Source organism: Ahaetulla prasina, chromosome 7, assembly GCF_028640845.1.
Source record: "Ahaetulla prasina isolate Xishuangbanna chromosome 7, ASM2864084v1, whole genome shotgun sequence".
NCBI lineage: Eukaryota > Metazoa > Chordata > Lepidosauria > Squamata > Colubridae > Ahaetulla > Ahaetulla prasina.
The window spans coordinates 60,097,734-60,334,428 of record NC_080545.1 but is presented as its reverse complement, the minus strand read 5'-3'; the positions used below and the strand labels follow the sequence as shown (position 1 = coordinate 60,334,428).

Genomic DNA, 236,695 nt, shown 5'->3' with positions numbered 1-236,695 from the left:
TTGACATTTTTACCACCTCTTTACGTGTTTCTCCACAGTCAAGCAACAGACTCAACACATTTTTTCCAAACTATACAAACACCATTGCTTTCTTTAACTGTGAAGTTTGTCTCTTTCACTGCTTCAAGCCTAAATGTTTTCATTTCAACATTTTGTTAAATTTTCTAAGAACCATCATTCTCTCATTCTCAGAAAATCATTCTCTCTTGAGAAAATAGTATGCTGATGGTTTTAAGAAATAGCATATTGAGAATTATTAAATTTTATTCAGTTAGTCCCTAGGCAAATAACAGTAATAAAGCAAATCACAACTAACCCCCAAATATCCAGCTAAATTAGCATGACATTCTCCATTCTGAAGCCAAGTCAGTGAATGACAGCCTGAGACATATTTTTATTGAAGATTTCAGTCTGGGTGTCATCATTTCTATGAATATTAAACAAGAATAGCTTCTTAGTTGCTTTTAAATTGTTATGGGAAAAGAAAGGTTCGGATGCATTCTCTTGGAATTCAAACTAGGAAGAGTTATTTGTTCAAAAATGCTGTCTAAGTAATCTTGCATCAGTTTTCTCTACTCCACTTATTCCTTAAATTAAAATAATTCTAAAGACATTTCTACAGCATCACTCTTTCTATCCCTAATTTTGCAAAGCATTTGAAAAAGATCTGTGATTGCCTTATCCTCTACCAATATTACAATGATTAGGAAAGGGGCCACAGAATCACTATGCCACCTGAGCTGCTACATACCTTACAGAAACGAAACAAAAAATATATACTCCAATGTCACTACGTGCATAAATATTTTTGCACTTTTCCACCCATATCTTTATTTTATTTTTATCCATTTGTTTGACTATAGTACATATAAAAATCCTTAAACATTCTAAGAAGAGGACCTGCAAACCTCTAAAGAATCTTTCTCTTAAAAGACAGCTTTTGGGACAGCTGAAGCATAGTAGTGAAGAACTGGGATGAGGCAAGAGTCCTAACCATTGGGGAAACAGATTTTCCACAAGCTGATCCTGACTTTGGATTCTGTTTGTCTTCTGCTAAGACTGGAGTTCTGCCTAGCATCTCTTGTTGGGCTAAGTTAAATGACTGGACTCACTCAAGTTGCGTTCTACCTGGAAATCTGGTTGGGGGGGTGTTGAATAAAAACCTTGAACTCTTTGCTGTGTGAGTATGCCAGGCAGCATAGTTGGAGGGGAAAAGTTCTAACTAATTATACCAATTCCATCCCCATTGCATCAGTGGCAAGACTTCTTGCTGTATGTCCGGGAAAGGCCCTGCTGTTGTCAAGACATCAGAGGAATATAAGCTTCAGCACACCCTTCCACAAAGTACTGCTCTTTCAACCGGTTATTTATAGATATTGTACTAATCTACTTAAGCAGCAATAAGTTATTGAGTTCTCTTGGTTCAGCAAATACATTTAAGTTAGACTTCACACAAAAAAACAACAACAGTAGGATCTTTTCTTTATTATTTTATTCAACAACAGGGCAGAAAGGGCAGAGAAGCTTAAAAGGTCTATTCATGTGAATGGAACAATTGCTTTGAGTCAACTGTTCACATATTGTAAATGTATTTCATTCAAATTAACACAGTTATTACATAGCATAGATGCAAAACAAGTATCAGAATGTCACCTAAAAATGATTTTAAAAGGGGTAAAAAATGATATTTGGACCTGGTTTCAGGGACTGAAAAAGTAAATTCAAGAAAAAGCATTACAAAGTTTTTCCAAGAGGAAAATAAAAAAGGCTCTGCATTTTTTATTACCAGTCCCAAATTGCTGAATGTCTTATTTCCAGCTAGTCTACATATTGCCAGTTTTCTCATTTTTTTCTTCCATATGGGTAAAAAGAGTCATTATATATAATTAATTACAGTACTAGAGTTTTATCTTTAAATATGATGCAAAGAAGTTTATACCATTTTCCTATTTAAAATGAAACCATAAAGCCAACAACTTTTCAGTGCTTTGTAATATATATGATTTCTGGGGGGGGGGATTTCTCAAAAAGCAAGAAGCAAATGGAAAGAATTTCACAAAGAATCAGGGAATTTGTTTTCTATGTAGAGAGAGTCGAACAGCTATATTACGGGTACGGGTCTGGATGGGGAGAAACAGGCTCAAGCTCAATCCCTCCAAGACGGAGTGGCTGTGGATGCCGGCATCCCGGTACAGTCAGCTGAGTCCACGGCTGACTGTTGGGAGCGAGTCATTGGCCCCGATGGAGAGGGTACGCAACTTGGGCGTTCTCCTGGATGAACGGCTGTCTTTTGAAGACCATCTGACGGCCGTCTCCAGGAGAGCTTTCCACCAGGCTCGCCTGGTGCGCCAGTTGCGCCCCTTTCTAGACCGGGATGCCTTGTGCACAGTCACTCACGCCCTTGTGACGTCTCGTCTGGATTACTGCAATGCTCTCTACATGGGGCTCCCCTTGAAGGGCATCCGGAGGCTTCAGTTAGTCCAGATGCAGCTGCGCGGGTGATAGAGGGAGCCCCTCGTGGCTCCCACGTGACACCTATCCTGCGCAGGCTGCACTGGCTACCTGTTGTCTTCCGGGTGCACTTCAAGGTGTTGGTGAACGTCTTTAAAGCGCTCCATGGCATAGGGCCGGGCTATTTACGGGACCGCCTGCTGCTACCGAATACCTCTCACCGACCCATGCGCTCTCACAGAGAGGGACTCCTCAGGGTGCCGTCGGCGCGACAGTGTCGTCTGGCGACGCCCAGGGGAAGGGCCTTCTCTGTGGGGGCTCCCGCCCTCTGGAACGAACTCCCCCCAGGACTCCGTCAACTTCCGGACCTCCGAACCTTTAGTCGCGAGCTTAAAACTCACTTATTCATCTGCGCTGGACTGGGTTAGTTTTTAAATTTATGGGTTTTTAATGGGTTTTTATCTTAAATTTTTAATCTTGGCCAATTTAATAAGTTTTTTAATTGTATTTTAATCGTATTTATATTGTATTATTGTGTATTTTTTATCTGGCTGTGAACTGCCCTGAGTCCTTCGGGAGAAGGGCGGTATAAAAATTTAAATAATAAATAAATAAATAAATAAAATTATGCTAAAGAAGTTAGAAAAAAAGAATAGTAGAAAAAGTTTTCAAGTAATTTAAATCAATTTTAGATTTTTCCATTTTGCCTTCATGTTTTATCCAGTCCAGAACTGCTCTGGATCCAAAGTTCAGCTAAAAAAGGATTGCAGCCCCTTACAATGCATCCATTGAGAATCTTAAGTTGAAACTTGGAAAGACCTTGCCTTCTTAGGCTTATCCAATATATTTTTCCATAAGATTGCAGCTTTTGTATTTCTATTATACTGTAACTATCTTGTAAGAGCTATTTCTTAAATCAAGGGTCCTCCGCAGCATGCCAGAAACTGGGCCGCTCAAACAAACAAAGCCCCATCCACAGGATGCAGGCAGCACATGAAACCACACCCCCTTTGAACTATGGAAAAACCTCTCTCTATGGAACTGGTCCCTGCTGCCCAAAAGGTTGCGGGTTGCTGCTTTGAATGGTTGCTTATAACTTTAGAAAGAGAAATGCAACACTGGAAAACAGATATGTAAGGATAATTTATATGTTATCTTTCAGTTAGAGTGATATTCTCCTCCTACCTGTTATATTCTGTACACCTTCAAAATCGCCCCCTTCCGATACAGCAGATGTTCAAACTGCATGGAAGCTGTTTTCTTCTATGTCTTTTAGGAAAATTCAGTTCTACTAACAAAAAAAGTCCATTGAATCCAGCTCAGTTTATCTTAATTTCTTTTAAAAAATAACAGTCTCACTATCTAATAAACCATATTTAAACAACAAAAATTATTTATTTTTCACTTGTGCCATTTTTTTGATCATCTAAGAATCTGGAAAGGTAATCATCTTGAAAATAGTCCCTCATTTAAAAAAAATATGTTAGCAATGTAATATATTCAGGTAAGGGACTGGAATTTAGTCTAAAATATGATGCCTTAAGGTTATTTATATTTATCATACACTTGCAAGTAATAACATGTTTAAGAAGTAGAAAGCTCTAGCTAATGAAAACAGATGTATAGTAGCTGCACAGTAATAAATCATTTTAAAAATCTAGTTGAAGATGAAAATAACATTTTACAATAATTCTCCATTAGTGAATTCTTTGAAATAAATTACTTTTAACTATAATGCTGAAATTATACATTAATAAAGTCTGTCAATTAAGAGATCAAAAAGTTACTCCATTTTAATCTCTCTGTGTACATATATTTCATATTTTTCAGCTCCAAAGGATAATTATTTAAAACAATATCAAAGTTAGATAATATTTTATATTTCATTGTTGTAATGTTTGTCATTGTTAGGAAACTTTTGAATCAAAACTACTTTTTGTTTTGGAATTTACATTATTTTACTGCACTGTTTAAAATATATATTGTTTAATGGGAGATAAAAATCACATTTTGGAGCTGAAGCTGTATCTTTTCAAACTGGTAAAGCTAAACCCCATAGTAGGATATAATTTGTTCTTCTCTGTTAACTAATTAAAAAGGAAAGACTGCAAAGGGTTTAAGGTTCCTAGAATTCACAGAATGCAGGCGATAAAGAGGATATTTTGAAAGATAAAATTTGCTATTCTCCGAACATTTCTTGGTTGCTCTGGGGTTCCTAGAAGGTTCTACACCCATTTGTACTATTCAGGTGACCCTGAGTGTTCAGATAAACCTCCAAGTGGCCTCAACAACTCTCAGAAAGAGTGCTAACAACCAGATGACTACAAAGAATATAAATCCTTCCATCCTCCACCTTTCAGTCAGAACTGAAGAAGCTTCTTGGGTGAGAAGCAAAAAGTTTTCAAGAAAAGACAAAGTCCTGTTGCCTTTTGAAAAAGCACCTTTGGGACAACTATGGATGACTGAGAATCTCCATAAACATTTATTTTTATTTATTTACTAATCAAATTTGTATATCTGCCCAACTCTCAAAAAGTGACTCTAAGTGGTGTACAAGTTGGAGAGCATCCCCTTGAAACTGAAAAAAGAGTTTTCTGAGTTTTTTTCTCCTTCTCTTCTCATTTTTTATTCTATGAAATTTCGACTCCAAACAACTTTAGACATAACAATGAGTTGACCATAGTGAGGGATCCTGGCTGTACTCTGAGCTTGGTTTTCTTCTAGACGTTTCATTACCCAACTAGGGAACATCATCAGTGTTAGAAGGGACAGGGGTTTGTGAAGGGGGGGGAGGAGAGGAGGAGGAGGAGGAGGAGGGGAGGAGTAGGAGGGGGAGGAGGCGGAAAGTACTGTGGGGTCCTTGATGCTTGGCTGTTTTCTTGCAGATGTTTCATTACCCAAATAAGTAACATCATTAGTGCTAGAAGGGAAAGGGGTTTGTGGAGGATGGGAGGAGGAGGAGGAGGAAAAGGACTGTGGGGTTCTGGGTGCTTGCAGAGCTTGGCTGTTTTCCTGCAGACGTTTCATTACCCAACTAGGGAACATCATCAGTGCTAGCCTAGCAGGGATCATTGATCCCCCATGGTCACGTGATCAAAATCCGGCAGCTTGGCAACTGACTCATATTTATGATGTGTCCCGGGCTAACATGATTCCTTTAGCGACCTTCTGACCAACAAGTGACCTTCTGGCCAACAAAGCCAATGGAGGAAGCTCAATTCACTTAACAACTGTGGGACTCACTGAACAACTGCAATGATTCACTGAACAACTGTGGTTGTAAAACCGGGCAAAACTCCCTTAACAAATGTCTCCCTTAGCGACATAAATTTTGGGGTCCATTCTGGTCATACATCGAGTACGGCCTGTGTTACTTATAAGTGCAATGGCATGATAGGCTTTATTTCAGAATAAGCTGCCCTTGAAGTAGATTTCATGTCACTCCTGAGGTTTCCTTTTGCCAAATGGTCAGGGGGCCATCGGGGTCACAAAGCTGGATCATGTCACAAACCAGGAGCTCCAGAAGGCCTTCAAAGCCCGCCCCCCATTCCAGACAAAAGGAGGGAAGCCCCCTCCTGGGAGCCAAGGATCTGGGGAGGGGCGAAAGTACCTTCCCCTCTGCCAGCCCCCCTCATAGGCCAGGATGCTCCAAGAACAGAAGCCGCCCAGGGGAGGGTCATTGGGGGCACCCAGGATGTCTCCCCCTGTAGGGACTCCAGAAGGGGATTGTGAGAGGGCAGCAACAAAAAAGAATGTGAGGAAGTGAAGATGTGACCACAAAGACTTTGGGCACTGTTGTATTCTCAGAACAACAATGACGGAGGCGATACAGGGTAACAATTAACAGCTATTTATTAAACAGACAGAAACCTTCAATCGTGACTCGCTCAATCCCGACACTTGGATAAAGAGTCAACAAGCAACAACAGCGCTGACAGCTTTTTTATATAGGAACTGTCAGCGTCTCAGCCAATCTGCGTGCTATTGTGTCCCGCCAGTTTGCTGCCTTGCTGGCGGACCAATCAGCTGTGCGCCCGTATCACATGGCCGCAGGCTGTCCATAACAGGTACCCATTATGGCATCTTCAGGCAGCAGGGAGCTGGCCTGGTTGGGGAGGTTTAGGGTCTTCCCTGACAGCTAGATCCCCTCCTGCCCCCTCCCCTCCCGCCACTGTGACATCAGAGAGGACCCCAACATAGGTCTCAGCAAAAGCCACTGGGTGGGCAGACACACACTTTGAATGCCAGTTGCCAGGAGATGCCACCTGGCCTCAGGAGCTCTGACACTTGGGAGAGGATAGCACCCACAGTACCACTGAATGGGAGTCAATTCCATTTAGAAATCAAGGTAGGGAGTTCGAGTCCTAAAATAGGCAGAAGAGCCAGGTGGGTACTTGGCCCAAAAGCCAGGAAAGGATGAATCCGTCTCCAGCAATAGACGCCATGAGTTTGAGTTCTGCATTACACATGACAGTTGGTTTAGTGACTTTGGGCCAATAATCAGGAGGCAGTCAATATTTCGGTAATATCACAAAGGATAGCCAGGTTTGTTATGGTAAGTATTTTGAAATATTATACAGGTCAGCCAGGTTCTTCACTTTGGAGCAATTAGCAGGAATCAGTGGATATTTGTGGAATGTGACACAGGACAACCAGGTTTGTGATGGTGAGTATTTTAAATATTATACAGGTCAGCCAGGTTCTTCACTTTGGAGCAATTAGCAGGAATCAGTGGATATTTGGAGAATATGACACCGGACAACCAGGTTTGTGATGGTGAGTATTTTGAAATATTATACAGGTCAGCCAGGTTCTTCACTTTGGAGCAATTAGCAGGAATCAGTGGATATTTGTGGAATGTGACACAGGACAACCAGGTTTGTGATGGTGAGTATTTTAAATATTATACAGGTCAGCCAGGTTCTTCACTTTGGAGGAATCAGAAGAATCAGTGGATATTTGGAGAATATGACAGTACAACCAGGTTTGTGATGGTGAGTATTTTAAATATTACACAGGTCAGCCAGCTTCTTAGCTTTGGAGAAATTAGCAGGAATCAGTGGATATTTGGAGAATATGACACAGACAACCAGGTTTGTGATGGTGAGTATTTTATATTATTATACAGGTCAGCCAGGTCTTCACTTTGAGCAATTAGCAGGAATCAGTGGATATTTGTGGAATGTGACACAGGACAACCAGGTTTGTGATGGTGAGTATTTTAAATATTACACAGGTCAGCCAGGTTCTTCACTTTGGAGAAATTAGCAGGAATCAGCAGATATTTGTGGATTGTGACACAGGACAACCAGGTTTGTGATGGTGAGTATTTTAAATATTATACAGGTCAGCCAGGTTCTTCACTTTGGAGCAATTAGCAGGAATCAGTGGATATTTGGAGGATATGACAGTGGACAACCAGGTTTGTGATGGTGAGTATTTTGAAATATTATACAGGTCAGCCAGGTTCTTCACTTTGGAGCAATTAGCAGCAATCAGTGGATATTTGGAGAATATGACACAGGACAACCAGGTTTGTGATGGTGAGTATTTTAAATATTACACAGGTCAGCCAGTTTCTTCACTTTGGAGCAATTAGCAGCAATCAGTGGATATTTGGAGAATATGAAACAGGACAACCAGGTTTGTGATGGTGAGTATTTTGAAATATTATACAGGTCAGCCAGGTTCTTCACTTTGGAGCAATTAGCAGAAATCAGTGGATATTTGGAGAATATGACACAGGACAACCAGGTTTGTGATGGTGAGTATTTTGAAATATTATACAGGTCAGCCAGGTTCTTCACTTTGGAGCAATTAGCAGGAATCAGTGGATATTTGTGGAATGTGACACAGGACAACCAGGTTTGTGATGGTGAGTATTTTAAATATTATACAGGTCAGCCAGGTTCTTCACTTTGGAGAAATTAGCAGGAATCAGCAGATATTTGTGGATTGTGACACAGGACAACCAGGTTTGTGATGGTGAGTATTTTAAATATTATACAGGTTAGACAGGTTCTTCACTTTGGAGCAATTAGCAGGAATCAATGGATATTTGGAGAATATGACACCGGACAACCAGGTTTGTGATGGTGAGTATTTTGAAATATTATACAGTTCAGCCAGGTTCTTCACTTTGGAGCAATTAGCAGCAATCAGTGGATATTTGGAGAATATGACACAGGACAACCAGGTTTGTGATGGTGAGTATTTTGAAATATTATACAGGTCAGCCAGGTTCTTCACTTTGGAGCAATTAGCAGGAATCAGTGGATATTTGTGGAATGTGACACAGGACAACCAGGTTTGTGATGGTGAGTATTTTATATTGTTACAGGTCAGCCAGGTTCTTCACTTTGGAGCAATTAGCAGGAATCAGTGGATATTTGTGGAATGTGACACAGGACAACCAGGTTTGTGATGGTGAGTATTTTAAATATTACACAGGTCAGCCAGGTTCTTCACTTTGGAGTAATTAGCAGGAATCAGTGGATATTTGGAGAATATGACATAGGACAACCAGGTTTGTGATGGTGAGTATTTTGAAATATTATACAGGTTCTTCACTTTGGAGCAATTAGCAGGAATCAGTGGATATTTGTGGAATGTGACACAGGAGAACCAGGTTTGTGATGGTGAGTATTTTGAAATATTATACAGGTCAGCCAGGTTCTTCACTTTTGAGCAATTAGCAGAAATCAATGGATATTTGGAGAATATGACACAGGACAACCAGGTTTGTGATGGTGAGTATTTTGAAATATTATACAGGTCAGCCAGGTTCTTCACTTTGGAGCAATTAGCAGGAATCAGTGGATATTTGTGGAATGTGACACAGGACAACCAGGTTTGTGATGGTGAGTATTTTAAATATTACACAGGTCAGCCAGGTTCTTCACTTTGGAGAAATTAGCAGGAATCAGCAGATATTTGTGGATTGTGACACAGGACAACCAGGTTTGTGATGGTGAGTATTTTAAATATTATACAGGTTCTTCACTTTGGAGCAATTAGCAGGAATCAGTGCATATTTGGAGAATATGACACCAGACAACCAGGTTTGTGATGGTGAGTATTTTAAATATTATACAGGTCAGCCAGGTTCTTCACTTTGGAGTAATTAGCAGGAATCAATGGATATTTGGAGAATATGACATAGGACAACCAGGTTTGTGATGGTGAGTATTTTAAATATTATACAGGTCAGCCAGGTTCTTCACTTTGGAGCAATTAGCAGGAATCAGTGGATATTTGTGGAATGTGACACAGGACAACCAGGTTTGTGATGGTGAGTATTTTGAAATATTATACAGGTCAGCCAGGTTCTTCACTTTGGAGCAATTAGCAGAAATCAGTGGATATTTAGAGAATGTGACACAGGACAACCAGGTTTGTGAGGGTGAGTATTTTGAAATATTATACAGGTCAGCCAGGTTCTTCACTTTGGAGCAATTAGCAGGAATCAGTGGATATCTGGAGAATGTGACACAGGACAACCAGGTTTGTGATGGTGAGTATTTTAAATATTATACAGGTCAGCCAGGTTCTTCACTTTGGAGCAATTAGCAGGAATCAGTGGATATTTGGAGAATATGACACCGGACAACCAGGTTTGTGATGGTGAGTATTTTGAAATATTATACAGGTCAGCCAGGTTCTTCACTTTGGAGCAATTAGCAGGAATCAGTGGATATCTGGAAAATATGACACAGGACAACCAGGTTTGTGATGGTGAGTATGTTAAATATTATACAGGTCAGCCAGGTTCTTCACTTTGGAATAATTAGCAAAAATCAGTGGATATTTGGAGAATATGACACAGGACAACCAGGTTTGTGATGGTGAGTATTTTAAATATTACACAGGTCAGCCAGTTTCTTCACTTTGTAACAATTAGCAGAAATCAGTGGATATTTGGAGAATTTGACACAGGACAACTAGGTTTGTGATGGTGAGTATTTTAAATATTATACAGGTCAGCCAGTTTCTTCACTTTGGAGCAATTAGCAGGAATCAGTGGATATTTGTGGAATGTGACACAGGACAACCAGGTTTGTGATGGTGAGTATTTTGAAATATTATACAGGTCAGCCAGGTTCTTCACTTTGGAGCAATTAGCAGCAATCAGTGGATATTTGGAGAATATGACACAGGACAACCAGGTTTGTGATGGTGAGTATTTTGAAATGTTATACAGGTCAGCCAGATCCTTCACTTTGGAGCAATTAGCAGGAATCAGTGGATATTTGTGGAATGTGACACAGGACAACCAGGTTTGTGATGGTGAGTATTTTAAATATTATACAGGTCAGCCAGTTTCTTCACTTTGGAGCAATTAGCAGGAATCAGTGGATATTTGGAGAATTTGACACAGGACAACTAGATTTGTGATGGTGAGTATTTTGAAATATTATACAGGTCAGCCAGGTTCTTCACTTTGGAGCAATTAGCAGCAATCAGTGGATATTTGGAGAATATGACACCAGACAACCAGGTTTGTGATGGTGAGTATTTTGAAATGTTATACAGTTCAGCTAGATCCTTCAGTTTGGAGCAATTAGCAGGAATCAGTGGATATTTGTGGAATGTGACACAGGACAACCAGGTTTGTGATGGTGAGTATTTTAAATATTATACAGGTTCTTCACTTTGGAGCAATTAGCAGGAATCAGTGGATATTTGGAGAATATGACACCAGACAACCAGGTTTGTGATGGTGAGTATTTTGAAATATTATACAGGTCAGCCAGGTTCTTCACTTTGGAGCAATTAGCAGGAATCAGTGGATATTTGTGGAATGTGACACAGGACAACCAGGTTTGTGATGGTGAGTATTTTAAATATTACACAGGTCAGCCAGGTTCTTCACTTTGGAGAAATTAGCAGGAATCAGTAGATATTTAACATAACATATTATATTTAATATGTTATATTTATATTGCAGATATTTAACATAACATTTGTGGATTGTGACACAGGACAACCAGGTTTGTGATGGTGAGTATATTGAAATATTATACAGGTCAGCCAGTTTCTTCACTTTCAAGCAATTAGCAGGAATCAGTGGATATCTGGAAAATATGACACAGGACAACCAGGTTTGGGATGGTGAGTATTTTAAATATTATACAGGTCAGCCAGGTTCTTCACTTTCGAGCAATTAGCAGGAATCAGTGAAGACTTGTGGATATGACAGGACAGCCAGGTTTGTGATGGTGAGTATTTTATATTGTTACGAGGCAGCCAGGTTCTTCACTTTGGAGCAATTAGCAGGAATCAGTGGATATTTGTGGAATGTGACACAGGACAACCAGGTTTGTGATGGTGAGTATTTTGAAATATTATACAGGTCAGCCAGGTTCTTCACTTTGGAGCAATTAGCAGGAATCAGTGGATATCTGGAAAATATGACACAGGACAACCAGGTTTGTGATGGTGAGTATTTTAAATATTATACAGGTCAGCCAGGTTCTTCACTTTGGAGCAATTAGCAGGAATCAGTGGATATTTGTGGAATGTGACACAGGACAACCAGGTTTGTGATGGTGAGTATTTTAAATATTATACAGGTCAGCCAGGTTCTTCACTTTGGAGCAATTAGCAGGAATCAGTGGCTATCTGGAGAATATGACACAGGACAACCAGGTTTGTGATGGTGAGTATTTTAAATATTATACACGTCAGCCAGGTTCTTCACTTTGGAGTAATTAGCAGGAATCAGTGGATATTTGGAGAATATGACATAGGACAACCAGGTTTGTGATGGTGAGTATTTTGAAATATTATACAGGTCAGCCAGGTTCTTCACTTTGGAGCAATTAGCAGGAATCAGTGGATATTTGTGGAATGTGACACAGGACAACCAGGTTTGTGATGGTGAGTATTTTGAAATATTATACAGGTCAGCCAGGTTCTTCACTTTGGAGCAATTAGCAGGAATCAGTGGATATTTGGAGAATATGACACAGGACAACCAGGTTTGTGATGGTGAGTATTTTGAAATATTATACAGGTCAGCCAGGTTCTTCACTTTGGAGCAATTAGCAGGAATCAGCAGATATTTGTGGATTGTGACACAGGACAACCAGGTTTGTGATGGTGAGTATTTTAAATATTATACAGGTTAGACAGGTTCTTCACTTTGGAGCAATTAGCAGGAATCAATGGATATTTGGAGAATATGACACAGGACAACCAGGTTTGTGATGGTGAGTATTTTGAAATATTATACAGGTCAGCCAGGTTCTTCACTTTGGAGCAATTAGCAGAAATCAGTGGATATTTGGAGAATTTGACACAGGACAACTAGATTTGTGATGGTGAGTATTTTGAAATATTATACAGGTCAGCCAGGTTCTTCACTTTGGAGCAATTAGCAGCAATCAGTGGATATTTGGAGAATATGACACAGGACAACCAGGTTTGTGATGGTGAGTATTTTGAAATATTATACAGGTCAGCCAGGTTCTTCACTTTGCAGGAATCAGCAGAATCAGTGGATATTTGGAATATGACACAGGACAGCCAGGTTTGTGATGGTGAGTATTTTATATATTATACAGGTCAGCCAGGTCTTCCTTTGGAGCAATCAGCAGAATCAGTGGATATTTGTGGATATGACACAGGACAGCCAGGTTTGTGATGGTGAGTATTTTATATTATACAGGTTCTTCACTTTGCAGGAATCAGTGGATATCTGGAGAATATGACACAGGACAGCCAGGTTTGTGATGGTGAGTATTTTAAATATTATAGCCAGGTTCTTCACTTTGGAATCAGAAGAATCAGTGGATATTTGGAATATGACACAGGACAGCCAGGTTTGTGATGGTGAGTATTTTATATTATACAGATCAGCCAGTTTCTTCACTTTGGAGCAATCAGCAGAAATCAGTGGATATTTGTGGATATGACACAGGACAGCCAGGTTTGTGATGGTGAGTATTTTATATTACACAGGTCAGCCAGGTTCTTCCTTTGGAGAATTAGCAGGAATCAGTGGATATCTGGAATATGACACAGGACAACCAGGTTTGTGATGGTGAGTATTTTATATTATACAGGCAGCCAGGTCTTCCTTTGGAGCAATTAGCAGGAATCAGTGGATATCTGGAATATGACACAGGACAGCCAGGTTTGTGATGGTGAGTATTTTATATTATACAGGTCAGCCAGGTCTTCCTTTGGAGCAATCAGCAGGAATCAGCAGAATCAGTGGATATTTGGAGAATATGACACAGGACAACAGGTTTGTGATGGTGAGTATTTTATATTACACAGGTCAGCCAGGTCTTCCTTTGCAGGAATCAGGAATCAGTGGATATTTGGAATATGACAGGACAGCCAGGTTTGTGATGGTGAGTATTTTATATTATACAGGTCAGCCAGGTCTTCCTTTGGAGCAATTAGCAGAATCAGTGGATATTTGGAGAATGACACAGGACAGCCAGGTTTGTGATGGTGAGTATTTTATATTATACAGGTCAGCCAGGTCTTCCTTTGGAGCAATTAGCAGAATCAGTGGATATTTGGAATATGACACAGGACAGCCAGGTTTGTGATGGTGAGTATTTTAAATATTATACAGGTCTTCCTTTGCAGGAATTAGAAGAATCAGTGGATATTTGGAGAATATGACACAGACAACCAGGTTTGTGATGGTGAGTATTTTATATATTATACAGGTCAGCCAGGTCTTCACTTTGCAGGAATTAGCAGAATCAGTGGATATTTGTGGAATGTGACACAGGACAACCAGGTTTGTGATGGTGAGTATTTTATATTACAGGTCAGCCAGGTCTTCCTTTGGAGAATTAGCAGGAATCAATGGATATTTGTGGAATGTGACACAGGACAGCCAGGTTTGTGATGGTGAGTATTTTAAATATTATACAGGCAGCCAGGTCTTCACTTTGGGAATTAGCAGGAATCAGTGGATATTGTGGAGATATGACACGGACAGCCAGGTTTGTGATGGTGAGTATTTTATATTATACAGGTCAGCCAGTTCTTCACTTTGGAGCAATTAGCAGGAATCAGTGGATATTTGTGGATATGACACAGGACAGCCAGGTTTGTGATGGTGAGTATTTTATATTACAGGTCAGCCAGGTCTTCACTTTGGGAATTAGCAGAATCAGTGGATATTTGGAGAATATGACACGGACAGCCAGGTTTGTGATGGTGAGTATTTTATATTACAGGCAGCCAGGTCTTCCTTTGGAATCAGCAGAATCAGTGGATATTTGGAGAATATGACAGGACAACCAGGTTTGTGATGGTGAGTATTTTATATTATACAGGCAGCCAGGTCTTCCTTTGGAGAATTAGCAGAATCAGTGGATATTTGGATATGACACGGACAGCCAGGTTTGTGATGGTGAGTATTTTATATTATACAGGTCAGCCAGGTCTTCCTTTGCAGGAATTAGCAGAATCAGTGGATATTTGGAATATGACACAGGACAGCCAGGTTTGTGATGGTGAGTATTTTAAATATTACAGGTCAGCCAGGTCTTCCTTTGGAGCAATCAGCAGGAATCAGTGGATATTTGTGGAATGACACAGGACAGGTTTGTGATGGTGAGTATTTTATATTATACAGGTCAGCCAGGTCTTCCTTTGCAGGAATCAGCAGGAATCAGTGGATATTTGGAATATGACACAGGACAGCCAGGTTTGTGATGGTGAGTATTTTGAAATATTATACAGGTCAGCCAGGTCTTCACTTTGGAGCAATTAGCAGGAATCAGTGGATATTTGTGGAATGTGACACAGGACAGCCAGGTTTGTGATGGTGAGTATTTTAAATATTACAGGTCAGCCAGTTTCTTCACTTTGCAGGAATCAGGAATCAGTGGATATTTGGAGAATTAGCAGAATCAGTGGATATTTGGAGAATTAGCAGGAATCAGAAGAATCAGTGGATTTGTGGAATGACACAGGACAACCAGGTTTGTGATGGTGAGTATTTTAAATATTATACAGGTCAGCCAGGTCTTCCTTTGCAGAATTAGCAGGAATCAGTGGATATCTGGAGAATATGACACGGACAGCCAGGTTTGTGATGGTGAGTATTTTATATTGTTACAGGTCAGCCAGGTCTTCCTTTGCAGGAATCAGAAGAATCAGTGGATATTTGTGGAATGTGACACAGGACAGGTTTGTGATGGTGAGTATTTTATATTATACAGGTCAGCCAGGTCTTCCTTTGCAGGAATTAGCAGAATCAGTGGATATTGTGGAATGACACAGGACAGCCAGGTTTGTGATGGTGAGTATTTTATATTATACAGGCAGCCAGGTCTTCCTTTGCAGGAATTAGCAGAATCAGTGGATATCTGGAGAATATGACAGGACAGCCAGGTTTGTGATGGTGAGTATTTTATATTACAGGCAGCCAGGTCTTCCTTTGCAGGAATCAGCAGGAATCAGAAGAATCAGTGGATATTTGGATATGACACAGGACAGCCAGGTTTGTGATGGTGAGTATTTTATATTACAGGTCAGCCAGTTTCTTCACTTTGCAGGAATTAGCAGAATCAGTGGATATTTGGAGAATATGACACAGGACAGCCAGGTTTGTGATGGTGAGTATTTTATATTACAGGCAGCCAGGTCTTCCTTTGGAATCAGGAATCAGTGGATATTTGGAGAATGACACAGGACAGGTTTGTGATGGTGAGTATTTTATATTATACAGGTCAGCCAGGTCTTCCTTTGGAGCAATCAGCAGGAATCAGTGGATATTTGGAATATGACACAGGACAGCCAGGTTTGTGATGGTGAGTATTTTATATTACAGGTCAGCCAGGTCTTCCTTTGGAATCAGCAGGAATCAGTGGATATTGTGGAATATGACACAGGACAGCCAGGTTTGTGATGGTGAGTATTTTATATTATACAGGTCAGCCAGGTTCTTCCTTTGCAGGAATCAGCAGAATCAGCAGAATCAGTGGATATTGTGGAATGACACAGGACAGGTTTGTGATGGTGAGTATTTTATATTACAGGTCAGCCAGGTCTTCACTTTGGAGAATTAGCAGGAATCAGTGGATATTTGGAGAATATGACAGGACAGCCAGGTTTGTGATGGTGAGTATTTTATATATTACAGGCAGCCAGGTCTTCCTTTGGAGCAATTAGCAGAATCAGTGGATATTGTGGAATGTGACACAGGACAGCCAGGTTTGTGATGGTGAGTATTTTATATTATACAGGTCAGCCAGGTCTTCCTTTGCAGAATTAGCAGAATCAGTGGATATTTGGAGAATGACACAGGACAGCCAGGTTTGTGATGGTGAGTATTTTATATTATACAGGTCAGCCAGGTTCTTCCTTTGCAGAATCAGCAGAATCAATGGATATTTGGAGAATATGACAGGACAGCCAGGTTTGTGATGGTGAGTATTTTATATTACAGGCAGCCAGGTTCTTCCTTTGCAGGAATTAGCAGAATCAGTGGATATTTGGAGAATGACACAGGACAGCCAGGTTTGTGATGGTGAGTATTTTATATTACACAGGTCAGCCAGGGTCTTCCTTTGCAGAATCAGCAGGAATCAGTGGATATTTGGAATATGACACAGGACAGCCAGGTTTGTGATGGTGAGTATTTTATATATTATACAGGTCAGCCAGGTCTTCCTTTGCAGAATTAGCAGAATCAGTGGATATTTGGAGAATATGACACAGGACAGCCAGGTTTGTGATGGTGAGTATTTTATATTATACAGGTCAGCCAGGTCTTCCTTTGCAGAATCAGCAGGAATCAGTGGATATTTGGAGATATGACAGGACAGCCAGGTTTGTGATGGTGAGTATTTTATATTATACAGGCAGCCAGGTCTTCCTTTGGAGCAATTAGCAGAATCAGTGGATATTTGGAGAATGACACAGGACAGCCAGGTTTGTGATGGTGAGTATTTTATATTATACAGATCAGCCAGGTTCTTCCTTTGCAGGAATCAGAAGAATCAGTGGATATTTGGAATATGACACAGGACAGCCAGGTTTGTGATGGTGAGTATTTTATATATTATACAGAGGCAGCCAGGTCTTCACTTTGGAGCAATTAGCAGAATCAGTGGATATTGTGGATATGACACAGGACAGCCAGGTTTGTGATGGTGAGTATTTTATATTACAGGTCAGCCAGGTCTTCCTTTGCAGGAATCAGGAATCAGTGGACTTGTGGAGAATATGACACGGACAGCCAGGTTTGTGATGGTGAGTATTTTATATTACAGGTCAGCCAGGTCTTCACTTTGCAGGAATCAGGAATCAGTGGATATTTGGAGAATATGACACAGGACAACCAGGTTTGTGATGGTGAGTATTTTATATTATACAGGCAGCCAGGTTCTTCCTTTGGAGAATTAGCAGGAATCAGTGGATATTTGTGGATATGACACAGGACAGCCAGGTTTGTGATGGTGAGTATTTTAAATATTATACAGGCAGCCAGGTTCTTCCTTTGCAGGAATTAGCAGAATCAGCAGAATCAGTGGATATTTGGATATGACACAGGACAGCCAGGTTTGTGATGGTGAGTATTTTATATTACAGGTCAGCCAGGTCTTCCTTTGCAGGAATCAGCAGGAATCAGTGAAGACTTGTGGATATGACAGGACAACCAGGTTTGTGATGGTGAGTATTTTATATTATACAGGCAGCCAGGGTCTTCACTTTGGAGAATCAGAAGAATCAGTGGATATTTGGAGAATGACACAGGACAGCCAGGTTTGTGATGGTGAGTATTTTATATTATACAGATCAGCCAGGTCTTCCTTTGGAGAATCAGCAGAATCAGTGGATATTTGGAGAATGACACAGGACAGCCAGGTTTGTGATGGTGAGTATTTTATATTATACAGGTCAGCCAGGTTCTTCACTTTGCAGGAATCAGCAGGAATCAGAAGAATCAGTGGATATTTGGAGAATATGACAGGACAGCCAGGTTTGTGATGGTGAGTATTTTATATTATACAGGTCAGCCAGGTCTTCCTTTGCAGGAATCAGCAGAATCAGTGGATATTTGTGGATATGACACAGGACAGCCAGGTTTGTGATGGTGAGTATTTTATATTATACAGGTCAGCCAGGGTCTTCCTTTGCAGGAATCAGCAGAATCAGTGGATATCTGGAAAATATGACACAGGACAACCAGGTTTGTGATGGTGAGTATTTTATATTATACAGATCAGCCAGGTCTTCCTTTGCAGGAATTAGCAGGAATCAGTGGATATTTGGAGAATATGACAGGACAGCCAGGTTTGTGATGGTGAGTATTTTGAAATATTATACAGGTCAGCCAGGTTCTTCCTTTGCAGAATCAGCAGAATCAGTGGATATTTGTGGATATGACACAGGACAACCAGGTTTGTGATGGTGAGTATTTTATATTACACAGGTCAGCCAGGTTCTTCCTTTGCAGAATCAGCAGGAATCAGAAGACTTGTGGATATGACACAGGACAGCCAGGTTTGTGATGGTGAGTATTTTATTATTACAGGCAGCCAGGTCTTCCTTTGCAGGAATCAGCAGAATCAATGGATATTTGGAGATATGACACGGACAGCCAGGTTTGTGATGGTGAGTATTTTATATTATACAGGCAGCCAGGTCTTCCTTTGGAGAATCAGCAGGAATCAATGGATATTTGGAGAATGACACAGGACAACCAGGTTTGTGATGGTGAGTATTTTATATTATACAGGCAGCCAGGTCTTCCTTTGCAGGAATCAGGAATCAGTGGATATTTGGATATGACACAGGACAGCCAGGTTTGTGATGGTGAGTATTTTATATTATACAGGCAGCCAGGTCTTCACTTTGGAGCAATTAGCAGAATCAGTGGATATTTGAGAATATGACATAGGACAGCCAGGTTTGTGATGGTGAGTATTTTATATATATATATATATATATATATATATATATATATATATATATATATATATATATATATATATATATATATATATATATATATATATATATATATATATATATATATATATATACAGGTCAGCCAGTTTCTTCACTTTGGAGAATATGACAGGACAGCCAGGTCTTCCTTTGGAGAATATGACATGGGACAGCCAGGTTCTTCCTTTGCAGGAATCAGTGGATATTTGGAGAATATGACAGGACAGCCAGGTTCTTCCTTTGCAGGAATCAGTGGATATTTGAGAATATGACATGGGACAGCCAGGTTTGTGATGGTGAGTATTTTATATTGTTACGAGGCAGCCAGGGTCTTCCTTTGGAGCAATTAGCAGAATCAGTGGACTTGTGGATATGACAGGACAACCAGGTTTGTGATGGTGAGTATTTTGAAATATTATACAGGCAGCCAGGTCTTCCTTTGCAGGAATCAGGAATCAGTGAAGACTTGTGGATATGACAGGACAGCCAGGTTCTTCACTTTGGAGAATATGACATGGGACAGCCAGGTTTGTGATGGTGAGTTCTAGTCCCTCAATAGATACCAAAGCCTGCCCTTCCTTCCTTCCTTCCTTCCTTCCTTCCTTCCTTCCTTCCTTCCTTCCTTCCTTCCTTCCTTCCTTCCTTCCTTCCTTCCTTCCTTCCTTCCTTCCTTCCTTCCTTCCTTCCTTCCTTCCTTCCTTCCTTCCTTCCTTCCTTCCTTCCTTCCTTCCTTCCTTCCTTCCTTCCTTCCTTCCTTCCTTCCTTCCTTCCTTCCTTCCTTCCTTCCTTCCTTCCTTCCTTCCTTCCTTCCTTCCTTCCTTCCTTCCTTCCTTCCTTCCTTCCTTCCTTCCTTCCTTCCTTCCTTCCTTCCTTCCTTCCTTCCTTCCTTCCTTCCTTCCTTCCTTCCTTCCTTCCTTCCTTCCTTCCTTCCTTCCTTCCTTCCTTCCTTCCTTCCTTCCTTCCTTCCTTCCTTCCTTCCTTCCTTCCTTCCTTCCTTCCTTCCTTCCTTCCTTCCTTCCTTCCTTCCTTCCTTCCTTCCTTCCTTCCTTCCTTCCTTCCTTCCTTCCTTCCTTCCTTCCTTCCTTCCTTCCTTCCTTCCTTCCTTCCTTCCTTCCTTCCTTCCTTCCTTCCTTCCTTCCTTCCTTCCTTCCTTCCTTCCTTCCTTCCTTCCTTCCTTCCTTCCTTCCTTCCTTCCTTCCTTCCTTCCTTCCTTCCTTCCTTCCTTCCTTCCTTCCTTCCTTCCTTCCTTCCTTCCTTCCTTCCTTCCTTCCTTCCTTCCTTCCTTCCTTCCTTCCTTCCTTCCTTCCTTCCTTCCTTCCTTCCTTCCTTCCTTCCTTCCTTCCTTCCTAAAAGGAATGTCTTCCTTTGGAGAATATGACATGGGACAGCCAGGTTCTTCCTTTGCAGGAATCAGTGGATATTTGGAGAATATGACAGGACAGCCAGGTTCTTCCTTTGCAGGAATCAGTGGATATTTGGAGAATATGACATGGGACAGCCAGGTTTGTGATGGTGAGTATTTTATATTGTTACGAGGCAGCCAGGGTCTTCCTTTGGAGCAATTAGCAGAATCAGTGGATATTTGTGGAATATGACAGGACAACCAGGTTTGTGATGGTGAGTATTTTATATTACAGGTCAGCCAGGTTCTTCACTTTGGAGCAATTAGCAGGAATCAGCAGGAATCAGGAATCAGTGGATATTTGTGGAATATGACAGGACAGCCAGGTTCTTCCTTTGCAGAAATCAGTGGATATTTGGAGAATTTGACACAGGACAACTAGGTTTGTGATGGTGAGTATTTTATATTGTTACAGGCAGCCAGGTCTTCCTTTGCAGGAATCAGAAGACTTGTGGATATGACAGGACAGCCAGGGTCTTCCTTTGCAGGAATCAGTGGATATTTGTGGAATATGACAGGACAGCCAGGTTCTTCACTTTGCAGGAATCAGTGGACTTGTGGATATGACAGGACAGCCAGGTTCTTCCTTTGCAGGAATCAGTGGACTTGTGGATATGACAGGACAGCCAGGTTTGTGATGGTGAGTATTTTATATTGTTACGAGGCAGCCAGGTCTTCCTTTGCAGGAATCAGGAATCAGCGAAGACTTGTGGATATGACACAGGACAGCCAGGTTTGTGATGGTGAGTATTTTGAAATATTATACAGGACAGCCAGGTTCTTCCTTTGGAGCAATTAGCAGAATCAGTGGATATTTGTGGATATGACAGGACAGCCAGGTTTGTGATGGTGAGTATTTTATATATTATACAGGTCAGCCAGGGTCTTCCTTTGCAGGAATCAGTGGATATTTGTGGAATGTGACACAGGACAGCCAGGTTTGTGATGGTGAGTATTTTGAAATATTATACAGGACAGCCAGGTTTGTGATGGTGAGTATTTTATATATTATACAGGCAGCCAGGTCTTCCTTTGCAGGAATCAGAAGAATCAGAAGAATCAGAAGAATCAGAAGAATCAGCGAAGACTTGTGGATATGACAGGACAGCCAGGTTCTTCACTTTGCAGCAATTAGCAGAATCAGTGGATATTTGTGGATATGACAGGACAGCCAGGTTCTTCCTTTGCAGGAATCAGAAGAATCAGAAGAATCAGTGGATATTTGGAGAATATGACAGGACAACCAGGTTTGTGATGGTGAGTATTTTATATTATACAGGACAGCCAGGTTCTTCCTTTGGAGAATATGACACAGGACAGCCAGGTTTGTGATGGTGAGTATTTTATATTATACAGGTCAGCCAGGTTTGTGATGGTGAGTATTTTAAATATTATACAGGCAGCCAGGTCTTCACTTTGGAGCAATTAGCAGGAATCAGCAGGAATCAGCAGGAATCAGAAGAATCAGAAGAATCAGTGGATATTTGTGGAATATGACAGGACAGCCAGGTTTGTGATGGTGAGTATTTTATATTATACAGGTCAGCCAGGTCTTCACTTTGGAGGAATTAGCAGGAATCAGGAATCAGTGAAGACTTGTAGGATATGACAGGACAACCAGGTTTGTGATGGTGAGTATTTTATATTATACAGGACAGCCAGGTTTGTGATGGTGAGTATTTTATATTGTTACAGGCAGCCAGGGTCTTCCTTTGCAGGAATCAGTGGATATTTGTGGATATGACACAGGACAACCAGGTTTGTGATGGTGAGTATTTTATATTGTTACAGGTCAGCCAGGTTTGTGATGGTGAGTATTTTGAAATATTATACAGGTCAGCCAGGTTCTTCACTTTGGAGCAATTAGCAGCAATCAGTGGATATTTGGAGAATATGACACAGGACAACCAGGTTTGTGATGGTGAGTATTTTAAATATTATACAGGTTCTTCACTTTGGAGCAATTAGCAGGAATCAGTGGATATTTGGAGAATATGACACCAGACAACCAGGTTTGTGATGGTGAGTATTTTATATTACAGGTCAGCCAGGTCTTCACTTTGCAGGAATTAGCAGAATCAGTGGATATTTGTGGATATGACACAGGACAGCCAGGTTTGTGATGGTGAGTATTTTATATTATACAGGCAGCCAGGGTCTTCCTTTGCAGCAATTAGCAGGAATCAGTGAATATTTGTGGAATGTGACACAGGACAACCAGGTTTGTGATGGTGAGTATTTTGAAATATTATACAGGTCAGCCAGGTTCTTCACTTTGGAGCAATTAGCAGAAATCAGCGGATATTTAGAGAATGTGACACAGGACAACCAGGTTTGTGAGGGTGAGTATTTTGAAATATTATACAGGTCAGCCAGGTTCTTCACTTTGGAGCAATTAGCAGGAATCAGTGGCTATCTGGAGAATATGACACAGGACAACCAGGTTTGTGATGGTGAGTATTTTAAATATTATACAGGAAAGCAAGATTTAATAGTTTGGGCCAATAACCAGGGAAGGGTGGATATTTTTTGAATACTTTACAAGACTGTAAGATTCCTGAATTTGGAACTATAACCAGGAGACAATGAATATTTTTGTAATATTATACAGGACAGCCAGGTTCTTGACTGTGGAACAATAGCCAGGAGACAGTTACTATTTTTCGAAATTGATACCAGACAGCCAAGTTTGTGACTTTCGGCCAAAAACCAGGAGAAAGTAAGTTTTTGTGGAAGCTTATACAAAAAAAAAACCAGCTTCGTAATTGTTGGTACACACTCGGAGGTCATCCTTGCAGGCGGGGGAAGATAGGGGAAAGTAGTGAAGGTAGGATAATCGATGGTCGGTGAGCTCTGATTGTGCAATACTCACGATGGGCAGCCGTGTCACTTTGGGCCAAACAACAGAGAGACAGTGACTTCCATTCCTGCAAGATGCATGGTGAGTTCTTGTCCTGCAATACGCAGAACTGACTGTGCAGGCCAAGGAGAAAGCGAATTGTTCAATTCTCACAAAGTCGGCTTGGTGACTTTGGACCAATAACCAATAAATGATTATTTCTTTTCCTCTCATAGGCATGGTGAGTTTTGATCCTGGAATACTCACGAGTGGCAGCTGTGTCACTTTGGACCTAGCACCAGATGGTGAGTTCTAGTCCCTCAATAGATACCAAAGCCTGCCCTTCCTTTCTTCCTTCCTTCCTTCCCTTTCTTTCCTCCTTCCTTCCCTTTCTCCCTTCCTCCTTCCGTCCCACCCTCTTTCTCCTTGGTTTTTTTCCTTCTTTCCACCCAACCTTCCTCCCTCCCTCCCTCCCTCTGGCAGAAGGCCATCTCAGTGGCCTTAGGCCAATCATTCTTTCTCAGCCCTAAGAAGGAGGCAATGGCAAATTACTTCTCCAAAACCTCTCCAAGAAAAGAGACCAGACTTGTTCAGATAGTCTCTGAGAATTGAACCTGACGGAACGGAAGAAAAAAAGAGCAATGTATGACAAAGACGGAAGGCCCACCCCCCATCCCAGCACATCACGTCCTGGCTAAGACCATGATGAGGCTGGACAAAGGCCCTCTTGGCCCCCATGCAGACCAATGTCCTGTCAGAACCACCACCTTCGGCTTGGTGCCGCGCTGGCAGTCTGCCATCGACCTGGAAAGGGAGGGGGGAACAAATGGGCCATAAAGCTGTGTGTCTTTATGATGGGAAATTGGGAGGGGGGATTGACTGGTGAGGAAGAACAGAGCAGTTTGGAATCCAGTCCATGCCAGCATCTTCAAGGCCGCAAAACCTGAGAATGAAATTTCACCAGCTTAAACACCTCAGCACTTCCCAAAACATCTCAACGGTGCTGGATTGGCTGCCCTTGGATGGACTGGGGGGGAGGGTTGGAGGAACCAAGCAGTTAATCCTGAATTGATGCACTGGAACTTCGGATTCTGCATGACTTTCCTGCGATGAGCATCTGTCAGTAAAAGTGCCTTACACTTCAACCAAATGGAGTCGAGGGTTTTACTTCCATGGGTGATCAGACTGGGACAGATCTGACAGTTCCTGCCCTCCTCCATTGCATGATCTGAAGTCAACAACTGAAGAGGGACCCAAACCATTTCACCGGGCAATTGCTGAATGAGCCACAAGTCCTCTGTTGTGTCCAACAACTCATGAATCCAGACTGAACTAATCTGGGCATGCTGGCTGGGAATTCTGGCAGTTGAAGTCCCCACATCTCAAAGTCATCAAGCTGAAGAAACACCGATTTAAAGGCTCTCTGAATCCAGATGGCTGCGGGCAGCTGACCTTCCCCCACAAACCCGTCAAAATAAATAAATAAAAAAATGGACCATGAGCATCTAGGAGACCCTCTGAACAGATGGCAACCCATGAGGCATCTCTGTCACCAGTCCCAATACCTGGCACCACACCCAGCTTCGCGATGACCTGACCGGCTCATGGAAGAAGTCTACCTGGATTCCTCTCGATTTGATTCTGAATAAATGTTACAAATAAATGTTACAAGACAAATCATGATACCCAGTGACTCCTGAGCCCCCTTTATTCCGGCTGCCACTGGGGACACCTCAAAGTTTCATGGTGCCCCCTTCTCTATTTGAGCTTCCTCTTGCGTCCTCTACCCCATGCCAGGCCCGGCTGCTCTCTGTCAGTAATTTCAAAGACGGTGATGCGCAGCTTGTCCGAGCCCCACTTCTTCAGATTAGGGGGGTCCCTCTCCTTCCCTGCCTTGGCCCCCAGGGTGCCCTGCCGGTTGTCCACCTCCAGTTCCTGCTCCATGCAGGCCAGCTGGTGGGTGAAATCCTGGAGGGCAGGGTTGGTGCCCAGAGGGCTGGATTTGAACTCGGGATGGGCCAGGATTAGCACCTAAGACTGGTAGCCCCATCTTCTTCTGGCCATCTGGACCTCCTGCACCAGTGAAGGAGAATGAGGAGGAGACCTATCTTAATTAATCAGTTAACAACCAGTTCTAATTTCTCAATTCATTAATGACCACTCATAGTTTCATTATTAATTAATGGCCAGTTGGCCGCTCCTAATGTATCAATTCATGACTGCTGGAGTTTCTTCATTAATAATAAATGCTTTATTATTTAATCAATGACCACTTGTCGTTGCTTCATTCATAAACAGCCATTTTTTAAATTTAACTAACAATTATTTTTTTTTATTAAGGACCAGTTGTAGTTCCTTCATTGATATATTACTGACTGGCCATGGTTTCTTAATTAATGAGCAGTCATATCTTCTTTGTTAATAGATGATCATAAAAGGTAAAGGTTCCCCTTGCACATATGTGCTAGTCGTTCCTGACTCTAGGGGGCAGTGCTCATCTCCATTTCAAAGCCAAAGAGTCAGTGCTATCCGAAGACGTCTCCATGGTCATGTGGCCAGCATGACTCAATGCTGTTCCCTTCCCACCAAAGGTGGTCCCTATTTTTCTACTGGCATTTTTTATCTGCTTTCGAAAGGCTATGTTGGCAGAAGCTGGGACAAGGAATGGGAACTCACCCCATTATGGGGCAGCACTAGGGATTTGAACCATCGACAAGCTCAGAGTCTTAGCCATTGAGCCACCGCATGTATTTGCTACCAACCTGCCTTCCATTGAGGATCTGTATACTGCATGAATCAAGAAGAGGGCCATGAAAATATTTAGAGACTCCTCGCATCCTGGATATAAACTGTTTCAACTCCTACCCTCAAAACGATGCTATAGAGCACTGCACACCAGAACAACTAGACACAAGAACAGTTTTTTCCCGAAGGCCATCACTCTGCTAAACAAATAATTCCATCAACACTTTCAAACTATTTACTGAATCTGCACTACTATTAATCTTCCCATTACCAATCTCTTTCCACTTATGACTGTATGACTGTAACTTGTTGCTGGTAATCCTTATGATTTATATTGATATACTGACCATCAATTGTGTTGTAAATGTTGTACCCTGATGAACGTATCTTTTCTTTTATGTACACTGAGAGCATATGCACCAAGACAATTTCCTTGTGTGTCCAATCACACTTGGCCAATAAAATTCTATTCTATTCTATTCTATCCCTAGTTAGATGACCACAGAATTTCTTAATTCTATTCCTGATCTATGGTATGTCCATCCTGCCTGTTTTTGTTCATGAATGGACCCCAAACTGCCACAAAAATGTGTTTGCCCCACATCAGAAGTCCCCAAACAAGCCCACCCCTTCCAGCTTACCACAAACTAGTTTTATTTATTAAATTTTTATGGCACTCTTCTCATTCATACAGAGATTCTGAAAAACGGTTGCAGGAATTGGGTATGTCTAGTCTAGTGAAAAGAAAGACTAGGGGAGACAGGATAGCAGTCTTCCAATCTCTCAGGAGCTGCCACAAAGAGGAGGGAGTGAAACTATTCTCCAAAGCACCTGAGGACAGGACAAGAAGCAATGGGTGGAAACTGATCAAGGAGAGAAGCAACTTAGGAGAAATTTCCTGACAGTTAGAACAATTAATCAGTGGAACAACTTGCCACCAGAAGTTGTAAATGCTCCAAGACTGGAAGTTTTTAAGAAGAGACTGGATAACCATTTGTCTGAAATGGAATAGGGTTTTCTGCCTGAGCAAGGGGTTGGACTAGAAGATAAATCTAGAAACGGATGCAAAATGATCTTCCCCAGATCCCTTAGGCCACAACGGCCGTAGATGGGCTTTGTGCAAGGAAAATGGATTGTTTCACACATGTGTCCATGCTTGCCACTATTTTTCATGGTTTCCTTCTGTGGCTTCTGTATCTCCACCAGGAGAGGTGGAGGAAGGGGAAAAAAGGGGGGGATGCCCTCTTGAACGCACGCACACACACACACACACACTCCAAAAATCCACATAGCTCCCCCTCCCATCAGGGGTGAAATCTAGCAGGTTCTGACAGGTTCTGGAGAAAAATAGTGGCAAGCACCATGTACAACTATTAAATAAAACAATGGATATTAAAAACAACAGATACAAATACATTAAAACATAGAGATCCTAGGCAAATAAACGATAAGAATAGCCATCTTAGCAATAAAACCATCCAAACGAGCTTCCAATTCCTTGGGAACCTAGGATCTGTGGGGGAAATCATTTATGTAAGCAAAAGTTATCCTGGAGTGCCATCTTCTGGTCAAAGGCTATTAAGATTTCTTAGGGAAATATCTACCCAATATAATTTCAATTTTGCAGGGCAAATGCTTACTCCAGTTATTCTACCACTACCAAGATTAGTAACTATTTAGTCCTTTCAGATTTATTGTTTATTTACTTAAATATTGTTATGTGCTGCCTTGTTTAAAGAAACTTTTTTAAAAAGCAAAGAAATTAACACAAGCAAGCATGCTATCATTCCTACTAAACAGACTATAATACTAAGAAAATCCTTTCCAGGGAAAGATTTGAAACAGATTTTAATGCATGGATAGATTTATTAGTATCAGTAAAGTATGCTCTTTAAATTATAATCCAGTCCATCACTGCCTTAAATATTCCATTCTTTTCAAATAAGAGAAATGCACTAATCAAAAATAATAATAACCTGTTTCTTGACAGAACAACCAGCTGGCATTGTCACAGGACATGTGCACTATAACATTAAAATAAGAGCAGTGGACAGATTTTTCCCCTTACATCTGTAGCCTACTACTTCCAGTTTACAGCAGAGAAAACGTGTATTTAATATACATGCAGGCATTTGATTTGGCCCTAAATGAACACAGTGATGCTATAATTACTGTTAATAACAGTAAAAGCATAAGTAGTAAGAGCATCATTAACACTGTTAGCCTGTCTTTTAGCACATGGTGCAATCAAAGAAGTGAACAATAAAAGCAAAGCATATACAAGCTATTGTAAATCTATTAAAATATATCATTCTGAAAATACTTGGCTGAAGAGGACCATTACATCTCCCTTTCTAAAAAGCAGAAAGTACAATACTGTATAGTATTCTTTGGCTTCAGAGATGCAAACCATGGGAAATATACTGGAGAACATTCTTCTTTTGGGTCCAATAAATAGACTTTGTAAATTGAAGGTAGTCATTAAGAGGGTACCTTCTGCTGTTCTTACTGCAAGGTAAATTTGTGTTAAGATACATAGTTCGTTAAATAGACTTTACACATTTTAGATCCCTAGAGCCTAATACTAATACTGTAAAATTATGTCTGGAAAACAACTGACAACCAATGATATCTTTTAACCCTAGCCAGAGTATTCCATGCTGTTTCACAGTCAAGCTAGTGAATTCTCAAACCTTTTTAGGGCTAGTTCCATATAAAGCCAAACTAATGAATGGTGACTGCCACGAGGTATGATGGCTGAGGATGGGTACAGGCAGCATTGTAGATATAATATAATTGCTACTGTACCCATCCTCAGCCATCTACTACTGTAACACGTGAGAATTCCAATTCATATTACAGAATTTGCTCTTTCAGGGGAAGTGCAATTCCATCTGGTGTACAGGTAGTCCTTGACTGATGACAACAATTGAGTCCAAAATTTCCATTCCTAAGCAAGACACTTAAGTGAGTTTTGCTGCATTTTATGATTCTTTTTTCACCACAGTTGTTAAGCAAATCAGCTATAGTTTTTAAGTGACAAGCTTCACCCATTGAGTTCACTTGTCAGAAACTTGCTGGAAAGCTTACAAATGATCATGTGACCCTGGATCAGTGCAACTATCATAAATACATTCCAGTTGCCAAGCACCTGAATGATCAGATCCATTCTCCTTATTGCATTACACAATCTAATATTTGTTGCAAATGATTTTTCAGCCAAAAAATTCAGCATCATCTGTGTAGAAAAATACATTCATGCACATCCCCACAGTGCATCGCTAATGCTACCAAAAGCATTTTGTATATTTATTCATGAATATATTAAAGAGTAAAGATAAAGGGTAAAGGTTTTCAGCCGTATCTGAGTCTAGGGGGCAGTGCTAATGCTGTTACTTTCCCACTGGTGGCACCTATTAATCTCACTTTTGCATGCTTTCAAACTGCTAGATGGGGAGGAGCTGGGGCAAGAATGAGAACTCACTTGTTGTGAGGTGCTCAGATCTCAAACCCAGACTGTCAGCTCAGTGTCTTTAACCCCTGAGCCATCATGCCCCCTCTATTAAAGAGTAAAATTATTGCCCATCCCTGGCTATTTCCTGCTCAATTTCACCTTATCTAATTTTTAGCCATGCATATTTTTCTTCCATCTTCTTCCAATTCCTTCTTTGATGCCATATTTCAAAAAACATTCCATTACTTTTTCTTTGAACCGATAAGGAATAAACTTTTCTCAAATTAAACAATAATTTTTTCTCACATTATAAATTTCTCCATGTCTTACTAAACAACAAAAATCTAATCTACATAGATTTATCTCCGCATAAAGCCATATCATACTTGTCAAGTGTTGCTATTACTTTTTGTCCCCTTTCATTACATTACCACCTTTCTTGACATAATTGTTAAGTGAATCAATTGTTGTTAAGTGCAGTTGTTAAAATGAGTAACAGAGTTAATTGAATCTGGTTTCCCCATTGACTTTTCTTGTCAAAAGTCACAAATAATGATCACCTGACTCCAGGACACTGCAACCAAGTATGCACCAGTTGCCAAGTATCAGAATCTTAATCACATGACCATGTGTTGTTGCAATGATTGTAAGTGTGAAAAAGACACAGGCAGTGGCAGTGGTGGGATTCAGCCAGTTTGCACCACTTCGGGAGAACCGGTTGTTAACTTTCTGAGCAGTTTGGCAAACTGGTTGTTGGAAGAAATCATTAGGACAGAGAACCGGTTGTTAAATTACTTGAATCCCACCACTGGTCACAGGTCACTTTTTTCAGTGCTGTTGTAACTTTGAAGGTCACTAAACAAATGGTTATAAGTTGAAGACACCTGCACTGTCATATATTATCTGCAACCGTTGAGTTCACAAACCACACTTTTGAAGAGCAAACAAGCAGCAACGTTAAATTACATGGTATGTAAATTTAGATTCCATAGATGGACAAATCCTTCATGGGAGCAAATCTTTCCAACTTGTAAAGTCTGTGTGGATTTGTCCCACTGTCCCAATCTCTTCCCATTTTCCCCAGGCCCGATATTGTCTGATGCTCTCCATCCAAACGTTAACCTCCACTTTATAAACGCTAGTTTATTGAATAAACTGCCACATCATTCCTAAGGCCTACAGAAAAGGTGATAAAATGCTGTACAATCAGGCCAGAAATGCACTAACCAGGGAGATCAGAGCAGCAAAAAGAAGCTACTCTGAAAAACTAAAGAATCAGTTTTTAGCAAATGAACCAGCAAACATGTGGAAAACTCTTAAAAATATCACCGGCTATGGCAAACCTCCTTCCCAGGCTGAAGGTAATCAACAACTGGCAGATGACCTGAATGAGTTTTACTGCAGGTTTGAAAGGAAACTACAGCCACCTATCTCCACAACCCCCATCTCAGACACACCAACAACAGCCAAGCCTCCTACAACTGACCCCATTTCATTGGGTTCACAACCCCTAGTGATCACAGAAAAGGAAGTGCAGGACCTATTTCACAGACAAAAGCCAGGAAAAGCTCCAGGCCCAGACAAGATAACTCCTTCTTGCTTAAAAGTCTGTGCTGACCAATTGGCCCCATCTTCACCCATATTTTCAATAAATCACTAGAGATGTGTTATGTTCCTTCTTGCTTCAAACGCTCTACCATCATCCCAGTGCCGAAGAAGCCCACCATCAAGGAACTGAATGACTACAGACCAGTTGCTCTAACATCTGTAGTCATGAAAACCTTTGAAAGGCTAGTGCTTTCCTACCTGAAAACCATCACGGATCCGCTGTTAGACCCCTTGCAATTTGCATACCGAGCAAATAGATCAACAGATGATGCTGTTAATATGGCTCTGCACTACATCCTACAACATCTTGAGTCTCCAAAGACCTATGCAAGGGTCCTTTTTGTAGACTTTAGTTCAGCATTCAATACCATCATTCCAGACATTCTTCTAACTAAGCTAAACCAGCTACAGGTACCGGAACAGACTTGTAAGTGGATCACAAGCTTCCTAACAAACAGGAAGCAGCAGGTGAAGCTAAGCAAGATCACATCAAATACCTGTACAATTAGCACAGGGGCCCCAAGGCTGTGCTCTCCCACTTCTCTTCTCTCTGTATACCAATGACTGCATCTACAATGATCCATGTGAAGAGCTACTGAAGTTCGCAGATGACACAGCAGTGATTGGTCTCATTCGAGACAATGACGAATCCACATATAGATGAGAGGTCGAACGACTAGTCTTGTGGTGCAATCAAAACAATCTGGAACTGAACACACTCAAAACCGTAGAAATGGTGGTAGACTTTAGGAGAAACCCTTCCATACTTCCACCTCTCACAAAACTTGACAACACAGTATCAACAGTAGAAACCTTCAAATTTCTAAGTTCTATCATATCGCAAGATCTAAAATGGACAGCTAACATCAAAAACATCATTAAAAAAGGACAACAAAGAATGTTCTTTCTGCACCAACTCAGTAAGCTCAAACTGCCCAAGGAGCTGCTGATTCAGTTCTACAGAGGAATTATTGAGTCTGTCATTTGCACCTCTATAACTGTCTGGTTTGGTTCTGCAACCCAACAAGAAAAACACAGACTTCAGAGGATAATTAGAACTGCAGAAAAAATAATTGCTACCAACCTACCTTCCATTGAGGACCTGTATACTGCACGAATCAAGAAGAGGGCCGTGAAAATATTTACAGACTCCTCGCATCCTGGACATAAACTGTTTCAACTCCTACCCTCAAAACGACGCTATAGAGCACTGCACACCAGAACAACTAGACACAAGAACAGATTTTTCCCGAAGGCCATCACTCTGCTAAACAAATAATTCCCTCAACACTGTCAGACTATTTACTGAATCTGCACTACTATTAATCTTCTCATAGTTCCCATCACCAATCTCTTTCCATTTATGACTGTATGACTATAACTTGTTGCTGGCAATCCTTATGATTTATATTGATATATTGACCATCAATTGTGTTGTAAATGTTGTACCTTGATGAAGGTATCTTTTCTTTTATGTACACTGAGAGCATATGCACCAAGACAAATTCCTTGTGTGTCCAATCACACTTGGCCAATAAAAATTCTATTCTATTCTATTCTATTCTATTCTATTCTATTCTATTCTAACGCCCCCTGCCCCCCAAATAAAGGCTGTCGCTGTGCTTATCGGCTAAAAAGTGGTCGGTTAGTTTGGGACTCAGCCTCGTTTTCCAGCTCTGGATTGTGGTTTCGCTCTGCTCCAGCGCGCCAGACTGTGCGCATCCACGACTCGAGAGACGCGGAAGGCTCCTATTGTGACAAGTTCACCACCAAGCACACCTCCGGCTCAGGCACCGCCAGCGCCCACTCGCACCAGGAATCCACGCCGCAGAAGAGCTGCCCGAGGGAGCCGCGGCGTGACGCGCCGAGGGGGCGGGGCTTGAGAACCCCAGAAGCCCGAGGCGCTTAAGATGGCGGCTCCTGGCGAGGCTTTCTGGCGAGGTCGGCGGGTGCGCGAGGGACCGTGTAGCTGAGTGGCTTCGGCCGTCGACATGGCTCGGGGCGATCGGGTGAGAGCTGGCGGACTTTGGCGTGTCTCCGTTTTCCTGGCGGTAGCGGGGATCCCGGGAGGGGGAGGACAGCCGGGAGGGGGGGGGGAAAGGAGGTAAGGGATGGGATGCCCGTTGCTTCCCACTGACCTTTGGCCCTCCCCATCTCTTGGGCAGCCCCGTCCCGGTCCCCGAGGTTGACCTCCTCGAGGAAGCTGGGCGAGGAACTCCTCTCCCGCTGGCCCGGGAAGCCGCTTTCGCCTGTATTACAGTTTTGCCTCCGAGGTGTGGAGGAACAAGGCGAAATCTGGTAGCGCCAGTAATTTGACTTGGGAGAGGAGTCCGGAACTTGGCGCGGGTAAATTTTTCTACCTGTCTTCTACTAATCCACTCTCCTGATTCTTTTTTCATTCTCACTCTCTTCACTTTGCTTCCTCCCTTCTCGAAGTAATACAGAGGGTGGTTTAAAAAAAAATATTGTTGAGCATTATAGGTTAAAGCCGTTTTCGGCGACTGAAATGGTTGGCTAATAAGGAAGTGTTTAAAAACTTTCCCATGTGCGTTTATACAACGCGCTGTGTTCTGGAAAGCCAGCAAATATGGAGTTTATTCAATAACCCATAGAATAACAAGATGAATGAATCCAATCACGGTGTTACTCTTGCTTTCTTTTTATAGGTTAGCTATATCCTATGAGAAAGAGAGTGAGTGAAAGAAAGAAGAGTTATGAAGAGTTCTGTGGCAGAGTAATAGAAATAAAATTCTGGAGAAAGTAGTTGCTGCAGTTAAAGTATGTTTGTACTGTTGGCAATGTCTAAAAATTAGTCTAGAAAGAATTGTGGTTGGATATTAAATTGATGCCTTTTTCCTGGAAACACGGTCTTCCTCATGAATCTTTGTTTTGGAAGTTGACATACTGATTAAGAGGAACTTCTGGCAGTTATTTGATGGCTAACACAGATGAGATAGATACAAGATTAATAGTCAATATACAATGGAAAATAAAAGGAGTAAATAAAAGGACCATGTTCTCAGTTCGGATTATAGTATTTGTAAATAGGACAAATGATCTTGAGTGGGCATCTAAATGCTGTGTTTTTATATATAATTTTCTGCAGATAATATTTATTAAATGAAAAAATCTTTAAAAAGATAAGATTTATTTTAAGATAAATAGACAAATTGGATTTGATAAATTATTCTGCATATTATTTCATCCAGTAGCTGCTGTGAAGCAAAGTAAACTAACAAATCTGCTAACTGCTTAATGTGAGGTTGTAGTTAAATTAGGATGAAATAAACTATATATTTTTAAGTATCTGATTTCTGAAATTGGAATACGTTCTGTATTATTCAGCAAAACAGCAGGATTTGGGTAAATGGGATCCATACCTTCATGACACACCATAGGAAGCTCTCGCTTCAGAGTCCTGGGATCCTCCAATGGTGCATCTCCAAGCCTCAGCATCCTGGGATATGGTCCAGCCCAGTCCCAGCTTTACCAGTCCTTGCTACCTGCACTCCAACTCTCCTGCTGCCCCAGCTAATATCTTCTTGCTTCCACTGCTGATGAGGCTTTTTTTTATTTATTTGCATTTATATCCCGCCCTTCTCCGAAGACTCAGGGCGGCTTACACTATATATTCCCATCTTGGCCCTTCATCCTGGCCTATTGAGACACGAGCCATCTTCCCCATGTCTCAGTAGGAAACCACCATGTACAACTTTGGAAAGAAAGCTTTGCGGAGCCAGCAGCTGTCTTGATGGGCCAAACCAGCCGTGATTTGTTAGCAGTGGGAGCAAGGAGATGGAAAAGGTCAGTTAGGATAACAGGCTGCAGAATGGCTAAAACAAAGTACCCTACAGTTGTTAACGTGGGTAGGCTGCTAAGTGCCTGAATTCTAAGTGTCTGAATGACCACCAGAGAAAAAGATGGTAAGTCCTAGTTCATTGCCTCGTTGCTTTGAATAGTGGCTGAATATGTGATCATAAATCAAGGACTTCTTATATTAAATAGTTTTGATTCTTGGGAATAAATAATGTTTGAATGAAGTGAAGTTTTACTGTGGACTGCTGAAGCACCAATATCAGCAGGCTTAGGGGAATCTTGATATTTGCAAACATTTTAAAAAACAAACAAACAATAGCTACACTGAATTATGGAAGTATGAGAAAGGATATAATAGGAAATTGGGCAGGTTGTATGGAATAAGCTGGCTGAAATCTAAGCTAGAGCACCTAAATAGTAATGTTTAATTGAGGCTCTCGTTCTCTTAGATTTCTCTATCAGAGAAAGTGTGTTGGTCTGCAGTGCCACTGTGAAATGTAGGCAAAACAGTTTTGTTCACTTTTTAACCTCCTCCTCAGAAATCCCACATGATTGAGAAAGACAATGTGCTAAGATAAAAGTAGGGATACTGTTTTAGGAAATTTTAATAATTTGGTAGAAATAGAGGGTTGGATATCCTATGGTCAGGCTGGCCCTTCATATCAAACTTAGATTCCATATTACAACTTAGGCATGTTTAGTGGTTGATGGTTTGCTTTTGAATAAATCATAAAACTGACTTTTTGATTAAGAAAAGCTTTTCCTTTGATTAAGAAGAAGTGGGTTAACCTATACAAATTTTTTAAAACCTCTCTTTTTAATAGCTGCCATTTCAGAATATAAGCTTGGCCTCTAGCATAAGAGCAATAACGATTTCTAATTATTGGAGATCTTTCTCCCCCCCCCCAATACATTGGGTGTTCTCTTTTGTTTAAAGACAGTTCTAAATGGAGTTGATTTTAGTCTTTGTAATTTAAGTCTCTGTGTGTCGAACAAAGAGTGCTGTTTTCACCTCGGATCATTGTCAGAATAGACAGAATTTTTTTGACCATGAAACTGCTTCAAATTCAGATGTTGTTACATAGCTTCCTATAGACCATTATGAACATATATACATCTATTTTACTTTCCTTTTCTATTGATCTGAGAGTCTTAATGGTTTTGTTTTTGTGGTGTGATACTAAAAGCACTTTTCCCCTCTCATTTTCAGATGAAAATGCAAAACCTAAGAAACTGTTGGACTGATGAATTTCTGTAGTCTATTCTCAACATTGTGAGATTGACAATGGATAAATGTAAGCATGTAGGCCGACTGCGGCTTGCCCAGGACCATTCAATTGTGAATCCTCACAAATGGCATTGTATGGTATGCAATACTACAGAATCTGTATGGGCCTGTCTCAGTTGCTCTCATGTTGCTTGTGGAAGATATATTGAAGAACATGCACTAAAGCACTTTCAGGAAAGCAATCATCCAGTAGCATTGGAAGTAAATGAGCTGTACATTTTTTGCTACCTTTGTGATGATTATGTTCTTAATGATAATGCAACTGGTGACATAAAACTTTTACGAAGTATACTAAGTGCAATCAAGAGCCAGAATTATGACTGTACTACTCGGAGTGGTAGGATTTTACGATCTATGGGCATAAGTGATGATCTTTCACATAATAATGCTCAGGCTTTGCTTCGAAGTCAAGACCGTATGTTCACAGCCCTATGGCACAGGAGGCACGCATTAATGGGCAAAGTATTTAGATCTTGGTTTGAACTAACACCAACTGGGAAAAGGATTTTAGAAGAAGATAAGCTGTGTGAACAGGCAGAAGAAAGACGAATCAATGCTAGGAAGAAAAGAGAAGAGCGAAAGCGCCAATTGAAGGAGGAAATGGAAAAAATACCACCAAGGAAAAGCTTTCGCTTGCAAAAACAAAACAAAGAAACTTCAGTCTGTACACTAAAAATGCCACAAAATTTGGGCTCTGATATAGAGCTGAAAGTAGCAGCTACCTCAGATGATGTAAAGTTAAAAAAAATTAACGACTCTCCAGCCAAACGAAGACCTACTATGACTCCTGGTGTGACAGGACTACGAAACTTGGGAAATACTTGCTATATGAACTCAATTCTTCAGGTGTTGAGTCACTTGTTCATATTTCGGGAATGTTTTTTAGAGCTTGATTTAAACCAAACACAAGAGTTGTTAGCGGTTGCCGCCAGTGGCAAAACAAGATCATCTACAAAGCAGCCTCTATCTCCTAGCTTTGATGTTCAAGAACAGAAAACTTTTGTTAATGACCAGACATTTTCCACAAGGCGATTTAGTACATCATCAGGTTTAAGTGGTGGTGGATCAAGTAATAGAAATATGGAACTTATTCAGCCCAAGGAACCAAGTTCAAAGTACATTTCTCTTTGTCATGAATTACATACTTTGTTTCAAGTTATGTGGTCTGGCAAGTGGGCATTGGTGTCTCCTTTTGCCATGCTCCATTCTGTGTGGAGACTAATCCCAGCCTTCCATGGTTATGCTCAACAAGATGCTCAGGAATTTCTTTGTGAACTTTTGGATAAAGTCCAACAAGAATTGGAGACAGTTAAAGCAAAAAGCCCGGCCCTCATTCCTGCTTCTCAAAGGAAACTCATTAAAAACGTTTTGAATGTGGTCAACACTATTTTTCATGGACAGCTTTTAAGCCAGGTAAATACTTTAGAATAAGATTATTGGCAAGTGATTGATAGAAAATTCAGTGTAGTATAATATTGCAGACTGAACTTCCTGACTGTCTTATGCCAAATAAGAATTCAGCTTAGTACTGTAAGCAATATTTGTACTGTTTCAAGCTGGCTTCTGTTGCTGCCTGCTACATCACTTATTTCTTAAATTAAGAATTGTCTTCTTTCTTACAGTTCTGTCAGCATATAATGATTGTATAAAAAGGTTTGTGTAAATACATAGTTACACAGATTCCCATTAATACACAAGCAGAAGACATTACTTGTGTCAATATTCTTATACTGAGTCACAAGAAAGTATAACTGGTATCAGCCCAGTATTTCGCCTGGTACAAGGACAGAGATTTTAAAATTATTTTAATCTTTTTATATCCTTCACTGTTTGAAGGATTTTCTGCTTCTAAAGTTGTTATATTTAATAACATAGAAATTAATTTTAATTTTATTTATATTGCACAGGGATTCTCTCTAGATGAAACTTTAGAACTACAAGTATTTCTCAACTTTTGACCACAATTGAGTCCAAAATTTATGTTACTAAGTGAAACTGTTGATAAGTAAATTTTACCCCATGTTACAGCCTTTCTTGCCACTATTATTAAATGAATCACTGCAGTTGTTATATTTACTAACATGATTGTTAAAAGAATCTGGCTTCCCTATTGACTTGGTTTGTCAGAAGGTCGCAAAAGGTGATCACATGACCCCAGGACATTGCAACTATCATAAATATGAGTCAGTTGCCAAGCACCTGAATTTTGATCACGTGACCATGGGGATGCTACAGTGGTCATAAGTCATTTTTTCAGTGACATTGTAAGTTTGAATGGGTACCAAATGAATTGTTGTAAGTTGAGGACTACTTGGATTTTAAATAAAAAAATACTTGTTCTTTAGTAAAGATCTTGAGGTAATTTTCAAAAGTGAAATAAAGTAAAATTCAGTAGAACAAGTAAAAATAAGCAATAGTATTTCCATAATTTAAAGCCTGGTTAAATGAAACATTACTTCCATTTAGCCACAGAAGGTCTTGACTTTCTTTGATGGAAGTACTCTGGAATTTGAGGTTGGATTCCTATTCAGATAGTTTGTTAGAACATTCTGTTGTCCAAGTATACTTTACTCCTGAATGTCATTAATGCTTTGTTTAGGATTAATGCATGTAATTTATCCTTATTTATTTATTAGATTGTTAGAACTGATTATATTTATTTATTAGATTGTTACCCCATTGCAATTATTTTTATAAATGAGTCAAGGCAGCAAATATACATAGTACTCCATCTTCCTCCTATTTTCTCCACACACTCCTGTGAGGTGAGTTGGACTGAGAGAGAGCAATGCCCTATTATGGTAGCTATTTATTTATTTATTTATTTGATTTTTGTACCGCCCTTCTCCCGAAGGACTCAGCTATCATTGGATAATTATTTTGTGTTTGGAAAGTTTGCTTTTAAAGAATCTGTACTATGTCTGCTCCTTATGAGAGAAGAGTTCATTTCATAGTCAGGTGACAGATTCTTACTTAGGTGAGCACGGGTCTTCATTTATACACTCCTTTGAGTCCAGTAACAGAGATCTACAATTGTAATAATCTCTCACTGTTGATCTGCAAGCAATCTCTGTCAAGATATGCAAATTCTGAGATATTTATAAGAGTTTGAAAAATAGTATAGTCCACTGAAAGCTGGTGGTATGTTTACATAGATTTGGAAACAAGGGTGTTTGATGACATTTGTATAGAAATTCCCCCAGTTATTTCCAAGTAACAGCATGTACTGAGCCACCCATCTCTGTTTTGTTATATAAGAAGAAGCATGGAATCATGGATGCAGAGACTTGCAAACCACGACTATAACTCTTCACATTTGTAAAGACAAATAGTTTATGCGTTAAGCAAAGTTGCTGTTTAGTTGGTGGTCTGCCTAGGCTAAATTGCTAAGCAAAAAAATCATTATTAAAGTCAGTAGTTAAAGCTAGGATTTTTCAGTATGAGCTCAAAATTAGATTGCTCAACCTCACTTTGCATGGCTTGAATTTTTTATTTGAAAGGTGAAGAGAAATAATAAAGCATATGATAGTAAATATATTTAAACTATAGCAACATTCTTGATATTTTCTAGAAGATTTTAGTTACATACTGTATTTCAGAGAAGAAATGTAAGAGTATTGAGATCTGAAATGGACCCTCTGCTTTGGATCCTGCTTTGGCATCCCTGCTACATCAATCATTAGAATAGAATAGAATAGAATTTTATTGGCCAAGTGTGATTGGACACACAAGGAATTTGTCTTGGTGCATATGCTCTCAGTGTACATAAAAGAAAAGATACGTTCATCAAGGTACAACATTTACAACACAATTGATGGTCAATATATCAATATAAATCATAAGGATTGCCAGCAACAAGTTATAGTCATACAGTCATAAGTGGAAAGAGATTGGTGATGGGAACTATGAAACGATTAATAGTAGTGCAGATTCAGTAAATAGTCTGACAGTGTTGAGGGAATTATTTGTTTAGCAGAGTGATGGCCTTCGGGAAAAAACTGTTCTTGTGTCTAGTTGTTCTGGTGTGCAGTGCTCTATAGCGTCGTTTTGAGGGTAGGAGTTGAAACAGTTTATGTCCAGGATGTGAGGGATCTGTAAATATTTTCACGGCCCTCTTCTTGATTCGTGCAGTATACAGGTCCTCAATGGAAGGCAGGTTGGTAGCAATTATTTTTTCTGCAGTTCTAATTATCCTCTGAAGTCTTGTTGGGTTTCAGAACCGAACCAGACAGTTATAGAGGTGCAAATGACAGACTCAATAATTCCTCTGTAGAATTGGATCAGCAGCTCCTTGGGCAGTTTGAGCTTACTGAGTTGGCGCAGAAAGAACATTCTTTGTTGTCCTTTTTTAATGATGTTTTTGATGTTAGCTGTCCATTTTAGATCTTGCGATATGATAGAACTTAGAAATTTGAAGGTTTCTACTGTTGATACTGTGTTGTCTAGTATTGTGAGAGGTGGAAGTATGGAAGGGTTTCTCCTAAAGTCTACCACCATTTCTACGGTTTTGAGTGTGTTCAGTTCCAGATTGTTTTGGTTGCACCACAAGACTAGTGGTTCGACCTCTCGTCTATATGTGGATTCGTCATTGTCTCGAATGAGACCAATCACTGTTGTGTCATCTGCGAACTTCAGTAGCTTAACAGATGGATCATTGGAGATGCAATCATTGGTATACAGAGAAAAGAGAAGTGGAGAGATCACACAGCCTTGGGGGGCCCCTGTGCTAATTGTACAGGTATTTGATGTGATCTTGCTTAGCTTCACCTGCTGCTTCCTGTTTGTTAGGAAGCTTGTGATCCACTTACAAGTCTGTTCCGGTACCTGTAGCTGGTTTAGCTTAGTTAGAAGAATGTCTGGAATGATGGTATTGAATGCTGAACTAAAGTCTACAAAAAGGACCCTTGCATAGGTCTTTGGAGACTCAAGATGTTGTAGGATGTAGTGCAGAGCCATATTAACAGCATCATCTGTTGATCTATTTGCTCGGTATGCAAATTGCAAGGGGTCTAACAGCGGATCCGTGATGGTTTTCAAGTAGGAAAGCACTAGCCTTTCAAAGGTTTTCATGACTACAGATGTTAAAGCAACTGGTCTGTAGTCATTCAGTTCCTTGATGGTGGGCTTCTTCGGCACTGGGATGATGGTAGAGCGTTTGAAGCAAGAAGGAACATAACACATCTCTAGTGATTTATTGAAAATATGGGTGAAGATGGGGCCAATTGGTCAGCACAGACTTTTAAGCAAGAAGGAGTTATCTTGTCTGGGCCTGGAGCTTTTCCTGGCTTTTGTCTGTGAAATAGGTCCTGCACTTCCTTTTCTGTGATCACTAGGGGTTGTGAACCCAATGAAATGGGGTCAGTTGTAGGAGGCTTGGCTGTTGTTGGTGTGTCTGAGATGGGGGTTGTGGAGATAGGTGGCTGTAGTTTCCTTTCAAACCTGCAGTAAAACTCATTCAGGTCATCTGCCAGTTGTTGATTACCTTCAGCCTGGGAAGGAGGTTTGCCATAGCCGGTGATATTTTTAAGAGTTTTCCACATGTTTGCTGGTTCATTTGCTGAAAACTGATTCTTTAGCTTTTCAGAGTAGCTTCTTTTTGCTGCTCTGATCTCCCTTGTTAGTGCATTTCTGGCCTGATTGTACAGCATTTTATCACCTTTTCTGTAGGCTTCTCTTTGTAATGTCGTAGCTGCTTAAGTTTAGGTGTAAACCAAGGTTTGTTGTTACTGTATATTCGCAAGTTCCTTGTAGGTACACATAGGTCTTCACAAAAGCTGACATGATGTTACAGTATCTGTGAGTTCATCCAGGTCTGCAGAGGTATCTTTAAAAATATTCCGATCAGTGCAGTCAAAACATGCCTGTAGCTTTAATTTTGATTCCTCCGTCCAGGTCTTCACTGATTTAATTATTGGTTTTGTGGTTTTAAGTCTTTGCCTGTAAGCAGGTACAAGGTGAATCATGCAATGATCAGAGTGTCCTACAGCTGCACGTGGTAAAGACCGATAAGCATCTTTTAGTGTTGTGTAGCAATGGTCTAGAGTATTCTTGCCTCTGGTGGGACAATTGACATGCTGAAAGTATTTTGGTAGCTCTTTCCTTAAGTTTGCCTTGTTTAGATCTCCCAAAACAATGGCCAGTGAATCAGGGTGTTTGGCTTCAGCCTCCATGATTTGGTCAGCTAGAGTTCGTAATGCCTTGTTTACACAGGCTTGTGGTGGGACATAAACAGCAATGAGAAGAAATGAGGAAAATTCACGAGGCGAATAGTAAGGTTTGCAGTTGATAATTAGAGTCTCTAAATTGTTGTCACAGAATTTGTAAATTATTTTAAAATCTTGACGCCAGTTTCTATTAATACATAGGCATAAGCCTCCTCCTTTCTTTTTACCAAATCCTGTCTGATCGTTCAATCTGAACCCTGGAATGTTCAGGCTGCTATTTTCAATTGATTCATTTAATCAGGTTTCAGAGAAGCATAGGACTGCTGAATTGCGAAAATCAGAATAGTATTTGTTTAAGAGGAGTATTTCATCCATCTTATTTGCAAGTGAGCATATATTTGTTAGGAAAATTGAAGGCAGAGGAGTTTTAATGCGATTTCTTAGCCTGATTAAGATCCCAGATTGTTTACCTCTCTTCTTTCTCTTCCGTCGTTTGGTTTTTTTAGTAGTCCATGGCTCCGTGGGAATTGCCTCCTCCTGTGTTAGAATCTCCTCCATGTTTGTAAAGACAGGCGGGGGTGAGATCAAAGAAAGTAAAAAGTCATGGCTTTTCCGGGCTCGCACATCCCAGGAAACTATGCATTTAAGATGGGGAGGTGATGAAAGGCAGCCAACATGCGATTACACTTTCCATAAGATCTCCTGAATGCCAAATTTTCTTAAGCCATGAATCTACCATGCAGGCTTAGGAAGAGAATAATGTTAAGGAGCTGCCATTAAGTAGAATAAAGCGCCCACACTGGATCTAAAGCAATTTGTTTTCTTTAGATCCAAATATTTACACTATACAAATATCCAAATAGTTCAGACTGTACTCTTTGTCATCTTAATTTCAGTTAATTTATTCTTCAGCAGTCCTTCCTGTATATTTATGTACACTATAGCATTTGTTTAGAGATTAAAGCTTTTAAATCAATAAGCCTTTAGGGCTAAAAAAAATAGTGTTTTGTTTTGTACAAGTTTCCTACAGTGATATGCAATTATAGTATACAGTATATATATCCATCCATCCATAATATCTTTATTACAAATTTTCTGGGTTAGTATGAATTGGGAACTTAGTGAAATGTGCTGATCCAAATATACTTTGCCCAGTTCTGATTGGGCTTTTTCTACAAAGTTTTTAAATTTTAAGATATATAGTTGTATGGCATTGTATGACTTCTTTAAAATTGTACTTTGTTATAATATTACCAACCCTTCCCTTCCAAAGAAACTATTTTGAGGGAAAAGCTAGTCATGCTTTCCAATTTCGATTTAATCTTTAAATGGCAGTGGATCAACTTGAACCTAAGGATGAGGATCCTACAAGATGACAAAGAAAACAAGTAATTTCTCTTTGCATCGTTTATTCATATATAGTTAGCTGTTTTAAATTCTTAACAAAGAATTGGAAATTCAAATTAACCGATGGTTTGTATTGACAGGTAACATGCCTTGCATGTGACAACAAATCAAATACTGTAGAACCTTTCTGGGACTTGTCATTGGAATTTCCTGAAAGATACCACTGCAATGGGAGGGAGACAACCTGTCAGTATCCATGCTTGTTGACAGAGATGTTGGCCAAATTTACAGAAACTGAAGCTTTAGAAGGGAAGATATATGCCTGTAACCAGTGCAACAGTGAGTAACGACTGTATGTACTCATGTATCTGATTTTCATATATGATGATAACTATCTAATAGGTTTATTTTAAAAAATAGTTACCTATGTGAGATATTTTAATAACAGAATGTGAAACAAACTTTGTGCTTACATCATTAGCACAAATGGCTACTCTCTTACATTTTGCATGCTTCTCTGTGAATAGATACTGCAATCTAAATTGTATCTTGACTGTTCTGCCAATTGAACTGTATTTTTATGATAGTTCTAAAGTGATTACTTCTTTCTAATTTAACTTGGTATGCGCAAAAATTCTGTTACTGTATTTTGGAATAGTTCTAGAATGCCTCATTTGTATTTTTATCCTGTATGTCATGCACATATTAAAGGGTATTAATCTAATTTTATAATGTGATCTGCTATAAATTAGAGGGAGGCTATTTTTCTTACAGCAAAACGAAGAAAATTTTCTTCTAAACCTGTTCTACTCACAGAGGCACAGAAGCAGCTTCTGGTGTGCCACCTACCTCAGATTCTGCGGTTACACCTTAAGCGATTCAGGTAATGTAGTAAATTGTCTCTGTGAGATTTATTTTTTACTTTTTTTTCAATGAATTCTTTAATGGTTAGCAAGCTGCATTCTCTATATGGCATCTCCATCATTGTGTCTTTAAGAAAGTAATAAAGAGATGTTTTGTAATAATTATTACAGCTGATATAAAGTGCTTTAAACATTTTAGCTATTCCAAAACAAGTAGATTTATGAAGGAAAGCAAAATTGTCAACTGAACTTAAATGAAGACTTTCCATAAACACTGAAGATGAGAGGAATACTGGGTTTTATTGATTAGATAGCTTTGTTGTTATAGCAATGGCTAGTTTATACTATTACGAAAAAGTAAAAAATTGAGGTTTGATGTTAATGCCCTATTCTACTGCACCAGATAGAGTTGGAAGTCTACTCTATTTTTTTCTTTTCACCCTTCTTTTCTACTCTTCTCTCTTCCCCTTTTCCTCCCTTTTGTTTCCTACTATTTGTTTTTGTATTTTTGTATTTTATATTATAAGCTAATAAAACTGTTGAAACATGAAAGATGAGAGAAATACTATGCAACTCACTGGGACCCTTAGTGGGAGCTCCCTGGGGATGGAGTCCATATATAGATAGTTCTTGTTTAGGAACCGTCATTAAGCAAGCATTAAGTGAAACTACAACTGTGCTTATGAACTTACTTCAGCTTTGCGTTACAAATGCAAGAACTGGTTGTGAAGTTTTATTTATTTATTTATTTATTTATTATTTTAATTTTTATACCGCCCTTCTCCCAAAGGACTCAGGGCGGTTTACAGCCAGAATAAAACAAGTGATACAAAAATTAAAACCAATTTAAAAGACACAAATTCGAATTTGGCTAGAAACTATAAAAATCCAGTAAAAACCCCATTTAAAAACCATTAGGCCAGTCCTGCGCGATGGAACAGAAATGTTTTCAGCTCGCGTCAAAAGGTCTGGAGATCAGGGAGTTGGCGAATACCTGGTGGTAGCTCGTTCCAGAGGATTGGAGCCCCCACAGAGAAGGCCCTCCCCCTGGGGGTCGCCAGCCGACATTGTCTGGCCGACGGCACCCTGAGGAGACCCTCCCTATGAAAGCGCACTGGTCGATGGGAGGCCACCGGTAGCAGCAGGCAGTCCCGTAAATAACCCGGTCCTATGCCATGGAGCGCTTTAAAGGTGGTAACCAACACCTTGAATTGCACCCGGAAGACCACCGGAAGCCAGTGCAGCCTGCGCAGGAGAGGTGTTATATGGGAGCCACGAGTCCCTTATGCTTGCATCGCTGTTATAATGGATTACTCATCAAGGCAGTAAATTAAACAAGGACTATCTATAAGAGTAGTGAATCAGAAACGTAATATACAAAAAATTGACTAAAAAAATAAAGTCCAGTATATTTTCCCACAACTAAATAGATTGAAAACGACACAATTAGTGAGATTCTCCCATAAAATGCTTAAAATCTATAAGGCCTTTACAGAATCCTTATCTGGAACCCTGTGGAACCAATGACAGTACAGAATTATTGAATGAAGTATGACAGATTTACAGGGATGTGGTGATTCAGTGGCTAAGATGCTGAGCTTGTCGATCGAACGGTCGGCAGTTCAGCGGTTTGAATCCCTAGTGCCGCGTAACGGTGTGAGCTCCTGTTACTTGTCCCAGCTTCTGCCAACCTAGCAGTTCGAAAGCACGTAAAAAATGCAAGTAGAAAAATAGGGACCACCTTTGGTGGGAAGGTAACAGTGTTCCGTGCACCTTTGGCGTTGAGTTATGCCGGCCACATGACCACGGAGATGTCTTCACACAGCGCTGGCTCTTCGGCTTTGAAATGGAGATGAGCACCACCCCCTAGAGTCGGGAATGACTAGCACATATGTGCAATGGGAACCTTTACCTTTACCTATGACAGATTTAGAGAAATTTGAACTAATCACCCAAATATACTATGAGAGACGAATTCCAATAGCAGCCATTAAATAATATTAATAGGAGAGAGAAAATGAACTTGGGATTCTAAATACAAAAAGAAGACGTATAAGAGCAGATCTTTTATGGTTAAATCACAAGGTATTTTAAATATTAGAAGAAATTTCTTAAAAGTAAGAGCATTTTGTAGATGAAGTCAAATTAAGTAGCAAGATTGTGGAGAGTGTTACCAGTATTAGAGATCTTCAATTAGAGGCCAGTTAGCTATGTTACAGCTGTCTAGTTGTGATTTTCCTGCACTGAATGACAATATGATAATATCCCAGTTTGGATTCATTGCTATGATATTGCATGAGAGTGATACTCCTTTCTGTAGAACATAATATTTTTAGAGTATTGGACTACTATTTTATTTAGTAGTAAGATAATTTATAAAAATGAAATAAGAAACATATTCTTTCAGAATATGAACGAGAAAAAAACCCTGTTTCATTTTTCCTCCTCTAGATGGTCAGGACGCAATCATCGTGAGAAGATTGGTGTGCATGTCAACTTTGATGAGTTTCTAAACATGGAACCCTATTGCTGCAGAAAATCTCTAAAATCCCTTATGGCAGATTACTTTATCTATGATTTGTCTGCTGTTGTGATGCATCATGGAAAAGGATTTGGTTCAGGACACTACACTGCCTATTGCTATAATTCAGATGGAGGTAATTTATATGGAAGGGCATAGATTATTGGATTTATATGAGAAATGTAATTAATAAGGTTATCCTTTGATGGCAATACTTTTTGGAGATTTTATGGTATAAGCAATGTTTACATTCTTGAGATTCATAACCTGGAAATCTGAAAATTATAGCATATCACATTGAAAGATAAGTCTCTCAGCTGAACTACCTTGCATGAAATCCCATTTTCCCCTGAATATTAGAAACTGTTTCATATTATTTCAGATACAGCTGTTTCTGTACTGGACAACTCTGAAAGGTGTGTGTGTGTGTGTCTTCCTTACACTAGGAATGTTGCCTTTCTTTGCTCTAATTACAAATCACTACACAGAGTGAATGAAAGGTTTGTTTTATTTGGTTGTGGCCTTTATATGGAAGTGGTTGTTACTATGGTAGTGCAGTGCTGCGTTAGTTGAATATTTGGTCTGGTTCAGCACAGTTTTGGTTATATACTTAATAAACTGTTAGATTCTTAAATTATAAAAATAGCAATCCTGTGCTTTTAGAAGAAAACATTTATATTACCATTTTTATTACTCTCATTTTTATTCTTCTAGGATTCTGGGTACACTGCAATGATTCCAAGCTCACCATGTGCACTATGGAAGAAGTATGCAAGGCCCAGGCATATATTTTGTTTTATACCCAACGAGTTACTTTAACGAATGGACACTGGAGAATGTCAGGTCTGGACTCACCATCTGGAAAACAGGCAAATACTGAAATTAATGGCTCCAATGCAAAAAGCGACAACTAATTCAGAGCCAAATTGCTATGTACAGGATAAGCCTGAATTGCGCAAAAATGTACTAAATCTGCCTTCTGGAGCCAAACCCTATTACGCATTGAGATCTTTTGTACCTTTTAAACTCATTCATGACAGTAACTTCCCAAGTTTTTAGCATATATATCTCAATTGTTAAGAGAAAATTTTCCATTTGAATCTTTAAATTTTACCTCAAGCTGTTTTTCAGCATTTTAATATTTTGAAGTAGGAAACTTAGATGAGGAATATGGGTGGGCAAACTCTGGACTATTTTTAAATTAAAAGCTGTGTTTTATACTACTTCTAGCAGTACTGTGGATATTGTCTGCAGGAATCTGTCTTGCTTCCATGATTAAAAGATGTGATGGTAATAAATGCGTTTAAGTTTAATTCTGGCTGTGTTAAACGGAAGAGTTCAAGTAGTACAATACTTTTCACATATTATTAAAGCACTAAATCATTAGAAAGTTCAGCAAGCACGTTAAAGTATTATCATTTTCATAGCCTATTTATTGCTTCTCTCCAAGTATACTGCTGAACTAAATGGAAATCTGTGAGGAAGGCTGTGTAAATAGCAGTTCTAATTGCAAAAACAGCTCAAGGGCTTTTTGCCACAGGTTCTATAGCTAATCTACTGTGCAGGTAGTCTTTGATTTACAACTGGTCACTTAGTGACCAGACTATTTATGACGGACCCCTTCCCCCAACAGTGAGCATGATTGCATTTGGGAAACCCAGCAACTGGTGTGCATTTATGGCCTGTTTGCAGTGTGTCAGTCACATGACTGCAATTTATGATGTTTGTTGCCAGAAACAGGCATTTTCTTCTGGTTCTGTAAAAATACCCATTGTGGACAGTGGATTTGCTTAACGATCAACAATCAACCAAAACAATATAAAATCAGGTTTATCACATGATGACCTGCATGACTTGTTAATTCCAGGGTCAGTTGTGATCGTAAGTTGAATAAGTGCATTCTGATCTGTGACTTGCCATAGTAAAATACATGGAAGATGATAAAAACTCAGGTTTTTGTTTTTGCTATTAACATCTGGAAAGGTTTTACAGCAAAGATGTGTCAGGTTATTACTATAGCATAATTTTCCTAAATGCTGTTTAGTTTCTACTGGAAAACAAAATTCAAATTATTGCTCTGTAGATATTAATGAATTTTGCTCCCTCCTATCTAAATTTAAAGGCCTTTGTGTTCAATTTTTCTTTTGAGTGCTTCAGTTTCAGTTGCTCCTTTATGTTCATTTATCCAATGCAAAACAGCAACATAGGCTAGCTTTGGCAATTAAGATGGTCATTCTGAGCAAAATGGAGGGACGTTTGGGTTATGACTAAATTGCAATACTGTTCAATGTTCATATTACTGCAACAATGAGGCTCAAATTAAAATTCTCCAGAGCATAAAAAAACCAACCAAAATTGCCTTTAACTTTTTGCCCTACTGATCTCCTAAAGTATTATCTATTGATCTCCTAAAGTTATCTGAACTACAGTTCTCTCAGATTGTGGTATTCAAAAAATTTTCTCCACGGCTTGAACAAACCATTCTCATCTGCTGTGAAGTATCTTGTGCAAAAGTTTCTCAATAACAAGAAAGGCTGTTAATACAGTACCATACATTCACATATGTGGAAAATAAACACGAGTATAAATAAAATAAATTCTCATCATTTCTTCTGAAAACAGGTTTGCAAAAATGACTTTAGATATAGCTGAATTTACATAGAAATCTATTTTAATTCTTCTTCATAGGAAACCTTTAAGAATCAAGTTAGTGCTCTTGAATAATTGATTTCTTGCCACAGAATAGATCCACAGAAAGCCAAATCAGGAACTGTAATACAGAGAGGGTCTTTGTCCAAGTTACAATAATAATTACATTGAATCTCATTAAGAGATTAAAATATTTGCTTCGGATAGTTTATGGTGGTTAATTACGATTTTCATTTACAACAAAACTTGCCTTCATCTGCATGTTTCATGTTAATGGCTCTTATTTGCAAGGCAAGCCTACTCAGCAGATACACTTTTCTTTTCCATGTATTATTTTCTGCATCACACGAGGTAGCAAAAGATATTAGTTCAGTCTTATCTTGAGAACACAATGGTTCAAGTGAAAGACACATGGTAGAGCAAGCACACTAAAGAGCAAGTTATTTGCGGGCAGATAACATTACAAATTTAGAGGGTACAAGCTGTTTTTACCACTTTAAAAGATGCACAAGATTATCTGTAAAACAATGTGAAAGGGGAACATAACAGAAATAGAAGATATGAAAAAGGTTTCAGCAAGAAATTAAAAGGACTGAGGAAAATAATAGGAATAATACAATGAACTTAAAAGACAATTACAATGCATCAGATTTCACTTCCATGCTGAATTTGTATTCTATGACACAGATTTAATCTTTTAAAAGAAGCCCCAGTGCCTGTCTGTACAATCAGTTCAGGTGGTTCTTTTTAGCCTGTGCTTTAACATTTAGGTTATCATAAATTCCCAAATGTAAGACCCTTTATTTCTTTTTATATGCTTGCCAAGAAAGAGTTTCACCTATCCTCTTGTCTTTTAAGCTTAAGTAATACCATTAGCAACAATAGATATTTTAACCTCCTACTTGGTTTCTCTGTTGCCAAAAAAATATGCTATGGTGTGAAGGCAAGGCTTCAGTTTTATTACATAAAAACCTAAAGTCAAAAATAGCACGCTTATTGTTTATACTTTATTTTTCAAAAAGTCTTAAACATAGCGCTGATTGTTCAGCTATTTCCAGTTCTATTGTCTGTAATAATAGTACATATAAATATTAAAACTCCTTCATTTGGACTCAGAAGGCGAAAACTGAACTTTGAGAATGCAAATCTTTTAACAGACACTTCATTCTAAACCCCTACATTTCTCTCATATTGGCATCCTCTTGTCTTTATTTTTCTTTCTCCTCGTTTCACCTTTTCCCTAGAAATTACACTTGATTTCTCATCAGTTCTCTGCAAGATTTGTGAAACTATTTACACTACAGTAAGCTGTATCCCAGCAGCCCACTGATTACAACTTGCTTGCAGCCTTTACATGTATACTTTTTCTAACACAATAAGACCTCAATATTTAAAATATTTAGTGTCTACAAAAACTGGAAAGTTATTAAAACTGAAATATCCCTTCTGGCTTAAGAATTCAGCATCATGTATTTTTAATTGCAATAGCCAAGATTATAGGTTGGCAAAGCTATAATATATTTAGCAGCTTCAAACTGCCCAAGTTAAACAGTACTGAAAGTAAGAAATGTCTTAGTTTATACAATACCTTAATGAGCTCTGCAATTACTATACAGTAGCTCCACCAAAAAAATTAACAATTTTAACCTTTAGATCTATTCAATGTTCCATTAATCATATAAGCAAATTATAAGTTGATTTAATACTCCTTGGTTTGCATAGCACAAAAAACACTATGCTTCAAACTTTTTGTATGTTAAGAACAGAATGATTGTGTGATTTTGATTGGCTCCAGCTATACTGCATAGGAGATGAACTTATATCAAGCTTTTATAAGTAAAAAATTCTAATAAATTAAAAATATAGAAGCTCACACTGTAGTTAGTAGAAATAGCCTGTTATAAAACAGGCTTATATGAACACTAGTGTTTATCATACAGGAATGGCAGAAAATAAATGTACTAGCCTATTTCAGTGGTAGCCTCCAGAATTCATCAAGTGAATAGATCCAACACTTGGAATTTGAGAGGGTTTTAAGAACATTGTACTTTTTAATAAGGAATACAATGCCAAAAAAAAAAAAAATGGCCTTTGAGTTTGATTCCAGGTAGCTTCATGGATACACCATTGCAATTTTCTATATTGCACACCACTCCAATTTTCTAAAAATACTATAGAAGTATTTACATTGGGTTTTTAAAAAATTCTTAAGTCTACAGTACAGCCTTGAATTTACCATATGTTGCCCCTTCAATGCTGCTTAATTAATTTTGCAACCAGGTCAAGCAGCTGCAAAATTCCCTCAAATTCTATGTCAGCCCATCGTGATTCACCATTTACTTCTCTTAAAGCCCTTGTAAGGTTAAAAAAGTGCAGCATTTCACTGCAAGAAAAATGGCCAGTCCTAGCCCACTCTATTATAAAGCATATCAGAAAGAAAACCCAGTAATTTGATTCAAAGCAAAATAAGGAAGCAAAATAAACATGTACACAATGAAACTGAAAACTAAACCATGCTTTGTATTTGCTTGCTGTGCTTACACTGGAAACTTTTTCTAATAGAAGGTGGGTTAACGGGAGAGACTTTCCAGTGTGTTACTGCCTTGGATTGTGACACTTTTAAAAACTATTTGAATTTGTAATTTATTGATTTATTAATTTTACAAAATGCATTCTAGGCAGTTTAAAAGGCAACAGCAAAGACAGCTTAGGTGCAGAAATCATTTGTGATCATTCAAAGCATTCAAGTAAGAATATGGTAATATAAATACCTGAAAAGCATATTTTCAGAAATATTTCAAACAATATGTATAACTCATTCCAAACTAAAAATAACACTTTGTAGCATATTTCTCACAAAAGAAAAATATAGAAGTAATCTGAAATATTCTAGAAGCCCCAGTAGCTGTTTTTTCCCCCCTTAGTTACATTAGAGAACTTGCCTTTGATTAAATTCTTTTCTTCTGAACATGGAAAGTTATCACATTGAGTTGACTGTTAAAACAGACTGCAAATTTATTCTGGCATAACATGTTCCAACAGAGTACATAAGCGAGGTAATGGCTTTGAAATTTCAATAGTCATCTCCTCTGCTGACAACTTCTTTGCACATTGGACGCAATAATATGGTGTGCTCAAACTGTGCTGTGTATGAGCCTTTAATATCACATAGAGGAGGATATGGGTCCACTATACCCAAGTCACATAGGTTCTTCAGTGCCATTAGGTATTTACTTTCTCCCAGACGATCTAACCATCTACGGCAAAAGGCAAGAGTACCAAAATTTTCATTGATAACATTCAGCAAGTGTTTTGCTCTTGGAAGCCTAAAAGAAAGAGAATAATAAATGTATATGTTTAAAGCAGGTATTAATGAAAATTGAAATAATTATAAAGAATCAGGTCAAACATTCAACATCTGATTCCCCATCAGTTACTTTGGATAGCCTATATATGTGATAGGCTATCCAAATAGCCTATGTTCAATAATGGATAGAAAGCAATTTATGAAAAAGAAGAAAAAAAGAAATGAGAGCAACAGTAGAATGAATGAAAAATAATGAAAGAAATGTCCCTGTAGAATAGAAATAGATGTAAAGAAAGAAATGAAAGATACTTGGAATAATTAAAACAATTGCTTTACAGAATCATATGGAACTACACTAATGGGAAGCATTAACAAGGATGTGTGGGGGAATGATAGTTTGCAGATAAGAAAAATTATATAAGGACTCGTGCAAAAAATTAAGATGAGAGATTACATAGATGTGGATTGCTTTTAGAGTGACTGGGCAAATTCTTTGTGTATGAAAACTTGCTTGACAACTGGAAAGAATGCCAATACTGTTCATTTATAAAAAGTGAAAGGTAGTAAGAGTGAATGCAAAAACTACAGCAAGATTAGCCGGTTAAAACTGTCTGGGAAAGCGTTTTACAGGATTATGATCAAAGAATATGGTAATAAGCAAATTTAGGAAGTGCAGTGCAGCTTTATTTGGTTTATTGGCTTTATTCAAGAAAACACTTATTAATCATGGTGAATTTTAGTGATGGGACACATTCCTTAGGATTTGGGATGAGGCCTTTTCAATAACTATTCCCATCCTTAATATGAAACTACTGAAATCCATATTTCCCACAACAAGAATAGTCCTTATTACTTCGTATGTGTTATTGCCATTGTTCTATTATTACTGTGATGACATGATTCCTTTATGAGCTGAATATTAACTATCCAGAGTGTATCAGGTTAAGCATAATAAAAATGCTAGCAAATAAACACCTGAAGCTATTCGTGATATTAAAATAACTTGAAGGCACAAATTTAGAACACTAATTCAATTGAAGTGCAAATATTACACTGGTATACCAATTCCTAATTTATCCAAATCTAATTTTTCCTCTTGCTTTATCCATCAATAGATCCAAGCCCCAAAATAGTAATGTGCCAGATGAACTCACCATTTTCAGATCTAGCAAGGCCCAAACCATGCCAAAGAAGCTAGGTGTAACTTTGAAATATGACCTCCAAATTCATCTACAAAGATTGCTTACACCATTTTTTTTGCTTATCCCATGAACTTTTCATTTGGCAGAGATATCTGCTTTTAATATGCCAATGCAAGTAAAGCACTTTTGGTGATAATTTTTCTACTTTTTATTACTCATTTGAAAGTGCATTGTTATGTTGTTTATTTGTAAAGATGTTCCCATCTGCTCAGAGAAATAAACACAACTTATATTTTTGGATGTTTAACAAGAGAACTAAAACTATGTTTCATATAAGCACTATGTTCTTACCACCCTTTTCAAGTTTTGAATCTTTCTTACCGGTAATGTAAGCATACTTAAAGTTACATTTTCATATAATGCAGTAAAATCAGCACTAACCTTATTGGCACATGTCCAACATCAAAGTTCTTCATATAATGAGAACATTCCATATCATCATGAACAACTCCCTTTCCTGTACTACCAAAGGTTTCTATAGCATATACTTCTCCTTCCTATTAAAAACAAACATACATGAATTTAATATATGTATATAACACCTTAAAAATTATGAATCGGAACTGGGCTACCCACTCCAAAATTAATCTGGCCATAATCCTGTTTACACATAATATTCACCTTTTTTTTTTATCAACAAGAAACGTAATCATTTTATTCCTTATGTCAGGAAGAGCGGCTGATTTAACCAGTAAGTCTTTGGTTCATATGTTTGTTTAGCTTTGTATCTAAATCTTATCTGTTTTAAATAAACAGCTATAAGATTTTGATTCTAAGCAATTCTAATTTAGCATTATGTCTGTACCAGGACCACTACCTGTTCTTCAAAAAACTATTATTTAACTATAGTAGAATTTCTGAAAATTGTACATATTATCTGCAGAATAGTTCATGTTCAAAATGCACTTTAAATTTACCATGTTTTCCCGAAAATAAGACAGAGTCTTATTTTCTTTTGACCCCCAAAATATGGCTTTGGCCTTATCGGGGTGTTCGGCAGAGAGGCCTACCGGGGGGGGGGGGAACGCGAGCGACCCGAAGGCACCAAGACACTTCCCGCTGTATGGTTCCAACTCCATGACCCGACCAACCTCTTCTCAGCTTCCAGCTGGGTTTTGGAAGCCACAAAGGAATCCATCCTCAGTGCTCAGATGGCAGCGGCACGGTCTCACCATGTGGGGCTGTAGCTCCCTTTGCCATTTCTCTGCCCCGGCTGCCAGAAGACTTTTTGCCCCAGCTGCCAGAAGACTTGGCAGCAGGTGGCTGGCCCGACCGGCGTCTTCTCCGTTTCCAGAGGCTTCCAGCCGAGGTTTGAAAGCCACGGGAAGCCACCCTCAATGCTGGATGAGCACCATGTGGCAAGAAGTGCCAGGCGGCTGCTCTCTTGAGAGTGGGGCAGGAGTTTGCAGGTGAAAGGGATGGATGGATGAATGAATGAATGGGAGGCAAGCGAGCACCGAGAACGCTGGGGGGAAAGAAAATGAGAGGCAGCTCCCGATCAGCTCAGCTGATCCGCGGGTCGCAATTAAGGGGGATAGCTGACTGGGGAAGGGAAGGGCTGCCTCCTGTGCTGGCCACACCCACCCCTTCACTAGGGCTTATTTTCAGGGGAGGGTGTATATTTACGCCCACCCCAAAAATCAGGCTTGGCCTTATTTTCGGGACATGTCCTATTTTCCGAGAAACACAATAGATTGAACTTATTTACTTCCTGCAAATTAGCAGTTCTCAAAGGGAATGCATATTTATCTTCTAACAAAGTTCCTAATGGAGCAATCCATTTAGGGGTGAAAGATCCTTTCTTGTTAAGACCATAGGGACCCTTTTTATTCAATGTTTACATGAAGCTACCAGTGAAGACTATCAATCAGCAAAATGGCGAGTATCAATGCACTGTACTAAAACAGTGCTGTATATTTATTAGATTTTTAACCCACCTCACAACATCTTAAACTGTTAATTTTGATGAGCAACATTTAATCATATGAACAGTTAATTTGGAATTATTTTTAAAGAGCCATTATTGTACAGATAACAAAAGATCAGTGGTATAAAAACATAATTAATTCTTTTGACATCCCACTGACCAGAATTTTTTTTCAACCCAGTCCATCCATATTTGGTTTCCTTAATTTGCTTTTCTGCACTATGGGTGTTATGACTGATTGCAACACTTGGCACCCAGTTTACATTCCAATAGCAGCGTTTTGTAATCGCATCTGTGACATTTTTACAAAATCCCAAAATGTTCCTGCTGATCAAAACATTTAGTGGGAGTTAAAAACATTGAAATCAATGGGACCTCCAAGCAAACATGAGTAGGATCAAACTGTATCTATACTTACTTCCATTCTTGTTGCTTCTCCTCCTTTCACAATGGGAACAGTTTTGCCTGCATGTATCCTGTATGGCCCAATAGAGTGTCCATTCAGATTCCGAATAGGTTTCACTACATAAAATATAAAATACTAAGATAAACATGTAAGAGTGCAGTGTAAAACATCACAGGAAATGTGAGATTTAATAGATTTTGTGCATTTTCATAAATTTTCAGTTTTACAAATGCAACTTGAATCTTGTTAGTTTTAAATGATTCACATGTATTTAATAACTAGACAAATTACACCTTCTGAAATAAGCCATTTTAAAAAATATTCAGAGTTTAGAAGAATATATTGATGTTTTAAAAATCAGCTTCAAAATATTTTTATTGTAGATATAATATATACATAAGCAAGTTTTCATCAGGATAACCATACATATTAGTTGGAAAATAAATCACCTTGATAGGTTTTGCCATCAATTTCAACTTCATAAGATTCCATGACTTCCTGGATAGCCTCACCAACATCACAGAGACGAACATCTATTCCAGCGCACTATTTATATACAAGAAAAAATGAAAAAAATTTTTTTTTATCTTCAGTTTTGCAGTATGTAGATAAGGACGAAATTGCACTATTTCTGAGTATACCTTTATTCCAGTATTAGTTGCATCTTTTACAGCTTGTAAGAGCTTGTCATATTTTGGATTGAATGTGACAGTAAAAGCACAGTCAATGATTCGACCTGAAATTAGATACAAAGGAGATAAAATAACTTGCTTTCAACTATATTATATAATTGTGTTTTAAGAAAGAGGAACTCACCATTAATATGTGTTCCAAAATCTATCTTGCAGATATCATCATACTGCAAAACAGTTGGATCTCCAGCATTGGGGGTATAGTGGGCTGCACAATTATTCAGAGAACACCCCGTGGGAAATGCAAGCCCAGCATTTAAGCCGTTTTCTCGTATCAACTTCCGTGAACAATCTTCTAGTTTTTCACTAGAAAAGCAAACATTTACATTACAAAAAAGGATTTGTTTCCATATGTTTACTTAGCTGTATAGAAGCCATGTTTCAGCTGTTTCTAGTAGTCCATTATTTCTAGGCATCCCATTGACATTACACAGTATCGCATTAGACTAACATTTTCTGTTTCAGAAGTATAAATGCTATGGAAACTTTGATGTGGTATGCAAACCTAGAGATATTTCACAGTATTTTAAACAGTTTTGCATAATACTAGGAAACTACTGATAACTTTGTATCTCTAGATGTAACTATTCAAAACAAATGAAGAGTTTTTATTGCTTTATAGAATCCTTATGCCAAGCTTCTGCATGCATCAAGGCTTATACACTAAAAATAATTAAAAGTTAAGCCCACAAACATATTAACTACTATGCCATCTACTTTTAAATTAAAATGTTAGACTTTCATTATTAAAAAAAAGTAGTTTTATTATTACCAAATTTCGATCATGGTCATTCCAGGCTTGATCCAGCTCGTAACATATTTTCTCACTTGTCTATGTGCTTCAGCAGCCTCTCTGAAATCATTCCAGATCTCTTCACTAGCTTGATCTAATGCTCTCTTTTCATCACTTGTAGTCCTCCAAGCTGCTGTTCTCCTTTATTGAAGAGAAAAGTCAGATATTTATCACCATAATGTGAAATCCAAACTGAGTATTAGATGAATTTCAATTTGGGGATGGGAGGGTGCAGAGGATGATAATAGAGCTCACTAATAAAATATGTAACTTTTCAAAATATTAAATTTCATCCAACTCAAAACTGAAATTGATACTTTTGTGCCATATGACTCTACAAAAAATGCCAAATAGTTCTTTAAACTGGCAAGTAATTAGTTATGTCTTTAAACATGAAAATACTGCATTCACATTATGATTGAGTTCACAGAACATGTTGAATCATGCTTTATTGACTACATCAAGACTAGGCTACATTCACATAGGCCAAGCCATGTGTTTACAGTTCTTGGACTCATAAAACAAGCTACAATATGTATCATCGACAAACTACAGTTCGCATAGTACATGAACTCTATTTCACACACTGCCGTTTTCCCCAAAATAAGCTTTTGAGTGCATGCCAATAAGGCCAAGCACTTATTTCAGGATTCAAAAAAATATAAGACAGGATCTTATTTTCGGGGAAACACAGTATGCAAAGAAAAAATCTTGGAATCAAATCTTTACTTGTAAAGATTTTTATTTTTATAAATGAAGAATTTGAAGAATTCTATGAAGAATACATAGCTTACCAACTCCTGACTTTGAGAATATAATAATCAGCCACATAGCTCTGCCAAATTATCTGCTGAGATTTTAAAAAATGGGATTTGGGTACCAGTACACATTATCCCTAATTATCAGCCTTACCCTACAATGGCTAATTTCCATTTTCTCAGGATGCTCAGGACACTATTAAAGATCTGGCCATTTTCCAAATCTTTGGGGTAGTACAAAACCTAAGGCCCCATGGATGGGTTTTATTCGGTTATACACGGTTTCTGGGGCCAATCGTGATACATAAATACATGCATACACATACATACATACATACTGCTCCCATTATTAGAAACTTGATGATATACTATAAATCACACAAATGCATGCCAAACCTATTCCTTGCCCAGATATATTATAAAGTGCAAAATAAAATATTTGAAGTGCAGATGAGTCTTCAAAAGTAATATCATAGCAATTAAATTATCAGTATCTTGAACCCTTCATTAAAAAAGATACATACCCATCTTGCGTTGCTGGATACTCGCATTCCTCGCCTTTTGGAAATATCCCGCTGGGAAATAAGTCACATATTGGAATAGATGGTGGATCTGTCTGCACCTTTGCTGTTGGAGAAAGAGACTTTGAGTCAGTCTTAGAATAAAAAAAAATCATTGTCAACAAATATTTCTTTTTAAAATAATTCTTGCTTATTGTCTGAGTTTTAGTCAAAATCAAATACATATTAAATAAACAGTTCTCAGACTGGTCAGAATTCCACCCAAGTTTTTCTTGGCCAGTTTTAGATAAATTGCTGGTCTTATGGATACCATGTGAGTTTCTTTAAAACAGTTTTAACATATATTTCACATGCCTCTAGGAAAGAATCTACACTCGTCATAAAACATTAAGCCTATCTTTTGTTAATAGTGTATATCTGTGTATTTATGTATGTACACACAGAGACACTACAGTTCCTTAGCTTTTAGTCCCTTTAGTCTTACATTTGTATTTCACAGAGAAAAACTGGCTTATCTTTGTAAAGATCATTGTTGGAGAATCTTCATCCACAAAATACTTGCATGCTGTAATATAGGTAGAACTCACTTAACAACAGTAATTTGGAGCAGAAACTCTATCACTTAAGTAAAGTGTCTACAGATTCTCAGTCATCCAGGTCATGGTTGTCCCAGAAGTGCTTTTTCAAAATGCAACTAGACTTTATTTTGTTTCAAGATGTTTCACTTCTCCAGTTCTAACTGAATGGTGGAGAATGGAAAGATTTCTGCAAGGAATATAAATTCTTCCACTTTCCACCATTCAGTTAGAACGGAAGACGTTTTTGGGATGAGAAGCAAAATGTCTTCAAGCAAAACAGAACATCCAGATGCCTTTTGAAAAAGCACCTTTGGGACATCACTAAGTGAAGTGTGACATCACATGACCACACTGATTTATGACGAGAGTTGCAGGAGTTCTAGTTGTGGTTTTTAGGCAAATCCCACACAGCTGAACCACTCAATGGTCACATTATCAGCATTTGTAACTTCCTGCTGGCTTGCCATTGACTTGCTTGTGTCAGAGTGAAGGTTACAAATGGAAATCATGTGACGATGGGACATCGCAACCATTGTGAACTGGTGGCCAAGCACCCGAACTGTAATCAAGTGACCACAGGATGCTGCAACAGCTACAACTATGAGAAACAATTATAAATCCCCTCTTTCAGTACCCTTATAACTTTAAATGGTCACTGAATGAGGACTACCTGTAGTCATTTTCTGACTGTACATACATTAATTTCTTTTATAAATATTTTAAAGCATCTATTAGATCCTTTGTCTAACAGATATTGATAGTCTTTTACTGCTACCAGAAAAAAATTAAAGAAACAATTAAGTACCTGATAGTATGCTTAATCTCAGAATCCAAATTTGTGCAATAGAAGACCAAATCAAAATATTAAATTGTGTTGATACTATATTTTAATCAAAATGGAAGATCAGTATTCTTTCACCGATCAACAAGGGCAAATCCAATACTTAAGAATGTTGCTCAAGAGTTTGACGATGCTATATGGCAGCCAACTAGGCAATGAACCATTGCTTTTATTCAGAATAAAATAGTATTCCACAAACATTTTATGAAAATAAGACAAACAGAATTATGATCAATATTTAACTAACACCTACGTCCTTTCTTTTTCTTCTTTTTCTTCTTTTTCTTTCCTGCTGCACTGTCACCATCTCCTTCTCCATCTACACACATCAGATAAAATATTAAATACTGAAAATGTCCTAAGAAAATAACATTTAGACATTCTCAGTTATTTTCTTCCAGAAGATTCATTTGATGATAGTCATAGCAACGTTTTATCACAAATACTGCTGATACTGCACAGATTAATTTTGTCCATTTAAATCTTTTTGTTACCTTCCTAGATTTTTTCTACCCATGGCAGATTTGGCTAAATGCCAAGCTTCCAGAAATTCCCTAGCATTTTTATATTTGGCTTAGTCTAAGATTAGACAGAGAACACATCGTCTCCAGCATCCAACGCTGCAATAAAAGGGATCAACACTAGAAAAACAATCAAGCAGAAAACAATGTTCTAATAAGGAACTACCAAGGAGAAAACTACAAAATTAGCAGTGCAAGATACTGCATATATAAACAGGCAGCAAATCCCAGTTAGTCTCATTGATTATGTTACCTAGTTTATTTACTAATTCATTGCATTTCTATATACTACCCATCTCTCCTAAATGATTCTGGGCAGCTAGCTGAATAATGAAACATGTGCAAACAACCAAGTTCAGGCAGCACAAAGAACTCCACAAAATAACATTAACTATGTGTATGGCAGCCAACTAGGCAATGAACCATTGCTTTTATTCAGAATAAAAGCTGCGGATACCACTGTATTTGGATCAGTTGAAGTGTTTAAACTTACATGTTATCCACTCTTTCAGGTAATGTTTACACTGAACTTTAAACTAACTAACATACTATTTAATTGTGCGTCATTAAATGACTGGTGGACTTATGGTCAAATAATATATTTTAACTCTGGTAACCCTATCCTTAAGTCTAAGGACTTTTATCACTTATGGTGGACATGTGGCAAAGCAAATAAATATTGGAGTAGGATTCATATCTTAATACAGAAAAATCTCAAAGTGAATATAAAGATAAAATCAGAAACTTTTCTTTTGCTTTCAATGGAAAAAGGAAAAAAAATGGAACTTTGATGCTACAGTATATATGTTGACGGCAAGACTACTTTATGCGCAGAAATGGAAGGACACTTTGATTCCCACAATGGATGAACAACTTCAGAAGCTGAAGCTAGCAGAGATGGCTAAACTGACTGCTTTAATTAAAGACAAAAATACAACTACTTTTGTTTCTACTTGGTAGCCGATTCTGGACTTTGAGATTGAAGTGGAGAAAAAAAATGAAATTTTGATTTTGCATTTTACCAATTACATAGGTTTGTTGTTATAAAAATGGCTAGTTTATACTATTTTGTAAAAGTAAAAAAGTTAAGTTTTGATGTTATTTTTTTTATTCTACTGCACCAAAGGAAATTGGAAGTTGCCTTTTCCCCCCTTTTTCTCACACTTTTCCCTTCCCTTTTTCCTCTCCTATCTTCCCTACTATTTTCTTTTGTATTTCTGTATCTTATAGTATTAATACATAAATAAAACTTTGGTTTAAAAAATTGTTGTGCAACATCCAGAGTCATTGGAAACATACAAGTTTAATATATTATTATTGATATGCTCCATGTATCAGGCTGAAAACAAATGTCTGTTTCTTCCAATCATCCAATATAATTTTATATATATTACATAGCCTTTTAATCAAAGAGAGATAACACAGTTCCCATATGCATATAGCATGCCTTGTTTGCTTTTGATACTCTTCTATCAATCTACAAGGTTTGTAAATCAGAATTAGCATGACATATCAACCTATTTATTTTTGGTATTTCTAACCTACTGCAATCCAAAGATCTTTGTCAACATTATTTATTCAATAAACATAGTTAAAGATTATGGCTAAAGACTATGTAAAACCAAATCATTTTTACTATAATCTATATACGACAGTTTCAACATGAATTTCAGTTCTCCATTCTAGTAAACTCTTATTCTAGAAATACCTCTAGCACAAAGTCACATGAATATTTACCTTCTTCATCATCATCTTTTTCCTTTTCTTCCAGTGTTTGTTTATCTAGTTGGTTTGCTACCTCATCAAGTGTTGCCTCTAGCTCTTTTTCATTCTCTTGTTGTCCTATTTGCAAAATAAACAAATAAATTAACACGAATGTCAAACTCCCAGATATCAGTGATTTATGTCTTTTCCTCAGGTCTATAATTTTTCACAATAAATTAAAAAATACACATTTTAGAAAGCTTAGCTATACTATTCAAATCTATTCTTCACTCTTAAGTTAAACTCTTGTACTGGAAGAGTTTAAACCCATTCATACTTTCTATCTCCACAATCAGGTTATATTCCTATATCTTATTTTTCTAAACAATGACTCTCTCTCTCTCTCTCTCTCTCTCTCTCTCTCTCTCTCACACTCACACACACACACACACACACGTTAGTGCCATTTTGCAATGGTTAATTTCTTTTATCCCCACTGCTCAACCTATTTAGACTTTCATCTAAAAAGATCTGTCACCTCTTGAAAAATATCGTATTAAATAATGTGTTAATTGTGGATTCTATTCAATACAATTTCTCATCTCTGTAAAGATTATGCTTAATTTTTAAATAAAATCTCTCTCCCTCAACCCAGTCCACAAGCCCTGTTCTTTTACAGAACAGCGGAAAGATGTGGTTGAGACAAGATTTCTTACGCAAGAAACTCTCCTTAATACCGCGCAGTAAAGTTAACTTTCATATATATATATATATATCATATGTATTCCCACCACTAATACCGAAATGACTTTATGTTCCCCGCTACCACTTTCCGAAAACATTTTTTTAAATTCTCCAGCAGGAGCGGGTACGGCACCGGGGAATAACGAACAAGGGAGATCGTCCGGTACCACCCAAACGCTTTTCCACGGGAACCCCCAAGGGCTGGTCTCCGGCCAGCCATAGCACTGTTGCTCCACTCGAATGCAAACTTAATATGGGCAACACCTTCGTTCCCCTCTCACGCTTCCCAGGGTTGACGCTTCCCCATATTCAGGGGACTACTCCGCCTTGCTTTCGGAAAAGTTCCTTCCTCGGCCACCCCAACTTTCCCTTCCCCCGTGACGGCCGGGCCTCCCCAGCCTAGCTTGCCCTGCCCGGCCCAGGTTCCCTCGTACCGACTGCGCCTCCTTTGCTTTTCTTTTTCTTTTTGCGTTTTTTCTTGGCGTTTTCATCGGCGGCGGCCCCACCGCCGCTTTCTCTTTCCTCGGGCTCCAAGAGCAGCTCTCCGTTCAGGTGTTTCTCTTCCACCGGGACGGCCTCTTGCTCCACGCCCGCCATGTTGAGCGATCGCCGACGTTCCCAAGACTGCCACTAACAGAGGCACAGAAGGGGCAGGACATCAGAAAGGGCTGCCGCTCGTGCTCCGGCTACTCTATGGTGCAGAAGCGAAGCACGCCGGGAAAGTTTAGGACGACTCGGCAACAAGGCGGTTGTAGGCACGTGCGCCTGGGAGGTTCCGCGAGGAGGAAGCTGGTAGCTGCGAACTGCTTTGAGGCTCTTGGTGGGAATGTCATTGTTGTTTTATCTAGAGTTAGGAGGGGAGCTCCGTCTTTCTCACCAAACTATAATCTGAGTTTTACAGATTTATCTTGCAGGAAAGAACAGAACGAGCGATTAAAGGGCAGATACAAAGATGATTAGGGGACTGGAGGCTAAAACATACGAAGAACGGTTGCAGGAACTGGGTATGTCTAATTTAATAAAAAGAAGGACTAGGTGAGATATGGTAGCAGTGTTCCAATATCTCAGGGGTTGCCACAAAGAAGAGGGAGTGGGGCTGTTCTCCAAAGCATCTGAGGGTAGAACAAGAAGCAATGGGTGGAAACTGATCAAAGAGAGAAGCAACTTAGAACTAAGGAGAAATTTCCTGACAGTTAGAACAATTAATAAGTGGAACGACTTGCCTGCAGAAGTTGTGAATGCTCCAAAACTGGAAATTTTTAAGAAAATGTTGGATAACCATCTGACTGAGATGGTGTAGGGTTTCCTGCCTGGGCAGGGGGTTGGACTAGAAGGCCTCCAAGGTCCCTTCCAACTCTGTTGTTATATTACATTTGGAAATAAGCCGCACTGAACTGAATGGAACTAGTTTCCAGCTAAGCAGAAACGGAATCGCAAGGCCACTTAACTGCAGCAAAAGTTTTCGGACTGAGTGGGCTTCAGATGAAAATTTGCATGAAAACTTTGGCTGCTTTGTGTGTTTTATGGACAACTAACATCAAAAACGTCATCAAAAAAGCACAAGAAAGACTGTTCTTTCTGCGCCAACTCAGAAAACTCAAACTGCCCAAGGAGCTGCTGATCCAGTTCTACAGAGGAATTATTGAGTCTGTCATCTGTATCTCTATAACTGTCTGGTTTGCTTCTGCAACCCAACAAGACGGACACAGACTTCAAAGGATAATTAGAACTGCAGAAAAAACAATTGCTACCAACCTGCGTTCCATTGAGGACCTGTATACTGCATGAGTCAAAAAGAGGGCTGTGAAAATATTTACAGACCCCTCGCATCCTGGACATAAACTGTTTCAACTCCTACCCTCAAAATGACGCTACAGAGCACTGCACACCAGAACAACTAGACACAAGAACACCATCACTCTGCTAAACAAATAATTCCCTCAACACTGTCAAACTATTAATAAATCTGCACTATTAATCTTCTCATCGTTCCCATCTCCTTCCACTTATGACTGTATGACTGTAACTTCGTTGCTTGTATCCTTACAATTTATATTGATATTGATAATTTCCTGATTGCTTATTTGTACCCTATGGCTATCATTAAGTGTTGTACCTTAGAATTCTTGATGACCATATCTTTTCTTTTATGTACACTGAGAGCATATGCACCAAGACAAATTCCTTGTATGTCCAATCACACTTGGCCAATAAAAAACTCTATTCTATTCTATTAAAAGTTTACGATTGCAACCTAGGAAAAAGATTTGAACAATTCAAAGAGATTTTCTTTGGTGAAGTTATCTATAGAGCCAGTTTGGTGTGGCAGTTACAGTATCAGGCTAGAAACTGGGGAGTTTGTAGTTTCCTGACTTAGACACAAAGTCAGCAGGGTGACCCTGGGACAGTCACTTTCAGCCTTAGGAAGGAGGCACTGGTACAGAATACGGAGTGAATACACTGCTGTTCCATGAACTGCACTGGTTGCAAGTTTGCCTCTGGTTCCAACTGAAGGTGTAGGTTATCACCTTTAAAGCCCTCTATGAAAGCGGCTTCCAACCATCAGGGACCAGTTCCATGGAGAGAGGTTTTTTTGAGGACTGGAGGAGGCATGATTACGTGTGCTGCATCCTGTGGATGGGGCTTTGTTTGTGTGGTCCGGTGCCAGTTCACAGACGGGGGTGGTGGGGGTTGGGTACCCATGCCAGCAGAAAAGGCATGCTGAGGATCCTGTTGGTTAAGGAATTTCAGTTGGCAGACTCCATGAGAAGAGCATTTTCTGCCATGACACCCACCGTCTGGGACATCATGCCCCCCACCCCCAAAATGAGATCTTTTTGGGTTTCTGAAAGGGCTTGAAGATTTGGCTCTGCCAATACTCTCCCAATAAGGGAGTGGCATCCTGGAAGTGGTTAATGGGTTAGCTCAGGGCTGTCAAACTCTCGGCCCACAAGCTGGATGCATCATGCACTGGCCATGCCCGGTTTAGCAAAGGGGGAGAAAGTCATCATACATCACATAACGCTGTCATGACAACTTGAGTTTGACACCCCTTGATTAGATAGACCTCTCCTTGTGTGCACTTTGTTCCCTTTCTCTCCACCTTGCCTTAGTTGAATTTTAACTGAATTTTAAATATTGTCGTTATTTATTGTTTTAATACTTTATATGGTATTTTTTATTGAATGACTAAATTACATAGCATTGCCTTGGCAAAATGGGTGGCATAGAGGTTGAATAAATAAATAAAACCACTTCTGAAAAACCTTGCCACAATAGAAAGGAAGAAAGTATAGTACTGCACTATAAGGTGTTACAGAATTCTATGACTTTGTTTCAAACTCTTAAAAGAAACATGAAATTTGATCTCATGCCTGTAAATAATCTATCACAATTCAACATATTCCTGATATACAATCACAATGCCTTGAAAAGCAGCCTAGATTAATTTTTCACTACTTAAGTATATAGAAAGAAGAAATGAAGACAAGTGTCTAAGCTGGAACCTCATTGTTCTAAGGCTAAGCTACATTCTGTTTTGACCGTGGTCTGTTGAATAAATTGTAAAGCATAAGTTAGCACATGTAAAATAATAATCTGTTGTTTTGTAAACTAAAACCAATTGGGTTTGCACCCAATTTTTGAAAAAAAAAACCTGCAAAACATTTAATGTGATGTATGACCATGAGTAATATATAGAGGAAAGCAAGGAAAAGGATCTATTAAGTCTGTGCAAAAAGCAATAATATATATTTATTTTATACATTGATTTTCCCATCCAGTAAGACCTAGCTATAGATTCACATCTAATATGCTGTTAATTTAATTGATGTTTACAGCTTTTTCTATGAATGGGGATATGACTAGTTAGATGTAGGATGCATCAGAGGACTTATTTAAGTTACAAAATGATTTTAATGTAATTTAATTTGAATAAAAGTAAAATATATGTGCCAAGTACCTACCAAGCTTTTCTCAAGCCAAGAAAATGTCATGTGCCCAGCAGTCAAGGTAATTAGTGCCTTCAGCCAGCAAAACAAATACAGCAGAGAGGGAGGGGCTGTAACCATAGCCAATTTGGGCAAGAAATGTGGTTTGGAGAATGAAGCAGAATATTACTTTTTTCCCCTATTTAGAATATTAGATGAAAAAAATTCAGGCAGAAGGAAGTTTATATTTTATATTGAAAAGATATGTTTAATATCTATCACTAAGTGTTATATCTAATGTTTTATGAGGAATGTATTTTTACAATGACTATGATAATGATCTATCATTATTGTTGTATGTACTGAGAGCTTATGCACCGGAGACAATTCCTTGTGTATCTAATCACACTTGGCCAATAAAGAATTCTAATTCTAATGTGAGCGATGATGATGGAGTTCTAATAGTGGCTCAAAATTATTAATGTAAATGTACTTTTATGTAAATAAAGTATTATTATTTTCTAAACTAGTAAGAGTGCTTGGATTTAGTGGAGATTTTCTGTTTCAGAGATAAAAGCGTTTGACCAACGTGTACACACACACAAAATTCATAATATATACATTAAATGGCAATTAAGAGAAGTTATATGAATGAAGAAACGAAAGAGGGAAATGTTAAAGGTATCAAAGAAATTCAATGTTATGGATAGTATTCATATCCTCATAGCAGCAAGGCAAAATTTGGCAACGTCATGGGTTATAGTGCTTTTATGTTCTGCTAAAAGACGAGCTGTACCATTCCTCATATTTTTTGGGGAATTCCTTTATGAGCAATTGAATTAATACTTCATGCAGTTTCTAAGAAATTTCAGTACAACAGGATGTGCTGAACATCATCTATGGTGTGGGAGTCCAGGGCAAAGTCATTTCTATGAGGAATTTTTTGGGTATTTACCAGCAGATAACTATTGAAGTGAGTGTGTTGAATCTAAGCTATGAATGAATGAATGAGAATAGGTAAGAATTCTTCATCAAGCAAGTAAGAAAGTAGTGGGAAGATCAGAGGGCTGAAGAAGTGGCTAATTTTCAAGTGGTGGGACCATTACATTCTTATCTGGGATGAAGGGGACTCACCAAACTTGCAGTTTGGGTCTAAATTGAGGAAGGGTCAGGAAATCCCTCCTTATTTACAGGTTGACTTTCCTTCTGATGAGCTTCCACCCATTGCTTCTTGTCCTGCCCTCAGGTGCTATGGAGAATAGCACCTGAGCACCCTCTTCCCTGTAACAAATTTGATGAGTTTCCCCACTATCTCCTCATCTAGATCATTTATGAAGCTATTGAAGAGCACCAGTCCAAGACAACCTTGAGTACCCCCATTGCATGTTTCCTTCCACATGGATGTAGCTCCATTTATGACAACATGCAATGAGTACCGTTGGTCAGCCAACTGCAGATCCATCTGATGGTGGCACAGTCTATTAGTACATACTGTTTTATCTTACTAAGAAGTATGTTTATGTCTGCATTGTCAAATACCTTACAGAAGTCCTATATTCCCTGATCCACTAATTTAGACATTTTATCAAAGAAGGCAATAAGATTAGTTTGGCAAACAATCTTAACAAACCCATGCTGGCTTCCAGTAATCACCTTTTTCATATCTAGATGCTCACAAATCCACTGCTTGATTATCTTTTCCAGGATTTTCCCAGATATTGATGCCAAGCTGATGGATCTGTAGTTTCATGGATCCACTTTTTTACTCTTTTTGAAGATTCTTATGTACTGTATTTTCATTTCTATGCTCTTTATCGCCTGATTTCTCAACAATATGGAAATGATGCATCTTTTACAATTGTTTTTCACTGTTATCAAAACAAAGACAAAGTATATGCTTGGGGTTATCAATTTAAATTTTAGATCAAAACTAAGGCTATTGGGGTGATAAAACATTTTATAACCCATTTGATTCTAGTATGTTACAACGTATTCATGAAAAAGAAAATATGAAAGATAAATGATAACCTCAGTAAGACCACACTTGGAATACAGCATCCAGTTTTGGATGCCACAATGAAAAAAAGATGTTGAGATTCTAGAAAGAGTGCAGAGAAGAGCAACAAAGATGATTAAGGAACGAGGCTAAAACAGAAAGAATAGTCGCTGGAATTGGGTATGTCTAATTTAATGAAAAGAAGGGCTAGGGGTGACATGATAGCAGTGTTCCAATATCTAAGGGGTTGCACAAACAAGGGGGAGTCAAGCTATTCACCAAAGCACCTAAAAACAGGACAAGAAGAAATTGATGGAAACTAATCAAGGAGAGAAGCAACCTAAAACTAAGGAGAAATTTCCTGATAGAAAAAATTAATCAGTGGAACAACTTGTCTCCAGAAATTGTAAATGCTCCAACACTGGAAATTTTAAAGAAGAGATTGGATAAACATTTGTCTGAAAAAGGTATAGGGCAGTGATGGCGAACCTTTTCGGCACCGAGTGCCGAAAAGTTTGCGTGGAAATGTTGCGCATGCACACACATGCTCGTCAGGGCCCGCTCCAGAAAAGCCAAACTTCCGGGTTATGGTGCTCATGCGCACCCAACGATCAGCTGGCCAACCTGCATGTATACACTGGTTTTCGGCACTGCTGCACATGCAAAGGGCAGCTGATCATGTGCGCATGCACGCCAGAAACCAAGACAAACAGGCAAGGCCACGTGTGCCAGGCAACATGGCTTTGTGTACCACTTTGGGCACATGTGCCATAGGTTTGCCATCATGGGTATAGTGCTTCCTGCCTGAACAGGGAGTTGGACTAGAAGATCTCCAGGGTCCCTTCCAACTCTGTTATTCTGTTAACTTTCTAGTATATTTGGAGGTAAATGTTTGTATATTTGCCCACACGTCATGTACAAAAGGCACATATGTTATATTTGTGTCAAATTATCTGAATTTGATTATCAACTTTTTGAATAGTCAATCATTAAACACTTTTTATTTGCTATTATTTCTAGCAGGTGTGTGCATTCTATACCACATGTTCCCAAACTAGCTGTAATTGCACAAGATATGCTGCATTCAAGGAAATGACTGAAGAGCTGCTTTCTTATTCCACATCACAATGTAAACAGGGCTTTTGTTTCCCAATTGTTAGAGCTAGGAAACTCTTAAAATGATACTGTTTGCACCCAGTGCCTCAGTCTGCAATCCTGGAAGGTGAAGAACCAAGGCTGCGAAAGAATATTTGACTGATGATTCCCAAGGGCAAATTTTACTTCAACCACAACTATGCTAATTTTAATGTGCTTAACTCTGTTATTATGTCTTATAGTAAGAGGGTGAAGTACTTCAGGTTCGAAGGGAAAAATCACCTCAATTGGCACATATACTTGGCACTAAAATTTTGATCTTCATTTTGTAATGTATTTGACTGATTATTGCCAAATTTCTTTGCCAACACTATTAAGCTTGAGTCAGTATTATTAAGTGCCTGTTTTAATTTGGTCAGCAAAAAGGTGTCCTGTGTACTTCAGTCATAATGGCTTGCTATCAGAGCAAATTTCCTTAACTTTCTTAACTCAAATGTTCTTAATTTAAATACTATAGAATGATTTCTTGTACATTGTGGTGTATAGTTAATAGCTTACATGTTTTACTTTAACTTTATTATTTAATGTCTAACCGCTGCCCTGAGTTCTGTTTTAAGGTGACCAGCACCCATTTTAGTCTTTTAAATAAAAGAAATTCAAGGTGCATTGAAATAAAGCTGCTATATGCCCTATTTTTCCACTAAATACGGTGAATTACAAGTTGTAATAAACCATGCCTGTATAGCTCTCTTAACTGAAATGGCACAAGTAGTCACTTGTATAGATACTAGTCAAAAGTTGTGACCTTGAAGGAAATTAATTCCATTGTTGCAGTCCCTTCCCCCTTTGTCCTTTCAATTGTCTGTTAGGAAGCGGTTACAGTATTCTTAAGCACTCTGCCATTGACAATGATAGGTGAATTATTTTAGGAAGGAGAAAGCAATTGTTGACCTAGCATTTATTTATTTAAATGTATTGGTTGCCCAACAGTATTATTATAAAATAGATAGGGTTTCAGTAAAACTATTTTAGACTCAGATAAATAGAAGAATATTGTCTTGTTGGTACTAATTACAGTGTTTTAATTTTTTTTGTTTTTTAATCATAAAGGCAATGGGGTAGTACTTAAGACTTCTATTTACAAGAATTTGTTGCAGTAAATCTATAGTATTATATAACTTGATGCCCTCATGTAGTTACTGAGAGATGAAATGACAGATAACAGAAAGGCACCAGGTTGAGGAAAACATTTACAGAAAAAAGAAAGTTACTAAATTTACCAGAGTTATTTGTTTGCAAAAAGCTTGTTTTTAATCATTCATACAGACTCATAGTTCGGCAAAAATATATAACCACCTAAAATAAAATTGAGAAACTAGGGAAAATGGATATGTATGTTGGATATGTTTTCTGCCTTGCATTATTTGTAAAAAAATAGTAAAGGTTCGAATACAAATAAATAATTTTAAACTATTAATTAAAGAACATTCACTTTTCAGGGTGAGAAAAACACCTAATTACAGTATGTCTGTCCTCAGAATATTTCAAAAAGGGAACAAAAGTGAATGCCCTGACTACTTGTTATCCTGGGATATTAGCCAAATGATTGTTTAAATAATTTTAATATATTGCTGTATAGTATTGCAGAGAGAGCAGCCATAGTTGTATGTTTTCATTTCTGTGCTTTTCATCTCCAAAATCAACAATATGGAAATGAGCCACGTTTTTCAACTGGTTTCTTACAGCCATCAAAACAGAAAAGAGAAAATATATGTCCGAATTTTGACAAACCTGTTAATTCTCTCCTATTAAAGTGACATTATGAAGTAAATCTTTGCAATAAACATTAAAAGGTGCGCTAGTCTGTCATCTCCATGGGCCTTCTTGAATAATCTTATTTACTAAAGAACAAGCAGACTCAGCCAGCTTTTTAAGAACTTTGCTATGGATTGATTGATTGATTAATTGATTGATTGATCAATAGATTATGTTTAATATCATTTGATCTCATCAAATAAAAGGGAGTCTGATCATGTGAAAATAGAAGGAAATGCTTTTAGCATAAGTAAAATTATAAATCTTTTTTTTTTTTTTTTTTTTAAAAGTTTTTATTGGTCAAAAAAAATTTATGCAAATACATATCAGGTATGGTAAATTTTCATTTTTCTTATACATGATAAGAATTTTACTCAAAATTTTAAACACATACAACAGCCATATGGCAAGCAGGTGATACGAAGTAGCTAAGTTTCAATCTTACACAATAAGGAAGGGTCAAGAATAATCAGAATATCATACGAAAGAGAATAAGGAAAACCAACACAATACCAAATATCTTTGTCACTTCCTAGTTTTGGATCTCAGAACTCTGGGTTCAGCCTGACCCAACTCCAGGGCCGCAACAGCGGCAGCCGCCTCCGCCCCATGGTCTATAACCTCCCCTTCTTCAATTCCTGGGTCATCTAAATCCAGGAGGGCTTTGTGTTCCTCCACGTAGGCCGCAGCCTCCGCAATTGTACTAATTTTTTTCGTAATGGCCTCCCGGAAAATCATCAATCCCTCTGGCATCAGCCATCTGAAGCCCACTCCCTTCTGGTACAATTTGCTTGATAAAAAATAATATTTCTTTCTCATTTCACGTACCTGTCTGGGAATCTGCCTCAGAATGGCTATCTCCCTGCCCCTATAAGTCAGTGCCCCACTCCTATGTTTTCTAAGAATTTCATCTCTCGTCTCTCTTTTCACAAATTTGACATGAACCTCTCTAGGAACTGCATGCGTGCGTGCATATTGTGAATTAACTCTATAAACTCGATCCACATCCCAATTCATAAAATCAACACCTCTCCCAAGAAATTCTCCCAACAGTTTAGTCACAACATCTCTCAAGTCTTCTTGGTCCACTTCTTCCAAATTTTGAAACCTAAGAAACTAAGACATTTTATCCATCTGTAGTCCAAGCACAGCATTGCTTGTCTCCCTCTTTTCTGCACTGCCGCATCTCACCCTCAGACCTTCCACTTTCTGCTTATTTTCTGCTGAGACTTGTTGAGTATCCTTTAAATCCTTTTGGATAGTCACAATTTCTGCTCTTATTTCATCCAGTTTCTTGTCCATATTAGATAACTTTTCCAGAATTCTCTCCATTTCTCCAGCAGTTGGTCTCTGACCTTTTGCCATTTAAAAAAAATTTTTCAAAATCCTCAGGCAAGCACAGTATCCTTATAATTTCCTCCGGATCCACCAGGGGGCACTCACAGGAGCAACGAGTCCAGAGTACAGTTAATCAACCAGGAAGCCGAAGGAAGTGATGTCATCAAGATTCTCATAGTGAAGGCGGAAGCTGGGCGCCACCATTGTTCCCCAGAGGAGGGGCCTCAAACCCTCCCTCCTAAATTTCTCCATCACCTCTTTCTCCAGAGCTCCACAAAACCGGTAATCTTGTTATTTTAAGTTCTCCTCTCTCCAAAGTGATTCGTACTCCTTCCAGTCGCAGGGAGAAAAACCCCCCCGCACTCCGGAGTACTCCACTCACATTTGCCGATATCCCCTTCCCTTCTTCATTCCTCAATTCTTCTCCGTTCCCTGTTCACCACCAGGCTGCTGCAATTATAAATCCAAAGACCCGGGGTCACCCGGCACAGCGGCCCAGGCGGCGACCAAAATAATGGCGCGGCCTGTGGCCTCGAACCCCGCCGAGCCTAGGGGCGCCAGCATCGGTCCCCCAGTCCTGTATATCGGCTGGGAGACCCCTGGCGAGCCGTCCGTGCGGCAGGTGTCCTTTTCGGAACACCTGGCCCCTAAGGGCCTCGGCGGCGGCCGGATTCGGACACTGGAGGCAGGAGAAGCCTTCCAGACGTCCGTTGCCACCGGATACCGGAAGTCGTCTCCTAAAATTATAAATCTTAAATACATTTATTAGCAATTAAGCTTAGTTGCATTGGCTTTGCTTTTGAATAAACATTCCTTTCTCAAGTAGTTAAATTCCAGATCACTTCAAAAAAAAGCCAAAGAGAATGAATACCCTCTTTAAGCAGTTTCCAAATAACTTTGTAATAACTTACAAAGACAAACTTTTATCTGAGGCTGTTTGGAGAAACAAGTACAGCTTTGCTTTGTGTTGAATTTAAAAACTATGTTACATTCTTATGAATATGGGTAAAGGAAAAAAATTGCTAAAAGGGTTCAAACAGGAAGAATAATTATCTGAACAAAGCAATTTTGGCATAAGCCACTGAATACAATCCAAAATTTTAAATCAGTTCTATATATATTAGTGTGAGTTTTGCTCCTTTTTTTATCAGAAGCAGGAAGCACTATAGTGAGATAAGAGTTTATATGATGGAGAGATTAGGCAAGAAAAAATTATGAAATGAAGATTATTATGATATGGGTAGCAGCTTTTCATACAACAGTAAATGGCACAGTCTTTGATGAACTAATTAAAGCTTGAGATAAAAACATATTTGATGAACTAATTAAAGCTTGAGATAAAAACATATTTGATGAACTATAGTTTAGCTATTGCTCAGTGAAACAACTATAGTTATCACACACACCTTTTGGCTTGTATGCTTAATATGTTACTGATATATGCCCCTTAAAACAATGTTGTTTTGGAAACGTTTCCCCCCCATTATGTAGAAGTTGACTACTATTCATTTTGTATTTTTGTGGCGTGATAAAATATTGCATGAATCTTAGCCAAACATCTGCAAATTTTCAACAAAAGAAATAAAATGCCAGTCTGGTAAATAGTTTTCAGTTTTAATCTATTTTTCCTTTTTCTCTACATGTTTGTCCCTTACACAATTCAGATACAACCAGTGCTAATGAAGAAAACACTTGGTGTAAAGACTTTGCTGCATTGGTTCTAAGAGAAGATGCAGAATACAAAAATAAAACTGTACTCTCGACCCTTTCTATGACTTGGGAGACCATGTAAGAGCACAGCCATCTCACAGAAGGGTCTGGTGGATGTGTGAGAGCACACGATTCTCATGCAGCCTCTGCAACTTCTGCAAATCATGCAAGATCTGAAGATAACTTTACTCCATGAAATGGCAGCCACACCCATTCAGACATGTCAGCTAAGAAAACTAGTAGTGTACAATTATTGCAGTATCTGATACATAGCACAGAATTACAGAGGCATTATTTTGTTGTATAATCAAATATTACTTGCAGACAGCAAATATTTAAGGAAGTGGCAGAACATTGTGCTACCTGATCCACATAGAAGAAAGTAAGTTCTTCATGCTAGTATATAGTTGTGAAAGGACTATTGCAGTGGGACTGTACTCCTGCATTAAAAAACAATCCAGCCAAGGACCTTCCATGGTGATGTCCAATTATTTCTTAAATTATTTCTTGTTTGTTCCAATCTGGAGGTAACCTTACTTCAACATGAGACTAAGAAATAAAAAAAATGTTTCAAAAAAGCCAAAGAGAATGAATACCCTCTTTAAGCAGTTTCCAAATAACTTTGTAATAACTTACAAAGACAAACTTTTATCTGAGGCTGTTTGGAGAAACAAGTACAGCTTTGCTTTGTGTTGAATTTAAAAACTATGTTACATTCTTATGAATATGGGTAAAGGAAAAAAATTGCTAAAAGGGTTCAAACAGGAAAAATAATTATCTGAACAAAGCAATTTTGGCATAAGCCACTGATAATACAATCCAAAATTTTAAATCAGTTCTATATATATTAGTGTGAGTTTTGCTCCTTTTTTTATCAGAAGCAGGAAGCACTATCTTATAGTGAGATAAGAGTTTATATGATGGAGAGATTAGGCAAGAAAAAATTATGAAATGAAGATTATTATGATATGGGTAGCAGCTTTTCATACAACAGTAAATGGCACAGTCTTTGATGAACTAATTAAAGCTTGAGATAAAAACATATTTGATGAACTAATTAAAGCTTGAGATAAAAACATATTTGATGAACTAATTAAAGCTTGAGATAAAAACATATTTGATGAACTAATTAAAGCTTGAGATAAAAACATATTTGATGAACTAATTAAAGCTTGAGATAAAAACATATTTGATGAACTAATTAAAGCTTGAGATAAAAACATATTTGATGAACTAATTAAAGCTTGAGATAAAAACATATTTGATGAACTATAGTTTAGCTATTGCTCAGTGAAACAACTATAGTTATCACACACACCTTTTGGCTTGTATGCTTAATATGTTACTGATATATGCCCCTTAAAACAATGTTGTTTTGGAAACGTTTCCCCCCCATTATGTAGAAGTTGACTACTATTCATTTTGTATTTTTGTGGCGTGATAAAATATTGCATGAATCTTAGCCAAACATCTGCAAATTTTCAACAAAAGAAATAAAATGCCAGTCTGGTAAATAGTTTTCAGTTTTTAATCTATTTTTTTCCTTTTAGATATAGCAATATGTGCTGTCCTAACAGGTAGTATTTTTCAAAGTTTCCTAGCTAACTGAAAATTCTGGCAAGACTAGGCACTATGGCATAGCATAACTTTCTTCAAGCTGATGAATTCCAAGTAAGCATGCCTATATTCCCTACAAAGTAACACTAGTTCCTTTAAATCTGCAAGACACCAGGTTGAGAAAGGCTGATGATGAAATGGAATGAAAACAACCACTGTATATACATACATTTTACGGTAATGAACATTCAAAATTTATAGCATGCCCGACTTCATAGCGAACTGTGAAAGTGACTGAAATCTGTAGGCCAGGTGATTGTGTGGCACAGAATAATACAAATTTGGATAGCAAGAATGATTGTGTCACAACTTGCAGTGTAAAGACATCACTCATTTTTCCTTTTAGATATAGCAATATGTGCTGTCCTAACAGGTAGTATTTTTCAAAGTTTCCTAGCTAACTGAAAATTCTGGCAAGACTAGGCACTATGGCATAGCATAACTTTCTTCAAGCTGATGAATTCCAAGTAAGCATGCCTATATTCCCTACAAAGTAACACTAGTTCCTTTAAATCTGCAAGACACCAGGTTGAGAAAGGCTGATGATGAAATGGAATGAAAACAACCACTGTATATACATACATTTTACGGTAATGAACATTCAAAATTTATAGCATGCCCGACTTCATAGCGAACTGTGAAAGTGACTGAAATCTGTAGGCCAGGTGATTGTGTGGCACAGAATAATACAAATTTGGATAGCAAGAATGATTGTGTCACAACTTGCAGTGTAAAGACACCACTCATTTTTCCCTTTTAGATATAGCAATATGTGCTGTCCTAACAGGTAGTATTTTTCAAAGTTTCCTAGCTAACTGAAAATTCTGGCAAGACTAGGCACTATGGCATAGCATAACTTTCTTCAAGCTGATGAATTCCAAGTAAGCATGCCTATATTCCTACAAAGTAACACTAGTTCCTTTAAATCCTTTTGGATAGTCACAATTTCTGCTCTTATTTCATCAGTTTCTTGTCCATATTAGATAACTTTTCCAGAATTCTCTCCATTTCTCCAGCAGTTGGTCTCTGACCTTTTGCCATTTAAAAAAATTTTTAAAATCCTCAGGCAAGCACAGTATCCTTATAATTTCCTCCGGATCCACCAGGGGCACTCACAGGAGCAACGAGTCCAGAGTACAGTTAGTCAACCAGGAAGCCGAAGGAAGTGATGTCATCAAGATTCTCATAGTGAAGGCGGAAGCTGGGCGCCACCATTGTTCCCCAGAGGAGGGGCCTCAAACCCTCCCTCCTAAATTTCTCCATCACCTCTTTCTCCAGAGCTCCACAAAACCGGTAATCTTGTTATTTTAAGTTCTCCTCTCTCCAAAGTGATTCGTACTCCTTCCAGTCGCAGGAGAAAAACCCCCGCACTCCGGAGTACTCCACTCACATTGCCGATATCCCTTCCTTCTTCATTCCTCAATTCTTCTCCGTTCCTGTTCACCACCAGGCTGCTGCAATTATAAATCTTAAATACATTTATTAGCAATTAAGCTTAGTTGCATTGGCTTTGCTTTTGAATAAACATTCCTTTCTCAAGTAGTTAAATTCCAGATCACTTCAAAAAAAAGCCAAAGAGAATGAATACCCTCTTTAAGCAGTTTCCAAATAACTTTGTAATAACTTACAAAGACAAACTTTTATCTGAGGCTGTTTGGAGAAACAAGTACAGCTTTGCTTTGTGTTGAATTTAAAAACTATGTTACATTCTTATGAATATGGGTAAAGGAAAAAAATTGCTAAAAGGGTTCAAACAGGAAAAATAATTATCTGAACAAAGCAATTTTGGCATAAGCCACTGATAATACAATCCAAAATTTTAAATCAGTTCTATATATATTAGTGTGAGTTTTGCTCCTTTTTTTATCAGAAGCAGGAAGCATGGTGACTAATGAAAGTGGAGCCAACCTTCACCAGTGTAAATGGCAAGGAGTAGGAAATCTTGATGATTCAGTTAATATGTAGGTCACATTAGTTTTATTCTTTTTCTCCTCTGGGGAAAAATAATTGCAAAGTTATGATGTGTCGGCTTGCTTTTGAATAAACATTCCTTTCTCAAGTAGTTAAATTCCAGATCACTTCAAAAAAAAGCCAAAGAGAATGAATACCCTCTTTAAGCAGTTTCCAAATAACTTTGTAATAACTTACAAAGACAAACTTTTATCTGAGGCTGTTTGGAGAAACAAGTACAGCTTTGCTTTGTGTTGAATTTAAAAACTATGTTACATTCTTATGAATATGGGTAAAGGAAAAAAATTGCTAAAAGGGTTCAAACAGGAAGAATAATTATCTGAACAAAGCAATTTTGGCATAAGCCACTGAATACAATCCAAAATTTTAAATCAGTTCTATATATATTAGTGTGAGTTTTGCTCCTTTTTTTATCAGAAGCAGGAAGCACTATAGTGAGATAAGAGTTTATATGATGGAGAGATTAGGCAAGAAAAAATTATGAAATGAAGATTATTATGATATGGGTAGCAGCTTTTCATACAACAGTAAATGGCACAGTCTTTGATGAACTAATTAAAGCTTGAGATAAAAACATATTTGATGAACTAATTAAAGCTTGAGATAAAAACATATTTGATGAACTAATTAAAGCTTGAGATAAAAACATATTTGATGAACTAATTAAAGCTTGAGATAAAAACATATTTGATGAACTAATTAAAGCTTGAGATAAAAACATATTTGATGAACTAATTAAAGCTTGAGATAAAAACATATTTGATGAACTAATTAAAGCTTGAGATAAAAACATATTTGATGAACTAATTAAAGCTTGAGATAAAAACATATTTGATGAACTAATTAAAGCTTGAGATAAAAACATATTTGATGAACTAATTAAAGCTTGAGATAAAAACATATTTGATGAACTAATTAAAGCTTGAGATAAAAACATATTTGATGAACTAATTAAAGCTTGAGATAAAAACATATTTGATGAACTAATTAAAGCTTGAGATAAAAACATATTTGATGAACTATAGTTTAGCTATTGCTCAGTGAAACAACTATAGTTATCACACACACCTTTTGGCTTGTATGCTTAATATGTTACTGATATATGCCCCTTAAAACAATGTTGTTTTGGAAACGTTTTCCCCATTATGTAGAAGTTGACTACTATTCATTTTGTATTTTTGTGGCGTGATAAAATATTGCATGAATCTTAGCCAAACATCTGCAAATTTTCAACAAAAGAAATAAAATGCCAGTCTGGTAAATAGTTTTCAGTTTTTAATCTATTTTTTTCCTTTTAGATATAGCAATATGTGCTGTCCTAACAGGAAGAATAATTATCTGAACAAAGCAATTTTGGCATAAGCCACTGAATACAATCCAAAATTTTAAATCAGTTCTATATATATTAGTGTGAGTTTTGCTCCTTTTTTTATCAGAAGCAGGAAGCACTATAGTGAGATAAGAGTTTATATGATGGAGAGATTAGGCAAGAAAAAATTATGAAATGAAGATTATTATGATATGGGTAGCAGCTTTTCATACAACAGTAAATGGCACAGTCTTTGATGAACTAATTAAAGCTTGAGATAAAAACATATTTGATGAACTATAGTTTAGCTATTGCTCAGTGAAACAACTATAGTTATCACAGACACCTTTTGGCTTGTATGCTTGATACGTTACTGATATATGCCCCTTAAAACAACGTTGTTTTGCAAACGTTTTCCCCCCATTATGTAGAAATTGACTACTATTCATTTTGTATTTTTGTGGCGTGATAAAATATTGCATGAATCTTAGCCAAACATCTGCAAATTTTCAACAAAAGAAATAAAATGCCAGTCTGGTGAATAGTTTTCAGTTTTTAATCTATTTTTTTCCTTTTAGATATAGCAATATGTGCTGTCCTAACAGGTAGTATTTTTCAAAGTTTCCTAGCTAACTGAAAATTCTGGCAAGACTAGGCACTATGGCATAGCATAACTTTCTTCAAGCTGATGAATTCCAAGTAAGCATGCCTATATTCCCTACAAAGTAACACTAGTTCCTTTAAATCTGCAAGACACCAGATTGAGAAAGGCTGATGATGAAATGGAATGAAAACAACCACTGTATATACATACATTTTACGGTAATGAACATTCAACATTTATAGCATGCCCGACTTCATAGCGAACTGTGAAAGTGACTGAAATCTGTAGGCCAGGTGATTGTGTGGCACAGAATAATACAAATTTGGATAGCAAGAATGATTGTGTCACAACTTGCAGTGTAAAGACACCACTCATTTTTCCCTTTTTTCTCTACATGTTTGTCCCTTACACAATTCAGATACAACCAGTGCTAATGAAGAAAAACACTTGGTGTAAAGACTTTGCTGCATTGGTTCTAAGAGAAGATGCAGAATACAAAAAATAAAACTGTACTCTCGACCCTTTCTATGACTTGGGAGACCATGTAAGAGCACAGCCATCTCACAGAAGGGTCTGGTGGATGTGTGAGAGCACACACGATTCTCATGCAGCCTCTGCAACTTCTGCAAATCATGCAAGAATGAGGCATGCTTTAAAGAATAGTTGTTTTCAGGTGTTGCAGAATGCTAATGTGTCACCCAAAATGTTATGGTTGTCACCTTTGAAATGCGTGTCATCAGCATGCAACAACAAAAGCTTTTTTTGACATTCATCTTCCCTCGGGAAAAGGCAAATATATTTACAATGAAAAAAATTAAAAGTAAATATTTCCATGAATGTGTTTGTTAATTAAAGTCAAAGCGATTGAAATTTGGAGTTTGCTTTGGATAAAAGTACAGCAAAATATATAATAAATGTCAATGAAATGCTCTTGGAATAAAGGCTTACAAAATCAGTTTCCTTGAACCTTTCAGACAATTGCACATTTTATAGTTATACTCTCCCACTATAAAGCAATTAAATGATTCCAAATTAACTTGCTTATCTCCGAGTAGATTGTGCAGTCATATTTGTCATGCACACCTGTCTTGAATACTGTGTGAAAAAATATGATGAAATGATAAAAAATGTAAGTATGTTAATTAAAAGATCAAAATTGCCTCCTGAATTACTGTGCTTTTCTGAATTGTACCAAGAAAAACTGGTTTTGGGTTCCTGCAACCACAGCATTACTATTTAATCAGGCAGGAAGCATGGTGACTAATGAAAGTGGAGCCAACCTTCACCAGTGTAAATGGCAAGGAGTAGGAAATCTTGATGATTCAGTTAATATGTAGGTCACATTAGTTTTATTCTTTTTCTCCTCTGGGGAAAAATAATTGCAAAGTTATGATGTGTCGGCTTGCTTTTGAAGCAATAGTTTATAACTTGAAAGACAGACTGAGTTTTGTTTTCTTCATCTTTTCATAAAAGAAGTGCTACTACAAATGACTGAGTCCTGGAGTCAGAGGCTAACAGTTTGACACTTAATTGAAAAGCCTCTTCCTATCATGCAAGATCTGAAGATAACTTTTACTCCATGAAATGGCAGCCACACCCATTCAGACATGTCAGCTAAGAGAAAACTAGTAGTGTACAATTATTGCAGTATCTGATACATAGCACAGAATTACAGAGGCATTATTTTGTTGTATAGTCAAATATTACTTGCAGACAGCAAATATTTAAGGAAGTGGCAGAACATTGTGCTACCTGATCCACATAGAAGAAAGTAAGTTCTTCATGCTAGTATATAGTTGTGAAAGGACTATTGCAGTGGGACTGTACTCCTGCATTAAAAAACAATCCAGCCAAGGACCTTCCATGGTGATGTCCAATTATTTCTTAAATTATTTCTTGTTTGTTCCAATCTGGAGGTAACCTTACTTCAACATGAGACTAAGAAATAAAAAAAATGTTTCAAAAAAAAAGATCTTGTAATTTTTCAAACAATTGCCAGAAATAACTTCACTGTTTTGTTTACTTATTTTTTTGGGATCAGTATCTGGCACTACTGTATCATTTTATAATAATACAGGAGTTGGGCCACCAATAACTTCTGATTCATTTGGCAGAGGAACACAATAATTTTCTTTGATTTGGCATGTTGGCCCATTCAGTATAAGGCAAAGTTGAGCCTATTTATTTTAAACTGATTGCTGGGGAAATAGATATACTTGTCCTTGAGTTACAACAGAATTTTCACTGCGAACTAATATAGTTGTAAAACATGATGTCACATGATTGCATCACTTAGCGATAGCAATTGCAGCTGCTTCCATTGCCATCATTAAATGAGAATTCTAAGTGTGAAGCTCATGGTACTGTCATTTTCAATCTCTTGCCAGCTTCTTATAAACAAAGTCAATGAAGAAACTAGCAGGAAATTGGAAGCCTTGATTACAAGGCTTTCCTTAGGCAGCTTCTGAGAAGGCCAGCCATGTGCAAGTGCAAGTGGATAGAGGGAACATGCTGCAGATTGTGGCCGTCGGGGTAGGAGTGCTGCTGTGACATGAGTGCAGCCAGTCATGTGGATGGGCGCTACTGTGCAAGTATGGGAGTGTACTGGTGGGTGCTATAGCATGGCATCAGTGTGGCTGGATACATGTATGGATGCTGCAACATGGTGTGAATGTGGCTGAGTGGAAAGCTGCCCAGCCACCCAGAGCCCACATTCTCCCAGCCACCAGTTTTGTGGAAGATAAAACGGCAAGAGCAGGAATGACTTGCCAGAACAACTTGCAACCTCCTGCTGGCTTCCCCACTAACTTTGCTTGTGGCAAGCCAGCAGGCAAACTCACAAATGGAAGTCATGTGACATGGGGCTCTGCAACCATTATAAGTCCAATGCAATTGCCCACCACTTGAATTATTACATGACCATGGGGTAGTGTGATAGCTGGAACTTCGAGTACCACTTGTCTCTCTCATTCAGCACTGTTGTAATTTTCAACAGTTGCTAAATGAGTCATCATAACTCAAGGACTACTTGTAAATATTATTAGCAATAGGATGTGTGCTTGTGTACTAGTCTTTGCATATTTGTATGTAAACTGTATCCTATTGATTGGATAGCTATTCTCAGGGTTTTCGTCACTTCCTTCCATTCTCATTGACTCTAATCTCTACTTCAGATACTTACCTGACTTATTCTCTCTCCATAATTATCCCTACATTATTTCCTAAATAAACGTTTTACCCACCCACTTTCCTGACCAAAGTTGTTTCCATAATTCATTTCCATTGTTTCATGCTTGTATAAAATGGACAGGACTTTGATCATGGAGTTTGCAGCTGCCATCTAGGTTTTTTTAAAAATCCTCATTCTGCAAATCCCCGATATCCAGCACAAGGATCACTGTATAATGTTCTCTCAGTATTAGCTTTACAACTGCTCATGGTAATAAAACAGAAAAGATTTGGAGACTGATGTAAACTATTCTATCCCCACATTGGGAATGGGTAAAGTAGAACAGTTTGTTCTTTGGATTAGCTGCCACACAGCTAAGATTTTAGCAGTTGACATACAATATTACTGATAGAAGCCAAATAAATAGCAATTTAGACCTGTATTTTTACAGTCAATCATTAGAGTTGTATTATTTGTAATACGAATTACATGCATTGTCAGCAATGTTGTAATAGACAACAATTCAGGAGAAGATGCTCCCTTAATTGCCACATCTCTATGCCAAGAGAAAAAACTTCAAGCTTCCTGCCGCTTATCATGTAATTATGGAAACCACAATGGTACCATAAAAGGCCAAAACATATTAGAAATTCTTTACCTTGAGTCCCTGCATCTGTTTATTCTCCCCAGGCAAAGAATTTGTTGTATAAATCTGTCCCAAGCTTTTCTGAAATACACAGCAGAACCTTACGGCAGGCAACTAAGTTTATTTTTTAAAGCAGTTACTAAGAAATTCAGTATTAAAATAAGTCAATTGAATTTTATTTCCACAAAAGTAGCGCTAACTTATCTTTTCCACATTTTCCCTGACTCTATCCATTATGGCTGAATGAACATTGTTTCCTACAATTTGTATTAAATATACTGATCTTAAGCATCAGAATAAATTATAAGCAAAATACTTCTTCATTTAATGAGGTTGATTTCTTATCAAGTAACAGAAGAACTTGTTTTGGCAGAAACAACAAAGTAAGTGTATAAGGTTTGTAGTTGTTCACGTTACTCTCTGGGAAATTTGAATTTCATTCTATCCGTTTAAGATGAAAAATTGGGGAAAAAAGATAGACTAAAATACAGCTGAAAGTCATCACTGAAAGAAGAGAGGATGATGCCAGGAAGAAAGACTAAAGCAGGACATTGAACAAAGCAAATAATAAAAAATAAAAATGACAGGCTATTTAAAGGAATACAAAATTAAATTATGGGGTTTAATTTTTGTCTACTTTTCCATGTCCATATTTCCTATTGACCCAAGATGCACATTACTACAATCAGGTTTGCTTAATCCCTGAATTACTAGTCAGCAGTAAATTAAGTGTGCTGTTCAAACCCAGAAAGTTGGATTAATTTAGTAAAAATCAGTGAGGTATAGAGGTTAAATGTTGAATTGACACTTGGGAGGCCCAGGTTCAAATCTGTCTGCTACCTTTGTAAATGGATGCTTAAATCCGATACATTAAACAATTAACCTTTTACTAACAAGTATATTTGTTTCCCTTAGCTTTTAGAAATTATATTTTAAAATCCCTATTCAAAAACTGGTTAAATTGTGTGTTTATGTGTGTACATCTTCTCATTGCATTCCCAAATATTCATATTTTTAGAGATAGGTATTTTTAAAAAATTTAATTTATACTTCCATTTTATGATAATTGGTTTATATACAGTATGTATAGTATTCTTGCAGTGATTCAGCACTCTGTCTTAAATTTTCTTTCTGTTGTTTAGTAGGGAAATAAACTCGACAATAGCTGTTATCTTAGTCTCCAGCCTCATTTTCATTTAACATTTTCAGGAATGATTAAACTGACATCTTTTAAAAATTGTCATTGATATTAATTTGTAAATATGACATGAGATTTTGCATATCCTCAGATATTAGAATATTCATTTACATACCCTAATATTCCAAAGGAGTGAAGAATGGAAATAGTATTTAAACTATTATATTTCCTTTCGAATCTGCAAAATCAATAACAATCATTCATGATTTTGAGTTACCCCCCCAAACAATTTTCATCTCGTAAGAGACTGCAGTGCAGCAGCATTAAGAGATTAACAGTAAATCAAGTTTTATTCATGGCTATCCATTTGTCTTTGGGCCCCGAGAGTACAGGATCTCTTATTTTTGGACAATTCAACACTTTGACTTGTATTCAACCACTATCTCTTTAGACCATAAGGCCAAGTTGCCCATATGAACTACTATCTAGAGCAAAAATGCCCTGGCAGCTGTTAGATATATAATGATACTCAGTAACAACTTTCTCTTTTCCCTTCACAAAATGATTCTTATTATCTTACCCAGTGAAGAACAGGAGGCATTTTTGGAAGGAGGTACTTGAGGTAATACATTATTATCATCTTGAGTTCAGCCCCTAGTTGACTATTGTATGATAAGACAGAATATGATAAATATTGCTGCTGAGACAAATACTGTATAGTCAATTTGAGTGTCCAGAAATGTAGGGAAAAGGATAGCTAGTACAATAAATATAATCTAAGGTGCATTTCCATAAGGCAAAAACATCAGAAATTCTGAATCACAGCATACATTATATTTGTGTTACAATCTGAATGTTATATTAAAGCATTTTGGTAGAACTTCTATTTTGAAATATTCAAGGAAAGTATCCAGGATCTTGAAATACTAAATTCATACGTTTGAAGCTGACTTTTCAAAGAACATCAAGTGAGTTGGTAAATTAATGTTAACTTTCTGCTTTATATACTAGAATGAATTTGTATAGACCGTATATAATCAGAGTAATTAATTTTGTCATGCTGTTAAAAGTAGCAGTGTATACTGTTTCTTAGCTATGTGTGTCTATTTGTGAGGTAGAAAAATGGATCAAATGCATTCTATCCATCCCTCTTCCCCATTCTGATCCCATCCTAATTCAAATTCAGAATGAACTTCAGCCCTGGTGAAATTTTTGTATCAATGGAGTATTCATATATTAAAGGTTTCATTTTTTAATTTCTTCTGTTGTTCTAATGTAGAAAAATGGACTTATGTCCAGTTACTCCATGAAAAACATGTTTAGCATTTTAGCTTTAGATATCTTGGTGAACAGAATGAAACATGGGAAATATCTGTAATGTTTGTGAAAATAAAGTCAAAGTGCTTGAATACAAATTTTTGCACATGTATCAAATTATTTACTATATTGTTACACATACAGTATATTTTTATCTTTAACATTTTTTAAAATATTGGATATATTTCTTTTTTGTCCTAAATTGTAATTTTTCCTTGAGGAAAAAAAATATAAGCTTTTTAGAATTTAATATTGCTATGCCTCATAGCTTTGTATTGTAACATTAACTACTTTAAGCTAAATACAAAAAAAACTGAATGATATGCTGCCATTTCTAATTATAAATTGATACCAATTATCAAAAAGCAGGTAGGAAACAAAAAAATTACATAGGATCTCCTGATTTTTAAACAATCAGAGTTTTGAAAAATATAAAGGTAGTTCACTATATACAGCAGTTTTCCAAGTTTAATATAGGAATAAGTCTTCAATAATTTTACTAAGCAAAAATGAGAACTAAGCATCATTTATCATAAACCCATTTGATTTATTACTTTAATAAAAGTGGATATTTGGCGGTTGCTGACTTTACTCATTATTGATACAAGCCTAATCCATCTTCACTTGTTGTTAGGCCCTAAACTTACATTTAGCAAAATAGTCTAATGTTGTTCAATGACAATCAATAGTGTTGAATAACTATTAATTATCTGAAATATTCAGACTAAAATAAAAGAAATTGAGTTACCTGAATTGAGAGTAACTGATACAAATCAGATATGTACACTATTACAATCAAATATCAGTATGTTTATAGAAGAGACAAAATTGCTTTTATTCAAAGAAATTAACAGAAGAAGGAAGACTGGTTCAAAATTTGTTTAATTTTTCTCATGTACAAATAGGGAAGTGAATGGTTATTATAAGGAATAGGCTGAAAATTTAGTACAGAGAAATGTGGCAAATACATGATAAATTCAAATTGTTTTCTCCAGTCAGAAGTGAACATAGGCAAATGATTTAAACCTTCGCTATCATACATCAATAATGGATGTTATTTTTTTATTTCAATTTGATACATCTTAGTATAGAACCATAATGAAGTAATGGCTCAACAAAAGCTAGTGATATAAAGCAGAATCAATAGAAGAAATAAAGCTGGTATGAGACCCACAAAAAATTGTTAAATACTGATTTCAAGTATTTTTATTTAAATTAATGTTGCTATTAAGGAAACAACAAATAATTTTCTATTAGAAAAAAACCCTCATAATATAAATAAATAAAACATTAATAAAAACATTCAGTCACCTCCGGCAGCAATAAGAATTGTACTGTACATCTTGAGTCTGGTTGTATTTGCATTTGTATACATTTCAAAAGGCTAGTAAAAGTCTACTAAATAGTATTATTTTAACAATAGATATACATATCCCTTGTCATCCATTGCTAAATTCTGATTTTTCTTGTGCCCCTTTATCTTGCTTTCAAGTCAGCAAAACAAATTTAAAGTGAAACTTTATAATATGTCATTTTCAGTCATGTATTTTCTGTTTTTTCAAAAATGTCCTCATTTTCCTGAATTTCCATTGTTTCCTCATCTTCTCCAAACATCTGTTCTTTCATGGTTCTAAATGTGAGGGATTTGGCAGCAACCTGTGCTGCTAGACCTGATGTGAAATTAAAATCTGTGGATATATGGAGTTCAGCCAACCTTTGTTTGATGGAAGACTGTTTATTTTCAAATGACTCTATCATACTTACATCTACAGCACTTTGTTTAGATTCCTCACCTTCTCCGTTGCACTGGGAACATGTTCTTTTTTCAACTTCTGGTGAGGCAGTAATGGCAACAACATCATGTTCATTCACTTCAAGGCCTTCAAATAAATATTCCATCTTTTCTTTTTCATTTTTGGGAATTTTCATTTTGTAGTCAGAAATGGTTTCTTCTAGATTTTCATTTTTGCTACAATCCTGCTTGTCTCTGTCTGAATTTTTAAGTAATTCTGAATTTGGTACACAGTTCTCTGAAGTAGAAATGTTCATTGCAGCTTAGTAAAGAGAAAAATAAAATAAATATTCTAAACAACCAATACACAAAGTTTTTGCTTTACTTTTTTTAAAAAGAATGAATAAAATTTTTATTTTATACAGAGGATGTAAGACTGTAAATGCTGTAAATCATATTTCCTCTCAAGAAATAATTGGAGACAACATAATAAATTGTATATACCCATATTTTTTGGAGTAAAAGATGCACTTCCTCCACCCCTAAAGGTGGGTGGAAATGTCTGTGTGTTTTATACAGTGAACGTTGCCAAAGCACCACCTACCAGGTGGCCGTTTTCGCCCTCCGCATGTCACGTTTTTGGCCTCCGCGTGCCCCATTTTTGGCTACTGCACATCGCGTTTTTGCCGGTTCGAGGCGGCAGGGATTCCCGCCACCAATTCCTGCCACCTAGAACTGGCCAAAAATGCAACATGTGGAGGCCAAAAATGGGGTGTGTGGAGGCCGAAAATACAATGCATGGAGGCAGCGATGTGTGTGGCAATCCCCACAGCCTGGAACAACTGATTGACATTATTCCGGGAGGCCAATCCAACTGCCAATCAGCTGCTCGTGCTGAATCATGCTGTGATAATGTGCTGAAACTGATCAGGCTGTTTCCTGTTGGCTGCAAGGACGCTAGCCAGATGACTACCGATGGATGCTGGTAGGCAGAAGCAGAATTTTTTTTTTCTTGTTTTCCTCCCCAAAAAACTAATGTGTGTCTTATACTCCTGAGCATTTTATACTTCGAAAAATACGGTAGATTTCTTGTATATAATCATATTACATCATTCAGAAATCTTCTGATGAACAGAAATTAATTTACAAAATGCAAATTCAGATTAAATTGGAACAATTGGAATAATTTGTTATGTAAATGAAGATTGCAAATACATCATGATTTATCATGATCTATATTAAAGATAGTTACATTATCATTATTATCTACCTTGATCACTAAACAGCAGTTGTTTCCACTTTTGCCTTTCTGCCTCTGAAGCTTTAAATCCCAACACAGATTTCAGTTCCTGCAGCACTCTCTTAGATTCTTCTCTTTCACGTTTTTGTCTCTGTCTGTCTTCCAGAGAAAAGTAATAAAAATCATCTCTCTTACACTCGTCCATATCTATATCATCAACATATGCTTCAAGTTCCTGAAGAAAAGTCAACAAATACTTGGTTTGAATTATATATTACCATATCCTGGAAATTATTAGCATTCTTGATCATCTATTAATTTATATTTTAAAGAAGCAGATTCCAAAAGGAGTTAAAATTCGGAAGGAATTTTTTGAAATACTTATTTCTAGAATTTATTTATCATCTTATTCTAGAAGGAGTGTACACCATTTGGATGATTAAAGAAATACAAGCAAATATCTAATATAATATATATTATCCTGTCATTAGTGGCTCCATAGTGATCAATCTTCAATGACCTTCTAGAAAAGCCAAGGGATTTAGATAACCATATAGGGTTTTATAGGAAATAATCAGCACTTTAAATTCTACTCAGAAATACATCATTAATCAATGGAAGTTCTAAGAATGCCTGGTAAGCCATTGTATTTTTGAGCCAACTGCAATTTCCAAACAGTCTTTAAGAAGACCTCATGTAACGCAAGTTACAACAATCCAATTGCAAGATGACAAGGGCATGAGAGTCTATCCTCAGTGCATCCTGTTCCCTGTAAGGCTGCAATTAGTATACCAATTGAAGTTGGGCAAGGCCCCTTATTGCCATAGTTAGCAGGATCTGGGTCTAGAAGAATCTCCAAGTTATTAGCCTATCTCTCCAGGGGACCACAATCTGAGGGTCAAAATTTATCTTATCTGGAATTAGTAGGCTTCTGAATTAAGAGTCACTCTGTCTGGTTTGGGTTAAGTCCAATTCTGAACCTGATATTCTGGATAAAACTTATTCTGGATAAAAACTTCTGCCATAAACCCTGTTTAGCCCAGGGTGAAATATATACCTGAGAATCATCTGTATACTAATAATACTTTATCCTAAACTGGCACATTACTCAACCCAAGCAAGATGATAGCCAAGGCAAACTAAATTCAGTTCAGTTCTCTGTGATTACATTTCTACAATGCAGATACACAGATGCAGACTACAGAATTTCTAATGACTGAAATCATAAAACAATCTACTCAAAAATTGTTCACTATTTTCAATTCTTTATATAAATTATGTTCCTATTACTATCACAATTGACTTTTTTTTTTAAATGCCCCATCTTAATTTTTACCTTCAACCCTGGGAATAAACACTTTTCAGCCAAGTAAACTGGCATTAGTATTATAATTTAAATTATAATATTATAATTCTTTTAAAACACTATTCAGTGATACTAAGCAGGAATAATTATTTATTTTGCTAATATATAGCAAAAATAGCAGGGTATAAAATGGATTTGATAATTATTTCTATCCTGTTAATAGATACAGGTAGTCCTCAATTAGCAATCACAAACTTAACTGGCAACTTTGTTGTTTAGCGAAGCAGTCACTAAGTGAAACTGCAACTGTGCTTACGATCTTACTTCAGCTTTCCTTTGCTGCGTGAACATATGAAATAAGAGTGCTGCATGAAGTGGCACCACTGAAACATATTTGGAGTGTAACTCTGCATATTTGAAGTACAATATATATATTTAAATTCATAGCAGGAAACTAGTAATATTTGTTAAACATATTCGTAAATAGTTCAAAATAAAAATTAAGCTAGATTTGTCTCTTTTCCACACAAAATATATTTTCTCTGCTGTACCCTCCAAATAGGAAGCTATTTGTTACACAAAAGATGGGAAATTCTGGGGGTTGATAGGTTACACAATACTGTTTCTGAATTGAATAGAAAGGCAGGATTGCAAACTGACAAATATGCACTCCATTGATAACGCACTTAATCCCTCCTCCCCTAAAAACCAAAAAGTTTGTTGCAAAAAATTATAGAAATTATTAATAGTGATTTTCTTATCTGTATGCATGAAAAATAATCTCTACATTTTATTTTTTGAATAAAACCTTTCTAGATTTCTATACTATGATTACCTGTTCTTCAGGAACAGGGTCTTTGTCTTCTATATGCACAGTCGGCTGCTTTAAAGGTACCGTAGTACAATGCTTGTTTTCACAAGATGGTTCCGATTTACCTGGAGGTAAAAAGGTAAAGTTTGGAATATTCAGAATAATGATGTAGAAAGATTTTCTTAAGGAGATATTATGATCAGTTTTGTTCAGATTGGTTCATCAGTTTTGTTCATTATAATCTATACTTCCTGTTTTATTCCACTTTTTCAATGTGATCAGAATCAAAATCTTTAAATTAGACTTGGTCCAGTCACTGTGCCTAAAACCAGGAAAACTCTTTCAAAAGGCTTTATTAAATTTAATATTCCAGTTTGTTTTTAAATTGGTCTTCCTGGCTGAATTGTGATTCCAATGAAGAAAATAATGGGTTCTATACATGATCAAAGACTTGTGTGTATTATGTCTTAGTAACTTTCAGTTAAAAACAACCTAATTCAACAAATCTATTACTTCAGGAGGTATGATAAATGCAAGATTTCTATTTATTTATCAATACAGAAATACTAATAAATTGGTTTGGAAAGTAGTAAAATACCATTCAAATTGACATCTGTAACTTCATCATCTGAGGTGACCAGAGTACAAATATTCAACTGAATTTAAAATTAATCAATCAGAACGCTATGCATTCCCTCAGATTAAGCCTCATTATTGAATTATAACCCACAAAAATTGCTGCAAAACAAATTTTAGCTAGGATTAAATCATTAGTAGATGACTACTATTATTTTAAAGTTTTATCTGCATAGAAATGCCTTTAATTATATCCTCATGTCAGATGATACATTTTGTGCATAAATGTGCACACACCATTCATCAGGAGTAAGGACCTTTCCTTTTAGATCTAACCCAATGTGGCTTTACAGATTCTTCTGTCCTAAACCTTCGTTTTTTGTTATAGGCATTTTTGTACCCCATGTAAATGGTATACCTTTTTTATCTGAATTTCTTCGAATCATTTTTTCCACCTGAGAAATAGCCTCTTCCCAACAACTATTGCTAGCATGCATGTGAGGCTGAATCAATTTAAATTTCTGATCTGCAATTTGGTAGGCCTCCCAAGTTAATTCTGGGCTTTCCTTGGAATTCATAACCTTCTCAAGTTCATCCTCAAGAATTATCATTCTGTAAAAACAAAAAAGAAAATCTCAGACAAGTATTTCAGAAAAAATAGGGAGAAAATTACAATTGGGCTGTATTGGGATATAGCACTTAGAAGATGCCTAATAGTTTTGATCAACAAAGGTTATTAGCCTATTAAGAAAAAAAAGGTATGCAAACACAGCAAAAAGAACCAGAATATCAAAGAACAGAGAATCTCATGGCTTAAAATCTTTCTTTACATAGAATTGAAGAATCTGCATTGATAAATTCGAATAATAGCAAGATTGAAGAGAAAGACATCCAATCATAACTAGTGGATTTAGCAGTTTATATAACATATTGTTCAAGTGAAAAAAATACCTCCTTAGTAAACTATATCATAGAATTAAAAATCAGTTTTACTTGGAACAATTTATATCCTGCAACAATACCTCTAACACCATCAAACATCAACATCTGCCTATCCCAGGTCCTTAGCCAGGACTCAATAAGTGGATAAAAATGCCAAATCCAGTTGTGGCTGATTATGTGACAAACCTTAATAAAAGCATTTAAATCTCCTAACAGCACAAAAGAGTCTAGCAGAAAAGAAAAGGGAAGCATGTAACCCTAAGGCTTATAGTAATTCATTCTCAAATTGCATATATAAGATGATCAACACAAAATCAACTTTTATGGTAAATAAGATGTTAATATACAAAAGAAATCATAAGAACCGTAAGGAACAAGCAATGGAGAAATATGCATACTAGCACTTGGTAGAGCAACCTTGAAGGCCTTAGAAAAAATATTCAGATTTGTCTATATCAGGGGTGTCAAACTCGATTTCATTGAGGGCCACATCAAAGTTGTGCTTGATCTCGGGGGCTGGGGTGGGCATGGCCAGTTTGACGTCATTTATATCGGGGACGTCTGTGGTTCTGCCAAGGCTCTGCCAGCAAAAATGGGCTCCAAAATTCCATTTTCAGCTGTGATGGCCTCCTGCTGCCCTCTGGCAGTGAAACAGAGCTTGGAGGGGCCGTGTGCCCATGCCCCCCCCCGAGCTCCGTTTTCACTGGCAGAGGGTGGCAGGCCATCACAGCTGAGCATGGAGCCCGGGAGGGCCGCATGTGGCCCTCCTGAACTCCATTTTCATTGGCAGAGGCACCGTAGGCCAGTTCTTTGCTGCTTCTAAGGTGGCCTCACGGGCCAGATCTAAGCACCTCGTGGGCTGGATCCAGCGCCCGGGCCTTGAGTTTCACACCCCTGTTCTATACCAACAAATATCTGAACAGTACACACTACTATGGTATTCCCTGTGATACTCTATGAAAGTGAAAATTAAACTGTGTGTGTGCCTCCCGCCAGCCGGCCGCTCCTCAGGACTCTGCTGCGCATGTGCGTGGGGTGAGGGGTGCATGAGAGGGGGCGTGCACATGTGGGGGGTGCATGCAGGGGAGCTGCGCACACATTGCATTTGGGGGTTCGGGTGTGCACAGACACATTTGCACATGCACACGCTTTGGGCACTCGGTCCAGAAAAGGTTAGCCATCACTGGGACAGGGCATGTAGGTATCTTTTGAACTTTGCTGTTAGGGAAGATCCTGAGAATACTAATCTTGAAAATACTGTGCACAGCCAAGAAAACTAAACAATGACTCATGAAAGAAATCAACCCAGAGTTTTCACTTGAGGCCCAAATAATGAGGCTTGAATTATCCTAACCTATTAAACAAACACCTAGATCTCTGGAGAAGCTCTAATAGTGGGAAAGGTGGAAGGAAAAAGTAGACCGACCAGCAGCAAGGTGGATGGACTTAATTAAAGTGGCAGTGGGTGCATTACATGAAAGGCAAATTTAGGGTTAGATTGTCATGAATAAAATCTATCTGTGTGGTTGCTAAGAATTGACATCCATATGATGGAACATAATAACAAAAGTACTTGGAAGGGCTCAAAAAGTAAAAATTAATGCAAGGATTGGAAGTAGCAAGTTTTGCTACTCATATGGATTATGACCTAGGTTTCCCAGAAAGTTTAGAAATAAGTCCTTAAATTCGTAACAAAATTAAACTATATATATATAGTTTATATATGACTATATATGACTAAACTATATATATATATATGATACATACATACATACACACACACACATACATACACATTTCTTTTATACATAAAGGGTTTATCTCTCATCCTTTGATCTCTTTAAATTGTTAGGTCAACCTTGTGTGAATGAGAGGGTTCAACAAAGTGGTAAGCAATGTAATACCTGCTGTACATAAAGTATGTTTTTATTTTTAAACTTTAACTAGAAAGTAAAGCTATATAATCAAAATATATTTTTGTGTTTTTCAATGAGTCTTGTCTTATGGTGACAACCTGGAGAAGTCTATAAAGTTTTCTTGGCAACATTTTTAAAGTGGTTTATCAATGCTTTCTTCCTGGGGCTGAGAAAGAGTGACTGGCTTTGTGCCTAAAAAAGGCAGGACTAGAACCCATGATATCTGGGTTCCTAGTATAATAGGCTGCCATTATATATGTTATATATAAATAATTGTTGATACATGTATAAATGCATGATATAGAATTATTTCAGGAAAAGTTTTATTAAATTCAATGAACTGATCTGTAAGTAGGCAGGCACAGAATTGCATTGTCAGTTCCCACTAAACAAGTAAATGAAAATAATAATTCTGGCAATAATAATTTTGAAGCGTTAATATGAACCATACTGTTTGATGTATCTGATCACAGAAAAGTGGCTGAAGAAAAAATAGTACTACATTTGTATTTCTTAAGTGGAACTCCAATTTATGATGAAATTGACTGTCAGTAGTAACAAGTTCCTTAAGCATTTTACCCACAACTCTCACACATAGAAGAAAAAAATATTAATTAGATTAATTTGGAATAATAATAAATAAAGCGGTAACTAATAACTATCTCCACCAATCATGGTAAAAAAATTAATATTGAGTTATTTTTAAAAGTACAAAAAATAAAACAAGAAACTAGAATTATAACTATGAGAAATTATTCTATGTTTAACTTACTCATTCAGTAAGGCTTTTAGATGGAGTTGCAAACTGCGCACAGCAGTGTGGAGATGGCTTAGTGATCCTGATTTTGGTTTAGCTTTGACTGGACGTTCCAAGTAAGATTGATGATGTGTTTCAAAATACCGATAAAATTCATAACTCCTTTTAAGTTCTTCTAAACAAGCAGCATGAGCATGTGGCAGACCTTGAATTATATCAGAAAAGATACAAAGAGGCAAACGTTCTGGTGTAATCTGGCTCTTGAGAGATGCATTAGAGGGAGATAACAGAAGTAGTAGTCGCCTAAAGAATTCAGAACTTTGACCGACCCAAAGCTGAAATAAAACCTAAGAAACAAAAGGAATAAATTGTTACCTATTTTCCTATTTTCTCATGAACAGTATATTTAAGCAAAGCAATGACAGTCTGATTATCTTGAATGGTGGGAGAGGTAGACCAAAACTATTTTAATTAATTTAAACTAAATAAATAATCTTGAATTAAATATTGATCTATCTATTAGAACTATGCAGATCCCTTTACCCTATCCCCTCACCCCAAAAAGGCTAATTCTTTTGGGGCAGAGATTTCCATTACAGGTAGTCCTCTCCTTATGATGGCAAACATTTAGCTGTTGCTAAATGATATGGTCATAAAGCACATCAAATGATCATGTCACTTAGTAAGAGCAATTCTGGCAGTTCTGATTGTTGCCATTTAATAAGGACGGTGTAGATTTGTAAATGAGCACCTCACATGACCATGACTTCTTGCTTCCTGCTGTCTTGCCCAATGACTTTGCCTATGGGAAGTTGGAAGGGATTGTCAGGCATAGCAATCATGTGATCACAATTTGCAGTGATGTAATTATATAGTGGGTTTCAAGTACTTAGACTGTGATCGTGTGATCCCAGGGATGGTGTGACAATTGAAATTACAGGGATCGGTTGTAAGTACCATTTCTTTAGTGCTGTCATGATGTTGAATGGTTGTTGAATGAACAGTCCTACCAAAAGACTAGCTGTACAAACATAATAAAAATGAGGTAATATTACATATATTATAAGTTATTTGTAATTTATTTTACATGCGGAGTTTCTTTTGTACAATAGTACAAATAACATGGGGGAGATTATTTTTTGTATCAATTTATACTGAAAATTAAAATACTCTTTCATAATAAAATCATCCAAAATAATACTTATCCACCCAAAATGCATTATGCTATAACTGCTTAATTGTGAACAAACAGAGTATATCCAAAGGTTCTTCTTGTAAATTGGAATGGACAACAAATTATAAACGTTCCTACATGACTTATTCAGAATGTTATGAAAATCAGAAACTTGTAAAGAAATGAATGGATTGGTTCCATGGCTTGATTCAAAAGACTAGGCTTGCCAAATTATAATGACAAGTACAGTAAGCCATGAATGCCTGCTCATAGTGTAGCCATGAGTCATGATTAGGCTTATTCAGATCTAAACCATAGTATGTCTTAGCATGAACTGAAAACAGATTCAAAGAAAGTTACAAAAATCATATAAACCTAATGTATTTCATACTTTCAATAATAGTATAATTCAGGATCATTTTGTTTTGTTTAGCTTGTACAGGCTGAAAGCAATGATAGAATAATTGATGGTATAATCAGTGAAATGACACTAGATTACCTTTAGCGCAGGCAAGCTGAAGCCATCAGTGAGGTTGTGTGCTTCTTCTTCAGATACTTGCTCTTCATTTAATCCCAAACCAAGCTCCTTAAAAGGCACCACACATATGTAGTTTGTGACATTGTCACTCTCAGAATTCAGTGGGTAAGTTTATTTAGTGTTAAGGTTGTTAAAGAACCTTTTGAATCACATGCAATATTGACAAATACCATGGGAAGAAAAAATTTATCTACTTTATAAAGTTAAACAGCCAACAATATAGTTACAGATGAAGCAAGTTTAGCTTCAGTTCAAACAACTTGCTGGAGCAAAAACAAACTGGGTATAAGATTGTGAAATAAGATAATTTGAGTTATTCTACAGATTTAATCGACTGAACGTTTGAATGATTACAGTTGTAATCATGTAAATCATGTTATAGTCACACCAAACTCAGGGGTTTCAGCTTGAAAAATCATTAGCAGAAAATCAGGATCTCAGAATTTCTAGTTCAAAAACTGAACAAGTTTATTAGTCCAATTATATACACACTAAGATTCATAGCCTAGGCCCATGAATCTTATACGTGCCCACTCAACAAAGATAGATAAACTTCCTTTTTGAAAAAGATGTATGAATGAATAGTTTGTCAGTGAAAATGGATGGATTATAAAACAGTAAGATAATCAAATTGAAAGGAACTGTTAAGAGAAAGGGTGAAATATAGAACTTTTAAGTAAAAACTTGGCAATTCACCAAATTCTTCTTGCATAGCAGCCAATCATGGTGGTATGCAAATTTCCACCCCCATAATCTATTATTTTTAAAAGGATATTGTTTAAGCATATATAAGGTAGCAAGTCTTGAAGTTCTGAGGTTGGCTCTTACTGATCGATACACGGCTTTTCGAAGACCAATCAGATGCTGACAAGGATGTTGTCCACCTTTATTATATGGGCAAGCAGCACTAACCCTGTCAAGCAAACTTGAAAAGTAAAATGTGATACAACTGTACAGATGTCCTAAAGAATGATAAAAATATAAATATAAAACAATAATGTAGCCTTCTCTCTGAATTTATAGAATATATTTTCATGTACCCTGAGATATTATTTCAATTTACAAATTGAACTATTTTGTAGCAAATAAGCCATTTACTAAAATATTGACTACTAAAATTTAAATGAAAATGCACTGGGGCTTGGATTTCTACTTTCTTCTTTCCAATTCTGTAAAATCAACAGTCCTGAAATTCTTAGTTTAAGACCTATTAATTTGGATCTAAACTGCAAAAGGGCTTTTAAATGTATTTGGCAATGCTTAAAATAATAAAATTAACTATACAATTTAACAAAAAATGGATTTACTTTTAAAACAGGCACATTGTTTCTATCTGAAAATAATTTTTAAAGGATTCAAATAGGCATAAAAGCTTTTGGGGCAGGCATTAAACTGGATTCAATTTCCTTTCTATATGTATGAAAACAAAATTGATTTTTTTCAGTAAGTATATATTTTTATATCTCCTTAGCATAGTCATTCTTCTGAGATATCTGTTTTTTGTTCACCTTCAAGGGTTGATTACTTTTTACGTAAGTATGGAGATAAACAAAGAATGGGCCTTTTAGCCCATTCTTGATATGGGAAGTACATACTTCCACATTAAGCCTATTAGTATCATTTATTGGAAGTGGCATGTATTACTTTTTTTTTTAATGGAATGTGAAATATATGGGATTATAAACTAATATTCTACCATTATTTTAAAATTCAATACCTAACCACAAGAAATAGTGAGTTTATTCTACAATAACAACAGGAATGCCATATTCAAACTAATTGCAATAGTTTAAAAATATTACTTCATAGATTTATGAAATATTCTACCTTGCGGTATTTATATATTGTATGAAAGTATAGCAAGCATATACCACATTGCTGTATAACAATTGCTTGCAATCTGTTTCTCTCTCAAATTATTGTGTGCAATATTATTTCCTAGACTTTATATGAAACAAAATAGAGGGCTTCTATTGCTTAAATTTGATTATGTTTGATTCTTAAAATTAAAATATATGCATCATTAATTTATGACATTTTTTTCTTCCTAGTGTTTTTTTCAAGTGCAGAGTCCACCTTTTTTCAGATCAAACAAGTGTTGATCCATTGGTTGTGACAGGAACTGACTGACTTGGCTTGTTGCCCTAATCTGACATTGTGAACTGAGAGTGTGATTGGCCCAAAATCATCCTGCTGGCTTACATACTTAAGGCGGGACTAAAACTCAGTCTTCTGGTTTCTATCTTGGTGCCTCAAGCACTAGACCAAACTGGCTTTCACTTTTACTTGAGTTAACATACATGTCCCTTATTATGGTATTCTTACAATAATGTTCAATGACAACAAAGAAGAATCTCTTTCATATTGCAGCTATATTTTTGAAACATCGTGTTAACAATGGGATTAACATTCTTAACTGTACATTTATTTTATCAGGAATGGACCTAGGCAGCCTTATACAGGCCTGAAATTTTTGACAAATTAGAACTGTTGTTTTGAACCATTGAATTTAAACTTGAATTTCACAGATTATTTTTTCCATTTAATTAGAATGCATATTTGTGGGAAACCTGTTGTAAAAATGAGGGGTCAGGGACGGGACAGAGAAATACTCGTAGATGGTTCAATCTGTCAAATAATTCATTAATAATCAATAATCACTGAACTGGAAAATCAATGTGCTCATACTTATGAAATGAAAAACAAACCTTAAAAATGTACATTTTCCTTGTACACAGCATATTTGTGTGCTAATGTAAAAACAAATTAGTGTGTATTCATACATGAAAAACATCTGTAGTGAAGACCTAATCTATTAAAACTTGATAACAGGTAGCTAGATGCTTTACTACAAATTTTAGGAAGAGGCATACATATCATCTTATATGCATATTGCATTTGGTATTCACATTTCAGTAGTCAAAGAGTTTACTCATCCTTGTCTCTCTCAGATACAAGGATGCTAACTCAAGTCTCCTTGACTGAAAAATTTACACCATTTAGAAATTATGTCAAAAGTTAAGATGCCAAACAATCCATTTGCCCTTGTTACAATACTGAATTGCCTTTCTATACATACAGTATGCTTGATTTGAGGGCCAGGAATTTACTTGTTATATCAGTTAAAACTGCATAAATTTAAAAAATCTGAGATTGAATTTGAAAGGAAAATTTTCTTCAGCATTCATTAATTTAAGGTTTGAAAAATGAGTGCAAATCAATTCAGACTCACAGAGTAAATCCCCTGGAAATTACTTCAGTTTCTTGAATGAGTCGCAATGCTTTCCTCACAAGGTTAGTGAAGGCGCGGCAATTAACCATTATATCTTCTAGTTGGAGATGACATTGTTTAAGAGACATTTGCAACTTTGCAATCCGTGTTATATCCAAACCTCGCATAGTTAGGTAAACCAAGAAAACTACTCCCAAAATTAATCCAAGGAATCCACTCCATAAAGAAGGAATTGTCACCAGTGTGCTGATGAAGAGAAAAAATAATGAAATATCCCTGCAAAAAAAAAAAGCACAAGACATATCTAAGTATGGCTTGCTTTTCAAAGTTCTGATGCTTATTTTTATAATTAGTGATCCAATATTATATTTTTAAAGCAAATTCACACACATAAACATAGATCTGAGGATATTACATTCTTCTCAATGTTTCTACTTAGTCTTTTTCTGTGACACATATTCCTTTTCAAAATCTTTAAAAATTGTTTCCTGAATACCAATCCATTCCATTAGTCATATAGATTGGTAGAACTATTGACTAAGTGTGAGCAGTTAACAACAACCTTGAAATGAAAGATTTTATTAATGTTTCAGTTTAAAAGATGGTTTTGAAATTTTGGATTTCAAAATTCTGATTGGTTTTGGACTTCAGCCTAAGATTTCCACACAGTATTTTTCCAAGTGCAGATGTAACTCTCATTTTAAATTGAAGCAAAATCAACTGGGCTTATCTGCAAGTAGATATATTTCAATTTTAATAATAAAAAATGAGAATTTCCATGCAAAATAAAAGTTGCATTTAGGTGATTAAATTTTAATTCTTATATGTCTATTTTGTCTGGGCTTACAGAACTGCAGTACTGTTGCACTACCTCTAGCCATTTTTATCACTAGCACAGACTGAAAAATTTACTGCAAATTTCTACTAACATTCACATATAGAGAAATACACTTTGTTCTGGATTTGATTTGTATTTTTTTCAGTAAATTTCTCAACTAATTAACCATCTCCTGCATATTTTCTTCTTCTTAAATTGTCTTAATTTATTAACAAAGCTTTTTCTAATAACACTTCTGATGAAGGTTAACAATAACAAGATACAGACCATTTAAAATGTGTTTAAAATACATTTACTGAACCGGTATATACTTTCAAATGTATGATACAAAGAGTATTGTTCAGAAAAGAAAGCTGGTAAATGTCCAGCTTTCCAAGTTCTATATACAGGAGAAAAGCAGGACCGTATGTAGATCCCTCTCTCTCTCTCTCCCTCTCTCTCTCACTCACTCTCACTCTCTCTCTCCCCCAAAAATTTCAGTGTGAAAACTTCAATCTTCATTCAATTAATAGTATTTATTTTGCCTAACTTTTCTTTGGAGCGAAACTTTTGGATACACATACATATGTTTAGATGTGTCATATACATGCTGCTGGGAGAAAAATGTTCTCCAGGAATTAGGAATCACAAAAAGAGAAAAGTTAGGTAGTAACTGGAATTTTAATATTTCTAATTCTTTTTCAGGGAAGGATGTCATAAATTCAGGGTCATTTGCCTGTTGGGAAAATATGACCAAGGAATACATAGAGTATGTAGCCAATACCAAAGTCATGAGATAGAATATAAAACAAAGAGAGAAAACAAACTAAATAATACTTCTATTCACTGGGAGGCCATGTGTGCAAATACACTTCCTCTAACAAGATACATAATATATTCACATAACATGTATGTAGCTCAAGTGAATACCAAATATTAGGAGTTGCTAGGGAGCATAGTGTTGGAAGATGTCCATGTTCCTGCTGTTTGAGCTGTCCTGCAGACAGGATACTAGGATCAAATAGTTCAATCAGTTCAACATCCTCCTGTAGCAGAACTTCCTGTTGCAGGATGGTGCAGAGTGCCTCTGAACGAAAACCAACATCCTTAAAAAGCAGAGGGAAAAGAAAAACATATCAATTGATCACGTTCATGTACAAAAGCAAGCATTAAACTTAAATCATTTGTAATTCTGTTTTTATTACATACTACCAGTTGCACCAATATATGTTTAATTTAGCCATCGCTCATAATCTTCTCCTACAGTGCTTATAACTTTATATTTACACAGTAAGAATGGGAAGAAAGAAGAAAAAGTAAGCAACATGCAGCTGTCTGTGTTGAGGAAAATTGAGAGGCCCATGAGTTCTTGAAGCAAATATTTAAAGTCTCTGACTGACTAGTTAAAGACAGAGAATCTGGGTGCTCGAAAGAAAAATGCCAGCTTGGTACACCTCCTGCTTTTAGGCTCTGCCCCTAATGTAGCAATACCAAAGATTATAGCAGCTCTGGACCTACTCAGCCTGTCTGATGGGTTTTCATTTGTTCAAATGGGGCCTCTGTGGCTCAGGCTGCTAATGCAGTCTGTTATTAACAGCAGCAGCCTGCTGTTTGGGAGAAGGGCGGTATAAAAATCTAAATAATAATAAATAATAAATAAATAAAATTACTGCAGGTTCTAATCCCACCAGGCCCAAGGTTGACTCAGCCTTCCATCCTTTATAAGGTAGGTAAAATGAGGACCCAGATTGTTGGGGAAAATAAGTTGACTTTGTATATAAATATACAAATAGAATGAAGACTATTGCTAATATAGTGTAAGCCGCCCTGAGTCTTCGGAGAAGGGCGGGATATAAATGTAAATAAAAAAATAATAAAAAAATAAACAAATAGATCCTTATTTTCAAGGATCTAGACTGCAAAAGAGATGCACAGGGCTATGCACCCTGCAGTAACCCTATAGTATTTTCTTTTAACAGTGCTTGCCTCGTCATTTGGTAACATTCCAGAGTGGGAAAGCATAACTGAGGCAGGAAACAGTAATATGTGTAGAAGTGATTATCTGAAATAGGACCAAGAACCAATTACCAACAAGCTGCTCTTCTAACATCAATTTTTGGATGAAACATGATTTACAAGATCTTTACATGAAGATCTGTTTTACTATTAATACCAAATTTATTTTGAAAATAAAAATAAAAGTTACAAAAATTAAAAGATATATTTGTTAGCAGCTTCATTCATAAGAGTACTTATGATTCTTAAACAGTTAAGACAGTTTTAGTTCCCTCACATCTAGATTACCTTCTATTTAGACAACAATTCAGTTTGAAAACTATGTAATATGATCAAGAAGTGCTTAATAAAAATAGGGAAATATTTAATAAGGAAATTTAATAAAGAATATAAAAAAATTAAGGAAAATGGATGAATTGTTTGAAAGAAAAGTGAGCTGGTAATAACAGGTGCTTACCAACTGATGAAGCATATCATGCCTTTTCTTATATAGGGAAAAAGGAAGCCAGCTTTTTAATCTCTCAGCTAGGTTTGACAGGATGTCTTTCTGCAAAGAATTAAAAACTGTCTGAAGTCTTAAATATATAAACAGTCTTCATTACTTTCATCTGAACATTATTTGCATTCAAACCAAGTTCAAAGAAACCATACTGTAAAGCAAGCAGGCCATAACATATTAGAGATCAGTGTATGGATTGTTGGCAGCACATCAAGTTAATGTATACCAAGTCAAATAGTTTTTAAAATCATAAACAGAGTACTGAAAGTGGTTTTTTATAAATTATTACATTAAAAAACTAATAGATTATCTATGCACTTTAATAAATCTATTTAATAAATAAATTTACAATTCAATAAGACTACCCAGCATCTTTAATGCATAAAATCTTTTTCTAGAATGATGTATCAACTAGTTAGCACTTGAAAATACAGCAAGCCAATATTATCTCAATATATACCAATAATGATTATCCCCTTATTAAGTTATTTATTCTTGGAATGACACCCTCAGATATAATTAAAATTGAAAGGATAATTACAAGTATTCTATGTTTATGCATAAACAAAGATCATGTCTCCCAATCTCTCTTTGGAAAAGAACACCTTGTCTTCTGCCTGAGACAAGATGCACTGATGCACATAAATTGTATGTCTATTTTATGGAAAGCTTGTCCACACTATACATAAATGTCCTTGTAAGAACCACCACCACACTTCTGAAGGACTTGCGTTCAACACCCATCACAAAGTATTCCAAACCTTTGCAAATAATCAGAAATCATGAAAAGTTTGTGCAACTTTGTATTTGTAATGGTCTTTAGAAAACATTGACCACAGATTCACGAACTTCACAGGGGCCAAGTAACAACATCTTAAGAGTCCCCAAGATGCAAAACTGCCTCTAACCTTCATTATCATCTCTCAGTAAGTGCACTGTTCAATTTTGCCTGCTAAATTCATATGTAGATATGCTGCTGAAAACGGGAAACACACCTTGCTCCCTCTCATCAGTTCTGTGACTCTACTATCAATCCTAGAGCCTAGATTCCCAAAATATCACTACCCAATGTCAGATATAAAATTAATCCATTTAAAGGAATGTATCAATGAGACTCTACAGAAAAGTTTCATCTGTCCCACTACTTCCTCTGCTAGTACTTTTACCTTTTTGGTCAATCAATAGTATGTCTTATGTGCAATGTATGATTTATTAGATTTATATCCCGCCTTTTGCTCAAGAGCTCATGGCAGCATACATATTATTCTTAATCTATTTTTTCCTCATAAAAAATGAGTTAGGTTGGGCTATGAGTTAGTATCTAGCTCAAAGTCACGCAGTAAGCATTTGTGTTAGAAGGAGGACTTAACTTGGGTCTCCCTGGTGCTAGTCCAACAAGTAGAATCCATAAATCTTTAGTCATCTCCCATTGGGAGGCTTTTGACAAATTGTTTTTAAAAATATTTCCTAATTTTGCTACTTTAGAAAGCTCAAACTGCCCAAGGAGCTGCTGATCCAGTTCTACAGAGAAATTATCGAGTCTGTCATCTGCACCTCTATAACTGTCTGGTTTGGTTCTGCAACCCAACAAGACAGACACAGACTTCAGAGGATAATTAGAACTGCAGAAAAAACAATTGTTACCAATCTGCCTTTCATTGAGGACCTGTATATTGCATGAGTCAAAAAGGCGGCTGCGAAAATATTTACAGACCCCTCACATCCTGGACATAAACTGTTTCAACTCTTACCCTCAAAACGACGCTATAGAGCACTGCACATCAGGTCAACTAGACATAAGAACAGTTTCTTCCCGAACGCCATCACTCTGCTAAACAAATATTTCCCTCAACACTGTCAAGCTATTTACTAAATCTGCACTATTAATCTTCTCATCGTTCCCATCACCCATCTCCTTCCACTTATGACTGTAACTTTGTTGCTTGTATCCTTACAATTTATATTGATAGTGATTGTTTCCCGATTGCTTATTTGTACCCTATGATTATAATTAAGTGTTGTACCTTATGATTTTTGGTGAACGTATCGTTTCTTTTATGTACACTGAGAGCATATGCACCAAGACAAATTCCTTGTGTATCCAGTCACACTTGGCCAATCAAAAATTCTATTCTATTCTATTTAACCATAACCAACACATCTTATAAAGAAAGGATGTGATCACATGTAGTTGCCCCATACTTTTGCTATCCTGTTACTTATCCAATCAGCCAGAAACATGGTTCTTTCTACTGTAAATAAATCCCAAAAGTAGTCAGCTAGCAAAGATTTTTATAACTTCCCATAGGAAGTTAAGTCACTTGTAATTTAAAGAAAAGTTTTCTGTAAAGAAAATAGAAGAGAAAAAGAGATGTAATGACTAGCAGACCAATAAAGCTGTTGAAAATTTATTGTTTCCAAGGGGAACGTCTCTTTAAGTAATTGTGAGTGGGAAGAGGTCTAAAGTCCCATGGAAGGAAGAAAAGTACAGCCATGGAAAAATCTACCCAATACAGGTAGCTTTGTAAGAACCTGAGGAAAAGACATGATCATCTATGACTAGTCCAGAGAAGAAAATCCCACCTGAGGATGCCAGCCAGTCAGCTTAACTAAACCCCGTATCTATACTTAGGAATTGAATGTAACACTAGCATTATTCAATATTTGGTTAAACTACTTAAATGAAACACTGTATTAGAGCATATATCAAGACCACCTTTTTTTTTTTTGCCACACATGTTGTTTCCATACAATACTATAAGCAACAAACCACTTAGGGAGAAGAGGCCTAAAAAAGAGGGAAGAGGAGTAATAGTAGTTCCAGATAAAAAAAGAAGGAAATGAACAGCTGGGCAAATCTAGCAATCACCAAGAAAAATGAGGGAAGTTCGGGAAAAGAACCTGATGCTTTTAGATTCAGAAGGGAGAGGAAACTGAAAATTGGGAGAGAGAAAATTTAAGGAATGAAGCTGACCTGTAAGCACTGGTGGTTCCCAAATTGAAGAGAACTGTTATATCAACATACGGCACACCTTTTCTAAGGCAACTCTTCACCTATTAAGGTAGGAGGAAAAAGCCTAGTATGTGTAATTAAGAACACTGGCATACATAAATGCTTTGTTTACGGATGCTACAGCACAAAAGTCTATGTGCGTATGAGCTTAGAGTGCTTTCAATAAAGGAACACATCTTGCTGAGCCATGTTGGGAAATGTTCTGATAAGTAGACCTAATCCTGAATGAGAGTTAAATGTCTAAGATCCTAGATTTGTCTTGAGGAACATGATGACAGAAAATTAAAACTAAAAATATAATACCGTGTTTCCCTGAAAATAGGACATGTCCTGAAAATAAGGCCAAGCCTAATTTTTGGGGTGGGTGTAAATATACGCCCTCCCCCGAAAATAAGCCCTAGTGATGGGGTGGGCGTGGCCAGCATTTTTGGGAGAGAAGGCAAAGGGAAAACAATCGCTTGCAAACTCCCACCCCATTCCCGCCTCTCTGCCGGGCGACTCCCGGCAGCCCCAGATGCCAAAAGCCTGCGCCCGCCCAGCTGCCTTTTCCACAGCACCTGGCTCTTTATCGAGGGCGGTGGCAAGTGGAGTGGGGGAGAAGTGAGATGCATGGACTGAGACAGGGCTCGCTCCTCTTGCTGTCTCTTCTCCCTCTCTCACCGGGCATGGCAGGGCTTCCTGCCCCTGCCCAAATTGATGCAATTTGGGGGTGGCAGGTGGGGAGGGGTGAGGCCAGGGAGACAAGAGATACACTGTTGCGTGTCTCGCTGTTGCCTACAGGCAAACACGTTGTAGGGTAAAACCAAACTTCCCGCGAATTCAAACAAACTTACTGAACTCGCGAGAAGTTTGGTTTTACCCTACAAGGTGTTTGCCTGCAGGCAATGTCGAGACACGCGACAGAGCTGCAAGACAGATAAGACGCATGTCTCGTATCTCCCCAGCCCCTGGAGAGAGGGGGAGAAGAGACGGCAAGAGAAGCAAGCTCCATCTCGCTCCACACGTCCTGCTTCTCCCCCACCCCACATGTCACCCCCTCGATAAAGAGCTGGGTGCCGTGGAAAAAGAGCCAGAAGGGCGCAGGCTTTGGGCGTCTGGAGCTGCCGTGGATTGCCTGGCAGAGAGGCGGGAGCGGGGTGGAAGTTTGCAGGTGAGGGGGATGGATGGATGGGAGGTGGGCAAGTGCCAAGAGCGCTGGGGAGATTCCCATCTTTGGTTGCCCCAGCAAATAGCTGACGAGCGGCTGTGTTGCGCTGCTACAGGTTCTGCATCCCCAAAATAATAACACACACACACACACACACACACACGATAACAAGGCCAAGCCCTTATTTAGACAGGGTCTTATTTTTGGGGAAACACTTTGTTGGAAAGTTTGACTAATTTGAAATAGTTTGGAACAAAGGGATACAGGTAATCTTCAACTTACAACCATTCATTCAGCAATCTTTCAAAGCTGTGGTGGTGCTGAATGAAAGGACTTGTATAATCAATTCCTAAAGTTACAGTTGTTGCAATGCCCCTGCAGTCACCATCTGGGTGCTTGGCAACCCATCTGCACTTAGGATTCATTGCCAAACGCTCTAGGACCATTTAATCACTACTTCCAATCTTCCCTGCTGACTTCCCCAAAGTCAATGGGGAACCTGTTGCCTGGTGAGAGGATTCCCTTTTGCCTCTGGGGGCTAGCTGAAAAAGCTCTGTGCTGAAATCAAAGCTGGCTTTTGGCTCAGGGTATTTTCAACTAGCCCCAGATCAAGAGGCTTCCCTCTCAAACACTGGGGGCTGACTGAAAATGCTCCATGCTGAAATCCAAGTAGGATTTTCAACTCTGTATCTTTTTAAATTTGTATTTGTATGACTATTTATTTTTATTTTCTCTTCAAAATTGTAAGTAATAAAGTCATTGAAAATTTTTTTGGGAGAACAAGGAGAAGAAATAAAAACAGACACAGATAAATTGGTAGGTGCCGACATTTGTCATATGCTGACTATACTTTTCATTTTTTAAGAATGGGGAGGCAGCTGAAGTGATGTACTGTGGTAGTATGATGCCATCATCAAGATATATAGGCCCAGGATTTCCAGAAAGATTGGTTTATTTCCAGAATTTGAATAGAAGATTTTTTTTTTCTGGTATATTAAAAACAAATGAGGGCTCTCACATTTGTTCCCAATTGTCTATCATTTAACGGAAACTGCAGCTTCAGTTTTCAGCAATACAGAAAAAAAGGCATCAGTTTGACTATAACTGTATTAAGCAGATACAAAAGTGGCATGATACAGTATTTTTAGCCAATATATTATGTTCCCAACAGAAGAATTTAGAAATTATGCAAAAATAAAAATTGATAAACTTACTGTGCTTATTACATTGCAAGCAAACAATTTTTAAGATTGTTATTGTGCCTATTAGCCTAACTTTACTGATACTGCATCCCACTCAGACTCTTCAATCTAATATAACAGACTGTACATGATATGGATATCACCAATCCAAATCTCAAATACAAGCCCAGATCTTAATGTACTGGGTATATGACAGATCCTTCATTTTTAAGATATGGCCACAGTTGCAACTCTTTTTTTAAAACTTATTTCTGTATTTTTTAGTTTTAGATTTTTTTAATCCTTCTTAATTATGTTTATAAGTAATTCAAGGAACATAACCCAATACTCCTTCCACCTATTTTCCTCACAACCACCACCTTCCGAGGTGAGTTTGGTTGAGACAGTGTGACTTACCCAGAGTCCCCAGCTGGGATTTCAAGCCTAAAGTGGGATCAGATCTCAGTTTCTACTTGGTATTTTAACCACTAAACTGAATTGATTCTCTTCTTTTTCGTGCAATCCATCAGAGTTTTCATCATCTCCTTTTATATCTGCTAAAATGAACAGATCTTGTTTTTACTCCAAATATATATTTTAAATTGAAAGCCTTCAGACTGAACTTGATGTATACAATAAGCTTATTTTTAACTACAAGAAAATAACAGGGAATTAGATTCCAGATTTCTGATCTATAGTCTCACAAGATAAGTATAGTTGGTATTTTGCTTAAAACAAAAACAGCAACCTGCAGGGGTTGTATTATCCATAGGAACTTACGTTTTGGAACGGTAATGCTAGAACCCAGGAAAAAATACCTGAAATTAAGAACCAGTAATTTTGTGGGTAATTTTGTACCATGAAGATACCTTAGCTATGTGGCAAACCCATGTAGACTCCAGTTCTGCCTGCATTGTATTGTATCGCCAACCAGAGAATAAATAGACATACTACAAACAAAGCTTAGGATCCTTGAATTCCAATATAAATATATTGGAGATTACCACTGATCAATCTTTCTCAAAAAAGCAATTACTTTCTCAAAAAAGCAATTATTTTTCGCACTATAAGATGCTCCGGACCATAAGACACACCTAGCTTTTGGGGAGAAAAACAAGAAAAAAAAAATCTGCCTCTGCCTCCCAGCAATTTGCCTCCTTGCAGCAAACAGAAAGGAGTCAGCTTCAGCACAGCCTGATTTAGCATGAGCAGCTGACTGGTGGTTGGATCAGCCTCCCGAAATACCGCTGATCAGCTTTTCCAGGCTGGGGGGATCACCGCTGCTCATTGCTGCCTCCGCACACCCCATTTCTGACATCCCTGCAACCCATTTTTGGCTCCGTGCCCCATTTTCAGCCTCTGCATGTCCCATTTTTGGCCCTTTTCAGGAGGTGCAGATCACCGCTGCCACTTATTGGCACTGATCGCCACCACTGCCGGCGATAGGCGGTGGTGCCGCCGATTCCCACCGCCTGGAATGAGCCAAAAACAGGATGTGCGGAGGCCGAAAATGGAAGGCACGGTGGCAGCGATCCCCACAGCCTGGAAGTTAGAGAGGAGGCCAATCCAACCGCCAATCAGCTGCTTGTGCTAAATCAGTCTGCGCTGAAGCTGACCAGGCTGTTTGCTGTTAGGAGGCAAATTGCTGGGAGGCAGAGGCCGGTGGGTGGGAGCTGGTGGGGCTTCAGCAACATTCGCTCTATAAGACACACAGACATTTCCACCCACATTTTTTTTTGGGGGGGGAGGGGTGAAATCTAAAAATTTGCTCTATCGGTTCTGTGGGCGTGGCTTAATTGGTAAGTGTGGCTTGGTGGTCAGATGAATGGGTGGGCATGGCCAATAACGATAAATAATAAAAATAACAAAGTATACAAAACAATAAGAGGTACCAAAAACCAACTTTCACATTTTACACACACACAACACAACACAACACAACTGACTCACACACACACACACAAAATGCCACATACAGCTTTGTGAGATTTTTTATGTTTGTGTAGTTATTTTATTATTTTATTTATAGTTTTTAGATCAGGGGTCTCCAACCTTAGTAACTTTAAGGTTTGTGGACTTCAATTCCCAGAGTTCCTCAGCCAGCAAAGCAGGCAGATTAAGTTGCTGACTAAGGAGATGGATTGCAGGCAGGCAGATTCAGTTGCTAGCTGATGCAACTAATGTAAAACATGGCTTTCCCAGTCGGAAAGGAGCAGTAATAAAGGTAAGTGCTTCATCATAGCCCAGAACCTCTTAAAAGGAGGTTTTCTACAAGCTCTTCAGCTGAAGAGCTTGTAGAAAACATGTTTTTTAAAGTTCTGGTGATGAGGAACTCAGCTGGGATTGCCAGAGGAGCCTTTTAAAACCTTTTTTTTTTCAACCTCTTCAGCCGAAGAGGTTGTTAAAAAAAAAAAAAAAACTTTTAAAGGATTCTGACAATCTCAGCTGAGCCACAGGATCACCAAAGGCTTTTTTTTAACTTTTAAAGGCATGTTTTCGGCTGAAGAAAAACTGCTTTTAAAAGTAAAAAACAAACTTTTAAAGGATTCTGACAATCTCAGCTGAGCCACAGGATCACCAAAGGCTTTTTTTTAACTTTTAAAGGCATGTTTTCGGCTGAAGAAAAACTGCTTTTAAAAGTAAAAAAAAACAAACCTCTGATGACGGTGTGGCTCAGCAGGGGCAGGGGGCGGGGCCAGGGATTTTTGCTACCGGTTCTCTGAACCACCCACCACCATCGCTACCGGATTGGGCGAGCCGGTCCGAAGCAGGACCATTTCACCTCGGGGGGGGGGGATGTATCTTATAGACTGAAAAATATGGTACATAAAGGAGCCTAATAATCGAAGAGTTCTTTAGAACTTTCAGTTGGAGTTTCTACATTTTTTCTTTTCCAAAAACATCATTTCCTTTTCCTCATTCTACACACATGCATTCCAATCTAATTAATGATTCCAATCTAATCGATCATGGCCATTTCAATAAGACTTTGGTACCTGAGACTTCTTATTTGCCACCCCCCCCACCCCCCCCATCCATCCCATCCATCTTTTTATTTCTGGACTATGGGCTTTAAAGAAATGGAAATAGCATTTTGGTAATAGTCAAATTGGAATAAAAAATTATGAAAACTGGTAGAACTGCTTATTATTTCACAATAGTCTATATTTCTCTTTTGTCAACAAAATGCTTGCTTTTGGTTTCAAATCACTGATCTCTTCTGCTTTGGCTGCTGCTAAAGAAGAAAACATTCCTTAACTATCTCCTAGATGAGACTGAGCTCCTTTAGAACAACTGCAAACATTGCAACACAATATTAAGGTCTAATAACATGGATAAAACAATAAAAAGTAGTAAGTGTCTTCCCAATTACTACAACCACCCCAAAACGCAGCAAGCAAAGATACAATGTCTAATACTTGATTTTAGTAGCTCCTTAAAAATTCTGAAAAACTGGCATAATAGATCCAAAATCAATGGCATTAGCCAACAAATACACAATGTCGCCAACAGTGCTCACAGGCAAACATAGGGCAAGTTTTGTAAAGATAATACATTTTTAAACAGATGCCTGTTATCAAAATTTCCACAGCAGATTATATAGTGTATAACACTACCTACCTACCTCCTGAATAACACTTACATCCATTTCTTTTGGTCCCTCTTTGGATGTGCATTCTTCTGACTTCTGCAACAATGGTGAGCATATTTCAAAATCAGTATGTCCCAGATCCTGTAAGTACTGATAGAGTGGTGAATTCTAAAATGAAATTTAAAAAAAAAATAAGTAGCTTGTTTATAAAGAAGAGCTGGAAATAATTATTATAGTTTACTGAAATATTACAAAACATTAGATGAAAACAATGCATCTTGGAAACAAAAATCTCAAGAAATGACACTGGTGAGGCTACTTTAAAAGCCAACTGCATGTTTTGCTATACAACAGCAGCACTGCAAAAACATAAAGGGAATCTAGCTTAAGTATAAGAAAACCTGTTCTCTATTGGAACTACAGGTAGTCCGCAACTTAGGACCCAAACATCCATCACTAAGCAACGTAGTTGTTGAGTTGCATCCAGTTTTATGACTTCTTCCCCAAAGTCACTGAGCGACCCACGTGGATATTAAGTGAATCCAGTTTCCCCTATCACTTTCTTTGTTGGAAGCCCCTGGAAAGGTCTCAAATGGCAGTCACATGACCCTGGGATGTTGCAACTGTTGCAAATATATTATGATTGCCAAGTACCTGAATTTTGATCATGTGACTGTGGGAATGCTGCAGTGGACCAGTTATAACTTCTGAAGGGTCATAAGTTGAGGACTTACCTGTAGACCTATTCCTGGAAGGAGGAGTTCCTCCAATGAGATTGAGAAGTGCATAGAACTTTGGGAAGGCTTTCTTAAGTACAAAAGAGAGGTGAAAAAATTAGGCAGGACATTTATGACTTTGTCAGCCTATCTGGGAAATCAAACATGACTAGATGAGTTAAATCTACTTTATTGTAAAGCTACATTAATAGAATCTTGCAAGTCTGAAAGTACAAAATTTCCCACTGCCACATTTAACTGCTTGATCCATTAGGGTAGGTCCTTCCTAAAAAAAATTTCTCTAACCATTACAGCTATTGGGGGCTCATGCTCTCTTGTCTGTTTCCTAGGAAGCATTTTTCCCTCCTTTCCCAGAGTTCATTCCCATAATCCATTTTTCTAGTTACTAGTATTTTCTAGCTACTATTTAGTTGATATTAAAAGCAGATACACCATATACATAATTTTCATATTAGTTACTGCCTTTCATATATTTAATCATGGCAACAGGATAATGCATAACTGCCAAAGCCCTCAGTTAGCATTTCATATTATACTTCACTGAATTAGTCTAACATTGGAATAGTCATTAAATATGCAAAATAAAAAGCTATACAAATATTTTTATAATAAGATGCTGTAGCCAATTGTTCTTTTGTTTTAGATTTGTTATACTATAATATCATGAATAAAGACTAAATGCTTCTAAATAAACTGAAATAATCATTCAACTACAATGCAAAAATAAAAGTTAGCAGGTAGAATAAGCACACAAAAGATTATGAAAAGGGCATTTAAAAAAAAACATAAAGTTTACTATTGCTTTTTTCACATTAACATCCCTTTATTTAACATACTGAATGCATTCTATAAAAAAGAATAAACATATTGTTTTTAAAAAATTAATTTGAAACTAAGATATAAACATGAACAGCGAACAAATGCATTATTATAACTGCCTATATTTAAGGCATACCAAGAACATTTCAGCTGATGCAAGGTAAAGGAAATGACTAAGACTTTCTCCATTAGTTCCTCCCTACTCCACCCTAATTTATCTCCTGCACACCTAATCTTTTTATTAATGTGTAATTACATAAATTTATAAACTGCTACATATTAAAAGACTATTAAAACCTTGTTTAAAGCCACAGCAAAGATGGATCAAAAGTTAGAAATTAAATAACACTCTTCAAGAATTACCTTCACCTGTCTTGTGAGACATATTTTAATTGCTAAAATAAATGCAGCTGAAAGTTTATGCTAAAACACATGTCCACAAGACTTACAGGCAAAATGAATCTTGTCTCCTGGAAAATATGATTCCACCTTTCTCTTAAATACACTTCCAGGGCATCAGAGAGAATTTCTTCCACCTCCCCATTTCTTTCTACTTGTCTCTCCAGGGTGACTGGAGCTGAAAATCTGAAGTATAAATCAGACAAACTGCACCTATACTTGCATCCAAGTACATTTTTGTGGCATCGAAGCAGAAGCAGCCAGAAGCAGCTCACTAAGATGTTTCTTCTGTTCCTGGGCAATAGGAGGAACCCAACATCAGCTGATAAGATATGAAAGGCTTTTAGAAAGCTGATGCTTAAACGAAATGATGCACCTCAATAAAATCTTTTGCAGCTCTTGCCAAGCAATTCTATTTAAAAGACTTAGTCATGCGTTCTTGGAACATAATCATCTTGGTTTACTTATCAGCTAGAAAATTCCTCAAATCTCATTTCAGATAAGTATGGGAGAGCGACACTGGACATATATATATTACCATCAATGTGTGAAATGAAGCATTTTATAGAATGCCTAGGAAATCTGTAAAATGCCAAAAATGGGGAAGTACCAAAGTATAAAATGCTTAACATTTAACACATTTCCCAGGCAATCTATGCAATGCCAAAAGGCAAATCAGCAAAGTGTAAAATACCATTCTAGTCTTCCTTGTTGCAACAAATAGGTCAATATTTGGTTTTTAGTAAGAAAGTTTTTTTATTTTGCATTTCTTCTTTCATTTTCATATATGTCTTTTCAAGAAAGACATAGAAACGCTTTTCATGTCTTTTCATTTCATGACTCTTTTCATTACTTTGCCTGAATAGGTCTTGCCATTCTGCATAATGCCTAGGTATTATCTACAATGCTTAGGGAAAGTATATAGTATATTAAAATAACAGACATTCATATTTTGTCTAAAATGTCACACATTCTATATATTTCCTAGGCCCATAATAGCCAACCTATGGTATGCGTACCAGAGGTGACATGCAGAACCCTCTCTGTGGGCACGTGCCCCGTTGCCAGCTGCTCCGGGGCATGCACGTGATGGAACCTGGAAGAGCAGCTGGCCACCTCGCGCATGCACACCTGCCAGCCACTCTCTTCCAGGTTCTGGTACTCCAGTGTGTGTGTGCATGCACGCATGTGCGTGTGCTCCAGGTTCAGAACTTGGTGCCAAAAAGGTTAACCATCACTGTCCTAGGGATTCTATACAATGTCAGCTTTTCACACATTGCCAGAAACATATATATGATCTAGACAGTTCTGAATATCAACCTTTTTCTACCTATGTTACGATTCACCTGAAGAAACATTCAAAATCTCTTTTTCAGAGTCAACATAATAATTAAATACAAGATTTCAAGAACAAAAAACACACTTATCTTCCCTTAAAACTGCTTAATAAATATGCTCCAAGAAATTATCTTGGCAATAAAAATTATCCTCAGCAAATGAACAAATCATACAAATGTTGAAAACATACATAAAGAATAATAAATATTGTCACAAACCATGTTCTAGTCTAAAGACCTAAGCATTTCAATTACGTGATTGTCCTGACTAGAGTCATAAATGGGGGTGATGAGGACTGAGATAGGAACTAGCTTCTCAAGTATCTATTATTTCCTTCCATTAGCATCACAAGAGACCAAAAATTTAACTAAGCTGCAGACCTCAAGTTAGTTATCAAGAGAGATAGCCATATAAAGTCAAATATAATAAATATTTATGATGTTGGCAATATATTGCTCCAACATGAGAACTTAAGCCAGATGATGAACCAACTACCCGGCACGTGGGACAAACTGTATCATAACTGAGGGTCCCCATATAGCATTCCTGTTGCTGGAGCAGCCACAGGCCTTCAGAATCCACATATTAATAATAATAATAATAATAATAATAATAATAATAATAATAATAATAATAATAATAATAATAATAATAATAATAATATTTTAATTTGTATACCGCCCTTCTCCCGAAGGACTCAGGGCAGTGAGCAGGCAGATAAAATACAAGCATACACAATAATTAAAACAACCCTTAAAAAACTGATTTAAATATGCCCAAAAATTAAAATAATATACACCCCCATAAAATTACAAAAATTTAAGAACCCATCACATTCAATTAAAATTAAAGATAAAAATCAAGCTAGTCAATATTCATTGATGCCACAACAAAAACACTTTTGATGGTCCAGAATGCAAAACTAAGTCTGCTAGAAGTCACATTTCCATCATTTACCACTTGTCTGCAAGTATAACTTTCAACCTTGCCTGCCAACTACCAGAGGAGGCTGATGTATTTGGAAAGGAGAAGGCCTAGACCTTGGTCACCCATCAGATCTGTGACTGCCGCCTTGGGGATAAATCAAAATGACCCATTTGGGGGGCGGCGATTTTTGGCAGCCTTGCATTAGAGATGTCAAGGCCTGTATCTTTTTCTTGTCATGCTTTTTTCATGCCAATTTCTCACCAGCAAGCTATCTGGACTGCTCTATTTTCTCCCCTTGGGATGTTTTTCTTGGACATAAACTCTGACCTTCACAATGCTATTTTGTTGGCAGATGGTCTGTTCTGCTTTCTCCTATGCTTCTGAAACAGCTGTTGGTCATTGAGCAAATTTTCCAAAATCACAGTTTGGCCAATCCAATCTTCATGGAAGATTGTAAAGCTGTATTTCTACAACTGAATGTACAGCCTTAGTTGTCCTCTGCCCATTGCCAAATGTAGAAGCAAGGAGGACAAATGCAAATTCAGAACAATACTTTCACTGCTTCATTGTAATCTAGCAGCAAGACAATGGGCATGATCCTTTCTCCATGGATTTGTTATATAATAACTCATTTCATTCTCCACTTGGATGAAGTCATTTCAGGCCAACTATGATTGCCACCTGCACTTTTTGATAAACAGTTCCAAGTCTTCTCTTCTTTCAGAGAATTTGTTTTGTCTAAGAATTATCAAGTTTCTCTGTGCCTCCTTAAAGATCAACCGAATCATGCCAAGGACTTCTACAATTTTTCTTCTGACTTCATATCAGAAAGACCCTCCCTGATTATTGTTGGGGATCATGTCTCTTTGTACTGGATTTCAGTTTTCTACTCAACTGGCTAGGAAGCTGAATGTCCTGTTTATTGCATTCCTCTAACAGCACAAATTAAAATATATCCAGTTCTTCACTGTTCTCCTGGTCCTGGAACACAATCTTCCATTCAAATGGACAGGGGAAAATAATTCAGTTTAGAAGGCATTTTGACTGTCAGCACAGGATGGGTAGATTTGAATACTTGCTCTACTGTAAAAATTATCCAGAAACTGAATATACTTGAGATATGGCAGATGACATTCAAGTACCACATCTCCTTTAATAGTTCCATCTGTAACATCTTTATAAGTCCAAATTATGTGAGTGGCAATCAAGGTCTTTGGACCTTCCAGAGATTTTTTAATTCTGAGGAATTAAAAGATAGAAACATTCCCTTCCGTGACATAAAATGGAGGGATTGAGAAGGGGTAATTTTTTCCAGCTCTAGCCAAAGGAGAAATGAAAATAGGAAAAGTATTAGGGTTGAAACTCACAAAGAGCAACTGGTTATTAGACAAGAGAGAACCATTATACAAACTTATCTCAATTGCTTCTCAAGTCCATTAAGAGACCTGCCAGAATATTCATTCACTCAGAAGGGCAGAAGGAAAGGATTAGAATATTCTAACCGGTGGTTCTCCTCCTATCTCTCCGACCGGTCGCAGATGGTGTTGACGGGGGGGCAGAGGTCGACCCCGAGGCGCCTCACTTGTGGGGTGCCGCAGGGGTCGATTCTCTCGCCCCTTCTGTTCAACATCTATATGAAGCCGCTGGGTGAGATCATCAGTGGCTTCGGTGTGAGGTACCAGCTGTACGCTGATGACACCCAGCTGTACTTTTCCACACCGGGCCACCCCAATGAAGCCATCGAAGTGCTGTCCCGGTGTTTGGAGGCCGTACGGGTCTGGATGGGGAGAAACAGGCTCAAGCTCAATCCTTCCAAGACAGAGTGGCTGTGGATGCCGGCATCCCGGTACAGTCAGCTGAGTCCTCGGCTGACTGTTGGGGGCGAGTCACTGGCCCCGATGGAGAGGGTGCGCAATCTGGGCGTTCTCCTGGATGAACGGCTGTCTTTTGAAGACCACCTGACGGCCGTCTCCAGGAGAGCTTTTCACCAGGTTCGCCTGGTGCGCCAGTTGCGCCCCTTTCTAGACCGGGATGCCTTGTGCACAGTCACTCACGCCCTCGTGACGTCTCGTCTGGATTACTGCAATGCTCTCTACATGGGGCTCCCCTTGAGGGGCATCCGGAGGCTTCAGTTAGTCCAGAATGCGGCTGCGCGGGTGATAGAGGGAGCCCCTCGTGGCTCCCATATGACACCTATCCTGCGCAGACTGCACTGGCTACCTGTGGCTTTCCGGGTGCGCTTCAAGGTTCTGGTGAACGTCTTCAAAGCGCTCCATGGCATAGGGCCGGGCTATTTACGGGACCGCCTACTGCTACCGAATACCTCTCACCGACCCGTGCGCTCTCAGAGAGGGACTCCTCAGGGTGCCGTCAGCGAGACAGTGTCGTCTGGCGACACCCAGAGGAAGGGCCTTCTCTGTGGGGGCTCCTGCCCTCTGGAACGAACTCCCCCCAGGACTTCGTCAACTCCCGGACCTCCGAACCTTTCGTCGCGAGCTTAAAACACACTTATTTATCTGCGCAGGACTGGATTAGTTTTTAAATTTGTGGGTTTTTTAATGGGTTTTTTATCATTTATTCTAAATTTTAATTTCGGCCAATTGAATAAGTTTTTTAATTGTATTTTAATAGTATTTATATTGTAATATTATTGTCTATTTTATCTGGCTGTGAACCGCCCTGAGTCCTTCGGGAGAAGGGCGGTATACAAATTTAAATAATAAATAAATAAATAAATAAATAACCTAGCCAAATTGTATCCGAGAGTCTTCCGCAGTGAAGCTGAATGCTGAATAAGCTTTAGAGAATTATGATTTACTATCAGCTGGTGTCAAGCTTGACAGGTACCGTAGTTTGCATAAATCTAATTTGCTAATTTTACACTTAATTTTCTGTGTTAACACTAATCAGAAGCATAAAATCTAGTTAAAATATTATAATAATTGGGATAATAAACACACCAAGAAAAATACCCAATAAATTATATCACAGCATAAAATGTAAAACTTCTGACTCTTGAGTAAATACACATTAAAGACCTGTTTATTAGCAATGTTATAAGCAACAATCCTAGCAATGGTATTCTTCAAAAAGAAATGCATCTTGGAAAAAATCCTATAACGTTGAGAATGGTTTGAAAAACCATCAAATGCATTTTGCTTTTTATTCTACATGTCAGTAGGGGCCATTTCAAGCTTGGACATTTTTGCTCTCATCCTCAATAATTCCCTTCTCCATTTTTTAGTTAACTACAGTCTACTTTCATATTCTGTTATGGATGCTGCAACTATATCTTCTGAGGGAGATATTCTTATCGGATAAATTTTTTTCCAGAATGAAACTAAGCAATTGTAATTGGATATACAGACCTATGTAAGTTCCCATAGTAGGCAGCTAGGTCCTCTGGATATTTGGGCTGTACAAATACACAATGCACTTTTTAAAAACCCAATATAGATTACTAACAGTTTAATATCTGAATAGTACTATAAAATCATAATGATGGCTTGTTAATCTATAAACCATTCTAACTGACATTAGAAGTTTCCAATGCCTTCCTTATGGCTACTTTTTTCATGAATATAGGAAGAGCAAAGCAGAAAGCTAAGTAACAATACTGTACAGTAGATACCTTAGTATTAAGTATTCAATTTAAGACAGAAAATATGTTGAACAAAAATAATTTGATGTGATTTGCAATTGTTTATTAACACTATATTTAGCTTTGGATGCAAAATTTAAACATGCTCTTTCATCCATATTTCAAATCACAGTTAACATTTTCTCCTTAAAAGTCTAAGTTAGCTAAACATTAGTACTGTCTCTAATCAATACTGTATAAATACCATTATCAAAATAATGAATATATAATAATGTAATGCATTACTTATACCTTAAGCTACATTCATTATCATAAACTACTTAACAGCAGCCATTTTAACATGCTGCAGACCTGTGTCTTATCCAACTGTAGCCCAGCCAACAGCCACTCTGTTACACTACCTTCTTTTTATTGCAGCTGATCACTATACTGTAATACTGCCCCCTCCTTTCTTTGCATTATGTATTTTGAATTGTAACCTTGAGAAAGGGATCATCTCATTAATAACTTAGTCAATCTAGGCTTCTGCAGCATTAGTATATCTCAATATACTAATCACATACTTATATAGTACTTGTTGCATGAATACTAATACAAAGGTGATGTTTACATTTTTGATTATTTTGTTCACATGCAATTTAAAATTGGTAGTATTTCCAAAGCAATTATATTCTTCTAGTGAGCCTTATTATAGAGGGAATGTGGGAGACAACAGCAGAAAAACTTTTGGCCTTATTACTAACATTTTTCCAAATAAACAGCCTCATCTGGCATATCATAGGGAGCTTTTATATACAGAGATTAAAACTTATAAACTAACGTAATTCAAATAATCATCTTTGTTTTTATCAATTCTATCACTTCTATCCCATTAACTGGATTTGGGTAGATCAGGCTAAAAAGTCCCCTAACATTTTCTAGCAAATCAATTAATATCGTTAGTTTTTATTAGTGTAGTTGCATGTTTGTTGTGTTATTTTGGTTCCAGATTGCAAACCATCTTGAGTCCCAGATAGTAGATAATACACAAAAGTTTTATACAAATAAACAAAAGGATATTCTTTTATGTACACTGAAAGCATATGCACCAAAACAAATTCCTTGTGTGTCCAATCACACTTGGCCAATAAAAAATTCTATTCTATTCTATTCTCGTGGTAATTCATACATCATGAAGAAAGACCAGTCCACTAAAATATGTCATAATAAAATGCTTAGCACTTATGCTTCCAGAGGATATTTTGCTGAAAGCAAGTAGTATTACCCCGCTGCAAATACGCTTTATTTCTGGGAGATCTGGTGTGAAACCTTTCCTCCGATTATTCTTAGGTTGCGGTGGTAAATTCGTACTATACACAGTGGGACGTACTTCGAACTAGACACGAATAATCTGCTAGTCACACTTTGGTTCACCCCAAACTTCTCCAACTCCATTATTGCACAGTTCCTTCCCTGCGGAGGCCAGGTTTCATGACCAGAGACACGGCTGGATTCAACCGCCCTGGGAAATCCTCCTCCTCCTCCTCCTCCTCCTAGGGCCTGCAAAGAGCTCCACCTGCCCTCGCCACGCACCCGTTCTACGACGCCACCTCGTTTCGCCAACGGCAGCTTGAGGGGGGGGAAAAAAAAAGTAGCCTCTCCATCTCTACCAACAGGCACCCAAAACCTCTCTACCGGCCCCTTTTGCTACGCTACGCACCTCAAACACCACTTCGTCGTCAAACTCCGGTGTCATCCTTCTCCGCCATCCGTACCCCGCTCTTCAGGCACCATGGGAAAGCGAGTCCGCCGAGCCCGGCGTTCTAATCCCCCGCCCCCCGCCCCTCACAAAGCCCCACCACCGCGGCGGCCCAAGAACTACGGCTACCCAATAGCCACCGCGGGAAGAAGGGGAGGAGAAGAATCTGTGGTGTTGCTGCGCAGATTGAACGGGCCGAGGAGGTCTAGAGAAGCAGGGGGGCGCCTGCGTTGATGGCATCTGGCCTGCAGGGGTCTCTGTCTTCAAGACGCGCGGGGTAAATCAGGGAACTTCGCTTTTAGACGGCGAAGACCGTCAGAGCTCGTTCGGTCCGTCAGTCTTCCTCTCTCCGCTGCGGGAATGTTATACAGGCACCGGAGCGACGGGCTGCGGTTTTCGGTGGACTTTATTACCCTTCTATGCAGCCACTGTGAGAGGGGTTGTTATGCTTTAAAGAGGGACAAGGAGCGGAGCGAGGCAAAGCGTATGGGAGGGAGGCACCATGAGTTCAGCGGGTGAGTGCTCGACGCGACGAGCGGGGCGCGAAGTAAAAGCGCTGGCAACTTTTCTGGCGACCGCCACCGCGGCAGATGTGGCGGCTCAAAGTGCAGATTTTAAAAATGCCCCGCAGCCAGCTGAAGCGAGAGGGGCATAATAGGAGGAAATGGCTACTCCTCCTCAGAAGTCCTCTCCGCTCCTTAACCCCTGTTCCATAAAGCTCCAACGGAGATGGGAGGTGGCTTAAGGGTCTACTTGTGAGAAATTCCTCAGGGTTGGAAGTGGAACTCTTTTTCCTTGTCTGGCGTTTGTCTTCGGTTCTGAGTTCTTTTGTTTCATTACCCAAACTACGTAATTTCATCGGTGCTACTTACCTAGTTGGTTACCCTAGTTGGTTACCCTAGTTGGGTAATGAAACGTCTGCAGGAAAACAACCGAGCTCAGGGGGTACCAAGGACCCCGGAGTTCTTTGTTTTCTTATCTTAACTTGAGTGAGGGAGAAAGTGGGGAAGATCAACTGCCCTAGAAAGAAAAGGTCTCCAGGACTTGCACGCCCTCCACATTTACTTTATTTCTCAGCCCTGTTCTTTTCTGTTCGTGAGATCTCCGTTATGAAGTTTTCCTAGCGCGTGTTCTTCTGAGCAACAGCAGAGAGTGAAAAAGTAACTCTTCCTGAACTGTTAAATATTGTCTAATAAAGTTTATTTATTTTTGTCCTCGCGATCTGTCTGAGATGGTGTAGAGTTTCCTGCCTGGACAGGGGGTTGGACTAGAAGGCCTCCAAGGTCCCTTCCAACTCTGTTGTTGTTGTTATTATTATCTTATCAGTTGGGAGAACGATCTTTCGGCTGAATTACACTTTCCTTCCTTGTTGCCGGGATTGATGAGACCTGTAGGCTAACACATCTGGAGGAAAGCTGGAATAAACAAACCCCCAATTTCCTGCCTTCTGTAGTTGGAAAAGAATCCATTTTTGCTCTGTGTTTTCTTTTTCTTTTCCTACCCTTTTTGGGTGTGCGGAGATCACCTTAAATAGACCCGGGAAGTACTGTATGAAGAAAAAAAAAGACTTTTCACTTTTTCCAGGCGAGAAGTCTTAAGGATTAAAAAACATTTATAGGATTTGTGTTTTATGTCCAAGCATTTAGATCAGTCTTGTGTGTAGCTGTACTTTGTGCATATATGTAAGGGAATGATTTAAGAGATCTTTTGTTGAGAAGTTACACAAGTATGTTGAGGCAATTGTTAAGGGCATTTTGATGTTAATACTTTTTGTTGACATTTTGAATAGTGAATATGAAAGTAACTCTAAAGCTGTTAACTACAAATAAGAGTCCAGGAATGGATTTGAAATACCAGTAAGAGATTTCTGATTTAAACTTTGCTATGCGAATCCAAAAAGATAATTATTTGTAATTATTTTCTTATCTCTGCCTACGTCATTAGCATGGTTTTTGTTATCTGTTACTTTCATGTGAATGCTCTTGTCAGAGAAAACATATTATTTCTGTTTCAAATGTAGGAATTCACACATTAAATGGTCTGCAATGTGTTTTTAAATAGTGTATTTTGAGAGTAAATCAAAGTATTTTTTTAAAAAAAAACCTGGTGATGACCTGAAGATTACCTATTCATTTACTTATAGAACAATCATATACATGTTTATTCAAAAGTAAATTTCTGAGGAATCAATGGAGCTTAAATACACTAAATACCGTAGCAGACTACCCAATTACATTTAAATAGCATATTTTAACAAACACAGCCCACTAAATTAGTTTATGATCACTGTGTTGTGAAAACAGCTATTTTTTAAGAGCATGGAAAATTGAACTTAATCAGAAAATTAGGCACTGGTAGACATATAATTATAATAGAAAGTTTCATTTTAGACACTTTTGGCCAATCGTTTGTTTGCATCATACTTAATTGAAGATAATTGAATTTACAGTTTTCTTCTTGAAGTTAACTTTTTGGATTTCATTATTTTCTTATAAATGTATATAGAATTGAAGAGACTGGCCTAATAAAATATATGGTATGGCAGTAATTGTGATATTTAGTTCTCTGGATTTGACATAGGAGCTGTCAGTACTAAAGTGCTCTGAATAATAGTGCTTTACTGGAAAAATATTGTATTTTCACTGGCAGTGAAGCAAATAATTGGATTAAAAAATAGTTGTTAAGCAACTTCATCATAAAGTTTGTATCTATATGTATCTAATTACCTCCATGTTGTTCTGGAGAAGAAATGGAACAGGAGATGGTTTATCTGGATGCAGCTATTTTAGTCTGTTTCTGTAAGCATACACACACACATACACACATATACACACACACACACACTTCTTGTGCTTGTATGCTATATTTTATTAGTATATAAAGTTGTACATTGGGATTTATTAACTCATTTTTGCATGAACTAACCAAAATTGTGTGATTATGCAGCCTGCTTTTTTTCTACTAAGGAATAAATATTTCTATATTAGGATTGAGCACAGTCATACTAGCTAATGACAAAAATGAAAAGTAGCATGGAAAAGTCATAGAATCAATTAAAGACATGGTAGTCTAGAAATTTATGGGCCTTTGGAATTTAAATGGATTCTGAAAGCACCACTAGATTTTTGATAGTGATTGTTGTCTATAGGATTAAGTCTGAATAGCACTAAAGCTCAAATTCTTATCTGTTATCCATTTGGTGACGCTGACACATAGTTTATATACTGGGTGAGCTCTGGACTTTGTAAACTATCATTAGGTCTAGTTGCTACATTTTATTTTAGAACTACACTTGTGTGAGATGCAGTATTGAATATATACATTTGCCACTAATGGTAAATATTTCTTAACGCTATTTTGCTTTAGGAGCCTTAATATTTAATGCAATTTTCATTTCTTAATTTTTTAAGTATATAACCTACCTTAATCAAGATCAGGATGGCCAGGGCATTAGATTTGAATTTCTTTCAAGATATCTAACGATTTGCAGTAAATTGATAAATTTACTACAAATAATTTGATATCTTGAAATAAATTATGGTAAAAACATCACCAACCCTCCCTGCTAAGTAGGCTGCTCTAATCAAACTGATTTGGAAATGATCAGAAGTGGCTTTTTGTTTGCTGAGGCCTGATAGGTCAATCCAGTTTCTGATAAAATTTTGATTCTGCCTTGTATTTGAAAGCATTCAGTTTGTTAGTAATGTCTGCCCATTGACTTTAATTATTGGACTTTGAATTTTCAGGAAAATGGATTACGAATACATACCCCATCAAGTTAAAATAAGACTTGAAACATTCATGAATAATACTTAGTTTGAACTCATGATTTAGCTTCTCTGATAATTGTCAATTTAGAAAACTAAAGGAAAGCCATACTTTTTTAAAAAAATGTGTGTTAATGGTTTTAGTTATTTTTTCAGATTCATCAATTTTCTTTTTGCCTATAGGAATAACATTTAAAATAAATTCTTCATTGAATCAAAGCATGGTAATAAAAAATATAGATTAGCTCCTTTCAGGTGGCTTTGAAGAAGTAATATAGAACTGACTTTTAAAATAGTAGAGTATAACTATAAAAGACTTAATTTGTAATTGCAATGTTTGATCAAGCCTATATCTCTTAACTTTTATTCCTCGCCTTATAGTTGTTGCCTAGTTGTCTGTAGGTATATTTTAGAGTATTGTTAAGTTTCTTCATTTCCATTTATTTTTTTACAGATTCATAACTGCCATATGAATTATAGAAAGAGTTGTTTTTGCTTTCAGTAATGTTATATATTTTCTAAAACAATATTGGTGATAGTAAAAAAGAAATGCTACTAAACAGCTATTGTTTATAAATTCAGATAGTCATCAATTTGCAAGCATTGGCTTACTGACCTTTTGAAATTACAATAGCACTGGAAAACTGACAATCGATATCTGCACTTACAACCATCACAGCATCTGTATGGTCATATGATCAAAATTTGTGTGGTTGACATTTGGAATTTATTTATGATGATTGCAGCATCCCAGAGTCATATGATCACCATTTGCAGCCTTCCCAGCTGGATTCCAAAAAGCAAAATCAATGGGGAAAATCAGATACAAACTTTGGAAGGATGGAAAGATGAATCAACCTTGAGCCTGTCAGGATCAAACACCTGCAATGTGCAGAATAGCCTGCAATACTGCATTCTAACCACTGTGCCATCACAGCTCCTGATAGAAGGGGTAGAGAAGTTGATCAAAGTAAAACTAGCATTGTTCTGGGCTTGTAAATCAGCTCCAGCTCTTGACTTTAAAGTTGTTTGAGAGGTAACATTGACATACCAAGAGCATATGAGTTAACATCTGCTTCTACTTTTAATTCTTATTAATTGAAGAAAATTGTTGTTTTCAGTGTTCTTTTTGAAGATTGTTGACATCTTCTAGACTAAAACTGTCCATTGAGAGGCTGAAGACAGCATTAAAAATCTATACAAATTTCCTTTTTTTAAAAAAGCTGCTCTTGGTTTAGCACTATCACTCATAATTGTTTGCAGGTACAGTAAATTGGAAGAAAACTTAGTTAAATGCAGTTGGCTTAATTCTTGTAGATATTGCATAAAGCACTCTTGTAATTTTGATGCGTATAGAATTTCTATTTCTTTTCAGATTGTGTTAAGTTAGTGTTAGTTCCTGTTAGCTTTGGCTCTAGGTTAACCATATATTTTCTAGGATTTGCGGAGTCAGCTGAAAGGATTTGTTTATTTTTTGAAAATGGCAGTTAGTAGTTTTAGCAATAGTGACATTTGAATGAACCGGTGGAGGTTTTTTTCCAACCTGAAACTCAATAAATGTTATACAAATATTAGTGCTAAAGTATTCCAGTATTGAGATAGGTTTCAACATTTATATAATTTAAACTCACTTTTCTTCTCAGAAAGGCATTGAAGATTGTCCTTTTTAAATTATTCATTTAATTTATATTCCTTTGGGTTTTGAATATATTTTGGTCATTTTCTAAAAATTTCCTTGGTAACTCCCTTTCTCCCTCCCTTAAAGTTCTAAAGAACATCTTCCGGGATTTTGTGAGTCATTTCCTTTTATGTTTACACTTTCAAGCACCTGAAAGATATCACAGCCATCATACAAACAGCATCAATATATTTTTTTTAAAGTTTGCATCAAACTGGAAGAAGAATTGTGTATTGTTGTTGTGCATAATGCTAATAGCTATTATGGGAGATCAGTGGAAAGGAAACATTTAAATAAGAAATTAAGAAAGAAAATAAATTTATAACTGAATAAAAGGTGATATTTATAATGAAGCTTGAAGAATACTGCTTCACTGGCAAAAGTCTAAGGAAGTATTTGTTGAAATTCCCTTTGAGTGTAAGAAACTGCTTTTATGCTGAGATTTTATAGTTTTACATTTGAAAGCAAACACTGACAGATTATTTATTATCATGACTGAGCAAAGAAGTCTGAAGCATTTTGAAGGAGAAATGGATTGCTAAACGCCGCTGACTGTGATTCATACTTGATAAAACATTTTGTAGGATATATACTTGATTATGAAATCAAAAGACAAGTTTCAACCTGAGGTAAATTGAACAATAAAGGAGTCCTGTATTAATTAGAATAGTATGTGGCTGCAAAACAATTTGGGGACTTTCCTGTGAAAAATATTATTTTATGAGATCACTGATAATTTTTCACCTTAATATATAGAATGCAAATTGGTGCAATGGTGTCATGACATAGGGTAAGATTGAGAGAATAAATATTTATTGAAAATACAATTTAAGACAATGGAAACATTAAGCTATAACTTCTGAGTATGCAAATTTTCATTTTGAATTCATATATAAAAATGGTTAGAATAAAGTAGATATATTTAGGATTAGGGTTAAAAGACTATTTTTGCTTTCAATAAGATTGCTTGAGGAAAGGAAATTTTTAGTCATCAGCTTCAGAGTAGTTATAATTATTTACAGAAAAGATAGCAGGCTTTCTGTTTTGGGTATTATAGAAAAAATGATCTAAATTTAGTTTTAAAGATCACATGTGGATTGGTAAACCAATTGTCCATAATATCTGGTGGTCACTGACAATGACAGAATCTATCTTGCATCAGAGCGTATACAATCCAGATAATATAATATGTGACAAATCTAGAAAAAAGAGGGTTTGTTTATCTTTGAAAATAGAAATAAAGGCAAAGACTATTTTATATGACAGGTTTATTCAGAAATATATTTTTTTTCAAGAATCTCCTTTCTGCAGTTACCGTGTGATAGCAGGAAAATAAGTGTCTGATGTAAGGAATTGTAGACAGATGCTATGGTTAAACCACCATATAACCCAGAACACATATTTGCTCTTGAATATAAAGTGCTGTATAACTCATGAATAAAGAGCCTATAGCCATGATGGCGAACCTATGACACGTGTCCCGCAGGTGGCTCACAGTGCCTTCTCTGTGGGCACGTGAGCTATCACCCCAGTTCAGCTCTGCCACGCATTTGTGCCTGTCTTCCACTGGCCACATGGTCATCGGGTCTCTGCAGTGCATGTGCAGGGCCCCTGAATGTGTGGGGAAGGGCGTGTGCATGTGGCACATGTGCGGCGGGATGGCCACGTTCACAAGGCGCATGCACACATTGCATTTGGGGGGTTCACGTGTGCGTGCTTTGGGCACTCGTGAACCCCCCAAAGGTTAGCCATCTCTGGCCTATAGTCTTGTTGGTTTCTCATATGTGGGTGTTACTGCTTAAGTTTCACTAAAGTGGACAAATCTAGGAAGAATATAAAAGCTTCTGAATTAAATGTACTCTCTTGCTCTCAGCTACTAAGAGACGGGTTTTTTTTAGACTTGTATGTATTCCTTCTGTAAAACCTGTACAGAGGTCAAAATGATAAAGCTGTGTAGGATAATTTTTCTTGTTATAGTTACATTCCAGCTTTCTTCTGAAAAGGTGGCATGTGTGAAGGGATATATATGAAGGTCTGTTCTTATTCTCACTACAGTTTTCTGGAGTAATTTGAACTGAGAGGTAGTGATCACTCAAAAGTAATCTTACGAGCATTCCATTATGAAGTATTAATGAATCCAACTCTTCCCAACACTGTGCAGTATTGGTTAAATTGGAAAGCTCTCTGAAAGTACTATCTACAGATAGGTCTGTGGTCCATTACTGTTGTTTCTTAAATTGTTATTAGTTGCATTATTTACATCACTGTTTTATGATTAGGAAAGAATAAGCTTGGAAGTTAAAAAGATAATGTATGATTATTATGACAGAACTTGTTTGTCCTGTATATTAATGAAAATGAGACAGATATTTAAAATTGGAGATGATGCATTGTCTTCAGGTTTGCTCACTAGCCTAGATATTTTAGTCTTCAGAAGAAAGAAGTAATCTTCAGTTGCCAGCTGGAGGATATAGTATCAATTTATGCATACAGCTTTCTATAGAAAGATGGAATTTTGATTTCTAACAAACTGAAAGCCTAACAACAATTTCTGAAATTTCCTTTATTATGGCCAAATTGAAATCACTTGTTAGACATAGCTAGTGCATTAAAAATCAAATATGACAGAAAATAGTGTAGAAGAAAATACTCTTTGCCAATTGTGTATGGTAAGCTGCTAGTTCAACAACATCTGGTAGTTCACGGGTTCCTTAAACTGAATTACAATCTTTAGAGAAATGAAGCAAACCAATTGGCAAATTCACATATTAGCTGAGTTTGCATATCACAATTAGTTATGCTATGGCCTGTTTCATGTATTTTTAGTAATTTGGTTTCTTCAGTATAGTTGAGAACTTAGCATATTGTATGAACCAGCCACTTGTGATACATATGCTTAGTAAGAAATAATGATTGAGCAAGTAATGTGTAAGTATGATGTAAATCAGAGAGTCATAAAATAGAAGTGGAAGTGGATGTGATAATACTTTGTTGTTTGAAATGTTCTGAAATTGACATTTTTTCTCAGATTTGGCTGTCCATTTTAGAAAAGAAAATGATACCAGAAAATGATACCAGTAAGTCAGTTGCAGGTGTGTAAAAAAAATACATTGGCACATGGAGACATGAAAATCTTCCATATCCTTGAAAGTTTTGATATGTTGAATATTTGGTGGCTATTTGTGGATGACTTTCAAAGCATTTTTTAAAAGCTAATCGGAGATATAAACTCTGAAAGTTCAATTCACAGCCAAACATAAATTGTGTTGCGATTTAACAACTTCTGACAACTAGTTTCTACAATATAAACTTTGGCCGTTTTGGAGAAACTGCAATAGAAGTATACAGACCAAATAATTTATCATTAGAGAAGAGACCAATCCCTGAAGAATGATACGACATTGTAGGAGTATATTTGTGACATATGTTGGTCTGCTTACCAACTGACTACTCGCTAATTATAAATATTCTTGGTAAGGATTTGTAAATCTCTCTTTAAATAAAACTGAGGGCGAGCCATGTAGGTGAGCCACTGTAAATTCTGTTGGCACAAGAATAGATGAGGTTGGTAAAAGACATAAACATGATTCATTATAGCAAAGGTGTACAGTGTTAGATCTATCGTTTTGCACATCAAGATCTACAGTTTTCTTCTTAAAATGATCCAGGTTTTATCCAAGTATAGCATAGATAGACCGAGGGTAAGCTGACAATGAACCAGATTAGATAAAGTTTGATTCGTCCATGGAAAAATGTATCTGTCTATAAATACAAAGTGGGCTAAAGTGTTGACCCTACATATTTGTTTGAGCCAGTACTTTATCTAGTACAGCCTCAAATGGACCTCCATGGAGACTTATCCAGGCTCTAATCAGAGATTTTCATTTGCAGCTGAACAGAGAGCTTGGACCATAGATCTCAGGAATGTACATTAGATGTTAGAAACCGTCTAATACAAAGATATCCTTATATATTTTCATTAGTTAAATCTGGTTGTTAATTTTCCAGACATGAGGGGTCACTGGTATACCATTTAATAAATAAAAGTACTTTTGTTTTATATGGCTGAATTCTAATATAATAATAATACTGCTAGAATAATGTAGCACATTAGTCTTTGTCTCAGTCCTACTTAGGATACAGGAAGGATAATATTATGAACAGTTCATAATGATATTTATTTATTAAATTATAAGGCCACCCAACTCCATAAACTGTGTGATGTATAACATTAAAATAGTAAAAAAAAAGCAAAAGAACACTGTATGTCTCAAAATAAAATGGCTACTAGCAGGTAAAATCCAGAAGGGCCATGACTATTTCCATAACCCAGGTTCTGCAGAACCAGCCAGATTTTCAAGGACTTGTCACGGTGGGAACCATATAGATCTCTTTGAGGATACAGTTCCAGATGGTGGTATTGTGACAGAAAAGGAGTGATTCCTGAGTCCCGATAGACATTGTTTAATTGCTGGAGTCTGGAGCATGCCCATTCAGCCTGATACAAGATGGCAGAAAGTATTTGAGACAGACAAGTCCTTCAGATAACCAGGCCTTATGCTATAAAGAACTTTTAAATATCAACTGTACTTAACATTCGAATTGCACCTGGAAGCCAACTGGTGATCAGTGCAGGTGGTAGTGGAGAAGGAATGTCACATGTACATACTGAGGCAGGCTTGATATGCTCCACCTTTGTATTCTGAATCAGCTACAGCTTCTGGGTGATCTTCCAGGACAGCCCATGTGTCTTCCAGTGTTTTTCATCAGTCCATAAATGATCTTCTAGAGAGTTCCCTAGTTCAGAGATGGGTGCAACTAATGCATGTATCTGTGCAAAAACTTCCTTGGTTAGAATTGCTTACCTGTTCTTTGTGCAGTACCTATGAGACCAAGAAAGCCCTCAGATTTCACACTAATCTGAATAGGGAATTGTTACCTCATCCATGATGAAAGATAGAAGATTTCTGTGGTTGAGATGGACAATTGGATATCATCAGCATACTAATAGTACTGGATCCCAAAATGACAGATAACGTCACCCAGTGCTCTCAGGTGATCTTAAACTAAAAGGGCAAAAGTATCAAGCCTTCAGTTAAACCTGAAATGATGAGCCTCAGACTCAACTTCTCCCCTGAATTAATACTGACTAGAATCAACCATAGAAAAAAGGAGATAGCAATAGCACTTAGACTTGAGTCTCCACCCCATAGTGGCATAGTCAGTCTAAAAAGATATAGTGATCAATAATATTGAAAGCCTCTGAGAACTCAAGGTGAACCAGGATGGACACACCATACCCATTCTGGCTTTGCCAAAGGTTCTTTAATGGCGCCAAGTGCCCCAATCAAACCCTACTGAAATGGGTCCAGATAATATGGAAACTGAATTATGACAGCAAAATGCAATTAATACAAAAATTAAATGGTAGAGGGCCCTAGTTTGCTTCTGGGTCCAATTAAAAGTGCTGGTTATTATCTTTTAAATCCTACATGGGACCAGGTTATGTGAGGAACTGTCTCATATCCATTATATCAGCCTGTCCTGGGAAGATATATTATGGACCCATCAGTTAAATAATTTTAACCAGCAGGGTCCAAGAAGAGGACCTTCCTTACCATGATTCCCTCTGGAATTTTTTTCTTGTAGCAATGAGGCAGGCCCCTATTCTCCTGGCCTCTTTTAGACGTTTGAAGACCTGGCTCTGCTAAATGGCGTGGGGCTCAATGAACATGCCATCCTGGGGATGGTTGGTGCCTTGATGGCCATCCCTCAACATTTTGATATATTTTATTCTTGTTTTTATCTGCCTTTTTTGAAGTATTTTATATGGTTTTTATGGTTTATGTTTTAATTGTACATTGTCCAAAGTCAATCCATGGGTGAGATGGGTGATATCTAAATTTGACATAAATTTTTATTTGTGTTCTTTGGAGTTTGGATATGTGTGCAAATCCTCTTTCATTTATACATCTAACCCTCATTGTTGCATTCTTGTGCAGCATCATTATTAATCACAGAAGGCACCAAATGATGGAAAAGACTGCCATTTTTGTATGTCTTGCTGAATTATTGCTGAGATTAGATAAGAAAGTCACAGATGATAAATCATTACTCTGAGACAAATTCAGGTCAATTATTCCAGAATTCTGATGCCTGTCTTCTATATTTCTTATTAATATTATAGATAGTCCTCAACTTATGATCACCCTTGGGACCAGGATTTTTGTTGTAAGTCATTGTGATTGTAAGTCAAATGATTTTACAACAATATTTACATTGGTCGTTAAGTGAATCACATGGATGTTAACTGAATCCAAATTGCCCATTGGGAAATGGAAGATCATCTGATTATTCAACTACAGCTTTTAGAGCTTCAGGCTACATTTAGATAGATGTATTAGTCTTTATACTTTTTTGTATTCTGCTGAATGTTAAAGTGGGGGTAGGCTACTTCATCTCAGTATGGAGAGAATCTTGCTTTATTTTTTAAAAATTATGTTTGTCTCTAGTTCAGGAGAAGTGACTGCTGTGAATAGGGAACGGGATTCTGTTTTGAAGTGAAAAAATGTGTTTTTTAAACTTATTCCAACCTATTTTGTATTCTTTTTAGTGAAAAAAGAAAATTGGCAATACTTTTGGGTGAGGAGGCTTACATGTTCTTTGCAAAAATATATAAATATTCACAATGGTGTCCAGAGTTTTTCTTAATATCAAATTTGGGATATAGAATAAGATGGTCATTGTGTTTTAAATGAGCTCATTCCTAATAGCTCTAATACACATATTAGTTATGCTGTCCTCTGATTCCACAGTCATTGTATATGAAGGGATTATAGGTTGATAACAAACCTTCATAGAGATTTTCAATGTAAGAAGAAAATGTGACCTATCAGTGTTGGGTGACAGGATTCCTTTAAAGGATTTGGGAGAGGGAGTTACCTTAAATTGTCTTGTGTCTAAGTGGCCAAGAATTATTGGCAAATTTGCATGGAAAACAGGCTATTTTCTGTTCTGAATGTATTATATTGATTTTGAATTTGCATAGGGTCTCTTATAATAGGCTTCCAAATAGCCAGATCATCTATGATGGATGAGAATTTACAAACAAATGAGAGGCAAGACTGAAACTTTATTTACAGATTTCTAAAGTATATAATATTATTCTTACCAACCTAATATTTCTCTTTTTCCTTTTCCTCCTAGAAACTAAGAAGCCACCAGTGGCCCCAAAACCAAGAAAGCTACACACTCCTGTCTAGTTCGTCAAGATGGCATAGATGCTTCAGAAGAAGATGAATGTGATAGTTCTGGGATTCATGACTTTGCCATTAAGAATACAACAAAATTAATGTTCTAGTTCAAAGTGTTTCCTATAAAAATCAAGAACATCAAAGTGCAGTGGATAAATCTGAAGTTGCTTCATATTCTGTAAGAAAAGTACATCCAACATCAGAATCTACTGATACCAAAGAACTGATTCCACAAAGCCAGTCATTTGAAATTGTACATGAACACTGTCACTTCTTAGAAAATATTGGGCATTCTTCAGACTTTAATTCAATAAAACCTTCCATCAACATAATGGAAGATAACAGTATGTTGGCAACTGATGCTAAAGAGACTGACTTTGTAAGGTGTAGTAACCTATCGATGAGTTTGCCTAAACAAATAAAATTATCATGCAATCAACCTTTACCTGCTGTGGTGACCCTTGATGACTCTGCACAAAAGAAGGAAGCTAAAGATGTTTCCTTAAAAGGTAAAAATTCATCTCAAATAATTCCAAAGAAACCTCAAAGACATGGCATTGCTGTAGCTGGGCTTTTGAAAAAATCTGCATCAGAGGAACTATTAGACACAAGTGCTTACTTTTCTAGTGAAAATAAAACTTTAGAGGCTCCTTTGGGGGGGCCTCAGATAAGGCATTTCTCAGCCAGAGAACAGAATGCAGTCCTATTGTGTGATACTCCAACAACATCTTTGGAAAAACCAATTTGAAATTACCTCATCCATGATGAAAGATAGAAGATTTCTGTGGTTGAGATGGACAATTGGATATCATCAGCATACTAATAGTACTGGATCCCAAAATGACAGATAACGTCACCCAGTGCTCTCAGGTGATCTTAAACTAAAAGGGCAAAAGTATCAAGCCTTCAGTTAAACCTGAAATGATGAGCCTCAGACTCAACTTCTCCCCTGAATTAATACTGACTAGAATCAACCATAGAAAAAAGGAGATAGCAATAGCACTTAGACTTGAGTCTCCACCCCATAGTGGCATAGTCAGTCTAAAAAGATATGGTGATCAATAATATTGAAAGCCTCTGAGAACTCAAGGTGAACCAGGATGGACACACCATACCCATTCTGGCTTTGCCAAAGGTTCTTTAATGGCGCCAAGTGCCCCAATCAAACCCTACTGAAATGGGTCCAGATAATATGGAAACTGAATTATGACAGCAAAATGCAATTAATACAAAAATTAATGTTCTAGTTCAAAGTGTTTCCTATAAAATCAAGAACATCAAAGTGCAGTGGATAAATCTGAAGTTGCTTCATATTCTGTAAGAAAAGTACATCCAACATCAGAATCTACTGATACCAAAGAACTGATTCCACAAAGCCAGTGATAGCACCAAAACCAAAGGTGCTTAAATGTTCAACTATTCCTGAAGTTAAAACTGTCCCCACTTCCATAAGGAGAAATTTAAAAACTTTAGAAGATCACAGAAAAGATTCTTCTGAATACTTGGTTCATCTGAATTATAAAAATGGGATTCCAACAGATAATGCAGCTTATATTATATCTCTCTGTTCTTGCAATTTTGAATGCATTCATAAATGTGGAAATCGAGGATACCCACAAAAATGCAAAAAGTAGAAAACTTCAATAGTCCAGAATGCAATAGCATGAGCAGTAATGGACATGCCTTGATACGGGTATGTTATAATCCTGCTTCATGAATTGCATTGCTTGCCAGTTTGCTTCTGTGTGCAATTGAGGTGCTGATTCTTACTTATAAAACCCTAAATAGCATGGGGCCAAGTTACTTGAGACAGCTTCTATCTTGAAGGGTTGGCGCACTCTAAGTTCCTTTAATTAAATAATGTCATCTATCAGGACAATGAAATGTCATTTCTGTAACAGTGCCTACTCTCAGGAATGAGGTAGATCCAGATGGCTCCCACTCTGCTGTTATCCAGAAGAACCATTCTTGGCAGACAAACATTTACCGTCACTAGGAATAGTGAGATGGGTGGCATATCAATTTATTAAATAAATAAACACAATTAAATGACAACTAATCTTCCTTCTCATCAGTTGTTGAATCTTTTCATTAGAGAGATCTGTTTCCATAAACTACAAAGGCTTGAATTTTATAACTTGCACAATATTATTCTTACCAACCTAATATTTCTCTTTTTTCCTTTTTCCCTCCTAGAAACTAAGAAGCCACCAGTGGCCCCAAAACCAAGACTGGTGATAGGACACAAAATAGTGCCACCTCCTGTAGCACCAAAACCAGAAGTTGTGGTGGTGGATGTTTTGCAGTCCTCAAGAAAAACAAAGCCAGTGATAGCACCAAAACCAAAGGTGCTTAAATGTTCAACTATTCCTGAAGTTAAAACTGTCCCCACTTCCATAAGGAGAAATTTAAAAACTTTAGAAGATCACAGAAAAGATTCTTCTGAATACTTGGTTCATCTGAATTATAAAAATGGGATTCCAACAGATAATGCAGCTTATATTATATCTCTCTGTTCTTGCAATTTTGAATGCATTCATAAATGTGGAAATCGGGAGGATACCCACAAAAATGCAACCATTTTTGAACAGTTAGAAAACCTAGAGAACATTAATATAGATGAACAGCCATCATCATCTCTAAAGCATGGAACAATATTTGAAAGCAATAATGAAAACAATTTAAATAACTATAAGGTTGTCTTAAAGGCTAATGATCTAGAGGAAAAACTTGAAGATGTTATGATACAAAATGTTTACCCTAATAATAGCCATTTGAGGCAAAAACACTTAAGTAAAAATCAAACAGTTAATACAGTTAATTCTAACAAAAATGTTAAAATAGAATTTTCCCCAACTATATCCAATGTAGAAGAACTTAAGGAGAGTTCAAGTAATGATGCAAAGTTAACTGCTGTTCAATCTGAAATGTTAGAAGTTCCACTTTTGACTGAAGACAACAATAATTGTTTCTCTTTGAATAACCCAGCACATATGGAAAAAATGGATGTGGATAATACATCTATGATATCTTGCACAAAAGACAGTGACAAACTTTCAATTGGAACCAACTCGGTAGTATCAACTAAACCTTTTCCAGTTCCAAAACCAAGAAAGCTACACACTCCCTGTCTAGTTCGTCAAGATGGCATAGATGCTTCAGAAGAAGATGAATGTGATAGTTCTGGGATTCATGACTTTGCCATTAAGAATACAACAAAAATTAATGTTCTAGTTCAAAGTGTTTCCTATAAAAATCAAGAACATCAAAGTGCAGTGGATAAATCTGAAGTTGCTTCATATTCTGTAAGAAAAGTACATCCAACATCAGAATCTACTGATACCAAAGAACTGATTCCACAAAGCCAGTCATTTGAAATTGTACATGAACACTGTCACTTCTTAGAAAATATTGGGCATTCTTCAGACTTTAATTCAATAAAACCTTCCATCAACATAATGGAAGATAACAGTATGTTGGCAACTGATGCTAAAGAGACTGACTTTGTAAGGTGTAGTAACCTATCGATGAGTTTGCCTAAACAAATAAAATTATCATGCAATCAACCTTTACCTGCTGTGGTGACCCTTGATGACTCTGCACAAAAGAAGGAAGCTAAAGATGTTTCCTTAAAAGGTAAAAATTCATCTCAAATAATTCCAAAGAAACCTCAAAGACATGGCATTGCTGTAGCTGGGCTTTTGAAAAAATCTGCATCAGAGGAACTATTAGACACAAGTGCTTACTTTTCTAGTGAAAATAAAACTTTAGAGGCTCCTTTGGGGGGGCCTCGGATAAGGCATTTCTCAGCCAGAGAACAGAATGCAGTCCTATTGTGTGATACTCCAACAACATCTTTGGAAAAACCAATTTGGAAATTACCTCATCCTATTCTTCCATTTTCAGGAAACCCAGAAATCTTAAAAAACACAAAAAATGCAAAAAAAGTAGAAAACTTCAATACTGTAACAAAACCTCGAGCCAAGTCCTTGTCTTCTGTAGATATGGACAGAATACACAAGCCTCCAAAAGAACCTCAAAAGAAAAGCTCACTAAAAAAATTCCTAAACATGAAGTGGTCTGTTTGGATGTTGAAAAGTGACTTCCAGAAATTTCTGGCAAAGGGCACACAGTCTACAGATAATGCCAATGTGGATATTTCTAGTGGAGAGGGGCCTGGCAAAAATGGCAATGCGATTGGCATGGCAAATGGAAGGAAAGCTAAACCGGCAAAGGCACATTCAGCAGAAATAGGCAGCTTTTTCTCACAAAAGGGAAAACAAAAAATCAGAGCTCAGAATGAAATTAAAATCAATCAGAGATCAAAGTCTTTAGATGAACAGACTTTCTCATTACAAGGACACTTGAGTTCTGTTACTCAAGATAATACACATGAATATGAAAATGTGAGCCATTATGAAGAAATCCCAGAATATGAGAATTTGCCTTTTGCAGCTACTGATGAAAACGTATGTTTTGACAGGCAAAATTCTAGTATTGTTGAAAACCAAGATGCTAATATGTATGAGGTAGAAGAGCTGTATGAACCTACAGGGAGCTGTTTAGAATTTGGCAGGTAAGGTGCTAAAATGGAAACTATATAGGTGTATTTATGGGTGTGGTTTTCCCATTGCATCGATCTGTAGGGTTGTTTTTACTTTTAATAGGCTGTATACATTCACCTATTGTGGTTTATAAACTGTTTATGGCATAGCATTATGCATGAAAACATACTTTTCAAAACTACAATTAGCATGATGTGTGAAACATTTTATTATTGCTGATATCTCAATGCTCCAAATAGTTTTTAACTTATCCAGGAGCATAGTGCATTTGGTCTCTATATATGTCATAATCACTTTTGTTATTTTACTGATACATGGTTAGAAAGATAACTTTGATTGGTTGCTGTTTTAGAACAGGCTACTTTCCCATTTTTATATTTTGTTTAAATACGCACCTTTTTTTCGCCATTTTTGATAGATCACTGGCTTGATTTTGTCTGAAGGCAATTTATGGCATAAGCAATTTGACTTTTTGAAGAATAGTTAACTTTTATTCTAATCTGTGAGCAAATGTCCATACGTAGCTGAATGTGGAAATATAATGATTGGACATCCATATGAACAGCTACAAACCTGAACTAAATTTGATGAAATTATTGCAAACTTGCATACAAATCTCATTGATTACTTCACTGGATTTTGGAGATGACAGATATACATATAATTGTTTGACTGATTGATTTAATAAAATTATATGCCCTCCTCCAGTCACAGGTTATAACAGTTTACAACATTAAAAATCCACAATATGAAAACCTATAATTGTTAGAATTATAAAATTGTCTAGTTTTACATATGTTTCAAAGCAGAAATTGCTATATTCATTTGGTCGATGTTGAACCTGTCTACTGTTGTTAGTTGCAAAGTTGTGTCTGACCCATCGCGACCCCATGGACAACGTTCCTCCAGGCCTTCCTGTCCTCTACCATCCTCTGGAGTCCATTTAAACTCACGCCTACTGCTTCAGTGACTCCATCCAGCCACCTCGTTCTCTGTCGTCCCGTTCTTCTTTTGTCCTAAATCTTTCCCAGCATTAGGCTCTTCTCCAGTGAGTCCTTCTTTCTCATTAGGTGGCCAAAGTATTTCAGTTTCATCTTCAGAATCTGGCCTTCTAAAGAGCAGTCAGGGTTGATCTTCTCTAGGACTGACTTGTTTGTTCGCCTTGCAGTCCAAGGGACTCGCAGGAGTCTTCTCCAGCACCAGAGTTCAAAGGCCTCGATTCTTTGGCGTTCAGCCTTTCTTATGGTCCAGCCTTCACAGCCATACATTGCAACTGGGAAAACCATAGCCTTGACTATAAGCACTTTTGCTGGCAGGGTGATATCTCTGCTTTTTAGTACACTGTCTAGATTTGCCATAGCTTTCCTACACAGGAGCAAGCATCTTTTAATTTCTTAGCTGCAGCCCCCATCTGCGGTCATCTTGGAGCCCAGGAAAATAAAATCTGTCACTACCTTCATTTCTTCCCCATCTATCTGCCAGGAATTGAGAAGGCCGGATGCCATGATTTTAGTTTTTTTAATGTTGAGTTTCAAGCCAACTTTTGCACACAGAACCTGTCTATATTGCAGTATTATTAGATGAGCTGGCAAACCTGTTTCCAAATTATATACTGTATGTCAGACTACATGTCAGGGACTGCAATATCTAAATCTTTCTCCAGAGGAAAAACACACCCTACATTCCCTGCACATATAGAGAATAATTCAAATAGCCAATAAGATTTTGATAAGGAAACATTGGATTCATAAAACTCTATTCTTGCATTTTGAAGTTACAAAACCTAAAAGCAATTCTGTATTATAGTAAGCTATTTCTCTAAAGATCCTTATGGCAGCAATCAGGGTTATTCTAATCTATATACAAAAAATATTCTTCCTTCATAATGTGAAGCTCATTAGTACTGATAAATAACATGAATGAATGCCAGTGATGGGTTTCGCCTGGCAAGAATAACGTCATATCTATAGCATATAGCCAAACAATGGCAGGATTTGAAAAGACACAGAAGCGCTGTCTTGAAGTAGTATACATTCCTGATGTTTTGATATTGTGCCAGAAAAAAAATGATCATGTTTTGAACAATATGATAACCTGGAAATTTTGTCATGTTTGCTCCTGAATTGCTATGTAAATATAAATTTATATTTATATTTATGAATTGCTATGTAAATATAAATATGCAGAACTTTCATTTGGTATTATCTGCATTACAAAAAATATTTTTACTTTTACTTTATTATGGCGATAATAAAACTTTGGATTTTCTATTTTCTGCATTTTTTGCACTGGTTGTCTCAGTAGACCAATAAGGAAGCAAACTAGTACAAAATAAAGGCATTTCAGTGTTTGAATTGTGAAATGATGTCATACAAATGTTAAGAAATTGCACTAAAATTAGGATAGGACAGAATGCAAAAATATGAAACGTTTCAATCTGTAGCTTGTTTTTTATGTTTGTAAACTGACGTTAAATTACAGTTTCTTTTTTTGGACATAAAGAGCTAATGATTTAAACTTGGTAAGATTACTGTTTAAGAAAGCCAAGATAATGTAATTTATGTTTTTCATCCCTAAAGTTGCAATTTATTTTACAAACTACAAAGTATGTATCTGAATTGATATAAAATATGTTTTAATGTTTAATTTCTTGAAGTGTACATTTGATTCATGTTTTACAAATGGAGCACACTTGTAATTTTATTGTGTAGGATGGGACTTATTTATTCTATCTTTTTCATCTTTTGTCCTTTTTTCCTTTCTTTAATTTTCTGCTCTAAATATGACATCTAATGAAATAGGTATAGTAAGTTGCACTATATGCAATTACATATAATTACGGTACGGTGTTAAAACTATTGTTTTTTAAAAAAACACAACTGACATATCCTTAACTTTTTGAAACGTCTCAAGAACTGTTTGTCAACTGGAAATATATATAGCCTGTGAGAACTGATGTTTGAGAATCAGAAATTGCTTGACTATAAATTTGAGGTCAGCTCTCAAAGTATCAGTAAATGTTTTTTAGTATAAATTATTGGCAAAATATAATCAGAAATCTGTTTATTTGTGAGATACAGCTAGGATAAAGCTGTTACTACTTTAAAGCCATAGTTAAGAAAAAGTGCTAAAATCAAGAACATCAAAGTGCAGTGGATAAATCTGAAGTTGCTTCATATTCTGTAAGAAAAGTACATCCAACATCAGAATCTACTGATACCAAAGAACTGATTCCACAAAGCCAGTCATTTGAAATTGTACATGAACACTGTCACTTCTTAGAAAATATTGGGCATTCTTCAGACTTTAATTCAATAAAACCTTCCATCAACATAATGGAAGATAACAGTATGTTGGCAACTGATGCTAAAGAGACTGACTTTGTAAGGTGTAGTAACCTATCGATGAGTTTGCCTAAACAAATAAAATTATCATGCAATCAACCTTTACCTGCTGTGGTGACCCTTGATGACTCTGCACAAAAGACAGTGACAAACTTTCAATTGGAACCAACTCGGTAGTATCAACTAAACCTTTTCCAGTTCCAAAACCAAGAAAGCTACACACTCCCTGTCTAGTTCGTCAAGATGGCATAGATGCTTCAGAAGAGGATGAATGTGATAGTTCTGGGATTCATGACTTTGCCATTAAGAATACAACAAAAATTAATGTTCTAGTTCAAAGTGTTTCCTATAAAAATCAAGAACATCAAAGTGCAGTGGATAAATCTGAAGTTGCTTCATATTCTGTAAGAAAAGTACATCCAACATCAGAATCTACTGATACCAAAGAACTGATTCCACAAAGCCAGTCATTTGAAATTGTACATGAACACTGTCACTTCTTAGAAAATATTGGGCATTCTTCAGACTTTAATTCAATAAAACCTTCCATCAACATAATGGAAGATAACAGTATGTTGGCAACTGATGCTAAAGAGACTGACTTTGTAAGGTGTAGTAACCTATCGATGAGTTTGCCTAAACAAATAAAATTATCATGCAATCAACCTTTACCTGCTGTGGTGACCCTTGATGACTCTGCACAAAAGACAGTGACAAACTTTCAATTGGAACCAACTCGGTAGTATCAACTAAACCTTTTCCAGTTCCAAAACCAAGAAAGCTACACACTCCCTGTCTAGTTCGTCAAGATGGCATAGATGCTTCAGAAGAGGATGAATGTGATAGTTCTGGGATTCATGACTTTGCCATTAAGAATACAACAAAAATTAATGTTCTAGTTCAAAGTGTTTCCTATAAAAATCAAGAACATCAAAGTGCAGTGGATAAATCTGAAGTTGCTTCATATTCTGTTAGAGAACTGTTTAATGAGGACAGTAGTTTTTGTTTTCAGAATTTATAATTAAATAGATTTGATGCAAAAAGGGATTTGAAATGAAGAAGGAAAAACTATTTGTTTTAATGAATTTATGTTCTTTTTCATTATTTGTCATGATCAGTCTGCAAACTACCTATGATTTTGTACCTATGTGGCCTTAAATATTGAAGAACAAAATCTGTAAAAAGTAGATTTAATCCATGTTTCAAAACAATGTATTGCCTGAATAATGTGTGAATTTAAATATCTGAAATTTACAGTTGACAGCAGAAGAGAATGATAGTTATATTATTTTCTTCTGTTCTGGAACAGATAAAATGGGAAGCAAAGAGAAAATTAATTCTAAGAAGTAAATTAATAACACAGTTGTTAAGTGAATCACTGCAGTTATTAAATTAATAACACAGTTGTTAAGTGAATCACTGCAGTTATTAAATTAATAACAAAAATATATAAAATCTTGGAGGATGGTGACATACCATGATGAGAAAGGTCATAATAGTGAAAAGATTATCTTCCAGTGGTAAGATATGGTTGTGAAAACTGGACACTAAGAAAAATGAGAGAAATTAGGCTACAGGTAGTCCTCGATGTACGACCACAGTTGAGCCCAAAATTTCCATTGCTAAGCTAATGGAACTATTGCTAAGTTGTTAAGTGAATCACTGCAGTTATTAAATTAATAACACAGTTGTTAAGTGAATCACTGCAGTTATTAAATTAATAACACAGTTGTTAAGTGAATCACTGCAGTTATTAAATTAATAACACAGTTGTTAAGTGAATCACTGCAGTTATTAAATTAATAACACAGTTGTTAAGTGAATCACTGCAGTTATTAAATTAATAACACAGTTGTTAAGTGAATCTGGTTTTCCCATTGAGTTTGCTTGTCAAAAATTCACAAAAGGGGATCATATGCAACCCAGGACACTACAACCGTCATAAATGTGAGTCAGTTGCCAAGCATCTGAATTTTGATCACATGAGCATGGGGATGCTGCAATAGTCGTAAGTGTGAAAATGGTCACATTGAAATTTTTCAATGTCATTGTAACTTTTGAAACGTCTCAAGAACTGTTTGTCAACTGGAAATATATATAGCCTGTGAGAACTGATGTTTGAGAATCAGAAATTGCTTGACTATAAATTTGAGGTCAGCTCTCAAAGTATCAGTAAATGTTTTTTAGTATAAATTATTGGCAAAATATAATCAGAAATCTGTTTATTTGTGAGATACAGCTAGGATAAAGCTGTTACTACTTTAAAGCCATAGTTAAGAAAAAGTGCTAAAATCAAATATTCTGTTAGAGAACTGTTTAATGAGGACAGTAGTTTTTGTTTTCAGAATTTATAATTAAATAGATTTGATGCAAAAAAGGGATTTGAAATGAAGAAGGAAAAACTATTTGTTTTAATGAATTTATGTTCTTTTTCATTATTTGTCATGATCAGTCTGCAAACTACCTATGATTTTGTACCTATGTGGCCTTAAATATTGAAGAACAAAATCTGTAAAAAGTAGATTTAATCCATGTTTCAAAACAATGTATTGCTTGAATAATGTGTGAATTTAAATATCTGAAATTTACAGTTGACAGCAGAGAAGAGAATGATAGTTATATTATTTTCTTCTGTTCTGGAACAGATAAAAATGGGGAAGCAAAGAGAAAATTAATTCTAAGAAGTAAATTAATAACAAAAATATATAAAATCTTGGAGGATGGTGACATACCATGATGAGAAAGGTCATAATAGTGAAAAAGATTATCTTCCAGTGGTAAGATATGGTTGTGAAAACTGGACACTAAGAAAAAATGAGAGAAATTAGGCTACAGGTAGTCCTCGATGTACGACCACAGTTGAGCCCAAAATTTCCATTGCTAAGCTAATGGAACTATTGCTAAGTTGTTAAAGTGAATATTGCCCCATTTTACGACCTTTCTTGTTAAGTGAATCACTGCAGTTATTAAATTAATAACACAGTTGTTAAGTGAATCTGGTTTTCCCATTGAGTTTGCTTGTCAAAAATTCACAAAAGGGGATCATATGCAACCCAGGACACTACAACCGTCATAAATGTGAGTCAGTTGCCAAGCATCTGAATTTTGATCACATGAGCATGGGGATGCTGCAATAGTCGTAAGTGTGAAAAATGGTCACATTGAAATTTTTTCAATGTCATTGTAACTTTGAACGGTCACTAAATTAATTGTTCTAAGTCGAGGACTACAGTACCTGTATTGTCAGTCCTTTGAAGAAGGCAAGGACACATAGAACAGCAAGAATTTCAGGAATCTCTTCTTTGTCATAAGGTAGCATAACAGACTCTTCAAAGATAGCAGTTTCACTCTACCACATTTTATGAACAACAAAATCAAGGCAGGGCTATTGTGAGTTTCTCTCCCAGGCTTTTTTCTTTTTCCCAGGACTGACTAATTCTTTCTCCTCCCTTATTGGTTCATAGCTCCCTTCTTCTGACTCAAGCCAGGTCTACATACTTTAACATCTGCTTTGAATTATTGATTTTGAAATAGAATCAAGTGTATTGTGGGCTGCAAGAACAAACAACCAAATATGCAAGACAAAACTTGCCTATTTCGAGCACCTGGCTGGATAATAAATTATGTGAGCCAGGTTGAGGAAATAGATGAAAGGGAATACAACAGATAAATTGGATAGATGGGATTGAAATGATTATTGGGATGTCTGTGGAAAAGCTATACATTATTATTAGAAGCCACTCAAGACAGAGAGCATCTGTCTCTACGGTCACTGGAATGAAACTGTCTTCTAAAGTTAACATGGCAAAAAACTAGTGTAGTATTCCTTTATTTAATTGAGTTAATTTGCTTTAAAAGTAAAATCAAGTAATTACATTCAGCAAACCAGAATGCTTCCTCTAGGTATATGAGAAGACGTATGAGAGATAGGCTGTGACAAGTCATTTTTCATCAAAGAACAGTATAATGACTCAGTGGTGATTTATTTCACATGACTGCTTATGCAGAAGTTTCTCTTTCAAAAAAAAAAAAACACCCAAAAAACCCTTACTTTGTAGTAATCCTTAACATGACAGTGTGGGAGATTGTTTTAATTAGCCTAGTATGCTGTATTTTTAGCTTACAAATTGAAATACATTGATATTCAGAATTATCCTTTTTTGATGGGTTTCTTTTGAAATCAGTTCATGAGAAATTGAGTAACCATAGAATCTGGCCTTTCTGGGTGTTTCACATTTGCACCTTCTGCTTTGCTTCCCAATATAGCTGCATATGTCCAATATCTTTACCTTTTGTGGCAGGGGCTCTCAGACTTTGGATATCCCAATTCTCTAAAATGAATTTTGCAACCCTTTATTAATAAAACTAATAGTGTTACTAGGGAAATATACTACTTTGATTATATTTAAGTGTATGCATATGCCAAAATAATCTTTTATAATATGAATAATAATTTAATTTAGGGCCTCTGTGGCTCAGGCTGCTAATGCAGCCTGTTATTAACAGCAGCAGCCTGCAATTACTGCAGGTTCTAGTCCCACCAGGCCCAAGGTTGACTCAGCCTTCCATCCTTTATAAGGTAGGTAAAATGAGGACCCAGATTGTTGGGGGCAATAAGTTGACTTTGTATATCTGAAATTTACAGTTGACAGCAGAGAAGAGAATGATAGTTATATTATTTTCTTCTGTTCTGGAACAGATAAAAATGGGGAAGCAAAGAGAAAATTAATTCTAAGAAGTAAATTAATAACAAAAATATATAAAATCTTGGAGGATGGTGACATACCATGATGAGAAAGGTCATAATAGTGAAAAAGATTATCTTCCAGTGGTAAGATATGGTTGTGAAAACTGGACACTAAGAAAAAATGAGAGAAATTAGGCTACAGGTAGTCCTCGATGTACGACCACAGTTGAGCCCAAAATTTCCATTGCTAAGCTAATGGAACTATTGCTAAGTTGTTAAAGTGAATATTGCCCCATTTTACGACCTTTCTTGTTAAGTGAATCACTGCAGTTATTAAATTAATAACACAGTTGTTAAGTGAATCTGGTTTTCCCATTGAGTTTGCTTGTCAAAAATTCACAAAAGGGGATCATATGCAACCCAGGACACTACAACCGTCATAAATGTGAGTCAGTTGCCAAGCATCTGAATTTTGATCACATGAGCATGGGGATGCTGCAATAGTCGTAAGTGTGAAAAATGGTCACATTGAAATTTTTTCAATGTCATTGTAACTTTGAACGGTCACTAAATTAATTGTTCTAAGTCGAGGACTACAGTACCTGTATTGTCAGTCCTTTGAAGAAGGCAAGGACACATAGAACAGCAAGAATTTCAGGAATCTCTTCTTTGTCATAAGGTAGCATAACAGACTCTTCAAAGATAGCAGTTTCACTCTACCACATTTTATGAACAACAAAATCAAGGCAGGGCTATTGTGAGTTTCTCTCCCAGGCTTTTTTCTTTTTCCCAGGACTGACTAATTCTTTCTCCTCCCTTATTGGTTCATAGCTCCCTTCTTCTGACTCAAGCCAGGTCTACATACTTTACATCTGCTTTGAATTATTGATTTTGAAATAGAATCAAGTGTATTGTGGGCTGCAAGAACAAACAACCAAATATGCAAGACAAAACTTGCCTATTTCGAGCACCTGGCTGGATAATAAATTATGTGAGCCAGGTTGAGGAAATAGAAGAAAGGGAATACAACAGATAAATTGGATAGATGGGATTGAAATGATTATTGGGATGTCTGTGGAAAAGCTATACATTATTATTAGAAGCCACTCAAGACAGAGAGCATCTGTCTCTACGGTCACTGGAATGAAACTGTCTTCTAAAGTTAACATGGCAAAAAACTAGTGTAGTATTCCTTTATTTAATTGAGTTAATTTGCTTTAAAAGTAAAATCAAGTAATTACATTCAGCAAACCAGAATGCTTCCTCTAGGTATATGAGAAGACGTATGAGAGATAGGCTGTGACAAGTCATTTTTCATCAAAGAACAGTATAATGACTCAGTGGTGATTTATTTCACATGACTGCTTATGCAGAAGTTTCTCTTTCAAAAAAAAAAACACCCAAAAAACCCTTACTTTGTAGTAATCCTTAACATGACAGTGTGGGAGATTGTTTTAATTAGCCTAGTATGCTGTATTTTTAGCTTACAAATTGAAATACATTGATATTCAGAATTATCCTTTTTTGATGGGTTTCTTTTGAAATCAGTTCATGAGAAATTGAGTAACCATAGAATCTGGCCTTTCTGGGTGTTTCACATTTGCACCTTCTGCTTTGCTTCCCAATATAGCTGCATATGTCCAATATCTTTACCTTTTGTGGCAGGGGCTCTCAGACTTTGGATATCCCAATTCTCTAAAATGAATTTTGCAACCCTTTATTAATAAAACTAATAGTGTTACTAGGGAAATATACTACTTTGATTACCGTATATTTAAGTGTATGCATATGCCAAAATAATCTTTTATAATATGAATAATAATTTAATTTAGGGCCTCTGTGGCTCAGGCTGCTAATGCAGCCTGTTATTAACAGCAGCAGCCTGCAATTACTGCAGGTTCTAGTCCCACCAGGCCCAAGGTTGACTCAGCCTTCCATCCTTTATAAGGTAGGTAAAATGAGGACCCAGATTGTTGGGGGCAATAAGTTGACTTTGTATATAAATATACAAATAGAATGAAGACTATTGCTAACATAGTGTAAGCCGCCCTGAGTCTTCGGAGAAGGGCGGGATATAAATGTAAATTAAAAAAATAAAATAAAAAGTATAAAATTTTGGTGATTTAAATTTCTTTATGCAGGAACCAGGTATAAAACTAATTTATAATTTAGTAATTCTCAGAAGCCTAAGCTCAGTTATGGTGCTTAAGGCACTTTTTAAAAACATTGTGATACTTAAGTTATGTCTCCCAGTTTGAGAATCTATGATTTAAGCCATTTGAGCTGTAGCCTAGGGCCACTCTTCAGGAAAATAACCCTCGATTTTCTCCATTCACACAACACCCTAAATTAAAATGAAACCCCATTTTAATTAAGCAAGAATCTCTTATGGTCCACAGTGTATCCCAGAATCATAATGCCACGTAACATATCTATTCTGTACCCGAATATTCTAGAACTTGGAACATTAGAGCCTTGTTTAATTTTAAAACAACTTCAGGCAATTAATTTCAATTTTCATATTTTATTTCCAGCAGCAAAGCTGTGCTTTGCACAAGATAAAAGTAAACACTTTCTGCCAGGGGTGCTGATGTGGTTAAACTAGTTTATACGATTGTATTCTTAATTCAGAATATAATGCCATGTCATATTTTTGATGCTAATTTAATGCGCTTACTAGTATGCTACTCTAAAATATTTGGTAAGGTTCTTATTAGGCAACATTTAAAACATTTCATTGTTTGATATTATTACAGAAGATTAGTATATAAAATAATCTGATTAAGATAAGTACAGCTAATGAATAATGATGATATTTTGAGGTATTTTTATTAAAGTATATTTTAAGTTCTGAGCTGACTTATATAATAGAGCAGATAACATTAACATTTGGATAACATATGGTATATTTTAACTGCCTTCAGAAACCTTTGAATATCAATATGTTTTTGTTTGAAAGTGAGTATGGGTAAAAATGATTTTGAAGTCATCAGAAAATAATAAAAAAATAAAAATTCTGTCTCATTGTGAGACAGAAAAATGAATGGTATCATGAGAAATGTTGACATTTTTATTATTAAAAAAAAATTAAGACAAGGTAATTTGTAAGAGACTAGGATGATCACGTTAACAACTGTGATTGAACAAGATTTGTGTTCCTTTATGAAACTGTTATTCTCCGTATTGGTGAAGACAGCGGCCAGGATGGGTGACACTCCTCCGTTCAGATTGGTGGACTGAGTCTGACAAAGTTGTTAAGTCCCTTATGCAACCCTTCTTTGAGGATTGTATTACACAATTTATAATTGTATTAATAATTAACAGATTTCTACAGTGAATAGCATTCTGTGGTATCAACAATTAGATGGAACTCTGCTTATGTTACACAATGTTGTAGGTCATCTGCAGAACATGATGGATCAGAATTAATGTTAGAAGATATACATTCAGATGATGAAATAATGCCAAGAGATGTGAACAGTTCTGATGAGGATGAGGATGATACGAATTCAGACTCCAGTAAAGGGGAGTCTGATACACAAGAAAACAAGCAAGTAAGACTGTAACGTTTACTTACATAATCTATTTTGTCACGAGTCTTTAGAGAATATTGTTAACAGTTGGGAAAAAATGAAAGCAATAGGGAAAAAAAGTACACCATAACTTCTTTTATTAGAGAAAAGACAATATTTATATTTACTGATGACTGGAAACCCCTTTTCCCAAGTTTTTATGACTTGGGAAACTCCAAGGTTTTTATTTAAAAATTGAACTTGTTATTTATGGTTTTGATGATGAGACAGGCTAGATAGTAGAAAGAAGTTATGAAGTAATTTTAAAAAGTGATGCTAAAATATATTTCTAACCTCAGAAGCCACTTCTTTATGGCTTTTCCTTTATCTCTTTCTTTATCTCTTGCTATTTCTTCTACAGGTAGTCCTTGACTTATGACCAAAATTGAGCCCAAAATTTCCATTGCTAAGCAAGACAGTTGTTAAGTGAGTTTTGCCCCATTTTATGACTTTTCTTGCCACAATTGTTAAGTGAATCACTGTAGTTGTTGAGTTAGTAATACAGCTGTTAAGTGAATCTGGTCTCCCCACGGACTTCGCTTATCAAAGATCACACAAAAGGTGATCATATGACCCCAGGATATTGCAACCATCATAAATACATGCCAGTTGCCAAGTGTCTGAATTTTTATGTGACCATGGAGATGTTGCAATAGATGTAAGTGTGAAAACAGTGATAAATCATTTTTTCATTGCCACTGTAATACTGAACAGTCACTAAATAAATAGTTATGAGTTGAGGACTACCTGTATTTTCTTACTGCACTTTTAACCTTTTTGTTCATTACACACACACACACACATACACACACACACAAATATATCTATACATACATAGAGAGAAGGGGGAGGGGGAGAGAGAGAGAGAGACGTAGAAATGGAACCATCCGTCATAATATTCTGATTATAATATATTATCAATCATTATAATAACTGAATATTCATCTGCATATGGAACAATTGAATATAGACAATAGAGCTGCATGCAATAAAATTATAGGAAAAATTTTATGTGTAATATAATCCAATAATATTGCTTTTTTACCCTTCCTATGTTGCTCTTTTAATATTTGCTTTTATTTTTAGTTTAGGGCATCTGGAAAGAAAACAAAGGTTTATCATATTGCTAAGGAAATCATGAGTTCAGAAAAAGTGTAAGTATCTGTGTGGTACTTAATTAAATCTACTTTCCCTTACCTTTCCTCTCCCTTTCCACTGAGGTGCTTTTGTTCTTCTCTTGTCAATAGGTTTGTAGATGTTCTAAAGCTCCTGCACATTGTAAGTATTTAATTTTACTTTTATAAATATGTTTAGTTTATAAACATCTTAGCTTAATCATCCCTGAAATGCTTTAAAAAATTGTCTTAAACTAGGATTGTTATAATGTTCCTCTTTGTAAAAAACCTAAATCTCATGGAACTCTGCTAACAAGTTAAAACAGAAGGGATGTAATCATGATGTTTGATCCAAATTCTGCAAACGTTTTGAATCATAGATGGGGATGTTCTTAAGTCTTTAGATTCAGAACTAACAAAACTGAAAATAAGCACATGACAGACAGAAAGGAATTCATATACATTCCCAGAAAGGTCAAAATGTAGTAGAACCAGAAATTTGTTTTTGACATCTCAACATTCTTCATTTGTGTGTACATAGGTGAACCTTCATATATTAGGAAAATATAATGTAACTATATTGTACATTGTTATTATTTACATTTAATCTAATCATAGTTGTGATCTGTAAGCTTATAAAATGTGGGACTTAGTTTATGATAATTTATGCAATTAAATGTGACCAGAATACGATCTCTTATAAGGTGCTTTAGGAGCAAATGTTGCACATTATTATTCGATAGTAGAAAATAGTAAAATGATATATTATTATTTATTTCACTCTTAGAATCTTTAGGCTTTATTTACATGTGTTAAAAACATGTAAATGGCGAAATATACAATAAGACTTGAATAATCTGGTAGTATTATTTTAACTAAGCTTTTAAGTAACTGCCCCCCCCAGCGTATTCGAGCATTACCAAAAGTATGTGAGCTTAACTTACTAGGCATCTACATTTAAAGTTCATTGTTGAGATTTTTCTTTCTTTTGGGAATCAAAATTCAAAGGCTAAGGCTCCTTGACAGTTCAGAATTTCTTAATTTTGTAGCCTATCATCCCTGAAATCCAAAATACCTCCACAAAATTTAAAGCAAAGATTCTGCCTCCTATATTTGTTTATGTTTTTCGAAGTAAGGTTAAAAGCGTGAAGTTGGATGCATATTTAAAGAGCTCAATCTAACTTTTTGTTTGTGCAGAAAATTAGGCTTCGTTATATGAGCACTATTAAAACTGATCAAATAGAAACTTATAGCTTTACAGAATAAGCTATTAAAAGTTTATATTCCAAATTGATAGCTCTACACAGTTTTTTTTAAAAAGATCTTTTTAATTTTCAGATAGCACTTTTATTTTTTTAATTGTTTATCTTTCTTATTGTGTTATCCTGTAAATTGCTTATTATTCATTTTTAGATATATAATTTTAGCTGCATTGGAAGCCCTGGCAAAATGTTTGATTTCACAAGCAGCAAGAACAAATGAAAATTTAGAATTTGGGCAAATAGACACTAGTTAAAAAAGGATTTCTTTGGGAACCACTTTGCGCTTGTTAATTTTCCTAATGCGTGGTTGTCAAATTTGATTGCATTACAGGCCAAAATTGTGACATACTGTGACATTTTTGCCTTTGCGGAGCCAGGTTGGGCGTGGCCTGCACGTGATGTATCTGACCTGTAGGCTGCCAGTTTGACAGGCCTGCCCTAATGGCTATTATCTAGGTAGCATGGCAACTGTATGGGTTAGGAACATATGATAAATATGTCAAATAAATTCAGATATTAGTTTATGTACCAAATTTAGGAAGCTGCCCAAATTCTGGATGGCATACAATATACAACAAACCTAGGTAATAGGCATGAATGCTTTAGTATAATGATACCTGCATATAATGTTGAAGTTATAATCTGCATATTAGAAATTAATGTGATTAGGCAGTGAACATGATTGCTTTGTACTTATAAAGAAGAACATTAAAATTTCCTTTCACGAAAAGTACTCCTATACAAACATCTTCTATTTTAATATTGTCATTTTCCCGTGTGGTTTCAGTGTTACAGAAATAGAGTTTACCGAATGCTATATGCACTAAATTTAGGAGGGCTTATCAGAGTATTACAAGTCACTTTTGAAACTGTTCCAAACTCAGTCTACAACATACAGCGGAATGTGTGTATGCTAATGAATAGCAAAAATACGGCTTCAATGTATGAATAAATTTATTTGAGGGTAGAAATAAATATTCTAACATTAGCAAAAAATGACCATCAAAAAAGGATAATTTATTTAACACAACGGGCTGCATATTGCACTATGTAATGAATGAATTATGTATTTACAGTAACAGCTGCATATTAAAGTTGAGGGGCATTATAATTCAATATTATAGTTCTGCTCAGCATAACAATATAGTAAAATAAGCTTCTCGCATTTTTTTCTGTGTCATTTTGTTTGTATGACAATGAATTTGGATTGCATATACTGAGAAGAATTTATGATTGCTTTTTATCTGTCTTTCTGAAAAGCTATTTTTCTCTAATATTGTATAGAACAAGATTATATATCCATTAATATTTGTATCAGTGAATCAACGGATGTTCAGATTTAATTTTGGGCGTTCAGGGTGTTTCCCCACCCCTTTTGCTTAGCTGGAGCATTAGCGGAAATATACATCAGTTATTTTCTTCAGGGGGCTAAGTTGAGAGGAGAAGTAATTATTCTGTTATTTGAGCCAAAAATGCTACATGTCAGTGTTGTTTTTGATTGATCCATGTTCATGAATAGGTGTGTTCAAGATTGAAGCATAAGTGTATTCAAGAATGGGACATAATAAATGGAAAGTGCATACATTCCCAGCATTTTTCCTCTAGCAATTTTAAGTATTTCTATTAATATTAAGAAAGTTAAATGTTGCTTATGCTATTGAGTTCCATATGGGTTCTATTAAGCAATAACAGTCACTTGGCTTATTTCTTTGAATGTGAAAATCATAAACCTCCAAGGATGCAAAAAATTAGTTAAATGTTGCCAATTGGCCCCTACTGCATGAAAACACTTTATTTCCATATGGACAAAGCATCTGTTTTACCTTGGAATTTAAAGTACTTTAGGCTTTAATACCAAGAAGCAACCCCATCCCTTCCTGTCCAGTTTTCGGTAATGCAAAGTTAAAAGGAGGTTACAGTAAACTAAAAAAAATGGAAAGCCTACTAATATTCATTCCTCCAATGCACTGTTTTTAAAATTGTGCATAAGCCAATGTTTCAAACAGCTGTGCATCTGTGTATATAATTGCTGTACCTTATCTGCATAGAAAAGCATGCAGTTATGAACACATGGAACAAATCGATTCTAATTTGATTTTTCTGATGTCTCCAACATATGGATGTTGGAATTGTTTTGGGGATATGGAAGCCATAATGAGAAGGAAGCAAAAGCACAAGCACTGAAATTCCATTTCAAGTGAGCAGATAATTCTGTATTTAGTGTGCATTTAGATTTGCACAAGAATCAGCTGGTTTGTAGGTTATATTTTACTAATAGTGATTGAATATTTTACAAGCGATATATACATTTTAATAATAAATACTGATTAGTGTGTAATTTAGTCAGATATACTTTTTGCAGGAGAGCATACCATGCAATTTAAACATAGCAGAACTAAACATTTTATAAAACATAACTCTTCTCACATCTACTCTCTGTGGTAATGTAGCTATTTTGCTAGAAGATCTGGAGACTCTAGAGGCAGCACCTAACTCCCAGATGGCCCTGGCCCCTTCTCTGCCTCCGATACAGAGCTCTCATCTGAGCCTTCCCCAGACTCCACAACTGGCCCATGTTCCTTCCCAACCTCCTCACTGTCCGACTCTGCTGCCAGCTCCGCAGGCCGCTGGGGGACCACAACAGAAGGTCTGCAGGAAGGTTGTCATTGTGTTCATCTGAATTTGACCACAACTTCCCGTGGGGGCTGAAACCCTGTGCCCAACAAACTCAGTTCCAGCTCCATGGAGAATTGCAACATATTCCATTAAAAATGTTACAATTTCTACAGTTTTTGTCAACACAGAAGCTGCATTTCGTTTATATTAAAAAAATAGACATGACTCATTTCCTGGTTATTCCACCTAAATCCTTGTTATTAGTTAAGCGTGAAAACAATAATAATAGGATTGATTGACTGATTATGTACCATCAAGTCATTTTCAACTCCAAGTGATCATATATGTAAACAGATTTTTTTTCTCCATAAAATAGCAACAGTAGTAATTTTATTCATGTGTTTATATGTAAGAAAAATATCAACACCATAAAACAACAATATTGTAACAAATTACAGTAAATCATAAATATTATAAATCCATGAGATATACAGTACTTATATAACATTTGTATATTCAAATTAATAGCTGCTAAATGATCTAATTCCAAATGTTATTCAAGTGGGAGTCAATTCCAAGTATCAAGCCAGCTCACAAAAGATTCTCAATTATGATGTGGCTGTTCTAGTATGTAGCAGAACCAATTGACCCTGGTCTGATAATTAGATCAGAATCACAGATACAGGAATAACCAGCAAGTCTTTCAAATAACTAGACATGTCTATATGCAGGACACAACATGTCATCATTTTACACTATATTTTTCCTAAATTCCCATCTAGTGCAATACTTGGCAGTTAAAAAAGCTAGGAGTAAAATGTATAGAGTCCAGAATAGTACAAACAAGCATTTTAGACATAAAAAGTGGAATGAAGCCTTCACTAATACATACTTACTTATAAATTTTTATGCTGCCCATCTCATTGATAGAGTGACTCTGGATGGCTTACAATATAATAAAAGGTTAAAAATACTAGAAAATAATTAGAAAATGAATAGAAAAGATTGAATAGAAAAGCTAAAATCAAGATGATGGATGGGCTGGAGGTGGAGATTCTCTCTACCTTGTCAGCCACGCACAATGTAGCTAATTTCTGTTGGGGCTGTAGACCAAGCGGCAGAGCCATGTTATTAGGCTCTTTTGAAAGGCCAGGAGTATGGGGTTGACCTTACCTCTGATGGGAGAATATTCCAGAGGGCCACAACAAAAAAGGCTCTTTTCCTGAACTTTCCCAAAGTTCTTTGGCCAATGGGATCTGAAATAGGTCCTTTCTCCTGGAACGAGTGGGGTGGGCTAATCCGATCAGAGTAAGGCAATTCCTCAGATACCCTGGACCCATAATGGGCTTTAGAGATAACATTTAACATCTTGAACTGAAGCTGGAATCAAACTGACATCCAGTACAGCTCATACTATGTCTCATGTGCCATCCAAAGGACCTCCAGAACTGTCCACACTTCTGTGTTCTGTACCAATTGTAGCTTCCAAATACTTCTTTAAGAGTAGCCCCATGTAGAGCATGTTACAGTAATCCAATCAGGAAATGATCAGGGCATGAGTGACATAACACTTTGTGGTCCTGTTCTAGTGTTCTAGAGTGGAAGTGGGGGTCAGTTTTTCTGATACATGCTCTAGGATCATAAATTACTGACTACTGTCACAACACAGGATTAATCATTTTTAAAAAAAACAGTAGTCTAGTTCTTAAACTGAATGGTCCTTGTGCAACCCTAATACGGAACTTCAGGAGTTATGTATGTTACAGCTACTACTTGTTCTATAAATCTTCTGAAACCTACAATCCTGGACAGACTAAGGTATTTCAAAATTTCAATTTGATTGATACAACCTACTTTAGCTATACTTTCCTGGGAAACTCTTGGAAGAAGTAATCCACCAGTAGGACAAACAATCAGTGCTATAATTCATACAGTATATTCTTTATCATATCAGACATATAAAGTCGTGTTCTAATTTTATAAATGAATCAAAATTCAAGGACATGTCCATAGTATATAATAAAACCTCTTACTAACAACTTTTTGAAAAAAAGCGTTCTATAGAAGAACTTTTATAAATAATCCTTCCTGCCAAACTGCAATTTCCTGCTTTCTTTGCAGGAAACAATGAGAGTTAAAGTGGTGTAAGATTATTTTATATATATTCAATATAAATTAAGATAGGAGTTAAATAAGTCAGAGAAATTGTTTATATATTTTGTCATGTCTTTTCAAAGCAAACTTTCCAAGAGATTGAATCTATATTTTGTTCAGGCTTGTTTGAGCTTGTCTTCCTTTCCATTCCAAAGTCTATTTTACCTTGGATTGTTTATCTGATCCTAGAAAGTTGGATAAATGGATAATCAATGTATACATTGATGAAAGAAAGAAAGAAAGGAAGGAAGGAAGGAAGGAAGGAAGGAAGGAAGGAAGAAAGAAAGAACATTGAAAGAAATGTAACCTGCATTGTTGTTTGGAGGCTGGTTTCTCAAAGTATGTGTATATGTTTCTCATTTGCCCTGTAATAGGATTTTCGGGATTCAGTGGCACATGCTTCTAGGCAGTTTGGAAAGCCAGTAATTGAAGATAAGATTCTGAATCAGATCTTGTACTATCTACCTCAGCTATATGAGCTTAATCGGGATCTCCTGAGAGAACTAGAAGAACGCCTTTCTCATTGGTAACATTTTCTTTCTCTCTCTCATTCTTTCTGTACCTTTTGCTTCTCATGGAGATTGATAGAATAGCTTGATGAGTATCGAACTTCCAATAACGTTTAGGGTGGAGAATATGGTGATTGTCCAAAGCCTAAATTTACTTCACAAGCTACTGGGAGCCCTTTGAATTTAGGTAGCTACTTGGAATATATGTTGAAAGTAAAGCCCCTTTAGTTCTGGGCTTATCACAACGACTGGACTAAATTTTGAAAGAAACCCAACTATGAATAACCTAGATCTGAGTGTGGCCTCTTTTGAGATTCCTTGACCTCTGGATGCAGAATATGTAGGGACAGAAAGAGGTAAAAAGAAAAAATCCCCCCCCCCTGCACACAGAGATAGTTCTTAACTTACAACCATTCATTTAATGACCATGTAAAGTTAGAAATGCATTGAAAAAATTACTCTCCAATACCATTACTCACACTTACAACCATCTCCACAGACATGTGAGCAAAACGTGGGCACTTGGCAACTGGCATGTGTTTACAATGGCTGCAGCATCCTGGAATCATTTGATCACCATTTGCAACCTTCACAGCCAATTTCTGACAGGCAAAGTCAGAAAATTGGGGAAGTCAGATCTACTTAATGACTATGTGATTCACGCAACAACTGCAGTGATTCACTTAATCATGGCAAAAAGGTCATAAAACTGGATGTAACTCATTTGACAGCTGTCTTGTTTAAGCAATGGAAATTCTGGTCTCAATTATGGTCATAAATCAAGGACTACCTGTACTGCATTCTTCAGCTGCAAATTCTAATTTTTTACTGTGTTGAATTCTAGGATTGACCATCAGAGAATTGCTGATATATTTGTGAAAAAGGGGCCTTACTTAAAGATGTATTCAACTTACATAAAAGAATTTGATAGGAATATAGCCCTCCTTGATGAACATTGTAAAAAGAACCCTGGGTTTGCAGCTGTTGTTCGAGAATTTGAGGTAATTTAATCTTTTCAAATATATTGGTTTCCACCTCATCTACAGACTCTGGATTTAAGGAAAGTTTTATGTAGTGTAAATTCAGAATGTAAAATGCATATATTTTTTTCACAGATATAGTGTACATATGAATTAGGGTTTTGTGAGGATTAGATTGCACATATGATAAGGGATCAATATTTTTATATAACTGTCAAAATATTGACCTAAGAGTGCTTATAAGGTCCATGATAGCTTTGGTTCATATAATATGATCAGAAAACCCCATTGCTTTGCTATTAAATGTTAGCATTAGACAAGGCTTTTGGTAAAATCATTTTTCACTTCAGATGAAATCTTTTGCCAAAATGCACAGTTAAAGCACCACACCTCCATGTTTAGTTTCTTTGTGTATCTGAACGTAAATCTATGAATCTATCTTTGTATATTTGAACATGAATCTATATGAAGGCATAATGCCTCAGCTTCACTTTTACAATTGGATATCTGCCTAGTATGGGTGAATTATATTTGGCTCATTCAGGAATGGGCAAAGACAAAACAGTGAACTTTTACAATCATAGCAAAGTGACATGCTATTTATTGTTAAAGGTCATTTCTAAAGTGTAGCCAGCCCATATTAGTCCACTGGTGGTATAAAAATTAACATATAATCACAAGGATGATAACTGCTTCATCTGGTTCAAATCAACTCACTCTATAAGTGTTAAAGTAGGTTGCTTTAAATAAAGTTAGTTGGTGTGGAAATTCTAGAATTTTATTTTTCAGATGAGTCCCCGCTGTGCTAACTTGGCACTGAAACACTATTTGCTGAAGCCAGTTCAGAGGATCCCTCAATACCGGCTTCTTTTAACAGGTAAGGCTAAACTTTACAAGGGACGGTGGCGCTCACTTTCGGGGGGTGCGGTTTGGCGCTCCCCGGAGATGGACAGCCGGCCTTGCCGGCCCTGCTGTCTTGCGGGCCTGCCGGCCTGTTGGTCTCCGGCCTGTCGGCCTCCCGGATTGCCGGATTGCCAGATTGTCGTTCTGCCGCAAGTACCATCGGCGGCTGGAATTTTTCCGCTAGATTTAAGTCCTAATACCATCGACCTGGTCATGAGCCTGGACATCGGCTCTGTCTTGAACCTGGACACCGGCCTTAGACATTGGCCCTGACATCGGCAGGGCTTGGCGGCTTGGACGGTTTTTAGCTCTCGGCGTTCACCTCACCGCGAAGGACATCAGCGGGACTATCATCTGACTGTGAACGACTTTGGACGGCCTTTACCATCCTAGGCTTTAAAGGCCTAGTTTTATAGCTGATTTTAAGCTAACGATAATGGCCGCTATTTCTGTCATCAGCGGCATTGCAGACATGACTGTCAACTGTCTGGCGTAGTTAACTTTAAACATGGTCGTTCCTCATGGTGTTCGCCTGACAGTGGTGTACCGGTCCGCTAATTCCATCAGCGGACTTGGACAGTTTGATCCCGTTTACATCTTATATGGACAGGGGTCGGTTTTACTACACTTGTAGGAACTGCTGGCTCAGGATACCCTTTTTTTCCGTTGTTACCTGATCCTATTATGAGTTACTCGGCGCTTGAGCTCTTACGGCTGCGAGGTTCCCCCGCCTCGCAGGAGTGGCCCTCTGCTCTATCGAGGCCTACCTTAATGAAGGGTCTTGGGACCCAGAGGTGGCATGCCTCGAAGAAGAATCTCTGGGGTTTTTAATAGGTTTTTAATAAGGGGCTTTTAAAGGGGAGGGATTGTGGTGGGGAGTGACCCGTCGGGAGGTATGTCCAGTCCCAGCGGGCTCACGACACTATTTCACTTGGTCCGAAGACGGGCGGGAGGATTGTACAGGCGGAGAACATTATTCCATCTGTACGGTGAGTGGGAGGGGCAGATATGGCGGAGGCAGGGGCCGTGTCGCTCTTTGGGAGCACGTGTTCGATGTTTAAGCGATCACGTGCTCCGGCCCCAGTCCTCACTCGTTCCCGGATGGTCAAGACCCTCAGAGCTTGGGTCTTAGGCTGATGCTTTGCAATGCCGGTCCGTGGTTAACAAGGCTCCCCTGATTTGTGATCTTATTCAGAGGAGTCCGCGGACCTTATGGGCATTACGGAGACCTGGTTGGGCACAGAAGGGGTGTACCCTGGTGAACTGTGCCCTCCGGGTTTCCGTGCATTCCATCAACCGAGGACCCAAGGTAGGGGTGGGGGTGGCGGTTGTGATTAAAGAAAGTCTGGAGCCGAGGTCCACTGTTCCTCAGATAGCTGGCTGTGAATCCCTCCTTGTGAAGTGGGGCCACGGAATCAGATGGGGCTGTTGATCACGTACCTGGCTCCTTGCTGCGTGACTACAGCCCTACCTGAACTGCTAGAGGTGCTTGCTGGCGTGGCGGTGGAGATCCCCAGACTACTGGTCTTGGGGCATTCCAACCTGCCATCTGCCGGCTTGTCGTCGACGGTGGTTCAGGAGTTCCAGGCCTCCATGACGGCCTTGGACCTGATTCAAGTAACTGATGGCCCTACACACATTGGGGGAGGCGCGCTAGACTTGATTTTTATCTCTGGTCAGTGGGTAAATGATCTGGATTTAGGAGATTTAGTGAAAGAACCGGTGTCATGGTCAGATCATTTTCTTCTTCGCCTAGACTTTCAGACCGCCGCTCACCACCGCGGGAGGCGGAGCCAATGCGTTGGTTCCGTCCCAGGCGCCTGATGGACCGGAGAGGTTCCTGGCGGAGCTTGGGCGCTTCCTGAGGATCTTACCCACGGCACGACTGAAGAACTGGTTGCGGCCTGGGAACGGGCCGCGGCTGGGGCTTTGGACCGTGTCGCGCCTTTGCGGCCTCTGACCCGGCGTAGATCTCAATTGGCTCCCTGGTTTTCCGAGGAGCTGAGAGAGATGAAACGCCGGAGAAGACGCCTGGAGAGTGTTTGGAGGTCTAGCCGTTCCGAGGCTGATCGGACACTAGTGAGGTCCTTTACTAGGACCTACCTAGTGGCAATGAGGGAGGCGAAGCGTCTCTACGTTTCCACCCTCATTGCATCGGCAGATAACCGCCCGGCCGCCCTGTTTCGGGTGACCCGTTCCCTCCTCCATCAAGAGGGACGGGATGACCTGCAGGGACGAGCTGAGGAGTTTAACGGTTATCTATCGATAAAATCGTTCAACCGGGATAGTTTGGACCAAGATTGCGATGATCCAGCCGGGACGACAGAGACGCGTCTTGTTGAGGTTATTTGGGATGAGTTTGATTCTGTGGCTCCCGAGGACATGGACAGGTTGCTGGGGAGGTTACATGCAACTACATGTTTACTGGACCCGTGCCCTTCCTGGTTAGTGCTGGCTGCTCAGGAAGTGACACGAGGCTGGCTCAGGGATTATAAATGCTTCTTTGATGGAAGGGTTTTCCCGCCGCCTTGAAGGAGGCGGTGGTGAGACCTCTCCTCAAGAAGCCTTCCTGGACCCAGCTATTTTGAGTAATTATCGTCCAGTCTCAACCTTCGCTTTGTGGCGAAGGTTGTTGAAATGGTTGCATGGCAGCTCCCCGGCACCTGGAGGAAACTGTCTATCTGGACCCGTTCCAGTCCGGCTTCCGACCGGTTATAGCACGGAGACGGCTTTGGTCGCGTTGGTGGATGACCTCTGGAGGGCCAGGGACAGGTTGCTCCTCTGCCTTGGTCCTATTAGATCTCTCAGCGGCTTTCGATACCATCGACCATGGTATCCTGCTGCGCGGTTGGAGGGATTGGGAGTGGGGGCACCGTTTATCGGTGGTTCTCCTCCTATCTCTCTGACGATGCATGAGCAGTGTTGACAGGGGCAGAGGTCGTCCTCGGGCGCCTCACTTGTGGGGTGCCTCAGGGGTCGATTCTCTCGCCCACCCTGTTCAACATCTATGTAAACCGCTGGGTGAGGTCATCAGTGGTTTCGGGTGAGTTATCATCTGTGCGCTGATGATACTCAGCTGTACTTTTCACCCGGACCACCCCAACAAGGCGGTCGAAGTGCTGTCCCGGTGCCTGGAAGCTGTACGGGTCTGGATGGGGAGAAACAGACTCAAGCTCAATCCCTCCAAGACGGAGTGGCTGTGGATGCCGGCACCCCGGTACAGTCAGCTGCATCCGCAGCTGACTGTTGAAGCAGTTAGTGGCCCCAAAGGAGGCGGTTCGCAACTTGGGTGCCCTCCTGGACGGACGGCTGTCTTTTGATGAACACCTGGCGGCCGTCGCCAGGAGGGCCTTTTACCAGGTTCGCCTGGTTCGCGTCCCTTCCTTGATCGGGATGCCTTATGCACGGTCACTCATGCTCTGGTTACGTCTAGGCTGGATTATTGCAGTGCTCTCTACATGGGGCTGCCCTTGAGGTGCACCCGGAGGCTGCAGTTAGTCAGAATGCGGCTCTTGTGAGTAATGAGGAGCCGCTCGTGGCTCCCACGTGACATCGCTGCTCCGTAGCTTGCACTGGCTTCCTGTGGTCTTTCGGGTGCGCTTCAAGATTTTGGTAACTATCTTTAAAGCGCTCCATGGCTTAGGACCCGGGTACTTACGAGACCGCCTGCTGTTACCTTTTGCCTCCCACCGACCCGTACGCTCGCACAGAGAGGGTCTCCTCAGGGTGCCGTCCGCCAAACAGTGTCGGCTGGCGGCCCCCAGGAGTAGGGCCTTCTCTGTGGGGGCAGTGGCGCTCTGGAATGAACTTCCCCCCGGTCTGCGTCAAGTGCCCGATCTTCGGACCTTCCGTCGTGAGCTCAAAACATATTTATTCATTAAAGCGGGACTGGCATAATTAGTGATGTATTTTAATTGGGGTTTTAATATTTTTTAACTTTTTAATTTAAATTTTAATAATCGGCCTTTAAAATTTGCTCTTTTTAATTGTTGTTTTAAACTGTATATATCTTTGTTTTTACTTTGGCTGTACACCGCCCTGAGTCCTTCGGGAGAAGGGCGGTATAAAAATTTAATAAAATAAAATAAAATAAATAAATAAATAAATAAATAAAAATATTTGTGTGGGTGTATGTGTATGTGTATAATAAAGGGATAGCAGTATTTTATGTAGGCCATTTGATTCCCCCCCTAAATTAAATGTTTTAAAATATCACTTTACTCTGTATTTTAATGAGTAAATTTTGCATGTGTAACAATTGGGTAAACAATAATAAAAAATTACGTAACAAAAGTGGGAATTTCCATTCTTTTGCATAAGCCATTTTTGATATGTTTTTATTCTGTAAAATACTTACTGCTATTTCAGTTCCTTCAGAACTAAATAATAGTGGCTGAACCATTCATGTCCCATTGAAGAAGTTTTGAAGATGCTCAAGATCCTCCTGTCCACCTAATAGATTACTTTGACGTCCACTGCTACATAATGGCTAACCATTTTTATACATGCAGTAAATCTTTCACTGGCTAATAGCTGTGATTAGAATTGATAACTGTGGTTTAAAATTATTTAAACCAAAAGTTCAGAGCTGATGCTTTCAATAAAAAAAATGAAGCACTTCAACAGTAAACTGAACTTCAACAGTAAACAGTTCAGTAAACTGAACAGTAAACTGAACTTCAACAGTAAACTGGAAATTATTTTTGTATTCCACTGGCATGGAAAACAGAAATGTGGTGTGTGGGGGGTATTTTGTTTTCAATATTTTGACTGCATCATAATGAATTTTGAGAATGAGTTGAAACACTCTTTTGTGATCAATGAGAGGCAAAAAAACTTGTATTTAATGAAATGAAACGTATGTTTTATTTTTACAGATTATAGAAATGTTGCCTTTGTTGGCAAAGGTGCAGAGAATGATATTTTTGTTGAGTTAATGAACTCCATGCTATTTGGGTTTCCTCACTTTTTTTTCTGATCGTATGTTAGTGCAAGTGGCAGATCAGGAGATATAGATGTTGGTTCTAGTCTTGTTCATACTGTGGTTTTTGGAAAAGTTTGAAATTGCTGGGTAACTTAGCAAGTTGTCTTTCTTGATTGACAAAAGTTCTTCCATCTTATTATTTAGTTGACTATGCAGTCTAAATGATAATTCTGTTAATTAGTCTCTACTTAATCATTTGCATATGAATAAATACGTGATTTGTCCACTTCTTTGGATTTGTATATCTGAATTACTAAATATGAAATATGCTTGCTCTAAGAAAATATTGCTGGTCTGAAAATGTACAAGTTACATGTTCAGATATACGCATGTTTTTGCTTCCATTCTTCGATATGAGTAACATATCTTATTGTGGACAATGCATAATCCCTCTGACTAGTTCCTAGATAGAAAGGAAAGCCTTTGTTTGCCTGGGACTTTAAAACAGAACCATGAAACGCTTTCAGTTACTTTAGCTCCCTTGAGAGTGAAGTCAGTGAGACTTAATAGATTCAGCTGGGTGAATTATTGTGGCCTACATTCAGTAGCTCAGTAATCCCAGAACCATTGTTACATTCCTGAACTTTGCAGTTACTAATTCAATGAAAGAAATTAGAAAGAAATTTAGTTCCTGTAGCTGAAACTATTTACAAGAGAAAATGAGCCTTGGTACTTAAAAAAGAACTGGAGTATAGTAGAAGAGCTTCTGATTAAGACAAAACAATCCATTTGATTTGGATCGTGAAATTGATACATCTGGGTTTTTTTAAGGAAATGATCATGATATTTGGAAAAGGTGCTACCAGGTTTTGTGCTATCATAGACTAATATAGCTCTTTTCCTATAATATAGAGCCTATATTATACTATAATATGTGTTTTCCTTTTTGTTACATTTTTGAGAATTAATTGCAGTTAGTTAAAGAAGTTGTAGTGAACTTCTGCAGTAGACCAGAGAAAGGGAGCTCGAACCGTGAAAATCCCAGTTCCCTTTCTCCATTCCAGCACAGTTATTCCCTTCTGCACACAGACGAGAGGGGAACCAGAGAAAGGAAGCTTGGATCTGAATTGTCTCTCTCTGTCACAGTGCAGCAGTTCGATTCTGCACATGGAAGGGAAGGGAGGGGAACGGCTATGCTGGGCTAGAGAAAGGAAGCTTAAATCTTAAAGATTCAAGCCTCCTTTCTCCTGCCCAACACAGCAGCCCTATTTTGCAAGTGCAAGGGAGGGGAAGGTTTGGCCAGAGAAATGAAGCTTAATCTTTGGGATCTTCCTTTCTCTGGTCCAATCCAAGAGTTCCCTTCCCACATGGAGGGGAGCTATCTGCCCGTCTTTGGCAGACAGCCCTTTTACTCTGTCCGCTTAACATCTCGGATGGTTGCTTAACTGGGAGAGCTGGGATTGCAGTTGTTAGCAAAATGATTACATGGGCATTTCATTTAATGACCACAGCAATTTAGGATAAAAATTCCAGACCCAATTTGGTTGTAAGTCAAGGACTACCTGTATAAATGTTAAACATTTAAGTGTACTATGTCATTGTATTGAAATAACATATTTTGACAAGGTTCTTACTAACATAATAAAAGAGGGAGGGGGGAAATCTGTTTTAAAAAAGGAACCAGATAGAGGGTCCCTCCGTGTACTGTGGGAAAGCGTCCTTATTTGTCTCTCCAGTGCACTTATTTAATAATAAAAATATATCATTAGGTGGTTTTTCACTTCATCAAACACCATCTTCTGCATCTTCATAGCAAATTGTTTGTAAACTCAGGTTGGAGGAAAGGATTAGGAAGCCTCTATCTAGATCAGGATATTGTATATAAACATAGAGAAAGTCAAACTGAAAACATAGCTTCACAATGTACCATTTACATATTGTATAATTGTTTGACTGCATCAGCTTATATTAAGCCCTCTTCCTTTATGTGTCCTCCAGCTGAAGAAAAACATAATGACTTGTTCTCTTTTGCATGTGCTACTTTCAAATGTAGTGATAGAAATGGTAGAATTTTAAGTCAGTCAAGATGTGATACAACTTTGGGTTGTATTATTGCAACCATAATAATTAAGATGGTCTTAGGTTTATAGCATGTGGGCTAATTATGCATTAAATTAGCAAATTTTCCTTCTAATCTCACATACAAAGGTTATGTTATGTTGCAAGTTGCACCTAGTATATACTTTGGAAGCAATTGTACAATTTTATATATTCCAGGGCTCCTTGTTCTATAGAAAAGGGCAGCTGGTTCTAGAACAGTTTTGGTTCAGATTAATCTCTGATAGAAAAGTTCCAGTAGAACTACTTTAATAGAGGAGCAAAATGTTCCTCTGGATCTTTTCTGACTCAAAAAGATCATTTATTTCCCTTCCTTCCGTTTACTCATATCCTTCTGCTCTTCCTCTTCTTTCTGTGGACTATTATTACTTACAACATCCTCTTTTTGATACTTCTTTGCCAGAATAGCACTGTTATGTATTCCTTAACTTTTGCATTAATTAGAAGTTCAAATACTTGAAATAAATATTCCAAAATGCTGTATTTCTGTAGAAATAAAAAGGTGTCTTTTCCCCCTAACATCTTTGTCATATTAAACTTGAAAGTAGAAAAAAAATCTTTTATGTGGAAAAAAAATATGTTAAGGTGGATTCAGAAGATGGATTATATTATATTGTGAATTTTAAGGCAATCTCATGGAAATAATAAATATTTTTGTGTGAGAGATCTGCATGGTATTAAGGCAGAAAAGGGGAAAGGAAGCTTGGCCGTAAATCTATTAAATAAAAAATCTATCAATTCCACTTTTTTGTTAGAGTCTCCTTGGGTGTCATACCCTTTAGATAAGACATTGCCATTTTAAGCATTTAGCTCAATTCTCAATTGTTTTGATTTTGTTTTGACAAGAATCTGATTTGCTGGAATTATTTTGTAGTCAGCTCGGCCATCTAGTGGCCGAGAGCAAAACTGTTAGTAAGACCACAGTCCAATTTATTAATGGAGAAGTCACTAAACACGGTGTTAAAAGTGCACTGTTAGAATTTTAAAAAATTTCTTTCTCCCTTGAAACAAAAAGCTTCTGATTCCCTCATAGCAAAGAGGGAAATGTGCCTTGTATACAACATGCCAGCATTTTATATCTCAATTATCAGAACCCTTCAATACTTAAAAATCCTTAATATTGTCTTGAACAAAACTTTCACTTCATATTTCAGGTCACTAATTTTTATTAGGCTGTTTTTGATAATAACATCATTCTGTTCCCCTTGCAGATTATCTAAAAAACCTTTTAGAAGATTCAGCTGACTTCAAAGATACTCAGGGTAATTATTTTGTTGAATTTTAGTTATTGAAATAAAAATCTTTGCAGAATCAAGGAATGTAAAATCTTCTGAGATCAGGAATGGGTTTGTCAGTAAAGGTCATTGCAGAGTTTCCAAAAACAAACAAGCTTTGCTCTTAGTTGTAAAAGCTGCTAATTGCCTAGAAATCAATTTTAAATGAATCCTAAAGCTACATAAAGGTTACCATTCTGGTTGGTTTAATTGTAGTCAAGCAATTGAGAAGATTTATGTACCCCTTTGGGCAACTGAAGTGAGAGTACTCACTTCCCCTTCTAACATGATGCTATCATTGATTGTGATATGACATTGAGCGGAGAAGTGATAACTTTTTGGGTTGTGCACAGTTCAAAAAGGATTCTGAGGAAATGCCTTAGACTTCACCTAAGAACAGGTTTTCTCTACTATTTTTTCAAGGAGTTTGACCTTTTAGATTTTCATGTTTGAAAATGGCTGGGCTCCCATAATGAATAGCAGAGAAATGCTAAGCTCAATGTAGGGTCTGTCCAGTTTGGTATCCTCCCAGATGTGTTAAGTTTTAAGTCCTGTAATTCCAAGTAGCCGTCCATAATAATAGATATTTAAATCCAATGTATACCCAGCTTGTTGTAGTTTGATTGCTTTTAAAGTGTCTTATTAATAAGGGTGCCAATTTTCTGTAAAGTTATTTCTTCCAGTTAGAACAATTTATTTCTGATATGTTTCAAGCAGTGCCCATATAGGAGAATTAGAATGTAAGTATTGAATACATGATAAAGCAATATAGAATATATAAGAATAATTCTATATTCTTTTTAAGATGCTCTTGCTGTTGTCATAGAAGTGGCCAATCATGCAAATGACATTATGAAACAGGGGGTAAGTGGTGTTCCAGTTGTAAAAACTTAGATAAAGTTTTAAAATAGCAGACACCATTTTTTGCTATAATAAATTTGAATTATTGTTTTGTCACAAAGCTCAAAGGTATACAAATAGAATGTCATTATATTTTAACATGATGTTGATAATTTGTTTCTACTGAAACATATTTAAATATATTTAAGCATTACTATTTATTTATTAAATTTGTTTGCCACTTATCTTACTGCAAGGCAACTGTAAGCAGTGTACAACATTAAAATGAAACCATAAACATATATATAAATGTATAAAATCACATTAAAAATGAAATAAATTAGGAATGTTTAAATTATTATTTTTTAAATTAAAATTCTTATTTTTAATACATATAGCCACAAGAATTGTTTAAAAAGAGAATATAATTTATATAATTTGTAATTTATATATATATCTATATATATGTTTTCTGAGGTTTTCGCGGGTGTTTGTATGTAGGTCTTTGGTTATTTGGGTTTTCTCCCGTGTAAAATTGGAAGTGTTCGGCGATGTTTCGATGAAGTCTCATTCGTCATCTTCAGGCTGCTGTTTACAGCTTCGTGCTTCTAGGGGCAATGTGTGATCGCAGCTGTTTCTTCCTTTTTAACTGCTAGTGGGGGTTTGAACTGATTGGTTGGGAGCTTGGCTGTGTTCTGATTGGGTGGAGGTGTGTTCTGATTGGGTGAGGTTTTTGGCTGTGCTCTGATTGGATGGTGGGGTTGGCTATGCTCTGATTGGCTGGGTGTGTGTTCTGTTTGGGGGGGCTTGGTTGTGCTCAGGTTAGTCTGAGGGATTTGAGTTGGTGAGCTAATCCCTCAGGTTAGTCTGAGGGATTTGAGTTGGTGAGCTGCATTGCTGTTGTTTGGCTTCGCGTTTGTGGTCGTGCTACATCTTCATGGTGGGTGTCAGTCTGCTGCTTGTATGGATTAGAGGGGTTTGAAATGGCTAATGATGCAGCTGCGGTCTGGCTTCTGGTCCGAGGTCGTGCTTCATCATCGGTGTGGATTTGAGTCTGCTTTCCATGTGGATTTGTGGTGGTGACATGCTGTGTGGCACTTGTGAGTGTGGGTCTTGAGTCATTCTTCATGTTAGGGACTCGTTTGTCGATAAGGGCGGGTTTCTAAATGGCTGGTAGGCGGGAGGTATCATCTCATTTATTCATGCTGTGTGGGCATTTTTCTATCTCGATGGCTTCTCTGATTATTCTGTTGTTAAAGTGTTCAGTTTTGGCGATAGTTCTGGTATTTTTAAAGTCAATTTTATGTCCTGCTTTAAGGTGTTGGACCAGGAAAGAAGTTGGTTCCTCTTTTCTGATTGAGTTCTTATGTTCTTCTATGCGTGCACCAGACGAAAACACACACAAACCGCTATCTCCATGCACTCTCACACCACCACCCAGCACAGATCAACTCCGTAGGCAAGACACTCATCTCCAGAACAAAATGCTTAGCTGACGAACAACACCTAAAAACCGAACTACCCAATCTCACTAACATACTAACATCCAATGGATTCCAAAGAAATAAGATTACCAAAGTAATCCATACAGAAACCCCCACTAAAATCCAAGACAGAGAATAAGAAAACGGCAAAGCCCTCCTCCCATATATAAAAGGCACCACAGACAGAATCAGCAAGATCCTCCACAAACACAACATCAAGACAGCATTCTGCACAAACCGAAAAATATCCACCATCCTAAGAAACCCCAAAGACAAAATTGAGTTAGAAAATCAAGGAGTATATGAAATCCCATGTACCACCTGCAGCACCACATACATCGGACAAACCAACAGAAGAATAAGTGCACGCATTGAAGAACATAAGAACTCAGTCAGAAAAGAGGAACCAACTTCTTCCCTGGTCCAACACCTTAAAGCCACAGGACATAAAATTGACTTTAAAAATACCAGAACTATCGCCAAAACTGAACACTTTAACAACAGAATAATCAGAGAAGCCATCGAGATAGAAAAATGCCCACACAGCATGAATAAACGAGATGATACCTCCCGCTTACCAGCCATTTGGAAACCCGCCCTTATCGACAAATGAGTCCCTAACATGAAGAATGACTCAAGACCCACACTCACAAGTGCCACACAGCATGTCACCACCACAAATCCACATGGAAAGCAGACTCAAATCCACACCGATGATGAAGCACGACCTCGGACCAGAAGCCAGACCGCAGCTGCATCATTAGCCATTTCAAACCCCTCTAATCCATACAAGCAGCAGACTGACACCCACCATGAAGATGTAGCACGACCACAAACGCGAAGCCAAACAACAGCAATGCAGCTCACCAACTCAAATCCCTCAGACTAACCTGAGCACAACCAAGCGCCCCCAAACAGAACACACCCCCATCCAATCAGAGCATAGCCAACCCCACCATCCAATCAGAGCACAGCCAAGCTCCCAACCAATCAGTTCAACCCCCCACTAGCAGTTAAAAAGGAAGAAACAGCTGCGATCACACATTGCCCCTAGAAGCACGAAGCTGTAAACAGCAGCCTGAAGATGACGAATGAGACTTCGTCGAAACATCGCCAAGACACTTCCAATTTTACATGGGAGAAAACCCAAATAACCAAAGACCTACACACACACACACACACACACACACACACACGTGTGTGTGTGTAGGTCTTGGCATTTTCCGGTGGGGAGGTGGGGAGTGTTGCTGTGAGCGGGTTGGTTGGCTGTGTGGTTGCATCTTGATTGGTAGATGGAGTGGGCGTTTGCAAATTGGTCGAGGTGGGGAGTGTTTCTGTGAGCGGGTTGGTTGGCTGTGTGGTTGCATCTTGATTGGTAGATGGAGTGGGTGTTTGCAGATTGGTCAGCTGTTTCGTAGCATCCTGTGTGGGTGTGGTCCTGGTCTTTTGTTCCTGAGCTTTGGTGTTGTGGCCTCTGAAGTTCTGTGATGTGAGGTCTTGAGCAGATGGTTGTGATGCAACATCCTGGGCCCTGGTTTGGTTCCGAGTCTGAGGGCCTGTCATTTATTTATTTATTTATTTCGATTTTTATACCGCCCTTCTCCCGAAGGACTCAGGTCGGTGTACAGCCAAGTAAAAATACACTATATACAGATTAAAAGAAATTAAAAGAAAACATATTATAATGTGGCCGAAAATTTAAAACAATTTAAAATCTTAAAATATAAATAACCCCAATAAAATTTTAATCCAGTCCCGCTTGAATAAATAGGTGCGTTTTCAGCTCACGGCGAAAAGTCCGAAGATCAGGCACTTGATGTAAGTGTTGTGTCTCGTCCGATCTCACCACCACAGCCGGGGTCTGCTTATCTGCTTCCGAACGCTGAAGAATGTCCTAGCATGCCTCCCGGCCCCAGCCCTGGCTCCATGCCCAGACAGGCTGAGGAGGGGGCATCTCCCGGCCCCAGCCCTGGCTCCATGCCCAGACAGGCTGAAGAAGAGCAAGTATCTCCAGCCCCCAGCTCTGGCTCCATGCCCAGGCAAACGGAGCAACTAGACCCCTCCCCCTCCTCCACAGCATGTGAGCCTGAGGAAGGTCTATTACCAACAGCTGCTGATTAGAGTGACCCTCACTTCAGAAGAATTGATAGGCGGCGGCGTCAGAAGGAAGGGAGGGGCAGGCCTGGATAAGTGCTGAGTCATGGAGCCACACCCCATGGCCTATATAAAGGATCTGCTTTCTGGCAGTCTCTGAGTCAGGCAAAGTCTAAACATATCTTGCTGAAGTCACTTTCTGGTCTCCTGCCTGCCTTGAGGACTTTGCTAGGACTTTGGCAGAGCTGCAGAGGCACACCTGATTCGGATTTCCCTGACCCGGCCGTCAGCGAAGGAGTGGGACACGACAGTAAGCCAGGGGGAAGTTCATTCAAGTTCATTCATGTGTTCCTGGTGTGTGTCAGCCTGCTTTGTGTGGGGATCGGAGGGGGGCACAGCAGCCAGTGGTGTCAACATGGTCTGGCTTCTGGATGGTGGTTGTGTTTCGTCTGTGGGATGAGTTTGGGTTTGAATCTGGTTGTAATGGATGGATGGGTTTGAGTCTGGTTATAATCCTACATACCTATACCCATGAAAACCTACGAAAACATATATATGTATGTATGTATGTATGTATGTATGTATGTATGTATGTATATGGCAAATATTCATGTGTGTATGTATCATTTTTTTTACAAATGTGTAATTTCCAGTTGTTGTAAAAAGAATGGTTAGGTTGAGGTTGAGAGGATGTTATGGCTATAATGGCTGATTGCATGTGAATGATTTCAGATATTTATTTATATCATGAGTTATTGTTATTATTAAATGCTCAACTCTCAACAACTTTGGGCAGTTCATAAACAAAAAAATATAGTAGTGAACAAAAATAAAACAATAAAATATGTTAAAAACTAGACAGTAACATTTCTACTTTCACCTTCCAGGATAATTTTCAGAAGCTTATGCAAATACAATACAGCTTAACTGGTCATCATGAGATTGTGCAGCCTGGGAGGGTAAGTTCATTTAGATATCATAGGAAAACTATAGATTGAAATTTTTCTTCTCATTCCCTTTGCAGATTAACAGCTCTGAAAAGAAAAAAAATAATTATTCATCCCTACCTGGGATGTTAACTTTTGTTTCTTTTAAAAAGCAAGACAGTTACTGCCATTACAGAAGATGCCACAAAGCAAAGTATGATGTCAAAAGCACAGTCCACTGTTTTATGTGCTTGTTGGTGTTCCGTGAAGGTCTACATAGATTAATCCAGCCTTGTCTTACTCTTTCTAGCATCTAGTTTTAAATGTAGTCTGTGGATTATAAATTAGCTTCTCTATTCCTTTCCTCCCATGCAAAAATTGCTTCCCTATCCCATAAACTTTAAACTATTTTTGGGATCTGTCTTCTATGGCCTTATTTACTTGTTAGAAGGGTCATACACATACTCTCAATAACCCGGCTCCAGTAACTGCTGAGAGAGACTGAAGCTGGATCAAGGAGAAAAGCAGTATTTTTTCACCAGGAAATGCAATACAATCTCTTACAGAAACACAGAAACATTCTGTGTTACACAAAGGAGCCTGAAGGAACTCTTTTTGGGGGGAGGGGGAGGTTTATCAAGAGAGTAAGCGCCCCCCCCCCACTAAAAAATCCAGATCCAAAATACATTCAAAGATGCTAGTAGAGCTCTGAAAGCACAGGCTTTTTCATTGATCCTAGAACAATCTTTTAAAGAATCTTCAAAAGCTCTAAAAGAAGGTTGGGTGAAGCCATTGTCAACACAATCAAAGGTTTGATAGAATTTGATAAAATTTTCAATCAGGGCTCCATGTAGCAGTCCCAAAGTTTCCCAATCATGGGAGCCCATGCAAAAGCTCCCTAAAATACAGCAAGCAAAAGTAAGTGGCAGTACTTACCTTTTCTATTCCCACCCGAAAGCTAAATCAATAGAATTTTCCTGCCACTTCCTCATCAAAGGTCCAAGCAACTTCCTTTCTTCTGCACCCAATGTCTAATGCTTTTCCTAAACTTGACTCTTTTTGTTTTAGAGTAAATTATTCACAAAAGTCAATATTTAAAAAAAAACAATCATGAAAAAAGCTTGTTTGTTTTTTCTGGGCTTGGAAAAAGCAGCATAGAATGTTCTACCCAACTGCAAACACTGGCTTTTTTCTGGCCAAGAAGAACCAATCGCTGCATGGAAAGTAAGGCTTGTTACTTTTTGGGTAAGAAGCAACTTTACTGTCTTGCTGCAGAGGTAGGTTAAAAGGAAAGCATATTCACAAGGGCGTATCAAAGAGTCTGGAGTTTAGTACATTACTACTAGATAGGAGATTTATATGATCTTGGCTGATTTTCTGTATCTATTTGTTGACCAGGTTTTTTTGAAAGAAGGTACATTGATGAAACTGTCCCGGAAAGTAATGCAGCCAAGAATGTTTTTTTTGGTAAGATGCACACCCTAATGCTAAAGTAATTTTTAATGGAGAACTAAATACCAACAGCTAGCAATTTCAGCTAATGGTTTTGAATAATTTACATTTGCAATTTGTGCTACTGTTTTTCTTTTATTGTGGCTTCATTAATATTCCATAAGTGAATTTCAGTAACCATTCCTCCATAGTTTGTGGTCTTCATGGTCTTTTTGTTCTTGAGAAAGATTCCCCTCAAAGTTCAAACAAGCACCTCACTTCTTGTAATGTAAAAATTACTTTTCATCTATAACATATTTGAATTGTACTTGGTATATGACTAAATGCAATTCAAATATCTATTTCATAATCACATAATTCTTTTAACAATATGTTAAATATCTGACTTAAGATGCAAAAAATTGCCATATGTAATGAATTCAGAAAGCTGGAGTATGTTTCAACAATGACCTGATTAGGTTCCTACATCTCACTAAGCCATAAATCATTGTTTATCAATAATACTGACTGAATGAATGTACATAGCTGACTTAGCTGAAACCAAACAAAATGAAATCATAGCTTGTTGTGATTTATGAACCAATCACTGAATCATATTGATCTGCAGAAAAAGTAAGATTCTACTTACAATACAACAAATTCCATATAATAACAATTCCAGCTTAAAGACCAGCAAGTAATGTAAGATTTCATAGAACTTTTTCATATGGCACAGAATAGAAGGATCATCTAAGTGACCTGCTTTCTGTTCTGCTGCTGTTATGAACAAAAAAAAGCTTAAGACTAAAATAACCAAAGTCCATTTGCTTTGGACTGTCCATGATAGTTTCCAACAATGTTGTTTGCAATGACTCTAAAAGATCTGTCCTTTTAATGTACACATATGTAGGTAATGTAAATGTTTGCCTGACTTCAAGAGTCTTTCCTTGGTTCTATCTGCCTTTCATCCTCTTTTTGCCAGTTAAAATCTTTGCTAATTTTTAATAAATAAACATCACCTGGACTTTTCCAGCTGCTTTGTGTATTCTGTTTGCTTGCTCAGATCTGGAAGTAGGAATTGATTGGAGTGTGTTGGCTGCAAACTTATTTATTTTATTTATTTATTTATTTATTAGATTTTAGATCCTTCTCCTGAAGGACTCAGGGTGGTTCACAGCCAAACTAAAACAGTATATAATATACATAATAAAAACAATTATTAAAAATCTTATTAAATATCAGGCCAAATTAAAACTATTTAAAACCATAAAAACCCTAAGTAATTTATATCAAAATATTAAAACTGCTAAAAATTTCTATGCCAGTCCTGCGCGAGTAAATAAATAGGTCTTCAACTCGCGGCGAAAGGTCTGAAGGTCAGGTAGTTGACGGAGTCCGGGGGGAAGTTCATTCCAGAGGGTGGGAGCCCCCACAGAGAAGGCCCTTCCCCTGGGGGCCGCCAGCCGACATTGCTTGGCAGACGGCACCCTGAGGAGTCCCTCTCTGTGAGAGCACACGGGTCGGTGGGAGGCAATCGGTAACAGTAGGCGGTCCCGTAAGTAACCCGGTCCTAAGCCATGGAGTGCTTTGAAGGTAGTAACCAAAACCTTGAAGTGCACCCAAAGACCACAGGTAGCCAGTGCAGTCTGCGCAGGAGTGGTGTTACATGGGAGCCACAACCGGCTCCCTTTATCACCCGCGCAGCTGCATTCTGAACTAACTGGACCCTCCGGGTGCTCTTCAAGGGGAGCCCCATGTAGAGAGCATTGCAGTAATCCAAGCGAGAGGTAACAACAGCATGAGTGACCGTGCATAGGGCATCCCGGTCAAGGAAGGGGCGCAACTGGCGAATCAGGCGGACCTGATAAAAAGCTCTCCTGGAGATGGTCGTCAAATGATCTTCAAAAGACAACCGCCCATCCAGGAGGACGCCCAAGTTGCGCACCCTTTCCATCGGGGCCAATGACTCGCCCCCAACAGTCAGCCGCGGCTGCAGCTGACTGTACCGGGGTGCCAGCATCTACAGCCACTCTGTCTTGGAGGGATTGAGCTTGAGCCTGTTTCTCCCCATCCAGACTCCTATCAATCATTTCCAACTAAACTGGAAATGATTGATAGGAGGAATATAACTGAGGTGTATGGAAGGCAGGATGGCATGGAGAAAGTAAACGGAGCGAAGATTTTCTTTCTCTCAAAACACTAGGATATGCTTCATCTAGTGAAGCTAATTAGAAGATTTAAGACAGACAGAAGAAATAATGTCTTTGCACAGCATTTAATTAACTTGGGTAATTCATTCCCATAAGAAGTAGGGGTGACTGCTAGCTTGAATAGCTTTAAAAGAGCAATTAGATACATTTGTAGGTGTATGTCTATTAGTTTTGAGGCTGAGTGTGATCTTAGTATTTTTGGGCAAAATACCTCCCCAGTTGCAGGGGGAAAATAGCAGTGGAGGGGATGTTTGTTAATTAAAAATACATTGCAAGATTTCCATTGTTTCATACAAAGCAAATAACTTAAGTGTATCTTGCAAATTAAAAAAAGCTATTTTTAAGGATTGGCTATTTCCACTGCTTTCTCCAATATATTGCTGTAAAAAATCCAGAATATGTCTTCAAGTTACAAATATATTTGGAGCAAATGAGACAAATGCCTTCTCTAGTTCACTGTGGTATAAGAAGGATGGGAGGTAACACATATTTTGGATTTCCAAGATTCTGTTGTTACAACCAATTTCAATAAAGTGTATAATTCTAGTTTTCCTGTGGAGTACGTATTTCCTGTTCGGGTCTATCCTAAAGGATTGACAGTTAATTAATATTAATGTTTTCATTTTTATCAGTGAAATTTTATCAATTTTTATATTCTTCGTAAATATAAAAATTATTGAAATCTGAATTTTACTCTTGAAAAAAGGGTAGGAAAAGTCCTAAGGAAGAAGACAAATCTCATGTCTATTCACAACATTCTGCTATATGCCCAGGGGATGGGGATAAGGTAGACCTTCTACACCAGACTTGTACAGTTGTAAATTGATATGTAAGTGTATCAGTTACATGAAAAAAATATTTTACTTTGCAGTTTAATGACACCCTGTTGTATACAACTCCTCTGCAGTCTGGAATGTATAAACTCAACAACATGCTATCGCTGGCTGGAATGAAAGTGAGTTATTATTTTGTACAGTAGCTTGTCTTGTAAAACATAGTTTGAACTTGTGCACCAAAATTAACAGTCTGAAATTGCTATTTGAGAAATCAATTGCTCTGATCATTCTGCCAAACGTAGGTAACTATTAGCAGTCTCATTTTCAGAAAAGCTTGGTAGTAATAAAAAAGCAGTGCAGGGAAACAGCAGAGATGGCAAGTTTTTTCCACAGCTTGTCAGATTTTCTGGTTGTATGTTAGACTGTTCTCAGTTCTATCATTTGAGCCAGTTCACATCATATAGCCTTATCAGGTCTCACAAATAAGCACCATTCTCCAGCTTATTTCAGGAGAACTTATCTGCTGGCTGTTCTACAGATAGGCATGGCCTATGACTGAGCTTATCTATGGCTTATTCTTTTCAGTTTTTTTAAAAAGTCAGTTCGTGCTCACTGGTTTATTTCCATGGCACCTTAGGCTTGATCATTTACAAATCTTGCCAACAGACACAATCAGAAGAATGGCCCAAATTAATTAATGAACCATAGCATGGTTAGTCCTGCCATGCAAACCAGCTTTGTGGCTGGGGACTTGTGAATGACAAGTGATAGAACGTTTCTCTTTTTATACTTTCTACTACCTTGCCAGGTCAAGAAGCCAACCCATGAAGCTTATCAAAACGAATTGAACATAGAAAGTGTAGAACGATCCTTCATCCTCTCAGCAAAGTAAGTATTGCCAAAAAAAAAAAAAGCCTCATAAAGTCAAAGGAAAGTTTACTTAGCGATGTTTTCTGAAAGAAGTTGCTTAACTGGTGTGCGTATTTAATTCCAACAGTTCTGCTACAGAGAGAGATGAATGGTTAGAAACTATCTCTCAGTCAATTGAAGACTACACCAAAAAAAGAATCACTTTTAACCCTACTAAAAGTCTGGAGGAGGTAGGCTTTCTTTCCAGAAGGTATACATTTTTATGTGAAATTATAAACAGTGAAACCATGTCATGCTCAACACTCAAGAGACCTTATAATTCTTTCTGTACATTGGGACCCAAGAGAAGGCTGAGCAATCTATTGTTGGGTGGGTATATTCTAACTTTGCATTTCCTGTACTGGACAGGAAAATAGTCTATATGGCCTAAACATCTTTGCCCAACTCTGACTGTATGAGATATGAGAAGAGGGCCTTCTTTACCTTGCTGAGAATGTTTATCCTTCAAATAAAAATTTAATTTCCCCTTCTAATATACATTGAAATCTAAGAAATTGTGCTGATATTGATAATGAGCCTGTAATATGTACTTTTCTACATAAAAAATAGAAAAATAAAAATAAAAAGCCTGTAAATGTATTTTTGTGCATACAATGTTTCTCATTCTTCCTCAGGCAGACCAAGAAAAAGAAGAAGACAGACCTGTAGGATCCAAAGCTCCAATCTGGATCCCTGATACCAGAGCTACCATGTGTATGATTTGTACCAGTGAATTCACTCTGACATGGAGAAGGCACCATTGCAGAGCTTGTGGGAAGGTTGTAAAAAATTAAGATTGTTAGCTTTAAAAAAAGAAGGAAAAAATGGAGACAAATGCATTTGAAAAAGGTCTGTGTGTATAATATACTTTATTACCTGTTTCTTTTTTCAGATAATCTGCCAGGCTTGTTCATCAAATAAACATGGATTAGACTACATGAAAAATCACCCTGCAAGAGTGTGTGATCATTGCTTTAAAGAGCTGCAGAAACAGGGTAAAATTAAATGTTTGCCTGTTTTTCACTTTTGCTCATATATTTACTGTGGTTATTTTTCAGGGATTAGAATTTTTAGGATTACAATAGTAAATTTTCATTTAAAATGGTACTTCAAGAGTTAAATACAAAAAAATCCTAAATATAAAACCTAGGCATTATTTAGCAACATTTTTAGTTTATAATATTGTAGTTCTTCAAGCATGAAAATATATTTCTTGATTAAACCTATCCTGTTTATACTTTTAAATTATTTACAGTCAGCCATTTTGAGTTATAATGCCTGCTACTTTAAAAAAAAAAACTTGCATCTGTCTGACATTAAAATTGTTACCTGCAAGCCTTTTCACCTATGTTCAGAAGTAATGAGAAAGCAAAACATTCAGAATAGCTGTACAATCCCTTGAACATTAAGACATTTTTAAAAGCTACAAGTTGTTTTTGAAATATTGTATACCAATATAATCAGAGATGGATGTATAGCTTATAAAATTAATAAATGATAAATTAAAAACTTAGTCCTTTAGTTCTCTGAATCAGAAATAACTGCAACTATTACCTTGATTTCAGATAATATGTACACTTCTAAAAATGGATCTCCACTAAATCACCGATCACCAACTAATGCTTTGTCTACAGTATTGCACAGTATTCCATCTGGCAGAAAGCAGAAAAAAATTCCAGCTGCACTGAAGGAAGTATGTCAGATCTTCTCAGTACTATTTTTTTTGGTATTTACTAATAAAGACCTGTTGCTTAATTAGAGACCAAATGTACTGACATCTAACTGTTGCTCTTTTCAAAGATAGTAGCTATAGAATAACAGTGTTTATTTTTATTCTGTTCTTACTGCTTTCTGATTCCCCTCTCTCCCCCAATATTCTTTCTGGGAAATGTAGGTAAGATTACCTGCCTTATTCTCAGCTAGTGAAAGTGGAGCCATGACTAGATCTACACCATGAAACACCATTATTTATCTTAATTTGAATGTGTTGATAAGCCACAATGGTAGACTGGCAGCTTTGAAGCGGCAGCCTTAAAGGTTTTTATATAATGCACTAAAAGTTTTATACACTGCACTAAATGTTTTGTATCTGGAGTTTGTTACAAAATGAGAATCATAGTTGGGCAACATTAGACCAAGTTAAAATGTGCTCCAAAAGTATGTAAGCTTTAGATCACTCTTGTTCCCATCTAATTCAGAGCTCTACCAAGATAATGAAAGCTCTGAAACCAATTTGTCAATTTTTCAGAACTCTTCTGTCTTTGCCTCTTTCCTAGAGTTGAGAGGGAGTGGTAATAGTAGTAGTTTATTGATTTATTAGTCTTTTATTAGTTTTATGACCTTACAAATCAAATCAAATATAGTACATAGTCCAATTTTGCAGTAAGCTAGGAAGAAATAAAGTGATAAAATATATATGTGTTAATAATACAAAGAGACAGTAATCAAATAAATAAATCTCCCTTACAGAATACAGTGGTTCATAAAACCACTCCCTTAGTTATAAATTTAGCAGTTCTATGTACATTTGAGCCCAGAAGGAAATATGACAATTTGTGGTTAGGATCCCAGTGGGCTATTCTTTCTAAAAGAAATGATAGGTGTTTAAAGATTAACAGGGCATATAATTGATAGTTAAACAAAATATAAGAAATATTTTCAACGACATGTTCTCGAAAGCCAAGTGGAGGAAGCGCCCAAATTTGGCCATGGAGATCAGTAACTCAAATCTTGCTCCAGAATAGAGCCTTCTTAAAGATTGTGTCAGATTCAATGACAGATATTTCTCAAGTTTATTTATATACATACATACATACATACATACATACATACATACATACATACATACATATATATATATATATATATATATATATTTGTTTTCTGAGGTTTTCACGGGTGTTTGTATATAGGTCTTTGGTTGTTCGGGTTTTCTCCCGTGTAAAATTGGAAGTGTCTTGGCGACGTTTCGACGAAGTCTCATTCGTCATCTTCAGGCTTCAGCTTCGTGCTTCTGGGAGCAATGTGTGATCGCAGCTGTTTCTTCCTTTTAACTGCTAGTGGGGGTTTGAACTGATTGGGTGGGAGCTTGGCTGTGCTCTGATTGGATGGGGGTTTTTTTGTGCTCTGATTGGCTGGGGTGTGTCCTGTGTTGGTGGTGGTTTGGTTGTGCTCAGTTTAGTCTGTATTGCAGGGGATTTGAGCTGGTGAGCTGCATAGCTGTTGTTTGGCTTTGTGGTCGTGCTACATCTTCATAGTGGGTGTCAGTCTGCTGCATGTATGGATTGGAGGGGTTTGAAATGGCTAATGTTGCAGCTGCGGTCTGGCTTCTGGTCCTTGGTCGTGCTTCATGATCAGTGTGGGTTTGGGTCTGCTTTCTGGGTGGATGTGCGGTGGTGACATCCTGTGTGGACCTCGTGAGTGTGGGTCTGGTGTCATTCCTCGTGTTAGGGACTCGTTTGTCAATAAGGGCGGGTTTCCAAATGGCTGGTAGGCGGGAGGTGTCATCTGTTTGTTCATGCTGTGTGGGCGTTTTTCTATCTCAATGGCTTCTCTGATTATTCTGTTGTTAAAGTGTTCAGTTTTGGCGATAGTTCTGATCTTTTTAAAGTCAATATCATGTCCTGTGACTTTAAAGTGTTGGACCAGGGAAGAAGTTGGTTCCTCTTTTTTGAATGAGTTCTTGTGTTCTTCAATGCGTGCACTTATTCTTCTGTTGGTTTGTCCAATGTATGTGGTGGGGCAGGCGGTGCATGGGATTTCATATACTCCTTGATTTTCTAACTCAATTTTGTCTTTGGGGTTTTTTAGGATGGTGGATATTTTTCTGTTTGTGCAGAATGCTGTCCTAAGAAACCCCAAAGACAAAATTGAGTTAGAAAATCAAGGAGTATATGAAATCCCATGCACCGCCTGCCCCACCACATACATTGGACAAACCAACAGAAGAATAAGTGCACGCATTGAAGAACACAAGAACTCATTCAAAAAAGAGGAACCAACTTCTTCCCTGGTCCAACACTTTAAAGTCACAGGACATGATATTGACTTTAAAAAGACCAGAACTATCGCCAAAACTAAACATTTAAACAACAGATTAAACAGAGAAGCCATTGAGATAGAAAGACGCCCACACAGCATGAACAAACGAGATGACACCTCCCGCCTACCAGCCATTTGGAAACCCGCCTTATTGACAAACGAGTCCCTAACACGAGGAATGACACCAGACCCACACTCACGAGGTCCACACAGGATGTCACCACCGCACATCCACCCAGAAAGCAGACCCAAACCCACACTGATCATGAAGCACGACCAAGGACCAGAAGCCAGACCGCAGCTGCAACATTAGCCATTTCAAACCCCTCCAATCCATACATGCAGCAGACTGACACCCACTATGAAGATGTAGCACCACCACAAAGCCAAACAACAGCTATGCAGCTCACCAGCTCAAAAGCTACTGCAACACAGACTAAACTGAGCACAAACAAGCCCCCACCAACACAGGACACACCCCCAGCCAATCAGAGCACAAAAAAAACCCCATCCAATCAGAGCACAGCCAAGCTCCCACCCAATCAGTTCAAACCCCCACTAGCAGTTAAAAGGAAGAAACAGCTGCGATCACACATTGCTCCCAGAAGCACGAAGCTGAAGCCTGAAGATGACAAATGAGACTTCGTCGAAACGTCGCCAAGACACTTCCAATTTTACACGGGAGAAAACCCGAACAACCAAAGACCTATATACAAACACCCGTGAAAACCTCAGAAAACAAATATATATTCTTGTTAGCCAACATGTTATTGTTAGCCAATTCTGGGTTCTATTTTTAACCTTTTAATTCTATGTTGATTTGAGTGCTAAAATTTCCTCTGCCTGGAAGGTCATTAAGAGTAGATGCTGAGTAGAAAAGCCATGTTGTGAAATAACTTTGGAAAGTTGGTTGACCCAGGAATTGGGCTGGGCCATACTTATCTGTTCTGTTAGGCATATTTTGGAATGTTTGTCAGGGTTCATTGAATGGATCCTCTGCCAGTATATGAATATTTTAGTTATTAAGTGACTGTGCAAGGAATACATACCAGACCACAGGGGAAGATGTGTTCTTATCAGTTCCCAGTATGCATCTTAAAAAACAGGTCTGAATTTGTTCAATTTGGGGTAGCTTTATTAAAGGCCCCACAATTTTGGGCAAAGGTCACTACTGGACTATTTTTGCCTTGAATACTTTCAGCATAAGGATTAAGATACCCAAATAATTGTAGTTAAATTTGTATAATCTTTTAGTTCTTATCTCTGCCTTTGCTGAGTTTCTTTTTTAATGAGTTTTTTTTTCTTTTTTAATGAGTTTTTTTTAACCATGACCAGTTCTGGTAAAACCCATCCCTAAATAGATTTAAAAATGCATTTGTTCAATAGGCTCTCCATATATTTCCCGTATATATTTCACACTTGTTCTGCTAAATACTTTAGATAAGGTTTTATTGATATTTAAAGAATTAAGGGCACAGTAGGTATTTAGCTTCTCAGTCTTCTCAGGCCTATGTGGAAATGTGCTATTAGAACCATGTTATCAACATATTAGAGAATAAAATTATCATGGGTCTTTGGCATATGAGTATCTGCAGCATACAGGAATCCTGGTAAATCATTGACACAGAAATTAAAAAGCATTGGGACTAGAATACAGTCCTGTCTTGACATCGTTTTGGGTGGGTATGCTGTTTATTAGAGAACTATTAACACATATACAGACTTTCAAAATAGGTTTCTGAGTAGAGGAACTTAACCAACAATAAAAAAGTCTGGGTTCCATATTTAAGCCAGCCAATTTCATTCATAGAATGTTTCTGTTTGTAGAATCAAAAGCCATACTAAGATTCATAAATATGGTAAACAGTTTCTTGCCATTTGTTAATTGTTATGAGTTGGTGTAAGGTCAAACAATTATCTATTGTGGAGCACTCTGGTCTGAATCCAGCTCATTCATTCCTCCATTAAGAGATTTATTTCCATTACCCTGTTTTCTGTTTTGCTTAACAGATGTTTCACAGACATTTTAGCCAATAAGGCTTATCGGTCTGTAGGTTTTTGGGTCACTTTTGTCTCCCTTTTTATATAGGGGGAGTATAATGGCAACTCCTTATCTGACTGGAATTCAACTATATTATTTATATGGGTGAACACCCTGCTGGGGCCCATCAATCAATATGAGTCATCAAAAGTTCTGGGAGTAAAAAATCTTCTACAGGTGCCTTATTAGATTTTAGCAATCAAATTATAAATTTTATTTCTGATACACTGGAGGCCAGGGAGGAAGGTTTTCAAAGGCTACAGTATCAGTAATTTTTGGGGGAGACCATGGTTAGAATTAGAAAAAAGATTGCAAAAAAACTCCAAAATCCTCCCAAATTGAGGCTGGAATGTCAAATTGCAATTTACCTGATATAGCATTCAATAAACGTCAATAAACCTAGATATAGCATTCCAGAAGAAAATTGTCCCTTTTGTTGAAATTTCCAGATCTCACCATATTTTAACTCTAAAGGAAACTTTTTTAAAAAAATATTATTAATTTCTTGTGGTCATGCTAAGCTTTAGCATTTTAGTATGGGGTTCTTTTGGTAGGATGTCTGAGGTCTGACACATTGCTGCCCTCAATAGCTTTTTGCTACATAAACAGAATCAAATCAATATGAACATTTGCTGACAGTTTCTAATAGGAAGTTTGACTATTAAAAAATTTCTTAGTGAATGACACAGATCTGCAAATTGGATCCAAATTTTATCTGAATCTTGGGTAGAGGAGAAAATGGAGTTTCTCCAAGGCTGGGCCTGCTCTGAGTTCAGAAAGTTAGATAATGCCTTGATGTCAACCTAGATCCAATTAAGCTTTCTGTTCTGCTTCACTTCAAGATTAATTAGTAACCTCTTATCATAGGGCTTCTATAAGCTAGTATCAGATCTGCCTTAGAGATGGATTGTGATTGGTTGATGAACACTACCCTCCCTCATATGGGCTTGGAGCTGACTGGCCCAAAGTGTTTTGTGCTTGAGGCAGGACTAGAACTCAGGGTGTCTCAGTTTCTAGCCTGAAGCCATTAATCACTCCACCAGACTGGCTCCCTCTGAGTATTTACTGAACACAAATTATTTATGTAGTTTCAGTATAATTATATTCTAGTCCTGCTATTGGAAACCTTTTAGCATCTGCTGCAATTCTTTTGCTTTAATTTTTAATTTATATTGGGAAGAATGTTATGCGATGTTACGTGAAATACAAAATACCATTTAGAGAATGTTGAGATTTGAGTTTTGCCTGTGTTCAACTTTTCTTCGGGATTCTTAATATGAGTTACAGTAATTTTTGATTAAAACATACCTTTATAGAAAGGTAAATGCTAGTAATTTTTTTTAGTTTTAATAGGAATTATATGTATTCTGTGTGAAAAAATCTGATGCTTTTATCCACCATCAGATCAAGCTGAATTGCATCAAAATAATGAATTACAATGTGCTTCATTTGTAGAGACTTAAAATGTTCATATTGGTCATGGAGGTGAAAGATTATAGCTCAACACTTCCAGAAGGCATCAACAAGCATTATATGCAGCCTATATATGTATAATTGAAAATAAAATTGTTGTTCAAAAAAGGATCTTAAAATGACAAATTGCCCATAGGGTATTCTCAGATGCAAAAGGAATGATAGTAAAATGTCTTTTATAGCACATTCCTTTTTACCCAGGAATAAGTCCCATTGTGTGAAATGGGTTTGATCCTAGGTGAATATAGAAGTGCAGCATCAGATTCAACAATAGAGAAAAATATTGTCTGTCTTGTAAGGAAAAGCAGTAATGAGAGGAAGACTAGCCAGAAAATGGAGTATAGTAGATTAAGTAACACAAGTGCAGCATCAGATTCAACAATAGAGAAAAATATTGTCTGTCTTGTGAGGAAAAGCAGTAATGAGAGGAAGACTAGCCAGAAAATGGAGTATAGTAGATTAAGTAACACAATCCCTGGTAGGTCTAGAGGCTAGGAAATATATTTTCTGAAATTCTCAGAAGACTGTTGTTCAGTTTAATTCCTCTGGGTATCTTATTGAGATTCTGATTCTGAGAAAATGGAATAGACAGAGTAGAAGCTAAAATATGTATCTGATTGATCTATTTCAGAGGTGTCAAACTTGATTTCATTGAAGGCCACATCAGGGTTGTGTTTGACCTTGGGGGGCTGGGGTGGGTGTGGCCAGCTCAACATCACTTGTATTGGGGACACCTGTGGTGGCCTGAGCACTCTGTCAGCAAAGATGAGCTCCCGAGCTCCGTTTCAGCTGTGATTGCCTCCTGCAACCCTCTGCCAGCGAAAACTGAGTTTGGAATGCCACCTGGGGACTTTGTGAGCTCCAATTTCGGTGTGATGGCCTGCAACCCTCTGCCAGCGAAAATGGAGCTTGAGAGGGCTGCACACAGCTCTCCCGAGCTCTGTTTTTGCTGGCAGAGCCCAGTCCTTCACTGTTTCTAAGGCAGCCTTGCAGGCCAGATCTAAGCACCTCATGTGCCAGCTCTGGCTCCTGGGCCTTGAATTTGACATATCTGATCTATTTAATCAGATTTTAATAATAAGACCTAATTGTAAATTTTTTTTGTTCGTTCGTTCTGAAGTCCCTTGAGAATATAACATGAAATAAGTCCAAGAAATAAGCAAACAAAACTCTTAAAGACTTTTCATAGCTTTGTCATAGTATATTTGAATCAAACATTATTTTTTATATTACATTTGTAAAATATTTTGTTTGTTTTAAAAATAGTTCTCTACTTCAGCGGTCCAACATTTCCAGCTGGGCAGACCAGGGGGTGGGGAGGGGATGGTTCCATGTGAGCTGCAGGTGTGAGTTCTCCAATCACACAAATGAAGCTTCATATGTGAATGCCCGCTGCTCGTGCAAGGGGACCTGCACGTGCACACACAAGCACCCACCGTTTGCCCAGCTCGGTTCCAAAGGGGCCGCAGCCCAGTAGTGGCCGGGGGGTTGGGGACCCCTTCTCTACTTGACTGAAGGAGGACTGATTAGCAGAAGAGAAAGACTGATCCCTAGGTTTTTTGGAAATGCTGAAAGTAACATAGAGCATAAAAGTTGCTGAAAAGCCAATTTGAGCATTTGGACAGTAAATTAACAAAAATGTAGCATATAAATGTAGTGAGCAGTTATGCTTAACTGAAGCTATTTGTTTTCTGCAGAATTATAATGAAAATAATGATCAGTACACCAGGGAGAGGAGCAGTTATACACTCTCTTGTAATTAAACTACATACTTGTGTTCATTATAGGTATCAGCTAATACAGAAGATTCTTCAATAAGTGGCTACTTGTACAGATCAAAGGGCACTAAGAAACCATGGAAGCATCTGTGGTTTGTGATAAAAAATAAAGTGCTATACACATATGCTGCTAGTGAGGTAAGAAATGAAAAACTCAGAAAACACTTCATATAGGCAGAATGATGGAATTGTATTCCTATGGATTCCGTTTACAGATAGTTCTTGACTTATGACCACAATTGACACTGGAATCCTCAGTCGTTGAACAAAGTGGTCAATAAGTGGGAGGTCACATGACTGTTTCTCTCAATGACCACAATCTCAGCACTCCTGATTGTGGTATTAAGTGATCATGTTGTCAAGCTATCATTTCTGGATGAACTTGTTTCATCCAGCCACCAGAAACTAGAGGGAGTCATCTCAGCAGGTGACAGTAGCTTGGGACCTTCCCTGCTGGTTTTCTGGGAAAGCTAATAGGCAAGATTGCAAATGGTGAACACATGAATGGAGAACACTAGGTAACCTGTTATAAATGTGAACAGATTGTGGATCACAATCACAGACTGCGGAGACTCTGCAGTGCCATACCTTCAGGCAAGGCTCATAAGTCCTTGCAATCAGCATTGACATAATTTTGATCGGTCATTAATTGAAGGGCACCTGAACTGAATATAGAGACTATCTTTAAACAAATCACTGGGGAAAAAATAACCAAATATGTAAAATGATTCACACAAAATAATGAACAGTATATAGCTGGAATTCACTATTCTCATACATTAGCAACAGCCAGCAATTCTGATGGATTTCAAGAGAACTGGGTGACTTCATGAAGCCTAAATAGACAATGGTGGAAGAGAGTTATCACCCTTCTATTCATGCTTATGAGTTTGGAAGGAAATGTAGGGTAGAAATGCTATGTATTGAGCCATTAATTAAATACCATGATTGGAGGATCTGAACCAAAATAATTCCTGTTTGCTCATAACTGGGACATTTAGAATCGAACTCAGAATTTGGTATGGGCCTAGAATTGCAAGAAACATTCTCGTATGGTACAGTTTCAAAAATGAAAAGTCATGTCTAATTCTGGGTTTCTTTTTAATATTAGGATGTAGCTGCTTTAGAGAGCCAACCTTTACTGGGTTTTACAGTTGCTGAAGTTAAAGATGAACACTTAGAATCTAAAGTTTTCCATTTATTGCACAAAAATACTTTATTTTACATATTCAGATCGGATGATTCCCAATCAGCACAGAGGTAAGTGGCCAGCTATTTTATTTGTTTGTTTGTTTGTATGTATATGTGTCTGTGATCCTATTGATTATTTCCTGATTAGACAGAAATTATTTTGCCAACATAGATATGTTTTTAATATTCTCAGCGAAGTACCTAAAAACTAGAGTAAATGAAGTTTGTTTCATTAGATTTTAGCAGAAAAAAGCAGGCATTTGCTACTTGTATATAAATTGAGCAAAAATACAGAAAAGAATCCCATTTCTTTTTTCAAAAGCCAATTCCAAAAAGTAGGGTGCACTTTAATATTTGGATTCAAACCTGTTGTCTTCACCATTTTTCATTTATGCATGATTTTTTATTTTTTATTTATTTGTTTATAAAATTTATAGGCCTTACCTGTAACATCTTCTAGTGTGGCTTTGATTGTGATTATGTTAAATAAGGATAAACTGAGTCAATTACTCAAATATTCCAATTTGATAAATGTTCTAATTATATATACTCTAAAAACCATTATACTTGATATAGAAACACAGCTCTAAGTTTAGAAATCTTGTACTCCCAGAAGTTGTTTGGGTTTACATATCTTAACCCCCTTCCCTGACTTGATGTTATTAGTAGTAGTTATTAGTGTTCTCACCGCTCTTCAAAAGGAATCCCCCTATCTAGCATCTTCCTCCAACCCTGGCACATGAGAAAATATGGTACCTTACTGTGCCTTACTGACAAATAAACCTAACCCTAACCCTTACTGACAAATAAAATTAAATTAAATGACAAATGGAAATAAATGTTGTAACACTAAGACGTAATAACTGTTGGCCTTCCGTGTTGAGCTGGTTGATTAGAAAAAAAAATCAACCTCCCCTTACAGAGACAGAGCAATCGTATAGAATATAAATGGAATCAAAACTTTTATTAAAAAGAAATGAAAATGATTTTTTTCTATTTTTAAATACACATAAAATATGCAGTAGCAGAGAAGATAAAAATATAGCACAACTAACATTACAGAATGTGTTTCCCATAGAGAAATATATAGATCATGAAATAAATAACCTAATTATCAGAAACAAGAAAGCATTAAATAGTAGATATAGCAAAAAAACAAAAATTCCTAGCTTTTCCTATTTCCCTAGAGAATAGTTAATCCTCAGAACAGATACTCTTTTTGTTCATACAGTACTTATTTTTAGCAAATGCTTTTTTCTGCAAATTGTAGTTCAAGTCTAAAGGGTTATTTTAAATCCCACTTGTTTCCAGCCTTTTGCCTAGCAATGTCTGCGTGATTTTAAAAAAATGATTTCTAATGAGCAGGAAGAAAGGATTTGAAAAAAAGCTGCTTGTTTCATATGTGCCAAAACTCTGTGCTTCTCTTTACAACAGAAAGAGATGCCTCAATTAGCAGCTTCCCATTTCAGTGAAGAGGCTGGTGGGCAGGTTAATGAGAGTGTATATGGGAATGGGGTTGTGGTTTTATTATTAAAATAATGTTTTCTCTTTTTCAATAGGTGGATAGAAGCTTTTCAAGAAGCCACAATATTGTAGCACATTCTGGGTTTAAAGACACTGTCAGATAACTAAATGATATTACAGTTCTGTATGTTAAAGTCAATAAATTGGCACAGGGCTGGGCAAAGCCTTTTTTTAAAGAGTGGTCTGAACCTGGTCTCTGGTTCAGGCATAATGATTTTTAAAGAAATGTGAATACTTGTTGTCATACAATATATGTTATTTATTAAACTCTGCCACTGTTTTACATTTGGTAATGGTCAGAATCATTTCTGAAACTCAAACTTAATTTGAAAGTTTCCTTAAGTTACAGAACCTTATAAACCACAGTATCATTAAGTGAAAAAGTGCAACAAGATATTTCTCTGGTCTGTTCCAAAGACCTTTTTCCATTTGTTATTTAATTTCACATGTGCAAAATGCAAGACTTTTCAATAAGCTTTTAGGATTTCTTTTTTAATCTCTGGTAAATCAACTAAACTCTACTGTGCATTCTACCAAACATATAAGTACTATTTCATATTTGAAACAACTATGTTTAAGTTTATTCATTGGCCTACATGAGGCTATGTACAAGTCACTTTATAATCATTAATTGTACATTAATCTCTTACAATGTTATTTATCTTTTTAATATTCCATAATGCTGCATCTGATCACTCTCTGATACTATATAAGGAAGATTTTGTGTGGGGCTTTTTTCACTGAAGCCTGAACAAGACTATTTCCCAGGAAATTAAAGAAGCATCTTAGCAGCAAAAGCCCAAATATTTTTAATGAAATATAACAATCTCACTAGAACTCTCTTTGGATAGTCAAGCAACATTAGCTGTTCAGGTGGGTAACAAGCAACAAGAGGATGGCTTTTTTCTTTATCCAGATATTTTTATCTATATGCCTGATTCAAGCATAAATATTTTTATCCAGAAATCATAGAGAAATTTGTATAATTAGAATCAAAAGAAAAAATGAAATAGCTGCCCATTTTGTTTCTAAACTATTTTGTTTTTAAACTAAATTATATTTTAAGATGGTCCTTCTAAGTTGGCAGAAGTTTCTTCTTTCCAGAAGTTCATGTGGGTTCAGTTCTTTTTTTTTTGTATTTTTGCTTTATCCTCAGAGAGTACATTACAATAATTACAAAACTATTAGAACATAAGACACAGAAAATAAGATAGTAAGGCTGAAGTTAGCAAACAAAAGTAACCACTGGACTTCCTGGCCTCTAAGAACAAACACTGTAATTTCCAGGGATAGAAAATAAGAGAACCCTCAAACTATGCACTATGGGAGTGCTGTGTTGTCTAATACGGACTATCCCTTAATTGTTAGGTTTGGCAATAATCTAACCATCATCTGGATTGAGCTTCAGTTTTTTAGTCATTATCCACTTCATCACAACCTCAAAACATCTGTCAAGCATCAGTTTTCCTGATGACATTTAATTTTACATTTCTGGGTCACTATTCTCAACAGGCCACCACTTTTGTGTTCCGGAAGAATAGAACCTTCTGGAGCCTCATAATTCATGTGCCATGGGGACAAATAAATCTCCAGTTGCAATTTTCTAGCAAATACTTAACCCATTCCAGCAATATCTCAAGATCAGTTCGTTAGTATTAAATTTTTCTTAAGAGATACAGGAATATGAGCACAGTGGTATGGATTTTCTGTGCTATATCTGATTGAAGCCAGACTGTAAAAAAGATCTAAATAATCTTTCAATCATACTTGTAGTTGAATGGCTGAAATCTTTCCCAAGACATTATTTTTGGGTACTTGCTGTTTAGAATCTATGTATTTAGTCATTTCAAGGCAATAAATAATGTCCTCAATAAAGAGGCACTGACCACTAACTGGATTTACCCAATTTATTTTATTTATTTATTTATTTATTTGATTTTTATACCGCCCTTCTCCCGAAGGACTCAGGGCGGTGTACAGGCAGAATAAAACCAACAAAGAACAATATACAATATACAAAATTAAAATCAGTTAAAAACTTATTAAATGAGCCTGAAAAATTTAAGAAATTTACCATAAAACCAATAACCCCATTAAAATTGCTAAAAATTTAAGTTTAAAATTTCATTCAAGCCAGCCCCGCGAATAAAAGATATGTTTTCAGTTCGCGGAATGTCCGAAGGTCAGATATCTGGCGTAAGCCGGGGAGTTCGTTCCAGAGTGTGGGGCCCCACAGAAGGCCCGTCCTGGGGCCCCCAGCCGACATTGTTTGGCGGATGGCACCCTGAGGAGTCCCTCTCTGTGAGAGCGTACGGGTCGGTGGGAGGCATGTGGTAGCAGTAGGCGGTCCCGTAAGTACCCAGGTCCTAAGCCATGGGCGCCTTAAAGGTCGTGACTAACACCTTAAAGTGCACCGAGAGGCCACAGGTAGCCAGTGCAGCCTGCGCAGGAGAGGTGTTACATGGGAGCTGCGTGCAGCTCCTCTATCACCAGCGGCTGCGTTCTGGACTAACTGAAGCCTCGGACGCACTTCAAGGGAGCCCCATGTAGAGAGCATTACAATAATCCAAGCGAGAGGTAGCAGGCGCATGAGTGACCGTGCATAAGGCATCCCGATCAAGGAAGGCGCAACTGCGAACCAGGCGAACCTGGTGGAAGGCCCTCCTGGAGCGGCCGTCAAATGATCTTCAAACGACAGCCGGTCATCCAGGAGGACACCCAAGTTCGCACCCTATCCTTTGGGGCCAATAACTCGCCCCAACAGCCAGCGGTTGCAGCTGGCTGAATCGGGATGCCGGCATCCACAGCCACTCCGTCTTGGAGGATTAAGCTTGAGCCTGTTCCTCCCCATGCAGACCCGTCGGGCCCCCAAACACCGGGACAGCACTTCAACAGCTCCAGTGGCCCGGGGTGGAAAAGTACAGCTGGGTGTCGTCAGCGTACTGCTGGTATCTCACCCCAAAGCCACTGATGATCTCACCCAGCGGCTTCATATAGATGTTGAACAGCAGGCGAGAGGATCGACCCCTGCGGGACCCCACAAGTGAGGCCCCTCGCGGTGACCTCTGCCCCCGTCAACACCGTCTGCGACGGTCAGAGAGATAGGAGGAGAACCACCGATATACGGTGCCTCCACTCCCAATCCCTCCAACCGGCGCAGCAGGATACCATGGTCGATGGTATCAAAAGCCGCTGAGAGGTCTAACAGGACCAGAGCAGAGGAATAACCCCTGTCCCTGGCCCTCCAGAGATCATCCACCAATGCGACCAAAGCCGTCTCTGGGCTGAATCCGGTCGGAAACCGGACTGGAACGGGTCCAGATAGACATCTTCATCCAGGTACTGGGGTAGCTGTCGAGCCACAGCACTCTCTACAACCTTCGCAACAAAGCGAAGATTGGAGATCGGACGATAGTTACTTAAAATAGCTGGGTCCAGAGAAGGCTTCTTAAGGAGGGGTCTCACCACCGCCTCTTTCAAGGCGGCGGGGGAAACTCCCTCCCACAAAGAAGGATTGATAATCCTCTGAGCCAGCCTCGTGTCACTTCCTGAGTAGCCAGTACCAGCCAGGAAGGGCACGGGTCCAGTAAACATGTCGTGGCATGGAGCCTCCCCAATAACCTGTCCACGTCCTCGGGAGCCACAGGATCAAACTGATCCCAAACAGACTCAACAAGACGTGCCTCCTCTCCCCCGCTTGGATCATCCCAAATTCGGTCCAGATCATCCGGAGCTGAGCGATTTTATCGTATAGATAACCACTAAACTCCTCGGCACGTCCCTGCAAGGGTCATCCCGCACCTCCTGATGAAGGAGGAGCGGGTCACCAAACAGGGCGGCGGGCGGTTATCTGCCGGCGCAATGAGGGTGGGCGTGAATCGCCTCGCCTCCCCATTGCCACTAGGTAGGTCCTAGTATAGGACCTAACTAGTGTCCGATCAACCGGGCGACTGGACCTCCAAGTGCTCTCTAGGCGTCTTCGCGGCGTTTCATCTCCCTCAGCCCCTCGGAGAACCAAGGGGCCAGGCGAGACCTCGCCGGGTCAGAGGCGCAAAGGCACGACACGGTCCAAGGCCCCGCGCGGCCTGTTCCCCGGCCGCGACGGGTTCCTCAGTCGTGCCGTGGGCCAGATCCTCAGGGAAAGGCCCAAGCTCCGTCAGGAACCTCTCAGGGTCCATCAGGCGCCTGGGGCGGAACCAACGTATAGGTTCCGTCTCCCTGCGATGGTGAATGGCGGGTCGGAAGGCGAGGCGAAGGAGAAAATGATCGGACCATGACATTGGTTCTGTTACTAAATCATCTAGTACCAGATCATTTAACCACTGACCAGAGATATAAATCAAGTCCAGCGTGCCTCCCCCCATGTGCGTAGGGCCATCATTTATTCGAGTCAGGTCTAAGGCCGTCATGGAAGCCTCAAACTCCCGAGCTGCCGTTGATGACAAGCCAACTGACGGCAGGTTGAAGTCCCCCATAACAATAAGTCTGGGGGTCTCAACCGCCACAGCGGCAAGCACCTCCAACAGCTCTGGCAGGGCTGTGGTCACGCAGCAAGGAGCCAGGTACGTGACCAACAAGCCCAACTGGCTCCTATGGCCCCACCGCACATAGAGGATTCACAGCCGGCAATCTGAGGAACAGTGGCCTCCTCGGCTCTAGATCTTCCTTAATGACAACCGCCACCCCCACCCCTACCTTGGGCCTCGGCTGATGAAATGCTCGGAAACCTGGAGGACACATCTCAACGAGGGAACCCCCTCTGGGCCCAACCAGGTCTCCGTGATGCCCATAAGGTCCATGGACCCCGCCTGAATAAGATCGCAGATCAGGGGGGCCTTGTTAACCACGGACCGGGCATTACACAACATCAGCCGAAGGTCCAAGCTCTGAGGATCATGGCCACCTGAGGAACGGGTGGGGGCTGGGGGGCCGGAGCACGCGATCGCATTTAGACATCGAACACATGCTCCCAACTCTCGATACGGCCTCCCCCCCCCGCCATATCTGCCCCTCCCACTTACCGTACAGATCGAAAAGCCCTCTGAACCTGGAACATCGCCCTCCCCCGCCGCCTTCGGACAAGATAGCAAAGTGCTGCGAACTAGCACAGGGGCTGGATCCCTCCCCGACGGGTTTTCACCCCCACCCGTCAAATCCCTCCCTCCCCTTAAAAACCCCTTATTAAAAAATCTATTTAAAAAACCCCATAAGTTCTTCTTGCTCGTGCCACCTCTCTGGGTCCCAAGACCCTTCGTTGAGGTAGGCCCTCGATAACGGAGGCCATTCTTGCGGCGGGGAACCTCGCAATCGTAGTAGTTCGGCGGGTGTATATCTCATGGAGCGATAGTCCAGATAGTCGCGGTAAAAGTGTCCATCCTAGGCCGTTCAGAGATGTATCCGTCGTAAACAAAGATCACCAAGGGCCCATAAAAGATGGCCAACCATATGGGTCCAAGTCCGTAGGAGTCCGTGGGACCACAAGAATGAAAAGGTCTCCCACACTCTCCCGGCTGCGCACCGTTACGGGACAAAGCCCCGTACAGTACGCAAATTGAGATAACGACGTCCATGCCCTCATGCCATCCATGTCTCCTCCTTAAGGCCAGCCGATTATGGTCTTAGTCCTGGGCCCATTTATGGTCTTAGTCCTGGGCCCACTTAGTCCTGGGCCCATTTATGGCCCTAACAAGCCACAGAGCCAATGATGAAGTTGTGGAAGCCATCTCTCAGTTCCAGATGGAGAAGCGACTGAGGAAAAAAGAAATCGACCGCAGATAGCAATTGCGGTGATTATGGCAGGCTGTGGCAAGAACCAGCAATGGGGAGCAATGGGGAGCAAACGATGTTCCGGTCCCCAAGGAGGGAAAAAGGAGGGAGAAAAGGGGGGGGGATGTCCAAGCCATACAAGTCCCATCCCGGCAGTCGTGGCTAGCGACGCCCCAAACCGGCAGTCGTGGCTAACAACGCCCCAAACAATGTTCGGGACGCTGCTCAGCCTCGTTGGTATCCTTCCCCGGCCAGAACGGCTGGGGAACAGCTGAGTCACGTCGGGCGTCTTCTCGCGCCCCCCCCTACATGGTGGGACGCTGCTCAGCCTCGTTGGTGTCCTTTGGTGTTGATGTCCTTCCCCAGCCGAAACGGCTGGAGAACAGCTGAGTCGCGCCGGGCGTCTTCTCGCGCCCCCCCCAACATGGCGGCCGCCATTCGCTGCCGTTCGCTGCTTATTAGCATACTCCGGCCCCGTACTCGGCAACCGAGAGTCCAATGAGGCCCAAAGACCTCGTTCCCGGCTGCCGAGAAGATGACAAAGCCGGGCCGGAGTACCAGCAGCTAGGCAGGCGATGGGAAGGCATCACGACCCAGGGATTCACCAGCCGCACTCTCCGTGAGTATTCAAAACGCCGCCATAACGCGCACGCGCAGAAGAAGAATATCTAACAATTAGATTCTACCTGAAAACTACTGGGAAGCTATACCTGATCCATAATATGGCTGTACAGGTAGTAATGGCAAGGTGTGCCTATGTAATAACTCTGCTACATGAATTGTACCAATTGTCAGTAAGTTTCCAGATACAATAACGTGCTGATTATGAGCTGTAAAGCCCATTTACAAAGGCCTGGGTATCTGAGACCAACTTTTTTTCATCATTTCTGTCCATCCAATAAGATGTGACACAACCAGAATGCTTCAGATTCCAATCTTAAAACATTGCCAGTTGATAAAATGTAGGCTGTGAGTCTTCTCACCTGGCTGCTGGATAGAGAACGATGCACTTTTGGGGAGTTTTTACTTGTCACTTGGTTTATTGCCCCTTTTGTTTACATATTATATTGGAGATTCGATTGTACACCCTCCAGCATCACCCTATGCAAAGTACTTTTGTAATTTATAATTTTTTATGACTCACTTAGGGGCAGAGTCAGGGTGACTGGGTGGAGCCGAGTGTTTACTGGCTGGATGCCTTCCTGACATCTATGTGGAGTTTGGAGTAGATATTTTTTTTCTGCCCTAAGAGAGAAACATCTACTGCTACCTAGGATTGAACTCTTAAGCTTCAGAGTGTGAGGCAAGTGTTGAGGCCCCTAGTCCGCCATGACGCTCAAATGTGATTTATAAATTCATTAAAATATGGATCTGAATAGCCATCATGAAACAAGAGTGCCCATATCAATATCTTATTGAAGTATAAGTCACAGTAATTGAAGCTGACCTCTTAAACTCTGATCAGATGGCAACCTCTTAAACTCAGTAAAATTGGCAAAAAGTGGCACATCATTTGCAGCAGGCTGATCCTCAAACATATTGCAACCTTTTGCAGTGGATATAGAGACAGATTAGCCTTGAACATTCCAGCCACCATCTGAAATTTTTTACAAAGCACGATATCACTAGGATATCGTTGAGAAGTAAATTCTCTGTGCTTTGCCAGGTAGAGAGAGAGATACATGAGATTTGAGTCCTTGCTAGGTCTATCTGTAAAACCAGATAGCCTTTTTAATCAGGGATGAGAACTGTTCACGTTCCAAATTAAACCACACTGATTAACACTCTAGGTCGGGTTCCCAAACCCTTGTCGTGTCCCACTCCTCCGCTGACGGCCGGGTCAGGGAAATCCGAATCAGGCTTGCCTCTGCAGCTCTGCCCAAAGTCCTAGCAAAGTCCTCAGAGCAGGCAGGAGACCAGTAAGTGACTTCAGCAAGATAAGTTCGACTTTTGCCTGACTCAGAGACTGCCAGAAAGCAGATCCTTTATATAGGCCATGGGGTGTGGCTCCATGACTCAGCACTCATTAAGGCCTGCCCCTCCCTTCCTTCTGTTGCCTCCGCCTATCCAATCTTCTGATGCGAGGGTCACTCCAATCAGCTGTTGGGAGTAAACCCTCCTCAGGCTCACATGCTGTGGAGGAGGGGGAGGGGTCTAGCTGCTCCGTTTGCCTGGGCATGGAGTCAGGGCTGGGGCCGGGAGATGCTCCTTCTTCTGCAGTTTGTGTGGGCATGGAGCCAGGACTTGGGCCGGGAGGCATACATTCCTCAGTGTTCGGGAGCAGGTAAGAAGGCCCCGGCTGCTCTGAGGGCGGGCAAGACACAACAACCCTGGTCTGCGGACCGGCACCGGTCTGCAACATGTCAGAGACAAGCAAAGCCCCATCCATGGGATGCACACAGCACACAAAACCATACCCCCTTCAGTCTGCGGAAAAACCTGTCTCCACGGAACCAGTCCCTGGTGCCCAAAAGGTTGGGGGCCGTTGCTCTAGGTGGACGGGGAGGTCTCTATGCTCTCCCAAGACCATTGGGAAACCAGCACAGAGCAAGAGAAGTCGTCTTCTGACTTCCCAATCCCTTCACCTTTCTTTCCTACAGGAGAAACTTGATTCTGCTGATGACACCAGCCCTTATTTCCCTTTTCCACATATGGTCCTCAGAACCAACAGCTTAACAAAACAAAGCATATTCTTAACCCAGTAATTCTTCATCTCTTTCCCCCCTCCCAATTAAAGAGTTTGGGTTCAAGCTTTCTGAGGTTGTGTGGCAGGAGATTAATGAAATGTCATCTTTTGACAACTGGGTGGTGTTCAAGCTTTTTCATAAAGACAAAGGGGTAAGCAAAATGAAGCAGCCCCCTTTAGTGATACTGTGCTACCAATAGCAAGCTCTGATAGTTTCTAACTTTGACAGCAAATAAGATTTTCAGAAGGCATCTTGAATATCTGCCTGCAGTTCCTTTCCTCGATCCTGACATCTCAGTGTTTAAAGTAAAAAAGAGATCTCTCGTAAAAGACAAAAACAACTTTCTAAAGCATGCTAAATAACATGCCAGATTAAAAATGCTTTCCAAACTTGATCCCAAGGGCTTCTACGCATCCAAGTGTACCGTTTCTTGGCAAAAAAGGAAAGTGCTTCCTCGATTTCCCAGTAAAGCCTAAAGTAATGGTGGCCACCCATCTAAGTACTAATTAGATCAAGTCCTTCTTAGTGTCCAAGTTTAGACTAAATCCTTCGGGGGCTTCCAAAGCCATAAAACATCTTCCTAGTATTTCTCTCTGAAAAATGCCCGGAATACAGAATAGGCATTCCAATAGCTCTCTCCACTTGTCTCCTTAATAAACCTGATTGACAGGAAAGCCCGTGAGCACGCGCAGAAAATGTTTAGCTAGTTCTCGTGTTGTTTCCCTGCCCTCCCCTTCCCTCATTGTTGCGGCTACCAAAGGCAAAAGTCTTCCTTCCTTCCTTCGTCGGTGACGTCCGTTCTTCCCTCGCTACGGGCTGACTTTGCGCATGCGCAGCCGTTCTGCGGGTGGCGGAGGCTAACAGCGGAGGGGGAGGGGAAACAGAACGTTACGCCACGCCACACGACGGGACAGGACCGAACGTAGAAGGCGGGGTCACGAACTCTGACCTCCCAGATCCAGAGCCGCTACCGACAAATAAACCCCGAAGAGCTACAGCTGCGCCTGACAGGTAAGAGGAGGAGAGGGCGGGGATAGGGAGCCGAAGCGCCGCCGGTGGTATCCCAGCTCAGAGAGGCCTTCCCTTCCTTCGGTTCTTGGCTGGCGAGGCGTCGTCGTGGTGGTGCTTAATTGCGGCCTCTTCCGTGCCCTGTAGTGGCAAGATGCCGTTATGCATGTGCTGGGCGGTAGAAGTAGTTCCTCCTGGTGCCGCCGCCGCCCCTCTGACCTTTCACCCACAGGAAAGGCTTATATCTCCCCTCCCCGGATCCTAGCCGCGCCCCGGGGCCTTTTCTTCATTATGGACCTCGCCCTCAGATTTATGGGAACGCGATGGAGTTGGAGTTGGAGTTGGCCCGGTCGTTACTTAGGCTGCCGCTTTGCTGTGTGGAAAGGCTTCGCAGCTTTGCAGCCTGGCCCCGCAGCAGCCATTTTGTGTCGGCGAGTGACAGCGGGCTTGGTGCCTCCCTCCGACTGGTTGACGGACGGCTCCCCGGGTGGGCTCAGTACTTGAGGCCTGTTACTCAAAACTCCAGACGAAGTGGGCTGCCTAAACTAATCCCTTCCTGTACCATTGAACGTTGGTGGATACAACGGCAGCAGCACACCCACCAGCCAGTTTGCACCTTAGATGTCACTGGTCCCTTTTCTAATTTTTCCTGACATGTTGATTTTACACACAGTTATGTAGCTCCTCTCCCTCGGAGTGCAAGAATTACTCTCGGTCTGTAAGAGGTACATTATGTAGAAGGGAGGATAACCTCTGTTCTTAATTTTAAAAGATTAAGCTTAATTTTCTAGTTCTTTTATCCCATAATTTTGAGTAATGGTATAAAAGATTACTTTCTGATTCATCAATCTATTTTTATGCACAGTGTGGGATCATAATTATGCCAGAACACTTTCACTGTGATTTAATTAAATTCTCCGGCTGATGAGAATTTACTGTGCGCTAATCTTTGGTAAGGATTTTAAGCTGTCATCCATAACTAATATAGCAAAGTACCTGGTTGCTTGTTTCTGCTTTAGAAAATACTGTACTAATTATTTAACATTTCTTCTTAGCATGGTATATACGGTCCACTTTTTCTTAGGTTTCAGACCAGAGACAGTGCAGATGTTACATTATGTCATGCCCTCCAATGACTCTCCTTATCTCTCCCTGCAATAGCATTCACCACTGGAACTGAGTATCTCCTTAAAGCTAATGAATCGTACAACTTGTAAAAGTGAAAGGGTCACATTGATGAATTAAAAATAATTACTAGTTGCAAAGGAATACTTGCCATGCTGATCAGCTCATTAGAGGCTAGCAGAACTGGAATTGATGGATCTGGAGATGTTGGAAGCACTTGACAATCTATTTGGAGAGGCAATGATAACAGTGATGGAGTATTTATTTTGGTGTTTTTTTTAAAGGTTGCTGAACTGCACAATGTTGTTTTGCTGACTTCATTTTGAGGAGATATATAGTCTTCTAAAGTGCAATTACCTGCAAATTCAATTCCTGATAAACCCAATGGAAAAGATATGTAATTATATATACCTAATGAGTCCCAACCATAATAAAACTAGACACACACTGCCTCCTGGTGGTCAGAATACTTCTCATTAGTGATGTCAAAAAGTATCTGGCTTTGAAGTCTGGGATGTTGCATTTTGATTCAATAAAATAAATACATGTCAAGTTTTCATTGAAAATGACATTAAAAATGTTCCCTTTCCCTTACTTATTCTTAACATGCATTTCTTAGATTGCTTGGTGGATTGGAACTATTTCTATTCCTTGCCCCGTATAAAATTCTTTGTTTTTGGATCTATTTGCTTACTCTCTCTGTATTTTTAATTGTGTGTATTAAAGCAGCCATTGAGATTTCTTAAAAATTGTGGTCTAAAAATTATTCACATATTACAACTGATAATTTTAGTAATAAAAATTAAGTATTTTCACTATGCAATGTGCAATGTGTATATTTTACAGATTATTCCGAGATAACCTTTCTGTTCTGTTCTTATTGAAATTGGCTTTATGGTGTTTGATAGTAATTGCCATGTATTTAAAAACTATTATTAGAAATCAGAAACAGTACTTACTGTTCTTTTCTATTTTCCCAGAATTTGGTTTCAATACTTTGAAAAATGTAGATTCTTAAAATGTACAAGATATAAGTACATTTGATAATTCTGCATGTAAGCAAGCATTACTATATAGAACCTTTCATATCAGTTTGATAGTTAAATAAATCAGTTATGGGAAAATGTGCAAAATGATGCACAAATATCTCTTTGATAATCTAAAACCTTATTTAGCATATGATTAGACTAAAATTGTAGCCAGGTCCCCATTTTATGAGTAATCTATGCAAAATATCCATATGTACAGACTTACATATGTGAGTATTATAGTTTTTTTTTTAATTTGCATTTATATCCCACCCTTCTCCGAAGACTCAGGGCGGCTTACACTATGTTAGCAATAGTCTTCATTCATTTGTATATTATATACAAAATCAACTTATTGCCCCCAACAATCTGGGTTCTCGTTTTACCTACCTTATAAAGGATGGAAGGCTGAGTCAACCTTGGGCCTGGTGGGACTTGAACCTGCAGTAGTTCTGATCTAAATTTTAAAATTCAATTTTGTAAGTTTCAAAAATGATAGTGAACTAATGTGATCTCTGAAACTTTTAATTACTTAGCTGAACTTATATTCATATTGTTTCTAAATTGTAAAAGTGACTCATTATCTCAAAAAGGAAATTCTGCTGGATAGGATCAATTATATTGTTGCAAAGAAGTTATTGAAGATTAATAGATTTTTCTGTTGTTTGTTTTTAAAAAGATTTATATATGTGTTAATTTTTGCTGTTCTTCTTATTAAAAAAAGTGAGGGTGGGTCAAGCACCCATATGAATATTTAGGTTTCAAGCAGTTATCAATTAGCCCTTTCAACTGAACATTGCAGAAAGTAAAATGATTATTTTATTCTGCTGTAGACTTTTTCCAAATAATTGTCATGATATTATTTTTTTTGGATTAATTAGAAGCATCACTTGTATTTTTCTTGATTGTTCAGAGAAACCATTATATTTGATCTATAAAATCAGAATGCATAAGCACCTAGTGACTTAATTGTGTTCATAGTTCTTTGTTTTGGAACAGACTGTAGTTGTAAACAAATTAATCTGGAAATCAGGAAAAGGTTTACCTATGTGACAATACTGCAATACATAGTGCTGTAATTTTTATTTACTGTATAGCAGAACTTAAATTGTTGCAAGATATATATATAACTTAAATTTCTTTAAAATATTTTAGTGTAATTAAGTAAACTGAAGTAGCTATTTAAAATAATTCATCCAGTTTGTGGGCTTTCTAGGGTAGCATTTGCAACAATTAGAGTCTGTCTGCTGCAATTTCATCTGAGTCATGGATGTGTAATCTGTGGCTCACCATATATTGCATAATTCCAAATCCTTTCAGGTATAGGCTTTAAGAATAGCCCAAAAATAAATCACAAAGTGTACTTAAACACTTCTTGATAAGTGTAGATTCCCCTTTTTTCTGATAGTTTTTCTGATTAACTACTCTGATACTTTCTGTAGATTTACCCAGGAATAAGCAATCCAGACTAAAGTGCTTACAAGTAATTTTTAGATGTGATTTGTACATTTGCCAAAAATAGAAACATAAGAAGCTATAACAGGATTAAGGTGTCTGTGATGCTTAGAGTATTATGGAATAACTATTAGCAACTTTAATCTACATAGCTAATGGTGAAAAATTAATTTCAACAATAATTCAGCAGTATCTGAAGATTTTGTAATACAATGTGACTCGGCTATCTTTTGTAGTGACAGGTTTACCCATTTCCCATAATAAGATGAAGATAGTGTCCTGCCAGATTGGTAATGTGTAAAGGTCTTTCTTTTAAGACCACCAAAAATTTGCAAATAATGCTGACTGCTGTGAAATTGGTTGTTGTGCAGTTCAGAGTGCTGTTTTCACCTTAAAATCATGTGCAATTTGGCTTCTATTTTTTGTAAGATTGCCTTCTGTGTGTGAAACTGATATATGCATTCCAATCTGTCAATGGTGTTTCATTACCAATATCTCTCTGTCAGATCAGTGCCATACTAATGATCTGAAAAATAGTAAACATAACTTTTTAGGAAGCATTTGGAGGATGATGGGTGTTAGCTACCTATACTATTGTAATGTATTATTACTATATTGATACATTAGTTTTTGGACCATGAAAAAACTATTAAAAGAGGAAAATCAATTTGTTTGAGCTGTGGAATTGGAGAAGGCTCCATGTGCAATTTGGCTTCTATTCTATAACCTTGGACAGCAAAGGTGACAAGAACGTATAAAACCAGGCATTTCACTAGAAGCCAAATCATAAAATTTTGCCTTACTTTGGACACATGATGTGATTAAACTAACTGGAAAAGGCAGATATGCTGAAAGTGGTGATTTAAAAATGAGGCTGCTAGAAAACATGTTGACTAGACGCCATCAAAGCCAACCCCGACCAGAGCATAAAATAACTGAAAGAAGCCATTTAAGTTAGGAAAATAGAGAGAGAAGTGGTCCACACAATCACTGAGAATCTGACACGATTGAACAGATAGTATCATCAGCATCTTAGTTGTAATATTTATTTCCAGTATTTATATTCTCCTGCAATCCTAATAGATTCTGGGCATATAGTGGCATAATAAAGCATATAATACAAAGATCAAAGCATAACGGAAAACAAAAAAGGTACTGAAAAACACTAAGGTCTAAAACATGCTCAAGAAAATGGTTTTGGTGGCGGTCTGGTTTTCTCCTTGATAGTTCCTTGATTAATGTATTCGTTAGCCTGCTTCATGGTTAGCCTGCTGTCTCTTCTTTGGAATTTTTATACTTCTGGTTTTTTTTCCAAATAATTTTATTGAAGAGTATAAGTAGAAGAAAAAGTACACAAACTACAAAATACAAAAAAGAAAAATATGAATAAAAACTAACTTATTTACTTGCATATCAAATTTGTATGGCCATCCATCTCATAAGTTCATTTCATACGTTCATCACTTTTCATTCCAACTTCCCTCTTCATCCCAACAAGTGCAAAAAATTTAAGTAATTTATCACCTCTCCTAAGTTCCAGAGTGTATTCTCTTCACCTCTTCTCTCTTAACTTATCAGCAAAAGTCCAATGAAGGATGCCACATATAGCTAATTATCTTTCTTAACCATTCATAACCTTGATTGAATAAGCCAACCTTATATTCCTTCTCTAAAATTTTAACATTCCGAACTCCTTGCAATGGAGTCCCAGAGGTTAATTTCTTGTCATCTTTTTTTTGTTCTTTCCCAAAAAAATATTTCAAAACTTTTGTAGGTGTCTTTTGGGCATACAGTAAGAGGACTTCTTTTTTTTTTGGTCACTTTTCAAAAAAGTGTTCAAGACGTTAGCATATCATCTCTTTTCTGGATTATTGCTTGGATGAAGCATAATCCTATTTCATTTGTAAATCAACTACATCATTTTCTGTATGCTGTTTGCTTGCTACATTTATATCTAAACTCAGATTTATTTCAAATTTATCCTGAATAATTTGTTGTTCTCTTACTTCCTTAACAATCCATCTATTCATCATTTCTAAATATTTCAAGATCAATTTTCATAAATTTTCATCAGAACACACTGTTAAAATATTTTACATTTTTTATTCAGTTGTCCTCTTTTTTATATTCCAGCTATTTCTAGTGTCCATTACCTTGTTTGACCTAAGAAAACCCATGAAGTTCCACTTTCCTGTGAAAGGAATTCTAATAATTTAAAATTACAAATCAAAGTCCACCTGAATCGTAAATCTGTTGCTAATTTTCCACAATCAATAATCTGAGCACTCTTTTTGCTTTTTTTTATCCAAAAACTTACATTTTTAAAAGTTTAAAATTGAATTTAAAAATTATTTGTAAGTTGAAGGCAATTCACCTAAATGAAGTATAACTTGATGTTCCAAAATGTCTCAAACATCCCAGGTCATGCGATAACTTGCGATTTTCCCACTCAGCTTCCAGCAAGCAAAGTCAATGAGGGAAGCTGGATTTGCTTAACGACCGCAAGATGCAATTTACAACTGCAGTAATTCACCTGCCAACCATGCAAAAAGACCATAAAATTGAGTGTGACTCACTGAATAACCACCTTGCCTAGCAATGGAAATTCTGGTCCCAATTTTGGTCATAAGTTGAGCACTATTTGTACAAAACTTAGCATGTTGTGCAAATTTAGTCTCTGTTTATGCATGTATATATCTGTACAAAGCATACACAGAAATGCAAGCCCAGGATATGAGGTTAATGAATAACCATATGTAGACAATGTAGGTAGTTCTTGACTTTGGATACAATTTAGTTCAAAATTTCTGTTGCTAGGCAGGAAACTTGTTAAGTGAGTTTTGCCCCATTTTATGAGCTTTCTTGCCACAGCTAAGTGAATCATTACAGTTATTAAGTTAGTAACACATTTGTTAAGCGAATCTGAGTAATTCTCCCTTGACTTTGCTTGTTAGAAGATTGCAAAAGGTGATTGCATGACACCAGGGCCCTGCAGCTGATAAATATGAACCAGTAGCCAAGCATCTGAATTTTGATTATGTGACCAGAGGATGCTGCAATGGTTGCAAGTGTGAAAAATAGTCATAAGTCACCTTTTTCAGTGCCATTATAATTTCGAACGTTCACTAAATATATTATAAGTTGATGACTACATGTATTGCCAGAGACATAACATTCTCAAGAACAATATTGTCAAGATAATTTTCTGAGTTGTAAAATGTGGCTTTGAAAATATTCAAAAAGGTGAATGAAGAAAAATGGATGCCTTTGAATTGTGGTGCTCAAGAAATTCATTGAGAGCTTTATAGAGTGTAAGAATAAAACAGTCAATACTACATGGAGAAAAATAGACAAAAAAATGCTAATAAAAAACTAAAGCTTAACTATTTTGGACATATAGTGTGATGGTAAGAATCATCTAGGAAGATCATCTTGCTTGGAAGAATCAAAGGCAATTGAAGACCAACAGATAATATGGTAGCTAAAAGTATCACAATGACTTAGCATGAATCTATAAGATTTCCAGGAAGCAAGATTCCAACAAAATAATGTCTATTCAGTTACAAAAAATCAAGATTAGCTATGGAATAACATGTCTCAACACTTTTAACCTTAGAAATTATGAATACCCTTTTCAGCTACACAACTTATGATCGTTTCAAATATTCAATGAATAGAAAACTGTTTTTATGAAGCGTGATTTTTTAATCCACTCATACTAAACCAGAACTCTCTGGAAACAGATGTAGTGAATGTTGTAGAATGTTGTATAGTGTATTATAGAAATACTTAAGGAATTGAGAATATACGGTACCTAGAGAGCCAATTTGGGGTAGTGGTTAAGGCATCAGGCTAGAAACTGGGAGATCATTAGTTCTGGTCCTGTCTTAGTCATGAAGCCAGTTTGGATGATCTTAGGCCAGTCACTCTCAGCCCTAAGGCAATGACAAACCACTTCCAAAAACCCTCACCAAGAACACTGCAGAGATTTCTCCAGGCAGTCATCAAGAGCCAACAAATTGACAAAGACAAAAAAGTGGCATTAATAAAGAATTGGTTATAGAATGTAGTTTCTAATACATCTAGCTTTTTCTCAAGGTTAGAAAATAATGGCTAGAAGTATGCATTCTTAGGAAACAAACATTTATTGATATAATTTGAACAAATTTTAGTTTGTAGTATACATAATACCACCATATAGTGGGCATATGCTCTTAATGTGCTATTTATTATATTAAGAAAAATTCTTAATTGCCATAAAAAGTATCTCATAGTGTGTGTATATATGTTAGGGTTAGGCAGTGATAAAGTTTCAAGTGAGCAAAGTAGTTTAGAGAACAATGTATATAGGCACTAGCGGTAATAGCTTTATTATTATCAGTAACTACAAATAAAAACACTATGTTAAAAGAAAAAGGTAAATTCATGTAAAATGGTAGACCATTATAAAATAAATAAGAGTTGAAAAAATGTATAAAACTAATAGTATAAAATATTCAGAGCTAGTTTGCTAAATTACTAAAATGATTAAATTATCCATCACTAAAAACTTCAAATATTTAATTGTAAGTTAATTGTAATTAGAATGTTTAACTTCTTAAGTGATAACTCTATTAACATAAATGAAGTAATATACATTTGTTAGCTAACTTTGATTGTTGCATAATATTATAAAATATGTGATGAATTTTAAAATCAGAAAATTATAAGATTATATAGAAAAAACTAAATTGGCCATTTTTCTGAGGTCATATCTGCGGTAAGGGGCACAATAAGATTAGCATCTGTATATTGCCTGTCTCTTTTAAAAGAAGTGTAATCGAGTCTTTTAAGTCTTGAATAAAAGGAGTAACATAGACATGGCATTCATTCAGTTTCTTCTTTGTGCATGGATGTTACTGTATTGGTATGCCATTTCATTCCCTTCTGGAAAATGTGAAGATTGAGTCTAGCTAATGTACAGACTCATCTGCATCTAGGCACAAAATGCTGGTAAGGTATTTGATATCTGACAATGGTTTTCCTAGCATGCCTAAGTTTCAGATTTTTTAAGTAAAGCTTAGGTCTTTTTGTAAATCTAGGTTAAGAAACTTACGTTTATATTTCCAGTAGAATTTTATCGTAGCCAATTAAGGGCAAAGAATTCTTTATTGTCCATTGTAGGTGCATGGTGTTTCTTTTTTGATAGTTTGCCTAATAGAGGAGTTGAATGAAGTTGGGACAAATGTACATCCCTGTTTCATCACCTGCTGAGTGGATATTGTTGGAGAGAGGACAGATTGGCTGAATAGCTGCATGGGATTAAAAGGTAAAGGTTCCCCTCGCACATACGTGCTAGTCGTTGCCGACTCTAGGGGGCGGTGCTCATCTCCGTTTCAAAGCAGAAGAGCCAGCGCTGTCCGAAGACGTCTCTGTGTAGACGTCTCCGTGTAGGGTAGGGGCTCTGTGGGGGCCCCTACCGTGTGGAACGAGCTTCCCCCTGGACTTCGACAACTGCCTGACCTTAGGACCTTTCGCCGCGAAACCTATTTATTTTGTATGGCTGGACTGGCTTGATTTTTAAAAAAAAGAAAAATTTTTTTAATTTGATTTAAATGGGTTTTAAATTTCTGTAATTTTATAGGGTGTAATTTTATTTTAAATTTTTGGCCAATTGAATAAGTTTTTTAAGGGTTGTTCTTAATATTGTATGTGTTTTGTTTTTTGTATTTTTTTTGGTTGTTCACCGCCTTGAGTCCTTCGGGAGAAGGGCGGTATACAAATTAAAATATTATTATTATTATTATTATTATTATTATTATTATTATTATTATTATTATTATTATTATTATTCATGTGGCTGGCATGACTCAACGCCAAAGGCGCACAGAACCTTCCCACCAAAGGTGTTCCCTATTTTTTCTACTTGCATTTTTACGTGCTTTCGAAACTGCTAGGTTGGCAGAAGCTGGGACTAGTAATGGGAGCTCACCCCATTACATGACAGCACTAGGGATTCGAACTGCTGGCCTTTCGATCAACAAGCTCAAGGTCCTAGCCCCTGAGCTATTATGATGTTATACTTCATAATTATCACGCGAAGATACTAATCAGTGGATGAGACTTGGTTTCTCCCATATCCTGCTTCTTGCTCATTAATGCTGTCTAATGAGTTTGCCATGTAGTATAGTGTTTTTTTTTAATGTGAATTTATATCCCGCCTTTCTTCGAAGACTCAGGGCGGCTTACATTATGTTAAGCAATAGTCTTCATCCATTTGTATATTATACAAAATCAACTTTTATTGCCCCCAACAATCTGGGTCCTCATTTTACCTACCTTATAAAGGATGGAAGGCTGAGTTAACCTTGGGCCTGGTGGGACTTGAACTTGCAGTAATTGCAAGCAGCTGTGTTAATAACAGACTGCTTAGTCTGTTGAGCCACCAGAGACCCCTTTTCAGTCAAAGGATTAGACGGTAGTCTAGCACTGAATAGCCCTTCCTTTTCCTCTGTAAAGGCACTCATCTTGCACTACCAGCAATTCCTTTTCTGATTTACACAACTACAGTTACACAAATTTGATGAAAGTGCATCTACTTTAAGGAGGTGCTGATAGGTATGATGTGTATGCATTCCATATCACCTTTCCCTTTAGAAACCAGATCTCAATACAGTCTATTCATGAATGTGTGCGTGTATATATTAAATAGTCATAATTAATATTAAAAAGTCACTGACAATCTTCGCTTCAAATAATTAAATTTTAATAAAATACATGTGCTTGGTATTTGGCTAATTCTTGCATTGACTGAAACTCCTATAAATCCATTTTTGGATTTCATAATGCTTTATAATGAATTATATTTCTTTCTATAAACTCACAGGAGTCTCCAAATAATGATTATGCATTCAGGAACTGAAGTATAACAGTATACCTATGGTAAGAAGAATTCTTGATTTCTGTTTATTTATATTTCATCATTCAATTCAAATGGAACAATTAACAAAATAAAAATTTGAAAAATAATACAAACAAGAAAAATTAAACACCTGATTTCAGTGTATTCATAAATAACATTTAGGTATTTAAGTACGTAAAGCCTGCCTTCTAGTATGGATTAGTTATTTAGAATGGATATAATTTTAACAATTAAATCTAATACAAAAATTAGAATTATATTGAAGAAAATGAAAAAAAATAATTAGTTTTTTTAAAAAAAAGAATTATATATAGGTAGTCCTCAACGTACAACCGATTGTTTAACCACTCAGAATTATAATGGCCTTGGAAAGGGTACTTTATGTTCCATTAAGTAATTACAGCTCTCATAAAACATCCCATTCACGGTCACAATGCTTTTTGGGCACTTGGCAACCTGTTTGTACTTACAACTAGTTGCCAAATGCCTTGAAATCATGTGATCACCATTTGTAATCTTCTCTACCAGTTTCTCCAGAAAGCCAATGGGGAGGCCAACAAGGAAGATTTCTTCTTATCTCTGGGACTGGTCGAAAGAGCTGCCTGCCAAGGGGACCTGAATTCCTTCACTGGACTCCAGAAATGGATCCTGGATGCTGGAACTCCAAGTTCCATTCCTGCAGCCTAGCAAAGGCGTTTTCTTTGTGCACAGAAAGAAGCTGAATTCCAACAGGTTGCAAAAACGGAGCTCAGATCTCAAAGTTCTATTCCACGCATAGAGGGAAGCCAAAATCCTATGGTAGGCTGCTCTTTCACTCTGTCCACTTAACCACTCTGGAGATCACTTAATGACCTCATCCAGGAGTGCCATATTATGGTTGTTGAGCAAATCATTCATGTGGGCATATCGCTTAACCACTTCATTCAGCAACCAAGATTTAGATCCCAATTGTAGTCATAAGTCAAAGACTGTATAGTAAAATCAAGCACATATTTCAGATAAAATTTATATTTCCTCTGTAGTAAATGCCAGAATAAGATTGTGAAAACCACCAGTCTAGCTTTTTATGGCTTCAGTTTAGATGGGAGAAAACTGTTTTCCTGTTTGCCTGGATTTATTATTCTGATTGCTATTTAGATACTTTTTATACAAATATTTGCTTCCAAAAACATTATCCTAGAACTGTAATGGCGAATATGTGGCACTCGTGCCACAGGTAGCACGCAGCACCCTTTCTGGGCACGTGAGCCGTCGCCCCAGTTCAGCTCCGCCTCACATGTGCGCGCATCTCCCGCTCGACAGCTGGTCATCGGTTCTCTGGCGCGTATGCGCGGGGTGCATGCGGGGGGCGTGCGTGCATGTGGGGGGTGCATGCGGGGAGACACACACACATTGCATTTTGGGGGTTTGGGCATGCGCTTTTTGCCACTCGGTCTGGAAAAGGTTAGCCATCACTGTCCTAGAAGGTATGTTCTTTGGGAGGAAATTTGTAGAAATTATGCTGGCTTTGAAATTAATACTTAATTCTTAATGAAATATGCACTTCTATAATTGATAGATATTTGTTCAAAATGAAATTTTAAAAGACGTTTTAAAAAATACTTAGTAATTATGTATATAGTCAAGTCCATTTTTAAAAATATAACCATATAACATGATCTTTTCCTTATCTGTTATGTTAATATAGTATGTTGGGTGAATAAGCAACTAGGAATGTAGAACAATAGAAGTAATTGCTTGCGGTTACACCTTGTTTAGCAACTGTTTGCAATTATGAAGGTGATGAAAAATAATTTTATGTCCAGTTCTTGAGTTTAAGACTTTCAGCAAAGGAAAACTGAAATAAGATCATAAAGGCTGTTACGGTTTCACTTAGTGACTGCTTCATTTTATGATCAAATTGCTGGTACCAGTTGTGGTTGCCAGAAGAAGACTATTTGTTCTTCTTTTTTTTTTTTGCATAAGCAGGAAATGCTAATGCCATGAACCTACATGGAATAGACCTTGAAAGGGGTCCTCATTTTTCTCTGTAAAAAAGAGGGAAATTAAAGAAAGTAACATCAGGTCAAGTACTTCCCTTACCCAAATTGTTCATTATTTGTATTGTAATTTTTTAAAAGGAAAATATCTCTTTAACAGGGAATACTGATGATTCAGAATCATGGCAACTATTGAGGAATTGGCCCATCAAATTATGGAACAACAAATGGGGGAGGTATTTACATTTTTTAAAAAGTTTTCTAATAATAAGGAATATATAGAAATTTTCTAGTAGGTCATTACCCAACACTAGAATTTTATAGACATCTTGAGAACAATGCAAAAAACTTTATTCTATGCTAGAGGAGTTTACTTCCAATAAAGAATGCATCTTTCACCTTTTTTTTTTTTTTTTGGATAGATAACACACTCCCAAGGATCTGTTACACAGACATTAATGGACGGAACAGCACAAAGAATTCAGATTGTTCCTGCTGATGCAGGACTTTCCTTACCACAGCGGATACAGGTAAAAATCGGTCTCTTTTTGTACTTAATTAAATAATTGAAAAATATTTTGATATCTAAATATCAGGTGTACAATAACATAATTTTTAAAGCCCTAGAAAAATATGCACAAAAAATAATAAAAGTGGAAATATCTAGAATACAACATAGCATGCATTATGCTTTAAAATATTTTTTAAAAGAAATATTCTGTAAAAAGAAAGCTGCTAATATTTTCAGTATTAGAAAGAGGGTGAGTTACAAACCATTGCTCTTGTCTTAGATTTGTGTATCTCTTAATTCTTCAAGCCAAAGAACAAATCAGAAGAAATCAGCCAATATATTGATTTCTTTTGTTTCCAGATAAAGTGTTTTCCAGAAAACACAAGCAACTTTGAAAGCTCCCATGTGTTCTTATGGAGAAAAGATCATCTTCTGAATGCAGAAATAGATGTTAGATTTGAGGGAAGGGATATACTTTATACTAACATACAGTAGTATAAAAGAAATGATCTCTCATTAATGCATTAGATTAGCCTTCCCATCTAATGTTGTTCAGATATGTTTGATAATATTTTTTATCCAACATATTGACTGAGAAAGATGGATGACTGTCCAGTAGTCTTCTTATTGTACATTTTCAGGAATAAATTCTTACCTTGAAAAGAATTGAATCTATTCCAATATGTGCAAGTATTTTTTAGGATTTTGATTTCTATTATTTCTTTAATAAAAGTTATAAAATTCTTTTCAGGCCAGCAAGTATAGATTTTTTAAAATTATTGGTAAATTGAGAACTAAATTATAAAATGTATTCCGTTGAGTAATTTTCCACAGACAAGGATTCTGAGAGTTATCTGGGCACAGTGTTTAAGGTTGAAATATTGTTGTCCTTAATGTTAATACATGTTAATTCATACATGCTCATCTTCTGAAAGCAGATTCATTTTGTCAGTCAAACTTGATAATATCACAACTATCTTAGATCACATCTTTTAAAAACTTTTTTTGATAATAAACCACAATAATAAGTTGAAGTAAATATGTCACCAGATTGTTACAGATCAACAGACAGGGCAGAAAATTCAGATTGTGACAGCACTCGATCAGACTGCAACAAGCAAGCAGTTCATTTTAACAAATCATGATGGTTCTGCCCCAAGTAAAGTGATCCTTGCAAGACAAGATGCTACACCAGGAAAGGTTTTTCTGACAACTCCCGATGCTGCAGGAGGCCAACTATTTTTTACATCCCCAGATATATCAGCACAGCACATTCAGGTATGGTGTCCTATTTTATTATGGTTTATCCATACAACTTTTAAAAATGAAAAAGCATAACTACTTGTTCCCAGTAGTTATGCTAAGCATTTTCATACTATCAACATATAGCAACTTGAGATAAGAGGAGTATGCAAAGTGCTGAATTCTTTGATATAAATTAGATAATGAACAATGTAATCCAATCAGTGGTGGGATTCAAGTAATTTAACAACCAGTTTTCTGCCATAATGATTTCTTGCAACAACCAGTTTGCCAGATTTCTCAGAAAGTTAACAACCAGTTCTCCCGAAGTAGTGCGAACTGGCTGAATCCCACCACTGAGTCCAATGAATAGTTTTATTGTTTACGATACTCATGAAATTAGAAAAATTATAATAAAACTATATTTATAACTATTCTAGATATTCTGCATCTTAAATTAAATCTTAATTTTCTAAAGTAAATACAATTTAATTTTGAATAAATTCAATCTGAAACACAGTAAAATAGAAAAATCAAATTAAAGAATGATTCATAAGCCTTTAATCATAATTATTTTTATTCTTTCCTGTTCAGTTTTTACCAAGTGCAGGATTATAGGTAAAGCTATAATAATTTCTGACATGTTACCAAATAAATACTCCTTTGAAATATGCTTACCCTTCTTCATTTTTGGGAATTTGTCTGTAGATATGACTTTAAGAAAAGAAGTTAGTGAAAACAAGATGTATTAACATTGTAATTTTTTTTCCAGATTTTGACAGACAATTCTTCAACAGAGCAAACCTTAAATAAAGTATTTGATCTCTGTGTTGTTTGTGGAGACAAGGCTTCAGGTAAATCACTATGTACTTTGCAGAATGAATAGGAAGACTTTTTAACCGATGTTCATCTTATGAAGCATTTAACTTAATTTTCCTTTTCTTTTATGAGTAATACACTTGAACATTGCATAAATATTGCATCGAAGCTATGAGCTATTAAAAACAATTTGTCACATCAGAAAGGAAAAATCAAATTGTTGAAAGCAAGAAAAAATTCTGCTTAAAATGAGACATTTTGAATAGCACTTATATGTGATAAGTAGCACAGTTCTTTGAGCATGTCAATTTCTATTTCCATGCAGTTGATATGAGTATCTCTGATGAGCGTATGATAGAAATATAGAAATATCTATATTCCATAAGCCTTCTTTTTTATTCCATAAACTGCATTCTTTTCTCAATGGCAACATTTAGCTCATTTTAAGCATAAAACATTTTGTATTTTTAGAACATTTTGAGCATTCAGCAGTTCTGAGAACAGTACATTTGTTAGTGTGTATTTGATAAACAGAAGCAAACTTAGAGTAAAATTAATACATTTTGTTATGAAATCAGGACGCCATTATGGAGCAGTGACCTGTGAAGGTTGCAAAGGATTCTTTAAAAGAAGTATACGGAAGAATTTAGTGTATTCATGTCGGGGAACAAGAGACTGTGTGATTAACAAGCATCATAGAAACAGATGTCAGTACTGTAGGTTGCAGAGATGTATTGCATTTGGAATGAAACAAGACTGTAAGTTCGAAAGAAATAAACTCATGTAATGCTGTATTGTTTTTTGCACCATTCTTGCATGATACATTTATCTTGGTAAATAATAAAAGTTTAGAAAGAAAATGCCACTTACACTGTGAAGACTAAATTATTTTTGGAATTATCTTTTTTCTAAGGATTCTTATACAGGTAGTTCTCAATTTACAATCACAATTGAGCACAAAATTTATGTTGCTAAATGAGACATTTATTAAGTGAATGTTTCCCCATTTTACGACCTTTCTTGCCACAGTTGTTCAATAAATACTGCAGTTGTTAAATTAGTAACTTGGTTGTTAAGTGAATCTGGCTTCCCCATTGACTTTGCTTGTCAGAAGGTCACAAAAGGAGACCACGATTCTGGGACATTGCAACTCCTATAAATATGAATAAGTTGCCAAATGTCTGGATTTTGACCACATGACCGTAGGGATGCTGCAATGGTCGTAAGTGTGAAAAATGGTCATAAGTCACTTTTTTCAGTGACATAACTTTGTACGGTCACTAAATGAGCTGTTGTAAGTCAAGGACTATCTGTATGTTTGAATTCTTACATGTGTGCATATATAATGCTGATAAAGAGGCTTGCAGTATATCTTAAAAGATGTAGATATTTTAGATTTTGCAAGTCCATTCTTTTCTGCCGTTATAAAACAGAGAACTTTACGTATTGACATCTATGGAAAACAACTCATTTGTTTACATGGGTTGAAAGAGACTTTTCTCTGATGCTCAAATCAGTGGCATCAGTTTTTTTCAGACCAATCGCTTTCAAATTCTGTTTGAACAAACCACAAGATTCTTAGGAGCTTTCTAGAGATTCTCAATAGAATAAGTAGCTATTTCTTTGAAATTTATCAAATATATTGTAATTGCTTTAAAACATGCAATCAAATGAGAGGATTGAGCTTGCTGTGCAAACGGACACAATTATACAATAAATAAACCTGTTATTAGTCTTTGCCAAGCCCTTTGGGCTCACTATTTTTCCAAAGATAACAAATACAGATTTGAGACAAAATAGTTGAATGAATATCTTCAAACATTACAGAGACAATATAAGATTGGAAATTACTGTTGTAATTTCCTATTAATTACTGTTAGCAGTAATTACTGTTGTTACAAACTAATGTTTTCTTATGAAAACATATGTTACATAAAATGGTAATACCATACAATAGCTTATTTTGGTTTTGAATAACTATGCATTGATAGAAATACAACACTGGAAACATTTCAGTAATAAAAATTGATTAGAAAACTGCTATAAAGTTATGATCTTCTTATTCCTAACCTCCTGTTTCCCCTGCATGAATTCTGATCTTATAATCATATTAATTTTGACAAGCTTTATACATTTATATAAATTGATACTAATGCTATTTCTATTAGAATTTACATGTGAAAGAAATGATGGTATGCTATTCTGTATACCAAACTTCAAACCATAAGATAATCATCAATAATATCTGAGGTTGTTTCAAAACAAATTGGTTAGATTTAATACAAGAAGCAATTACATTTAAAACTATCAAGTTGACCAAGTAACTAAAAATCCAGAACTGGTTTCTAAAAGCTAAAGCCAAATGTGGTTGAATATTGAATTGATTTTGATAATTCCACCATTCTTTGTAGCTGTACAGTGTGAAAGAAAACCTGTTGAAGCATCACGAGAAAAATCTTCAAATTGTGCAGCTTCTACAGAAAAGATTTATATTCGAAAAGATTTGCGAAGCCCACTTACAGCAACTCCCACTTTTGTAACAGATAGTGAAACAGCAAGGTATGCAAATATTAATCTAGTTTCAATCTCTTTGACATTGAGTCCTTTCTAAACCCACGAAGCAATATTTGTGTTCTTTCATTTCAGATCAACTGGAATGTTGGAGTCTGGAATGTTTGTTAATATTCATCAGTCTGGATTAAAGAATGAACCTGCAGTACTGATGACTGCAGATAAGGTATAGAATAAAATAAATGATTTTTACAATATTTTTATAATATTAAAGAAGTGGCTTCCAAGTTTTATCATCTATAAGCTAATATAGCATTCCACCCTCTTTTAAAGTACAAATTAAAAAAATCTGTTAAATGAAAGTGAAAATATACCTGCAAATGAAGGTGGGGAAAAAACCTATCCTCCCCTTAGCCTTTTATCTATATGCAATTAGGGAATTGCCATCTTTTCAGTCTTTGTTCAGCAAAAAGTCATTAGGATCAATCTTTGGCATTCAAGAGGAGTTTTCAATGTTTAATTTTGTAATAAGAAAGACGCATCATCCAGAATTTCTTGTCACAACTGTTCTATGTTCAGAACCTTTTTTGATTTGTCTTTTATATTCCCATTTTGGTGATCTCAAATTTATTGTCTTCTATGCCTTCAAATTCTGTAATGTCATGTAAAAGTATTTTCAATTTTTTTTCTCATCTTCTACAAATCTATCCACTAAAATCTGAATCTTTTCTGAAATTTTAGTTAGCAATATCTCAGTCCAGTTGTCAAAAAAAACAACAACTTTTAGCTATTTTAATTCTTTTCTGATTGATCCTTTATTTCCCTGTAATGTCCATTTGCAGTCTTCATCAAGTCTCATTCCTATTATAGATTTAGATCCATTTGAGTTGTTTCCCATAAGTATATTACTCTTCAATGCTTATCTATTCCTTGTATCATCACCTCAGTGTTTATGCTAATCTTTGGATAGTTTGATTGAATCTTTACTCACAAAAAGATTAAATATACATCAGAATTCAGTTTACGACAAAAGTACTTCCTGAGTAATCTCTGCAAAGAAAGTTGTCATAGAGAGGAGGTTTGGATATGCAGGAATCCCCTTTTTATATTCAAAACCCAAATGACTTCTCTTTTAATACATGACCGAGACTGTGTTTAAATTCCTAGATTGCAACATCATGCTAATCTATTAAATGGATATCTAATGGCAAGATTTATTGGGATTTTTGTTTCTGCAAGTAAAAGAATTGGTAGTCATTGTTAGTAGTGAACCACCTAGTACAGTGATTGCGTGCTTGGACTTTTGGTGTTGCGTGCCAAAAGTCCGAGCGCGCAAGTGCTCTTGCGCTCCCACGTGCCAGCACCCATAATGCAATGGGCGCACCCATTTGCGCATGCGCGCATGAATGCCCACCACACTCCCCATGCACATGTGGTCTCCACTGCGCATGTGTGCGCCCCACTTTTTTCAAGCGGGCCGGTTGCCTCATAACGGAAGACAATCAGTTACCGGCCCATTCCCTGGCGTGACAGCTGTTCCCCAGCCGGTGGCAGCATTCTTGGCCCCGCTACTACGGCAGCGCCATGCACCAGCTGGGAAAGTTCACCCCTCCACCTCGGGCCCTGCATGCAGCCTGCAACCGGGAGATGTGTCACCCAGTGCAGCGCTCCTCCTGAGGGCTGCCTGCTCATCCACCCTCCAGCCAGACTGGGCTGGAAACAGCATGTCACCTTGCGCCATCCTTGTCCTCCTCCTGCCCGGCTGCTGGTTCCTTGATGCGAGCAGAGGCTGCTGGTTGGAGTGAGGTGAACTACAATTCTGGCCTGCCGCGGCTGCGAGTGCCAAGGCATAGTTAGAATTGGAAGAAAAGGCTGTGTGGCTATGGCGGAAAGAACCGGAACAACACCTGCAGTTTGGTGAGGCAGCAGCTTCTCTCACTGGTAACTGAGCCCACCACGCCAATTTGCGGGCTTAGTTACCGGCAAGAGCAGCCGCCGCCATGCTAGTGAGTGCATGGTGACACACCGCTTCCAGGCCAGTTTGGACAAGGACCTGAGAGCCCCGCAGGGACAGCTCGCCCAAAAGAACTATGGCAGAGCCTTGCAGTTTTATCTGCCGGAAGGGGAGAGGAGGAGGAGGGGCCTTACCCAGAGGCAAGGCGGCAGTTAAAGCCATAATTCTTTCAGGAAAGCTGTCCCCACGTGGCTCTCAGGTCCCTGTCGAAACTCGCCTGGAAGTGGCACATCACCTTGCACCCACTAGTGTGGCGGCGGCTGCTCTTGCCGGTAACTGAGCCCACAAATTGGCCCCTCCTAGGCCAGGAAAAGAAGCTAACCGTCCTCCGCCTGGGTTGTCTGGAGAAGGGGCAGGCAGAGCGGCTACCTGCCTTGCCTTACACCTTCTGTGCAGCACCAGAAACTGTGATGCTCTTGTTTTCCCTCTGCAAGCCCCGTTTTTGAAATCAGGTATGCAGCAGAGATCTCCAGGCAGTGGAGATTGTGGCAACAATGATTTTGGGTGACATTGGGCATGGCGGGGGCTTGGTGACAGGCCCAATCTGCACCCGACTCCAGCTGCTGCGCTGCCATGCAAGCCAGGATCTCTGGCCGTACGCCGGGGAAGGAGCCGCAGGCAGGGGAGCCGCCTGCCCTGTCAGCAAATGCTTCCCTGTGCACCTGAGCTGGCTGGTCGCTCTTCTCTTCCCCCTGCAGTTGCCACTACTGTTACTCTTCTGGGGCGGTACAGCTGCGCAGGAGGAACGCAGCCCAGGCGACCCACACGGCTGGTTGAGCGAGCCAAGAGGGGCGTTTCAGCCCTGCTTTGATGGCAGCCACAGGATCATCTGCACAGGAAGCCCAACACCACCCTGCCCTCACTGGCTGCCAAAACCCTGCCAGCCACACCTGCTCAGCCTACGGCTCCTAGCAGGGAGGAGCTCAGGCAAGCCTGCGTGTTCTGAGCTTCCCCGGCTGGTGCATGGTGCTGCCGAGGTGGCGGGGCCGAGAGCACTGCTGCCAGCCGGGGAATAATAGCTTTCAGCAGGGAGGAGTCCAGGCCACAGAGTCATCTGTACAGGCAGCCCACCACCACCACCCCGCCCTCACTGGCTGCTGGTCCACTGGTGCTCCGGACCACCTGGAATCGCACAAGAAGCCAGCGTGGGCAGGGAGGGAGGGAAGCCCCTGCTTACGTTGCTCTGCTCCCTTAGGAAGTGACCGCCAGGATTCCCTTTCTGCATGTTTTGGCACGCGCGTTTGTTGCTACGCGCGTGCATGCATGCCAGAAACCAGACCAGCTGGCTGGTGCGCATGTGCATTCTGGAAACAGGAAGATCAACTTCCTGGAGTATGCATGTGCAATGAACAGCTGCTCTTCTGGTTTTCGTCACGCTGGCCGACGCACCAGAATCCGGAAGAGCAACGGGCCACGGCTCTGCGTGCCGAAGAAATGGCTTTGTGTGCCACTTCTGTCACGTGTGCCATAGGTTTTCCATCACGGACCTAGTATTTCAGTGGTTATTAACAAAGATTGTAGCTATTTCTAGTAGCTTAGTATCTACAAAACTCTTTCTGTCAAAAACATTGCTAAGCAATAAGTTTTAGTTAAAATATATAATGACTTGACTAGTATCAGTACTTTGATTTTTATGTATTAATCAAGCATCTTATAAAACTACCAACAAATATTCTGCAATAAAATGTCAGGAATAGTGTCAGGAATAATACCTATCGATAATGACAAAGTTACTTTTTCCCACTCTTCAGGTTGAAACGTGTCAAGGAGATTTAAGTACTTTAGCAAATGTTGTAACTTCATTAGCAAACCTAAATAAGTCCAAAGATATATCTCAAAATAGTGATGATCTGTCAATGATAGAAAACTTAAGCAATGGAGATACATCATTATCAGAGCTTCAGCAAGATGAGCATGAAAGTGCTGATGTTACAAGGTAAGGAGTAATAATATCCAAATGTTTTGTCATAACAGGAAATGCAGTAATGTTGAATGTTCAACTGTATCTTAGTAGGCAACATGGAGCAGCCATGTTAACAGAGATACCTAGTTGGAATACGTGTACTTTATTTTATTAGTGAGATTTATTTATTTTATTTTATTTTATTTTATTTTATTTTATTTTATTTTATTTTATTTTATTTTATTTTATTTTATTTTATTTTATTTTATTTTATTAATTAAATTTATTTGCTGCCTATCTGGCCATGGGGCTATTCTAGCCAATTTACAACAATACAGGTAATCCTTGATTTATAACAATTTGTTTAGCGACTGTTCAAAGTTAGAACAGCATTGGAAAAAGTAATTTATCACACATGACCATTGCAGCATCGCCATGCTCATATGATCAAATTCAAAAAAACGGCGAGTGACTCATATTTATGATGGTTTCCGTGTCCTGGGGTCAAGTGATCATCTTTGCGACCTTCTAACAAATAAGGTCAATAGGGAAGCCAGATTCACTTAACAACTGTGTTACTAACTTAACAACTGCAGTGATTCACTTATAACTGTTAGCAAGAAAAGTGATAAACTGGGGCAAAACTTAGTAACAAAAATATTGGCTTCAATTGTGGTTGCAAATCAAGATTATATGTAAAAAGAAAGAAATGAAATGAATGTAAACAAAACAAGTAAAATAATAAAACAATAAAATAAACAATGAAAAATAAGAATATATCAGTATAATAATAAAAGGATGGGCAGAGAGCAAGGGAGGGAGGTAGAGTCTGCCTTCAAGCATCCACCTCAAGCATAGAATTCCCCCATTGGGTCCTCAGGCCAACTGGCAAAGGCAGGTTTTCAGACTCTTGTGGAAGGAAAGGAGAGTGGGTACACATATTACTCTAGAGCATGGTTGTCACACTTGCAGTGTGATGTTGCTGTCACATGACATATTGCAACGTTTCTCCCCTTCGCAGAGCTCGGGTGGGTGTGGCCTGCCCGTGACGCATCCAGCCCACAGGCCGCCAGTTTTACACCTCTGCTCTAGAGGTTAGGATGTTCCAAAGGGCAGGCGCTGCTGCAGAGAAGGCTCTTCTTCTGGATCCTGATAGAGTTCTTTGACCAAAAGGACCTGTAGTAGGCCCTTTCTGATGGCATGAGTAGGACAGGCAAAGTAAACCTGGACCTATGCCATTAAGGTTCATCATGTAGCTTAGACCTACACTATTAAGAGCTTTAAAGGTCGTAACACATTGATCTTCCCTCCAAAGCAGATTGATAGTCACGTTTGCAGAGCAGAAGTATATAAGATGGGGCCCCAAAGAATGTTTTCCCCGCTGCACTTCACACCAGCTGAAACTTCTGAATGGATTTCGCCCCATGGATATGCAGTAGTCCAGATGAGAGATGGCTAAGACTTGAGTAACTGAGCACATGGAGTCAGAAACCAGGAAAGATTGCAGCTGGTGCACAACCGGAGCTATGCAAAACTCCATGACTCTCCTGGTCATGCTCACCTCCTGATTTTCAAGCAGGAGATATATGCATGAGTATTATGCCCACTTGCTCCTTTATTTTGGCATTCTTACCTTTTTAGAGTGCCTTGAACCATCATTTTGTGGGTTAATTAACAGTAGTTTCAATTTACGTCTGGATTAGAAAACTGTACTTAACTATATTTTAAAAACCAGAACCTTGCATCACTGAATTTGATTTATGATTCAGATAATTAATTTCCTGGAGGTGTGACCCAGAATTTCTTAGAGAATCTTAAATATATGCTGATACTCAAAATTATGTAACAGCTTTCTTTTTAATATTGACTGAGTGTGCTTTGAGACTCTAGGCATGTCAGATACTAAGAATAAACTGTATGAATTAACAGGATACTAGTGTTTGTAGCTCACGCCTCAGTGCTTTGTACTAAAACTAATTGCATCTTCAGGTTTTGCCTGGTTGGTCTTCAAAATTCAGGATCTGGAATCTCATTTCTGGTTCTTCCTTTCCTCTTAAAATTTAATTTAATTTGTATTCTTTGGATCAATAATTTTTTAAAAATATTTTTGCCTTTTGTAGTTGATTAATCTTAGTATCCAATGTATTGTCTATAGGGCATTTGATACTCTTGCAAAAGCATTAAACCCAGGAGAAAGTACACCATGTTCGAGTTCTGCAGAAAGTATGGAAGCAAGTGCACATCTAGCTGGAGAAGAAGCAAGCATGAATATTGTTGAAATAGAAGGCCCACTACTTACCGATGCTCATGTAGCTTTCCGGGTATTTAAAATATGCATTTATTTATAACTCAGCTGTTTAACTTCTGTAGGGATTATTTTAAAGGTTGAGTTTATATACATTTAATATTTGAGTAATGTATTTGGATTCAATTTGAGTGGCTGACAGCTCTAGAGCAGGGGTCTCCAACCTTGGTCCCTTTAAGACTTGTAGACTTCAACTCCCAGCTTTGCTGGCTGAGGGACTCCGGGAGTTGAAGTCCACAAGTCTTAAAGGGACCAAGGTTGGAGACCCCTGCTCTAGAGAATATATACGGTTGCTTAATTGAATAATACAGATGCTCCTCATTTAACAGTCACAAGTGGAATCAGTAGCTTGGTCTTTAAGCTGAGCAGTAGCTAAGTAAAACTGTTACTATGGTTGTGATTTTCATCTTTTGTTTGCTTTACAGACCTTCAAAGGTCGTAAATGGGAGACTTGTCACAAAGTTACTTTTTATCACTACTGTAACTGTGAATAGTTCTTGTACAAGGCAAACAACAGAGAACATTTAGCAGTAAGGAGGATTGATGCTTTTACAATTAATGAACATAATAGAAAGGTTCAGTAGAAATTCTGATAGATATGGATACTAAATACCACCATGAGAGGTCTGCAGACTAATTTTACTAGATGTGAAATTAAATAAAACAGTATTAAGTAATTTATATAGGATGTAGCTATTTTGATTTTTCCAACCAAGTTTAATGATGCATTTTAAAAATATGCTGCTAAAGAATAAATTATTTCACATATCAAAACCAGTGCAACATATTTCTTAGTAAACAATGTTCAGGTTTTTGTAGAATGTTCTACTTTTGGGCCTTTTTAACATAAAACATGCCTCCCACTATTATTTGACTTAATTTAGTGTTCTTGTAATATCTCAGCCTAGTGCTGGGGGAAAAGCCAGGTCTTAATAGCCTTACAGAAGGCCTGGAGGTTGGGACACCGCCCCCCCACCAAAAAAAAAATCTGTTGTGACAGAGAATTTAGGGAAATAAACATGGGTTAGAAGGAAAACATTTTTTTTATCTTTGCTAAGTTAACAGTGATATTGAAATGGAAAAGATTACGTGGACATTATTTATTCTGTAAACTGCTTTGAATGTGACATTCTTTATTCTCAGTATAGTTTTATTGAAGGAAAGACATTTATATTTAAATATTTACATGAAATTTTTATAATACATTTCTCTGAGACATATTAGTGAGAATATTGGTATTAATTAAAAAGTGTTCTAATTCTGATAGTTGATACTATGCTAGGCTTTGAAACACACAAACACACACACACAAAAACAATTTATTCTTGTTAATATACAAATTATATCAGAGAAGTTCATTTTTAAAATTCTTTTCTGACAGCTCACCATGCCTTCACCTATGCCTGAATATTTGAATGTTCATTATATTTGTGAATCAGCTTCCAGATTGCTTTTCTTATCTATGCACTGGGCCCGTTCTATTCCTTCCTTTCAAGCTTTAGGGTAAGTACTGAAAAAGTTGAATTAGATAATGAAGTTTCTAAGCAATATTTCTCTTTGCATATGTCAAAATATTTAGCTTCGATAATTCTAACATAATTGCATTAATATTGTTGCTATGGTGCATGGATAATTAAAAAATTATAATTTTTAGCTGGCTAAGCCAAACATTTATAGTTGGCCAAACATCTTATGCAAGATTCTAGCTTTTTCTGGGATGAGGCCAGTATGCAAGCGTAAGTGGCATTGCTTAAAGTCATCCTAAGCATTTTCCAATAATTCCAACCTGTCCTTCAATTTTTCTTGACAGAAAATTCTAGATACTTTGCTTATTTTACACAACTGGTTAGCAGACAATGAGGATGCGCTTGCTGTGACCAAATAAAATAAAATCCCTGAAGCTCACTTGTAATTTTTGCTCTTATGCCTTACACATGAGAAAAAAAGGCATAATGCCATAATTTGTTTATCTGTCCTTTATTTTAGAAATAAAAAGTAAGAACAGGATTTTTTCAAATTAAGCTTGCTTTTACAACACAGATTTATATTACCTATTACTTGAGACTCATATTAAATAAAAATATCAAAAATTTAACTTTTTCCAATCTGATATTTTCCAAATGCAAGTACCACACAAATGAATAACATCTAAAATATAGTTTTCCGTGTAGAAGTATTTTATCATATGACTTGTTGGGTGGATTTAAATGCATTAATACTGAACTATAAGGTTTATTTGGTTTGATTATATGAAACCAACTATTGTAGTTTATAAAGTGTTGTTTATGGCATTGTGTGATGTGTGTGAACCAACTAATAACCAAACTACCCCTATCTCTTTTCTGCTCCCTGATTCCTGCACTAAATTTATTAATGTGACACGTTTTATTAAAATTATGCCTGGAACTTTTCCTTGTATAATAAGAAAGATTGCATAACAGAATTATGCACATGTTGAGTTGAAGCAGATATTTTCATTAAGTAATTCTGGTTTGTTTTTGTTTTTAAATAGGCAGGATAATAGCATATCATTAGTAAAAGCCTGCTGGAATGAACTTTTTACACTTGGTCTGGCACAGTGTTCACAAGTAATGAATGTAGCAACAATCTTAACTGCATTTGTTAATCATCTTCACAATAGTTTACAGCAAGGTAAATATATTCTTACCAGGGTCATACATAGATGTGGGTGGTCTCAGTAATTTGTGTTATTTGTTTTGCTATTGAAATCTTAAGGCCTATTTGCATCTAGTTGTATTTCTTATATTTGTTTTTGCCTCATATACCTTTTCCTTCTTTTTCTTTCTTCCATTTCAGTTTTCAAACTTCATCTTTAATAACAGTCAGTCAAGTTTTATGTACCCCATGGTAATATAAATAATGTTGAATTGATAAGTGCATTAATGAAAAAAAGAGGGGCTGCTTTCACTCTTTTTCAGTAAAATAGAAATGGCACTATTTCATTATAAAAGTAAGAGGAAATAGCAAATAGTCAACATTACTTGACTAATAAAAAGGCAGTAAATCACTAATCTCTTAGTTGGGCTTGACAGCCATCTTTTAAAAGTTTTTTTTTAATTAATTTCTTCTGGACAGGCTGAAAGAATTTTTTTTTTGCCAAATATAATGATAGAAAAAACATAATATAAGGACGTGTCATTATTTAGAGATACTTAAATTCATGCAAAAAGGAGATGAATAAAAGATGGCAATTGAAAAGAAAAGAGTAAATATATAAACAAATATAATTCTGTTATTTTTTATATCACTCTCCTATCACACTCTCCTTGTCTATGATTTCATACATTCATTCATTATTTCTGTTCATCTGTTATTTGTTTGTTTGTTTATTCCATTTCTATAGCTGCCCATCTCAAACTAATTGATATTATATCAAAATTAGCTGAGACTTTGGTTAATTCTAACATATGTATAATTCTAATATATACATATTGTAGATAGAATAATAAACATTATTGGTACATAGATTGTGAAAAGTGTAATTAACTATTTTCTGACTGAGAGTATAACAGTAGTTATCTGGATCTAAATTTCCATTTAAAATAATTTAAAATTCTAAGTAAGAATCTTTGTATTGCTGTGTATTAATGTAGATAAGTTGTCAGCAGATAGAGGAAAACTAGTGATGGAGCATATCTTCAAACTTCAGGAGTTCTGTAACAGCATGGTGAAGCTTTGTCTTGATGGTTATGAATATGCTTATTTGAAAGCAATTGTCCTCTTCAGTCCTGGTATGTAAACAGATGAATTTAAAGCATTTGTCCTTCGGTCTGTAAAAATATGGCCTGTAGAAAAGCTGCCTTCTCATATATAAATTCTTATACATGGCTGCTTTAACTAAATTTATCTAAGCATCCAGCATTCTTATTCTGAAAAATTACCTTTGCTAAAGCATTAAAAATCATTGTCCTTAGTATTTTACTTGAGATTACACTAATTTCAAATACATTTGATCCAAACATATTTGAATATATTTTGGGTGGAAACATTCTCTTGGGGGAAATAACTTGTGCCATAATTAACTTTTGTATAAGTATATTGACTGAGATCATCCATTTTTGTTCATATTTCATTTTATCAATTCATAATCTAATAATTAACAAAAATATATGGATGTCTCAATCATCTTTAAATTAGTATGTGGGCTGTGAATATAGTCCAAGATTGATGCTGAGTTATTAGATGAATATGATGCTGAAGTGGAGCAATTTGAGGAATCTGACAATGTGTATGTCTCAGTAACATGTTTTTTGGACTTTAAAACTGGAACTAGCAGTTCACCAAAAAAAAAAAATCATACAAAATTTCAGAATGGGAATGGGAACGGAACAGAATGAAGAGACCTTGGAGGTCTTCTAGTCCAACCCGCATCTCAGGCAGGAAACCCTAGGCCTATACCATTTCAGATAAATTATTTTCCAATTTCTTCTTTAAAACTTCAATTCACAACTTTTGAAGACTAGATTGTCAAAATCTCACAAAATGTTGATAACCTGATACAAGATCTTAGGATTTATTTTAATTTTATTTCAATAAATAATTTTTAAATAAATTTTATTTAAATTTATATGATTTCCTAAGAAACTCTAGTTAATAAAATGCTGTCCTTTACTCTGGATGGATCTTGGAAGGAATGTACCAATTTTGTAATGTAATTGATATCACACAAGGACTATGATCTTCCCCATATGTGGGTCAGAAAGCATTTTTCACTTCAATAGATTTTGAGTTCTGATACTTTTTATGGGACCCATTGAGTTCTGATGTCCCTACCTGTTCAAATAAAATGTTATTTTTCCAGCAAAGTCACTATAAATGTTGTAGTCCTAATTCTCAAAACATATGGGGAACAATTTAAAAATCAAAATATTTGTCATAAGATAAGTTTAGTTGCAGCCTTCTTATAGCTGTATTATTTCAAGTAAATATAATTGTAGATTTGTTTTAGATCACCCAGGCTTAGAAAATGTGGTACAGATTGAGAAATTTCAAGAAAAGGCATATATGGAATTCCAGGATTACGTAATGAAAGTATATCCCGATGATACTTACAGGTGTGTAGAATCTGAACAAGTATCTATTTCCATGTTTTTAAAATGTTTCTTTTAAACTTTGAGAAACTTCAAGGTTTTTTTTCTATCTTCACTGTGGGGTGATATTGTTATAGTGTTATCCTGTTGCATTTTCATGCAGGAATAACATTAAATGAATAGTAGATATAAATTTAAATTCATATTTGATTTCCCCCTAAAATAATAGGGTGTAAAGTCACAGGCTGTATAAAAACTAGTAAAAAATTAATCCTGTAGGGCTGCACACATATTTTAAATGTTTATTAGTATAAAAACTATATGGTGCCACTGAAGTGTACACAGAACAAGAACCTGTCAGTTATTTTGTACAAGTAAATATTTCAAATTTAGTACTACCTGTAAAAATTCTGTCTGTTCCAGGCAAAGTTGTGTTCACCTGAACATTGAACTTTTTTTCCTAAAACACAAAAACTTTTATCAACAAATAAGGGTTTAAAATGTAGTGTATCCTTTATTCAATTACTATTAATATAACAAAATCTTATAAATTAAGATTTGGATTTAACCAGTCCAAATCCCATTAGTAAATAATCCCTGAAGGAAGTCTAAATCTCCGTCCTGCTGTGTAAGTAAAAAAATATAATTAGAATATTAAAACATTAAAACTACACAGATTATGATTTTAAAACTATACTGAAATCAGAACTAAGAGATGGGGGACGTGAATGAAATCTTCTTACCCCATCAGCCACCTCCATTGGTAAATGTCCCTCTTGGGGTCCCATGCCAACTGGCAAAGCCAAGATTTGATACCCTTCCAGAAGGCCAAAAGGCTGGGAGCAGTTCTCACCTCCAGTGGTAGAGTCTTCCCCAGCAATGAAACCACAGTGGAAAAGCTTCTTCTTGAACCCGCCTGCTGGAATTCCTCAGCTGAAGGGATCCATACCAGCTTCTTCCACTGCCATGAGTGGGGCGGGTTAGTCCCATTTGGGAGACATAGCTCTTTAGATATTCTGGACCCACAGGATATGGGCTTTAAAAGTAAAAGCCAACACCTTGAATTGGATCCCTAAGCAAACAGCTAACCGATGCAGCAAGTGCAGTAGTGGTGTTATATGTGCAGCCCTAAGAGCTCCCAGTATTGTGTGCTACTGCATTCTGCATCAGCTGCAGCTTCTGATTACTCAAGGGTAGCTCCAGGTAGAATGCGCTGCAGTAATTCAGCCAAGAGCTGATTAAAACATGAGTGACCATGTGCAGATCCAGCTAAGGGCGAACTGGTGCACAACACAGTTGGTATAAAGGCCCTCTTGGCCACAACTGCCACCTGCTTTTAGAACAGCAGTCATGAGTCCAGAGGACCCCCTAGTCCTTTTGACAATAAATACTGTAAACCAGGGTATACTATCTAGTGTGCTAGTGATCTAGTCAGTAGCATCTAACTGCTTCCTATTGGAGGAAGGTTGGTGGGCTAAAAAGTTACTCGGCCTAATTGTATGATGTTGTATGACAGTTTTTAGGAATGAATCACCTGCAAAAGCTAGTGCAAAATTACATGAATAAAATGTAATAATTCAACATCAAAATTTCCTAGCAAGTAGGGTAGCATACTTGTCTCTTTGCCACGTAGGGCTAGGATAAGCTATTGTCTCTGTAAGATATACAATTGTGGAACTGTATTATGCATAACGTAGCAAAATTTCACACAGCAGCTCTGAATTTATTTTTTATTTTATTTATTATTAATCGTATTTATATACCGCCCTATCTCCCGAAGGACTCAGGGCGGTTCACAGGCAAATAAAAACACATAAATACAAATTAAAATAACAATTAAAAAACTTATTCTAAAAGGCCGAATGTTTAAAAACAATATAAAAAAAATAAAACCCATTTAAAACCAATAAATTTAAAATCTAATTATTACATTTTATTCATGCAACAAATTTGAATATTTGAATAATATCTTCATGTTTGCTCTCTCAAACATTATTATATATGAATAAACTATCGATTATTCACTTATTAATATATTAGATTTTGTAATTGGATATAATTTTATATAACATTTTAGTGCACTATAAACCAAGCATCCAGTTTTAGAGTTCTCTTATAACTTTTTTTTTCTTTTTAAAAAATCTAACCTAATCCTAAATATTAGTTTTTAGCTCCTAATTTAAGTATTAATAGAATGCAGTTCTATGTTATTTCACTTATAGCCATATAAATTATAACATACATAGCTGGATTCTGTTAACCTTGTTTTAAGATGGCCACTGACAAAAATGAAGTTATCAAATTGCTGTTTCTGCTAAAACTAATCCATAGATAATTGTAGTGAAGTTTACTCAGACAGACTATTCAAATTTAATTACAATTGTACCGCACTTCATCATGTTGGATTCAAAGCAAAAGAGGTGCTTTAAAGTATGTGGGGAGGGAGGAGGTCCTCACATAGTATCTGTCAAAAATTCCAGAAATGAGGTATTTAGCTTGAGTGGCCAACAGGATTGTATCATGAAAAATATGAATAATTTAGAAATAATAATAATTTAGAATGATTTAGCATTTATTGCTGAAAAACTATACTTTTTGTTTGCTAATATTCATTGGTATTAAATAATCATTCTCATCTACACATGTAAAAATGTGCCACTGTTTGTCCAATCTATCTTCCAGGCTCTCTAGGCTACTTCTCAGATTGCCGGCCTTAAGACTGATGAGTGCAACTATTACAGAAGAACTGTTTTTTGCAGGACTAATTGGAAATGTTCAGATTGACAGTATCATACCATATATTCTACGAATGGAGACTGCAGACTACAACTCTCAAATAATTGGTCATACTATATAAAAAAAAATTAAACCAGTTTCTATACCATGGCAATCGTGGTGATTTAAATGTACATTATCTCCAAGAGATAAAAACCAAGTTTTCCCATGAAGGCATAGCACAAAAAATAAAGGAAGGTGCTAATTCTTCTTTAGCAATTCATTTGGAAAACACAATGGAATATCTTCAGTGGTACAGGATGACTTACCTTTTATCTGATTTTCAAGAACTTTGTACATTTCTGATAATTAGTGAAAATCAAGAAGTGTAGTTCATCCTATTTTTGTAGCTTAGCTATACATGGAACTTGTGAACTCCAAGCAAATACACATAACTTAACCTTTGATAAAGAGAAGCTTCATACAAACATTTCAACCTGATACTAGGACAAATAAACTTCTTTTCCAAATGTTCTGGATTCAGTATCTTGTTTCTACAAGTTTACTTTTGTCAGTTTCATTTCTGCTTTCACTTCTGATGAGATAGAGTTTCAGTTCTGGATAACTCAGCTACTTTTTTCAGAAAGAGGTGATTTTGGAGTTACTTAAAACAGGGCTTTATCTCATGTTAGTGTTCCAAATCAGTGGAATCAATTACATGTAATCAATTACATGCAGTAATTGTTATGTTCAGAGTTTTTAGCAGTTGCCAAGATTTCAGAGTAAACATAATCCTAGATATTTTAATCACATCAAGAATTGTTATTTTCTAACTCCTGTTATTTATAAATGCAAAATAATTTGTCATTGTGATTATGCTTTAATAATGTTTATCCACATGTATCTAGGTAAATTTGGAAAAGTTTATTGAATTTCATTGTATGCAACTTTATGATACAACACATTCAGCCACATCTAGCATTATGTGAGCAATGATGCTTGCACAGTGTTCCCTCTCTCCTTTTCTATATCCTTGTGTATTCCAGGTTGCTCCCTTATCTTAAACCTGGAGCAAATTTGGGAAGAATATAGAGAAAGTAAAAGATGGCAGTAGACCTTTTCCCCAGATTGATGCTGTTCCACCATCAGAATTACACTAATGAATGAAATTACCACTTTTATTGGAAATGAATTTATTAAATTCTGTGTCTTTTAAGATTTAAGTTCCAGGTTTTCATAAAAGAATTCAGATAAAATTAGATTTTTTTTTAAAAAAAAGGTAATAAGTGAATAAACAAATAACCTTGATGAAATATATGTATTGCATACTAAATGGTATGTTCTTCCTAAATAGCACTAGAATCCTTATTATTTCATATTTTATGTTTCCATGTTTGGGTTTGCTACTTTGTATTTTCAGCTTTTGAAAACTTTTCCAAGTGCACCTTTCAGATTTATTAAAAGTGTGGTTTTTCCTTAGTTGTTTAGTAAAGGTAGTTGAGGTTCAGGATATTACTATACCAGAGGATACTGATACAGTGATGTTCTGTCAATTCACCCTTACTTTAGATATTCTTAATCAGCAATAGAACCATCTCTATCAAATTATGGACTCTTCTAATTAATAAAAATGAATTTATGTAATGTGACAGGTAAGATTATTTACTTGAAGGTTCTAAAAATTATTTGACTACAAGGGATTTATTTTATATATTTCATAATGAAACACCTAATGAACTGATCAGTTAATTTTTTTATGCACACAAAATATATGCATACACTTGGGGACATGCAGAAATTAATCATACCTACAGTTGTAGTAGCTTTTGATGTATTTTTGGCAACATCTTACATATATAACTTGTCCTGTTTTAAAGCATATTTAAAAATCATTTGAATTGCACACCTCCCTAAATGGTGTCTGTAAATCTGTTCTGCAGTCAGTAGAAATTTTCTGAATTCCATTCCAATTTCTCATTTGTTTTAGTGATTCACTTGTAGTGTACACATCATAATGTCCCAATTACTATCTTATTGTGTAAATATACTGTTGTAAATGTCTTTAAACTTAAAGAAGTGTAAATTCTATTTTGGCTGTATTTTTAAAAAATAAATTGTAACTTTTATTATAGAATCCTGTTAATCGTATTTTTTAAAAAAAACAAACAGCTCAGGCAAACTATACTTCCAATATTACAGTTCAATTCGAGTTTTAACACTGCTGAAATTTAATATTGAATGATCACACTGGCTCTTCTATTAGGTTTTTTCCAGCTGTTTATTGCTCACTAGTTTACATCTGTTTACTTTTCCCTTTCTATGCAATGTAGTTTGGTTTCTTGTTTTGAGATACACGGTACCAAACTCGAAAGCACAACAGTAATCAATCAATTGACAATCTGAATCTGAAAATATTTATTTTTATTTATTTATTTATTTTGTCACAACAATATATGTAGGA

At 37.5% G+C, this 236,695-nt stretch overlaps 5 protein-coding genes across 35 annotated transcripts; 3 read left to right on the top strand and 2 right to left on the bottom strand.

The window, feature by feature from the left end:
• The first annotated feature begins 33,308 nt into the window (after positions 1–33,308).
• On the top strand, positions 33,309–49,949 carry USP44 (ubiquitin specific peptidase 44). Of its 4 annotated transcripts, XM_058190215.1 has the most exons (7): positions 33,311–33,440; positions 35,127–35,235; positions 36,458–37,948; positions 44,187–44,385; positions 44,821–44,929; positions 47,361–47,566; positions 48,145–49,947. In XM_058190215.1, exons 3-7 carry the CDS (start codon positions 36,533–36,535, stop codon positions 48,342–48,344), a joined length of 2,130 nt encoding a protein of 709 aa, XP_058046198.1. In that variant the 5' UTR covers positions 33,311–33,440; positions 35,127–35,235; positions 36,458–36,532; the 3' UTR covers positions 48,345–49,947. The 4 variants fall into 4 exon arrangements, with proteins under 4 accessions (XP_058046199.1, XP_058046196.1, XP_058046198.1 ...); XM_058190216.1 differs by lacking the exon at positions 35,127–35,235 and having other exon boundaries at positions 33,309–33,440; positions 44,863–44,929; positions 48,145–49,949; XM_058190213.1 differs by lacking the exon at positions 35,127–35,235 and having other exon boundaries at positions 33,309–33,440; positions 48,145–49,946.
• Positions 49,950–53,069: 3,120 nt separating this feature from the next.
• METAP2 (methionyl aminopeptidase 2) lies at positions 53,070–64,730 on the bottom strand. 2 transcript variants are annotated; one of them, XM_058190217.1, is made up of 11 exons: positions 64,508–64,728; positions 63,363–63,467; positions 61,358–61,423; positions 59,689–59,791; positions 58,386–58,547; positions 57,738–57,919; positions 57,563–57,657; positions 57,371–57,467; positions 56,934–57,037; positions 54,970–55,085; positions 53,070–53,405 (listed from the first exon to the last, which is right to left on the bottom strand). In XM_058190217.1, exons 1-11 carry the CDS (start codon positions 64,668–64,670, stop codon positions 53,153–53,155), a joined length of 1,446 nt encoding a protein of 481 aa, XP_058046200.1. In that variant the 5' UTR covers positions 64,671–64,728; the 3' UTR covers positions 53,070–53,152. The 2 variants fall into 2 exon arrangements, with proteins under 2 accessions (XP_058046200.1, XP_058046201.1); XM_058190218.1 differs by lacking the exons at positions 53,070–53,405; positions 54,970–55,085 and adding an exon at positions 55,110–56,842 and having other exon boundaries at positions 64,508–64,730.
• Positions 64,731–88,177: 23,447 nt separating this feature from the next.
• VEZT (vezatin, adherens junctions transmembrane protein) lies at positions 88,178–123,888 on the bottom strand. Of its 14 annotated transcripts, none has more exons than XM_058191414.1 (14): positions 123,737–123,840; positions 121,805–121,851; positions 114,951–115,023; positions 114,250–114,384; positions 105,242–105,331; positions 103,699–103,874; positions 101,952–102,227; positions 99,495–99,644; positions 98,681–98,828; positions 97,023–97,354; positions 93,811–94,004; positions 92,841–92,941; positions 90,730–90,934; positions 88,178–89,757 (listed from the first exon to the last, which is right to left on the bottom strand). In XM_058191414.1, exons 1-14 carry the CDS (start codon positions 123,770–123,772, stop codon positions 89,267–89,269), a joined length of 2,454 nt encoding a protein of 817 aa, XP_058047397.1. In that variant the 5' UTR covers positions 123,773–123,840; the 3' UTR covers positions 88,178–89,266. The 14 variants fall into 14 exon arrangements, with proteins under 14 accessions (XP_058047397.1, XP_058047393.1, XP_058047395.1 ...); XM_058191410.1 differs by having other exon boundaries at positions 88,178–89,781; positions 123,737–123,839; XM_058191412.1 differs by having other exon boundaries at positions 88,178–89,781; positions 99,495–99,632; positions 123,737–123,839.
• Positions 123,889–124,064: 176 nt separating this feature from the next.
• Positions 124,065–193,499, top strand: FGD6 (FYVE, RhoGEF and PH domain containing 6). Of its 2 annotated transcripts, XM_058191408.1 has the most exons (21): positions 124,065–124,290; positions 138,670–141,049; positions 152,467–152,623; positions 153,728–153,795; positions 153,889–153,919; positions 160,163–160,314; positions 161,142–161,298; positions 162,067–162,154; positions 170,434–170,484; positions 171,302–171,360; positions 175,802–175,873; positions 177,239–177,307; positions 180,353–180,436; positions 181,066–181,145; positions 181,255–181,357; positions 181,802–181,945; positions 182,059–182,161; positions 182,732–182,859; positions 190,509–190,637; positions 191,611–191,759; positions 193,250–193,499. In XM_058191408.1, exons 1-21 carry the CDS (start codon positions 124,278–124,280, stop codon positions 193,284–193,286), a joined length of 4,254 nt encoding a protein of 1,417 aa, XP_058047391.1. In that variant the 5' UTR covers positions 124,065–124,277; the 3' UTR covers positions 193,287–193,499. The 2 variants fall into 2 exon arrangements, with proteins under 2 accessions (XP_058047391.1, XP_058047392.1); XM_058191409.1 differs by lacking the exon at positions 190,509–190,637.
• Positions 193,500–201,906: 8,407 nt separating this feature from the next.
• Positions 201,907–236,368, top strand: NR2C1 (nuclear receptor subfamily 2 group C member 1). 13 transcript variants are annotated; one of them, XM_058190031.1, is made up of 18 exons: positions 201,907–202,678; positions 211,472–211,591; positions 213,149–213,204; positions 213,713–213,982; positions 215,324–215,399; positions 215,586–215,693; positions 216,725–216,952; positions 217,689–217,770; positions 218,314–218,493; positions 220,147–220,294; positions 220,382–220,472; positions 224,012–224,196; positions 226,319–226,484; positions 227,850–227,971; positions 228,981–229,120; positions 230,083–230,220; positions 231,438–231,543; positions 234,202–236,368. In XM_058190031.1, exons 5-18 carry the CDS (start codon positions 215,346–215,348, stop codon positions 234,374–234,376), a joined length of 1,923 nt encoding a protein of 640 aa, XP_058046014.1. In that variant the 5' UTR covers positions 201,907–202,678; positions 211,472–211,591; positions 213,149–213,204; positions 213,713–213,982; positions 215,324–215,345; the 3' UTR covers positions 234,377–236,368. The 13 variants fall into 13 exon arrangements, with proteins under 13 accessions (XP_058046014.1, XP_058046011.1, XP_058046013.1 ...); XM_058190028.1 differs by having other exon boundaries at positions 211,447–211,591; XM_058190030.1 differs by having other exon boundaries at positions 203,837–211,591.
• Positions 236,369–236,695: the final 327 nt, after the last annotated feature.

Excerpts from the sequence above, each read along its gene's own strand:
- METAP2 (XM_058190217.1), bottom strand. The coding sequence starts at position 64,670 with ATGGCGGGCGTGGAGCAAGAGGCCGTCCCGGTGGAAGAGAAACACCTG. Across the intron at positions 58,548-59,688 it reads TATCCAGCAACGCAAGATGG|GAGAACAGCAGCTTGGAGGA; the intron begins GTATGTATCTTT and ends TCTTCAATAAAG. Across the intron at positions 57,920-58,385 it reads ATGACCATGATCGAAATTTG|TGAAAAACTAGAAGATTGTT; the intron begins GTAATAATAAAA and ends TTGCTTTTCTAG.
- VEZT (XM_058191410.1), bottom strand. The coding sequence starts at position 123,772 with ATGACACCGGAGTTTGACGACGAAGTGGTGTTTGAG. Across the intron at positions 115,024-121,804 it reads TACTATGGGAACTTACATAG|AAAGCCTTCCCAAAGTTCTA; the intron begins GTCTGTATATCC and ends TTTGTACTTAAG. Across the intron at positions 94,005-97,022 it reads CTAAAAGCCTTACTGAATGA|AATGATAATTCTTGAGGATG; the intron begins GTAAGTTAAACA and ends TTGTTTTTACAG.
- FGD6 (XM_058191408.1), top strand. Across the intron at positions 153,920-160,162 it reads TTCTAAAGCTCCTGCACATT|GATTTTCGGGATTCAGTGGC; the intron begins GTAAGTATTTAA and ends GCCCTGTAATAG. Across the intron at positions 191,760-193,249 it reads GATTCCCAATCAGCACAGAG|GTGGATAGAAGCTTTTCAAG; the intron begins GTAAGTGGCCAG and ends CTTTTTCAATAG.
- NR2C1 (XM_058190033.1), top strand. The coding sequence starts at position 215,346 with ATGGCAACTATTGAGGAATTGGCCCATCAAATTATGGAACAACAAATG. Across the intron at positions 215,400-215,585 it reads TGGAACAACAAATGGGGGAG|ATAACACACTCCCAAGGATC; the intron begins GTATTTACATTT and ends TTTTTTGGATAG. Across the intron at positions 220,295-220,381 it reads ACAGATAGTGAAACAGCAAG|ATCAACTGGAATGTTGGAGT; the intron begins GTATGCAAATAT and ends CTTTCATTTCAG.
- USP44 (XM_058190215.1), top strand. The coding sequence starts at position 36,533 with ATGGATAAATGTAAGCATGTAGGCCGACTGCGGCTTGCCCAGGACCAT. Across the intron at positions 44,386-44,820 it reads TGCCTGTAACCAGTGCAACA|CAAAACGAAGAAAATTTTCT; the intron begins GTGAGTAACGAC and ends TTTTTCTTACAG. Across the intron at positions 47,567-48,144 it reads TTGCTATAATTCAGATGGAG|GATTCTGGGTACACTGCAAT; the intron begins GTAATTTATATG and ends TTATTCTTCTAG.